Genomic DNA, 224,013 nt, shown 5'->3' on the forward strand with positions numbered 1-224,013 from the left:
CCTGCTCTCGGAGGGACGGAGAGGAGAATCAAAAGAATGCAACTCCCACGGGTTGAGATAAGAACAGTTTAGTAACTAAGGTATAACACAAATCACTACTGCTACCACCAATGATAATAATGATAAAGGAAATAACAAGGGAACAGAATACAACACCTCACCACCCGCTGACCGATAACTCGCCCCCCAAGCCCGACCAAGCTCCGACCGATACCTCCTCCAACCCTGCAGTCTCCCAGCCCTTCCTGCTAACTCCCAGTTACATCCTGGGCATGACGTGCTGTGGTATGGAATACCTCTTTGGTCAGTTTGGGTCAGGTGTCCTGTCTCTGCTTCCTCCCGGCTTCCCCTCCTCCCTGGCAGAGCATGAGGCTCACAAAAGTCCTTGGCCAAACCAAAACATCTCTATCAGCTCTGTTCCCGAGCCGAAAGTCAAAACACTGCACTGCACCAGCTACCAAGGAGGAGAAAACATGACTGCTACTGCTGAACCCAGGACAATAAAGTGCTAATAGACTTGTGGCTTCTTGGAAGAGAAAACAAAAAGGAAGGGGGAGTAAAAGGCTGGGGTAAATAAACACATCCTTGGCTACATGAACAGCCCTGCACACACAGAGTTTATAAGCTCCTCAAGAGAAGGGATTATAGCATGAGCTGTTTATCACTGCTTCTGAACTACAGAAGGACGTCAAATCTTAAGTCTTTTGTTAAAGCTTCGAGGTGAAGGCCAGTGAGAAAGGACACTTTCTGAAAGTCAGGTGCCCAAAAATATCCCTTAAGATCTGTCCCTTAAGATCAGGGTATCAAAAGTCACTCCATGAGAAATCTCAGGGCTTAGCAATGATTCAGTAACCCCCCCACCAGCTCCGTGCATCATCAGGCTCCGGTAGGCTTTAGAAACTGCTCATGGGGAGGCTTGCACCCCACAGCCCTGCAATGGGAGGCATGGGGCAGGGGAGAGGCAGCAACAGCCCCTGCTTCAGCACTTCCATCCTGCTGCAGTGCCCCTTCCCTGGCCAAGCTGCTGCCAGCGAGCAGCAAACCTCTCCATCCATACGCAGCCTGTGCAGCAGCAAAGTTTGTGTCATCTCAGCACTTCTTTGCAGCATGGGAAGTCTCATCCAGGTGGGAAAGGGACCTCCATCTCCATTGGGAGCCAGCTGGAGCTGCATGCCGGCACTGCAGCCCGGGGAGCTCTCCTCCAGCAGGAAAACCGTAGTGTGCAGGTGGGTTTGCAAACACTACAGTATGACACCGGCTCTCCAAATGCCATGCTTAAGAACACAAATAATATTTCCGATTAGTCTGCCTCAATACATTGCTCTTTATGTTATCAGCGTTTCGGTGGGTGTAACGTGGCGGGGTTACCGTGAGAATCATAACTTTGCATTTTGAGTGATTAGAACAGTAACCTTCGCCTCACCTTAACAGCCACACTGGTATTTTATTACACATATCCCCAAACAGATGATGTTGTTAAGGTAGATTTTGGGAACCATAACTCAAGAGGAGAAAATACAAAACCTTTGCAGAAATCTGTTGCTGGAGAGCCTGGAAATTGGGTGCTTTCAAACTGCATTTGGGCTCAGGTGACAGGTTTAAAAGGTGAGCTTTTCTGACTTCCCAAGTCACCAGCAGCCTCCCTGCTCTCCTGCCTGGAGCCACGCAGGGAAAAACGGTGCCTTTTAAACAGAGGCAAGTTTGCTTAATGAGGGTGAGGTACAGCCACAGCAGCCCTTCCCTCTGACAGGCAAACTGACCACAAACACCCACCACAGGGCCTCATTAATATGTTAATACTCACCGCTCAGAGATGCAGAGCTGTAATATGTGAAGTTTCAAACCATGACCATCTCTCTAGATTAACGCTTAAAATACCAGGGAGCACCAGAAAATGTGATTGTGTTCAGCTGAAATCATTAGAAGCATCCTTTAGGCCTTTAACCCTGCTTTCTGCATCTGTTTGTCCTTCAGATCTGCTTTATTTCTTACATGGTTCTCTCAAATTTCTTTCCTTTGCATGAGGCAGCCTCTAGAGCCGTGTTACCTTGACTGCCCTGGGTTCAACATCCCCATTTACATCACCACTGAGTGCAGACACTCAATGCACATCCATTGCATCCAGTGGTGTTCGGAAGCCGTTTGGTGTTCAGCTCTTCCCCCAGTTCTCCACGCACTTGTGCCAGTCCCATGTGCAAGGGGACAACCTGGAGGTCAGTGTCCAGGTAGCTCCAGGATTGCTCCAAGTTGTGGGTTTTTGCAGTATTTGTGGGTGTCTCAGTGCTCAGACTGTTTCTGAGCTGATGTGTAAGAGAGGAACAAACCCTCACTCTTTGGAAAGCACGCAGGTGCCCATCTGCTCTCATATTCTTACTGTGAGCCCCTTGATTTCCTCCTGGCACTAATCCCTGGCCTGCTTTATGCCCTGCATGGCCAAACTCTTTGAAACCCTGCCATTCCTGCACTTCCAGCACCTTGGCCCCTAGTGGGAGCAGAGCCCAGCCGTGGCCATGGGCCAGTTGGATTCCCACTCCCAGCTCCTCCCCACGGCTCATTGGAGGTGCTGAGTAAGTACAAACACACATCAGGAGCACATCACAGACCCTTGGAGCTGCCCAAGGGCTGTATGCTGCGTGCAGGTGGCACTCAGGGCTGCTGAGGAGCTATGGCAGATGAATCAGCAGCTTGTGTCTATGGAAAAGGATGGCTTGGGGGGACACAGCACCTGAGGAGCACTGGTGAGAGAAATCCCAGCTATTTCCAGCAAGACCAGCTCTTCCCCTACCTCACGGCAAGCAGGAGCCCCGGTCCTCGTGCTCCACAATGTGCAAGAAAATGAGCACAAGAGAGGGCAGCATCAGGGCTTTCTCACTCCAAACAGGGATACACCAATGCAATCGCACCGTATAGCGAATGCTACGATGGGGAGCTGTTGCTATGGTGAGGGAAATAATATTTAAGCACCAACTGTTTATAAATATAAAATCCCCACAAAGTTTCCTAAAATAAGATGAAGGGGGCCAGGGCTGTCAGGGGATTGTAAAAGACTTGAGAAATACTGGTATTTTTGGACACGCAAGATCTGGGTACTCCTAAAACAGCAAAAGCAAGTCCAAACTGCTCAGCATCAAACGTGACAATCTGCTGTTTGTGCTTCCCGAGATTTAAAGTCACTCTCCTAGCCCTGAACTCGCTGTCACAGCCTGGCAGGCCTTGAGGAGTGCAGGCAAGGCCACTGTTCCCAGGGAATTATTCTTCTCCTGATCCAATTGCAGCACAGGGACCTGGGCTGTGCTGGTTCTCGTAGCCCACTTGCTGCCGAGTTGTTCCAAAGCGCTGCTGAACACGCTGGAACCATGACCCTATAAATCCTGGAGTCAGAGGTGAAGGTTTGGAGATCCCAGAGCTGGGGAGGCAGCTCTGGGGGTTGTCAGGAGCTGGGTGTTGCTCACATGGCTTTAAGAAGAAAGCTTCTGTGATTCCTTATGATGCCCAGGCAGCGCTAAACATACACGAAGTACATCAGGGATATAAAAGTGAATATCCCTTGTAGTGACTCCAGAATCATTAGCCGGCTCTTGTCAGTAGCTGCCATTTCAGCAGAGGGGCAGTTAAAGTGCTAAAAGCACAGCTTGGCTGGCAAGTGCTGGGCAAAAGGAGACATTCGAAGCTGCCGAAAGCAAACGTCCGATCCGTTTCGAGGGGTCGAACAGAAGCAGAAACTGGGAGGAACCAGACCCCAGCCGCCGCAACAGCCCTGCCGCTCTCCCTTGTTTCCATCCCTCTGCCCCATCCCACCTTCCCAGGGAGTCAGGGTGCACCTTCCCTCCTCCCTCTCGGTCCCCCCGGGATGGGTTTGGTCCTCGGGCCGTGGCAGCGCAGGATTGCCGCCCATGGAGAACTATGCAGTTGTTTCCTGCTGCTGCTGGGCAAAGGCTTCAACAGGGAAACACGCACACCGCTACCGACCCTGAGGGGTGCCTGCACCCCAGCGCCACGGCCCGCTCCCCCATCCCGCGGCGTGGGGGCACACACCGCCCGTGAGGAGGGGGGAAAGGAAACAGCGAGTTTCCTGCTCGGCGGAGCCCAGCGGCGGGGCTGGGGCGGTGCGGGCAGCGCGGACGCTCCTCTGTGCCTCTGCGCGCTGCCGGGGGCCCGGAGGAGGGCGGAGGAGCGGCCGCATCCCCCCTCCCTTGCTCTCCTTTCCCTCCCATCCTCTCCTCTCCTTCCCCTCCCCTTCTCTCCCCTCCCCTCGCCGCCGGAGGGGCGTGGAGAGGCGGCCCCGCGCGGCGGCTGCCCGCACGGGCAGGGCAGGGCAGGGCAGGCTGCGCTCGGCCACGCAGGGATGAGCCCCCGCGCCGCTGCCCGCTGAGCTCCAGCGCAGCAGCCCCCGGGGCCCGGCCGGGCTCCGCGTCCCCCGCCCCAGCAGCCGCGGCGGGGCCCGTCGGGGATGCGGGGGGGAGCCCGCCGCGGCGCTCCGCCAGGTAAGGGGCGGTGGGGGGGGGGACGAGACGAGGGCGGGGGGCGCAGATGGCGGCGTGCGGGGCTCTCCCGTAACCCTTCCGCGCCACCGACTTTGAGCGCAGCGAGAGGTCCCCGCAGCGCGGAGGGGACTTTTCCCCCCGGCGGGTCCCCAGCGCCGGCTGCGGCGGGACCCCCCCCCCCCCCCCCCCGTGCGGGGTGTGCGGCTCTGCCTGCCCCCAGCCCCCGGTCCAGCGCTGCCTGAGCCGGGGAACGAGCTGCGGCGAAACTTGGGCTGTTGTTGTGTGAGGAGCTGCCGCCTGGAACAAGTGAGTAAGTCCCCGGTGGCACCGCGGAGCCCAGATGCTCTGCCCGGTCGTGTGAGCCGCGCCATCCGGCGGAGCAAATGCCCCAGCGTTTGCTGTCAGAGCCGAGAGCGCTCTGGTTTAAACCTGCCGGGAGGACGCAGGCTGGCGAGAGGACCTCGCCGTGGCATGGGGTGGCCCCACGGGAGAGCTGCGCGCTTCAAGGTTCGTGTTCCTGGCGCGACCGAAGGGGTTTGGAGCTGGTGAATGGGAGCGTTCATCCCCAAAGAGCCCGCAGCTCCTGGCAGGGAGGGAGCAGCACGCACAAACAGCCCGGTGGATGGCTCAGGGGAAGGTGGGAAGCACAGAATAATTGTACCGGGTTTAGCCAGGCGTTTGCGTCCTCGGGAAGAGACAGATGCGGTTCGGCAGATGAGGGATAAACAGGCACAGGTGGATGTTGCGATAAGAAAACTCTGGCAGGGGTTGGCGTTACTTGATAGTGATTAATTAACTCGAAATGTGTATGCTGAGTGCCAGCAGGAGCAAACTGAAACCCCACTGAAAGCTCTGTGGTGATTTAAGCGCTGGTCAAAGCATGTGGTAATCTGGTGGCAAAGGATCTCTAAAGGATCTCTCGGTCCCCCTGAGATGTAGAGGGGATGAGAGGACAGAGCTAGGGGACCGGGGGAATGCCTCGGGTGGGTTTGGAGCACTGGAGTCCTGCACCTTACCGTTAGAAAAGTGCCTGGGGAGGTGATGCCCATAAGAGCAGAGTGGGTCTGAGGGCACGGAGCGCCTCCACTGGGTGCTCACCTGAGGAAGGTGCTGGGTGTCAGTCCCCACATGGCTTTTGGAGCTGTGACCGTGGGGAAGCTGTAGTGCTCCATGGCTGAAAAGGAGGCAAGGCTGAAGGCTCATTCCCATCCCATCAGGAGTTCATGCTGGTGGGCCTAGGGGGGATGCTTTTGGACAGAGAGCAGCCTTGCTCACGCATCTGTTACAGTACCCAGTATCAGGTAGTGCCTGTGGTGAGGAGAAAGGGGGGCTGCTCAGTGCTGCTTTGCTCAGCAGTGTCCCTTTCCCTGTGGAGCAATGGGTGCAGCATGCCCAGGGAGGTGGCCCACTGATGTGCTTGGTGTCTGTGCTCTTCACAGAGCCACCAGCGTGTCTAAGCCATTGTGACCGAGCAGGATGCTCATCTTTAAACTGCACCAGGGGCCCGTCTTTCTCACCTCAGTGGCCACAACGTGTTGTTTTACAACATAAACTCTTTGCTCAGTGGGAGGATGCTGGGAAGCAGCAGGGCCCGTGCCAGTGGGTCCCTGGACAAGAGGTGTTTTGCAACCCAATTTCCATGCCAGGACAGAGGTGGGAGAGCGGGGCCACAGGAGCCAGGCTGGGTGGGCAGGGGCACCGCAGGGTGATGGCTGCAGCTCCCTCCTCCCTGACCACCCCTTTGGCAAGCTGCTGTGTCCTGGGCAGGGCACCCAGGGGTGTTGCTTGCTGAGTAGTAGAGGACAGGGCTGCAGAGCTGAAGTTGGTGCTGGGAGCTCTGCGGGTGACTCTGCATGTGTCCGGGCGGGCTAAGGTATGTTCTGGGATGCGATCCCCAGCGAGCGTGCTGCAGTGATGCCTTGTGCAGATGCACTTGTGTCAGAGAGGGGCTTTGCCTTGCAACTCCTGGGGTGAGCTTTGCCTTGTGCAGGGTGTGCCCATGTGCTCCTCTGCGCTGGTGTGAGTGTGCCCAAGCGTGCGGGTGGGCAGCCCTGCCTGGTCCCTGTTCTCATCCACCCATCATCCTGGCACTGAGATCCCGGCACTTCTCGGGTGTTTGCTGCTCACAATTGTGTTTTCCAGCTGGTCCCAAAGTCCTGAGTCACTCTGCCGTTTCCATGGAAACAGCCTCGCTGGCGGGAATCGGTTTTGGGGTAGAGGGTGCCAGTAGCTGGACCAGCATCGGGCAGACCACAGGGAAGGGCTTGTGGGGCACAAGCGCTCCTCCAGCCCATCACTCTAGCGCCAGGGCTGGTGCAGGCACCTGCATTGCACAGACCCTCAGACCTTCTTCCACTCCCTTTTCCCTTCTTCCCTGCCATGGGGAAGTGAGGAGGGGTTTCCCTGCTGCTGGCAAGGGAGCCCAGGATGAGCCCAGGCAAGGGCACAACTTCAGGGGAGCTGCTGAGAGAGGGGACAGCCTGGAAGGCACCTGGAAAGAACAGGGTTTGACTGCCCTGTGGGAGAGCCTTGGGAACAGCAGTGACAGTGCCAGTCACTGCGAGGTCCCCTGCCTAAAGCTGCTGTCACCCCTGAGCTGCCCAAACACCTCAGGGAGCAGCAAGGGAACCTGCAAGGGAGGCTCGGGGCAGGAGGCAGGGCAATGGAGTGCGTGGAGATGCTACGGGAGCCCCCGGAGGATGGGATACTATAAGGCACTGCCCTGTGTGCCACGGGCTGCTTTCGGAGGGGAGATGTGCTGATCCCTGCAGCAGCACTGCCGAGCCCATTCTGCCCGGCAGCACCGGAGCTCGGCTGCCAGCGCCGCGGCTCTAAAAGCAGGTCATTCCCATCAAACCTGGGAAGACCATCCCCACAACAGGAGCCCACGGCTCAGCACCTCCTCCCGGGCCTCTGCTGCGCTGCGGCCGGCCGGCCGGCCACTCGCTGCTCCCTGCGCCGGTGACTCACGGATGCCATTCAGCTTAATTCATCGCCTCCCATCTCCCTGGTGCTCCTGGGCTGTCTCTGGCTTCTCGCTTTCTCGTCCTCCCCGGAGCGGTGCTTGGGGTCAGGGGAGGAGGAAGGCAGGCGATTATGCACCCGTTTGTGTGCGGTGGGGGAGCCTGCACTGCCTGTGCGCATCCTCTCCCTTCCTCCGAGCTCAAGGGTGTGGGAAGTGGGGCAGGAGGGAGAGGAAAGGCTCAGCACCTTCCTCTTCCCCCAGACAATGCTCCTGTCCCCGTGCCAGGCTCTAGCTGGCCTCCTGCAGTGCTCGGGGCCAGGGGCTGGATGCCGTGCATCCCTTGTGGACAGCCTGGTCCTGATGTGACTGCGGGCAGCCGGCAGAGATGCTGGGAGGCAGCGGAGCACAGTCTGGCATGCTGTGACCAGAGGGGGGGGGGTTAGGGTCAGGGAAGGGGCAATAGTGACCCCAGCACAGCGCAGAAAGAGCCCGTGTTCCTTCTCACAGACACTTGCGGTGCTTCTCCCCCACCCCGGCTCACCATCCCGCAGCCTGGGGGCACCTGCTGGCCTCAGCTCCCACCCTCAGGCTCTATTTGCTCATCGTCTTTGGTGGAGCTGAGCTGAAGGCAGAGCAGGGGCGATTTCAGCTGGGAACACTTCACAGCACAGAAACATCTGTGAGGCCAGCCTTTCGGAAGATTCCCATGGCCACAGCATCCCACGATCTGGGGCTGAGGAGCCAGACCTGTACGTGCCTCACACAGGACTCTCGGGTACAGCATCACAGAGCTGCTGCTCTGGACTGCTGCCCTGGTATCAGTGCCTGAAATGTAAGAGCAAGGTTCCTCTGGGCAGGGATGGGAGATCAAGTGGCTATCCTGCTCCATGTGTGCATAGGAGACATCCTCCTGCAGCGTGTCGCCTGCTCCAAGCCATACACAGCTCCTTCTGTGTGTTTCGCACCAGCCTGGCTGTGTCCATCAGATGAGCAATGGGGAGCATGAGTTGAACGGATGCTCCAGGAACCCCTCATGAGCACCATCACCACTGCCTCTCGAGCCCAGGGCTGGGCTGAGTGGGAACTGCAGCCCCTTGGGGACAGGCAGTGGTGGGAGGAGGCAGGAGAGGCGGCTGGGGGCTGAGGGCTGGCTCTGGCTGGGTCTAAAAGCCACGGATGAGACATCAGGAAGCCGCCTCCCCAGACCCTCCCCGGCTGCAGCGCAGACAGGCAGGGCACAGGCGAAGGGTGAGGCTGAAGCCGGGCTGTAGTTTTGTACCTGCTCTGCCAAGGAGGTGAATCAGTGCCTCGTTTCTTCCGTATTGCAAAGGGGAGCGGGTCCGGGCGGGGGGAAAGGCTGAAAGTCTCTCATCCAGTGATCCAGCAGGAACTGGGATGTGGAGTCACCGGGGCTCTGGTTACCTTTTGCTGGCAGCAGGTTTCACCTCATCCTGGGACAATCCGAGTCGCATCTGCTCCAGCATCCATCAGCAGCGCAGCCAGGAAAGGAAACCGAGGCTGTGTGAAGGATGCAGTGTGGCTGGCCAGCACTAGAGAGCAGGAAAGCGTTCCCACTGCAGCTCCCACCTTGGTGTAGCATACAGGAGCCACCTGGGCCAAGAGATGCCAGCAGGGACCCTCCTGCCCTGCTCTGGCTTAGAAGGCCTGGAAAAACACTTGATTCAAGGGAAAGAATAGCCCGTGTGGACACCAGGGCCAGGTCTGCCCTCTCCAGGGTGGGTAACCCAAACCAGGAGCAGCAATAGCCAAGCATCTGCAACCAGATGCCACATCCCTGGCAGGCAGCAGCCTGGGACAAAGCAACCCTTGTTCAAAGCATTGTCACAGGTCTGAAGCATGGCTCTTGGTGTACGGTGATGGGCAGCAGAGGTTTCCTGCAGCAGCTGTGCTGGAGTCCACATGCTGGTGTTCTGCTCTAAACCCTACTCCCAGCGAGAGGTCTCTGGAGCTGGTGGCTCCTGCAGCCTCCTGCCTGCACTGAGCTGCTGGGAAATAATAAAAATCATAGTTGAAAAGAAATAAAGGGAAGGGTTTTGGCTCACCTGCAGGGCCGAGCAGCTCTCCTGGCATCACTCACTGCGGGACAGGGTCCCTCCAGGGAGGGGGAGAATGTTGGGATCGAATCACACACTGGCTTGGGTTGGAAAGGACCTTAAGATCCAGCCCCCCTGCCACGGGCAGGAACACCTTCCACTAGACCAGCTTGCTCCAAGCCTCATCTAACCTGGCCTTGAACACTGCCAGGGATGGGGCAGCCACAGCTTCTATGTGCAGCCTGTGCCAGCGCCTCAGCACCCTCACAGGGAAGAATTTCTTCCTTGTATCTAACCTGAACTTCCCCTGTTTCAGTTGGATGGGAACAACAAGCTGGCTGGGGACACACAGAGAGCATGAGAGGAGTGAGGAAGACAAAGAATGGTGGTGATGACGCTGTGGGAAGGAAGGGCTGTGCTGGGCAGAAGGGGAGATATTTGGGTCTGACCCTTGGTTTCTGGGATGCCATCTCCTGCCCCTCCAGCCCCACTGGCCTTAGGGAGCAATATCACATGAAGTCCTGTTCTTTGTGGAGCTGCAGGGCAGTCTGTGAGTGTTACTTGGTCAGTGAATGGGGGAAGATGTTGAGGCACCACCACAGCAATGCCGCAGCTGCCCAGGCACGGTGGGTGCTCCTCACTGAGCTACCCCTGAGCACCCCATCCAAGCATCATGCTCAGCTTCCCCCACCCTTGCCCACACATGGGCAGCAGCAAGGCAGGGGTTAGCACCACCGAAGTTGGCCTGTGCAGCTACAGCCCTGCTCTTCCCTGCACCCATCTCCAGTGCCATAGTCTCCTGCCGCTGCACTGTTGCCAATTGAGGATGCAGGGATGCAGTTTCTTGTGCTTCCTCCTTTGCAGTATTGCTTTCCCCTCTCTGATGCTCAGAATAGAGGGGGCCTGAATCCCAGAGCTGAGCAGGATTTGACCAGTACTACAGTACTGGAGGCACACTGGGCTGGCAGGTAGGACACAGCTCTGTGTGCTCCTCATCCCCAGAGGCTGGCAGATTGAGCTGGCCTGGCTGGTGGACCTTAAGCAAAAAGGTCTGCAGCTCTAGGAGAGCCATCACCGAAGCAGGAGGTTGCTGGCCATGGAAGGGCCGTGCCTTGTCTTGCCAGCTGGACTTTCTGGATGGAGACAAGCCTCTCCAGACAGTGCTTGGCACCATCCCCTGCCCTTTCCTTGCCACGGCTCCTGCACTGGCTATTGAAGGCACTGGCTGAAGGGGTGACAAGTGACTCACAAGGCAGCTGGGGAGGAGGGTTTGCAGCTGGACGGAGATACATAGACTGTGTGGCCACCAGGCTGTAACGTCTGCCTGCTTGGGCCACAGGGATGGTGATGGCTGATGTACATGCATTGGGAGCACGGTTTGTTTGTTGATACCCCCACCAGTAGAATACTTGCGTCCTCCTTGTCGTTCCTTGCTCAACCCGTGACTTCTCTATTGGGTTGCAGACACCAAAAGGACCTGTGAAGAAGCTCCATGAAGGTGACCAGCCATGCAATGTTCCTGGAAGGCTGTCCTCCTACTAGCCTTGGCATCCATTGCGATCCAATACACAGCAATCCGGACCTTCACGGCCAAGTCCTTCCACAGCTGCCCCATCCCCAACCCCGTGAACTGCAGCCTGAGCCAGGACACTGATGCGGCCGAGCGGCTGTGTGACGAGAGCCCCACTTTCTCCTACAACCTGTCCAGGAAGACGCACGTCCTCATCCTCGCCACCACCCGCAGTGGCTCCTCCTTCGTTGGGCAGCTCTTTAACCAGCACATCGATGTCTTCTATTTATTTGAGCCCCTCTACCACGTCCAGTACACCCTGATCCCAAAGCTGACCCAGAGCAAGAGCACGACGGACAGGCGGGTGATGCTGGGGGCCAGCCGAGACCTGCTGAGGAGCTTGTACGACTGCGACCTCTACTTCTTGGAGAACTACATCAAACCCCAGCCTGTCAACCACACCACTGACCGCCTCTTCCGCAGGGGAGCCAGCAAGGCCCTGTGCTCGCCACCCGTCTGCGAGTCCCTGGGTGCCATCGATCTCCACCTCGAGGAAGGAGACTGCGTGAAGAAGTGCGGGACCTTGAACCTGACGCTGGCCACTGAGTCCTGCAGAGAGCACGGGCACGTGGCCATCAAAACCGTGCGGGTGCCCGAGGTCAGCGATCTCCGGGCGCTGGTGGAGGACCCGCGGCTCAACCTGAAGGTTATCCAATTGGTGAGGGATCCCCGCGGCATCCTGGCATCCCGGAGCGAGACCTTCCGGGACACGTACCGGCTGTGGAGGATCTGGGACGGCACCGGCAGGAAGCCGTACAACCTGGACGTGACGCAGCTCACCACGGTGTGCGAGGACTTCTGGAACTCCGTGTCCACCGGCCTCAACCGGCCACCGTGGCTCAAGGGCAAGTACATGCTGGTGCGGTACGAAGACCTGGCTAGGAACCCTATGAAAAAGACTGAGGAGATCTACGATTTCCTGGGCATCCCCATGGACAGCAACGTGGAGCGCTGGATACAGAACAACACCCGGGGGGACAGGTCCTCCTCCAAACACAAGTACGGGACCGTGCGCAACTCGGCGGCGACGGCGGAGAAGTGGCGGTTCCGGCTGTCCTACGAGATCGTGGCGTTCACGCAGCACGCCTGCCAGCACGTGCTGGCGCAGCTCGGCTACAGAACCGCCGCCTCCGAGGAGGAGCTGAAGAACCTCTCCATCAGCCTGGTGGAGGAGAGAGACTTCCTGCCCTTCTCCTAAGGCAGCCCCGGGGGGGGCCCGGTTTTGATACGGACTCTTTCTAACTGTTGCCTTATTTTGGTTCGTTTCGGTTCCCCCCTTCCCCTCTTTCTCTCTTTTCTCCTCTCCAAGATTTGCACTAAACCTTGAGCAGGAATCTCAGCAGCTGAGGCCGAGGGAAGCGATTGCCGCCCCTCAATAATACGTTTGGGATGCAAGAGGAGTCGGGTCTCTCCAAGCAAGAGCTATAGAACTGTGGATGGGTTATAATGTTTACAAAACACACAAAGCGTATAAAGCAACCTTCAAGCTTTCCAAACCGAAGGGTACCTGGGGTACTGTACTTTTGCACTGTTTACTTTTACAATGTAAGAGGTAAATATAATTTATGAATGGTGTCATCCCCTCCAGAATAACTCCCCTCGCCCCACAATGAGCAGGTTAGACTGGAAGCTGAACGCGCAACAACCTCCTCGGTTTTGATCTCAGTGCGATAATGTCCTGTTACTGCGCTGGGCAGTGGGTCAGCTGCTCGTACATGGTGGTTTGGTAACACCTGTGATAGTTCTTTGTGCCAAAAAAAAAAAAATCACGAAAGGAAAACAAGAAAAGGGAAAAACCGAAGTGATTGGGTGGTTTGGTAAAAGCCCAACACATTTAATGCTTTATTTCTGTGTTTTCTGTAAATAAAAAGTGCAATAAAACTGACCCTGGGGGTGAACTTCAACTGAAAGTGACTCAACTGGGGTGGATGTACCAACAGGCAGAGCGCAGCATCTCCCGGCGTGCCCAGCTGCTGTGAGGCTGTGGGGGGGGGGAGAGGACACCACAGCTCCCAGCTTCCATCACCTCCTCGGGTATGTGCATGCCTGCATCCCAAGGGCGTTGATGTGCAAGCAGTTAAGTTGAAAGTGAGACCCTGTGGTTGTTCCCTGACGTGGTCCATTTGATCCCTGCCTGCTGGAATAGCTCAGCAGCTCCTCTGACTCAGCTGGGACATAGTACTCTAAACAGCCCAGCCCTTAAGGCGCAGGCCACGAGCAGATGGGGAGCCACCAGTGCCAGTCCCCAGGGGACAGAGAACAGCAACACCCCAGCAGTCTCCTGGCTCTGTTCCTCCTGGAGACAGGCAGGGAGCCATGGAGGGATGCAGCCGCGGCTGGTCACATCTGCACACATCTGTGCATTCCCAGCACCAGACCCTGTTTGAGCCACCCACAGCCCCCCTACCTGGGCAGGTCTCCTCTCCAGAGGCCTCTTCTGAGGTCTGCTGCCCACCAGTTTCCAGCCTGAGCTCTTACTTGAGAGATGGTGAGGCTGAGTGCTGCTGGCACCCTGTCTGCATGAGGCTGCTCAGGTGATTTTCCAGCATCCTTTTACCCCTTTAAAGACCTCTGGAGGGGCAGCTTGTTAGTGGCGTTTTTCAGCCTGGATTAACATAGCAATGTGCTCCAGCTGGGCTGCAGAAGAGGTGAGCAGGGGTGATGTATCTGAGGCCTCTCCTCAGGGCTGGCAGCTGGAGCATCTGTAATTCATCCCTGCTGTCTGCAAGGTGACATGGGCAGCTCCATCCCTGTGAGGAGGAACAGGGTGACAGCACGGATGTGCTGCAGGATGGGCACTTCCCCATCTGCGTCCCCAAGCCCCTGGCTGTGTCTGAGAGTGAGGATGAGTAGGGCAGGCAGCAGAAGTGACTGCAGCCAGCCTCAAGAGCTCTTACCAAGCAGCTGGCAGTGAAACACCAACCAAATAACGGCTTGATTGCCCCGTTATTAGTTACTAAATTAATCCTTTCGTCAGCACTTCACAAATGCTGCGCTGTTGCCTCCTGGCCCCCACCCAGGCAAAGGGACACCCTGTCTGGTGCTGTGCCTTCCACACACCACCCACTGAGCCAATGCAGAGGGTCTGGCTGCTCCCCTGCGGCTCTGGGGAGGCTTTGACATCCTTCCCCTGCAGAAAGGGCAGGCTGCTGTGGGGGAAAGGAGCTTTTCCTCGCTTCTTCAGCTGAAAGAAGTGGCTCTGCATGAGGGAACAGAGGATGTAGAGGCGGAATTGCCCATCTTTGGCTGTCATCCCACTACATCAGCTGTCCCCAGCCCAAAAGTCCTGTCACGCACTGGTCTTTAAACCAACACAAGGAATAGAGTTTAGAAGTCTTATCCAAACTGCTCTTACCATTCCAATCCGGAAATAGGCCTGCAGCAAAATGGCTTTTGAATCCCGGTTGAAAGCCATGTCCTAGTTTAAGCAGGGATGAAGGTTCAGCCTTGCTTAGTGCCTCATGTAGAGCCCTCAGGGAGAGATCTGATTTCCCAAGGAATCTCTAACATCTTCCCTCACTGCACTTCCTCTCCTCATTCCCCCCGCACTGGAAACAAGAGCCAGCATATACAAGGTTTTTATCCTCAAATTTTACTGTAATTAAAATACAGAGATGCAGAATATTCCCAGGAACACACTGCAAAACAAACCAAGCAAACAAATTCAGTAGGAAACCAATTACAGACGATGAAATGATAAAGAACATGAGTGTTCTCTGGAGCCCAGCGCCGTGCACAGGACTGCGTGGCCGCAGTGATGGATCTGGGTTGCCAAAGGGCTCCTCGGCTCCCGCAGAAGCAGAGCTGGGCTCTGGCATTTGTCCCAGCAGCTCTGTAGCCTTCTCCACCTTCCCACTCACGCTGTTGTTTTCACAAGGATGGGTCTGCAATGGAGACACAGAAATGACCCACCCACAGGGACGAGAGCCAACGGGGGAACCCAGAGGAAATGAAGTGGGTTAAGATTTTCCACACACACATCACAAGGGGATGGAGAGGGGTGGAAGACGTGCACTTCTCTCCCAGCCAGCAGAGCTGGAGGGGACAGATACAGCTCTGCCCTCCCAGCCAACATGAGTGAGGATGCGTAACAAGGGTCTGGGTGAGAGCTTTGGAGAGCTCCATCCAGGGGCAGGACAGAAAGCTAAGAGAGGGATTAAAAAGAAAGTGAAGAATAATGAGATGAGTAAAGGAAGGAGAGGATGTGCCTGTGGGCTCTTCTCTCATCCAGGGCATAATCCTTGGGCATGGGGAATGTCCGGCTGTGGCAGGGCACAGGGTTGAGGGTAGGGCCACATCCCACCTCCACCATGGGAAAGACCCAGCCCCACCATGGGATGATCATGACAAAAGCCAGGGGGAGATCTGGGGTGGTGAGGAGGGAGCTGACCTGGCACTTGGACCATCCGTTGGGCACACTGATCTATCCAAATGGAAACCCCTAGCAATCAACACTACTATGGAAGCAAGGCACCAGCTGGGCATGGAGCAGACCCCTGCTCCCCAAACCCCACTTCCCTTTCTGTACTCTTCCCTAGGACAAACTCCGCTGTGTTCATCCTCTGACACAGATCCTGTCCTAAGAAATAAATTCCCTCCACTCCCCCTTTTCTTGCTCTCCCACTCCTCACCTCCTCCTGTCACCAGTCCCTCCTCATCTCACTCTCACCTGAAACCTGGTGATCCTCCTTGTACTAACTGCCTTTAGTTCCAGACAAGTGGAGAGCTGCACTCCATTTACTGCAAGGATGCACAGAAGGGCTGACACAAAAAGACGGGAAACCCTCAGGACCCCTATGGCCTTCCTTAATGCAGCTTTATCCCATTTGCCATGCCCGCTCTGCACACACAGTGCCTGCAGACAACAGCTTGGGAAGGATGTATTGCCACCCCAGCAAGAGCCTGTGTGAGATACTGGTTATCCAAAAGCATGAGCATTCACGGCTAGGTTGGACGGGGCTTGGAGTTACCTGGTCTAGTGGAAGGTGTCCCTGCCCATGGCAGGGGGTTGGAACTGGGTGAGCTTTAAGGTCCTTTCCAACCCAAATCATTCTATGATTTTATGAGCTTCCCATCACCCGCCCAGGGGTGGCTGGTGAAGTAAAGCCCCTCAAATACTATCTTGTGTCCAAGGCCTGGGAGAGGCAGTCAGGAAGAAAACTGTCTTCTGTCCTAATTGGTAAGGAACTGTCTTTCTAAGAGGGCTGTGACAGCACAGCTAGTTACACACAAGCAGCTTTTAGCTCTGGGGTTAGAGCTCGCTTCAGGAGCAGCCTGTGATATGGAATAAGAAATGAGATGTGCGCAGGAGGAGCAGTGAGCAGAGACGCAAACACAGCAAACCGTGCTCCTGGTCTGCAGGGTGTTCGAGACAAAGGAAGCACAGACAAGACTTCTTCTGGCCTTGCCAGCTGCCACGAGCATCCCACAAAGCGCAGGCACACATCAAGGCCTGATCCTTCTGTGAGGCTACTGCCTTCAGAGACAAACCCGACACGTCTGGGTCAACTTGGCCTTCACCAGAACAAAAGAGACAAAGCGAGGAAACGCACGCACATGGCAAATGCTGTTTCCTCTTCAGAAACAAAGATGTAGGTTAAACCACACTCACGCTAGCAAGAGTCACACACTGTGGAGATCAGCGACTTCTTTCCACTGCTAATAGCAGGGACTACCCAGCAAAGGGTATGGAGAGAAACTAACACCAGCAAAGGACACAGGGACTTACGTCACGCCCGAAATGTGGATTTAATAAAGGTCAGAATGAAAACTGCTTCACAAGCCCAAGAACACTCAGCAAAAATGGGGGGGGGGGGGGGGGCAGTGTACTTCAATATTCCCTGATGTCTGAGTCCTAAGCACAAGAGAGCAGCCAGGAAGCACAATGACCTCCAACGGGAAACGAAAATCAAGGAAGCTGGCTTCAATATCCAGAAGACAGGGCAGAAAGTAAACAAACCGCACAGACAAGGGCAAAGGGATTCTTCACATTCCTTTGGTTTCAACAGACTACGCTCTTGGGCAACAGAGGGGAAAACATCCTCTAAAATATGCCTTCTATTCTGACCAGGACCCTATAGAAAACCTGTATGGAAGTGCCTAAGATGACAATGGAAACTCCTCTGTTTTGCTTCCCTGGCTGAAGCCTGTGGACTGACACATGCATTAACACAGATGCATATATATAAAATACAGCACTTCACTCGCCTGTGCATCCAACACCTAACACCTAGGCTCATCACCTGCCAAAGCCAGGAGAGGAGTTAATGGTGGAGCCTGTGGCTTTCCTCATCCCTAGAATTACAGAGGACCTTGGAGCAAGTGAATGTGTGTGTGCATGTATGTGTGATGAGCATCACAAGCCAGGCCGAGGATGGCCGTGACCCGCAGAGGGATGCAGGCATCTGGGTTTCTGCAGCACTGCGAGTGCTGGTGGGGCATTTGGTGCAACATGGTCATTTAGAGGGGCCAGGCTGAAGCCCCAGGAGCTGCTGGTGCCCTGTGCAGGCTGGATGCTGCTGGAGCATCCTCCAACATGGTGCAGCCCTCTCAAACCCAGGCCACCGCTCCTGGGGTGCTGAGTGATGGGGAGAGCAACGCTCTCAGCCTTCCATCCCTCACTGCAGCAGAATCTGGGTGGTGTTTGGGAACATGCTTGCTCATGGTTCCTAGCGATGCCTGTGGAATGAGAGTGTGGCCTAGAGCCCAAATGCCCCTGTTGCAGGTGGAGATACTGCAAGGACTTCAAGGGTCAAACCCAAAGGCCCAGCTGGTAGCTCTGTGGAGCATCACCACCTGCGCTGCAACATCACAGAGGCCTGGCAGATGCCACTGTCAGCTCCTACCCCAATGGAAACATACAGCAGCTTTCACCCTACTGCCTCTCATCAACAAAATCTATGCAGAAGTTGATGGCCTGGGACATATCATACTCCTGTGAGTCACAATCCCCGGAGCTGCTCTGCTGAGCTTAAGGGTTCTTTCTCTGAAGGGTGCAATTCAGCCAGGGAGTAAGTGACTGGGTGCAGCTTTGTGGGATGGGCCCTGCAAAGAACAGGTAAGAGGTGCAGGGCAGGAGGGAAGTTTCCCCCTCTTCACAGTATCTCTCCTTTGTGTCAATGGAACTTTCTTCTACGGTTCTCTGCCAAGCAGATCCCCAAAACACACCCCCCAGAGCCAAGGGAAGGGGTGTTTCGGAGGATGTCCTCCCAGCTGAAGCTGAATGTGACTACACAACCTACACTTCAAGCCAGGCACAGTTCCTCCCCCTCCTCTGTTACTTCCCCCATCTCCAGGCAGATGGAGCCTGACACCCGCTCCCACCCCTCTGTGCTTACAAGAACAAGGAGGGAGGAAAGAAACTGCAAGACAGAGACAACGGTGCCTTTAAAGCCCTCGGAGTAAAGATGGTTCCCAGTAGGTGATGGGAGCGAAAGGCATTGACAGCGGCTCTGTGAGCTCTGAGCCAGGCAGGCGGCGCTGAGCAGGCTGCAGCCGGAGTCCGCTCGGGTGCTTGACCCTCCCTGAAGCGGCTGGTTCCAACTCAAAGAGGTGCTGTGTAGGGGGACAGTATGGGCAGGTCGATCTTCCCGCAGGGAGCCGCGACGGGGATTAGTCAGCCTTGTCCTTCTTCTTTGCGGTGAAAGGGACTTTGCTGGCGACCACTCCGACGCCGCCGGTCACCGCCGAGACGCTGCCCTTCACCAGTCCGACGCCAGCGGCGGGGACGCTGGTCACGGCTGTCTTGGTGAGCTCCAGGCTCTTGCTGCCCACCCAGGCAACTCCTCCCAGCGTGGCGCCCACGGCTCCCCGGGTGATACTGAACAGGCCGCCCGTCACTCTCCAGATCACCCCTGCCTGCTGCTGCGGGTGGTCCTTGCTGGCATCTGCAGGGAGACAGGGAAAGGGGAAGTCAGTAGCGTCCACACCAGAGACCTTCTCCCTGGACACCGCTTCCAGCCCAGGAGGGTTGTCCACCATGTGTGCGCAGCGCCTTGCAGCTCCTCATGTCTCAGTACCTGAAGGAGGAACCAAGGTGATCCCAAGCTACAGCAGGGACTTTGGGAAGGTAGGGAGTGGGAGCAGAATTGCCCATGTGACAGAGAAGGGAAGAAGGTGGCTCAGTTACAGCCCCAAACGCGCAAGCCTCAGTGCTGCAATGCAAATCAGATCTCCCTAACAAGAGATGTAATTCCCCTCCCTTGTGTGTTGGCCAACGCCAGTAAATCAAAGATGAACACCAGCACAGGAGGCACACTCTGCACACAGCAACATCTGATGTTTGCATGGCCTGCAGGTCCTCAGAAGCATCTGTTTGGAGACAGGTCTGTGCTAATGTCAGATGAGGGACTAAGGCACAGCGCAGACCTATCTGTGAGAACTGTAATTGAGCTAGCACAGATAGCACACTGCAGTAAAGATACAGTGACACAAGCGTCACCTCAGGTTGTACAAACCCTCTGGAGATCTCAGCTACGTATTTAATGGTGTTAAGACAGTGCTTAAAGTTGCTACACCATGTCACTGCTGGTTTACCTGTGCCAACTGGATCAAGGCCAGCACGACATACCCACCAAGCTGCCACCGCACCACCCCACAGCACTGCAGACACAACGTTCACAGCTCACCACTTCTTGGGGAAGGGCTGGCTCTGAGCTGCTGCTCAGGGGATTCAAACCTGACAGCTCTCGCGCTGGCTTCCACACAGTCCTCTCCCTTTGAATGCAGGCAGCAAAGGAAGAGCTGCTCTTTTCACGGGACAAGATATTCTGGATTCTCCAAGTCCTGATTCACTGCCAGTGCTGCACACGAGATGAATTACTAATAATTGCAAAAAACACAACAAAGCAATCCTGGCAGGGAGAAAAGCAAGCGCCAGCTGGAGATACAGGATCCCTGGAGCAGCAGCAGCAGCCCTTCTAGCCCATTACGTACTCAGAAGAGGGACTGCACTGCACAGTGCTGATGCAGCAAGAGGGCTTTAGCCCCCTGCAAAACGCACAACCCATTTCCTGACAAGTGGGGAAATGACAGGAATGGAAATGGCTTTATGAAAGCCTGCACAAAGTGATGGAACAGCCATGCCCCTGCAGAGAGCCCAGGACAGGGACCCTGACACCACCAGGTACTGCCTCAGTGCAGCACCCCAAGGAAGTAGCCAGGCTGCACTGCACAGGTAATGGCAGGTAGCAGAGATCCCAGCCCTCCCACCACACTCAGCTCCCCTCACCCCCTTTCTAAGGCTCCCCAAGAAGAAAGCCCTTTGCTTATCCAGCCCATCAGCAGCTTCCTTCCTTGAGTGTTAATAACATTCCAGGCAGCAGGAAACTACCTGGAACCCCCCCTTTGATATCTCCACCCACTGCCATTTCCAAACAGATTAGAGCCAACACTGATGTCGGCAGTGGATTTGCTTTGCCAGCAAGCAGAGACCTTGGGAGTGCCGGGAGGCTGGCCCAACTGCTCATCTAGTTGCAGGGCCTTCGCACACTACACACCCTGGCTGATGGAGATGTCAGACCTAGTCAGTCTAAGCAAACATCTTCCTCTTACTGTTACTAACTCATCTCATGCCGTGACTTCACCACATCTGTTAGTCTGTGTACTTCTGCCAAGCTATCCTCTGAATGCTTCGGCGCAGACTATCTTCCCGTTGTCCGTGTGTCACACAACACAGTAGGGTCTCTAAGTGCTGCTGGAAAACAAGCCTTTTTCTTGCTTTTTTGTTCCTCTTTGTTAAACAAACCAAACATAAGTCTGACAGAAAACAGCAGCAGCAGCAGGGCATGGATTTTATCCTTGGAAGCACCAGCTGCCCTGGGGTGCTGGATGCACATGGCTGGAGGGACAACCTGACCTTGCCAGAGCTGCTGCCTCTGCTACCCGCTGGGGCAGACGGGAGGCCAGCTACTCACATCAGGGGCTCTCAGACTGCACTATGTTACCTGTCGGAAAGGAGGATTTTCCAAGCATCTTAGGAGACAAATAAAGATGTCTTCAGATTCAACCTGCTTACTTATAGGGACTTAATAGAGAGGTTTAAGCAAAGTGATTTGATTCAGACCTGGGGCCCCCAACACAAGAGGGACATGGATCTGATGGAGTGAGCCCAGAGGAGGCCACAAAGATGCTCTAAGGGCTGGAGCACCTCTGCCATGGAGACAAGCTGGGGGAGTTGTGGTTGTTCAGCCTGAAGAAGAGAAGGCTCCAGGGATACTCTTATGAGTCTTCTAATACCTAAAGGGGGCCTACAGAAAATCTGGAGAGGGGCTTTTTACAAGGTCATGTAGGGACAGGACAAGGGGGAATGGCTTTAAACTGAAACAGGGTACATTTAGATTAGATCTTAGGAAGAAAATCTTCACTACAAAGGTGCTGAAGCCCTGGCACAGGGTGCCCAGAGAAGCTGTGGCTGCCCTATCCCTGGTAGTGTTCAAGGCCAGGTTGGATGGGGCTCAGAGCAACCTGGTCTAGTGTGAGGTGTCCCTGCCCGTGGCAGGGGGCTGGAACTGGATGAGCTTTAAGGTCCCTTCAACCCACACTGTTCTATGATTCCTCTGACTGTGTTGCTAGATAGGAAAGAGGGGGGCTTCTTCGGAGGAAGCTGCATACAGTAGCCTAACCTAGACAAGGCATGAGCCTGAATCAGGTAGTGTCACGATCCTTTCATAGGTATTTTTGTCATACGGAGTTTCTGATGCAGCCTAGGCAGCTACATTTCTACCCAGTACACAACGTATTGCTTGCCTATTCCTCAACAATTTCACTGGGTATTTCTTTTTCTCCCTTCCCTCAGTGCTCCTGAGACCTCTTGGCTCCATTTCCAGTTCAGTTGCCAGCCTTCCAACTGCTGCACACAGCTTATCCAATACAGCATTTTGTGTTCTGTTTTGAGACCAAGGGTGGGAAGAACAGAGGCATCCAGAAATGCATTCAACTGTAGAGCAGGGCTCAGGGAAAATCAGGCTGGTCCTCAGAACAAACACCAGCCTCCAGGATGGCAGGCCTTGTTTTTCCATTCCCCTCTCAGGGGAAGCAGGATCCTTTGCATCCCAGAGGACTGCAGTGCAGAAGCTCTGGGCATTAAACAACTAGCGGTGTGCTCCGCTGCAGAACCAAGAGCTATATCAAAGCAGCAGTAACCTTTCTGTCTCTCCCCAGGTACACCTGCACCTGAGGCTACCTGTATGGAAATGGCAGTTGGTGGAGATATCAAAGCAGGGTTTCCAGGTAGAGTTATCTACCTCTGTAAGAGGATTTAGGCCTCTGGAGCTGCCTGGTTATCTGAACACCAGTAGTGTGAAAATCTCTTCCACGATGAATGCTTGCAGGTGGATAGCCCAGGGACCACAGAGAAGGAGGCAACTGCAGATGCAATTGAGGGGCACGTTCCTCTGCTAGCAAAGAGCTAAAACATATTGAAGAAAGTGTCAGGAAATACTAATGAAGAAAGACAAGGACAAAGGTTCTTTCTGATTAAGCCAGGCAGAGACAATGAAGCCGCAGTGCACTGGAGCACCAGTGCTCACACGCTGCCTGTACCAGGTCTGAGCTACTCCTTTGGTCCTGAAAACCCCACAGGTAGCAGGGAGGAGGGATGCAGGAGCTGGCCCCAGGGGGCTGTGAGGCTGTTCCAGAAGCATCTTGACAGCTCCAGCTCAGAACAGAAGCTGTACCATAAAAACCCCAAACAAACTCAGGTCTGAATAACGTTAAGAGAGAGAGAAACCCCTTGTGACCCTAAAAACAAGAGATGACCCCTTGTTCATCCAAACCTGGCAGCAAGCTGAAATAGGTTGGATTTGTTCTATACTCCAGATGATGTGTCGAAAGCTTTCTAGCCATCCCTGGTTAGCTTGTCTTCAGGACTGCAATAAACCCCACAGTAAGCTGTCATGTAAGATAAGCATCAGATTTACAGTGCAAATTAGTCTCTCAGACAATGGAGTGAGCTAAGCATTTTGTTGGCACAGAAGAGCCCAGATTAAGGGTGAGACAGACAGCAGAGATGAAATACACAAAATAATCAGAGAGACAGACACACAGCCTGAGCAGGGGAACAATTCTGTACCCTGAAGCCGGCAGCAGCCCATGCTGCTCAAGAACTCTTCACCATCTGCCAAGCCCTTTTTCCTTTCCATCCATGACCTGGCCTTTTCAAGGGTCCCTTCAGCTTCACTTCACTCACTGTCAGTGTCCTAGTTTTGGCTGGGATAGAATCCATTTTCTTCTTAGTAGCCAGCACAGTGCTGTTCTGGATTTAGGATGAGAATAATGTTGATAACACAATGATGCTTAGCTGTTGCTTAGTGGTACTTACTCTAAGTCAAAGACTTCTCAGTCTCTCATGCTGTGCCAGTGAGGAGGGGCACAAGAAGCCAGGAGGGAGCACAGACAGGACACCTGACCCGAACTAGGCAAAGGGATATTCCATACCACAGCACATCATGCCCAGTGCACAAACTGGGGGGAGGTGGCTGGGAGCCACCGGTTGGTGCTTGGGTATCAATCAGGGGTGGTGAGCAATTGTATACTGCAACCGTTGGTTTTTTTCCTTGGGTTTTATTCCTTCCTCTCTCTCTCCTCATTACTATTATTATTATTATTATTGTTACTAATATTTTACTTTATTTCCATTATTAAACTGTTCTTAACTGATAAGGAGATAACTGATAACTGATTCTCGATTCCCTCCCCATCCCACTGGGAGCTTAGGGGAGTGAGCGGCTGTGGGGTACTTAGCTGCTGGCTGGGGTTAAACCACAACAGTCAGTTTAGAGCAGAAGAAAAATTGATGAATAAAACACACTCTTGTATGAGTGCCAGCTCTCTGGGCTGGGGTCAGCACCCCACACAACAGGCTCTCCTCCTCCAGCCCTCTGCAGTCCCTGCTGGCTTCTGTCCAGAGCAGGGGTCCTGCCTGCTGGGGCTCCAGACATACCCAGGTCTTCTCATCTGATCCTGACAGCATCTCAAAGCTGCTGTGGTGACTCCTCAGGGCTTTGCTCTGTATTTATATAGTGAGACAAAACAACAGCCTGCTCTGGTGCCCGGTTCAAATAGCACTGGTGTTATTCTTCCCCTTGGCCTCTGCTTGCACATGATACGAGAGGAAGGGAAAATTCTACTTTAAAAAGGACTTGTGCAAGTTGTTCCTTCCTCCTGACTTACTAGAACAGCCCTAAGCCAGTGTCAGTGTCACTGGTTCTGCGTCTTTAGGATACTTCCATCCCTTCTGGGCCCCTGGGCAGGGGAGCTGGGCTGGCTCAGAGACCAGAATGTAAATAGTCAAGGTCATCAGTCTGGCCCACTGCAGACCTGAGAGGAAGGGATGAGGTCACCAGTCTGAGCCTGAATTACACCTCTGGCAGCTATTAAGTGACCACTGGTGGATTCAGGCAGGTTCACCCACCTCGAAAAACGTGTTCTGGAGAAACAAGGCAGGGCTGGAGGGTCAGCTGCTCACACAGATCTGCTCCCAGCCTTGCTCAGCTGATGTTTAAGCACCACTGAGCAAATCGCTCTGACCTTTATTACCTCTGCACCACTGTGATTGAGAACGTGTGATCGTCTAAAAGCCTTGGTTGTTGAGTCACAAACAAAGCGTGGACGGGAGAGAAGTTTCCAGTCCTGATGTTTCTTGGAGAAAAACCTGAAAGCTTGATTCAAGTGCACTCTTAAGGCGCTGAGAACCCCAAATGGGATTATTGTTATTTTTAACCTTGTGATTTCTCCAAGCCTACCTTAATTTGAAACACATCGGGCTGGCGCTGCTGCTTCTCTTCCCCTTCTCTAAAGCAAAGCTGAAGTTAATGATCCCTATTTCCTTGTATTGCTGCACTGTCATGAAGGTTAATTAGGTACAGTTGGTGCGGTGCTTTAAACGAGGAAATTGTGTTTGTATTGTCATGACTGGCGCTGACAGATTCCTCTTGACATTCTCAGTAGAGACGCCAATGTCAACTTCCAATTTATCTCTGGAGAGGTTTCCCGTTTCCAGACAAGTCACAAAGGCAAGAGAAACACTCGCCCCCTCCCCATGCACACCAGCCTGCTATTGTGTGTATTGTGGAGCTACAAGAGTTTATCCTGTAGCTGAGACTTGCCATTTGGATGATGCACTCCTAGCACCAGAGCCCAGTGACTGCCGGGCACATACAGCATCTAGCAGTACACCACCCAGCAGGACTCTCCTCCATGGAATGGCCAAAGCTGCCTTCTTCCACGCCTCCTGCCTGCAGCTGGAGAACCACAGGATCATTAGGGCTGTAAGGGACCTCTGGAGATCATCTGGTCCAACTGCCAAGGCAGGGCCATCTACAGCAGGTTACACAGGAACACCTCCAGGCAGGATTTGAATGTCTCCAGAGGAAGAGACTCCACAACCCGGTGGGCAGCCTGTTCCGGGGCTCTACCACGCTCAATGTAAAGCTGTCCTTCCTCATGTTGAGGTGAAACTCCTTGTGGTTTTGTTTATGGCCATTGCTCCTTGTCCTGTTGCTGGGCACCACTGAAAAGAGTCTGGCACCATCCTCCTTTTGAGATACTGATCTGCATTAATGAGATCCCATCTCAGTCTGCTCTTCTCCAGATTAAACAGGCCTGGCTCCTGCAGCCTCTCCTCATTAGAGAGATGCTCCAGACCCCTGATCATCCTTGTGGCCTCCACTCGACACTCTCCAGCAGCTCCTTGTCCTTCTTGTACTGAGGAGCCCAGAACCAAACACAGTGCTCCAGATGTGGCCTCACTAGAGGGTAGCAGAGGGGGAGGATCACCTCCATTGACCTGCTTTGCTGATCCCTGTGGGGCACAGCATTTATGGCTGAGCTGATGGAACTGCCATTCATGTCCTTTCTGTCATTTTAGCATCAATGATCTAGGCCCTGCATTGTCACAGGCAAAGCATTACACAGAGCACTACAGAGTGTGTGTTTGAGCACTCATGCTTCTCTCCTGCCATCAATGCCATGCTGCAGCTGGTTGGGAACGGCTTCGTGGGCTCAGCAGCTCTGCTCTCCCCAGCCCTGCTCTCCCCAGGTTCTGAACGCTACAAACCCAAGACCAGCAAAAATCCTAGAAACGCCACGTTGAGTTTAGCCCTGGAGCTTTCAGCTTTAGCTCTGCAATCAGCGAGATGCACTTGTCTCCTTCTGCATCAGGATTGTTCGGGAAGCTGCTGCACACAGCAAAACAGGGCAGCTGTCTCCACAGCCCAGCTCACCCCAGGGCCCTTCACTGGCACAACAAGCTTTAATTGCTCCTTGCACATGCCCCAGGAGCAGTATTAACTGCTGAAGCATCTACCTTTAAGCACTGAGAGACAGGGTTCAGGAGGGTAAACGAACAGTGATATGGAGTGGTTTGTTTTCCTCAGCTAAGCCTTCGGGGAGAAGCAGGCAAAGCTTTGACTGCAAGTGTGAGGCTTAGAGTTGGCTGGGACTTTTCCAACTTTTTTTGCTGGGAAGCATCGTGTCACCAGAACAGAACTGTTTGTAAAGACGTGGTGGTATTGTTGAAACTTCCACTGAAAAGAGGGTTCAGGGAGATTGGCTCCAGAGCAGCTAATAACTAACTGGTTAAAGCATCTGACCAGACTTGAGTCAGCCCAAGGGCACTCCCCAGCCTCACACATACCCACTAAATGGCCCAAGCAGCAGCTGAATGCCATTTTCACTCTTGCTGTTGAACTGTTCCACTTTGCAAGAAGGGATATTAATTGGAGGAGGAATATAAACTTGTCCTCTTGCTTTCCAAGTACTTGCAATACCAGAGCCAAGATCCGCCCTGAAATGGGGCAGTTTCTTTGCTTTGCCCTCCTGCAGAAGGCATATGTTTTCTTGATCCAGAAACACCTTTTTCTTCCTTCTATAGCTGAGTTTCCTATAACCAGGATACCCTGGAACCCTTTGGATTCTTAATTCCTTATTTCCCCTCTAAGTTAACATCAGCTACTCTGATGGCATAGACTTAATCTCTAATGATGCTGAAAGCCAGCATGGCCCACAGCCCAGAGGTAATGCTCCTGCTCTAGGAAAATACAAGTGAGTTGCAGCACAGACAGCACTGTCTACTAGAAAGGACATGGATCAGGTAGGAACCTGGAGACCCAGCTCTGCTCTCAGCATTATTAATGACCTGTTGTGTAGCAGCTCCATCTCCTCTGCTTCCTCTTCACCTCGCTGGCCTGTTTCAGCCATGGTGACTACCCAGGAGCTAGTCCCAGCTATGCCGAGGCCAGCAAGATGGGAAAGCAGGAGTCCACCCTTTGCAGCAGGGGAACTAATGAGCACTGATTGGCCTCATGATGCCTCTTAGAGACAATCTCCCAGCTCCTACCCGAGTACTTAACCTCTCAGAGAGAAAGAAGTGCTCACTGGGACAAAGCCTTTGTAAATCTGCCATCCTCTGACATAGATCATGAGGGCTTAAGGATGAGGACTCACCCTTTTTATAGGCTTTTTCAACAGAGTGTTTAAGGAGACCCTTGTCTCATTTGAATCAAATGTCATCTCCCACCACACTGTATGGGGTTGTAAGAAAGATAAGCCCACAGGAGAGTCCTAAGGGCAAAGCTACAAGTGGCCTTGCCCATTCAAGGAGCAAATCTGGACATACCACTTCCATCTCCATCATGACATCTTTTTCTCAGTGTGGAATACATGCAGAAGGTCAAGCTTTTGCTGCTGGCCAGAGAGGTCACTAAAAACCCTACAGGGTGTCTCAAGGCCACTGACAGAGTGGAGAGATGATCCCAAAAGGCATGAGATTTCAGTCTGCCCCAGAGAACTGTGCACGGTGGCTGCTTCCTCCCTACTACTGCCAAGAAACTGCAATGGTACATTCCGGCAAGTCTGAACAGTAAGGGACAGCTATCAGTTGGGCTATCCCTTCCCTCTCACTTGTGTTAAAAGCATTGGAAGTGGCCATCAGACTTTGTCTGAACTTTATGTCCCTGTCTGCCTTCAATTTCCATTCTCTGCTCTACCTATGAGCTCTTGACCAGTCAAGAGGTTTGCTTAAAAGCCTGGCAAGAAGTAGCCCATAAAGCTGCACCAATGGCTCTAGTTGGAGTCTCCTCACCACAACACTGAGATTTTGGATCACAAGGCCAGGAATCACCTCTTGCTGTGAATATGAGTTCTTGCTCTCACTTGGGGATCTGTGGGTGGAACCGGAATAATCCAGGACATTCAGTGACTTTCAGTGGCCTCAAGCTTTAATGGTCTGAGGAGCTTTCAGACATGAGATCTGATTCCTTACAAACAACCCTTCCTAGCATTTATGCCCAGGCTGAAGGGACCATCTTTTTAAGCCTGCTTTTTGACCCATGCTAGCTCAGCTCTTGTCAGGGCACATCACCTGCCCTGTCAATTCTGTAACAGTGGTTGCACATTCTTCACTGAGCTGCTTTCAGCTGCTTGTGACATACCTGGCACAAAAAGACCCCAAATGAATCAGAGGCTCTTGTTAAACAGCCTTGTTAATTCAGCTCTGATAAAGACACAGGAAAAGAAAAAAAAATCAATATTTGTTAAGTGTAAAAGGACAAAATCCATAGAGAAATAAAGGTCATTTTCATGGTTCCATGAGGCCCCTACAAACAATGGAGAGTAAATAACATAATCTAAGCTTATGTAAGAAATGACTTTTCTTCCATGCTCTAATGCTACCCAGTGGATTTCAAACAAAGGCAGACTGAGCTAAGCCTCCTCTGTCCAATGAGCCTAAAAGTCTTTCCCACGACAACATTGCTCACAATTTATCAAGGATTCCCTGAAGTTTGGTCCCAGGAGCAGTTTGGGAAGGGGCACAGGACTGAAAGGGAGTCACACTGAAACAGCAGGAAGGTGCTTCAAGCCCCTAGGATCAGGCATCAGAAGTCTGATTGTCCATCAACCACCATGAATACTTTGTGTACCCTGCACCTTATTATTAAAGGCTTAATCTGTCTGCCTTACGGAAACACGTGACTGTCACTCACACAGTCTACAGCTGAGATATCCGAGAACTTGTCCAAAAATACTCCCAGTAAAGTTGGGAACATATCCTGCCTTGCTAACAGGGGAAAACCCAGGTTCAGGCATTTCCTCTTCCCACTCCTGGAGCAGCTGTGCAATGGACGCTGATGCTTTCCAGCAGGATGGCTGGCACCAGGGAGAAATCCCCCATTTATTCTCATTATGTGCTCCCAACCTCTCTCCAAGGTACGTGAGGAACTGAAGAAAAATATGGATCATGGCTCAAAAACCAAAGCCACAAACTTTAATTGACCTAAGGTCTGAATGAAGATTTTTCAAGTCAGAGAAATGACCCATTCAGCCCAGAGGCTCTCCAGGAGCCTGTCCATCCAAATGATAACAAGGCAGTTAAGCCAGAAGCTGTGTGCTACAGAAGCAGCTGAGCTGGGGATTTACTGGGGAGGAAGGAATATGCTTGCCTGCTCATGCTTCTGCATGCCAGCAACGGGCAGGATAAGCCTTTGTTATTCTGCTGGTGGTAGGTGTTCAATGGCATAGTCCCAAAAACTTGTTCCCCACCTCATCTGTCAAAGGGAGAGTGCTGCAGTCAGGAGTGGGCAGGCACACGGTCCTTGGGATGAACAGTCAGAGCATCCCTTCCCACAGCCAGGTTAATGGGAAAGGACAGGGCCCATCCCTGCCTCAGACCATTAGATCTGTTCCAGTGCAGAAGTCAAACCTCTAAGTCAGCTCTATGCCCAAACCTCTCATGTGTCCCATTGCCTCTGTCACTTCAAAATGAGCCATCTGGTCCTACCCGTTGTGCTCCCAGTGAGCCTGCCACCTGGGAATCTCAGCCTGGAACGCATAAACTGGAGGTAGCGCTAACACTGCCCAAGGGGACATGAAACCTCCTCCTGTGCACTGCACAGACAAAGAGAGGCTGCTTAGGAACATGAACCCACGAGTGTGACAGTTCCCTTCCCTTCCTTCCATATTCATGTTCTTGTTCTTTCCAGGGCAGATTTCAATATGGCACAGCAGGGATCCCACACTCGCTTGGCTTCCCAGGGGTTACTAAAGGGCTCTGCCTGGTGCTGCAGCTGATTTGGATTTCTTCTTCAATGCTGCAGCAGGACTGCCATGGATCCAAGGTCTGGGTTGGGATACCTAGGCCTCCCTTTGAGGGTAATGCTTCATATAGTTGGAGGAATATCTGGAATAAGAAAGACTCCTGCCCGCCTCCTTGGCGCAGCCACCAGCTCAGCCTTACACATGCAGCCTCTCTTAGGAGGTCTATCTAAGCTTGCCAGGCAGTGATAAACAGGCTTTAGAGAGGAGTCCCTGTCACCTCTTGGTTTTCTCCTGAGTCAGTCTTGACTCTGGCTTGGGGTATCCCCTATCGCTGCAGAGAGAAGACTGGCTATGAAGTACTGGAATCGGAGTGTGTGCAAGGAGAGTCTGACTCCCTCCTTGCTCTGCTTCTAGCTTTTAGCCTGCAGTGCATCTCTGTGGCACTGGGGGGGGGGGGCATCAAACAACCTCCCACCAGTTTCAGCAAGACCTTCCTTAACTCAAAGACATCCCTTCAGCCTGGCGAACCCAGTTCCCAGCAGGGGTGCCACCTAAGACCAGTATCAGAAATACTCCTAATACTTCTGCTCTCATTCACTTTACCAACTGCTGAAAATCCTCCCGTATGCCTGACTGGGATAGCAATGTGCTGTGAAAGGCTGAAAGCCTGGAGAACCTGAGACCCCTCTGGGATCACTGCCCTTCTCTGGTACCTACCTGTCCTGAATCAAAGCCAAGCAAAGCCAGACTCTGCTGTCAGAGCACAGGGCTCAGTGGATAAAATTCAGCTGCATACCTACAGCAGCCTTTCAGATCTCCATGGTAAGACAACATTTATTGCCTTGATTCTGTGATGCAGCCCAGCCTGGCAATGCTATCATGCTTTTGCTATTGGGAAATGAAGGGCAATACTTCCCTCCTCCACAGATCCCGTTAAATTTTCCTTTGCAGTTCCATACACATGGGAAGAAGCATTGGAACAGAACACTTGATTCCTTTAAAAATGAGGGAGTATCTAAGGCTGCTTTCAAGTATCATGGTACAGAGATGCAGTGTGTCAGGTATCTTCCCAGCTTTCACGTCAGGGTGCCCAGCTCAGCTTGTGGTGCACATGCACGCACATGCTCCTCTCATTCTCAATAGGATAAAACCTTCAAAACCACCAGATCCCAACATGCCACACCAGTTTGGCTAGTGCAACCATTACAGAAACTCATTTGCACCTTTATTTTCCTCCCTTTGTTTTCAATCAGATGCATACAGGGAATGACTGGAGTGACATGAATCTAATCAGAGGCTGATGCCACATCAGAATTCCCATCAAGCTATCTTCCAGTCCCAACAAGCTCTCCACTGAAGGCAAATGTCTTGTCATGGCCTGGAGAACCCCTGTGCACGTTGTGTCCCCAGCAGGGATTCTTAATGGGGTCAGTAGTCAGAAACCGGGTTTTATTTTAGAAAGCACAAATGAAAATCTTATCTATTTAAATACCCTCCTACCTCTTAATGGTGCTTTTCTGGACTTCCTTCCCTAGCAACAAACCAACTCTGTATTAAGAAATTCCAGGCAGAGAAATCTTAAATTGTCCAGCAACGCTATAGCACAGCCCAAATGGCCAAGGAAACCCTGCACACACATTTCATGCCTGCTGTTCACAAGCACACATCTGCTCAAGTGAAAGCCGTGACAGCAGGACGTTTGCAGCCCTGTTCACCAGTCAGAATGACCTAAGGGCATCACTTCAACCCTCAGACACCTTCAACTTGCGAAACGCACTGATATCACCAACCCCAGCCCAGGCTACAGAGCTTCCCACTCCTAAACGCTGAGCCCTGTTTCTGAAATGGACTAAAAGACACATGGCTTCCAATCTGCACCTTCCAGATCCCTGCTTAAGAAGTTTTATCAAGCCTCCTGTGGCCGCATTCAAGCATCTTTCCAGCTACGGCTGTCCTGAGCAGATAGATGCTGTCTGCTGAGCACAAAAGACCTCTCTTCCCCTACAGCAACATCCTGGCTGTCTGTGCTTTAGCTGGCTGATGGCAGCACCTGGATGCCATCCAAAGGCAGTAAGTTTCTTGCAGCTGAATATGTTTAGTCCTTCTCCTAAGGCACAGTCTCCATTACACAGCTATTGTTTATGACCCCAATTATCTCCCAGAAACTGGTCCTTGCCTGCAGTTAATAACCAAGGCTAAGTGATCAACCGTTAGCACTCCAGCAAACTGGTTGTTACCTTCTCCGACGACCAAGTTCAGAGTCTTTTACTGCTATTAGAAACTGAGATTAATGATGCATAACAGAAATGAGCTCTCCTGTGACACAGCCAGGTGAGGGGAGAAGAATCACTCTTTTTCCCTGAAGGTATCAGCTCAGCAGGGAGGAGAGGAGCCGTCCTTTAACTCCCTTCTCAGCCTCCCTAACGTCAAGGAGATGACAAACGGTATCTTAGTTTGCAGAGTGCTCCTGACTGTTCTTGGGTCCTGGATCTTGTGGGCAGATCTATGGGCTCACTCTCCAGAAACTGCTTTCAGGGACCCCTTTGAAACTAATTCCTACCCTACTATTTCAGATGTCCAGCAGTTAACAAGAACAGGCTAGCACTGCAAACCCTCGCAGGGCAGGAAAACAAGACCTCGCTTCAGAAAGAGAGGCTGTACAGCACCACCGTGTAGCAGGTAGAAATGAATCTGAGGTTTCAAGGGGACATCTACATCCAGTAACAGATGTATTGTCAGCCTTTCCCAGTCTATTCCTCACAGGCTCGTTTGTAAAGCAGCCCTCCAATAACTCATCAGGAAACAGCAGTTTCAATTCAGGAAAAGCTAATGCTGATTCCCTTTCACAGCCCCTTCTTGTCCTCTGAATGCTAATAGGAGACCATCAGCCTTGCACCCAAAGGCTCACCAGGGCCACCAGGCATCTTAGAGGACATAATTTTCTCAAGAGGTTCACCAACACCTACTCTTTCCGACTTTGGGGAGTGATCACCATGGTCTTTGACAGCCAGTTTGTCCCAGTCCATACACAGACACTGAGAGCAGCAGAAAACCAAACCCAGGCAGTGCAACTGTGCAGCCATGGGTCTCTGGGACAGACAGTGACATGGGAAGGGAGGATTCCTAGATGTTATACACAAGATCATGAGTCAGTGCCTGCAAATGACTTTGGGTGTAATGAGCTCACTGAATCCTGGAGTATGATCTATCCTCCTGCCACCACAGACATGTGGGGAAGAGGAGCAGGAGCAAGGTATTGCTTGCTGAAAGGTCTTCTGCAGCCAACCTTTCCTGCTCAGATGCCTGCCCCTCCAACTCCCTTCTGACATCTGAGGAGCCAGCACTGGGCAGCTGACATTCAGGATCCCACTCCTCAAAACCTGCCATATGCTGAACAAAAGATATTCTTCTGCCACTTCCTGCATCAGCTTGGAAAAGCCAGACAAGGAAGGAAACCATCAGGAACCTTTCCTCATCTGATCAGCTGCTGGAGGATAGAAGACCACAGATGTATGTTGTCATGGGTGACAGCTGGGTAAGGATGGATGCCTCTGTGCTATCAGAAGGAAGACCCAGTATTAGAGGTAGTAAAGGGTTTTCTGGTGGTGTGAAGAGGATGCAAGGATCATCCTACACTGATGGAACTCCAAGAGTGAAAACATGTCAAGTAAAAGTTTGCTAGTGCTTTTTCTGTCCTGCCCAATCCATTTGGGCCATAACCAACCCCCATAACCACATGAACATGGTGATGCTTTCTAATGACAGTGAAGCACTATGACAGTGCATGTGCCTGCCACCAACAGAGAGGCTCTGTCAGCAGAAAGCCTCACAGAGGCACCAGAAGTGCAACTGCAACAAGCACAAACCAATGCTTGCAGTGTGAGGCCATGCCTGTAAGTCAATGGCCACCAGGCAGTGACCATTTAACACAGGGAGCCTGCGTGGTCCAGAGGGGAGTCGAGCATCTGCTGAGTCCTCAGATGCCATCCTCCACCAGGGCTTGGCAAGAGCATCGTGGCCACTGCTCCCAGAGACTCCCAGGCAGCTTTAAAAACACTCTTTCATCCTTATGCACAGATTTACTTATTCATGTACTCTCAACAGAAGCACTAACAGCCATAATTGGATCCATTACTGGGTTATTAGAGCTCTCAGTCACTGCCTCTGCTGGGGAAATGCAGAAGAAGAACAGACAGGGCAGAGGCACGGCCACTGGCAGGGGCTTTAAAAATGGGTTAAGTTGTTGCTGTGGCAACTAAAACAAAATTTCTGGCAGGGACTGCCATGTGTGGGGATCTGTAAACTTCTCCATTTGTGGAAAACATTGGTCATGTCTCCGAAAGGGAGGTGGAGGAAAGACAGAAAGAAGGGCTCTTTTCAGCGCCGGCGGCAGCAAGAGCCAAAAATGATCTGCTTGCAAATTTATCCTTATGGCAAGCGCTGATGATGGTTGGATTCTACATACCAGAGCTTCCAGGAGCCAGTGCACCGAGACAGAGCTGGCGGGTATGGAGGAGCACTTCGAGGTATTCAGTCCAGCTCGTCTTGGCTGCCAGGAAAGCAACTGAACGGCTGCACAGACACAGACAGCGCTGGAGGCCACTCGCTTCTGCCTTTACCTGCCTCCTCTACCCCACAGCCTATCGAGGGTCTCCATGGAAAAAGAAGCTCATCTGGGAATTAGCTTCCATTGAGATGGCAGGTCCTGGAACATCAAACTTTCCACCCATCAGCAGCGGGAAATGGAAACACAGAGGTTAGGTCTGGAAATGCTAAAATTTGGCTACAAACACTGAACCTGGTTTCAGAAAGCACCGTAAGTGTTCAAGATACTCGGCTCTCCCTGAGTGGCCAGGATGGCAGCAACCACCTGGATAAACACCACACATCCTGACACACTGCAGAAGGTGTCCAGTACGTTAACATGTCAACATGGGCTGCAGACTTACAGGTTCAGCAGCTTAAGCTCATGTTTAATTACAACAGAGGACCTGAAAAAAGCAGAATCAGCGTCGATCCACTGTTGATTGATTTAACCTTGATTTAAGCTAAACAAGCTGCGTTGTGCCACCTATTTAATCTGGGAGATCCCTGAGCAGCTCTGCTGCTTAGCTAGCAAAGTCACTACCTCCTGTCCCCACTTTCCTGCTCAAGGATCATGGCTGATCAGTTTGTTACTTATGAAGTAATTCATTTAGTTTGGAAACTCAGACCAGCACAGATGCCTAACGCAAGGCTCTGAATTCTCTCTAGTATACAGGTTGGAGCTACCAAACGGGCACTTTGCTAAAAGATTCAAGAGTGACAGCAGATGCTGCCAGCAGAAAATTTGCCTACTGAGAGGTATTGTATAGGCAAAATGATTGATGAGGATTTCAGTTTTCCTCTGGAGTCAGCAGCTTAACTGTGAAGACTTTATTGCCAGTTAGACTCGCCTGGTGGGGACTGATTTCCACTGTGAAAGGAGGAGCAGAGGGAATGAGAGGACAAAGCTATGGAACTGGTGTCGGATCAGCACAGGGGAGCGGCATCCAAACGGCCCCATTGCAATGCCACTGGTCTCCTCTGTCCCCTGGTGCCAGGGAGCTCACTGCTTCCTGACCCTGGCTCTCACAGCAAACACAACTTCACTGCATTGATGACCTCAGTGAGGGGGTTTTTAAGCTGACTGACAGCAACCTGGAAAAACCCCCACCCAGGAGCTATGAAACTGCACCGTTGCCAAAGAGGAGCTTAACGCAGGGCAGCAAAGAGGCTCTGCCTAAATGCACAGGAGGTGTTTAAATAGACACCCAAGGTCTGCTCTGCACAGCATTATGGAGTGCAGTGAGCCTCTGAGGTCCAGGTAAGAAATGAGTACTTGCAATGCTCAGTGAAGCTTATGTTTACAGTACAGCTCTAATTAGGCTGTTAATCAAAGCAAAAAATCCTTCAGTTTTGCAAATCCAGCCAGATAAAGGCTCCAAATTCACTGCTCAGTCACTTAACCTCCAACTGCCCTACGTGTTGGAAAGCCAAGGAATGGGAAGTCTTGAAAGGCTTTGAAATTTTACTCCACTCCACCCCTTTACAACCTTCCACCTTCATTCCCAGCCTACAACACTTGGATAAGGACTTGCTAACAAGGAGGTTTAGAGAAGAAATGTAAGAAATCATGTGTTTGCAGCTGTTAAAATCTTAAAAATCTGTTGTATATGAACATTGTTTGTGTAGTCAAAAATCTTTTGTTGGCATAAACATCACCACCATCCATATTTCTATCATCCACTGAAGTGTATGGCATATATCAAAACCTTACATACCTTACTCTGGTCAGTGGAGTTCATGGTGTGGTTACTCCTAGTGAGCAACAGAGTTTTCTTCACTGCATATGCCTTCTTTTTAAGTAGGTTGTTGCTTTGAGACATACATGCTCTGGTTTAAATGCTACAATAAGGGAGAAAAAAACCCCAGTCTATCAAACAAGAGAAAGACAGATCACACACAGATCACTTCTCAATTTCCAGAGCCACTGATGCAGTGAAGATATGTGTTGCTTGAGAACAGGCTTGTCACTGGCTTTGGGTGGTGAAACATCAGCAGCAGATAAGGTTGGCTGGGAGGTTTTCACTGTGCAAACACCCCAGTTTTAGTCTTGAGCTGTTAACACCTGCACCTGAGCTCTTCCACACTTCCAAGCAGTCCTAGACCTGCTGTCATAAATCAGGAGCCTGTCAGAATTGATGAGGTAAATACAAGTTTTACTTTAAGTTCATAATTTTGAGGGGCTGGCCATTTACTTAGAAATTCCTTTTAATTACAAAGAACTGAGCAGCTTGCATTATTGTGAAGCACACAGGCTACACATATGATGTGTCTGACTGGAGATACCACAGAATCACAGAATAGTTAGGGCTGGAAAGGACCTTAAGATCATCCAGTTCCAACCCCCCTGCCATGGGCAGGGGCACCTCACACTAAACCATGTCACCCAAGGCTCTGTCCAACCTGGCTTTGAACACCGCCAGGGATGGAGCATTAACAGCTTCCCTGAGCAACCTATTCCAGTGCCTCACCACCTTTCCAGTAAAGAACCTCCTCCTTATATCCAATCTAAACTTCCCCTGTTTAAGTCTTAACCCATTACCCCTTGTCCTATCGCTACAGTCCCTAATGAAGAGTCTCTCCCCAGCATCCCTATAGGCCCCCTTCAGATCCTGGAAGGCTGCTATGAGGTCTCCACGCAGCCTTCTCTTCTCCAGGCTGAACAGCCCCAACTTCCTCAGCCTGTCTTCATACAGGAGGTGCTCCAGTCCCCTGATCATCCTCGTGGCCTCCTCTGGACTTGTTCCAACAGTTCCATGTCCTTTTGATGTTGAGGACACCAGAACTGCACACAATACTCCAGGTGAGGTCTCACGAGAGCAGAGTAGAGGGGCAGGATCACCTCCTTTGACCTGCTGGTCACGTTCCTTTTGATGCAACCCAGGATATGGTTGGCTTTCTGGGCTGTGAGCACACACTGAAGCCGGCTCATGCTCATTTTCTCATTGACCAACACCCCCAAGTCCTTCTCCACAGGGCTGCTCATATCGAATATGGAGACTGCTTTTTTTCAGGCTGATATTCCCCCAGATATGAATATAAAACCACAGGAAAACGATACTCAGCCCTCCACTATCAGTTAAGGTAGTGGAGGTGCTACAGCTTACCACAGCTAAGCACATTTTTATCATATAAGAAACCAAACCCATCTTAGAAACAGGTTATTTGCCATAGTAGTCTCACTTGGATATCTAAAATCTTACTGGTCTTTTGCTTAGAAACTCAATTTGCAGCCTAAATTTATTCATGGGCCATTTATACCCATTTCCTCTTGTTCCAATGCTGCCTTTTAGTTTAAATTGCTCATCTCCCTCCATGGTGTTTACTCCTCTGATGTATTTATAAAGAGCACTCATATCTCCTCTCAGTTTCTGTTTTGCTAGATTAAACACTTCCATTACTCATGTATACAATAGATTCCCCATTGCCACCACCATCCCAGAAGCCTTTCTCTTTACCTATATGCCAGTCGCATGTCAGGGTCTTTCGCACACGGGTGTTTGGTAGCGTGAGATGTATATGATCTTCTCCCTGGAGGGACAGCTTGCCTTATACGACCTAGGAGTGCATTTGGTTTTCAGTATATTGATAGGGTACAGTAATTTCTTTCATTAACTAACATGCTCTAACCCTTCTTTTCCCTCAACCCCTCACTAAGCTCTCAGCTTATACCACACATTCTTGTTATCAGTCCTTAGGTGTGTAGTATTTTGGTTTTAGTACTGGCAAACATTGTGTCATTTCTATGAGACACTGGTGATCAGTTTTTGCTGTATGATATCCAAGCATTGCTATCAGTAATAGCAATATGCTCACCGTTTTGCATCATGCCTACTCATATGTCCACACCCAAGAGAAAATCTATACTGGAATCTAGAAACTGCTCAAGTCATCCCAGTCAAATAGCTGTTCCAGACTAGGAAGAGGAGTGGTTCTCCTTCAGTTCCAGCCTCTCCCAGTTGAGAAAACCACTTCATGTGCACGTGATCTTCTCCTGATACAGGGTACACACAAATCATGTTCTGCTTCTGGCCAAGACTCCAAACCCTCTTTCAAGCATGCTGAACAGGACAAGGGAGAATGGTTTTAAACTGACAGAGAGGTGATATAGATCAGACATTAGGAAGAAGCTCTCCCCTTTGAGGGTGCTGAGGCTCTGGCACAGGGTGTCCAGAGAAGCTGTGGCTGCCCCATCCCTGTCAGTGTTCAAGGCCAGGTTGGACACAGGGGCTGGGAGCAACCTGCTCTAGTGGAAGGTGTCCCTGCCAGTGGCAGGGGTTGGAACTCGATGAGCTTTAAGGTTCCTTCCAACACAAACCAGCGTGGGATTCTATGAATCCCAGCTGTGCAACAGGAGACCTAAGGAAGAAGCCAGTCACCCTGGTGATGCTTTTGCATTGGTCTGGTTGTGAAGACAGAAGAGGGGACTGTCCTCTGCATCAGCGTCTTTTGTGCATCAGCCACCCTTCCTGTTCTAACTCAGGTGGGCAGGAGAGAACCACTCAAAGATGATCAAACATCACTTTCTCTGTCCTCAAGGCTCTCACAGCTTCTTATTTTGTGAGCCCACTGAGGACAAAGCTTTTCACAATCACCTCTTCCTGTCACCTCTTGTTTGCTTTTGGGGTAGTAGGAAGACAAGCACAAGCTTCTTCTCCAGCTACCACAGCTGAGGCTTTTGCAGCCCTTGTGCTTCAGCATCTGACTTCCCTCCCCTAATTACCTCTCATTTCTCCACTTCCAATTTACTCGTTTTGTCGAGTTGAAGCTCTCTAGGGCAATACGGCTTTGTGACTGCAGCACTCACCATCAACCACACAATGCAGCCATAAAACATAACAGTATTAGTAATACCTCTCTCAGATTGCTCACTGCCTCGCTGCCATGACAAGACATTTGGAAATGTTATCAATAACATTGATTACAGCCCAGATGCTTTTAGGCTAGGAAAGTATTCTCTAGTGCTCAGGAAAGCTGCCTGGGAGAGTCTTGCTCTAGCAGGACTCAAGTTATTCTAGATGAGTTTGGGCCAAAAGCAAATTGGTTTAATTAACACCCTATCCATATGGGGCTGCAAGCTGAAGAGCAGAACAAAGCTCTTGCAGGAAAGGAAGGGAATGGAAAAGCCTGGTCCTGAGCTGGCTCTTTCCAAAACCTGTTTACTTCACTGTTAGTGAGGGTGGCTTCTCCTTAATTTATTTACATAGAATGTTTCTGTAACCATCTGCTCTTAAGCTAAACGAAAAATTATCATCTTTCTCCTGCCGCTGCGGAGAATCCCTTGGATGTTCTTAATAACACCAAAAATCCATCATTTTAATGCAGACAGCTTGGCTAATAAAAATGATCTGTACCATTAGTAATTATGCCACCAATACAATGCATACAAGCAGCCGCCTTCTGAAGAGGCCAAGCATAAAACACCTCTCTCAGCAAACAGGGGTCAGAGTCAATAGCACAGCAGTGGGATTTGGCTTCTCTCTTCTCTACCAAAGAGCAGAAAAACAAAGAGGAGGGCAGTTTAATTAAGTTACCATTACTCACTCCTTTAACAAGCTTTAAGTGCTTCAGTCAAACCCGTCCAAGCTCCATTCTAAGGAGCTTTTCTGCAGACTAGTAATACAAAGCCATATTCCTGAACGAGGCTACCTTGGTTTACCAGCTTGTACAGTTCTCACAATGTCAGAACACTTTAAGGCTCTGATGTACTCACCTTCGCTGTGAAATGAGCTGATGCTGCTAGCCCTAGTTAACAGATGGGAAACCGAGGCAGAAAGCGACTTAGACTAACAGCAAAGATGATGGAAGAAAGCAGTGAAGCAAAAAAGTCCAACCTAATTCAAGCCATGAAACTGTTATCAAGCAATGGAAAACATCACTTTAAGTAGAGCCTACTTAAAAAAAGCTCCACCATGGGCAGCTGGCTAACAAATGGAAGGACAGCACTCCTGGCTCACGTGTTCCCTGATACCATTTCAGCGTGGGCAGCACTGGAATAGTAGGTGTGATGCATAGATGTTGTTTCTCATGGGCCGCTGCTTCCTTCTATGAATTGCAGCAAATCACTTAACCTCCACAACTCAGTTTTTTCTCACAAAAAAGGCAGTGAAGTGCTTCAAGGTTCGGGGCTCAATGCAAGGAAAACAAACCAAAGCAACACAGAAGGACATGTTGTTTTCTTTAAACAAGTGCTAAGGGAAAAGGAGTAAGATTACACCTCAAATTATATCAATAAAATATGAACATACCTCTTTGCTGAAGAATTAAATTGATAGAGAAATGTGTGTAAAGAAAGGTAATCGATGTCTTGGGGATTTCAGACACTTCTGTAGAGAGATGAGCATTGTAAGAAATGAAATGCAAACAAATTGGAAGGCCAGTACATGCCATGAATTCCTGTAGCCTGGAGGTCTGACAACCCACATGTGCTGCATGGAAAATCAGGGGTCCTGCCCTGGCTGGGTGAAGGTTGCTGCTGGGAGCACACTTGTAGAAGCAGAACATTTAATCCCAACTTGGCCACCCTCTCTGTGGACATGAATATCCTTTGTTTCTGTTTCTCAGTCCATAAAATGAGGCTAAGGGCAGGTCTGTAGTGGGCTGCTGGGGTGGTTTGTGTTTGCATATAATTTCAAAAGCTAAAGATGCACAGAGGGAAAATCTTTGCTGAACAGGTAAGAAGAGCAAACTACAACAGAGGGTAACAGGCAGGCATTGTAACAGGAGGAACTGACTCCTCCATGAAAGCACTGCAGGAAAGCACCAGAGCTGGTGCCTCACAGGGCAGATAATGCAAAACACAGCCAGCAATTTCCAGAGCTACAGCAGAGGAAGCCATCCACGAGGAGGGAGCCGTAGCTGTGGCCATGAGCCAGTCCCAGAACCACAGGGAAATACTAGCTGATGTTTTGTACCGAGGTTAGAGGTACATACGTATCACTGACACGGATGATATCTTACCCATGAAGGGGATCATTAAGGATAAGCCAAGCTACTTTTAAAAACAACTCCTTGGATAGTTGGAGAGCTGATCTTGGCTTGCATCTGGGCAGGGCTGCTCGGGAAGACTGATGACTGGTGCACAGGGATCAGATACTTCAGCTGCCTCGTCGCTACACACAGGCTGTGAGCTGCAGAGCTGAAACTGGTTCAGGGAAGCTATCACATTCCTGAGCCCCATCCCTGAATCCATCAGGGTTTGCAAGTGACAGGCCACAGGCAGATGGTGGGGGAAGCAAGGCGAAAGGGAGGCCGTTGTGCTACACTAGATAGCAGTTTCGTACCCCCCATCCCATCATCATTTTTGCCTTGTATTGTTCCATGGCCTATTAATATTCATAAGAGCCTTTCTATTGTGTTTGCACTTTTCTATCATGCTCGCAGGCCTGATCCCCTTAATAAGATGCAAACCTCATGAAATCAGATCTTATTAGCAAAACTCCATCAGACGCTGTCAGCAATGCAGTACCTCAGTCCCCACTCCTGCTAAAGTGGAAGGGAAGCCTTTCATGCTGTTGACATCTGTAGAGCTCTTAATCTAATACGACATTTCAATCTTAAGAGCAGAAATGAACAGGAGTAAAACCCAGTGCAGGGAATGCCACTGAATGCTGCTGAGTCAAGCCCCACAGCATCACAGCCAAGAGATGCAAAAGACCTCGGCAAAAATCTTTCTAATCCTGTCTTGCAATAAACCTGGTGAAACAAAGGTGCTGGCTCATTAACACCTTCATCTCACTGACAGAAAGCTGATGATTTATCCTCAAATGAGTTGCTCCACGAACTTGGTCCTAAAGTTCAGATCTTTCGGCATTCCTCCCACATGACAGCGATGCTTTCCTGGTGCATCTTCCCCCCCGGGGGCTTCAGACAGACAACACTGCAGGCACTGAGCAAGCAAAGGCAGTACTGCAAAGTGGTGACCGTACCCACCGCCTCTGCTCCCTGCCCCTCCTCACCTTTTAACCACTGACTCAACCAATGAATGGATGTTCAACTCTTGGTCTTGCAGAGCCACAAGAGGAGAACAAGACCAGAGCCTGGAATGCAGCACAAGTGAGGATGCTCTGCACTTCTTGAACACGTGCCTTGAGTCCTGTCTTATGTCTGCCCCATACATCATCGCTGGTGATAAAGATGCCATAGACTGATTTTCCCAGATCACTGATGAAGTATGTGCCTCTGGCAGGAAGAAAAATCACTGCTGGAGTTGGAAAGTGAACAGATTTTCGTTTGTAAGTCAGCGAGTGAAAATAAACACAAACCACACAGTGTCACATTCCCACTCAGTCATTTTCCTAATTAATTCTGAAAGAATTTCCAGCTGCAACAGCCAATAAGGACATTGATAGCAGGCTCTTAGTCACTGGATAAGAGCTACTCAAGTCTTGACCCTGCACTGCCCACATCCTTTCTGCTTAATGACCTTCATTTTGTATCAACAATAATTGACAGCAATTTGATGGAAAATTGCTGACCTAATATTCAGGACACTTTACCAGTCAGTTTTGATAGAGAATGGTTCTGTGGTGTGTATCTCCTGCTCTCATAACATGGGAGCATGAACACTTGCCAAAGATAACATCTTATTCTTGGCAGATGGTGGAGAAAATGAGACTAGGCCCATATGGATCCAAATAGCTGAGAGCAGAGTTGGGATTCAATCACAGCCTTTCTCATGATGGAGAGGTGAAAAGCTCTCTCAAATCACCCACATTACCAAAAGGTCCTGAGTACAAGGACCTGGGATTATTTTATCTTCAGATATTTCTAATTACAGGGCTTTAAAATGTCCCCCCTTTTTTTTTAACCTGTTGTTTGAACATTAAAGGAGAAACCTTTTGCTACTATTATCTATTCATACTTACAGCAAGGAAATTCAGCCATATCGTAAGTCCATTATCCCTGACTACAAGAATTCTTCCAAGTGTATTTGATAGGATTAAGGGGAACTGGCACCGGGACCACATGATAGCTGTGGAGTTTCAAAAGAACACTCAGACATTTAGATTTTCAAATTACTGTACAAGGTGCATGCTGTAATTTACAGCCAGTTGAAACTGCCTAAGTTAGCCAGACAAGAGCGGATTATTGTATCAACTAAGGCTTTGTACAAGGGTAGCACCCCAATTCAGCATCCCAATTTATAAGGTCAGGAGGAACAGTAAATTCTGACATGTGAGAAGGTATTAGGGACACTGTTCTCTCAGCTTAACTGCCCCTTTCTTTGAATTAAGATATTTCTGATTCATTTGCAAACCTCACAAAAGGTTTCCCATTAACATCTCACTTACCTGACTTATCCCCAAGTGAGGGGATAAGTCAGCAGCCAAAGTTTCCCAAAACACCGGAATAGGTTCTTCACGGGAATAGGTTCTTGGAGCAGAATGACAGGATACAGCAGCGGCTGCCAACACAAGGTTGTGTGTGCATGATCCTGAAATCATGATCTCAACAGAGTAAGATAAATAATCCCCTCTGGATCCCAAATATCTTAAACAAATGCAAGCTTTCCCAGGCCTTTCGATCACTGTCTCAGATACATAAAACCACCCTGTGCTACCATGTGGAGGTCATTACTTGTGTAGTGCCCGGAGAAAAAAGATGCATTGTGCTTTCCCTGCCGCACTGAACTGAAACTTGAAGAAACCTCGTTCCTCAAGCTGTGCCAACATCATTTCGGTTATTGGTGCGCAAACAAGGAGGTAAACAACAACAACCACAAAAAAAAAGTGTTAATTTCAAGCTCCATTAGAAATGCAGAGTTTGGCAGCAAGAAAAATCAATGTTTGTCCAGTGGAAAAAAAATAAACAACCAGCACCGATAGGGACAAAAAGGCTGTTTTCAGGTTTCTAAGAGGATGTAAAAATCTTGGTACTCAATATCCTCTGAACTGGGGGAAAACGATTTTCTTATCACGGAGATGACACAGGGAGTACTTTGATGCGAATTATCCAGCCCCAGATACTGTCTCAGACACTGTCTGGCGATGCTTTTCCTTCTTTGTACATCTGATCAGCCTCCCTGGCCTCATTTCGGGAAGCAGTGTTTTAATTTCAGAGAAATAGCAGGTCCCCATTAGACCCACAGTTTGTTCATCTTTAAGAAAAATCACAGCCATTTGCTACCATGGCTGGGTTAAGTTGTTTAAACGCAGCAAACCTCTAAAGCTCTGGGCCCTCCCAAAGCAGCACTGTGCATTAGCCTTACTGCAGTCTTCCCCATCTGCAAACTCACCAAACTGGGGCTGCTGCCTTATGGGAATATCCAAGACTTGCACTCCCCAGCAGCCTGATTCTATGCTGAAAGACAAACCCTGCCCTGGCTATGCAAGCTCAGGAGGCTCCTCTCCTTTTTAATGGGCTTTGCATGACCAAGAGCCTGTCCCTCCAGAAGAACTCAGCTCTAAGGGGTTGCTTGGAGCATGGTGACCGATCCACTCCCTGCAGCTCCAATCTTGAGCAGTTATCTGCCCTTATCAAAGCACTAAAATGATCTCCTGCCTGAAAAGAAGACAGGCAAGGCAAGCCTAAACTACACCACTGAAAATAAAAAGGGTGTCATCATTTTTGTACCCTTTGCAGGCCATTATCAGTCCCCTGCTGACACAGTCCAGCCTGGACAAGGAGTCAACTATGTATTAGGTGAGGAAGGGAAAATAAAGAAGCTACAGCTATAGAAGGCCTGTGACACTAGCTGTGTTCTCCTGTCAATAGCTGGAAGTTAACCCCCCTCTTGCCTTCAGGTATGCCTGAAGTCAGCAGTTCAGCTAGAGATAAAACCTAGCTGTTCTGCACAGCAGTCCTAAACCACAGACACTTCCCTTCCAAAAAGCAAGAAATAACTCCCCTTTGTTCCCAACAGATTGTCTGTTTTCACTGTCAAGAATGAAAAATATCCCAGAGAAGATCCACTTAGCAGAGACTACACATTAAAGGGCTCACACCAGAGAGGGCTAACATCGTCCTCTGGCAAGTGCTCCCCGATTTTCTATGAGAAGTAGTATCACATCGTGTGTCAGTGCTTAAACAACTGAAAGATCTCAAAGTAAAGTGGAACTTTTGGAAACCAGAGAGCCAAGATCAAAATGAAATGCACCAACACTTGGAGTTGAAGCTCGTCTCTAACTGCTGAAGGGTTTCTCAGCTTGCATCTCGCAGTTAAGAGGAGGAATGCTGCTACTGCTGGAAAGGGCAACACCTGACAGTGAAATGCGTAAGCCAAGTCAGAATGGCTCACTTCCAGATGTGAAGTACAGCACTGGGATGTGTAAGCTTCCCCCTCCACTTACAAAGCTAACGAGTTGCTTTGCAGCTTGATTTTCTGCACATTTTTAAATGAGCCATAGCAAAAGTGGAGATGCTCAGTCTCCAACATAGACAAATCCAATTGGGATATCAAGGAGAAAGCATACGCTGGCACGTGTGAGGGAAACGGTGATGTCTCAGATTATATCAATAAGTAAATAGACAAACAGCTTTGCAAGTCTTACCACCAGGTAAGAATAATGTGCACTTCAACAGCATCTATTTTGCACTAGCAATTGAAAACCAGACCGGGCAGTGCTGGTGAGGGAGGGTGAGGTCAGTGGTGTAGAGATTCAGCAGCTCTTGCTTCAGCGAGCAAGCACAGCCATGTGTCAATCCATTCACGAACTCAGAAACACCAATTTAGGTTAAGTCTCTCTTTAATTTATAACTTCTTGCATTTTGACAGCCCTCTGGGACTGTTAATTCGTTTCTTCCCTAGATTTCACTGTGCCTATAGAGAACGTACCAAGGGATGGGAAACCAGGGCAAATGTATTACCCAGACAGCAAAGGGGGGAGAAGATACCTTTGGTAGGAAGCCTTTTTTTTCCTTTCCCCAATGAAAAGACTTATTTTTCTTTAACCTAAAATAACTGGAAGTAAGGTTCAAAGGTGATTTTTCATTATAAAACTCTATTTCCAGGACCTAACAATTCTTAGAATATAACCTCTCATATTCAAATTCCATTGCCTGCACTCTCTTCAAAGACACTCCTTTCATGGGACATTTGATCAAATTGCTTCTGACCTTTTCTAGTATGCTGAGAAGCTGTGAGGAAAGCAAGAGGGAGAAGGATGGCAGGGGAGGGATATAGAGAACACGAAAAAATCTCATAGAAGAAGAATTCTTGTTAGCCTATTCTTGAACAGCTCCACAGTCAAAAGGTTTTGAAGTCGAAATTGGCACGGAAATATTTCTGCCTGAAGGGTTTCAAAGAATAATCCCGGAAGGGTTCCTTGGGCATGGCCTGACTCCAATGGGAATTAGTTTTCATTTGACCCAATTATACATGTTTAAAAAGCACATGCTGAGTATGCCTGTGGGGTTTTCTGGTAAGCTCATTAAGGAGTTGATTCTGTCTTGCAGCGAGTGCTCTACCTCAGTCCTGAAAAATGCTTCCTAAAACCATGAGACTCGTAAAAGTTCACGGGACACTGCATATTCCTTAAAATTAAGCAGGTGTCTGTGTGCTTTGCTGGATCAGACTTGAGCTGTGGTTTTCCATGAATTCAATCCGTGGTCCCAGAATGGCTTGTTAACAGAGATCCTGGTCTCTCAGGAATTCTGCAGATTTAGTGTAGTTGCCTTCATCAATTTTGTAGACCCATTCAAAGTAATTCCAACTGTTCTGCACCACAGAGTGAAAAACATGGAGCCAGGACATGCAGTAAAACTGGTCCCAACCTATTAAATCAAATTGCTCTTCTTATTCTTACTCCTCTTCATTTCTTCTTCATGTTCTTCTTCTTATTATTATTATTATTCTTATGAACCAACATTAAACTGAAATAAAGATCTGCTTCAAACCAAGTTCAAGTTAAAGTTCTTCAGCTCAGAGACAACCGGAAACCACTGCTCTGCTCAACAGGAAACATTCGAGTTTATCCAGAAGAAAACATGTCCTTTATAATGCTTGTTGGGGGGGGGGAAGAAGTTATGGAAATGAATGGCTGAATTCACAAAACCGGTGGTGCATTTAGGTTTTACGCAATAGCTCAGGGACGAGAGCATTCACCAAGGATACAAGGAACCAGGCTTAATGGTCCTAAAGATTCACATTTTTATCTCCAAATTGCTTGCACAGTACTATATACTTTGGCTGTTCTGTATTTTGGGATGTTTTCTTCTATGCAAAATAATTAACCATGCAGTGGAGCAAGAAGCGGAATTAAAGCACTCTCCCTGACAGCTCAGCATTCTCACTATCAGGCTCAGGATTTCCATCAGTACCTTCACAAGACTGCAAAGAGCACAGTCTTGGATGGAGTCCTGTGTGACACGATTTAGTATGTGGTGTCCCTGCCCATGCAGGGGGGTTGGAACTGGATGATCTTAAGGTCCTTTCCAAACCTAACTGTTCCATGACTCTAAAGGTATTCGCCTCAAAACACTCTCCATCTTGTTGGAAAAGGAGCTTTCTTAAGGGATGGAAAGCTTTCTGACCTGAAAGGATGGATTTGCATCTGTTTCTCCTGTTTTCTCTATGAACATTTAAGCCAGACTCTTAGATAGGCAGAATATGATCAAGACAATTTCTTTTGAAATCTTTCCCTACTTCCCTCCCCACTGCTTCCTCACTGGACATTATTAGAAAATGTAGATTTAAATGAGCAAATGGTTAAGCAATTACCTCCCATCCCTCTCCTAAATGTACTTACATGATAAAAAATGTTGCTAAGCTCAACTATGTATGAGAAGTAACTGCAGTTAAAGAACATAATTTAAGTTTTAGTATAAGCAGAATGACCTTAACAGACCACACATCAACTTTATTTCCATGGAGGAAGAGGAAAAGTTGAATCACACACAGGGTTAAAGCAAGATTACAGATAATTTACGCCCCTATTTATTTACTTAGTCCCTAAATTACAGTGCTGCATTCGGCATATGTACAAATGGTCAAATCAAGATCATCATTAGCTGCCTCAGCTCCAGGAAAGAACATGGTTAATAAGGTTGCTTGCAAAATTGTTGGTGTAAATGATGTACTGAGAACATCCCTAAGAGGTCTAATTCAGGCACAGTGTGCTAATGAAAACAGGCAAACCTAGAGCAAGAACATTAAAATCCTACAAATGTTTCTAAACTTGCATACAAATGATCATATTTCATTACAGCGTATTGTTTGAGAACTATTGTCATAGTGTTATTAAATGTAATATAATATTGTAATGCAAATGCAGCAAAAAAAGCAGAGATGGGATTTCTTTGTTAAAACCAATGATACTCATTTTCTTATTTTTGCACATTTTCCTTTGCATCCTTAACGTTTTCCTAGAGGATCCTTTCTGTCTGACCATGTAGTCCTGCGCTCTCTATTGATCCATGGTAGGACACAGCCTATCAAGTTCAATATAAACTGCTCACACCACAAGCCTACAACTCTGAAAACACAGCAAGAGAACTGCTGCTAGACCCCAGACTGCTGGAATACTAAGAGCTTCCAAGCCATCTGCTGAGATGTTTCCTAATGTGTTTTCATTGCAGAGGGGGGGAAAGCCATCATTAGATGGATGAAACACTAATGTCCACACTCAACCCACTTCCTTGCTGGCAATAACCACTGCTAAAGGAGAAGCTGGATGAGGAGCAAATCCATTGGGTAAATCCACTTGCTACAAGCATGAAACAGTCCAAATCCTCTGTGGAGCATGAAACAGGCAAATGAATATTTGACAGAAATATAATTTGAGAAGATAAAAGCCCCGCTCAGCTAAGCAATGAAATACACTGGTTATTCGACCTGCTGGAGGAATAAATCTGCAGCATGCACCAATTATGTCCAGACTGTGATAAAACCTCCCAGACCAGTTCCTGAGGAAGCAATATAAACCTTTAACATGAAGAAATTTACTGTACACCAGGACATTGCATTTCAGGGGTCACTGTTGTTGTAGTTTAATTGCTTGCCCTGTAAGCGCTGCCCCAGACATTGTGTTACACTGATGTACTATTCTGCTCCGTGAGCTAAGGTCCTGCCAAGCTTAAAGTAATCTTTCAGAAGAAACCAGCCATTAGATTTTGTCCTCAGGATGTCTTTGAAAGGAATGATGTAAGGCCAAACACAAAAACTGGGCATTAGGGAGTGGGAGCACTATGAGAAATGCGCTACAACGTGAAGCAACTCATGGAGGATTTTGTTCAGACTTTGGTAAAAAATGGGATGTTGGTTGGTTATTTCTTTGTAAAGGAGTAGCAGAAAGGGCAAGAAACATGAAATGCAGAAGAAAAGTTAAGGTTCTTTAATGGCATTTGGAAATCAGTGGACAGCAGGCAAACGGTTCTACCTCTCCCATCAGTTACACAGCCATCAAGGTCTGTGTGGTCCTAACCTTGCACTTTAGCTGTGTGACTTCAGGCAAGCGATGAAGACCTAGTAAGCAAGAGGTAGCTGAACAAGCCCATATGCTGAAGACTTAGTAATGCCATTATTATTATCCTTAGCTTTTCCCAGTATTTATTCTGAAGATTTTCTCTTTGCTCTACCTCCTGCTTTATTCCACCTGGCCCTGCTCCATGACAGCTCTCCACAAAGACCTTATATAGACCTTATACACCATCACTTAAAGGGAGGCAAGCAATGAGCCCTCAAGCCAGTGCAACCTTGCAAACCATCACCTTGCACAGCCCCACTCTTCCTCTGGACTCCTGTAAACTTTCTGGAGAAGAGATCTTCATTTATTTGTCATGTCCAATACTGAAAGAGAGAAAGAGAAGATCTAAAGAGGCAACTTCCATCTAGTTTCCTGACAGTCACAGAAATAATGAGCGGTACTAAAGCTGATTCATGGCAGGAGATGCAGAGCAGAAGGCTCATGCAATTACCGTGTAAGCCCAGGTCTGATGATAAGAATGCAGAACTGTGGGTGGAAAGCACAGGAGGAGCCCTCAGATGAAACCTGTTCACTGGTTTGAAGCATGTCCACAGAGGCATTGCCTTGCTTTCAGAAAGTACACAGGAGAAGGAAGCAGGGAAGAAACAAAAAAGAAACCACACAAAGAAAATCCAGAAGGGGGAAAAAAATTCCCTATGGACATTTCCTCAGGACTTTTGCAGCTACTGTCTGGTTTAGGGTTTAATTCCACAATTTGACAAGTACGACACATTTTCCAAGTAGAAACAGGAAGGGAAGATAGTTTGTCACCATGGTAAGAATGGAGGCGAGTATGCTCTTAACCTGTGAGCCAGACACAGAATTAACATCTCATGAGCGAATCACGCTGTACAGATTGACAATCTGACAAACCCAACCTGAGCTACACCAAGAAATCAAGTCTTTAAAACTACCTAGCCCTTCATCTTAATCAGTGCCTGTGTCAGGCACCTCTTCTTCCCTGACGTGGTTTGTTTATGCAGTTACAGGGCTCATGCTGCTGAAGCACAGATGACATTCATTTTGAAACAAGACAGGCAAAAATCCTGCAGCATCAGCTGTCTGAACGTATTTGGTTGGTATCTGTGTCAGAGATGTGCTGTGTGACATGTCAAAAGAGACTCCCCAATGCTCCAGCACTAGGCCCCATAGATGTTCTCAGAGGAAAGGTCTAAAAAAGCATAGGGACACCGAGGGAGAGGACTATCTGAACAAGACACAGATCCAGCCGGATAAGCAAACCCCTTATGTTAACATTTGTCCCCGAATTAAGCCTTTCCAAAGAAGAAGAAACATGTACCAGGCATTAGATCCACTAGAAATAAGAACCATTACAGTTTGTGCATTAAAGGCATCAGGCAGCACCTGCGACCAGAACTTGAAGCATATCAATTCTGTGTTTCCATGCTCATGGCAACAGAGGAAAAACAACGTTCTGGCCACAACTGAATCACAGTATTTTGATGATTCACTTGCAACAACCTTAGGGCACAATAAAAAATCGTGGCTTCCATGGGCTGCTGTCTCTCATAAGGGCTGAAATTTCAGCCAGCCATGACGCGAGTTGAGACGTGTCGCTAACGCATCCCTATGCAGCGCTGTCGGCATGGGGAGGGCAAGAGGAAGAAAGTAAGTGCAAAGAATTACACGTTTGCGCTTTGTGAAGTGAAGAAGGTGGATCTATTCTAACACATGCATTACAGAGCTATTCTGTATGACAGCACGTACAGGTCCTGGGGTCAAAACACTTTCCCGGACACCTGGAAAAAGTGGTGCTTTAAGAACCTCAGCACAGATGAGGGCTCAGAGGGGAGGAGAAAGGATTGTATAAGCACAGAATTCAAGGTGACAAGAAGCTCAGGTGTCTCTTTACACAGCCAGCCAGGAGTTCTCGCAGCACTGTAAGTGACATTATACCACCGGGGACTAAAAACATCCTGCAGACCCACTGTTGTGATGCCTGGCCAGGCATCATGTCTTTGTACTGGGCGACAGCAAGTCCTGAGCAGACCTGTGCAAAGAACTTCCAGCTCATAACTCGATACATCTGGTTTTCCTGCTTTTTCCTCCAAGCACAAGTTGTCAGGAGTTTGGCTGCGAAAATCTGTATCTGCTTTGAAGTAGTTGTGAACACTTGCCACAACCAGTTCTTGTTCTACATGCAAGCACTGTGCCAGCATGGTGGGTTTCAATCGTTGCAGAGGGTTGGGTCATCTGTCTTGTGACTGTGCATCTTCATAGTCACTGGCAGCAGAAGGGGGATGCAGTGAAGAGAGAGGGCTGGTTTGGGAACAGGGATGGAGAAAAGGAGCCACCATGAAAAGGGCCGTGGGAGGAAGGCAGATAGCACAGAGAAGAGAAGAGAAAAAGGAGCTTGGGGATTACAGGAGTAGCAGAACTGGGCCACAATGTCCTGCATGAGCTCCATGACAAGACTCAGACATAACAGTAATTGTTCATTGTTCAAAAGCACCTTGCCTTTGCTCTTCTGGGAAGCTTTACTTTGTTTTCCGAGCTCACCTTTCTATTAGCTGGAGTTTTCTTAGATAGCTGCAACTGCGCAGTCCTCGAGCTGCCCCTGACACAGCCACCTCCTCCCATGCACATCTCTCCTGCTGTGCTTCTACAGCAGGTTCCCAACAATGTCTTCTTGAGAAGACATTCCCCAAGATCAAGTTTTCCCAAGTTGAGAACTATTTGATGATCAGTGGCACTGATCATCAAACAGCTCACCAGGATGTGGAGTTTGGGGTGGGAGAGGAAGTGCCAGATGAAAAGAAAGGTTTTGGATGTGGATGAGATTTCCAATATGAAAACAAACAACATTCTGAGCTTAGCAATTCAGTACACAATTCAAAACTCATGGGTTTTGAACATTCAAATCAAACATTACCTTTAGTGGGTAGGAGGGCTGGCAAAGCTTGAGTGCTCTGAAACCCTCCAAATGCCAGTGGGGATGATAAAATCACTCTTGAATCGGAATGTGTGCTCATGCAATGTGGCTCATGCCACTAAATAACTCAGGAATATAATTTTTCTCATCCTCCTTGCTTGGTACCTCTTAAAAAGAGAGGAAATTGGTCTTTACTGAGGAGACGGGGTTGCACCAAATTCATAAGATAAAGCAAATCCTAGGCACTTGGTCTTCTCTCTTAGTGCACCTTAGTATTATTAAGCAGTAACTTTGAAAACACATCATCCTAAGTGAAAATAAACAGCTCAGAAAGGCAAGGCACGGCACCCAGGAGTTAATTTCTGTAAGTAACAGAGAAGCAGAATTCACCTACATTTCTGACATCTTTTATTAGTAGGTTTTCTAGATGAGCAATTCATGACACTGAAGAAATGAGAGCATTCGAATGTGAAATGAAGGGTGATGGATGAAGACCGTAGCAAAGAAAACGATAAATCATGATTTGAGCTATAGATCTGCAGTTCTGGCCAACGCTGCTTCTTCTGACTCCACTGGATTGTGTTAGACCACAGCTTTCCAATTTCATCCCTCCCTATTTTTCTTCTGCTATGAAATTAAACCAGGGATGTAGCTATCATGAGCAAACTAGGATCAAGAAAGAATTAAGAAGTCCTAAATATGCTACTGTATAAATCAATGGGGAGTGCACATGTAAAATACTATACACAATTATGGTTCCTCCACCTTGAAAAGGACATAATAGAACTAGACAAAATGACAATAATGTTGCAGTGTTGCCGGTTGGGAGGTATAAAGCAGCTTCCACATGAGAAAGAAATAAATAGTTTGGATCTCTGCAGCTTGGAGAAGACATGCCTGAGGATGAATATGATAAAAAGCTTTGAAACCATGAATGGCATACAGAATTTGAATAGGAGATGATTATTCCTTACTTTTTTATACCACACAAACTAGGAGGCAGCCAGTAAAATGATCAAGCAGCAGGTTTAAACCAAATGAAAGTAATGATTTTTTTAGACAACACACACTTAAATAGTGGAATTAAACTGCCATAGATTTCTGTGGAGGTCAAAAGTAGAAATGGCTCCAAATGTAGTTGGATAAATTCATGGAGCACAGGTCTATCAGTGGCTATCAAACATGAGGGCTCAGATGGAGTCCCTGGCTGAGGAAATGCCTAAAACTGGAAGCTAGAGAGGAAGAATCACCCCAAACCTCCTTTAGCAGTAGAGTAGGGACCACACACTAATACTTAAAAGCCTCAAAAACATCTCACTCCAAAGGCAAGTCTGACCACCACCACAAGCAGATTCACCATGGAATGGCACGCCTAGTATCACGGATCACCTTGAGAGTGCCAACTAAAAGAGATTTAAGGTAAGGATAAATCGGTTTCACTGTATTACAGAACAAAGGCAATTATTTGGATTATACAACTGAGAAGAAAAAAGGATATGGTATTTCTGAAGGGAGCTCTGCTGTAGACTTTCATTGCCTCCTTGAATCTTGGGAGTGTCTGTTTTGTGTGATGACTCTTGGTCTTTTGGGGACAGGAGGAAAATAACAACGTGAATGAGCATCTACCTGAAACTTAATGATGAGTTTCTCTTCTGGATTCCATCCAATGCTTCCTTTCACATTAAGGTGTAGAGGACAAATCCAGTAACACTTCACTATCGACTATTACTTTGGAGAACTAAGTCAGAGATGCTTCCTAGGCATCAGGGCAGAGGGCTTGAACTCACAATTCAATACAATATATATTCGAATAATCATTTAAAAGTACAGTTTCACTAAACCTCTAGAATTGGTTTTCTCCCAGGGCAAGGACACCAGATGATATCAAAGACATCTGATGTTGCCTTTGCCATCCCTCACCCACTCTTTGAAACAGGTGAACGCACGATCCTGCAGCCAGAGTTAAGTGACATCCAGGGGGAAGGCAAAGGCTTTTTTGTCCCTGGGGACAAGTACACTTTTGGTTGTGAAAGAGTTTTTAGATGAAGTTATTTCTGGTATGCCTTACAATGTGCTTGGATTATCACAGATTGGGTTGCTTCCCTAGACCACAGAATCCTCTTTCTGATTTCACAGCATCGTGCAAGGCACATAGCATAAAACATACGCATCCTGTAACAATTTTCTGATAATCTTACGACCTCTAACAGGGTGGAAGATGCAATTAGATGCTACATAGCACATTAATATTGCTGATGACTTATTTGACAACAGTGATTATGTATAAATACTTAAGTATTTATACACAATCACCTTTTTCCTGCAATAAAGTGAAACATCCTATGCTCATCTGGAAGTTTTTCTCAGCTGTTCAAAGCTTTTTAGGGTTGACTATGTTACACTTGAGTGTTTCACACTACTGTCATGGATTCAGAGGAAAGTCCATGTAACATCTTATCACACTTCTGGTTTTCAACTCGTCTCTGGCAGCACACAAACACCAAACCTAATACGTAGACAAGGCAAAAGACAATTTAAGCACTGGGGTGCCTGTCCCATGCAGAACATGTTTAAGCCTTGCTTGTCCAATGGAGGAGAAACACCATAAAAAGTCATTTGTGCGAAGCATCAGAGTAACAGCTCAATTACTCGAGGAAAGCAAGGAGACTGGGTCTTAACTGTAATATTTTTAAGTTACGGAACAAAACGTGCATCATTTCCTGCTGCAACTTGCCACCAGGATATCTTTAATTTGCTCATTTCATTTCCTACATTCAAAATGTCACCAGGCATCACTTCCCAATAGTCATGTCACAGTGAGAAAGGCCAGTGACTCCAAGACACTAATTCTTTTTCCAGCACATTAGGTATGTATAAAGTCCTTTCAGGCCCAATGTCTACAAAGACATGTTCAGGTCTTCCTGGCTTTCCTGAAAGGCCCCCAGGACTGTCTGTGCCACATCACAGTTCTCAGTCTCTGCGAGGCAGGGTTGTTGCCATCTAGAACCTCATCTCCTCCAGGCCAGTTATCTCTTTTCTAGCCTTTAGTCTTCTGCACCCTGGCTTCTTGGCGTATTTGTACATTCTTGATTTCATATTTGCATCCCAAGCTCCAGAGTGACTGGGATCCAGTGGGGCAGCAGTTCGACAACCAGGAGCCTGAACAGCCAGTGTCAGAACAATCTGAATATTGATGTGGCTCAGAGCTTGTCTGGTGCTTTTGTCCTTCTTCACCCTAAACTTGGACAAACAACAATTAGGATGCCAAGTTATGATCTCTGTTCTCCCACCCGCTATTTTCCTTACTGCATTCTCACTAAACAGGTTCTCCCTCTGCTTGGACTACAAACTCTACTGGGACAGAAATGACATCTCTTCTATCTCTTAATCAAGGACTCTTCATCAAGGACTGTAGTGATAGGACAAGGGGTAATGGGATCAAACTAAAATGAGGGAAGTTCAGGTTAAGATATAAGGAAGAAGTTCTTCACTGTAAGGCTGGTGAGACACTGGCACTGGCTGCCCAAGGAAGCTGGGATTGCCCCATCCCTGGCAGTGCTCAAGGCCAGGCTGGACGGGGTTTGGAGCAACCTGATCTAGTGGAAGGTGTGCCTGCCCATGGCAGGGGGTTGGAACTGGATGATCTTAAGGTCCTTTCCAACCCAAACCATTCTATGTTTCTACAAGTCTATATTCTGTGAAAAATCTAATACATTATGCCACAAGAGTAAGTTTCAGTGAAAATTCTGCACAGGCAAGAGCATTAAGTAGAACTTTACAATATTTGGTGACAAGAGCCGTGGCATCTTTCAGAAAGCTGTGGTTTGGAACAGTTACTGGCAAAGCAAAGAGACAGCACTCACACAGCGTGAACCCACGGACTCGCATCTGCCTTGGCTCACAAGCTTTTTGCAGTCCCCATGAAAACGTCAGAACAGGTCAGGTGTTTTCATGCTGAGCTCTCTTGCCAGGGAATTCACACTGTGGGAGAATGCTGGGTGTTAGACAGCGAGAGAAAAGACTCGAGAGAGACTGTGCAGAACTGTGAAAGGGGACACTAGGAGAGCAAACACAAATCTGAAGGAAAGGCTCAGCTCCCTTCCTTCCTGAGCTGCTCAGCTTTGTGTTTTGCCAGTCAAGAGTCAAGGCGCACTCTGAAAAGCAAACAGCTAGTGCTTACAGGAACCTGTTACATTTCCAACGTGTTCATTTGCAAGCATCTCCCCTGGGAACAATTTGTGCTACTTAAATTTTCCTTTTAAACGTGATGAAAATAAAACTGTTGCACATTAAACCAGAAGAAGATGCCATGTTTTCTTGTTATTTCCTTCCCTGTTGTCCCTGGAGTACAAGCCTCACCATAAACAATTCTTTCTTCCTCTAGGTATACCACAAACACAAATATCCGCAGACAAAACCATTTTCAGCTCCTTTTCAGGAGTGAATGCTCTTTGCACCCTGTAGTGCATTATCTCTAAAACGTCTTCCAAAGATCAAATCCATCCCATGGTTCCTATAAAAGGTCACGTTTTGCAACGTAGCCTACAGAACAATGACATTTCAAGGATTAAAGAAAAGGTTAAAATATTCCTATAAATCTATTCTTGGGACTTCTAAGTATTTTCTACGCAGAGGGAAATGTCATTTTTCTTCAGGAGCAACTGAGGGCTCTGTGATGGGTAATGGCTCTGTTAGGTTTTATATGGTGAAAGAAAGATGCACTTCACTCCCCAACTCATGCAAATGCAACCTAATTCAATTTTAAACCTCGTTTATTTATTGAGATTTAATCTAAGAAGTCCCACATCAGAGCAAACAGAAAACCAACCAATACTATTGGGCCTTAATAAAATGAAATTGTGGCAAGGCAGAATGGAACTTGGAGGAGCAGCTTCCGCAGAACGCTATAAATTACGGTCTTGTAGAGCACCCCAGCCCGTGAAATCCTTTACTCAGTCAGGCTGACGCCGAGTGAATGCTGAGGGTTTAATTCAGTCGCTTATAGCTCCGTAAATCTGAGCTGGTGTTGAATTTTGAGATCTGGAGCTTGGTGGTTAGAATTACAGCAATGGGGTGGAGAAGCTTTTGTGGCGAGAAGGCAGCCAGTACCCTCTGTGGGCTCCCAGGAGGCCATTTCCAGGTTCTAAATGAAATGAGCTTATGGCTCCCACTCACTTCTTAATTAGCACTAAATTGCACTCACGCAGACCGCAGATACTGTACGCAGGGGAAAGAAGGCGGCAGCCTAGAAAAGACTGGGGGAGAGTGGGAAGCAACGCTTTCTGGTCCCCCTGTGCCAAGGGGCATGGCTCTCACCCCTGCAGACCTGTGCAGGTCCCTCTGTGCATTTCTAACTGAACAGGCTCTTTATTCGAAATGATAGGCAAAGGAGAACAGGAGGAAGATACAAAACTCCACAGTTTTAGCTGGAATGGGCTTTATTCAGGCCAGTTCCTGGTTAGGCAAGACTCTCCACAATGAAAATCTAAATCCTGCGGATGCTAATTGAGTGCCGCGTTCTTGGCAGTCTCACCAGAGACACAAGGAGGACAGAATGATCATCTCAGGCTTTGATTCCTGCACAAGGATAAAATCCACTGGCCGGAAAAGCCCTCTGTGGATTTTAGGCCCGTTTGTTTGAGGAACAATGCACTTGTTCACAGTTACAAAGCAGAACACTTACAAAGCAGAACTGTTTAACTTTACAAAGCTGGCATGAAAGTCTTTAGGAGCAAGGTATTGAGGGCACGAACCTGATAATGGCAGCCAGAACAGAAGCTTACCTCATACCTGACTGATGGGAATTCTTCAGAAGGGAAAAGAATGTTCCTCCAGTTTCCTTTAGGAGTCAGAAATCCCCATCTTTCATATTTGTGGCTACAGCTTAGGTAGCTGGCCTCTGTCCCTCCTGCTCCTTCTTGTAAACGTTACTGTTGGGCTGGCATCGGTGTCAATAGTGGCTTTGTGAAGCATCCTAGCAGAGTCAGGCTAAAAACAGGACACCAGGAACTAAGTTTTACAACATTTGGATCACTCGCAGCACTGGCAGAGTTATTTGGAGGCATCCAGCACACAAGCCACAAGTCCTGCTGCTCAGCCCAGACACAACCTCCACCTCATTCTGCAGATGCTTTTGTTACACAGACTGGTTCTGTGAACTCCACAGGCTGCACAAAGTGAGCCTCAGAATAGCTGAGACTTCTGTGACCATGTCCTAATCTCAGCAAACCCCATTTTCAAACTCAGTTTCTGGTTACATCAGAGATTTCAGCACATCCTCATTCTACATGGAGAACCCTCGTCCCAGGCATCTGAGCCCACCATCATGCTCCTCTGCATGGCCTTTTATCGAATGTATTTAGTGTTTGTTTGCTGGTTTCTTTTCTATCTCTCGATCTTTCTTATTTATTAATCACCAGTCACTGAATCGTGCCAGAAGGCTTCAGATTGAATTGCTGAAAGGTTTATTTCTGTCCTGTTTTCTCCTTGTGTTCATAATTCCCCATTTACCACACTAATTGTGTGAATTCTGGAGAACTTCAGTGTTCACCAGGCTTCCTATTGGCACCTTTTCCAGATTCTGAAGCATCCGGATTCTGCTCTGTTCTCCTTACACCAATAGTTTACATCCACTTTAGAGCCCAGACAGAACCCCCTCAATGCCTAAAACTCTTGGCCCCACCTCAGATCACATTCTACAAACAGGATTTAACTGAGCTGCGACTGGGAGCCAAATGATTTTTAGCCCTAAAGGCTGCTTTGATACATAGAAAGAGAGCTATAAAATAGATTATAAGCTTGTGCAAAAGAAATCACTGGACCTATAAGGACCTGTTACTTCAAAGCTCACTTGTCTTTTGTGCTGTCAACTGCTTACGAGACATGAGAACGAGAACAAAAGACTCCAACCTTCAACGCAGCCTCAATAAAAACTTCCAGCTACGAGGAAGATAAAAAAACAAAGAAAGAAGAAATAAAAGGTAAAGCTAAAAACAACGGTGCTGTTTCCGAATTGCCTTCATTACTTTGCTGGATGACTTTGCTCGGTAACACACCGATATATTCTGTCCCACTTTCTTAAAATAAACAACTGGTCTATGGCTTGTCAGCAAAGCTCCGTTCTCAATCACCCAGGGAGACGAGGCAAAGCACATCTTACAGCGTCCCTGTTGCTGTAAGAAGGGTTTGGGGGCACTTCAAACTGAGAATTCCGTCTGTTTTGCCTTAGAGTGATTTGCTGCCTAAGATGAGACAGATTTGCATTGACTGGACTGAAAAGTTTAAGGAAATCTTAAAGCAAGAAGGGGATATTTATTGACAAGTCTTTGCTGTGGATGTGAAATTCACTTCATTCCAGATCAGAGCAACCATTAATAACAATGAAAACTGAAGATGATAACCCAGTTCTTATTAACAGGAGAGCTAAGAGGAGAGTGGAGGCTGTAAGGGCAGATCACCTTGCACAGCTTAATTCAGAATAGTCCATCTCTCTCACAGAAAGAGCGATGCTAGTTTGCTGCTTTCAATCAGGACTTGTGGCATTTACTTTTCATACTGAGGGCTGTATCTTCACCTTCTGCAGAGGCAGGCTGAGCAGATAAAAATGCCTCAACTAGGATTTCAGCAAAGAAAAAACTACCAGGGATGCAATGACGAAAAAAAATCAATCTTTCCTTCCCACTAATGAATAAGCCATAATCCTACCTGTACATAATGTAAAACATCTTTGAACCTCACAGTGCTGCCAGGATTAAAGGAGATTAATTTTTAAGAAATGGGAAAGATATTAAGATTCTTCAACATGTAGAAGGCATCAGCAGCAGCTGAGCTCTGTAGTTGGAGCTGAGAAGCAATTTGCATTATATGCGTGAGGAAGAAGGCGTCTGCTCACCTAGGCTGCCTCACGAGCTTTATAATCAACAGCCATATAAAAGATGCTCTGATGAGGGCAAAAAGAACTGCAGGGGAATTCAGCAGACAGGCTGCCCTGTCCCCTTCTTTTTGAAACACCCAAGAAGAAATCAAAGAAAGGATGAAGAGGGAACAAGCAGAGAGAGCTGTCAGCACACCGCACTGTTGGGCTGTTCGGTTTCCACACCAGGGAATCGGGGATCGGTTTCGTGAGCTGACCTGACCAAGGAAAATGTCAGAGAAGGACAGGGACACATAGCAGGGTTGCTCGCTGCAGAGTTAGTAGTAGCAAAGGTCTCAGAACTGGTCTGAATAAATCAGCACAATTAGACCCCAATTACAGCCTTTATGTGCTACCACAGTATAAATATTTAATAAGAAGCATGGTGGCTAGAAGACCATTATAAATCTGTAGTTAAGCAGTATTAGCGGACACACAGCTTGTGGAGGAGACAAGCTGTTCCAATGAGGCACACAGGAACACAGGATCCTAAATTTAGAACAAAGACACCTGGAAAACTTGGTCCTGCAACTGCTCTGGCTTTGGAGGTAGTGATTCCAGCTAAGATGCAGAAGGAACCCAGACAACATGAAGAATAAGCCTTGGGACCATCTTCTTGATCAGACTCCAAAGAGACATGGGAGGTCCAGGCCTGTGGGGGTGTGTGAAGGAGCTGTGAAGGTGCTCAGAAATAAGAGACAGATGAGGAATCTGGAAACACTGCAAATACTTTTCATTCAGAGAGTTGTACGTAAGATGTGGACTTTAGCAAGACAAGTATTCTCGGTTCAAGTGCCAAATTCAGCCCTTATAAGAGCCAGCATAGGAAATACTGGGCTTTAAAAGCTTTTTAACAGCCTTCACAGAGTAGATTCCAGCTAAAAGTGGCTAACAAAATTCTTTAAAATTATGAGACATGAGATAAAAGACATAGGAGAACGCTGGAAACCAGAAGTTAAATTACAGAACTTCCTCAAAGCAGAGGGCATCAGAGGAAATTGTTCTCTGTAGAGCAAGAGATAAAAAGCAGATGGAGACTAAAATGGAGGCTTAAAAAAGCCTTTTAAAGTTCTATTCAATATGCTTTCAGCAAGGTGCATCTTTCTCATGTTTCTACTCTATGTTTGTATATAAATAACATTCCTCAATAAAAAAGTCCTACTAGAAAACATGATCTTACAAGACTAGTATCTCAGAAAGGGAATTTATAAGAAATTCTGGGCTTTTTCAAGTGTAAACAGCATGGCAAAAGACCAGCACCAACAGCCAGATGAGGGTGACCATGTTTCCCACACAGCAGATAATGTTCCAATGTGACAAGAAGAGAGTCAAAACAGAAGGCATCTTGAGTGATGGAACAGCAGCAACTGAACTAACCACCGAGCACAGAAGACAGCCTGAGCTGTTGAACACAAGCATAGCGCTGTCTGCCTTCAGGGTGTGCAGACAAGAGAGCATCAGGGGACACAAAACACTGCAAGGGTGCACAGATGGTATGCACAGAATGTCTGGTAAAGGGGTTACAAATACGTGGGGAAATGTGAATGAAGGCACCCTTTGCTGTGACTTACAAACCCAGGGAGGTGGCTGTAAGGTGGTGGGCTCTTGGCTGCTCTACAGCACCTGCTTTGTAAACTGCACTTCAGACTTGTGCAGGATGGTGCAGGGAACCTACAGGAGGCGGGAGAAGAGACAGCTCAGGTTCCCATCCTGAACCAGGCTCAGCACTGATGCCCACCAGGTCTGGAGATTAAAGACAAATAGTCATAAAGCTTTAAGAAGAAAAAAAAGTCAATTTATTTTCTCACTCATTTCTTCCTTCACTCCAGATTTTGTCGTTCTCTTCAAGGTGGCAGAGTCTACGAGACACCAAGCCCTGGTCCTTCCTGCAAAGTGTCTCTCATAAGCGCAGACAAGCAGGCTTCATTTGTCACAGGAGGACAGAGAATCCAGAAAGGTTAAGAAATGCATTACTGAAAACCAAGCAATTCTGTTACTATGATAACACTGACAAAATCACAGAATAGTTTAGGTTAAAGGGACCTTAAGGCTTATCCAGTTCCAACCCCCTGCCACAAGGGCAGGGACACCTTCCACTGGACCAGGCTGCTCCAAGCCCTGTCCAACCTGGCCTTGAGCACTGCCAGGGATGGGGCAGCCACAGCTTCTCTGGGCAACCTGTGCCAGAGCCTCAGCACCCTCACAGGGAAGAATTTCTTCCTAATACCTACTCTAAATCTCCCCTCTGTCAATTTAAAGCCATTCCCCCTTGCCCTGTCACTACAGGCCCCTGTAAGAAGTTCCTCTATAACTTTCTTGTTGGCCCCTTCAGGCACTGGGAGCTGCTCTAAGGTCTCCCCAGAGCCTCCACTTCTCCAGGCTGAACAAACCCAGCTCTCTCAGCCTGTCTCTGTAGCAGAGCTGCTCCAGCCCTCAGAGCATCTTTGTGGCCTCCTCTGGACTTGCTCCAACAGCTCCACGTCCTTCTTATGTTGGGGGCCCTAGAGCTGGACACAGGACTGCAGGTGGGATCTCATAAAAGCAGAGGTGCAGAATCACCTTCCTTGACCTGCTGGCCATGCAGATATTATCTTTGACTCCACAAGCACAGATCTCTTTACTGTTACAGTGCTATGGAGACATCAGGATGTGCTGCGGGATCCTGCCCAAGTTGTGTGACCTGCCTCTGTAGCTCAAGTTACACTCAAGATATAAAACAGAGACCTTGTTAAAACCAGGTACTAAAGATGAATGGAACTTGTCTGAAGAATTATTATACAACAAAAGGGGAATTTGTTCACTGGGTAAACTTGTCCTGAAGCTACAGAAGGGATGCCTGACCTGTTAGGGTCAATAGCAACTTAATGGAATCAGAGGCCCCGTTAATCTTCCCATAATGAACATGAACTCAAACAAACCTTTCTTCCCAAAATACTTGAGGACATTTTCTATTGGCAACAAATTTACCTTATTGAACCTAAAATCATATAAAAGTGATTTAGACATACTGAACTCAAGACATTCCCTAAAATGCAGAAGGCATTTTGAAACAGTACCACAGCAGAAGGTAGACTGATACCATAAATGACTGCACTAAACTCAAACCCTGCAGAGCTGAGCGAGGTCACCAGGGGAATCAATTCTGGTGTTGCCCACATAGCCTTTGGTGGCTCTTTTCCCACTGCAGAAGTTACACGGTATGGCAACACGCTGCAAATGGCATCATCTGCTCCGAAATAGCACACAGCTGGGACAGATGGGGATAGCACAAGCAAAGCTATTCTGAGTTTGAGAAAAGGATGGATAAACAGAAATAGAATATGAAGCTTCCAACAATGGAGGACTAAGATGCACTGGCAAATTTTGGGACACGACATGCCCATTTCCTGCTCTGACTTCCTTTTCTGGTCCTTAGTTACGATTCCAGCTTTTTTTCTGATCTCTTTTACAGAAAAGTCTGTACAAGCAGTAATGAAACCAGGCTTAGCTGTTAGCATTACCAAATTGAGATGGTGCTTTCATCAAGTCCAGAGGGCTAAAAAGACTGGCTAGCACAAATTACCAGCTGCATCCGGCTGCATCCCTGCCTCTCCTGATTTGAGTGATTTCTCTGGGAAGACATGGAATGAGATGTCTGAACAGCAATCTCGGAAGCACGTTCAGCCTGCTCATCATGCACAGACTGGGGCCAGGTTTTCCAAATGCTTTATTTCCCATGGAGGCACTAAAGGAAACGGTCAGATTCTCAGTGAGAGCTGAATATTGCCCTCCTGTTAACAAGTCTTGAAAAAAACCAAGTGAAAAACACTGACTTCAGGCCAAATGAGATCCTTCTGGAAGTCACGTTCCCATTACCAAGACGTGAATGTTATCCAGGATGCCAAAACATCCTGAGCACAGTTAGGAGCAACAAGGATATATTCTCAAACTCAGAAAGACCCACCTCCATCAAGGCCTAGGGCTTCCTATGTCTTGGTAAGAAAAGGAAGCATGAATTATAGCCAGATTGTTGCTGAGGGACTGCTTTAAACTAAACCTCTGTCCTCCAGAAATCAAGCGCTGAGGGAATTAAGCAATAAACCCAAGCAGTATTTTCTCACTTAGTATCAATTTATTCCCTTGTGCTGCAGGTGGGGAAAGAAAACGAAGGAAGGGAAGGAAAGCAAGAAATCCTGGGAAGCAAATATTGCTGGGAAGCAATCCGGATCATGGACAATACCAGCAGCGCAACACATTGGCCGCAACTGTGGTCAAGTAGGATTAAGAACAAAAGGAGAGAATGAAGATCATAAGGAAATTGGGATTGTGCGAGGAAAGCCTCCTAGCACTCCATCTCCTACCAGAGCACATTCCTCCAATGGCAACCCACCACGTTTTATAGCAGAAGAGCCGATTTATTTCACTGCACATGTGCTCACACATACTCTGTTGTCAGGACTTGAAAGTGTTTTCCCCAGAGTGCACTTGGCTTCTACACACATCCTGACCCAGGCAAAGCCATGGAAAGCAGTGCAACCCCTCCACCAAAAATGACACCAACTGTGGTTCTGTTGTGTTGGATTTCTGGAAAATAACAGATTTTAAACTACCTACAACACAGCACACTGCTCATTAGCTCGGGCTAACAGCTAGGGTTCATCTGGCAGCTGGGTTTGCCTTGATGTTCTCAATGTTATGTATTTTACACCATGAATTTACTACTATTATTGAATCGGGAACTCGGGTGCTAAATGTAAAACTAAACCCAATGTTCCTCCAAAATGCAGTTCAGGGGACATTTTTGAAGGAGGATGCTACAGAAAGGGCTGGGATTATACACAGACTGGCGTCCCATAGAGGACTATATGCTAACTCAAATGAGATTTTAACAAGTTTTACTGAGAATTTCCATTTTCCATTTAAACACATTGTGAATCTGTATGCTTTGCCAGTGAAATTGCTTAAAATGGCATGAAATTGAATGCCCCCCCAAACAAATGCCACCTGACAAGACTGATAAAGCGAACGCTGATATTGAGACTAGACAAGATTAAATTCTGCTATTCAGAGTGTAAGAGTTTGTAATTAGGGCAGCGATGGTCTTTGTTGGAAATGGAAAATGGGTTTATACCGAATGCATTGGAAAGATTATCAAATTCTATCTCTACTTCATAGCTTCGAATAAAGATTTATCGTATGCTTAGGAACTCTCTTTAATAAACACTTTACCTGATAAAATAAACCTATTAATATTGAATAACTCCCTACTCATTTGCAGATGCCCTACAATAGCAAACCCAAGACGTCGAAAAGGATTAAACTATTCAATGAAAGCTTCTGCTCAAATACCACCATTTGTTGCTAAGAAATTGCATTAAAAGCATTGGACACTAGAGGAGCTTTTTAACTGGTTTTCAAAGCTGCTGTTTGCGCATTTATTTGCTGTGTTTACTGCACAAGCACACAGACAAATGAGACTATATTGCGATTTGCTTTGTGATTTGCATCTCACAGTGGCAACGGGATGGGCTAAACGAAGTATTTCCTGAATAACAATGATTTACTCTCAGACAATTAAATCATGTTGGTTTAGGTCATTTTTGTATACATGGTGGGAAGTGATACACTGTAATTGTCCAAGAACTTTGCTTCTTACACGGTTGTTTTCTGCTTTACGATAAAATAGAAACCTCTTTAACTAATACCTGTTCAAGTAATTAACCTATTAGAAAGAAAAAGCAAGTCAATGCACCAAGGTTATGCATCTAAAAGAACTCTACCGTGTTTTTTTCATTCAAATTTCAAACTCAATGTCAATGTTGTTTCATATCTACAAAGACAATTATTTCATGCACTGTCAGGTTACTTGCAAATCATCACAAATACACCAGGGCCTACCAAGATACCGATTTCAAAGTGCATTGATATTCCACAGTCTTTTCTCTCTGTAGTAACTAGATGGATTGGATTCCCTAGCCTAGCTTTCAGTTATTAAACTTTTCCTTCTTCCAGATGAAGAGCATGAATTCACAATGTAGACATTTTATGTGATCCTCAGCTTTTCAAGGTTTTGATCTCTAGAAATGCAGGCTGCCTCTAAACTGTGTTGCTCATTTTCATACGGACTGACTTCTGCTGTCTCACAGTTCTCAATGATGAAGGATGCTCCGCGCCCAGCACACCACAGTAATGAGTATGGTCTTAAGCAATTTTTTATGTACCTTTATTGTTCTCTTTTCATCCTCTGTTGCTCCAGGCCACTGTCAGGTAACTGAAAACAAGCATTCCCAGGTTTATGTCAACCTTCATGGCAGTACAAACGATACCTTCCAAGTTGCACACCGAGCTGCAGTAAGAGTTTGCTGTTTAGCTCCTTCTGCCTCTTGTGAAAATAATTAGCCACAATAAGAACCCTCAGGGTGCTCATGAGATGTCCTTTGGAACTTGGGCTTCTAGAAACTAAAGTTGCTTCACAACTCAATTTCAAGACCAATATACATCTTATAACAGTTAAACGCACCTCCGTGTTGTTCCATACTTTAAGACTACTTTTTGTTTCATACAAAGTGATAGAGGCTCTTTTTGTTCAGAGTGAAGATTTTATACATCCCTATCACATAGAATTCTGGTACTTCTTCCTTTGCTTAAACTGAATCCCTGTTAGATCACCCTAAACAATTAGCCCACTTCCTATTACTTTCAAGCTCTAAATACAGTTATTGCATGTTTTGCAAGTTGCTTTGTAGTCAAGTTACACCTATTTAGGTTTTCAGTATCTATTCCCCTACGTCACTCCTACACCCTCTTTAGTCATCACTGCTGCTTCCCTGCAGAGGGGTTTCACCTATGAAGAGATACAGATACCAAAGACAGTTTGTGTTGTCTTATTATGTGTATTATTGAGCTCACTTATTGGGACCCAATATTGAAAAAGACCCACCAAGATTATTCACAAGAGATGTGACAAGATCGCTACGGATAGCTCTGGTATACAAGAATAAACATCTGATGCTGGTGAGCAGAATGGAGTGCACTGACAAAAGCTCTGAAATAAGGGATTCCGGGAAAGCCATAAGCCTGAATGAGCATCATGGTTTTGGTAAAGAGTTATGACTCTGGCCATGTTTCTATTCCCCAGGCAACAGTACGCACCTGCTGTCTTCAGAAAGCAATGTACTTGTTGCATAACCAATCGCAGTATTTGTTCCCTACTCTCTTAGTGATCATCCTTACAGATAAGCTTTCTATCTCAAATGCCACAGCGAGGCCACTGTTACAGGCAAGAACTTGACAAACGCATGTAAAATCTGCTGCAAAAGCCATGTCACGCCTTCCTGAACCAACAGTGCACCACATGCTTCTTCCCTCTGATGTACAGTTGTTACAGTCACAAAGGTACCTCGTGGACTCAATGACATTAAGAGGATGACTTCGGCTTATGGTATCCACAGATCCTACTGAACAACCTTTAGAGATGCAAGGAAAAGAGAGCTCTCCCCGTAGCCCTGCAAACAATCCCACATGCCAACAGCTGCCGCTTGCCACAAGCGGATGGAGTGAGAGCATGCACATCACAATGAACCGCAGGGCAAAATCCTACTATCCCATGAGCCTTTCCCATGCAAACGCTCCCCCCTTCCAGAAAGCCAGAAGAATCAGGCAGACAGTTCACACTGAGCCCCTGTTCAGTCTAAAGAGAGCCCTTCCTCTGGTACTGCTTCCTTTTTAACAGGTGGAGAACCCCAAAATTCAGCAGTAGGAAACACTTTACCTTTAACAAGCTCCAGCTACTCTAACCAGATTGTCAATAAACAGAGCATATTGCACAGATGGACTAATAACGCAACCCTAATTCAATTGCCTACAACCATCTTCTGTGCATACTCTATTAAAAGCAGCCACTCGGCTTGCAGCAACTTAGAAATGAGGACAGGGCCCCCTTCTGTAGGAGAGAATAGCATTGGCTTTGGTTAGCTCTCTGCATCACACTTACATGTTGCCTGCAACCTTACTCCAGTGTGTGGTGGCTTGCAGCTACCACTGTGGTGCAGTCAGCTTCCTCTTATCCTTGGTTAACCTTTCAGCCATGGGGCTTTTAAGTGACTCACCTACTTGAACTGGAAGTCCAACAGCCTCAGCCACCGTCCTGCATCAGTATTTGTACCCGAAGAGCATAATTCAGCAGCAAACACTCAAGCCCTGTTAACCTATGTTCCTTCTCCTTACCCTGCTGTCCAAGCAGCCCACACAGAATGACAGCTCTCAAAGGAGCGTGTGTCCTGAAATTATAGTCAGCTCATGGTGTGATTCGTTGGTCTTAACTTCTGCATTGATTTCCATATACTTTCTTTCAGCGCTAACTAAGCAGCAGTATGAGCAAGGTTTGGGTATGGGAAGGAGGGATAAGGAACCAAACTCTGCTGATATTATATTCAAAGTTTGCTCTACCTCTTTTAAAGTCAGACTGCCAGAAGCCATGGGCTGATGCATAGCAAGGGATTATCTTTTGCAAGCAGTACCTTTGAAGTGCACAAGATTCAAATCAGTTGAAATAGGGGACGTGAGGCCCATCAACAGCCATGCTGCTCGGGGCCAGGAAAGTCCAAAGAGCTGGCTCATGCTTCCATCTGTGCTCCAGACAGAGGGGATGTAGAACAAACCACGCAGAGCCTGGCTCACTTTCCAAGTGCCATTCCCCTGTCTGCCCTGGTTTCAAGGTCGGATCTACACAGTATCTGATACTTAGCACTAGGACCACAGCACAGTGAGAACTGGTTAGAAAAAGAATTTTAGAAGAGCTTTCCATGTCATTTTCTGTTTGTGTTTTCTGCCTTGCCATGAGAGCACCCCAGAGTCTCCATGCTCCTTCACGGAGGAATGTATTTATGGAGAACTGTGACAATTCCTGCTTTTCCCTTAATCTCCCTTCACCAACATGTCGAGCAGGCAACACAGTCTGCCCCCTTTCAGTGTCCTTTCCTCCTCTCTGTGCTCCCACATGGTATTAGTATGCCTGAGAGAAGCCATAGCTGCCGAGAACCCCTTTGAAGTTAATGTGACCGGATGGCCAGTTGCAGCCAGCTGTGATCAATTCACTCCCTGCTCATAGCCAAGAGCTCTCTAGCCCATGGCTCTGTGGGATTAGCTACCTCTTTGCTACTTTCCCTACCTCAGTTTTAATATATAATTTATTTTAGCATTACCCTGAGGCAAAACTTACTGGATGTTGCCATGGATGTCATCCGGGGTAAGGGCTTGACCGCAGCTGTCTTCTCCTGTGACATCTCAACAAGCTACTTGAGAACTTGCAGCAGTGTTTGCTCTTCCAAGTGCTCTTTTACAACAGCCACCCACAGCAGAAAAGGCCAGTGGATGCGTAACTAAGGAAGAAGAGATTCTGATGTTGAGACAGCCACGTCCATGTACTTCTTAGGCAGTACGTACAGGGAAAATGGCTGTGCATTTATAACCAGCTCTTTTGAGAAAGCAGCTGCAATAGCAATGGAAAACTCAATTTAGTCGAAGAACACATTGTGATGAATAATAAAAAATTAGTTGAATCCAGTGCCTGTGATAGTGTTGAGCTCAATAAGCCCAGCTAAAACTAAGCATAATGTACACAGAGAGGCTGCCGTAAGTCCTGCAAGTCCCTTTCGAAGGGGGAACTGAATACTTACATATCCTGTTTTAAAGCATTCGGGATCTCTAGATACCACCCCACTGCTGAGCTGCCCTGAACTCCTGCTCCCCTGTTTAGCATAGAAAATAGGGAAAAGTGTCATTTCAAAGCAGGTAGCGTGGAAAGAGAAAGCATTTAGCATGTTCTAGGCAGAGTTTTCCCAACTCATTTGACCTATCACCCATGTAAAATGTGAGATCCAGTGCAATAATTCATTGCAATACTCCTGGACCTCAAACTGGTTAAAAATGAATGTGTGACAGAGAGGAATTTAGCTGACTGATCTTGCATGCAGGTAATGAGCAAAGGGAAAAAATATTGTTGTAAAAGAGAAAAAATGTCTATCAAAGTCCTAGTATGCTGATTATCATGAATTTAATGGCAACTCACTTCCTGACAAATTGCATGTTAAGCAATGAGACAGACAGCTGAATATCTTAATACCAGATCTGCCTTTGGGGGGGAAATAAAAGAAAAAGGAAAAAAAAGATTGTTTTCTTCATCAAAAAATAAAAGTCTCATTGGAAAAGTAGCTCCTGTTACATGAGCTCTTAGGAAATAAGGCAATGTAGCTGTTCATCTCCAGAATGGGTGGTGATGGCTCTAACAGAGACCTGCAGTCAGGTCCATCCTCCTATAATATCCTCATTAAAGAGTCGTCATTGATGCGAGGGTGCCAGAACGGTCCAAGAGACACCACAGATGACATGACAAGCTAGCTAGGCCAGCTGACAAGTACTCCAGTGAGTCAAGTGTAAGCAAAAAGTGAAAGTCTGAACACTAGGAAAGGAATTAGAGCAGACTTCACCCTGCTCTGTGATGTGTGCTGACAGTGCAGGCGACTCTGACTTAACTAAGTGCCAGAGAACATGCCAAGACCAGCCTTCCTTTCAGTATTTATTTCTATTGCTACCCAAAGTGCTAGATAAAGGGCATTTGGTTCTGTTCAGACAGTCCTGGATGGGCTCCTCGGAAAGTGTGACTGATCAGGCTTCTGCACTCACAGCTACAGATCACCTTGGAGCTCTGCAAGAAGAGCGAGCAGCCAGATGAAAATCCCATTGCTCAAGGAATTAGCTGTCATCATAGCAGTATTTCGGAACACAGCAACAGCTAAGTCTGCAAAGCTTTTCAAACTAGTCAGTTTACATTTTAAACAGAGATGAACTTAGAAAGAAAGGAATGAATATCACCCTCATCTACTAAATTATCATTAGCTCATTGTGAAATTTCAAGACTCACAAACATACGGTATTACAGACTGACAAGGTCCTGTGGTTTGGGCAGCTGTTCAGCACCTATCGAGTTCTGCTTTGCGGGTGGTGGTTATCAGTGGGAAAAGCAAAGAAACACAAATCCAGTAATCCTCTTTCACTGGAGAGTGAAATCAATCAAATTACCTCATGCTGCGTAGGACTACACATACAAGAAGATACTCCAGTTTGGGGGACACAGATGAGCTTCCTAATAAATCAGAGCCCTCGGTTTGAATTTAAGGTTGTTCCCTGGATACCTGCCTTCACTTGCCTGTACCTTTACAAGAAGCATCAGACAACATCTAGAAATCTAACAAATGAATGACTTTATCCCTGTTACTGCTGCAACCAAAATAAGATTTGCTGGAAGAAACAGTAACCTTCTAACAAGCAGCAATAAGTTTCTGTTCAGTTAGTGGTTTTAAACCAGCTCTTAGCTGTTCTCTTCCATATGTAAGGATGAGGCCACGCTGGGCTTCATGACACGTAGACAACTAAATGGAGCTTTTAGTCTTGAGATCAAAGAGAGGCGTTGAACAAGAAGGCCGTGGACATGGGGGATTAGAAAGTGCTAACTTTCTAATATCCCAGCTGTCCTCAGATATAAAGCACCAGAGTAAAGGAAAACAGCAACAACTAAGAGAGATGCAGTAAAATGAGTGCATCTAAAGTCTCAGCCACAAACATCCCCAACTGGCTCCCAGAATTAAACAGAGGATTTAACTGGTACTATAGAAGCAACTGCATTAATTCTTATTTTCAAGGACCGTGATAAGCATTCCATCTCCCCATAGCAAGGATATTAAATAGAACATCTTACTGCCTTTAAATGGGAGCCAGGGCTGCGACTGCAGAATAACTGCAGACCTGTACCTGCTATGGAAACAGGAAAACTCCTGGTTTGTAACTGCTCACTGTTTCCTCCGAGCTCAGGCACATTCCATTTTCTTGCTGCTTATCAATTATACATAATTTGCTCCTCCTTTTCTAATCCTGCCTTGCTATGCTGGTTGACAGCAATCATATTTGCAGGAGGTCAGTGCTGGAGCTGAGCTGGGATCACACTGTGGGGGGCCAGGAGTTTGCACTGGAGCTGAACTGCTGGGAAATGTATGGTGGGATGGTACAAAACAGGGCTGGTTTTCCTAAGGTGGCAGCAAACTGCATTCAGCTCTGGGGGCCCCCAACATAAGAAGGACATGGAGCTGTTGGAGCAAGTCCAGAGGAGGCCACAAAGATGCTCTGAGGGCTGGAGCAGCTCTGCTACAGAGACAGGCTGAGAGAGCTGGGTTTGTTCGGCCTGGAGAAGAGAAGGCTCTGGGGAGACCTTAGAGCAGCTCCCGGTGCCTAAGGGGAGAAGGACTTTTTAAAAGGGCCTGTAGTGACAGGACAAGGGGAAAGGCTTTAACCTGACAGAGGGGAGATTGAGATTAGATAGTAGGAAGAAATTCTTCCCTGTGAAGGTGCTGAGGCGCTGGCACAGGGTGCCCAGAGAAGCTGTGGCTGCCCCATCCCTGGCAGTGTTCAAGGCCAGGTTGGACACAGGGGCTTGGAGCAACCTGGTCTCATGGAAGGTGTCCCTGCCCGTGGCAGGGGGTTGGAACTGGGTGAGCTTTAAGGTCCCTTCAACCCAAACAGTTCTGTGATTCCATGATACCTTCTGTGATTTATGCTAACAGTTCTGGAGTCACTAAGAACTTACTATTTAAAAAAACCCAACCCAACCAACAAACCAACACAGCTGAAATGGCCTTCTAAAGACATTCAAATCAATGAAAAGAACAGAAGCAATGATGAGAGCGTCCAGCTGAAGCTGCAGAGAGATGTGTGCTGTCAGAGACTGTCCGAGCTGCACGCTCTGAAATTCAACCAGGGGACCAGGATTTGACAGCTAAGCTTTCTGGAAAAGAGATCTGAATGTCTGAGAGGGCCTCAGGATGCAAGCAGATTTAGGATGCTGGTTTGGATGAGAGGCATGAGGAATCCCAGACAGTAACACTGGAGTATTGCCAGTATCATTAAATCTGAAGCCATGGTTACATATCCCTCTCCAGTACCAAAGCTACTTGTGGTAGAAGAGTGCTGGAAAGCTAAGACTGTACCTACTGCATTCGGGTGCTCTGCAACATCAATGTGGCACTAATGGTATTTCAGTCCCTTTTATCACAGCCCAGCCTTAATGTATTTAAACATGGAGGGATACAAGTTTTGTAACAATTACTGAAAATGTAAACAAGGTAGAGAGGGGAAAATGAAAAGTAAGAGAAAGAAAAAGGAAAAAGAAAAAGAAAAAAAGAAAAAGGAAAAGGAAAAAAGGAAAAGGAAAAAAGAAAAAGAAAAAGAAGAAAAAGGAAAAGGAAAGGGAAAAGGAAAAGGAAAAGGAGTGAGGGAACATGACCAGATTTCCAGATTTTGTATTTCTTAACAAGTTCTCCATCAGCAGAGCTCTTGCTCTGCGCGGCAGGATGATGCCACACACGAGGGGACACACGAATCTCATTTCGGACCACAGGTGACGACAACTCCCCACTCTAAATCTTGTTAATCTGCAAAGTTGCCAGAAACACCAATGCTTCAGGAGACCACAGTTTCCCTGCAGTCCCCAGCATTACCCTTCAACAGCTAAAGAGCCTGCTGGTTCTTCCAGGAGCCCTCACACTGAATGCCAACATCAGGCTGCTCCCACAGCCCCTCCTCCGCGTCAACTGATTCTGACGGAGTCTCTGCCTTGGAAATGAGTCTCTGGAAAGAAAGAGCCGGCTTCAAAGGCTGCACACAGTGCAGATGCAGGAACGGACACCGGTGTGTGCCTGTATTCCCAGGAAAGGCCTTAGCTGGGGGCAGGACAGCCTTGCGGTCAGTGGAGATTTGCCGGAGCATGAAACACAGATCTGTGTGTGTCCTTATCTACAGAGGAGGGTGATGTGTTGCCTGGTGATACTGCACTGGACTGGATCACAGATGCATTCAAGTGGCAGAGTGGAGGCTGAGGTAAACAAGACAATATGTGCTCTTTCAGTAAGTAAACCTCCCAGAGCCCCCGAGAAGGTAAGCTATGCTCTAGCCAGGGAAACAGATGGCTTCTCTCCACCCAAATATTCTTCTCTTCATCCTCAGTGTGATCTCTGCATCTCCACAGGCCACGCACGTGTCAGAATGAACCTTTTTAGTAGCCAAGAAGGATGGTTTTGCTTTCATCTTTCATCAGAAATTCCAAAGGGACACAGGCAAAAGGGAGGTGTGGAGAGAGACAACATTTTGACAGTCTACAGTAATAAAAGAATGACAGAAGCCACAGACAGAAGAGCAAAGAGCCTCCCTGCTTCCCATGCCCAATGATAGATGAAAGGGACTGGATGATGGATCAGGCAGGAGGCAGGCTGCATGCAGAACAGACAGTGCACAGCCTTGTTCCACTGGGACCACCAAGTTCTGATGAGTATGCATGCGGTGGCTCCATCAGTCCCGTGTCTCTCCTGAGTTCTCAGCTAGCACAGATGAGGACAGTTGCACTATTTCTGATGTTACTGTAAAAGCAGTATTCTAGATCTAAAGCACTTATGCTGTGACCATTACCCCATTTTGGGCAGTGGGCTGATGCTCTGGAGAAAGCACTGCCACTGACTCCCTCATAAAGCTGGCCATTGATTAAGGATCTTCCGCTCTGCAGACTGCACCTGCAAAGTGGAGAAGTGATTCTGCTGCACGGCAGCATTCATCACAGCAACCCAATAACCTTACTCAGCTAGAACAGAGTAAGTAGGAGTTGGAACTTACAAATGGAGCAAGGCCTCCAAGAACTCTGGGGTGGCAGAGGAAAATCCTAGTGTCTGTCAGCTGAGATCCACCCCCCCATTTGTTTCACAGCTGCCCAGTTAACTTCTATGAAACAGCACAGAAGATATGAAATAGCAGTGGAGACACCAGCCCAGTCCTCAGGAGATGGCATCCACATCTCATTACTCTTTATCTCATGTGGTCATTCAATGGTCTCTTATCTGCAGAAGGCATTTCAGCAGAAAGGCCACTTGAGGAAACCCTTCACTACACAGGAAAGGAAGAAGAGCATGGTGCTGGTACAAGTACCTGCTGCATCACTGTATTTTTGGCAGGCTGGTGCCTCTTCTCTCACAACTTGTGCCACTTTGGCAAAAGGAGATGGAAAGAAGCTTTTAGGAGTGGCAAAGGCTCATGTGAGGGTTAGTCACCCCACTGGGGACTGCTCATTCACTCTTAACCCAGCTAACCAGCTGCTCTTTGGGAGCATCTTTCAACTGCCTCAACTCATCCTTCCTCCCAAATGTGCTGTCCCTTGAGCCCTTCCCCTTTTCTTGCCTCCCTCTCTGTTTCCATGAGCATCATCGTTATTCTCCACTCTAATACATGTGACTTTAAACTTTGCTAACTTTTCTCCTCCTTTTTTTTCCACTCCACATTCACCCTGTTACCAGCCCTTTTCTTCTTCCTGATGGAAACAGCATCCCGGCCAGAGCCTTCTGTCACAATAAACTCTGTTTTCTGAAGCCCCGTGGGAAAGCTGGGATCATTACATGCCAGGACACGTGCTTAGTCCATCATTATGCAAGTCAGTGCTGGAGCCATTTTGTTTCAATTTGCTTCTCTTCAGGGCCCAAGGATCTGCTCACTCATTATACTAAATGAGGTGGTTTCCCAGCTTGAAAGTGCATTTTTAAAAATCTAACTCTGCTTCATGATTCTTTTTGTTAATTTTAAATAGATTTTTAGCATCATTCTTTCTCCTGGTAAAGGACCCACAGCAGTGGAAACTGTGTGTGGAGCTTCTGCTCCATGCCATGCATTCTTAATGACCTGAATATTTATCTGAAGGAACTTCTCTCTCCATAGGTGAGATATATTTCATGCTCCTTGATTAAGAGAGAACTTCACTCAGCAGAGGAGCTGTGCAAACTTTTCCTTACAGGGAGTAAAGAGATGTGTAGAGGACCAGAATGCCTGAAATTCAAACTCATACACACAGCTTTGCAACAGGTATCCCAGGTGACAGGTCTATTGCTCAGGATATACGACCTCAGACATCTTCTTAAAGGTCTCTGGCTGCGAGTTTGTTCAGTCTGCTGTATGTAGTGATGGTTCACAGGTGTCCAGGGAGAGTCTGGCTGCCAATGCAGGCCAAATGCCTCCCTCATACTTGGCTCCTTCCAGAAGCAGCTCATATAGATGTGCCAGCCCATGTCTTTCCTTCAGAGTGCTTTCAGCCACGCCAGGGGTCATTCTACAGTGGTGGGGGGCTGTTTCAATAGACCCTCCTGTTGTTCAGCCATCCCTCACAAAGGCCATGGGCTGAGGAGATGTGCTGGCACAACCACCACTTGGCACACAAGAGCTCAAATAGCCTCAAAGCAGCTGCTTCCTCAGACCTGCTTTTTAGGCTGAAGCTAAGTTAAGATGAAAGCTAATGAACTGCAGGAGCAATGGAGCTTCCTTCATGCTACTCTCCCTGGAAAAGCTTGTGATGTACTCTCTATTCTAGAGGGACAAGCCATAGACTGCAGGACACTAATGGCTGTGATGCTAATTGCTGCACATACGGAAAACACTCTCTTTGCACACAGGGTACAACGTTATTAAGAGTTTAGACATATAAAAGATGGATTTTGAATTGGTGAAAGATGCAGGAACACAACCAACGTATTGAGGTGTTTCTGTCCCAGTTATCTTAGGTTTTTTTCTCCTCTGCTTTCTTGATGGATCCCCTCTCCACTTGATGGATTTCATCTTACAATGCAGACAAGCTCTTTGGACCCCAAATTGCATGCAAAGCACACACCACAACAGGCTCCTCAATGTCTTGGAGCCTCCAGGTTCTACCTAATAAAAGCAATAAAACCACAAGAATTGGACAAATATGGAATAGTATCACACCCAGTAGGTATCTATCATACATCCAGAACAAAAAGACCTCAGTACCAAGATATTCCTCTTTTCTAGCACAGTCAAACACGTGTAGGCTTCCTGGGAGGATGAAAAGTTGGGAACTCCATGGGAATTGATCCATGACAAATGCTGAACAGCCCAAGAAATATTGACATCAAAGTGAAGCAGTGAGTACAAGAGAGGGGACTACTGAGTGACACTCAAATTGCACGCTACAGACACAGTATGCAATGAATATGCAATACTGTTTAAATAGTAGATTCAGTGAATGTTTGTCACCACTGAATAACCATATGTTCAAATGAAACAGCAGAAAATATCTGTACCTCTTCAGGTCTTAATGGGAGGTTTGTAGGGTGATAATTCCCTTGGCCAGCTAATTTAATCCTTGGACTAAGAAGCATTTGGTTCACTTCCCAAGGTCTATCTGCTTTTACACATGAAACTGGAGTGCTAGTTCCAATTATTTACACTTCCTTTCAAAGGGGACTGCATTTTAAGAAGGGTTGAAGTACAGCAATGCACTAAGGAGCACTGTGACAAGTCACCTGGTTGAAATTCCACGGCTAACAACATTCCTGGGCACTTGTTCTCCATTTCCAGGCAGAACCTACAATTTGTACCCCAAACCCACACCATTCAAGGATGGATTTCCTACTGATTGCTTCTGATAGCAATGCTAGGCACAGGAGCTAAGCTGCAATAGTTGGTTAATTTTATTAAGCCTGGGTACTGAAAAGCCCTGAAGGCTTCTAAAGTGGACTTTAATATTTTTCCTTAACAATTTGCATCCCTTACTGTCTCTCTTAATGTGTTTGTGCCTGTTTAATCTTCTGTAAAGTCTTATCTCCGTCCTTCTGATGTATACAAAGTACATTTGAGGAGGGCAGCAAACAGAAATGGGAATTCTTGGTAAACAGAATTCGACACATCCCTTGAAGGAAACACATTTATTGCCCACGCTGTGCTCTGAGAGCAACACGCTCTATCGTGCAAGCGGGGGTTCACAGTGCAGACGCTAAGCCAGATTACAGCAAAAGCCCTACATTAAAGTCTGCCTCAGGCAACCACTTATTATTGTCTGGTACACCTCTGACAAATACTGATGCAAAAGATGTTATCAGTTTTGCCACACGTTTGGCTTTTCAAAGCCAGTTCCGTTGTCTAAGCAAAACTGGGCACGTTTCTGGCTGTTGTCATGTGAATTTTCACTTCATAGGGTAAAGGGAAAGAAAATCATTTTGTTACTTTGATGAAGACACCTTGCACGTTTTGACAAACTCAAGTCCCTCCAGGGTGCTTACTGGCCATGAAGCTCTTTCATATCTCATTCATTATCAGAGAGAGACAGGAAAATACTTCCTCATTTCTCTTGTGTATGAGTAAATTAGTGAAAACCACGGAGACTCGGTTTCATTAAAAGTGATGGAGTGAGGCTGGCTGCAGCCACTGCACAGTGGGGACCGGGCTGAGCTGACTCAGTGCAGTCTGCCCAGCAAAGGCAGGAAAAGAGATTAGCTGGAAGCTTCTCTATTGAAGCACTAACTGCTTACTGCAGCCAAATTCCAAGACAGCTTGATGCTGTAAAACCCCAACTCCAAGCCCTCAACTCAAAAGACAGTTGAATTCTCATGTTCCCCAGCTCCATCACTGCATAGATTTTAGATGTCCATATGCTAGACCTGCGTTTCCCTGCTAGTTTCAAACCAACGCTATTACCATCACCAACTGTTATAGTTTCTACTAAGTGACAGCCAAGGGGTAATATTTCTGAAGAATCTTTCCTCACAAGTTTGCCAGGGGAAGAAAAAGCCCCCAAACCTTGGGGATTAACTTAAAGCCCAGCTGTCTCATGTTATAAAGCAAAGCAACTCTTACGATGCAAGCGAGGGGGACAACCATTTGAACACCAGCTAAGCCAAACCCCTATCATTCCTCTGAAAACTTGCCTGAAAACTGCTTTTCCTGAGGTTTTCATTGTTGCTGTGCAGCCCCCTGACCAACAGCATCACAAGAAACAAGAATGAAGATGCTGATGGCAGATGGCATTCCTGCCTGTGTGCTGCCTGGGCCTGCCTGAACAGAGTGGCAGGAGTACCCCTGCCTGCTGAGGTTTTGTCTAGATTGTGGTCCAACTGATGGTTTTCACTGGTGATGCTCACAAGAGCAGGATAATGTAGGTGGCTGGCATGAGATAAAACCTTATGTTACATGTGAATGCCTTGAAATCCACATGGAGAAGAATCAAAGTGAACTGTGGGTTACAGCAGAAGCCTTTTAAGTTCAGAAGTAGGGCAGCAAGGAAGTAGGGATAATTGGGATCATTCTACACCATCATGTCTTCATACCAGCAGACAGCATGATTGCATACCAGCCTCCTCACAGTGATCAAGTCAGGCTCTAAGCTGGCATTAACTGATTACCTGGCAGTATGTTCAAGAGAAGCTCAGAAATGGCAATGGAGGGATTGCTCTGTTTGTGACTTAAAGCATACTCTGACTTCTAAATATGGCTCACTACCCACCTATGTTATGTTTGACTCAGTCTACTGCTCCTTCACTTTATACCTCTTTCTTCCTATCCCCTGCTAACCTCGAAGACGGCAAAAGAAACACCTTCGATCAAAATCAACCCATGGGCAGTTTATTTATTAAAGTGTAAGTGCTGATTCTTGTGATGAGCTAAAAAAAGAAATCCACGTGGCTCAGCTTATGATAAGATTCCCAACGAGGTGGCATAATCCTGTTTGGATGACTGAATACAACTGACTTCTAGCTCTACTTAGCTCAAGTTTCCAGAAAATCTGTGCTCCTACTGAGCGTGATAATACACTGCACATGCTCCTTTCCCAATGTTTTCTCTCTGAGAAAGCTCTCAGCCTTTTGTATTCCCTGGTGAGTATTATCACCTGGTAAAGCTCACATCTCACAGACTCAGGAGTCCTGGGTTTTTCAGAGATTACTGGCTTAGTGAAAATGGGAGATTTTGGGACATCCAGCATACAAGTCACCCATCTAGTTCCTGTTACAGGGTATCCAGACACCCGAGTCATATGTATTATTTTGCTGGGCTCACATCTGAGGGAAGCAGGAAAGAACATGTATGCTGAGCTGTGTGCAAATTCTACCCTTAGAAGAACAAAAGGAATGGAAATGCAGTCAAGGGAAAATAATGCAAGCACGTGGCAGTCACCTTGTATTTTTACACTGAACAAATCAGCCAGCCAGCCTCTGAGGCAGAAGGGGAAGAAAATAATACCTGAGGTATCCTGCTAGGCATTGCAAGGGAGAAGTCAGTATCTTTTTCCATCTCTGATCTAGGAATTATGAGCATTTTCCTCACTGAAAACTGTAGTAGGCTCCTTATGAAAATAATTCAGAACACCCCATCTCCAAGATGATTGATAAGACAACAGAACACTGCAGTTGACAAGCAAGTGGGTTGGGATAAGATGGGGATGGGAGAGAAGAACAGCTGCTCTCTGACAAGATGCCCGATGGAGGCTGCCAACAAAACAAACCCCAACTGCAGATAAGTCATCTCAAACTACCAGATACTCAAAGCCACAAAGACTGAGAAAGCTTACTTGCAGGTGGGAAGACAGAGCAGTACATGATGTAGAAGGTATGATGTTACTCACAATGCATCCATGAATATACCTCTGGTCCAACCCCCAGAGACACTAAGCATCCTACTAAGAAACACATTACTTTAAGTTGTGCAACCCCAAACCCACCTTTATTTCACAGTCCACTGCCAGTGTTCTTCAGCGCAGAAAGTTAGTCCATGTGAGCTATTCTTTCATCAGTACTCAGGAAATATATAGGCTGCACTTACACTTCATGTTTGGGAAGAAATACTACACTAAAATGCAACCCTTCACCATTAGCAGAAGTAGTTTTGTGGAATAGTGTTGTCATAAAACAGATGCTATGATCCTCTTGAGAGGCAGCTACACTTCAGCAGTGGGAAACTTGGCTCCAACACAGTCAGAAAGGCTGTGGACTTGCTCTGAAGTGTGCTGGTGTCCTTCTGAGGCAGGTTTAGGGTAACATGGAGCTGTTCTGGTGATTCACAGCAAGGTCCCCAAGGCAAAAAGCATGGATTTCTGGCCGAAGTATGACTAATGTCCTCCTCTCGGAGCTTGCTGGCAGACAGAGATGGGTGTGCAGAGCTGGGGCCACAGGCTTCCCCTTGCCCAAGCAGCTCACCTCCTCACTTCAGAAACATCAGTTCTTGGCAGGGAGCAATGGGTCTGACTGACCCTGTAGCCCTGCAAACCAAATGTGAAGAATGGAGACATGGGAAAGAGGGGAAAATGAGACCCAGCTTTCAAACTTTCAGGCAGCTCTTTGCATGAAAGAGTTAGTAAAAAACTGGGGTTTTCCCCCCTTGTTGTGGTTCCTGAACCCAGGACACCCCTTTTTGATCCTGTTGGAAAAAAAATAAAGGCAAAAAACTCCAAACCTGTTTTGAAGCAGGTGGATTCAGTGACCGCTCCCCACCTCCAGCATAATCCCACAGGAATATGCTGATGGCAAAGAGCTCTGAATCTTCCAGTACCTAAAGGGGGCCTACAAGAAATCTGGAGAGGAACCTTTTACTAGGACCTGTACTGACAGGACAAGGGGGAATGGCTTTAACCTGACAGAGGGGAGATCTAGGTTAGACATTAGGAAGAAATCCTTCCCTGTGAGGGTGCTGAGGCGCTGGCACAGGGTGCCCAGAGAAGCTGTGGCTGCCCCATCCCTGGCAGTGTTCAAGGCCAGGTTGGATGGGGCTTGGAGCAACGTGGTCCAGTGGAAGGTGTCCCTGCCCGTGGCAGGGGGTTGGAACTGGATGAGCTTTAAGGTCCCTTCCAACCCAAAACACTCCGGGATTGGAAAGCTACTATTTAAACACCTAACAAGGATTCAGCTTTTCATTTCCTTGCTATTGCAGGCTTTTGTTAAGATGCATGTGCAGTGTCATTCCGCTTCACGAGAAAGGTCTGTACCTGAAACTTATGCTTTTTTTACTTATTTGAAGTAAATTAAGCCTCTGAGAAAGCCTTCATAACGCCACACAGACCAAATCTTTCACCTTTCTTTGTTATTGCAGAACATTTAACAGAGAAGCATAGTGTGTGAAGGAGAAATCTTGTGTTTGCCAATTCATACAATTGCCCCATTCAATCTTGTCTGTTTCTAACCCTCCAGCACTTAGGTTATATACACTGCACACAAATAAAAGATACTCCTGAACCCAGCATAAAAACATATATATATACACATAGCATGACCAATTTACTCAAGATGCCCTTCAGAGGGATCCTCACAGACACGGGCAATGCAGCTTTTTGAATTCTCTGGTCAAGAGTGAAAACCAGGACTGCCAAGAACTACACAATCCAGCTTCACCCAAATCTGTGACTTCATGTTAAACTTTCATAAAGGAAAAAGCCAAACAACAATTACAGAGACACATCTGAGGACAAAAGAACTACACCTATGTGTGACCTGGCCCTGGTTAGTCACCCTCTTTCAGAAGGGGAAAAATACACCCCAATTAAAAGTCCTTGGAGCACACAACTGTAACCATGGCACTGCTACTGCAAGACATCTGGTTTCAGTAAGCTTCCCAGCTGCTGGCTTGCTCTGCATCATCTGGGATGCAGGGAGTTTCCCCTCAGCCGCTTGTATTGGATCACATGCTGGCAGGGTCAGGGTTAAATCTAAAGATTTTTCGGATTCCAGCTATTTGTTGTCACCACAGCTTCAGTGTTTTCATTCTAAGAACTGAAAACACAAATTCAGATCTGGAAGAGCAGAAGCACAGAGCATCTGCACGGAAGACTCGGGCAGACTTTGGATGGGGGTAGATGACCATGAAGGGATGCAGAGTCTCCAATTTAACAACCCAAGTCATTTCACCATGAGCAGTGAAGGCAGAACAAAATGGTCACTGTATGACCAAGATTATACAAGATTCCTGTTTGTGTTGAGGTAGTCACTTATTTAAAACCACTACCTCAGATATTTCGAAAGCCCAATGACCTCACCTAGCCACTTGGAGTCTGTTTGTGGAAAACCCTTTCACAACTCTCTTGACAGTCCTCCAAACACAGTGTGCTGGGATGAAGAAAGGGCACACTAATCCTTCCCTTCCCCTTTAATGCACCTCATTCTGCTCCCCATTATTTCATATCAATCCCTTCTCAATCTCGGTCGCTCCTCCTCTGCAAGAATCTTTGTGCTGATGCACAAAGCATGACGAATGCCAACCCAGAAGTGCAGCAGTAAAACCACTCACTTCCCATCAGTAGGAGCCAGACAATATCAGCTACTCTCTACCTGTTTGTGGACTGGCTTCCGTGCAGTGGCTTGTTTACAATCCTTCTTCAAGTGACAGTGAGCCAAGGAAAACGTCTTTAATGCAGCTCTGCTGCAACATTAGCCCTTTGCCTGTGGCTGACACAATCCTTATGACCACAGTGACTTCTCTGTTACAGCTGAGATGAAGCATGGTGTTGTCATCAGAGCTCAAAGACCTGCAAATTCACCCTGAGAGCCCTTCACACGAGCCTCACCCAGTGTCTTGGGACCATAAACAAAGCAGAAGTTGTAAGAACTAAAGCTGGTTATTTCTGCTCAAGCTCATACAGACAATTTTCAATCAAAGTATCTAAACCCAACATGTACTTGTTTAGTGAGGCCTTACCTAATGTTCTTTCCAATTAATCTAAGGGGTCTCTGGACATTTCCAGCATAAGAGTCATTTTTTATTTGACCTGAACTAAGTAAGCATTGCAATGTGCCTTCACAGATGAATAAGAAGGAAGACAGTTGAGGGATAAAGAACTGACCAAGTGCAAGAAGCTGGGGAGAAGATGGATGGGGACAACTAATTTGGGCAACAGAGTCAGCACACTGAGATAGATAATCCTGCCCATTGTTATGCAGGAATGTCCCTGGCTATGCTAGGAGCAGCGATGCAGAAATGCACAAAGATGTATTTACTCTCCACGGCTGGGCAAGGATGACAATGGGTTGAGAATAAAGCCACAGGAAACCCAGAAAGCTCAGATGATTTTTTAAGAGAAACAGAGCAGGGCATGAACAGTCATGGCCAGTGGTTATGATCAATGTCTGCAACTGGATGCAGAACAAGGACAGGAACTGAACTAGAAAGCAAGGTTAGAACAAGAACATACTCTGAGGAACAGAAGATTTAGAACAATAGCCAGAAACTCAGCTGTTTAGCTGAGAAGCCACTTTAAGTTCAGCCTTCATTAATCATGGAAAGCAATCACCCAACGTTCCCATCCATAGCAACCACTGTTCAACTAAAAGGCTGGTTTATCTTGTAACTGCTTGAAGCCTCACCTGAGGGACAGCCAGTTTTAATCTCAGTGATGACCATCATTGTCCAAAAGGCAAAAAGAACTGATTGCCTGAGAGGGGAAAGAAGGGGAAGGGGCTTTGATGGGCACATTACACTTGGTTTTATAAGAGACTCGTTGCAGTTGCTTGATCCTGTTTATTTTTCTGTTAGGTGATGAGCACAGTCGCCAGCCTTCCAATCCTCTAGAGAGTGGGTGCACACAGGAAAGAATACCACATTTCTTCATCTTCCAGTGCACTCCACATGGGCAATTAATGGGTAGCTCTGAGTTCATTAAAAATTAACAGGGGAGAATGTAACTGATTTGTTTTAAGAGGGAGGTGGAGGGGGTGGCAATAGATTTGGAACACGCGTGTGGTCTCGAGGCAATCATGACGACTCAGCTGTCAACAGGCACGAATTCAGGGGGCTGCATGCAGAAAACGGGTGCACCCACAAGGTTGGAGGGCACATGACTGGAGGCGGCAGGCTCGGCAGCTGTGCAAGTATCTTCCATAGCTACAACGAAAATCCTCATCCTGGGAGGGAGATAGGTTCTGCTGGTGCAGTAGCTCTCTGAAAACCCAATTACACTGGCTCGTGGTCTGATCCATATTAGGTATGCCTCAGTGACGGATCAGCTTGGCAATAACTCTATCTGCAAGAACTCTCATCGGAAGAGTGAACCCCCAGCAGCAAAAACAATCAAAAGCAGGCAGGAGCAAGGCTAATCCATTTAAGTGAGACTAAACCAGTCTTTATTATTAATAATAATAAAAAATAGGCTTAACTAGTGATGCTAGAAATTATCTGTGTCGGTCAAGCAAAGCACAGACCATGAAGCTACGGAGTGTAACCAGATCTGTGGGGAAGGAGGGAGGAGGAAAACAGAGGATGGGCACTGAGAAGACTTGGAAAGAGGCAATATATTAACAGCTCTCTGAGTCTCTTGCAGCTTTTCATTGGCTTCACCCCATCAACTCAGAAATCAAAGAGCTTCAAGCATCAGACATTTGCGTCTGCTCCATCTTCATCACAGCCAGACACAGCCCTGCGATTAAAAGAATGGAGAAATAAGGAGCTTACAGATCCACTTTCCCCAGTTGATCCTGTGAGTCACTGCACAGAGGTATCGATCCACAGGGCTGGACTCTGCCGATAACTACACGCCACAGGGGTTAATTTAACTCCCCACCACCTGGCACTGCCTCAGACACTTTGCAGACAGCAGTTATAAATTACACAGCTCTCCAAAGGTGGAAAACAGGAGAGCATTTTTTCAGCACGTTTCCTTTGTTACCCATCCTCTGCTTTGCCGCTTCCAAGTCTCATCTGTTTTCTTCCTGAAACTATATTGCAGCCATCTACTTAAGCACAAACAGCCCACAGGACACTGTAAATTAGAGTCACAGAAAGGAAGAGGGGGGAAAAAGAGCACCCTTCCAAAACAGGCAGTGATTTTATAATATACTGGTGATTTTATAATATACTTTATATTTATAGTGATTTTATAATATACTGGTGAGCAGACATGAATGCACATGCATGCATACACAGACCATGGGGAGCAATTACTGCAGGGAAGTTGTAAGTAAAACACAACTCATGTTCATCTTGCAGAGATGCTGATGATTTCAGAAACAGTGGTACCTTGAAAGAGTGTAAAAGTTGTAACTGGAAGGATATGCACACAGTTTGTTATAGTGATATCTCCTCCACCTCAATATGGCAATGGTGTACAGTAAGAAGGCAATCTGGGAAAAAAAAGAGGGAAGAGTCCTCATTTTAAAACTTCCTTTGTCCATTCCTAACCTGTACCTGGTTTACGGATAACAAACCCTTCAAGATGTAACAAACAGCGATGAAATTTAGTACTGTTCCATCATAGAATGGTTTGGGTTGGAAGGGTCCTTAAAGCTCACCCAGTTCCAACCCCTGCCACGGGCAGGGACAGCTTCCACTAGAACAGGTTGCTCCAAGCCCCATCCAAACTGGCCTTGAACACTGCCAGGGATGGGGCAGCCACAGCTTCTCTGGGCAACCTGTGCCAGCACCTCAGCATCCTCACAGAGAGGAATGCTTTCCTTAAATCTAATCTCATCTCCCTTGCAAGTTTGTTGATTGTATCAAGTAGATGTCTGAGTTTTACATTTGGTCACCATGGTATCTCTCCACAGAATTTCTAGTGAATATAATCCTATGGGAGAACCAAATTGTAAATCTGACTACCCATCAAACTGTGCTCTTCTAACATTAACTACCAGATTTATGATCCTGATCCCTCCTAAAGTCCCATCTCTTCCATTCAGCCTATGTACAACCTACAACACAAATCCCACTGATACCCCAGGATGTTTCTGAATCTAGGAAAACATTTTCTCCGTTATATGAACCGTTACCACCACCCTTCAGCTGTGGCAAGGTATAAGCCATTGACAGATGGATGAGAAAGCTTTCCTCTTGGAGGGTGGGGGGGTTCCAAATGTTAAGCAATTTCCAGGGAAACAGAACTTGTGTCTGGTTGCTTTTTCATTTGGGTTTGGTTTTTGTGTTTTCCCTTTACTGGCAATGATCACCAAACCCTGAACCCAGTCACTGTGCCCTCAGGCATTTCTGCAGTTTGGGACATCCTCTTCCAATCATTACCTTGGCACCCAGGTAAGAGCAACAGCTTAAAACCCGAGAATTAAAACAGAAACTGCCAGGTTCCAGTATTTGGAATGGGTATTTTTGGCTGTAAAAGTGTTTGAGTTAGAAGTACGAGAAACTGAAATTCTGTTTTGTGCACAGCTGAAAGAGATGCTGTTAGCACTGCCTGCGGCCTTGCCATAGAGGCTTAGCTCAGAGCATGGAAATTCCCAGGTTACTGAATCAGCAAGAGATCATCTCACCTTCTCTTATCTCTGACAGTGGTCAATACCAGGAAGCTTAAACGAAGGTGCAAACCCACACTGAAGTAGGCTGTTACAGAACAATCTGCACACAGAACCAATTTTCCCTTCCTCCTTACTGCTTGAATTTCAAGTGCCATGCAGTTTCCTTAAGGAGATTAATTTCTTTGTTTACCATCAGTGATGATTGTTTCATGAGCACAGGTAACTAACCATGCCTGCCTGAAAGGCAGAACAGCACTTTTACCTGATAAAGAGTGACTACTGCTCTCCAGACTCTGCTGAGCTAACATGGCTTGTTTCACTTAGGGTAATATCTGCAATTAAGGGAAGCTTAGGCAACTTAAGCCAAATTAAGTACAGATGTAAGTTTAAGGTGAGTTAGCTAAGGAACCACTGTACAGATGTTTTCAGTCAGCAGTAAAAGGGGTCTGAGCAAGCTAATGAGAAATCAGAGTAAATTATTTCTCAAGGAGAGTGATGACAGGGTTTAGCGAGCTCTAACATAGCTGAAATTCAGCTCTTTCATTAACTTGGTTTCACTTAACTGAGTATTTCTGTGTAGACAGACCTGTCAAACCTGGACGTGACAGTCCTGACTGAACCTCTATGAGCCACCCAGGCCCTTGTGATTCTCGTGAACGCAGGACGTGAACAAAGGAAGGAAAAGCCTAATTCATCTCTGCATCTAATTTTGTCAGATCTTTACACAGGCACTTGCTTGTTCAGGGCTGAGTATGCATTACCAGCAGACAGAAAGAGAAGATAAATACCTCAGCTCGAGATTTTGGCAGTCTTCTGCATATAAGCATGTGTAAGATGCAGTGTAACAGCCCTTTCATTTAATCTCATTCTTTTCCGTGATGCTTTTAGAAACCAAAGTAGGACATTTGTGCATTCCACGATTATAATTTTATTGACAGAGGAAGATATAATAGTTACATCTAATGTATCCCTAAGGGTTGATAATTGGATGTAGATTGTATTCTGGGATGGGTGAACTGACATAAATGCATCTAAATCTCTGAAATAGACTGGAATGTGATGGGCCGGAAGGTAGAGGCGGGAGAATGATGCATCAGGTATGAATATAATATGCGCTTTCATTTCATCATTTCCAGCAAAATATAATGGTTACATTCATCCTCTGTCCCACCACACTTTCCACTCAAAAGTATATCACAAACAAACAAAAAGAGGGAACAATGACTGCAAAAATAGGAGTGTTGGGGTTTGGCAATTTCTACCTGTAGACAAAAGGTATCAGCTTACGAACCCTGTCTCATTCACAAGCAGCACTTTCTGGGCCTGGACTACAAAACGTTATCCATCCCTCTAGCTTTGAAGCATTTCATTATGCAACTATAGCAAGCATCATGGGTCAGACATGCTGCTGCTTTTCCTGGTCGGTGGAAAGCTGCTCAGTGTGTATATGCATAAGAGCAACACATCTACCACCTGATGGTTTGATTCATGGGCTAATGCTAAAGAGCTTTTTGCATGAACACATTGAACTCCTGGGAAACCAAGAACTTTCCCTTTTTAATTGACAGCAGTTTGAAGTCAGGATGTGTAACAATGGGAGTGACAGGAACACTGAGATGTAAAGGGATGGAAAAGTATTACTGGGGACTCAAGGAAAGAACCAGCCCCTTGGAATGGGAACCACTACCCTCTCAGCTGTACAAGAATGGTTTGATTTCATTTCTCAGAACACTGGTACTATGCAGAGATGACAGCTAAAGTAGCTTTAACCAGTTATCCTGCATATTGAAAGCTGTGCAGCTGCATTTAACACCGAGGTCCTGGAGAAATTCACCCATGCACTGTGCAGAAAAAGCACATGCTCACCTGCCGGAATACTGAAGAAAAGCCTACAGAAGTCCTAGTACAGGAAAAATGAACTTCAAGCCCTGGTCTTAATTCAGGGAGAGGAAGAAGTGAAGTCTGATCTCTGATGACAGTACTGAACATGGAAGGGAACTTCTCCAATTTTACTTGGAATTCCTTCCTGGAAGCAGGATACTCTTCCCATGAAAGTTTCCATAGCGCAAACCATTCTCTTTTCACAAATTGTCATTTCCTAAGGATTTTGTTTTCTTCAACTGCCTTCAAGTAGCTTCAGGTATAAGACTTTTGAAATGCCCTGCTGCCGTCCAGGTTTCACTGTCAGTGCCACACTCCTTAGGGAATCCTGCCCACCACACGGAGAAGCAGCCTACAGCAAGCATAAGAAACATCAAGTGTGAGGACAAGTGCAAAGTTTTGATGTAGCAAATAAAACTGGAAGTAAACCTGGTTTTCAATTCAAGGGACTGAAGAAAGATGCATGTTTCTACTGCTTCAGCTGAACATCTATCACCACATTTGCCCCAACGCTCCCAAAGCAATGTATTACAGCACAGTTAAGAGAAGTGCTTGTGCTTTGCTGTCCAAAATGTTCCTTATTTACAGCATTAATTCTGACAGATTTAACAGTGATTCCTAGTGCACAGATTTGTTTTTCTTTAGTTTATTACTCAGTGCTTTTCAGCCTTTTGCAATATACAGTCCCCTGAAGGCATTTTCCAGGGAGGTGCAGAATCATACAAGCCAGCCTAAGTCCACAATTGCTTTTTCTTAGTTGCTTTTAACAGACTCCTCCTGCCCCCCAAAGCAGCACATGGGTCCCCATGGGCCTGCCAATCACAGCTTTGAAGCTGCTGCTCTATCACGACAAGGCAGTTCAAGGGATGATTATGGAGAACACAACACTAGGATGATGCTGGTGTAGGAAACTGAACGTCTCTACAGAGCTCAAGGAAACCTATGTGAGAACAGCCGAGAAGGCAGCCAGAAACCAAGCCAAGCCATAAATCTTCTTAAACACTGTAGTTCTGGAATTGTAGTTCTGGAAATAAGTGTAGCTTACAAATTAATAAATATCAAGGAGTGTGACAATTGGAGCATACCCTGTTCTGCAGATGGAGAATTCTCAGAGTAGCAGTGATGTGTCAAGCTAGCTTGGGTTTGCCCTGTGAAAGCTTAAGCTAAAAAAGCTTCAGTGAAACAAAGGAAAAAAGGAGCTGAGGCCTGAATGAAGCATCACCTCCGTCTGGAGAAACTGAACAACATGCACACGTAATTACAGCATTAGAAAGCTGCCGCCACCTATGGTTAAACGTCGGCTTTATTCACCCAGCTGCCAGTTAGAAGAGGGAGGCCCATAGAGAATGCGAAGGTGAGCCAAAGCATTGCCCCAGTGAATATACACCCACTTCTGATTATCAAAGCAGCTTGTCTACATGCCTAAAAGTAATGTCATAGGGAGAGAGCAGAGGTTAATCTGTAACCGGTGCATGACAACCCATAAAGACCCCAGTTGCTGTCTCTGCCAATAGTCCACACAAAGCCTGTCAGAGCTCCATTGGGAAAGGCTGGCTGAGGGGTAATAAAATAAGACTCTCCTGTCTCAGAAATCGCTGTAATCAACCCTGACTAAGGAAAAAGCAACTCTAGGGCTGCTCAGGCATTCAAGAGCAACAAGAACACATCAGGATGAGGAAGGAGTGAGAGCAGGCGGCACACAAAGTGTGTCTGAAATCTCAGCTGGGAGTCGCAATCAATGCGCCTCTGAAGACTTTGTAATAAAAAATAAAAGCAACCAAAGAGCCCAATCACTTTAATTGGCTCTTAAGGGCTGCCAGTGTCATAAAAAGGAAATCCAGGTGAAGTACAGAAATGACCCAACTTTAAAACACTGTATTGTACTGGAGCGGGGGACACAAGTGGGAAAGAACTGCTCAGGCGAGAAGCGCTGACTCTGCTTCAGAGCAGCTTCTGGCAGAACGTCTACCCAGTCCCAATTCCTTTGGCATTTTATTGTGAGACACTGAAGAAGAAAAGGCAATTCTTTACTATCATACGTACAGTAATAGATTATTTTAAAAGAGGAAAAGCTCAAGAAGAGGGAAGGTGAGAGGAGTTCAGGAGAGGCCAACGCTGCTGAAGAATCAGCTGCTTTTGCTCTTCTCCCCTTAAGCCTTCCCAGACAGACTACTTGCAGCAGGTCCCAGGTATCCAGCACATCAGCTGCAGACAAAAGCATTAGGGTGAGGAGCTACATCTAAAGAGGAACAAGCAAGGAAGGGTGCCCAAAACCTTCAATCACACCAAGCTGATGTTTCTTCACTATGAGGATGGTGAGACTCTGGCACAGGTTGCCCAGAGAAGCTGTGGCTGCCCCATCCCTGGCAGTGTTCAAGACCAGGTTGGACATGGCTTGGAGCAACCCGGTCCAGTGGAAGCTGTCCCTGCCCATGGCAGGGGGTTGGAACTGGATGAGCTTTAAGGTCCCTTCCAACCCAAACCATTCTATGATTCTGAGCTCCACTGAACCCAGTGATTTCCAGTGCCAATGGAAGAAAGATCTAGTGATCTTCTGCAGGCACTATTTGCCTACTCGATTGTTACTGCTCATTCAAGCTTTGTCTTTTATATATTACCCCATATTTCACCTGTCAGGATAGGGGAGGAATCCCATTAGCTTCTACATGCAGTTGAAGCAACAAAGGCACGGTAGACTGAATTTCTGGGCAGTGAAAGGCCACCTTGGGTACTATGACAAGGCATTCACTACCTGATAGCATAGATTAAGGAGGAACCTGGCTCTTTCGGCTCTACAGTGTGTGTGCAGCTCCCATTAGCATTAATGCATGCTGCGTACGAGCACTGAGAGTCTGCCAAACAAGTGACAAAGAGCAGCTTTTCATTCAGCATATATGAGCAAAACAGGGGCACAAGACACTCCACAATCTATTGCAAGCACCTGACAACTATTTAAGCATTGAGTCAAATCCAGGAGTTTTTTATAACAAAATGACATCTAAAACATTCACTGAGAAAGCTATGGAACGCAGTACATGCTCTACAGCTTTGCAGCATGTTTCTGCATGGAGAGGATAGATCCAAAGACATGATAAATATGCACGATAATATATATAAATGTTACCCCCCCCCCAACAAACTATGGCTCTTCTTTATTTGAGAGATTTCATGGGGCATAAATTTTCATCAGAAGCCTCAACAGATTTAAGCTAAGCCAAGTTCTCATACAACTAATAAACATGTTCCGTTTTCTCCTCCAAACAGAATATTCAGTGTTTTGGCCTATACATTGCCACTTCTCTACTAGGAGGAGTGAGCACCCATAGCACAACCTGACATCAGTGGAAAGCTATAGAGGCTGTCAGCCAGATAAGCAATGTTGAGCCCTACCATCTAGAACCCCCAAACAAGCAGCAGTCAAAACAACATTTTGACCACTTTGTGCCTTGCAGGTGCCTAGGCTGTGCTTAATGCATGTCTGCCAGTACCTAAAGTCTTCCAGTACTTAAAGAGGGCCTATAAGAAATGTGGAGAAGGACTTTTTACAGGGGCATATACTGACAAGGCGAATGACTTTAAACTGAAAGAGGAGAGATTTGGATTAGACATTAGGCAGAAGTTCTTCCCTGTGAGGGTGCTGAGGGGCTGGCACAGGGTGCACAGAGAAGCTGTGGCTGCCCCATCCCTGGCAGTGTTCAAGGCCAGGTTGGACGGGGCTTGGAGCAACCTGCCCTAGTGGAAGGTGTCCCTGCCCATGGCAGGGTTTGGAACTGGATGAGCTTTAAGGTCCCTTCCAACCCAAACCGTTCTGTGATTCTATGATCCTATGTTTTCCACCTCTGTCCTCAGCCTGGGGCTAGGAGAGAATGTTGCCAATTAAAGGAGCAAAATTGCAGTGGTTTTATACTGTAAAAAGAGCCATTATCACTAACTGCTGCACAGAAAAATACTTCCTCGAATTATAATAATAGTATTAATATGGTGTTGTGTAAGCTTATTGAAAACAATACATTCTACAAAGCCCCAGAGAGCTTGTTAAATATTTACCAAAGAAGAATATTTAGTATTTAATAAGACACTAAAGATTAATGGAAATAAAAAGTAACAGGCATTTTCCTGATACTTCCAAACATTCATTCTAGTCAGACGATGCCCTTCTGCCTGAGATATCAGGAATGCTGGTCCGGCACATCCAAGCTGTTCAAAACTGTTACAAGGCAAATGCTGTTAATTTTTTCAGCAATTCATAGTTATTTTAACAGTGGTTAAAGCCAATTGAAACAAGTTCTTAATAAACAGTAATAGATTTACCTTCCCACCCTCCGGGGCTGTTGGGAGGATTAGTTGGTATTTGCTCACAGCTTTCAAGTTGGAAATGCTGTATGAACACAATTATAATACTCTTACAGAACCATTCCTTAGCAGCTTACTTTTGTCTGTAATTAGATGCAGTGATCAGATTATATTTTATATTACACTGCCATTTTCCTCTATCAAAATACAGCAAGTGGCTCCAAAGGGCACCTATGGCCCCTTTAATGACTTCACTGTTTTTCAGCTAATGACCATCAAATAGACTAATCGTATCCAAAAAGAAAATGAAGTAACCTGCAGGTATAGACACAGCATAAAGCACAATGCTTCCTCCCTTCCACTGACTGGGCTTTGAGAAATTAGCTAATGATAATGCTTTAATAATGAAACAGATGCTCAGCATCGCTTGGCTGCTTTATGCACAAACAGCCCCGTAGGAAACCTCCCACCCCTGTTCACTCCAAAAGCAGGCACGAGTAAACTTGGTGGCATATTGCAGAGCAACCTGCCCTTTTGTTTCTCACCTCCTGAAAATGACAGGCTGCATCTCACAAGTTCTTGCCATACATTTTCTCTACACGGTCCTCCCTCAAATGGAATGAGGAGGCTCATTTCTGATGGAGACTGGCAATCACCCATCAGTATGGTAATAACAGGAAGGAAACAAATAGAAGAGACGCTTGGACTGGTCCTCACTATGTACTGCAGGAGACAGTGTCAGAAATCATATTCTCACTGCCTGTCCTATGTCCTTGACTGAAACAATCTAAGCAGGAGAGGAAAGGTTCATGACAAAGACATCAGCAGCAAAATTACATGAGGCTAGCGCCTTTAGAGAAGATGGGCTCAGTGCTGATTGCTCATGCAGGATGAAGCCAGTATAGCTGCTCTTGTATTAGCTGCTCAGGGTCATATGCTTCCACCTGCAAAATTGCTGCTCATGGATACAGCACAACACAGAATCTCTCACCATGGAGAGGCCAATGAGAGCTTGAAATGGCATCCCATCACTAGCCTGTACACAAATAAACTGTCCTGCATAGCCTACACTTCTCAGCGTCCACTTCTATCTGGCCATAGAGGCTCTAACCAACATGCACAAAAGATAACAGGGGAAGGACACATCTCTCCTTTCTTATTTTGTTCTGTTTTCCCCTCTCCTCCCTCCCAGGCACTGAAATACACACAATTCCTGCATCACAAGATAAGAAGGCCAATCTGTGATATGCAAAAATGAGAAGCTGCTTCATATTCCGTTGTATATAAATCCCTGAAGATCATGTGGGTGGGATTCAAATAAAACCTCTCCGCTTGTGTCATCTTCAACAAAATCCAACTGCCAATGCTTTAACACAACAGCAAAAAACTTAAACATTTCTGAGGCAGCTCAAATAATAGCCTTGCGGGCTGAATGTGATAGATCTTCTATTCCAATTCCACACCTCTCCTCTCTCGGTCACACTAGGAATGCAAGAGGGAGGCTGCAGGGTTTTTGTTTCCAGCCATCAATAAATAAGTGAAGTCTGCTTCAATTCCTCTAAAACAATCAGCTAGAAAAGATTAAAAATAGTAACCACTCAATGGTACTGTGACAGGTCCGGGAGAGGAACCCAACACAGCTCAGATAAAGTATTTCTCTTTCTGATGAAGGGAGTCAATGTCACCAGCATCTGCAAGCACAACGGTCCAGCACAGAGACAGATTTTAGATGATGCTACAAAGTAGTCCATACCTGCCATGTTTCTGTAGTTTAAAGATTACAGACTCTTAGGAAACAGGCACTGCTAATTTCCATGTTTCCCACTAATCCACCAAATAAGACTAGAACATTCTGCACCATCGCTGTCGCAGCCCAATGCATGGTCCTGAAACGTGTCACTCTTGCAGACATTTGTAGTTGCAGGCCAAATGGCATGGTCACAATTTACATTCACTTTCTCTAATGCAGAGCTCTAATCAGGGTTTTTCTAGCCTTAAATCAGTGTCAGCCCATTACTAAGGCTGCATATAGCAGTCAGGAAGTTAATGGATTTTAAGGGCGGAGGTATCGATGGTGGTGAAGTGGAAACTATTTATCCTGTAAATACTGTAACAGCTAAGACAGCTCACCTCATTATAATTTGTTTCAAACACTAAGGTAGGGCAGGGCTGGCAGGTTTTGTTACTGGAAGAGATGGGGAACAGAACCGCTGCAGGGGTCTGGTGCTGTAGGTACGGCTGTTGGGGGTGACCTACAGCAGGGAATCTGTACTCACACCTCTGTCCCTGCTAACCAGGTCTGCTTTGAATAACACATGTAAATATGTCTCCACGTCTACTCTCCAAGCTGTGCTGCCTGGCTTTCTGCATGCACTATCACATACTCAGACAACTGACTTGTAAGTGCTGCATGGGCTGGACTGTAGAATTACCATCCCAGACAGCACACAGATTCACTTGGGAAGCACCACGTGGAAACCTGTAGAATAAATCACAAGTCACCATAGCAGTTTTCAGTGCACTCTGCCAGGGTGAGATCTCAGGAAGCTGGGACACTTGCTCACCCTCCTGCCCTTGCTCAATTTCAGCGAATGACCTTGAGAAAAAAGGAGGAAAGATGGATTTTTCAGCCAACTGGTAGCACATCCAATAAATATCGAACTGCTCTGTCCAGATAGGAGCCTGCGAACATCCTAAAGCTTCTAGCTTAGTGATTCCCAGTCTCCAAACCACTCAGTTCTGTATAACCTCTCAACTGAATTATCTGAGAAAAAACTGGGAGATAATCCCAATGATTTCCACCTAAAACCCTGCTAGGCCCTGTGAGCATTAGCAGACTGGAGTGAGAATGAATGAGAGGGAGGAAGACAGTAAATACTCTGCACTTTATTTTCCTTAAAGGAGTAGAGAATTTATAGTTTGGTTTTTTAGTTTAGTTTTGGGTTTTTTTAAGACTTGTTTATTCTGCTTTGTTATCAACCCAACTAGGATGCAAACCTATCTCCTGCCTGCACAGAAAGATGTCTGCAGGCAAGCAGCAGACCTACTGTTTCTCATTCCCTGCAAAGGATGCTGCAAGTCAGCATTCTCTATTAGATGCTCTTTCAGCAATAGTTCCTGCAGTTATAATTCTATGCTTTTGACCACAGACACACTTTGTCTTTACATAGAACTGTTTCATAATTATCAGGCCATCAACACTTGCAAGTTTAGGCAAACGCCCAGCTTCACAAGAGAAAGGGGCTCTAATTTTGAGCACCCTGTATGTGGCATCCACACCTGGTCTCCAAGGCCTGCCTGGTCTCTTGCCCATCTGTGCCCCTGAAGCCATTGGAGCAGCTACTGAGACTCTGATTGAGAGATGTGTGTCAGCTTAAAATCTAAAATTAGAGGCATATGGGCTCAAACTTAAATAATGGGTTTGAACTTAGACAGGGGAAGTTTAGATTGGATGTAAGGAAGAAGATCTTCACTGTGAGGGTGGTGAGGCACTGGAATGGGTTGCCCAGGGAAGCTGTGAATGCTTCATCCCTGGCGGTGTTCAAGGCCAGGTTGGACAGAGCCTTGGGTGACATGGTTTAGTGTGAGGTGTCCCTGCCCATGGCAGGGGGACTGGAACTGGATGATCTTAAGGTCCTTTCCAACTCAAACTGTTCTATGATTCTACGACCACAGTGTGATGCTTGGGTCAGTTTAAAGCACTTCAAGGCAGAGCTGTGGGAATGTTCAAACCCCACCAATGACAGCACTTGCTTTGTTGCTAGCACACATGAAGCTGTACTAGAGTGAGCTTCATACAAAAATACAGGGGTGCCCTGAAGCTGCTATGAGAGGAACCAACACTTTAGTTCTCAGATATTAAAACCAAGAAGAAGCCCTCTCACTTCCCTGCTCCTGGCTGTTAACTTCCATTTATCTGGATGCCAGCAACACTACGCTTCATAAAAATTAACACTTTTTTTTTTTCTTTAAACACTTACAAGCTTATTTTCCTTTTGACTGTACCAGCTGTTTATCTCCTGACTTGATGATTCTCTTTGGAAATGTGAGTTGACATCTGGGTATGAGCGGATGCTGTAAATTGCCAGCATTTCTGTCTACTTATGCAAGCAAAGATTAGTTCTTCCAACTACTTCCAACTACAGTATCTCTCCAAAGAATGCTAACATTATGATACATAACAACCCTCTTCTTTCGCTGCTATTATCCCTTTCTCTTCAGTCAAGTACCTTTTTCTTTTGCTGAAGGCAAAGCAATGCATGAAGGCACCAGACAATACAAATAAATGTCATTTAAAGAGAAAGCTTCCCAGAAAACTCACTACCCCTTACAATAGGAAGTAAGGAGTAAGTGAGTGTAAATGAAGTACAGATCCTGGGACATGTCAGAAGACACCAAGTGAAGTGAATCAATGGGCTCTGTATAACTGAGCTTGAGCACAGCAGCTTAGGGAACCTGCTCTCTGGCTCCAATCCTTTCCTGGGGCAAGTCAAATAGGAAAGGGAGAGGCAACTGCACAAAAGTTCAGGCACTGACGTGACCCTGGCTTGTTCATTTGACCTGACAGAGAGAAAGATTCCATACTTGTTTCCCTGCAGCCTCAATTTCAGTGATTTCTTCCACACCTTTTAGGATTTTGCCTATCTCATGTGTGTGCAACATCAGGAATTGTACATATAATGCCTACCCCCATGACCCATGCATTCCCACAGAGCTCTGTGAAATAAGGGACTTTCCTGCACTGTGCCCTACCCCAGCCAATGCTCCTTTGTCTTTCACACAGGAGATTCCATTGTTTGTCTTCAAGGATGGTACATTCAGACATTGGCAAGGCAGAATCACAGAAGAAAAGGCCTCAAGTTAAACTGTTCCTCCTTAAACCAACTGGCTGCTGGCAGGATGGGAAATGAACAGATGCACCTGAGTTATATCACACACCATTCATTCTATTTCAAGCTTTAAAGGTTAAAGCCAACACCTTAAATCACATAAGGAATGCAAGGCAGGCATGGGATGGAAGTGTCACATGCTCCCTTGAGAGACATGTATCTCAGACAAGGAACAACACAGTCAAAAGTAGTTTCACACATAATCTCGTGGACAGAAAATTAACACTGTCTGAGGTTTGTCCCACAGCTCTTGGCTTTGGGAGATCAGTGGGTGACACAGTGGTCTCCCAGATCCAAACCAGTAACTGTTTTCCATAAGCTGAGAGGGTTTTTTTGTGAACTAAATGAAAATGGTCAAAACTTTTGTAAAGCTTCAGTCCCAAAGCAGGGAAAACTCTGGCACTCTTTGCATATGGAAAAGCTTTCTGCTTTCTAACTCATCAATAATAATCCTGATAAAATACTCCAAAACACTGTGATGAAAAGAAATCACAAAGCAACATGGAATAAACAGGGTGACTGCAGTTTCTCTTGAAGTTATTTATCTACCATTGGATATGGAGAATAGTGAGGAATAAAAATGAAGGAAAGGGGAAGAAGGAAAGCAAGTTGGGCTTCTGCCCAGAGGAGGAGGATGCTATTTGGCTGAAGAAGATCAGCTCCATATAAATGCTGACAGACAATGGGGGAATAATGTGCTGGTATGGGAGGGGAAAACAGCACATGTAAGTTTTATAAGTATTTCTATGTGAACAATCCCCTAGGCTCTGCTTAAAGGCAGTCCACCATTGTGGTATTAACGCCTGGGAGGAAGGTACCTGATGCAACCAGACCTTCTACCCACAGTGAGCACTCACTGCCATTTTGCTAACTTTAGAATGGCAATAGCTCTCGCTGATCCCTCCTCTACAGAAAGGAACTGCTCCAAATGCTCACAGCTTGGGCCATTGCATTTTGGAGTCTCCTTGCAGTCTTGTTCTTCATTTCAGGAGGGGAGCCAAGTTCTACACAGATATCTGGAGACACTATGGGAAACAAAAAATCCCAACCACCTACGATTAAATGTATGCAGGTTCCTTCACAACAGAACAGAATAAAATAGTTTTGACGCAAGGAAAAGGGAAGCTCTGCTATTAAATTACATCAACACTGCTTTTGATTGTGCTGGGACTCCCCTATCAACAGACCAGCTTGCTTGCTCACTTATCCCTTCCTGCTTCACACCATTCCCCCACTCACTCTCTCTTCCAAAACAGCCTCATTTAGCTTTTTCAACCTTAACGGAAAATGGTTCTGAAAATAAAACAGTTCTGATATTATTCCAAGATCTTAAGCCCTTGCTTTCCCCAACAGCCTGAGCCACTGCTCCATCCAAAGGAGAGAATTCAAACATGCCCACAAGCCTAAGCAGATTTGTTTGCATGATGTGTGGTTTGCACATGCGCTGATTTATTTGGGATTCCCAAAGCCCAGGAAACAGTCACCTAAGGAGGCACCAGCTCTTCATGGAGACTCTTTCACATACTGTGCTTACCCATTGCAAGCCTGCTGGTCATACTGAAATTTTTCCAGTACCTAGCTAAAGATGAGTATTGCTCCAAATAGAGCATCAAGTAAGGAAGCAGCAGGAAATGCTTCCAGGAACACACACAGAGCAGGAAGGATCAAGAATTCTAGTGCTCTCCACCGCTTGTTCGGCGTCCTTCTCACCTTGCTTTCTGACAGCAGCAGTTTTCAGTAGAAGTAGTGTGACATAGGGCTTGATGCAACACAGACCTGGGATTTGCTAATGCATTGAACCACTTGGAGAAGTGAGTGGCAGAAATCCTGAGCACAGGCAGCTCCGGCTCTCTCCTCACAGCAAAATGAAGGACAGTGAAGGAGACTGGATGAAAAGGAAAAGGATTTCAAGGAAACAAACAGCAATAACTTTGAAAGTCACCCGAGTTGTCTGCTGATTCCAACTGAAGAAAGATGGAAGAGCATTCCTGCTCCAAGCACCTTCCCAAGAGTCATAAAATCGTTAAAGAACAAGAGTCCATAGACACCTGTGAAAACCATCCACCAACAACTGATTGCTAGGTAGACAAGATATGCGAATAAAATAAGCACATTCAAAATGGGCATTGCCCATCTTTTGGTCATCACTTGGAAAGCAAAAGTCATGCCAAATCTTTAGGTAAAGCTGGACGTGGCAAGTGTTAAATTGTTCATTCCAGAATTCATTAAATGACAAATCCCAGCAATCTGGACTATTGTACCTGTACAGACACTGCTCACGCAGGAGACAAAAGATGCATTGCACACTAGGAGATGGGCGGCTGAACTTCCCTTTTGGTTTAGCCTTTCACATGACTTGAGTACTTGGTATTCTCAGGAGAGAACAACTCCTCATCCTCCCACCAAACACGTACATAAAGCAGATGAAAACCCCTTGCTGAACACACAAGTTGCAATCTTCTCTAGTTTTCACTCCAGGTGAGGGTGCCTCTTCTCTGCCTCCGTAGCCCCCACTACAAAGGGCATCAATCCTAATTAGGGCTGAGCCGTGGCTATTTGCTGACAAACTGTCAAGAGGACAGCTTCGGGAGAGGGAACTGCCCGTTCATCCCGAGCAGCTCTGCAGGATGCTGCCCTGTGTGACAGAAATGACACTCAGCCTGACACGCCAGCTGACCTCAGGGAGGCTTCCACAGCACCAAAGTCTGCAGTCAGGGCTTCTGCAACAGCCAGCCCCTAGAGCAAGCTCATCTAGAGCAGCACTTGGGTCCCACACTGGGTTCCACTGCCTCAACCAAACCAAACCTCAGGCTGCTCCTCTGACAAAACACACCCCCAATTCCTTGCAGCATTGCGAAGCACTTGGTATGTCATGGTACTAAAATTAAAGTGTATAAGCATCAGTGCACCCTGCCTAGAGAGTATTTGGGTTGAGAAGCAACAAAGAAGTTCTCTATTACTAATAAGAAAAATAATTAAAACCCTTGACAAGGCCTGACAGCTCCCCAACACAGGGCAAAGCGCTGCAGGAACAACTGTCCCCATGGGAACTGGCGAGTACAGAGCACAGGAAAATGAGAACTGTTTGAATTAACAGGGAACATTTGCTCTAAATAAAAGCTATTTTGAGGAATTAAAGCAAACAAATGTCAGCTCCATGCAGCGGCGTGTTGGGATGTGATGTGCTGTAATGTGTTGTGACACTTCATAAATTAAAGCTTTTTCTTCTCCCCTGGGGGAAGAGAATTCAAGTGCAGTCAAACACTTGAACTTGGAAGGTCTGCAGGCTTGACACTTACCAGCCTGTGACTCCACTGATTCCCTGAGCCGAGACCTCCGTGCCTGCCCCGTGGGCTGCTCTGTCCTCCAGGATGCTGCCATGCAAGGAGCTTGGAGTTCACACAGACAGCGCTGCCACTGCCTCACCTTGGCTGCCAAGCTCCACGTAACACTCATCAGTCCACAAGGTGAAATCAACTGATGTCACAGCCACAACTCTTAGCTGGGATTACACTTACTTTATATCTTCCTTATCCGGCCAAACACATAGTACTAATTTGAGCTGTTTACTGTGTACGAAGCCACCAGCCTCACAAGACTAACTGTGGTATGAAGGCCAAAACCACCCACTTAAAACACCATCCTGCTTTAGCTGGCATGATTCAGAGAGGAGAGTGTGGGCTCAAGTAGAATCAAATAATAGTTTGGGTGGAAGGGACCTTCAAAGCCCATCCAGTCCAACCCCCCTGCAATGAGCAGGGACATCTTCAACCAGATCAGGTGGCCCAAAACCACATCCAGCCTTGCTCTGAATGTCTCCAGGGATGGTGCAACCACCACCTCCCTGGGCACCCTGTGCCAGTGTTTTACCACCCTCATTGTAAACATTTTTTTCCTCACATCCAGCTTGAATCTCCCCTCTTTTAGTTTACAACCATCACCCCCCCGTCCTGTCGCAACCGGCCCTGCTAAAAAGTCTCTCCTCATCTTTCTTACAGGCCTCTTTTAAGAACCGAAAGGCTGCAATAAGGTCTCCTCAAAGCCTCCTCCAGGCTGAACTCTCTCAGCCTTTCCACATAGTAGAGGTGCCCCTCATGCTGCTGGCACCCCTGCAGCCAGTGTAGCTTCAACTGCAGTGCCATGCAGGAGCAACCTAAGCCCAACCAACACTGCAATGACCTCCTCCTTCCCCTCATGAATTCCGGCCTGTGCAGTACCATGCCATACGAAATCCCAGCATAAGTCCTGATGGGAGCACAGCCACGTCACTGAAGGAGTGTGCCTAAGCTCATCAGCCCCGTGTCTCACCCACACTATGACACTGTAGCCCAACCACTTCCAGTTTTGGAGCAAACCCACCCACAGCTACCTTGCAAGTTTGCATGTGATGAGGTGCTCTTTGAAATATTCATGAGAGTCTTACTCTACGGACCACCTCTGATGCAAAGGAAAAGCCCAGATCTGCAGAGCTCCAGAACATCATCTCTACTTCTGTAGTTAGACCACTGGGATGATGAGAAAAAGCTATCAGAGCTCTTTCTTATGCTAGTGAAGTGTTTTGCTAGCTTAGGACACTGTACTCTGGGTCAACTCAACAACAATACTCTGCCTAAGCTTGGCAGCAGCCAGACTATCCTTTTTAGCTGGAACTTTGCAACTACCCATGAAGACAGGTTCATCCAAGAAAAATAGCTGCTTAAACCTCAAGCCTTTGATCTATTGTCTAAACTCTTGAGTAATAAGGGACATTTTGCTCCCACTTGTAAGCTCAGACCACTACAAGGCTCAGACAGATGCACTCTCAGAGTCCTCAAGGGAACATTGCAAAGTTTTAATGGTGGTGGCAGCTGCTCTTTATAAGCTGAAGGCAACAACACTTCATTTTTTAAATGGAGGCAGATTCTGATTTATAAATATGAAAATTGAATGTATGCAAAAGCACAACCCTGCTTCTCTTCGCGCATACACAATTCACACAACTGAACTGATCAGTCACCAAACTGAGTTGAAAGTCATTATGCTGAAGAAAGACCTTGCTTGCCTAACCTCAATCCAGAATGAATCTAAACTTCTACTTTCCAACCCTCTGAATATGAATAGGGATAGCATGAATACGCTGACAGGTCTTTTATTATAGCTAGAGGGTGTAGCAATAATTAAAACCCAAATCTTGTATGTATGCGGCTATGACATTTTCCTGAATGAGTACTTTGACTTTGTCTTTTTGCAAGATTAAGTTGTCAAAATGGTATTTTTTAAGTCAGTCAGAGAGCACAACACCTGGGACTGCCAAGGAAAAGAAGCTTAAAAAGCCTACAAAAGGGATGGAAGCCTAGTGAAGTTCTCCAGCCTTCCCTCTGCTAGTCTGTGCAGGAAACTGCGTGAAAAACACACAGCACAGCATTACAGCCAAGATGTAATACACATAGATGGGGAATTTCCAATTCATGGTTTCTTCAGCAACAACTCACTTCTACAAAGCCAGCATCCATGTTTATTGGAGATACCAGCCAGGGATCAGCTTAGCACAGGCATTTTGGCCAGGCCGCTGTAGGAGCCCTAATACTTGTAGGTTTAGCACTTCAATTAGCAGGTGAAATATAACCTTCCACCTACTTCATCTTAACTAATTTCTCAGTTGATCTTTTGAGCTCTGCAAAGTGCACATTTCTCACTGAGCACCACAGGTAGCACAAATAAGTGCGTGAAGTCAAAGGGATATGAATTATTAAAAGCCCGAACAACTGAGGGGAACAGAGGAAAAACAGAGGGAAGAAAAGCTCTTTTTTTACCTAACAAATGACAACACAGTTATTTTAAAGTATACAGAAAGGTCTTTTCAAGGTTGAAACAAATGGTGAAAGAGAAAGCCTACAGAGTGAGGGATGTGGGAGACTTCAGATATGAAGTAAGACCCCAAGGGCACACGGAGATCACAATGGATCACAGCAGTGGGATGGGGCTCATCCCCTATGTCCAGAGGAAGAGGATTTTCCTATGAGCTTCACAACTTTGCTGCTGTCTGGTCACAAAAGGGAGAATACAAAAATAAAGCTAAAGTCCTACTATTACCATTCCAAGTGTGAACATTAAGCATGAGCCACACAGACTTGTGTCTCAGACAGTGCTTTAAAGTCGCTGCTACGCAAACCTAATGTTAAATGAACTTAGCTCCATCACACTTGGGAGCTATTTTTGCATGTGTCACCCTAGGAGACTTCACAGCTTTGTCTATAAATGGCCTTCAACTTATTTCTACCTGATAACTTTGTTTTAAGCATAGTATCTTACTCATCGATTTAGAAATGGTAGCACCCTAATGCCCAGCTGTAGTGCTGTAGGTATAGACACTATCTCAGAACCATTCCTTGGACATTATTAACATGTTCACCAGGTCATTCTGCTCTGGCCTAGTAGGCCACAAAGGAAGGATTTGCCACGTTACTACAGACAACCATCACCTACATCTCACTTCCAAACCACCACCTCCTATTGCCCCTGGATGCACTACTTTTTAAGATAATCGCTGTTTATCCCATGTGAACGTCTCCTCCCCCTTTTGTCAGGCTCCTGAGGGCTTCCAGGCAGCTGCTTAATGCCTTCCTTCTCCAGGGATTTATATTTTCCCATATGCTGCTGAGCTGCGACTTGAACTGCTGTGTAGTACCTCACATGCCTGGCAGAAGAAAGAAACGTGATGGAAACTTGAGTTATTGGCTCTCAGTCTTTAGGATGTATAATAGTTTTTCCTCATTTCAGAATATTTTTTTCCCCCTCCTCCTCTTTTTTTAACATTTGTCCTGCTCATTCTTCTTAGAAGCAAGGAGCAGCATAAAAATACTGTTGCCCTAGTCAAGAGAGAAGGGAAGACAACCTATATTAGGTCAAGTAAATTGCAGCAGTGGGCAGCCCGGCTGGGGTCCTCATCATGGAAGAGTAGTTGTGTGCTGCAGACAGCTTACCTGGGATTGCAGAGTGCCCCTGCTAGGCTCCTATCAAGGCACAGAGGACAAAAAAGTCTCTCTAATAAGCTCCATTTTCCTGAATTGTTGAGAAGGAGGAGATAGAAAATCATTCCTGTAACACTTCTGGAAAACTTGAAGAGGTTATTGCTATGGAAACTGCTCCAGCAAGGCAGGGGCAGAAAAAGGGAGCAGCATGGAACAAAGATTCTTAACACCTGAAATTAAACCTCCGGCAATGCAATCTGTTTTGGATAACACCAACAATTTGCCCTTGGTTTTATATCAACAAAACCACAGGTAAGGAAGAATGAAATGAAAACCTGAGACTGCCTGGGAAGAGTGCTGGCTGGAGAACCATACTGAAATAAAGCGATGCACACCAGTATATATGGCAGTAGAGAAAATGTGGAACAGAATAGGAGCAGGTGGGTTCTCCTTCAACTAACCTGATGTTAAATTTATGGTGAAGCTTGTCTAAAACAAGCAGGAAAACAACAAAGTTTCTTTTCAGCAGCCTTTGAGGGTAAAATAAAGCCTTTAGCAGAAGAATGGAACTGAGGTGCTCTCACTGCACCACACCAATGGCTGTGCCACAGGAAGAAAAACCCCCACTGAAAGAGGGACTGAAAACCAAATAGTTCAGCAAAGAAAGAAAATCAGTTAAAAAAATCAGATGTCAAACAGAAGCTCTTTGAAAGAGACTTTACCTTACAAATAAACTGTGAGCCCACATCAATGGCTCTGCGTCACTTTTAATATTAGATATGAAATCTCTTCCTTTGAGCACACACCTATGTGTGTACACTTACGTAGTTTTCTCCATACAAAGAGCGTGGCCCCAAGTGTAAAGCACTTTGTCAGATGTTCAAACAGCATTAGCAGGGGTTTGGTATGCGTTTAAGCGTTCTCCTAAGTGGAGGCTTGTGCCTGTGCAAACACATCCATAGCAAACTTGAGGTTTTACATGAAAAGATTGAGTCTTTTCTGGTGCAAATATGTCATTTTGGTGAGCTAAAGGTTTTTAGATGAACTAATGGGTGATAGATTACCCAGAACCGGGAGGGGAGTGGTGAACTGTAACACTATAACACTTCTGAGGTCATCTGATAAAGAAATCTATGATAAATAAATGATCTTCTGATAAATCAAAGCCAGGCTGCTGGGACAGAATTTAACAATGTCCCTTTAAACTTGGCTGCACGAACATCTGTAATCCCCAAATTCCTGTCACTATTCCCACCAGCTGGTGAAACTGAAACGGATCCAGCAGAGGAAGCCTGATCCCCGCCAGCGCAATGAAAAATAGCACACCATTGGGCACGCCACGGCTCCACCCCAACCTGGAACAGTGCAGTGCACTTGCAGATTTAAACAAATCAGAGCAATTTCAGAGACACAACTGCGAGGCAGTGCTCACATCAATTGTTTGCCTTCCCTGGCCAGAGAGATCCTGCAAAGATGAAAGTAAAGGTCTCCTTCGGAAGGCACAGGTGATGAAAACTACTCTGGGCTGCTCAGAGTTAACCTCATTTCATTCGAGTGTCTAAGCTTCTGCTGGAGGGGGATTTTACAAATAAACTTGCAGGCTTTGCAGATCAATTTTCCACTTGGTTTTATCCCTCTTTTCTCTCAAATGCACCCGTTGCCTCTCGGCTTCTTTTACAGACACGTTTTAAAGTTTTAGTGCCATTTTTGAAACAATACAGGCCCCTCCATTCCCCTTTTTTCCCCAGTACTTAAAACTACAGATGGAGCTTTGGTGACATTTGTATTTCCATCAAGAGTATTTAGGAATAAACAGCTATGAAAAACCTTACCCTAGGGCTCCAGCACTGCAGAGCAGCACAGACCTTCACTGTCTGAATACTCAGCAAGCATTTAAATGATAATATTATATTAGAGTAGTAGCTGGAGCTGTGTAAATAATCGTGCATTGTCCCTGCTCATTGATTTATTTCCATACGTGCACACGTAACGCGTCTGAAAAACCGCTTACAAAAACTCAAACCCCAGACAGCGATAATCTAATAAACTCTGAAGTGAATCAATAGACTACTTAACAGCAGAGAGATAAACTGCATTTAATAAAGGTTAGAAGGGATGAAGAGAAGGCTCTGCAAGGCTCAGCCAGCAATACCACAAGCAGAGAGCAAGAGAAACGGAGCCTAGATTGGATGGAGAGGGAGACCAGGGAGCGGAGCACTTGCACGAAAACCTCTCTGGTTATCAAAATGCCGGTTCCAAAGCAATAGGAGTCAGAAGGTTTCTTGAGAGACATAAAATGTAAAAGAACCCAGTGAATATTTAGGACAGAATGACCTTTAAAGGAGGTTGTTAAACTTAAGCTTCTGCTAATGCAGGGGCTCTCGGTCAGCTGTGTAGCAGTCACATAAAAACTGAGTCTCATCTCTCTGTGACCCAGAGGTTCCCTTGTGAGAAAGCAGTAAACATTTTTATTCCAAAGTTGTTTCTAGGGACTGGTGGCATTAAACATGTTGAACCTGAGGCACAAAAAATTAAGCCGTGTGCCAAAGTCTACAAAGAACCAGTAGCAGAGCTGGATAGGGGATTAATCCCGTGCTCCACTCACTAGCCATGTTTTCTGGTTGCACTGTGCCCTGCAGTCTTTAAGATCAAGAACTGACTGTAGGAGATGCCAGGTTCTTGCATTCACTGCAGGAAGGACACAAAAAGAGAAGTAATGTATGGCAGGTCCACCCCTTCAATACCTGTAAACACAGTCAGTGTGTGTCTTTGACTTCCAATCTATGAAGCTTCAGCAACCATTCACAACCACCCTCCTCTTAGCTGTGTTAGGAAAAAGACCAAAATTGGAACAGACATGGGATTACACAGTTTCACTCCCTCTTCCCAAGTCCACTTTAAATTACTTCAAGCAAATGGGGAGAGATCTGGAGAACGCCAAAAAATTATCTACTTGGTTTATTTCTTCATACAGCAGGACATCTATGCACCTCTAGCATAAAGACAACACTCCAGTACTTACAGAATTCTAACATCCTACATTTACTTATTACCCAAACCCTCGCACAGCACTGCCATTCTGATTCCACATTACAGCTGCCTCTCCCTGCTGGATTTTGCTGACAGCAAGAGCCTCAGAGAAACTTTAAAATGTTTAGAGACCAACTGAGTGGATTCATCTCTGAAACTATTTCCTTCTTAGGCAGCAGATGATACAGATGAGACATCACCTCATCCACCCCGTTTCTCTCCTGCAACAAAATCCTCCAGAGCTAACGTCTGGCACTTGTGCACCGAACCTCCACTCAGTTGCACAGCCTATAAGGGTTATTACTTAAGAACCACAGATCATAAATCTTATCAAGAACCTGTGGTCTTTTTGGCTGCACACAGTACCAGGCTCATTCTCACTCTCGGTCTCACAGATATTACGTTTCCCCAGCCTAAACAACTCCAACCACATCACTTGGACAGGATAAACTTTCAGGGCTAATACCCACACTCAAGGCCCATTATCTATGGTTGCAGTACCAGGGCACTCTTGCCCTACAGTGAAGGTATGCAAAACACACAGAGATGCTTTAAACAAGCTTTCTGAAAACTCCTAGGTACAGCACAATCCATTTTAAGAATAAACATTGTGAGTGCAACACCCCACAGTGTAGCTCATCCTTTTCTACCAAACCTTAGCAGAAGGAAGAAGGGGGAGATGTCTTACCTATATTAAGGCAAATGAGTCTCTCCACTGTCTCAGCAACCTACTGCAGGAGTTCCTATGATCTCAGACTAGTGAAAGTTCACTGAAATAAAGTATCTTCTTGTGTCTTAAAACCTTCTGGGGATTTCCTGGGACTGAAAAGGAAGTATCACGTGGCACCAAGCACATTCAAATGCTAGATCAACTCTCCTCTGTAAAGGAGTTTTCTGATGTTCTAGTCAACCTCAACACAGCAAAGTAAAAGTATTAAATAACCTTCCAGGATCCCAGGGAAGATCCTGTCTGACTACACAGATACATTGCTCAATGCTGCATTTCTACTGAATCATGAAGTTGTGGTTCTCTCCTTTACCTTTTATCTCTCTCTTTCAAATAACCTTTTCCATTTTCGTATTCACTTTCCAGGGATCATTCTAGTCTGCTCATCAAAGAAGCTGATGAATGTCATCACCATTGACACAATCATGCTATTGAAGCTGGATGCACCTCATAGCAATGTAATGATGAGCTGGCAAGGAGAACTAACTACCACGCCAGGCAGCACAGTCTCTCTAGTCTCACACAAAGCTCTCTCCTCTATCTTCAAGTTGCATTTCCTATTGCAATTGTAGCTGGATAATGAGCAGATGCACAGACACTTACATCCATGGATGAGCCACAGACCATGCTGGCTTTCCCCAGAGAATATACTACATAGGCTATGTCCAAGTACAAAAAAAGAGGAGAGAAGGAGGAAACAAAGTTTCAGGTTAGATCCTCTGGTTTTCTATCAATGAAAAACAATTTGAAGTAACTTTTGTTTTGTGCAGAGAGAAAAATAGCACACACAAACCAGCACGGATACGCACCCATGCTTTTCCCAGCTGCCTCAACCATCTGGAGTCAGGAATCTGGAGTCCCAGCTACTTCTTTTCTCACTGGGTCACATCTAAAGCATGCTGCCAAAAAATGCAAGACAAGATTCATCTGTCCTGGGGATAACCAGATTAAAATCTCTAAAACCAGCACTATCATCAGCTCCTTTCCTTAACAGAGCATTAAACCCAGGATGAACAATATCATTGTATTGATGAAAGGGCTTCCCTTTCCTTGTTTCCATTCTCCTCTCCCTTCTTCTGGGCAAGAGCACGGTGGGAGAACAGAAATGTGTTTGTTATTAGATTTACAGCCCAACTGCTTTTCAGTACTCTAAAACTGAAGTTAATGCCATGTACACTGAACTGAAACTGAACATCAGGGCTGCTTCAAAGCAATGTAGGACCACACATCTTGTCTCAGGGAGCTGACTGTGCATACTTGGCTTGAGAAAGTACATACTTGTTTTGAGAAAGTAAAGCAAAGAGGCTATCCTATCTGTTGTGCATGGATTGAAAAAGGGAAAAGAAAAAAGCAGGCCCAGGTACACAGCCCTTTGGCACAGTAAAAGACATTTAGTGTAGTGAATCAGTGTAAAGAGCAGCTCAGTTTTACGCAGGTAATTACAGCATCCCAGAGCTAAGATAAGCCTATCGCACGCTGAATCTCTTCTGTATCCCAACACACCCAGATAGGAGAAGAAAAAAATAAATCAGAGACAGGAGGGACATTGTGTAGCATGTCCAGTCAGCAAATCCACAGAAAGGAGATAAAACTGCTCAGTTAATACAAAGCAATGTAAGGAGCTGTGCTGACACGCTACAAAGCACACTCCTTCAGCCTGGTGGTGATGATTACACCAGCTGAGCACAAAGACCCTTTCTAAAAGTTAGCATGTAGCCTGGCTGCAAGGAACAGTCACAGAGTGTTTAATAAGGTGCTCACCAGGTCTCTTTAAGCCATGGAAAACTAAGCAACATGCATATTTATGACTCCAGTCACCACAGGCTAATAAGGAGCACACTTGAAAGACAAGCAAAGGAATTGGTAAGTAAAGACAAGGAGACGCAGAGGATGCCCAGTTGAAAGAAGACATGCATATGAGATGTTACATAGAAAAGAATTAGGGAAAGGGATTGAAAATGACTGGCAAGTAATGATAAAAGCACAGGGACAAGCTATCACTTGCCACTGGAGCAACCTTCACCCTCCCAAACTCAGCCAAAGCAGAGAAAAGAAAAGGGAAGATAAGGCAATGAAGTTTATTTCTCTTTTACCAGCTGCTAAGGATTTTAAAGGTATAATCTAGAAAACAAGAGAATTAATTGAGCTCAAATTATTTTTGTCTGTGCTCTGAAATGAAAGATTACCTCAACTCCAAATGCTTAAAAAAACCCAGGTTCATTAGTTCCATGTGTTTTCTCCACAGGACTGTCTTCATTCCAATTGAATTCCTTCAATAAAACTAATTGCATTTGTAATTTGATTAATGAATACATATATTTTGCTAACACAACCATATAAGAAAAGCCTGGATCCAGCCTGGTTGCTCTCTTGCTGGTTATGTTATTTCCCTTGAAAATGGGGAAGGTTTTTGAAGCCATTTACAGTGAAGAAGAGCAAGGGCAGGGCAGGACAGTCCCGGAGTCGGTCAGAGCCGCTTGTCCAGGGTTTTTGCTTCAGTTCTCCCTGATAGCACTGAAATTCCAGGCCAGTTTATTTCCTCACCTCAAACTAAGTTGAAAGGATGACGAGCTGTTGTGAAGGAACTGATGGTCATCGGTGGTTGCTACCTATTTCTGTTACAATTTTCAGTTCATAAATATATTCACAGCTAACACTAAATGAAGCTAATCCGGCTTTCTAAGGCTTTCCTCAGTTCAAAAGCACTGAATGAGCAAATGCCCCATGATGTCTTTTGGGGCAGCATTAGAGGGCATTTAGATTTGCTGCAGAAAAAAAGGCAAAAAACAATGAAATTATACACTTATTTTTGCTTAAAAACTCACTTATTGGCCCTGAAAGTCACTGCCAGTCTGTAACAAGGATGTGTTTTCTAGCTAATACAGACTAAGATGAAGCAATGAAATGCAGGAGAAAAGCTTGTCTGTACAGTGAGTTGTATCAATTAGCTTCGTTGATTGCAAATACAAACCCATTTGATCATACACCATTCAAGGGGACTTAATAAAAATGCAAAGTATGTTTTTGGAAGGATTTACAGCTCCTTTCTGTTCACTCATCAGCCATTTACTGGCCTTCACAAAGCAGAAAACTCCCTGATGTCCCAAGAGGGCACAACACACTTGAAAGAAGGCAAGACGGTCACTGCTCGTTTCCAGCTCTGCTATGCTCCTTATCACTTACTTCCAGCTGCAATCCAACATCTTTACAAGTTAAGCGGAAGAAGTTCTCTCTCTGTCATCTTATGTACATTTTATCCTCTTGAACATAATCATTATCCTCATAATAAGCAATTGGCAGGACATGGTTCCTCAGTTCCTGCCAGACTGGTTACCTGACAGCTGACTGGTGAATGTGGAGAGCTTCCCTGATATTCGTCATTCCCTGACTGAATTACAACTGTGTCATGTCCATGGATGACACGATTCAGAGCAGAACTAAGGAGCCTGAAACAGGCTCAGTTTATAATCTCTTGGTGTTGAAGCAGGTGCACATGCGCATAGAAGGCAGACGTGCACAGGACAATTTCAAACATGCACTTCATCCATCCAGCGTATTAGCAAGTGGAAAACCAGTTCCTTGGATTTGGGTAAGTTTTCTTATCCAATACACACCACATTGAGTCTATGCTGGTTGCAAAATGCAGTTTCAGGAAGTGACTGATGTTCCCTTTCTGAAAATTCCCAGAGCCTCTGGCTGTGGATATCACTGATGGGTAAAGCTGCCATAAGCTGACACTGCTCCTGAAAGCAGTCCTACCCTCCTTATCACCCCCCTGCCTCTCCTTATCACCCCTCGGCTGCCCCAGCCAAAATACCCATGTCAGCTCCCCAATTCAATCTATCATAGAACCACAGATGGGTTTGTGTTGGAAGGGACCTTAAAGCTCATCCAGTTCCAACACCCCTACATGGGCAGGGACACCTCACACTAGAGCAGGGTGCTCAAAGCCCCATCCAACCTGGCCTCGAACACTGCCAGGGATGGGGCAGCCACAGCTTCTCTGGGCAACCTGTGCCAGTGCCTCAGCACCCTCACAGTAAAGAACTTCTTCCTTATATCTAATATGAACTTCCCCTGTTTAAGTTTTAACCCATTACCCCTTGTCCTATCACTACAGTCCCTAATGAAGAGTCCCTCCCCAGCATCCCTATAGCCCCCCTTCAGATACTGGAAGGCTGCTATGAGGTCTCCATGAAACCTTCTCTTCTCCAGGCTGAACAGCCCCAACTTTCTCAGCCTGTCTTCATACAGGAGGTGCTCCAGTCCCGTGATCATCCTCATGGCCTCCTCTGGACTTGTTCCAACAGTTCCATGTCCTTTTGATGTTGAGGACACCAGAACTGCACACAATGCTCCAGGTGAGGTCTCACAAGAGCAAAGGGGCAGGATCACCTCCTTTGACCTGCTGGTCACGCTCCTTTTGATGCAGCCCAGGATACGGTTGGCTTTCTGGGTTGCAAGCGCACACTGAAGCCGGCTCATGTTCATTTTCTCATCAACCAACACCCCCAAGTCCTTCTCTGCAGGGCTGCTCTGAATCTCTTCTCTGCCCAACCTGTAGCTGTGCCTGGGATTGCTCCGACCCAGGTGTAGGACCTTGCACTTGGCATGGTTAAACCTCATGAGGTTGGCATCAGCCCACCTCACAAGCATGTCAAGGTCCCTCTGGATGGCATTCCTTCCCTCCAGGGTATCAACCGAACCACACAGCTTGGTGTCATCGGCAAACTTGCTGAGGGTGCGCTCAATCCCACTGTCCATCACCCCTTGTCCTATCACTACAGTCCCTGATGAAGAGTCCCTCTCCACCATCCCTGTAGGCCCCCTTCAGATACTGGAAGCCTGCTATGAGGTCTCCGTGAAGCTTCTCTTCTCCAGGCTGAACAGCCCCATAAAGCTGCACAGATGTGTACACTGACAGAAAAGATGAACAATTGAGCGAATGGTCGGGGGCAGAACTGAAATCTGACAGAGGCAAAGCTGACTGGAGACATTATCTCAGAGTCAAATCACAGCTAAAATACTCAGTGAAGTTGAGGAATTGCTTTATCCCAGAAAACAAAAGTTATTTGGGCTCCTTCTGAAAGCAGTTCCATCAGCAAATCTTTCCTCGTATTGAGAGCTGTTCCAAACAGCTACACACATACACAACTGTACACATACAATTACATACCTACGTGGTAGACCTAACCAGAACGGATCTAGTACCGCCCACAGCTAAGCTTCATCTCCTGAAAACAGGGAATTTACTTCTCAGTTGTCAGTGTATCTGACATAGAAGCCGAGAACAGACGGCAGTATAGCTGTCCTTAGTAAGAAAACACTGTAAACACAGTTTGCCTTCTCTATGATGTGTTTACTGAAAACAAACACAGCCCCAAACAAAAATGCAAAAGCCCCAAACCCAGCAACAACAACAAATAAAACCTGCTCCATTTCATATAAGCTGTATCATCTCCTGCCTTTGTGACAAGGATCTGCAGCATCCACTGACAGAACAGCGACCTTATGTAAATTGAGATGAGATTAGATGCTGCAGTATGAATTTACTTTCAACTAAAGGCATTTTCAGGAATTGGCTTCTTTTCCACGTTATAATCTGTGCTTTGGAGAACAATTACACTTCATCACAACATGGAAGCCAGAGAATTTCAGAACAAAAGAAACAAACAGCACCACAAAATGTACGGAGGAGCACAGCTAGCCTGAGCCTGAGGAACGGGTACGACTGCAACTTCCAGACATAGAAATAATCACCATAAATCTGTCAAAGTCTCAGTCAAAGGAGAACTTTAGCATGGAAAACAAACAGACATCATCTGGAAATGGTCACTGCCCTGAAAACTAAATTCACATTAAGAAACACACCTCGTGGCTTCCTTCACAAGGACAGCACTTCCAAGTGACTCCAGCTGGTGCCTCCAGGTAGCATGAGCAGGTTAATGCTGTGGGCAAGGCTGCTGACTGCAAAGAGAGGCAAGGCTGGAGCTGAACTGCAGCCTGCAATGTGGAACCACAGAACCTTTAGGTCTGAGAGACCTTCAGAGGGTAAATGTTCAGTGCCTCAAAATACTATTCATCAGAGTAGAAGCCAGTATATACATAAATGAGATGAATGATCTTCCATCTGCAGAGCCCAAACAGTATTCCCAAGAACTCCACATGGCCCCGCAGGCTCTTCACCCATCAACCACTTCCTAAAAAGTCCATTTACTTCAGCAGTTCTTTTGTGGAAAGTGCTCCATCAAAAGTAGCCCACCTCCTTCAGCAGTTACCTGCTGGAAGCTGTTTGCTTGCTCCCCTTCCCTTGGTTCCCATTGCACTCCCTCTGCACTGCCACATGCAAAAAACCTGTTGAACAGCTGCTGAGTGGCAGAAAGAGAAATGGCTTGAACAGCTCTTCCATTTCCTGAGATCCTAAACCACAAGGAAAATACAAGGCACTGAGGAAAGTGGCCTTAAAAGGCCCTATGAGCTGAGACCCTGGAATATGGGCCAGGTCACAGAGACAAGGGAAATTAAGGCCATTCACAAATATAATTGACACATGAAAAAATGATGAGTGTTTTACCAGCAACTATTCCCAGCAGCGACTCCCCCTGCATCTGCTTGCATAGAGTGGTACATCATACACTACAAAATACTAAATTAATGCAGATGCATTAAAGGTTGTGAAGATTTCTTCAGCCCCCTCATGCCTTTCAGTACATGTGATCCTGCTACAGCTGCATCATCAGGGGAATCTCCCTTTCCTATCACTGTCTTTTAAACAAGCTTGGCTGCTCATATAAAGGCAGAACAGACAACCTTTGATGGGAATCATAGAATCATAGAACGGTTACAGCTGGAAAGGACCTTAAGATCATCTAGTTCCAATCCCCTGCTATGGGCATTCCCAATATTGAATTAAATCAGTTATTTGATCACTGGTCTTCTGAGGCTAACATGATGCCTCAGTGGTGGCATGTCCAGAATACATGTGTTTAGTTGGCTCTCCTGCCTTCTGGAGGCATGTTGATGGGTAGCACGGAACTGAACCACCACTGCTGGAAGCTGGGCATCAGCTGGAGCAGCACAGTGACTGTGCCAGGTATTATCTTCCTTGTGCCCTTAAGAGTTCAGAGAATTATCTATTGCTGAGGAGTTACCTTTGCCTTTTGGTATTTTGTATTAATAAAAAATAGACAAAACATGCCTTTACAAAATAGCTTCAGCAATAGTAACCTATACTGATGCTGTAAAACAAACTTTTAGTCCTGCGGTCAAAATGAAGCAGAAAAGCATTAAAACTATTTCAAGAACTTTTCAGTATCATGACAAAGAGATTATACTTGTGAATGTCTGTGTAGAAGAGTAAGAATATCTGTTGAAAGACAGACAAGCATCATGGAACTCCAGCGGTTTCTAAGAAGGGGGTGATGTAACATCTGTAAGTGTTCATTCAAATTTGACATGGATTTGGTCAAAAGGGCAGCACACCATTAAGTAATACAATAAAGGAAGCTGGCCAGCTCAGCATATTAGCAATGGGAATTTTCATTTCTAGTTTACCAATCCGAATACAACTTAAACTGGAATCCAGCCAAACATTCACAGGTCTATGTGGAGTCAGGGCTCTAGACTCACTTCCTAGACAGAAGCGCTGAATTATTGCCAAAGCTGGCCAACCTGGTTGTATTTTCAGGATTGAAAAGGTCATTATTACCTTTCTCTCTCACCTATATTTCAAGGGATCAAGACAGGTGGTTTAGAAAGGGAATTTTCCCTCATTTTTGCCAAACCTTTATCTCTTCTGGGAATAATCAACCTTAGTGGGTTTTAAACTCCCAATCTCTCACAAGCTCCAAACATAATAAATCCCTTTATAAATCCACCTTGACCATTTAATCTACTAACAGACCTGCCACAGCCAGAGAGAAAACTGTTTCTGGGATCTGTGCAGCTTATTAGCATGAAAGCTGCAGGGGAAGGAGGGATGAATGCAAGAGCCTCTCACAAAATGCTCCTCTTTCCATTTAGCTGCAAAGTGAAAACACCATGAGCACTTTTCAGAAAGTAAGAAATAATCCTTGTTAAGAAGAGTCCTTAATAAAAAGTGGCTCCTTTTATGGATTCCTTTCTTCTCCTCAGCGTATTGGCAAGTGTTTAGTAGTGCTGGGTATTTATTTTCTTTATTTTCATTTCTTTCTTCAGCAATGACGCCCAGGCACTTACCAGATAAATGTTGAGGCTCCACACTGCAAATAGACCCCTTTGTTAAGCACTATTTTATGGGCCTTGTTTCCAGAGACAGACAATGCTCTGACCTCCTGAATCATGGCTCCTTTAGTAAGACGGATTTTCCCACCTATCGAGGACAACCTGATAATACTGGCGAGAACCCTGGAAGCGGGCACTGAAAACCATAATGGTATTTATGAGGGAGCAAAATAAGGGAAAGATTAAAAAACACTTTGAATTTTGAACTTAACAATGAGCTTGCCATTTAAGTCTGACAGAGCTCAGGGTTGTGCCCAGTGATAAATACAACAGTGATGAAAAACTCCCTCCTGTGCCATTCTACATGCTGGTTGCTCTCAGTTCATTTTCATACGCCTCCTCCAATAAAGCAGAACAACAAAAAATGATTTGAAAGCCACCACAGGTCTTGCAAACTCATTACGTTTATAATCTGAGGCAACTTAATCTTCTACCCATAACATGCCAATATTTTGGATTTTGTCATAAAGCTTGCAGTATTAGCATTATGCATAAAGCTTAAGCTCACAGAGTTGTGTGATGAGAGGAGAGTATCATCTGGAGTATAAATAAGAAAAGCAGCTTGAGTGTGTGATCATCAGGAACTAAACCATATATGATATGCATTCTTCTTTTATACTATAGATAAGATTTGCAAGTGTATTATCTCATTATTGTGGCAAACTCAGAATCTTCGTGCAAAGGCTACGACTAGATTTCATTCCCATCCATGTCTGGAGTCTGATTGCTGAATCTCATTTCTTTTCATGGTAAGACTCTGTCCTGTCCACAGACCACTAGTGAAGATCTTTAATGTGCAACTGCCAATCTTTTAGGTGCATAGATATATTTTAACTACTATTACAAAACTGACATCTTTTGCCTCAAGCCTTCACTCTTACTTCGGGAGCAAGAAGTGTGCTACATCAGCCAAATGAAATGCAAAATTTATTGTTCAGTCATAAGTCTATCTCAAAGTGTGCAATACAGGCACTGGCTATTATGACACAGGAGAAGACTATAAATGTATTATTTCTCTATACTGTAATATTCTGAGTTCTTATATTCAGTTTTACAAGTGTAGGGCAACATGTCAAGGTGCAAGAAAAACTAGAAGTCCTAGATTAAGATATATCATGATTTGGAGAATCTGCCAATGTAAAGATAAAGAACCATCCACAGTACTGAACATCATTTTGGTACACGGGTCAGGCTAAAACCTCAGGCTTTTAATGTATGACTTTCTTGTGTACTGTTTCAGCAGCAGCTTCTCCTGTCTGGATTCCTCCTATGACCATCCCTTAGCTAGGCGATCTGTTTAGCTGTGTAGACCACTTCTTCTGGGTCATAATGTAGCTCTCTATCTAATGTGTATTCCTGCAAATAGAAGGTTATCGAAATTTAAAACCTTCTGTTGGTCATTGACAAATGTAAGGACACCCCAAGGCTCCCTCCCTGATTCAGAACAGAAACCATAGGTGGAAGATGATCCTGGCCACCCTTCACTGGAATGCTTGTTAAAGGAAGCAAGGCAGCTAAAACATCTGAGTCCAGGTGATGACTGTTACTTGGAGGACCAGGCAGCTGAAATGTCCCATCTCAGTTCTCTAGTAAATGATAGATATGCACCTCAAACACTGTCTGAGTGAAAAGAGTGAGCAGGTACCTGAACTGCCATTTGACTTTAGATTAAAATTATATGAGTAGAATAAAAAGGTTCTCAGAAGAAAAAAGTATTTTCCAAGTCTGTAAGCTACAAAATAACAAAAAATTACAGTTTTATAATCCTGGAAGTAAAAGGAAAAACAATTAAAAATAATTATCCCATGGATGTGAATGTATCAAAACATGAGCAAAGAGAATTCTTAAGAAATACAGATTTGTATGTAAAGTCTATCCCAACTGTGTTGCTAGTTTCTTTGTGAGGGAGCAATGTTTCTCACTGAAGAGAATTATTTGGGGAACTACCAACCCCACAACTGTTACTTTACTGTTAGATGACACCAGAATCTACATAAAGGAAGAAACAGAAAGGTTGGAGCTCTTTTAGTGATCATTTTACAGCTGGACAGTAGCAGAGTGCATTCTGTGACACAGGGTTTATCTCTTAGGTCACAAGCACAGTGCTTTGCAAGATGGATGGTGCCAGCAAAGCCATCACATAGGCAGCCCAGGGAGACACACATCTTCTTGTCCCTGTATTTTCATTTAATGGCAAAATGCTTCCTTTCCAATGTTCAGCCGCAGAGTAAAGCAAGACAGAAGAATAAATTATCAGGCAACCCCTTTAAGCATCTCTCAGACACCAGTGAATATGAATGTCTCAGTGGAGCACAAACAGTTTTAGGTTCCCTGCCTCTTTCCCAAATCTAAGTCCCCTCAGAGAGCTATGTGCTCTCTATTGGACACAGATGTTAAATGTCAATGATCAGCAGCTTCTTAATAGGAAACAGGCTTGTACTGGAGGAAATGTGCAGACCTTTGCCACCTGCAAGGCAGTAAATAAATACTGGTGGTTTTGTTGGTTCTTTTCTTTAGAATCCTTCAGAATAATACAGAGAGGAGGCCAGTACTGACCCAGCCGCTCCCAAAAGACACAGAATCCTCAAAGATTTTCAGAATCCAAGCAATAATTGTACACTTTATTTTCAAAAGATAACTCAAAAAATTGGTCATTAAACTGCTCCTCCTGCTCAGTTGGCACCAGTTTTCTCTGCTGTGCAGAGGCCTCTCCCCTTGTGGCCCTGCCGTGTGCAACATCCTTTATAAGTATGTTCTCCATTAGGCTAACCAGAAAACATTTCCCTCTGTTGTTTACCTCTGTCTTCTTAACCTCTCACCTTCTGCATTTCATTATTCTGATTAAATAAAACAGAACTGTATTTTTAAGATGTGTTTGTACAGAAAAAAAAAGGACCTGTGCGCTCCTTTAGTATAGATGACAGGTCTTTGCTCTTCAGGTCACAAACCAGCAGAGATCCATCCACATGAGTTAAAGCAGACACTTAAAGAAAACCCTCTCTTTGTTGAAACAGCAGCAGAGTGAAACACAGAGCCTTCATCTCGGCTCCTCTGTGGAGCTAATCCATTAACTCTCTTTTTCCTCTGCTTCTTTGAATTTCTAGATCAAGCTATCAGGCTCATTCTGCTAACCAAAAGAGGGGATTTACCACAGCTTCCAAGCAACTGTGTGTTTCCACAATTCCAAGCTATGAATCAACCACAGCCTTTACAACCCTTACCATATAGAAAGGCATGTTCAGAAGATGTCTGTAAGGGAGAGACACAGAAGGCTGCAAATGAAGCACTGCAAGATGGTAAGCTAAGTCATCCAGCAGCTTCAAGGCAGCAGAGGGTCAGATGGGCAGGATCTTATGAGAGGACAAAACCTGCCCAGTTCTCAGCAGGCATCGGGACACAGTGTGGAAGTGCCTGCAGACAGCTGAAGTGTTCTCAGATCCACTGCCCCAGTGCTGGGAAAGGTGTGCTGGGGGTGTTGATAAAGGGCTTTCTGTAGGCAGTTTGCAGATGGTAAACCCATGGCTTTACCACCGATTTACTTCTTACAATATATGGCAAGGCACAGGACGGGTGCATTTCCAGCTTGTGCTGGCAGCTCTTTCTGCCAGCATTTTATGGTCTCTCCAACCCTGTCTTCTGGCCATGTCTGACTCCTCCTTTTCCTCTGTATTTTTCCCCCTCTTTACTTCAAAGTCTGTCAAGTGCCGAAAAGGTCGGGACATCCTCATTACCATTCCAGACACAAACTTGTCTTTTATGTCACCACCTAGATAATATTATCTTTATTTCATCACCTCCGAACGCTCTCATTAGCTTGTTTCCTCTCATGTCCTCCTTTTCCACTGTAGCTAAATGTCATTAAAAGCCAGCATTACCAGGTTAGACAATCTTTCCCTGCCACTCCTCCGGTCATCTTCAATGTAGCACACTGCTTTTCTATGAAATCACTAGAAACACACAAGCACTTGGCAGACAAAATCCTTCCAGTGTATTCCTTTAAGAAAGTCCCAAACCCGCCACCAGCCTTTCCCTCCCATGCAAATTCCCACTCTGAATGACAAGCAGGCTTCCCCTGCTATCTGCATGAAGAGCGAGGACATGTGAACCACTAAGGTTATCAGTTACACTTTAAAAATTGTGTATTTTAATCCAATTTGCCACCCTTCACGCCCGCTGACTGTAGTTAATGTATGAGCAGCCATGTTTCCTAATCTGATCATTAGATTAGACTAAAATGCTGGGACTTCAAGATTTGAGGGGAAAGCTGCCTTTATAGCTCTTTCTTTCCAGGATAACGTGCACAGTAAATACCAGGCTGTCACATGAACCCTCTGTTCCTGAGATAACTGGTCTTACTGAGGTAAGCAGCCCCTTTAGATTCATCTTCTCCAGCTGACTGAACCATCCACACAACACTTGAGTTGAAAGAACAAAACCACATGTGTCCTTAGCAGTATCACACATCCTCTTCTAACCCCGCACAACACACTCCGGCTGGTACACCTCTACTGGACAGACTGCCCCAGTAGAAGCATTCTGCAAGTGAAGCTGAACTATTCAGTTGTGCAAAACCCTAGAGGCTTGTCCCTTCCACATGCTCATATTCTAATTTGAAAACCCACTGCTACTGGAAATCAGTTTAGAGCCTGAATTGTGAGATGCAAACCCGACTGTTGAAGCTCTGATAGTAGAAGAGCCATAACCTCCCACCTGCACATCTGCATGCATTTACTGATGCAAAAGGGTAATACAGAGGTTCCTGGTCAGCTCAACTTTTCTCTCGCAGCAACTGAGCCTATTAGATGATGATAACATGTCAGCTAAAGCCTGTCACCTTCCACCTCCCCTACATTTGCTGCTAAAGGCAGGAATGAAAATCCACATGAGGAAATGATAGCTTTATTCTTTTAAATAGGTTGGATTTTAGATCGTGTTTGTCACTGGTTTTCCTTCACCGCCGATGTTAAACATAATCTGAGTTGTTTTCAGATGTTCCCTTCTTCACAAACAAAATACAGTAGCTGATCATCAGGGCTGACTGTGGTAGGCATCAGTTAGAAACGCCTGTCAAACAGCTGGCTGTTCTCCTGGCGTGCCACACTACTCCAAAAGGGCCCTGTGCCACCGTTCCTTGCATACCTATCCCTGTCAAGCACTCCTTCTGTGTCACTAAACTGAGAAATCCATGAGACAATCCCTAAAGGTTGGTATCTCACCGGATGCAATGTCTCTGAAAGACTCCACACTGGTGAGCACGGCTCCCAGAACAGGAGTCCTAACTGCCCAGCTGCCATTCCTCCAACCTGGGTGAGAGCAGAAGACATTTAAGCAATTGCATGGTGCAGCTCAGCTCTGTGTGCAATCACACAATGATTTGGGTTGGAAAGGACCAAAGATCAACTAGTCTACCCCTCCTGCCACTGGTAGGAACATCCTTCACTAGGCCAGGGTGCCCAAAGCCCTACGCAACTTGACCTTGAACACTTCCAGGGATGGAGTATCCCAACTTCCCTGGGCAACCTGTGCCACCCTCACACAAAAGAATTTGTTCCTTATATCTAATCTAAATTCACCCTCTTTTAGTTTAAAAGCACCACCCCTTGTCATGATGCTACAGGCCTTGGTAAAATGTCTCTCTCTGTCTTATAAGCCCTCTTTAATATATTGAAAGGACACATGAAGGTGTCCCCTGAGCCTTCGCTTCTCCAGGCTGAACAATCCCAACCCTCTCAGCCTATCTCCATAGGAGAGGTACTCCAGCCCTCTGAACATTCTCATGCCCCTCCTCTGGAGCCACTCCAAGAGGTCCACAGCTTTCTTGTGCTGGTGACCCCAGAGAAGGCAGGACTCCAGGTGGGGTCTCACAGGAACAGAGGTGGAAAATCACCTCTCCTTTTACACAGCCCAGGACATGATTGGCTTTCTGGGCTGCAAGCACCTGTGATGGCTCACAGTTAATGTTTCATCTACCAGTATCCCCAAGTCCTCCTCTGCAGGGCTGCTCTCAATCCATTCATCACCCATAATCTCACTTTACTATCCAGTACTTGCATTCAAGCCAGGCATTTCTAAAGGTTTTGAACCAAACAAACACAACATAGCATGGTGTGATAAAAAGACTTAAATAGGTGGCAAACAAATTATACTGGTCATCTCGAAGAGAATAGAAATAAGATCTTTATACCATCCCCCATGCTCTGTTTTAGGCTGTTTTAAAGAGTTCTGAGGTATTTTATAGGTCCTATTTTCCATATGGCCTATAAAACCAGGTCACCTTAATACTCCAAGTCCAACTGTGCATGCCCTGGAAGCAAGAGCAAATTGTAACTGCTATATATTAAAACCTGTAACATCCCTAAAATAGTTTTTAAACATATAAAAATGGTCTTTTATTAAAACTCCAGATATGTTGCCACTTTGCAGGATTAGAAGCAAATGTGTATACTCTGGCAACATTATTTTTCCCATAAAAATGCCTTTTTGTAGTCCTTGTAATTCTGGAAATTACTCATGCAGGCAAGGTTATCATCTTCAAAGAAGTGTGCAACTTGTGCTTCTGGTCTGTAGCCCCAGCCCTACACAGCTGTAACCACTTGGGTAAACACTTGTGCCTCTGAAGAATCGCATTAACTTCATTATTACTCTCTACATGTCACCCTTTCTGCATGTAATGAATTTGATGCCAAGATCAGAGTCACAAGGAAAAAAGAAAATCTATAAGGATTCTAAACCACAACAATAGTGAGAGGAACAGAGAATAGACAAGATTAAAGGAGTGGAAAAGGTGCTATCCAAGGGATTCAGGGCTTGTACAAAAACGCACACGTGTCTGAGAGGCACTATGTGACAAGGCACTTAGATCATAGTATGCAGAAACACATTCACATAAAGAAAAAGAAACAAGGCTGAGTATGCAGCACTAATGCTGTTACTGCCTGAGTTCTGAGCATTAAAACATGTGGAGAACAGCATCCTCAGACTTTTTTTTCACACTGCATGCTCAGACCTTGGAAACAAGTGCTAGAGAGAAAACTCCCTGTACAACACCAAGGCCCAGAGGGCCCTTTTCTATTAAACAATAAAGATTACAAATCAAAGGTATTTGTCTTGCACGTTTTTTCAGTGTTGGACACTTTTTCTTGCAGAGGTTGTACAATAAATCAGGTAAAAAGGTCTTCAAGGAGTCACACTGTAAGCTTACAGTGTGACTCACTGGGCAATGCGAAATCACTTCCTGCATAGAAGTACTTCCATGAGAAGTATCAGCTTCTTACTTGCGTAATCCTACTGGTACTACATAGCTCTGAAATACCACACACATCTTCAGACATCTTATTCACCCCTCTTTTACTCAGGGAAGTCCCCTTGAGATTTCTCACAAGTATTTACCTGGGGCAGAGAAGAAGCCCAAGAATTTAATGCTGAGGCTGACAATGCAAGTAAAATTAAGTGACCAAAAGCAGGTTATTAAACTTAGAACACGTAGGGAATTACAGATCCTAAAGGAACTGACACCACGTACGTATGTCAAATACATACAGGTAAAGATAACAACAGGTAGGCAAACAAATGTGTGCCATTCCCCCTTTTCACAGGTAGGCATCTACTTCAGTTCCAGCTGCCTGAAGTTTCCTCAGTGCCGTGCCTTTGGGATCTTCATTCTGGTAAAGGACTCAGACACTGCTCAATGGAGGGGAGCCAGCTACACGTAACACAAACATTAAACATATAAACACAAGCACTAAAACAATATCCCCAGCTGTGCATTTAAACATAAGACACTAAAAAATGAACCTACTCTCGATTCATTACGCACTTCCTCTCTATTCTTCTGAGAACAGAGCTTCAGCTTCACAGAGGAGCCTGACATACGAAATTGGAGTGTGGGTTGGAAGCAAGAGGATGACTTCAATATGATGGAAAAGTACTCATTTTGTTTTCTTCTGAAGTCTGAAATGAGACAGGCTAATTATATGTGGGGAATGTGTCCTATCCCCAAAGACAATTAGTATTAAGGGGTTTATCAAAAAGAACGTCATAGATTTTTCAACAGTTACACTGACATTGCACGTGTAAAAACCACTGTTTCCATCTAAAGCAATGCTGAAGAGCAAGTAACTGTCCAAAAGTAACTGTCTATTGATAAATCACTTGAAGAGCCCATAACCATGAGAGGATACCACAAACCAGCCTTGTTCTACTTGTACCAAGCTCCTTGAAAAATCTCTGGCTACATATTCATCAGTTTAAGTAAGGACTTGATGCAAGTTTAAGATCTCAACAACCGCCAAAGCTACGTGCCAAACTATACACTTGGACACCTTAGGTGACCCATTCCTCATAAACACAGAATATATCCCATTAAAAACCAATATGAGAAACAGATGTCTCATGGTATGAAAACATCAGGTTAGATATCAGTGGAGCAACAGTAACTTAAAATCAACTATCAGTGGAGGAATAAGGCTACTGTGCTTTCTGTGGGAGATAAGCAAAATGGTACAGTGAAATCAGTGTAGTTTTATGTGCAAAATGCATGCTATAATTTAAAAAAAAAGCATTCCTGCTGCATGAGATGACTACTGACAATAAAAACCCCATTTTTCTGAATAGCAGCACACTACTCCTCTGATGCCTAACAAAGAGAAAACCAGACAAGCTGCAAGAAGGACTAATTGTAATGGATGCTGAAGGGATGTTAATAAAACTGTTCCAGTCTTTATACATACTGTGTCAGTGCTTTAATTCCACCTGCTTCGAAAGACTCTTCTATCATTTGTCTTGCATACAATTATCATCTTTCAAAAGGTGAATGCATTTCCTCTACCTTTCCTTACTCTTTTGGCTAGCAGTTTATATGGGTCTGTCAATAGCCAAACAAAATGAGTTGCTATAAATGGCAGATGTTCTCAGAGTGACAAAAAACCTCCTCAGTAATTCAAGTTTCAGAGGTGTATAAGGACAAAATTTCTCTAACAACTTCAGGATTGCACAAATCACCAAAGTGGAGACTTTTAAAGGAAAATAAGTGTCAGGTACTCAAATGCTATCAAAAGTCAATGCAGGTGGGCATCCTCTTTCGTGTCTCCTTCAAATTTAAGCCTTGAGGGAACAGCAAACTGTTTTTTCCTTGATGCAGTGGATATCACCACGAGCTGATATATCGCTTCTCATTCAGTTCCGCACAATGCGTTCCAAGTCATTTTGCAGGGCAAGAAGATCATTAGGAACAGGCGTTGTTGTTAACTAACATCAGCAAATCTCTGCAGGAATGGCAGGCCTATCGTGCAATAATGGAGGTGAAGCCCTTTTTTAAACAACTTGGTATTTACATATCTTCATTAATAGTAAAATGCATTAATAAGCAAGAGCTGATGCAGCAGGAAACCTCTCAGAGGCTCTCAGGGGATCAATTAAGATAGACTTATTTGAAATAAGCCTATTTAGAAGGACACATGCAATGTAATCCAGGGCAAGGGAAATACCTTGCTTAAAGAACTGGTTGTTTCTCAAACCAAATTCTGATGAGCTTTCTCATTTGTTTTAAAGTAAATTATAATCCTAATAGATATGGAAGGCCTGAACTGCAGTTTTTTCCACTTGTTGCTTAGTGCCACATATAATGAAAGAATACATTAACCTGAGAAGGTGACCTTGCATGATTCAGCAAAATAGGAAGTTTCACATAAAAGTGTTGACAATCATTTCGCTGTCCAGTGATGGTCTGCACAAAATCTGCCTCCCACAAGGTCCACGCTTACCTCAGAACAGAGACTGTCCTTGCTGAACACAAGCGTTACTGGATACATGGTAAATGCTCCCAGCAATAAAGTCTGGAAACTGGGATGAATCAGGACACAACAACCATTAACGGCTTAGTCTAAATATTCATCTTGGAAAGGTTTACTTGAGGGGCACTCCTAAAGATCCTAAATAAGATATGTTCTCCTGCCAACAAGTGCTGTGCAAACAGTCTAATTAGGAGATGTTCGCTGTTGCCAGAGGCAGGATGCTTCAGAACTGAGCATTTCTGCCAAATCACTGTAAAGGAGATGTGTCCCCATCTTTGTTAAGCTGTTTCTCTTGTTGAAATTCTAGACGTTCTTTTCCACAGACCCCTCTAGGTAGTATTTGAGTTAATCTTCTAATTAATCCACTTGGCAATATCATTAATCAAAGGCAGATTCTGCCCTGCTTATTACAAGACCCCTTACATTTCCACTCCCTTCACTAGATTTAATTAACACTGTAGTTGGTTGAAGCTCCTTCCTCTTCTATCCTACAAAGACTGCTGTTACTTTTGCTGTGAACAGCTACAACAACTCTGCTTCAACCAACTAGGACACGTTTACTCACGTTTCACAAGAAGGCAGCTAAAGAAGTGTGAACTTTCAAGTTAGATCTCACACAAGTTAGTGCGGAAGCCAAGTTGGAAGAAGAATGATGAAAGAGATGCTCTCTGGTGGCACATAGCTGTCCTGCCTGAAATTTACAATCAGTGTGCCATAATGCTTTCTCTTTAGAGCATCATTATCACAGAATAACTTACAATCAGCCTCACCAGTTGCATTAACAGTCCCTTGCAAGTTTATAAAAAGAACATGGTAGCAAGAACTGTCAATTAAAACCACTTTAAAAGAGATGTACTGAACCCGCAGTGCTACAAGAGACAGCCAGTCCCAGTCCCAACCTGAAGGAGAAGCATGTAGCACATGAAGCCTTCACACCTTTTTCAGCACCCTTCAGGGCTCAGCAAAGAGAGATCCCAAAGGACTCCAAAGAGAGCTTCTTCTGGGTTGAAAGATGATCTCTGGGATGCAAGCAGAACAGAAGAAGATCATTAAAAGATAGTAAATTCTCTTGAGGACACCAAAAAGCAGTAGGCATCTCTCTCAGCTACTGAACACTGCAAGAATCATATGAACTTGTTTGGTTTAGTTACTTCATCATTACATGAAGGTTAAGATCTCAAACCTCTTTTTGAGCTCAGATAGTATACTAAGAGCTACACACATCCTCCAGATTATTGTAAATGTCAAAGAAAAACATTCTCCAATACTATGCTAATTTGCACAAAATTAATAGACATAAATAAACAAAGCAGGATTGGGATTGAGAGTTGAAGAGTTCAGGATAAGCTCCTTTCACTGTGCCTGAACGAAGCAGGGATCTGTAGAAAGCAAGACAGGGGTAGCAAATTGTTTGTAGTAACATTTAACCTCCAGTGGATTTTATTCTTGGAGCAGGAAAGAAAAAGGAGATGGAGAAAGGGCTTATGCTGAGAGTGCTGACAGTCCATTAACTACAGCAGTTCTGCTGCACGAATGATCAAACCCAGGTTTAACAGCAGTACCATCTTCCTACTTTACAAGGAAGGAACAGAAGGGGCTTGATACAGCCTATAAATTCTGAGCTTTTAATCTAACTGAGAAGAAACAACTCATTAACAGAGAGCTAAGATCTGAAAGAATTAGTAGTATTACTGTCTTACCACATCACCCAAACATAACCTCCAGGTTCCCTAATTGCTCTCATGTTTCTCTTCACACCACTTGTGCAAGAGAATCCGGGATATTAAGACCACTTTCACACACTTGATGAAAAGAGCACAAACTACATCAGCTGAAAGCCTTTAAAAGCCCTATAGGCTTATGGAAGAAAAAAAAAAGGAGGTCATTATGCTCTGGCATTCTTCTCAGCTGCCCTCAGTGGGTATCAGTCATCATTACAGCACTCTGAATCATAATGGACTCCAACCGTTTAATAATGATTGCAACACCCTTCCTAATGAGGTTGGTGCTGCCCTCTGATGTGAATATTCATAAAATTGGGCTGGTAATGGGTTCTGTGTTGATGAGCAGGCTCTGGTTCTGTAGCAACTTTGAGAGACATCTTTTGATGCACCAAAAAAAAAAAAGAAAAAATCAAATTAAATCCTTGTTTCAAGCAGAGTAAATGAATTTGACTTTAGGTGATCAAGAGGGGAAAAACTTCTAATTAGAGACGCAAGCAATCATCTTGTTCAGTGTTCTTTCAAAGAAGGGCTATAGGGACACAGAATCCTAATAAACCTTCCCTCAATCACCTTTTAGATAAATGTTAAGGATTAAAATTAAATGTAATTAAAGTTTGTTGATCTGATGTGGTTTCCACTGATAGTCCTTCTTTTTTTTTGCCTTTGCCCTGTTATGCTCTGCTTCTTCCCAAGTCTCTCTCTTGCTGCCAGTGTCATCTCATCCAGCAGGGAAGGCAGGAAGACAAGCTGTTGCTTGGGATATCAGACCCCAGCTGTAATTAAATCGATGGATTGGCACTTGTTCATGCCACAGTGCCCCCACATTGGATACGGCAGTCACTGCTGCATCTACTTATGAACACGGGTGCTTCTCAGCTTCCATCACTGCAGAAGCAGAAGTACCTCCACCAAGTAATTAAAATACCAACACTTCAGTTTCCTTCTTCTGAAGGGAAAGGTGAGCGCTTAGTGCACTCTTTACAATCGTGGCCAATTTCACCTCATTACTGGAAAAGTAAATGGAATCAACCTCTAAATATTAGGATTTTAGCTTCTGCCCATTAAGTGAATAAAAAGATTTCCATTTCTTTCTATGTCCAGAATAAGGCCATTACACCCACTGGGATGCCCTTGAAGCCAGACGACCCACAGAGCTGGAATTCATGGGATTACCCTCACAAGTAACAAGTTTCCTGCCTAATAAAACAAAAATTGCAGCTATCCTGCTGTTAATCTAGCCAGGCGGAAAGAGGCTGATTTGAGCTAAGCTTCCACTCACTTTTGGAAAGAAAGGAAAGCAAACATTTATGCCTCTCTGTTCACATGTGATGCTCACTGTGCAACAGGAAAAAAGAGGAAAAGAACCCAACCTATTTGTTCCTCAGTAAGGACTGGACTAGGTTTAGGCTTTAATAAGAATGAATAATAATAATAATGATGAAGCTTTTGCACTCAAATGTCAGTCACAGAAGAAAGGAGCCTGCAACAAGGAAGAGATTTCTGGTCAAATGATGGAGCGAGAGCAGAAACAAAAGGAAGAGTTGGAAGAGACACTAGGGATAAGCAGGTCTCTCAATCACAGTATAAAGCCTGATATAGATGCACAGTTCTTGTAAACCTCTACGGTGTTAATTTGAGCTACCTATCCCATTGTAAATAGAGCTTCATGTACTGCTGATGCGTATGACAGGGACAAGACTGCCAAAGCCACAGAACAAACAACATCTAAAAAGCAGTTTTTCCCCTGCCCTCCTCAAGTTATAATCAGCCAGAATTAACTAGGGCAAAACATGCCTTCCCTTTCCTGCCTGGATGCTCAAAAGCATGAAGAAATGAGGAATTTGTTACCGACTTCAGCCCTCTCTGCCCTCCCAGCCTGACTTTCCTTCATTAGTGTGTGCTTCAGAGACACAGCAAATGCTGTTTATGGGAGTGCTGTTTGCTCCTCCTGGCCAGGGATGTTTTAAAACGCCCAGCACGTAGGTGCTCAATTGCAAGAGCACTCAGTATCTCGGCGAGCAGCTGCTGTGTCACTGCCAGCCTCTCCTGCAGCAGACCTGTCACTGGCCTCCACAGCTCAATGCCAAGCCTGAGGACCACCGGGGGCCAGGAGGCAGATGGCTTATCTCAAAGTCTCATTATCAGTGGTGACTGAAAAGCCTGCAGCCAAGAGCAGCATGGGGCAGGGCTTCTGTGGGTTACTGCTATGGGGAAACGGTGGCAAAATCGAATCACAGAATCATGAAATGGTTTGGGTTGGAAGGGACCCTAAAGCTCATCCAGTTCCAACCCCCTTCCATAGGCAGCGACACCTTCCACTACACCAGGTTGCGCCAAGCCCCATCCAACCTGGTGGTGAACACTGCCAGGGATGGGATAAGGATGGATGACTCTGATTTTCCTCCCAGGCTCCTAGTGCACCACCACAAGGTGTTGGGGAAGGCAGGGCTGAGTTCTGCTGACATCTGGCTTGTGAACATCACGCTGGGAAACACGAGATGTCTTTACCAAAAACAGAAACAAAGTGAAAATTCTCCTAGCATTCTCTTCAGGTTTCACAGCAAATGGTGCAGCAAGAATTAACAATACTTCCATGTCTTTTGTCTGCAGTAAACACTGCATGCTGCACTGAGCTGCACAGACCACACTCAATCTGAGCTGACAGCTCAAGACAGTTTCCAACCATACCTCTTGTTTTTCCTGAGCTTGCAATGACATGAACAATCCCAAATAAGTGAGCTAGCAACTCAATTTTCAGCACACCTGGTTTGTTACTCTTCAGAAAAGAACAGCAACAAAGCCATATTAGAATGAAAAAATCAGCGAAGCAGTTCTGGTTTTGTCTTTAAATCTAGGCAAATTTACAGCTAAATCTGAGCTTAAATTAAGAAGGTAGTAAGATTGACTGAAGGCAAATGCAGCCCAACATGTGAATGCCAACCAACCACTTCAATGTCCTTGGGCTGGCTTAGGCCATCCATGCTGCTCTGCACTGGTCCTTGTTTGCACCACCATCTGCTCTCAAGTAGCAGCAGCAGGTACTCAGTGCTGTCCTAGATGCCACTGATCTCATACCTCCTTCTGTGTCTGCAGAATTACCTACCATACCCACTGTGGATCAGGTTAAGATTCAACAAACTCATTTTACTTTTGAAAAGAACAATGTCTCCCTTTCCAGGCAGATAATATTACCAATTTACATACGTTACCAAGTATGTTGTCTCCCAAACTGCGGTGAAAAGCATCAGTTTTCCTTCAGTTGTGTCAGTTCCCCTATACCAATAGCTGCATTATTCATATTTGGTTACTATGACAATAAGGAATTTGCCAATGACAGAATAAAAGTCTTACTGTGGCAACTTCTCCAAAGGGATGAGAAGTCCCCAGAGCAAGGAGAACTACATCATTGCCAATGGCCTTAGTGAGACAGAAACTATTTAAGTGAAAAAGTGAGGAAAGGACATATCTGAAAGTCAAGCAAAATATTATTCAACTCTGCAAATTCACTGTAGTACTAATCAAGAAGATAAAAAGGGCCATGTGTTGTTACATGACAACCACGTGGCTGTGGGCATCCCGAGGCTTCTTTAAAGAGGAGAACACTCATATCAAGGTCATGAGTCAACATTTGTGTGTGTTGCCTTCCACAGCCTTGAAGCAACCAACATTTGTTCAGTAACTCAGTATGTCACCAATTCTGCATACCTCTCACTAACCTGCCTTTTTGCACCCATGTGTGCAAAACAGTCCATGATGGGTGCTTAGATACCCGATTCCACACAGGCAGACATAGGAGATTGCTTACCCCATCCTAACCAAGGTTAGGGAGATGCATGTAATTAGAGGCAGCAGGGAAAGGCAAACAAATCTCCTCTAGCTGAGTATCTGTTCACTACAATACTGTAAAGTGCTTTACTCTGAATAAAAAGAGACCATAAAATGTTTGCATGACTTAACAAATAAAATGCTTATTCCATCGTACAGTTCATTCTAAGTGTGTCCCACAGCAATTTGAAGCAACCTGGGGATGATGTGTATCAGCAGACTGGCAGTGGTCTCCAACAGGATACCTACCGGCCAGGAGTGGTGGAAATGCTACACAGAGAGACATCTGCATGTAGCACAGACCTGCTGAAGGTACATCTGAAGGTACATCTTCAAGCGAGCTAGTCTGAGTGGAGGACATCCACAGCAGCTGGAGTTCAAAGTGGGCTTATCTATGTCATTACTTGCTGCATGTACTATACACTGCTGCTGGTTTTATGACCACAATACAAATGTGCCAGTACATGCCCTTGGCGGTATATTCAGTAGAATCAGAGAATCATAGAATCATACTTAAAGTTGTTTCTCCTGAGTACTACAAATAGAGTAAACATGGGGTGAGAATCTAACCTTATGTAGCCAAGGCATTAAGTAACACTGCATAACACATGTAGCTCTAGAATTCAATTTTACATTGAAGGTGTCAGTAAAGAAAAGGAAGAATAATTTAAACACTGTCAGTAAAAGAGTCCTAATTCCCATACCGCCAGTGCCTCTAAGCACCTGTATGATTTCAGAGTTCATACTATCCTTTCAATAATTCCATCATCTCCCATAATTGCACTGAACACCACAGCTATCCAAGTATTCTAGAGTAAAATACAAACTTATGCTGGAATGCGTAGGCACGATGAGATACAATGCACCCCAATGGACAATGGCTGTGATTCAGCATGACTATTTCCCCCAGCAATCATTACCAGATGTTCCACAGGCACATTCTGGAAAGGCACAGACAGGAATTAACTGGCCTAAAGGAAACGTCAATTATGTCCCTAAGCAAGAACCTTGGATTTTAAGTGAGAATGACTGAAAACTGAATCAGACCAAAACTCCACCTTCCCCAGCATCTGCCTCTCTTGGTAACAACAACTGGCACAAATGAAGGGAAGGACAAGGCAAGTTTGTAATGAATGATACTTCCTCTGCATGCTCTCCTAGTTTCCAGCTATTTACAGATAAGGCTAACTCAGCTACACCTGGTAATCTTGTGCTTAATAGCCCCTAATGGACTTTTCTTCCTCAAAGTCTTCTCACTTTTTAATCCCACGTAAACTTTCGCATCAAAACAACCTGTGGCACTAAGATCCCAGTTTACAGATGCTGTGAAAACAAATACTGCCTTTCATCTGTTTTGAGCCTGCCAGGTAATAACTTTGTTAGTGATTTCCAGTTCTTGTATGAGGAGAAATAATGAACAACTACTCCCTGCTTTGACACCCATGATCTAAGAAACCTGTATCCCAGATTTCTTCCATGTGGTTTGTTTTCCACAGTGCAGAGATTCAGGCTTCAGCCATTCCTCAATACAGAAATTGTTGTAAACCTTAAATTATATTTGCCGTGTTTCTTGGCTTCTTTTCTGGTCTTTCCATCTTTTTTATTCCTGAGGGGGAGGGAGTGACGGTAGGAAGGACAAAGGAACACAAACCACAAAAAAACTGGAGATGTGGATGCTCCATGAATTTATTCAGTGCTATAATGATGTTTTCAGCTTTATTCTTTATTCCTCTCCTAACAGTCACTAACATTCCTAACACGAAGTTTCGTTTTTGAAGCCTATTTAGTGGTAATTTTGAATGCTATTTATATTCATAAAAAACAGAAAGCCTGTCTAAAGTCTTATTACAATGCCCTGAATCTCAGGAAACTTCTTTCTGCCCTGCTCTTCCTAAGGTTAATTTTGATGGCCATTACGTTCCACCAGGATTTTCTTCATTTCACCAGTGAGTCTAACTTATTACCTTCCATTCAAAGGTAATATCTAAAAGCACTTTGTTAGTATTTATCCTTTTTCTATCTCAAAAAATCATGTCCTAAAGTTTCTTGGAAGATGAGGGAGAACCTGGATCAATTCTCTCCAATGCCTGAGAGTCATTCTAGGTGTGACTCCCTGGGTATCAATGCTGGTCATTAGTCACTTGATAGAAGTAAGCAATTCCACAAATTACACAGGCTACTGGTGGCTTTGGATGTGGAGACACATCCAAAATGGAATGGATGTCTGTGCTCCAAAGCCATCTACATTGGTTAGGCTGCGTACCAAGTCCTGTTACAAACTAGCTAGTGTTGCACTGACAGGACACCATAAGCTCACTCTGCTAAAAGCATAGCACTGTCTACAGCCTGTCTTCATAAGAAGTCCTAAGCAGCAGAGCTACTACTAGAGAGCTCAGCTTGTGTTCAGTAATCGCTATTCTCACTGTCAGCAGCAGACACCAGTTTACAGCTCTTCAGTTCATCTGACACTTCCTCTTATAGTGGTCCCAGCTACCCACCCACCTCCACGGAGCTCCAATGGAAGCAATACTGTGGAGTATTTAATCCCCTATAATTTATCCACCCCAGGACTTTCAGGTTGAGACTGTGCACCAACTTAATACCTGCCATTAAGCATTCCTTGCCCTTTCACTTAAGTACTTCATCTGCTTCTACTTGCTGGAAATAATAAGCATTTCTCACGTTACTCTGACAACACAGCAGTGAAGAACCATATTCTGAACTCCCACCTTACTGACACTTCAATTTGTACCTATGAAAACCTCAGGTACTTGGAGGTCTAACCCATGTAAGTCTTAATCTTTTTTTTTTCTAGTCTTTCCATAGGTTTCTAGGCTTGCAGAGACAGACCTGAAATCTCGTGAAGGCAGACTCTTGTCACAAGATCAGCATTAACTTGATTGATTGATTAACAGCATTTAATAAGCTGCTGCAAAAAGCCAGCTTATTAAATACAGGTACACAAGACTTCAGTGTGGACATACCTATGCATGATTCCAGAATCTCCTGATATAAAAGTACAGCTAAGTCTTGACAGAGAAATTTGGAGGAAAAGACAAACATTCCTCCCTCCTTCCCTCACCCTACTACTCTCTGCAGACTTGAAGGAGCATCACATGCACCCAAATACTCTGAGAGCAACACTGTACAACATGCTACATTTGAACATGCATTGAGTGATTAAAGTTGTCTAATAAAAGTATTTCAGGGCATATTCTTGATTGTCTCACACTTGGCCTACTGTCTAACATAGCTGACAGATGAAATTAATATTGCAATATATAGTTCCAAGTCAGGAAAGCAGAATACCCACATTCTACTTGCTTACATGAATATAAATTGATATCATCAATAAATTATTATAAGTTAAAACATATTTTTGCAATAGCATGAGGCATAGTTGCTTATTGCCCATTCTTTCTCACAAAGAGAAATTAAGATTATCTGAAAATCCATTAGTAAAGTGAGAATATTAAGACGACATTTTTACTGTTAATAGAGGTATTTCTCCCAGCCTGCTCCTTCACTTCCTCTCACTTTTGGCTTCTCCTGCTAGCAGCCAGTAATTTCAGAAGACTCAGCAACTTTAATCACTGGACGGACTGTTAGTCAGTCAATATAAATCTGTTACTCTCTTCTTCCAGTGACAGAAAATGGTCTTTCTCTTGGAGGGATTGACCTGCAGAGAACAGAGTGTGAAATACTCGACAAAGAAGATACCCATACACATTAGAAATAGACAATTACAGGGCAAAATATCCTCATATTTAAAATTTATCTAGAGAGAGATGCGGTGACTTAGTTTGGATATTGACTAAACCATAAAATTCCCAGTTATTAACAATTTCTAATGATTTCAAGCAGATATGGAAGACAATAATGTATTGAGACTGTTTTCTCTGCATCCACGTCTTTCTTTGCATCCATCATACAATGGAAACTTGCGCTAACTAAAACTTCTGCCAGTCACAGCAAGCTGGATGCCTTGTTCAGTAACAATTACTGTGCACCCCAACAATGATAAAGTAGTCTTTTGTTTTGTCACTATTCAAAGCTGTAGCCCAGAGATGCTCTGTAGCTTTAGGAGAGTATCCCGGTTTGCAGATAGGAGGGAATGAAACCTGGATTTCATGCAAGCCAGTATGTTTGAGACCACTTTAAAGTCACGTGGTGAACCAGAATCCAGTCATTACTGGCAGGGCAGGAGCAGCAGGGACAAGGGCACAAGCATCAGCTCCTTCACTGAAGTCTCAGAAACCAGAAAATAGCCTGAATACTCACACAGCGTGTCAGTAACTGCAGTGTTTGCAAGGTGACAAGCACATGGTTTTGGAGAGAAAGGAAAGGCTGCAGTGCTGCTCTGTCTGTTGTGCCAGTGCCCTGGAATCTGTGTACTGGAACTCTGTACAGGTGAGGTCCTGGGGAGAAAGACGTGGGCGGGGGTCTGGGTCCAGACTCTTTCAGGCAGGGATTAGACTATTAAATTCCTTTTAATTAAGGAGCTACTCTGTGCAACTGGATTTGGATGAAAACATGCAGAGACTGGGCTGAGATCAGCCCTGAGGACGACTCGGGGGTGTTGATTGATGAGAGGCTTAATATGACCAACAATGTGCACCTGAAGCTCAGAAAGCCAACTGTGGCCTGAGCTGCACCAAAAGGAGTGTGGGCAGCAGGTTGAGGGAGGCGATTCTCCCTCTCTATTCTGCTCTGGTGAGACCCCATGTGGAGTAATACACACATCTCTGGGGCCCCAACATTTCTTTTTAGCATGGACTGAAAAATGTCAGTAAAGAAAACTATAAACATGCCTTTCTTCTTCTGACTCTAGTTTTGAATAAAGCCATGGATCCTTTCTGCAGCTCTTTACTGCTGATTTTCAAAGTTGTTATGAGGGTTTTGTTGTTGTTTTTTTAATTGGTGCTACCCAACTGTGAAGGGAATAAAAGAGAACAAATCACAGCTATGGGTAGGCAGTGCTCATAAACCAAGCTGGTCCACAACTTGGTGAGCAAGAAAAGCCAGTGGGGTCCTCCTCCTCACCTCACCTGGTTTATTAAACCCCAGGGACAATGGACTTCACTCAATCAGGAGTACAAAGGGGCAAGAGGGGACCCTGGAGTGCAAAGCAGATTAGGTTTTGCTTGTGCCAGGACAGGCTGTTGGGAGAGAGTAGATTAGGAGGGCAACTCTGCACTGCAGGATGATTCACAGGCTCATTGTTCCAATTCCCCGGGGATTAACAGACGTTTCTCTGATGAAATCAAAGCGTGCAGCAAATTTACATGACTGATGAACAGGTAACACAAGAATATTCTACTCATCTGTCTTCTAGATAGGCAACTGCAGTCCATAAACCAAGGTAACTCGAATATTCTTTACATGTATCTTATGCAACAAAATTTCTGAAGGTTTCCATTTTTTAAGTGTGCAACCTGAAGTATGACTATTAAAAACATATTTCAGTCTACGAGTCCTCAAAAATTATTCTAATAATCACTGCTGCTGAACTTTAACATTGTGATTCATCAGCTCAGTTCCAAAGACTTTCTCCATTCCCTGACTAGATTCCCAACCATCACAATGAAAATGCACAAGGTTCAACTGCTTCCTCCCAACTGCACTTCAGCCAATGATGAAGATACTTCCAATACCTCACCGGTCTTAAACAGATGATGAAATCCAGGACATGCTCCTCTAAACACAAATGCTTACTTTCGCAACAGCTCTAATGCTTTGACCTCCCTGTTGTGAGGGGCTACATTTTAACAGCATCTTAAGGAAAGTAAAATCTGGAGCAAAATTCAGAGAAGATTTGTGATACAAACCATGGCACCTAAGGAGGAACTCCTGGCACTAAAGTTTACCCCCAGGGAGCTTGCCGCCTAGGTGTTTGCCACTACTCTCTGACTACAGTAAACTCAACTGAACAGAAGATAACAAGGACAATGAAAATAGTTTTACATTTTAAAAATGTAATAAAGTAAATCTAAACACCTTATTAAAAACAGCTGCCCAATAAAACATGATATTAAAAGGTAAGTACCTTTGGATATTCCAGCAGGTCTGCAATCTCCAAGTTAAGCAAGAAGCACAGCAATCACAGAATCACAGAATACTTACGGTTGGAAAAGACCTTAAGATCATCTAGTTCCAACGCCTAGCCGTGGGAAGGATGCCTCACACTAGACCATGTCGCCCAAAGCTCTGTCCAACCTGGCCTTGAACACTGCCACGGATGGAGCATTCACAGCTTCCCTGGGTAACCCATTCCAGTGCCTCACCACCCTCACAGTAAAGAATTTATTCCTTGTATCTGCCCTGAACTTCCCCTGTTTAAGTTTAAACCCATTTCCCCTTGTGCTGTCACGACAGTCCCTGATGAAGAATCCCTCCCCAGTATCCTTGTGGGCCCCCTTCAGATACTGGAAGCTGCTCTGAGGTCCCCATGCAGCCTTCTCTTCTCCAGAGTGAACAGCCCCAACTTTCTCAGTCTATGTTCACAATCATCTCACCTTTGTGCTTCGCAAGACCACTGGCCCTGCTTAAGGAAAGTTCCCAGTGGAGAGCTACACAAGTCCCATGGTACACATCCACCTTAAAAGACTGACCACCATAAACCAAATCAAGTTCTGCCTCTCTTGAAATACAATCGAGGAAAAGCAAGAACACTATAGCTCACAGAAGTGAATTTTAGTGGCAAGTGAATACCAAGGAAGAACAAGAACAGACAGTATGAGGTTCTTGGCACTGGGAAAAGGAGCCTAGTATAGGCAGTAGTGCAGTTCCACTGGGAAAATGAAATGGAAAGGGCATGTTAAGGGAAGAAAGATGAGAAGAGCACGTGAAATGGCAGAGAGTGTAAAGCAGAACAAAGGCTGTATTTAGGTGAAACAGAACTGTGCAGGTGACTTCTTTTTACATGGCAGGATATGAGATACCAGCTAGGTAGATCACTAGTGTTTTTCTAACAGAGGACCTTAGGCTTCTAACATCACTCATTGCTTTTTCATTAACGTGGCCTTTCCTTTATTGTTTTGCTGCACTGCAGCCAAGTAGTTCTGTGCCTATGAAGACTATGCCTCTGACCTGAACACTGAAGGGGTAAGAAGTTTGTTCACAGAGCTTTCTATAATTATTAATTCACTGCCCAGTGGCTGCCTATTCCCCACTACATCTATTTTTAACAGCTACCGAATCCTCTAGAATACAGCTGCTCTTTGCATGTTTTTCTGTAGAGGAAGAACACATGAGACTTCAGTGCAGTGCACAGATACCTGACCAACACAATGACCTCTTAGCAAAATCTTATCATTTAATATGCTTTTATATTTGCTTTACACAATGTACTACAATTAACTAATGTTTTATCAGAACTCATAGTATCATAGAATAGAATACGAGGCTGAAAGGGACTGCAAGGATCATCTGGGCCAACTTTTCTTGACTAAACATGACCTAGACTAGAAAGCCCAGGTCCCTGTCCAGCTGAGTCAAGTGTCCAACATGGGGGAATCCACCACTTCCTCAGGGAGATGATTCCAATGACTGATTGTTCTCACTGTGAACAATTTTGCTCCTGTGTTCAATCTCCCCAGAAGTAACTTGTACCCTCTACTTTCCATTTCACTTTGTGTAAAAAGAGACTCACCATCTTCTTTGCAGCCACCTTTTAAATACTGGAACATGGTGATAAGGTCTCCCCTGAGCCTTCTTTTCTCCAGGCTGAACAAACTCAGCTCTCTCAGCCTTTCCTCATATGACTTCCGAATACTTGGATTACCTCTATGGCCCTTCTCTGCACCCCCTCCAGCCTGTCCACATCCTGTTGTATAGTGGGGATCCAAACTGAACACAGTATTCCAGGTGTGGCCTGACAGGCTCTGAGTAGAGTGGGACAATGACATCTTGATCTCTGTGGTGATGCCCTTGTTGATGTAACCCAGCATCCTGTTGGCTTTCTTTGCCACAGCAGCACACTGTTCACTCATATTGAGCTTGTTTTCCACCAGGACCCCCAGCTTCCTTTCCACAGAGCTGCTCCTCAGCCGGGTAGACTCCCAGCCTGTGCTGCACTTTTGGATGTTTACCCAGACTTCTTGTACAAGAATTGTACAAGAGTAAAAGCCATTACAAAGCACTTACCCATATCAACAAAATCACAGAATGGTTTAGGTTGGAAAGGACCTTAAGATCACCCAGTTCCAATCCTGTGCTGTGGGCAGGGATGCCTCCCATCAAACCATGTCACCCAAGGCTCTGTCCAACCTGGCCTTGAACACTGCCAGGGATGGAGCATTTACCACTTCTTTGGGCAGTCTATTCCAGTGCCTCACGACTCTCACAGTAAAGAACTTCTAACATCTTTTTTCTGTCTCAAGCAAGCCCCAAGTCATTACTTATAAATGAAGAGTCTAGATTAAACAACTGTATGACCTGAACTTTAAATTAAAGCCAAATGAGCTTATATACAGCAACATTTCATCAAAAAGACTATCAGCCGTCAATATTGCATGTTAAGCGACGCTAGTGGATCACATATCTGTACCTTTCATCATTTAGTTTTCTAAAGAAATACTAGTTTTGAAAGTCCTAATATGGTCCATAAACAGACCTTCTCTAGTCTGCTGTACTGGATAACCTACCTTGATCGCCATTTTGGAATATCTCTCAGCTGTGCATCCACCCAATTGCTTTTGCAGGTTCATTTTCAAGTCAGTTTTGCACACACACAAAAAGGCTAATTTAAATGAAGTGCTAGTTTATATGTGTTTGCACATTCAAACGCTGAATGGTACGCTTTATAAGATGACTGAAAACCCACTCCACTAACAGTGCAGAAAGGGCATAAGGGCTTGACATTTCTTCTTAATCTCTTGCATAGATTCCGCAACAGGAATAAAAAGGAATAAATGTTAAAACCCCTACAAGACTAATGAGCAGCTAATGCTGGGACGTAACACAGAACAGCAGAGAAAGCCGAAATCTTGTACCTACCATATCTAGAAACTTTTCATATATATAGATGCAATATACTCATGCATATATTGTCTACAGATGCTACATCATAAACCATGAATTGAGGCATTACAAGTAAATTTTTAAATTAGAAAATCTTTTCTTTCAGGGGAAAAAGAAAGCCATTAAATGAACACACTCAGAGTTGGCTTTATTGCTAAAATCAGACAAGACTTTTGCTTCAGGGAACTAATGAATAAGAACTTTCTTGAAGTAAAACAGTGAATGCAAACGCAAGATAAACTGGACAGACTAAACCTCAGAAATAAATTAAAGTGCTGACCCTACTTAAATTCCTTTGTGGTGTGATGGAAGATCTTTTTCTTCTTGGTTATGTAGGTCAAGGTAACATGGTTTCATTAAAATAAATTGGACTTTTCTTGTTTATATTTAAATCAGGCATTGACACCAGAATCATCTTGTTTTGTAATACTGTCTACACATAACCACCATGTCCCAGAGCAAATACTGTCCTCTTACTAGAATTTCTTGATGAGATTTGCAAGTTTCCCTCTTGATTGCTATCTCTGGCTCCTCAAGAGTTCCGTTTTCCCTTCTTTCTCTTTTAACCAAGAAGAAATCCAAGAAACTCAGATACAGGAACCTTCATCTTTTCCATTCATACTTTCCCTTCTGATAACTCACTCTGTTTCCTCTGCTACCCCTTCTTCTAACCTATCCAGGTAACAATAGCTTCAAGCTACCCATACACCTTGTTTCTAGCCTTCACTATACACATCTTCTTTGCTGCCTACAAAGAAGTTTTGCCATTCCCTTGCTTGCCCTCAGCTGCTTTCACTTACCTTCTATTTCTTCAACTCCACCTTTGCCTGATGACATTCATGGGACATCCATTTTAGTGAAGGTACATTAAAACTTTGCTACAGCCAGCTCCTGGAGCCTAATGCTATATCCCCAGCTATTGGCTACACATCAGTCAAAATGCTCCTAAAAAGCCTAAGTTAAGGGATAACTGAAGAGGTCTATAGTTTTCTTCAATTATGATAGAATTTACAGAAGCATAGGTGGGTGAATGAGAAAAGCAAGGAATGCCACATCATTATGGGCCAGATAAGGCCTCAAGAAGCTTAGGAGGTGATAGCTACAGTCCTAGGGACAACAGGATGTACTTACAGGTAGCCACACTGCAATGATCAGCACCATCTTTTATTCACGAGATCTTTGTGCAAACAATTCTAGTTTTGTGGATACTCTCTGGGCCATATGGGCATCTACTGTCTGTGCAGATTAAAAGCATCTGAAAGCAAGTGGGTAAATGTGAATTCAAACAAAATCATAAGATATAAAAAGTAACAGCATTTTGTTTGTCTTAAACTCAGAAATATTAAAAATGCTTGATCTAACTGTGGATAGATAGAAAAATCATCTAATTAATTTTAATTTCACTCAAACCACATATTTATTGCTTCTTCTAGTCCCATGCTGCAGTGATAATTTCCTGTAAATTGCATAGAGGAGATATTGACTCCCTATTCAGCGAGGATAACTCTTGAGAAGAGATGCATTAGAAAACACACTTATTTTATAGGAGGCAGACAAGTGGAGCTTGCTTCTCTATGAATAGTATTATTTAAAACTGAAGATCTTAAACTATGGCTATTCCTACACGGCAACGGAAACTCTGGATAGATTGTAGCTGAGCTCTTAATGATTCCTTTTCTTTCATTAGCTGTGGGTAGGAAGAGTAAGTAAAGGACTGCAAACGTATTCATGATTGTCATTAGCAAAAATGGCACTGTGCAAATCAATTTCCATGGATCCTGCTAGGATGGGCTTTCTAATTAGTCCATCATTAGACAGCGAACTTCTCACCACTTCTCAGACATCAAATAGTCCATCACCCCACCACATCGCCCGAGCTAACAAGGAGAATTTTAATGAAAGCAAGTCAAATTGGCTGCTACCACAGAAAGCACACAATAGGCTTTGCTATTAATCGTTCTCTACTCTCATTTCCATTCTGTATTTTAGTTTCTGTTCTTATAAACCTTTTGGTTTTCACCAATGTTTTTTAACCTCCTGTTACTAAAGAACAGAGCAGCTGCAACGTGGAGGGTGGGGAAAAAAGCACATATAAAACCCAAATAAGGTACAAGCTGAGACTGCTACTGGGTATTTCAGAGCTTTCCATCTTATGATGCTGAAGTGAAATGTCAGCTTGCTGCTTGTGGTTTTAAATGGAAGCAATCCGTGAAAAGCATTTGGCTGACTGGCTCAGCAGTGTGGTTTAGATGAGCTTCCAGCATGGTCATTCTGCTTTACATTGGGCAGATGCTCCATTCCAAATGGTGGGGTTTGGGCTTGAAAAACTTATCAGCAGGCACAAAAAAGGAAACTTCCTCAAGATTCAAAGTGACTTGACAAAAACACACACAAAGGAATGAATAAAAGAATGCCTGACACAAGATGTAAAGCCCCTTTGCAAACTGAGCTGTCATTTTGGTATTTGAGTGGCAACATCAAGTAGTTCTACTTTTTTAATTGAGAGGAAAATATTTAAAAGAATAAATTCTACATGGACATATCCCTCATTTAAAATAGCTGCTCCTGCCTGAAGGAAAATCTGCTGCCCTACTGTTCAGGCATAAGTCTGCTCATACCAATTTTCTGTTTCTCTGTATTTCACCTCCTTTTCTTCTTTATTACCAAGGACATTTACATGAAACAGCATTTTTGCTTTTAAGAGTTCATCTGTTCCTGCTGCTTACCCCCTCACCTGAAGTCATAATCCTTCGTTTGTGATGACATAATAATTTCCACTGCACCCAATTGTGATGCCACAAACAGAGGATTATGACTTTAGGTGGGAAATAAACAGCAGGAACAGATGAACACTTAAGAAACAAAGATCCTGTTTTCATGCAAATGTCTTTTGTCATCAAGAACAAGGTTAGAGAAATGCAGAAAATATACGATAAGAGCAAGCAAGCAGAATGGGTACTAAAGAGAAACTCTCTGCGTTTTCCAGGAGGCATTCAGCTGCTCTTTCAAATTAACTTCCTACATAACTAGGAATTTCAAATGCTCCTGAAACGTAGGTAACTTTGTATTTGATTGAATTGCCAACATAATGCGATCTGAATTATTGACATCTTCTCACCAGAAGGGCTGGTGCACTTTGCCAGGGGGACTCATGAGTGGGGAAAAGAAAAATCATCAGAAACAGGATCAAGGGAGGTTTCTGATGTCAAAGCTCAGCTTTTTTCTGCCCCTTCTTCAAACCCAAAAAATTCCCTTTCAAAATTATCACTACCCGAATAAATATTCAGGTGATGTGAGCAATGGGAGCAAGTAGCAGCGATTTGGGTTTTAATTTAGTTTGGATCAATTCTGTGGATGTTGCACTTATAATCAGAAGGCTGCAACGAATGGTGAAGCTCCCTCTAAATTCAGTCCGAAAGCAGCCTGTAAGATGTTTTCTGATAGGACACACCTAACAAAGCAGTGCAAACAGTTTTGCTGTGGTTAATGAATGGACAGGGAAAAAAAAATGCACCTGTGAAGGAGAAAAACATCTGAAATGATCATTCCTCCTGGAATAAAACCAATTCCTAAGCAAACCAATTCAAGAAAAACTATCAAAATTTTCACTATGGACCTTTTGATTTGAAAATCGTGTGTTCTAGGAATAAATAGTCAGAATGCGGGCTCAAAAGCATCTTCTATGTCAAACAGTTTATGTTAATTCTATTAGTTTTCAGCTCGGTCACTGAATTTAATATGTGGTCAGTCCTAGTGTCTACATTAAGGAATTCAGTGAACTTAATGAGGTTCTCACTGCAAGAGTTTTACGGATACTTTACTTCATAGAATGATGGAATGGTTTGGGTTGAAGAGACCTTAAAGCTCATCCAGTTCCAACACCTGCCATGGGCAGGGACACCTTCCACTACAGCAGGGTGCTCCAAGCCCCATCCAACCCGGCCTTGAAAGCTGTCAGGGATGGGGCAGCCACAGCTTCTCTGGGCAACCTGTGCCAGAGCCTCAGCACCCTCACAGGGAAGAAATTTGGTCCAAACCAGCTGTGCTAGCATGGTGCAAAACTGATGTGCTTGTAACACCACCGCACTGGTGATCAGAACTGCTCTCCTGCTCCATGAGTAGGGGAAGCCTTCTTTTCTCTCCAGTAAAAATACCAGAAATGGGAGAGAAGGTAATGGGCGAGATGGAGACAACACATGACACACGGACAGTGCATTTGTGTGTATGCATTCATTTATTTCACTGTAGTAGGGCTTACTGTGAACTGATTTCCCAGCTGGGACTTTTGACCACACAAATCATTCTAGGCTCTCATGTGCAAACCGGTATGCCCGTCTAAAGCCTGGAACACGGCCTGACACACAAGCCAGGAGTGGGAGCAGAATGGGACAAGGTTCTCAGCATGCTGGTAACTCATGTTAAAAGGTCATCTGATGCCCTGAAATAGATTTAACAGACTGAAGCAGTTAACATTAATATTATTTTGCATTTGTTCCTTAATTTTCACTTTTCAAAGACACAGAGACCTTGACTCAGATCCATCCAGCCTAGTTTTAAGCAGTTGCTGAAAGCCCTGAATGAAAGGCTTAATTTCTCTCATCTTCCCACGCAAACAAGACCTCCAGAAGATGATTCACCTCAAGCTCTGAATCACCCTCGTGCCTGCAGCAGGAACAGTCATGTACACTTGTGGGAGAGCAACGTCTACAGGTACATACCACTCTGCTCTCCAGTTATTTCTCTTTCCAGGCAATCTAATTCCATCCCACAAAACTTCTTGCCTGTTCAGCTGTACAAAAGGCAATCTGTGATCTTTCAATGCTAGCAGCAAACTTTTCAGCCTGACACTCCCAGTGTTCAGACAAGCCTTCAATGCAGTCTCTGAGTAGCATGAAAAAAGAAGATTGTCCTGCTATTACATTGTCGGATTTCCTATCACTTTAAGGTCTAATTTCAGATACTATTTTAAATTAATTTAGACAAACTATACCTTTATCTTCTGTTCCTTATTTCATAACATAGATTGTTCAGGTTTTAAAGTAGCATTTTGCTGACTTAATTGAAATTCGGAAAGAAAAGGATCTGAGAAAGAAAGGGATGGGAAGTAAAAACAATTGTTTTAAAGCATGTCTTCTTGAAAATGTGGTTTTTCTTTGTGGCTTTAAACTGCCAGAGGGGAGATTTAGATTAGACATTAGGAAGAAATTCTTCACTATGAGGGTGGTGAGACACTGGCACAGGTTGCTCAGAGAAGCTGTGGCTGCCCCATCCCTGGCAGTGTTCAAGGCCAGGTTGGACAGGGCTTAGAGCAACCTGCCCTAGTGGAAGGTGTCCCTGCCCATGGCAGGGGGTTGGAACTGGATGAGCTTTAAGGTCCCTTCCAACCAAAACCGTTCTGTGACTCTAAAGCTGTTCCTTTAAGCCAGCAAGAGTGCTGGATGAAGCATAGAAATCAACTCTCTAAAAACTGGTCTTTAATAATTAAGTTACATAAATTGAACATAATTACATTATACCAGCTGGGCATGTGCTGTGTGTCTTTGAATGATGAAGTCAGCAGTAAAAAGCAATACAGAATAGATGTTAAGGTAATTTCTATACAATTTTCCACTTACATTAAATGTGCCAAGATATTTAGATTGTAAAAGGGTCTTAAGTAAGTGCAAGAAGTTAGTTTATATTTAAAATTCATTTAATAGATAAATTAAAAAATGAAAAATTAAAAATTAAAACATCTCCTCTCTATTGTCACTTTGATAAAATGGGAAGGAAAAGGGACAATGAAACAATTTCATTCTCAAATTTGCTTGCAGTTTTTGATGTGACCCCAAGCCACAATTCTCAACTCATCACAGAGGAAAATTACCCATTCTTGACAGTCTCTAAAAGTTGGCATTCTTTATAAGGATGATTTTTGCTACTCGATCTTGTACAGAATTGTAGTGAGAAATTTGGAACTAGAAGGATCATTTATACTCGTTTACATACTTGGAAAGACATACACTGTTTACAAAACGGCTCATCCATAAAAACATTTGAGACACATCTGCAGTCCAATATAAACTGCAGGAAGAAGGAAAAACTAAACCCACAAAACCAGAGAGGCACCATCTACCCATTGTCCACAGAAGAATCAAGGTTTATGGTTTTCCTGAGAAAAAAACAAGAGCAGATGAGAAAGACATCCAACAATCAACACTCCAGGATAACCCAACCTGCTCCACGACTCATTCTTCCTGTTAGGTGTACTCCCAACCTGAATCTACCTTACTAGACCAGATAGAGCTTTTCAGCACTTCTTCTAGCCACTCTGTATACGGAGTTCAGGTTCCTTTTCTTTCTTCAGTGGCCTTTTAAATGTGTGAAGATTATTTTGAAGATCCCATCTTTGAAGACCCCATCACCCCTCTCTTTAACTAAGCAGTCCAGATCCTTCAAATGTCAAGTTATCCAAGGCTCATCATCCTCACTGTCCTCTGCATTTCTTCCATCACTTCACCTCCTCCCTGAGCAAGGCTAGAACCAAACACCACACTCCAGTTGAGGGTTTAGGGATTATTCCATGAGTCTTCTTGTATAAACCCTCTGACCTCCTTCTATGCAAGTGCAACACTTTAACTTCAGTGGATTGCAGACTAAATACTAACGTCAGATCTTTCTTCTATAAAACTACTCAGAAGCCAGTTATTCTCTACTCTGTGTCTATGCATTTAATGCTCTTTATCATTCTGGAGTCTAGGAAACTGCACTTTTCCTTATAAATCCTCCCAAACCACTTCTCCAACCTGCCAAAATGATAATTCTCACTATGTCCTTCAACATATTTGAAATCCCTCCTAATTTCATATAATTTGCAAATTTAGTAATTATAATCCAGGCGAGAGCATGAAGAACACTAGTGAAAGCACTGAGTATTACTGGTCCAGAACTGACCCTGCAGATTGCATCTCAGAGAGTGAATCAATGGGTACAGCGAGCAAAGTGCTTTTGCACTCTTCATACTGGTCACTCAGCTCTTTCTCAGATATAAATACTACAACAAGAATCTCTGATTTTATTTCCCAAAACAGATCTATAACAGACACTCAAATTGCTCCCAAAATAATACCCAGATACTATTAAACATGTTATTGAAATTTATATTGGCAAAGGGAGCAATCTATGAGCTGCTCACCAGAGGACCTCCATCTCAAGCTTTATTAGAGAATGCATGCCTATATACGAGCAGATGTATCCTCACACACAGGGCAATTAAATTGAACTATTACCGAATGTAAGTGTTGAAAATTGACAAGCATCAGAAGAATCCAGTGCTTTAGTCTTTCCATAACCTTTCCAAAACCAGGGATTATGAATAGAAATGCACTATGTTCTTTGTAAATTAACTTTTCTATTCCTTGAGAAACATGAGGACAGGCTTACCTTTGGTTTCCCTATACCTCAAGTGAATCCAGGCATTTGATTACGTCCACAGAAATGAAGTATTTTGACAGCAATCATCAAGGAGATGTCAAACAAATATTATATATGCATCCATCATTACTCCAGCTCGTTCTGATGTTATTTGACTTTAGAGAAATTGCAAAAATGGAGTCACTTCAGAAGCACCAGCTAAAGTGTATTACCTAATGCGAGGGCTTTACTGAGACAATTCCCTGGTAAAATCTCCTGAAGTAGATGTTTGGTGACCACCTACAGCAGAACCAAATACAGAACAGGGGATACCAACTGCTGGGCAAGTTAAGACTTTCAATCACACTGTTCCTGAGGAAAAATGTCTTTTTACTTATCCTGGAACACTAAAAAACTTATCATTTCTTTTTTTTTTTCTTTTTTTTAAACTTAGGAATGCATCTAACTCATGAGAATTACTAACCCCATGTATTCTTCAGTGCAGTGACAGGTAGGGAAAGACACCTGCTAAAATACAATGGCAATAAAAATGTTAGATGGACACCTGCCTCCCTTAGAAGCCCAATACAGTATTGCTGTAATTCGCTCTCAATAGCTGACCATCAATTAATCTTTTCACAAGTGAGGTTTGTGGCCATAAGCATCTACTGATTTTAAAGTTAAGAATAAAACTGGAGAATAGCCACATGCAGAACACCTTTCAAAAGTGTATCACAAGAAGACCTTTTGCTTTCCACCTTAATCTCTCAAAATTTCTGTACTGAGAAAAGCCAAAAGAAAGTCCTTGCTAAATTCAAACCAGCATAAGCATTGCGGTAACTGCAGCAAAACCTGGCCCTACTGATGCACAGGGAGCTTTTCACCTTAAAGAGGATTTCACACATTCTAGGTTTCTTGAATCGAAAAGGAAATCAATGTTTACCACCCAGAGCAACATATGGAATTAGTTCCCATCCAACCTCTGAAAAGTCATTTATTTTCTATCCCTGAAAGAGCTTTACATCTCAGAAAGTTAAAATACGTTGAGTAAGGCTTCCAAATAATCTTTAATCCTCCATCTCAAAGCCTTCTGTCTACCTCCACAAGCTACATTTGGGTGAATAATAACTTTTCTGAAGGAGAATTGTATATTGTAAAAGCTTGTTTTTAACTGACTAATAAAATTGGAACCATTAAGGAAAGAGGCCTTTGCTTTCAAGGGCCAAAACATTGGAAATTACTTCCCCCTGTAACACCCAATAGAAATTAATTATTTTGTCATTTATAATCAAAATATTTAATCAGATAAAAGTCACATGCTACAATTCCTGTCAATGGGAATCAAAAAATCAGGAAAAGATGCAATGTAACTACCACAAACGTAACAGGGAAGCTTACACGCTAATAAAGCTGATGCTGCAAAATCCGTTTGCATTTAGGTCTCTACCCCATGTTACGTTGTCATTTATGAAAGCGAGATGCATCACAAATTTACAAGAAGCCAACAGAGCACTCCAGCTGGATGTAGATACAGGTGACAGAGGAGATCAGAAACATATATTGACCCTTCTGTCAGAGGGCAGGGTCAGGAGGAGGGAAAAGGATTACACCTTGCCATTTTAACTGCATTCATAAAAGCAGAGATTGGAAAACAAACTACTTTGGTTTTTTTCCCAATGAATAAAACATTCCAATTCTAGCAGAGTCTTTCCAGCACCACTGTTAAACACTCGGGGGGGAAGCAGACATCAGGTTCTTATATGCTCAGGAGTCACTGAAAGCTGTTCTCCCCCCAGTACCAACACAGCCCTGCTCCTCTATCTAGTTACACATTATGAAAGAAAAACATTATGGATACTAACACACAAGCTTCCCAATGGGCTCAAATCAGAAACTCACCTGATGTTTTACAAGATCAACCCCTATCTCGTCAGGCACTGATGAGCATAACGAAGGCAAGAAACGTTAAGGGATGACAGCGTGAGAGCTACGGCTGCACCATGAGCCCAATGCTTCAGTTCTTGAGTGTAATTTTAATGCGAAAATCTCCACACAATTACTTACATTTAAAATCTCTTCTGCAGAATGTTCGCAAGTTTTTAGCCTACTTCTTAAAATTTAGACAGAAATCCAACAGCTTGAGAAGCTGTAACTTCTTCATCTCATGAATGGAGAGTTCTGGATCTAGAAAGAAAAAACTCTCCAAAATACTCTTCATGTCTACTTCAATGGACTAGACTGCAGTTCCTGTGAAAACTACTGATTTCAATTTAGCATGATCAGATTTATTTGAAGAAATACAGAGATTTATGTTTTAATTTCTAAATCATCTTTAGAACAAAATAGGATGGCAATATTATTGGGGAATGCTGCATTATTAAAACTATAAATCCCTCCAAAATGAAAATAAGTGATACTATTTTCTTCCAGTGCTGAAAATGGTAAAAATGGTTTCCCTAAAGTTCAGCAGAAAATTTAATACCTTATTAAAGTAAGTGGTTTCATTTTAACACCTTATTCAATTAAAGCGTTTTGTTGCTTCTCTGAGGAATAAGGGGCACTCTAAAGACATACCAGTTTGGAAAGCCCATGCTCAACTCTTACTCAGCAAAGCAGTCAAATTCATGTCTTACAACCAACAAGTGCACAAGGTACCTTTAACTGGATTTAAATGCTGTCTTCTGAAGCATCCAACTAGCAGGCCTGCTTTCCTAAATCATCACGGAAGTGACCCAACAATTAAAAGGTGCTCATATACCACACCAGAAGATGAAATTACAATTTAAGCAGTATTGCTAAATTAAGAATTAAATTGCCCACAAATGAGTGAGGTTTAAGGGCATTTTTCTGCTCAGGGTTTTGTTTGTTTTGCTAACTGCAGGAAGAAAAGCTTTGCTACTACTGAGTTCATTCAGGGCAACACTGTCAGAGCCCAGCATGAGCGTGTTCCTGCGCCTAATTGGAAAAACAATCAATCAACTGCTGCTCCTGCTCAGATTTACAGCAGAATTATTCAGTCTGATTTCCAACAGAAAATAAGAGTACATTATGACTGCCCATCCTCCAACCCCTCATTCTTTCAAGGTATTCTTTCCCACTTCCCTTCCTCCAGCTGCACATGAAGATAAATCTTTTCTCTTTTTTTTTTCTTTTTACATATATATATGTATGTATATATAAAATAGACTTACTATATATATATATCTCCATTCACAGTCTATCACTCATTATTTAGTTCTTTGACACACTTAAACTTTATGATTATCTTAATTTAAATTCCACAGCCTGGAAAGAGTACGTGTAGTAGCAAGATATCCAACCCTTTGTTTCAGTGGTTCCTGGGAAGTCAAGCTGGGGGAGCAGACAGAACACAGCACAGCCCAGGTCCCATCTATACCCTGAGAAACCCCACTGCACAGGAGGCCACCAGCATGCAGGTCACAGCTTTCTGGGGAAAAGAACAACACGTTTCCGTGTTAGGTCTCTTTCTTGGACAAGATTTACAGTACACACACTTTTTTTTCAATGCAGAAAGCAGACATTCATTTGAAAATGGAATGCTTTAAGCAAATGCTTCAGCTTGTGCCAAGGTTAAACTCATCTCTGTTGTGTGACCACTTCAACATGATTTGCAAGCTTGCCTGTGCCTCCAGTGATAAGCTCCAAACACATCCTCACCTTCCTTCCAGCTCTGCTTCAGTGTTTACACTCCCCCTGCTTCGACTGCTGCTTCAGAGCCGCATGGCAAACCTCAGCTCGGCACCCTTTCCTTTCCCTTTACAATGTGTTCCTTTTCCTCCTGCTGGTTGTGATGGCCTTCCTTCCTCAGATTTCCCTTCTGAAAGCAGCCTGCTCCTTTGTTTTCTTCTAACATCCCTATCCTTCCGGCAGCTGAACAAGAAAGCAAAGAAATGGAAGCAATAATGTATCATAATTTAGCAATGGTGCAGCTGGTGCATAGGCTTGAGAGCCCCTATCTGTCACACTTCTAAGGCAAAGATGAAGAGAATATCTTTTCTTGTCACTTTCTCACCCAGCAGGAGAAAAAATACTAATACAGAAAAGGTTCAAAGGCAAGGAGAAAACAAAGACCAATTTCAAAAGGCAGCAAATACCTGTAGTTGTGCTCCCAGCACTGACAGGAGGGAGTTTGCAGCATGAGGAAGAAACACACATCTGCTGACTTTGAGAAGCTATAAAGCAGATTTGTTTCCATTTCTTCTCCATATGATTTGGGTGCTCAGTAGGCATCTGTGTGTGTGCTTCAGGACAGATTTGCAAATGAACAGTGTTTTGACCTTGGTAGCACCCATGCAGACCCAAGCAAAACCTACTCCGCTTTTACTCCAGTGTGTGAGAGGACGTGATTTGCTGTCATCACAATCCTCCCACTCCCGATTTTCATTCTCTCCTCAGAGAGACTATGCACTAATTGCTCAAGCAAGGAGACGGGAAGGTAAGACACCAGCCTGATTTCAGGATGGATATGTAGTACAAAAGCAGCAAAAAAAGATGTGAGTAAATCACGAAAGCTTAAAAAAAGCTGCAGAGAGACAGACCAGCCAGCTGGAATAGCTCACGAAGAGTGGGAACACAGATGACTCCAGTCTAACCTTGCTGATCCCCTCAAACGCAGGCTCAGGAAGGATTGCAGCCAAACACTTCCCAAATCTCCTATCTTGGTTTTGAAAGCAAACTTGCTGTAAGGTAAAATTCTGCTTAATGTTCTGGAATCCACTTTTCCTCCCAAGGGCAGCAGGGCATGGGTTTGAGCAAATGTGTAGAGTAAGGGTATAGAAGGCAGACAAGGCTCCAAGATAACTGGGAAGTTGTCCTTATAGACTGGGCTCCCTGCAGGGAAAGAGCTTGGGAAAGTAGTCCAGGAGAGCTTCTGGCTTCTCCCTTCCCAGCTCTTAAATTCCTTAATGTATTGCAGCCCATCATTTCTGAATATTGTTCCAGGCACCTGTAAAGCCTCATTTGAAATATTTTACCACCTCTCTGGTAATTTACATGCAAAGAAGAAGAGATGAAACAGGGAAAGTTGCAAAGAAAGGTTACAAGAATGATTAGAGTGATGGAGTCTCTTTAATAAAAAGAGAGAAAAGTGACAAGAAATTACAATTACTCCTTTCAAATACGGGTAGGGTGGACAGATGGGAGAAACAGGCAGGCAGAACTATGAACTTTTTCAGTCAAAGGACAATGCTTCAGGTGGGAACCAAGTACTATAAAATGGCTGCATCCCAGTTCAGACTGGAAGTCAAAATGAATGAAGAACCTAGAATGAAACTCTAGAAAGGTTTTCCTGTATTTAGAAGGTGGAGAGGGAGCAAGAAACACTTACGGTGTCTGAAGACATCCTGAAAAGCTGTTGAGGAAACAGTGACTGGCTCTCTGAAGAAGGCTTTAAAGAGCACAGCATCAGTTTGTTTTCAGTGGTTTTATTTTCTACAAATACCAAATTCATGTATCCATGAGTCATCTGGAGACTTCAAAACAGAAATCTTCCTCTTCCTGGTCCATTCCTTCTCTCTTTTGAAGCCCTAGAGAGTGGTCAGTTGGGCAGAAAGCTGGGTAGGATGTGTTGCTGTTCTTGGTGCAATTACATGGACAGCAGCTCAAATGACAGAACCTGCTCATTTTTGATGTTAGATCATTCACAAAAATGTGGAGTGGGAGGAAACACTGAGCCACCACTTCCGAGCTCAGTCAGAACAGTAGGAGATTTTTTGCTTTTGATTTTGCATCCTCTATAACAGGGTATACAGTCTAATCCCTGGGTTAATCTACTAACATTATCTAATTAATACTAGCAAATACACAGGCATAAGACTCTAGTGATACTCTCAAACTCTCTCGTTCTGCTTTATGGCACATTACAGCTGCAACATTTGATCCTTTATTACAGATTATCAATTCATACTACATAGTTAAGATGCATGCTATCACCCATAATATGTGGAGTTCATATTCTGTGTGCACTTCTAAGCTTAACACAGTTGCTGCTGCTATGGAAGAGCACACTCAATGACCCGCCAGTCCCTTCTATCCATATACTCATAGGAACATACAATAACAGTGACAATGCTGTTCAACTTGAGTCCCTTGCTAACAGTTACCGAAGCCAACTCTTCTGTTTTTACAGCATGTGCTACATAGAGGTGTTAAAGTGAAGCAATTTAAGTGCTACTATACATTTAATCAGATAAAAACAAGCAGTGAACATTACCACTCTAGATGCATCACTGGAGTTCAAAGGCTTTTCATTATCCAGCATATTTCACTTACTTTTACCTGATAGTTTTAGAAGTGCCTTTAAAAATCACATCCTCCTTCATTACAGATATTCAAAAGCAATCCTTTGGGTTTCTTTTAAAGGCTGAACAGCACTAAAACACATGGATGTAACCAGCTTGGTGATGGGCATGACTCCTGGAAAGCAACACTCCCAGGGTGCTCACCAATTCTATTGCAAGCTCACACATGCAGAACCTGGCTGTTTAGTGGGATCTTTCAGCCACATCTGTGTACACTGCAGGGAGGGCTGTTACTTCTGTTAGCAGATGGCAGCTGACCATTTCCACGCGTTGTCCAAGTGGGAACGGAATATCCACAACAATGACTGAAACTGGAACAATTTTACAGGTAGCATTGGAAAATTACATTAAGAAACAGCTACAGAATGACATTTAACTTCCTATTCACTTCTCTCCCCAGCTTTCACTTAAACACCACTTCCAACCAGCTTTTTATGTCTTACACAATAAGGATAGCCTTGCTTTAACAGGCCATGGGTCGTTATGCTGCACATCACACCTCTGAAGACAATCTCTGGATCATTTCTCCTCTCTCTTCTTCCAACACTGCTTTACAAGAGCATTGCCTGAGCAGGTCATACAATCCTGCCCTGGGAACTGAACTATGTGGAGACCCCAAGACCACTCTCTTCTGCAGGTAGCTAAAAGACATCTCCATCCTTCCACAGAACAACAGGCAAAGTCTTTGCCCAAGATCAGTAACTCAGGAGAAAGCGGGGTTCCTTTACCAAAAAAAGCACTATTTACAAAAGGTGCAAACATCTTTCCAGGATAGGAGCTGGCATTTCTGTTCAAAGGCCCTAGAGAAACCTGACCTGACAGACTGGTCAAAACCAATCCTTTGCCAGCAAAAGGAAAGTGCATTCTGTGAAGTTGTAACTAACAGTGTACAGTACTTCCATGTTTGTTGCAACTTCCTAACATTTATGGATGCACAGGAAAACTCTGCAAGATCTTGTGTTTAAGTGTTTTTAAATTGAAAGGCAGAACAGCAGAGGCGAGGAATACAGTTGGACATAACTTGTCCAAAACCTAAGGAGAGAGAGGGGTTGAGAGAACAAATCCCCAAACCTCACTCGCATGCTCAAATTGCAACCACCCCACTGAAGGCATGAACGCTTCTATGCTCTGCTCGTGCTCTGGCAACAAATCCACTGTCTCTACAATCTGCACAAAGAAAAGGAACAAAGGGTCAGTACCAGCCACTTGCATGGCAGTGCTTAGTTAGCATGAAAATGTATGCAAACCCAAAACCAAATACCCCCATGGACTAACAAAATGTGTCTAAATTTCATCAATCTACTCAAAGTATAAATGATACCCCTGAGTCCGAACCAGGTGGAAATCAATTTAGTTAGTCCATTGGAGGGAGGAATCAGTGCTGCAGGCTTACAGGCTCCCTAAACTGTTCCATTATTACAATTGCTGGCTTAGTATGCGGTGATCAAAACAACCCTTTCCCTAATGTCATGAGAATTCAGAGAAAAGGAAGCAAAATGAGAAGAGGCAGCCATGAATAACAAAAACCACACAGGAAAAGACACATGAACACAGAAAAATATTTACAGATTTGAAGGTAAAGGATATTAGATGCCAAGATAATAGCCTGCCAATACCTTCAAAGTGTCTTTGGAGAGGCAGTAAAATACACTATTCAAGGTGTTAGCAAGAACATAACTGTGGAGAAAACTGAGCCTTGCTACTATGAAAAGCTGGCAGAGTTAGAATGTGAACACGACACACTCTTCAAGGCAAGAGGGCAAGCATCTACTCCTGGATAAATACGCAGAAATAAAATAGGTAAGCTTTCATAAATATTCAGTACAGACAACCTCACACACCACAAGGACTCGGAAGAGAAGAGACTATTAACCATGTCTTCACTACCTCTTATACCTGCCATGAAGTTAGTCTGGAAAGTCTAACCAAGAGCTGAAGTAGGGCCATCTGTGGAGTTATTTCAGCAGTGATCCAAAAGAAGCCTTGCCTCTCCTCTTCTCCTTGCATTTTTGCCTACTCTCACAATAATTCTGGTTTCAGACCTTGCTCTCCACATGTTTCCCAAGAGACACTGAACAAACCACATGTTAACAATTTAAATACCATTCAGTGTCCCAGACACCCAATTAATCCAATTGGGTCGTAACTTTTAGTCATAACTTTGGGTTATGACTAAGCTTTTATTTTATCCTACCACCAAGAGGCTTTTATACCAAATCACACCCCACATCCCCCCTCCAAAGAGTCTGGGCATCGCTTTGGAAATTATCTAGCATTAACTTTGCTGTATTTCTGAATATAAACAGAACCTATGGAAGCGACTGTCTGTAGGTAGAGTCTGCTCCTTGGTGGCACTGCCTTTTTTTCTACAGAGGATTATACGTGCTATGTAGGAAGCATAAGAAAACTGAAAAGAAGAAAAAACAGTTTCTCAGGGATCCACCTTAGCTTTAAGCTGGCAAAGCTGCATTTCACAGTGGATACTCAGGGGCTGCATGCTCTGCTGAAGTCAGTGCTGCAAACAACCGTCTTCAGCTAGCACAGCTTTGTTCTGCTGGAAGCACCCTTAAAACACCATGGTTACTTAGGGAACAAGGACTCCTAGTGCATCTCCTAATGTTATATACTGGTCATGAGCAGTTGACCTGAAGCTCTCTTATCTGTTGCATTCAGCAGTGTAGATGGGACTGTTCCAACTCAATACTTCCTTGTCTGTTCTTGCCAACCTGGCTGGTTTTCCCTTATTTTCCCCATTCAAGCAAAACCCCAGCTAGAAATCAAATGCCTGGCAAGTAAACTCACCCATCCTGTGCTTCAACACACAGCAGCTGCAGATTTAGAAGCTAATTCTCTTGTTAATAGCATGCAAGGTTGGCTTCATGCATTCAAGACTCAGCCTTATGGATCACACCATAAAGACAACTACACAACTCCCAGTTGACTTCACATTCCTTTCTGGCTCCTACTGAACGGGAATGAGGATGGTCCAGGTTCTGCTTTTTTATGCAGCCCTCATTTACCCTTAGACAGAGCACTCTGATGCCCGAGCTTCTTCTATGCTCGCCCCCCACCTATTATTTTTAGTCTCGTGAATTTTTAAAGTTAGAATTATCTTCCTGACTTCTTCACTTGAGTACCTGTTTGATTATTAGTATTCAAGAGCTTGAAAACAAACTCCATCGGGAGCTAGTGACACAGGAGGGGTTAAACACAGGCAAAAAATGAGTGATCTTTTTGTTTGCAGACATAGTACAGAATATCAGTTTCATCTGGCAGAGAAGAGACTCCAGCACATCACAATATACAATTTAACTCCAGTAACTTTGTGCAAGATGGAAAGACAAAAGCTTTTCCACTGCTTCCAAGAAAAGAACTATTTAACCTGAGGATAACTAAATGAAACATTTCAGACTTCCATATTATGACTGCTACTTAATATGTGCCACTAAAAATATTAATGCAGCAACTCCCCTTGTTGAAAAGGAACAAACCCAAGGACAACCCCAGGCTACACAGGAGCTACCTTCCTACAGGTCAATAGAAACAGGGAAGGAAATCTTGCAAAAGGAGTTTATTATTACCTCCAGTCTGCAACAGAACATACATTTTATGAAGAAATATCTGCATATGTTCCCCTGCAATGTCAGTCAGGCCTCTGTTTTCTACAGGCTCAGAGACATACATAGCTGTGTCATTGAGGCAGAGACTATTGTACAGGAGGACACTCATACAAGGAAAAAGTAATTCCCATACATGTTACCAGAGGAGATATTGAAAACTCCTGCAATTTGGTTATGCAGTTGTTTTGTCTTGTGACCTACTAGAACTAAAAGGTTTTGGGAGACAGGTAGAATTAGAATATGAAGGTGAGAATGATTCACACAGAAACATTTGGTCTGTTACCAATTAATTGTCGAGGGCGGTCAACACAACAGAGACTTTGCATCAAGATACAACCAAAGACGAACCACGACTCATTAACTTTTAAAGATTATCAGCGAGCAGGAGGCAAAGAACCCCAATTTCCCCACTCTAAGAAATCCAAGCCCCACGGTTTTATGTGTTTGCAAGCTTTTGAAAGAGTCCATTTTGCACACTTTGGAAGGAAAGAAGATCACAGCCTCCAACTCTGCCTGCATCAGCTTCCTGGAGTAGAGCTTTTCACAGCTTTACAACTAGAGGTTAGGTCAAGGCACTGAAGCAGGAACAGGAAGAGCTCTGCTCCTACCCCACCTTTCTGCCACCACAAGAAAGCCACCCAGCTACGTGCTGTAACGCTGAACCCAAAGCACAACTGAATCAAAGATTCTGTTCTACTTCAGTTTGTTGGGATGAAAATACCTTGTTCCACTGCTGCAATGCATGGACATACTTGTCAAGAACTGGTTTCACAGTAATATTGCAGAACTGCCTGTGAAAAGAAATTATTTCTGACCTTACCAGAAGAATCACACTGTATGCAGTACTTAAGAGGTAGTTAGTCCCAGAAAGAATGAAGAAAAGGAAATGCACTAAAGCAGATGTTCTATGGGAAATTACAGCAGGATGTGAATGTGTTACTAAGCAGTATCATAATACAGATGAACAGAGGAATCAGAACGGTTTGGGTTGGAAGGAACCTTAAAGCTCATCCAGTTCCAACCCCCTGCCACGGGCAGGGACACCTTCCACTAGAGCAGGTTGCTCCAAGCCCCGACCAACCTGGCCTCAAACACTGCCAGGGATGGGGCAGCCACAGCTTCTCTGGGCAGCAGGCGGCAGTGTCTCACCCACCCTCACAGGGAAGTGGGTAAAGCCACAGGAAGTGGCTAAAGGTTGCCTTAACCAAAACATTTTTTTCAGAACATTAGTGCATCGCTTCATATTCTTTTAATGGAGTTTATGTATAGGCAGCATTTATAACAAATACCAGTGGGATGTGATAATACCCATCTTAGAGGGGTGGCACAGGTAGAGCGCAGAACCATTTTTGTCTGAGCTCTGTAGGAAAAGGAAAGAATCAGAAAAGAGAGGAGAGAGTCAAGAAGGTGGCAGAGGTTCTACACACACAAACCTCCCCACTCTTTGAACAGAGGTTTTAGTAGAAAGATATTTAGAAAGTGGATATTTAAATAACTAGAGGACAAAACTGTGAGCAAAAAGCAGCACTGCGTTCACAAGGACTAGGTGTCAAAAAGCCTTTACCTTCTTCTGGTAAAATTACTCCACTAAGTGAATGAAAGTGATCCAAAAGATGCTGCTTTCAACCACCATGGGTCAAATGCATGCAATGCTCTCAATTAGCAACATCTGAAGCACATCTTTTTGTCCCTTACCCTTAATTGATACTTCATTCTCACTTGCCTACCTTGTGTCAGGACACATCTTCCCAGCAACAATAGCAGAGATCAACACTGAAAAGTACACAAGAACATGGATGCTGCACACAACTGGCTGGCATTTAGACTTACAAATATTTCTCCCTAGAGGAGTCTATCTAATTTCTGTCCTATAGGAAACTGCTCTCTTCCACATAGAAAATACTCTCAGAGGCAACATACAGCTGTTTCAATAGCATTTAATTTACCTGTGAGATGAAGAGTATGAAAAAGCTGAATCAGAGACAGTGCCAAGACTGCAAACCACGATGGATGTAAAATAAATTCAAAGCTGTGCACAGGAAGTTTTTCTTCTTCTGAGATGGATTATTAGGAATACAATGGGGCTGTCAGCAATTTATTCATCTAGTATATGTCCTTTTTTTAACTTGCTCTTCTCAGTGCTTGGCTCTTCCCTGTGTCTTTAGAGCATGCCCTTTCAAGGGAGTCATCAGAGCTGACAAAGGTGACTTGCCATCACCAAACAAACACGGCAAGAAGAGCCTATATCCTTCTCACTTCTTCTCTTGAGTAATCTACAGAAAGCCTTTACACGTAGTATGTGACGGGATATTTTTACACAGCATATTTTAGCTCTCCTGAAAGCAAGCTCATGCGCTACAAGTCAAGCAGAGAGAAGGCAGATGCTGTTAAAACCTTCAGAGAGAGCTCTGATAGCAAACCTCAGCTCTGACCTGCAGCCCAGCCAGCCACTGCAGTTCTGACCCCATAGGTTAAATTTATCCCCATGCCAGTTTCTCTTTCTCTTGGACTAGAAAAAGTTGTTGAAGGCCAATTCTAGTCCACTCTCCACCACTTCTTTGACACTGTACATCACACCTAATTTGCAAGCTCCCCAATCCTGTTATTCCTCTCCTGAGACTCATTTCAGCAGACTGATGTAGTGCTGAGCTACGTACTACCTAGCAACACTGAGTATGTTGCGAACCAAAAGCAATTAAGAGCTCGTCTAGAATCACCAACCTTATTTTAGTTGCAGAAAAAAAGGCATTTCATATTGGATGCTGCACTTCCAATACATTGCTAAGAAAATGGCTACAAGAAAGTCAACACTGGAGGGTAGGGGTGGAATCACAGAATGGTTTGGGTTGGAAGGGACCTTAAAACCCATCCAGTTCCAACCCTTTGTCACAGGCAGGGACACCTTCCACTAGACCAGGTTGCTTCAAGCCCCGTCCAACTGCCAGGGATGGGGCAGCCACAGCTTCTCTCGGCATCCTGTGCCAGGGCCTCAGCACCCTCATGGGGATGAATTTCATCCTAATGTCTAACGTAAATCCTAAATTCATAGTTTGGGTTTTGCATTTCCATTGTTACTAGAGAAACACAGTTTCAGTGTAAATGCAAAGAAATACCATAGGTGTGAACTTTACGGACCCACACCATCCTTCCTTCCACTAAATACAAGGCTAACTGCACCAATCTTGCGGCTCAGCATGAAATCTGTTGCCTTCTTTCTTTAGATACCACAGATGCTGCAGAGTTTGAATAAAGGGCTCTTCCTGTATAAGTAGCCCTTTTTCAGCCCCAAACAAGCTGAAGCACAACAGTCAAATACAATGAGCTATTCCAGCAGCTCTTCTGCAGGATCACATGTCAGACAATGAAGACTGTATCACTTCCACAGAACACTGATCTACCTGGTCTCATGCTAGCGCACATTTCAACTACTTAAAAATTTATTTTTATTATAGTATTAATTATTATTAAAAATACTCAGACACAGGAGTGTCAGATCACCGTCTACTCTCAGTGTCACTATCCACAATTGTTACCTTTTCAGCTTGGATGTAGCCACTCAAATTTTCTGGGCATTTTAAAAGTATCATGAATAGTCATTAATGCAGAGACCCTTCTCTTCTGACAGTCATTAGAAATTCAAATTCCAACAACTGCCAAGCTCACTGCAGTCTCATCTTCAGGGAAAGCTGAGGGAGAACTGACTGTCCCCAAAGAGTTACCCAGACAGCTCACCTTTAAAAGGTTGTGACACGAAAGTGACAGAGCTAGAATATCTTTTAATATGAAGACAGGAGCTTGAAATCACAAAATACACTCGGCTCATTACCAAAGAAGAGGAAAACAACAGGATTTTGATTGCTGAATAAATCTGCGAGTCATGGAATTAAAAACAAGGAAGCATATGCAAACAAAACACAGAATGCTTTAATTTTTAGCACCTTTGACAGGGATTGCATTTGTCAAAAAGGGCCGGTCCTGAGAAAGGCTGTGACTCATCTCTTTGCAGTCTCAAGGATCCAAACTCCTGACATGCACTACTGCCCTTTTAGACTAGGAGTTAAGAGATTGCTAACTGCAAGAGGAGATACTTACTCCAAGGACCAATAATTTAACTAGCCTCAAGAGGCCCTGTCATCATTTTATACAGAAGGTTATATGGCCCTGCCTGATACAATCAAGGTACCAGACTTGCACATTATTACACAAGACAAAGACACAGGAAGAAAACTCATCCATATGGAGTTTTAGGAAGAGCTAGAAGAAAACTAGCTTCTTCTGAAGGCTGTTCACAGATTTCAGACTGTAAAAATACTAAGTCATTGATCTATCTTATGATGTTACAGCGGGAATACTACTGATGAGTTAAAACAAATTGTCTGTATCTAATACTAGAACTAGTGAAGCGAAAGTTCATCGTTATGGCAGGCCAGCACCACTGCTTTCAACATTCTCTTTCCCGTTGCTTCCCTAAAGCAGGGGGTGAATTAATCTTGAAGATGAGAGCCTAGATTTTCACCTTTTCAAGTTTAATAACAATAATAATAATAACCACAACAACAGCAATAACCTCACTTGAGCTCTGGACACTCAGCAGTTCTCTACTCCTGTGTGCTTGGTCAGAAACCTGAAGTCCTACAAAAGCCATCTACACACTCTGTCTGAGAGTGCTTGTTAGCATCTAACAGCTAGAAGGTTCCATGGCTGAGCCTTTACCATTGGTTATTAAAAATACAGAACAGTGACTAAGCTGTAATATTTAAACTTCGGAAGAGAAACCTAAAACTATTTTTCATAAGCTTGGACTCTGAGAGAGCTTTCTGGAGCCCTCAGAGTATGGGCTCTTTACAAAGCAGTCCATTACCTACTTTGACAGCTGAAGAGGCAATTTATGCAACTGAGGTGCAGAAATGAGACAACCAAGTTGATTCTGACGCAAGAACACATTAAAATGTAGAGATTTAAAGTCCTGATTGATACAGCGAATTGAAAACAGCAGCCAACTTAGCTAACTGCACCAGATATTCTGCTTAAACAACACTTCAAGTCATTTTAATGAACATTTCAAGGAATCGCCACCACCAGCGAGCAGCAGGAGCCTTGCGAGTGATATGGAATCCATTAAAACTCTATTTATATCCAACCTGTAGAGTGACAATATAATCACATTCTTGCTTTGTACCGATGCTCATTACAGAAACAGCATTACGTGACCAAAGATCAGGCTGTCACTGGACACCTGCATACAGCTAGAATCTTATAAAAAAATTAAAAAGATTTGTTCCCCTCAAAATCATTGCTTTTATTTAATCACTGCTTCGGCAAGAGCCCAGATAAGACTTAATTTTGATAGAAATGTGCTGTGACTGTTGGGTAAGGTTGATCTTCCGATAAGACACAACCTGAAAGAGTTTAGAATCTGAGTAGACATGTAACTAAGCATCAGAGATCCTGTGCGATACAGACAGGAACAGGGAAAAGATGCACCCTAGAAAAGAAGACAGCACAAAAGCTGGTAGGAACTACAGTCTATAACAAAAGACTGAAGCCTCACAAATGTAGACTGTGGCTTTTTTGAACAAATCTACTTCTGTTATTACCAAGAACATCACAAGTTAACTCTTTGTGAGCCCACCGAGTTTAAAAGTGGTATCATGATGAAGTCAACATTCCCTAAGGTTACTGAATCAAACTACTTCTATGAGCATTGGCTGTTTATAGCATGTAATTGCAGCTGTACAACATCCCTGTGCAATCAACACAAGGAGATGAAGAGTCTTCTACTTGATAGCCCAGAACAGTTACATCAGGCTCTTTCTTTATTGTGTCCCTTGGGAAAATCTTCCTCTTTCTTTCCACTGATTGTACAGAGTCAGGGGAAATAAGGTAGCACAAGGACAAGAAAACTAATTTGTTACTTAAGATGATAAAGTTGTATCTTAAAATCTCTTCAGGACAGGTACACACTGATAGCATTTAGGAGAGACATGAACCCATGTAGCAACACACATAAATTAGGGACGGCCACATCTTGATGAGTTGGGCACAACTAAGACAAAAGAAGCCTTTGTTTTCTCGTCTGGGATTAATCTGTTCATTTTTACCTGCATGACAAATGCTCTGAGCACGTGGACTTTCCTTGGCAGGGATGATAACCCTATGTTTTGGAACCTGTCATGGCAAGTCCCCAAAGCACAGCATGGCACCCGGGAGCATCTAGCAGCTGTGAAAAGTCAGTGTGCACTTGGCTGTCTTCTCAGGGTTCAGCGATTCGCTGGTTACAGACAAGCTGTGACTTTCAGAATTAAAGTTTATCACTGCATCTGGTATTTCTCCTATGGGAGGAGCTTGGAAGACCTCTCAAGTGAAAGGTCTTTCATACCTCACTGCAAATACACTATCCCTTTTTGCAGTTTGGCTGCCAGGAGCAGTAACTTGAATCAGACTGGTGAACCAATGCTTGATATTGTAATTGGTGGCTACTTACTCTGGGAGCTGATTTAAAAATCAATGAGCAATTCTCCACATAAAAGTCAAAATGAATATCGTTAACTGACTGATAATAATGTGTTTTCCTTCTGACTACTCACAGTTCTCCCAACAGTGCAGTATCTCTTTAAAACGGTCTTTCAATTCAGCTACCCAAAAAAGCCCCAAAGATATTCTAATGTTCACATGAGCACAGGCCGTGGATAATCAAAGGAGGATGCACTTCATGGTAGGATGCTGCATCAGAAGTAGAATCATGAATGTTTGTTAATACTGTTACCATCAGTATCATCAAGGCAAATGCAAATAATACATAAGCAAGGAACAAATTATAGTTTATGTAAAAAAGAAAAGGTAAATACAACCATGAATTCCTATTGTTGATCTCTAGCAATGCAGCAAAGCAGATCTGTACAGCACAAAAGCCAGTGCCACCTATTGTGCCAGATACTGCTACCACCCTCCGCTCTTGAAGACAACTGCAGCAAGTGTTGCTATAGGTACTCACATGCACATGATCTCATAAAACACGACTATATAAAGAGTTTTTAATAGATCCCTGTTGGGTGGCTGCAGCCTTACCCCTGCAGAGAGCTGGGGCGCAGGAAGCCAATCTGCTCCAGCTCAGCTCACAGGAGCTTCTACATCAAGGGAATTTTTAAAAGGGATGTAAATTAACATTTATGTGTGCTCACCATTGAATCATACATGTGCTCCAATATGTGCCAGAGACCAAGAAATCCAGCAAGGCTGCTCAGCAAAAGCATCTTGACTTTGGGGAGCAGCACTTAAGGTTTTTACAGAAGTAAAAAGCAGGAAATAAAAAGGCTTGTTTGTGTTCAGTCTATTGACTAAAAACCTACACCACACAAATACAGTAGCTTTGGTTGCTGTATGTGTTCTGCAGGACCTAACTATCACCTGTAGCTCTCCAGTACATCACAGGCACGCCAGAGCAATGGAATATGGTGTCACCTATGTACTGCCTTTGCTTGTGGGTAAGCACTTCTGCAAACACATATGAATTGGAACACTGCATCCAGGATATAGATTTTTCTTTAATGTGACCTTCTACAGCTTCCAGTGACAACAGTCTGGTTACCACATGAATGCAGATAATTCTACAAAAGAAACAGCAGATTAGGGACAAGAAAAGATCGCAAACTTTCCTTTGAAAGCTGTGCTTGGTTTGCTTGTACATGGAGACAGAAATATCGCACTGCAGCCCATAAAGTCAAATTCCTACAGACAAGCTGTGACTTTTCCCAGTGCATTCTGAACTTCAAACAGTTGCTGTTGAACACCTTGTTTCCTTTCTCCCTGCCTTCACTCTTCCCAGTCTTCAACAGTACCATCTCTGACTATACAGTCCTCCTTCACTTCAGATCTCCTTCAGCTTTTGGTAATCTCCCTATTTAAGTCATAAAAACAAGCCTGAGATGTAGGAGGCCATTATTCAAGTGCTAAAGCCACTGCAATCATCTGGCCCTACACAGACCTGGAAAATTACCCTTGGATCCTTTAGTCAATATACATAAATTGTGCCCTGAGGTAAGTAGGTCTCAAGAGCAGATGCACCCTGCGTGCTGCTCAAGCATCAGAAGCCACAGGATCTCAGGTTAATGGAATCTCTATTTCACACATGCTGTGTCTTTATCGCTTTCCTCCTTCATCTTCCTGTTAGCATGCAATAGCAAACAGAGACCGATTGGAATTCATAAAGTCAGTCAATCTTCAAATTCTTGATTCATTTGTGTAGACTTCACAGGTTTCAACTGCTGCCTCTGCAGGGAACTAAAGACCTGCACTCAATTCTATATTATTAAACACAACTATATAAATGCTGCCATTTGGTCTTAAAGTGATGACAGCATAGAAACTCTGTTATTTGTGCTCCTGCATAGCAAAGAGTTGTTTAACAGGTAGACAAACACAAGAGGCCGAGTCAAAGACTCTGCAGAAGTCTAAATCCACCATTTCCTCCTTTTATCCATTTAAACACTTTAGGAAAATGGTTTGTTTCATGCTGTAATAGATCTCCTTCTCCCAGCTGAGAGATTTCAGATTAGACAAGCAAGATGATTGCCTCAAGCATCTGCCAAGGCTTCTGTATACCCAAGCCTCCCACAGTTTTCCAAATATCCATGCCAAACAGCTGACTCCACAGTTGCTAGTTTTTGCCTAGGTCATTAGACTAGAAAATAGTTATACAGACATAGAGTGACCAATTGTTTACAGGAAGATATTTCTGGAAGAGCATTCAAACAAGGAAGAGGCCAACAACTATCCAGAGGCAAGCGAGTAAGAACAACAGCCTGAAGAAATCACTGAGGCTAACACTTGGCATGAGAGCATACACGCCGAGGAGACAGAAGCAACTCACATGACATCCAAAGATCAAATCAAAATCATGGGTTTCTGTTTTGGTATCTGCCAGTACTAAAACAGAAGACTACAGAGAACGGGGAAAAGGGCAGAGGCTAAAGCACAAACCTTACCCACCAGATTTATGCAGATCACAAGTTTCCTTCTTTAGTTACATTATTACTAAACATATTCCAGTGATCTTGCTGCACCCTCCAAGTACAGAAGGGCTGACAGCAAAGGCTTTTATTTTCCTGGAACTGGCATAATTATGTCACGTTTAAACAAAAGAGTCCATCCTCAACGTGATACGTTCCTTAGCATCAATGCAACGTACTGTTTATCTTTGTTTTGCCTGACTGAAATATACACACATGTATGCAACCCATTTAAAGCAGCTTTTAAAGCAGATGCTGGGGAGCAATATAGCACTACATTTCTTTCTTACAGTGCTACAAATTAGGTCACTTGTTACAGAATCTTAACATGATGTATTATTTAAGGCTACTTTTAGAAACACAAAACAAATTTTGTAGAAATACAAAAACTAAACAATTCATCGGCTATTTTAAGGATTTTCATTCTCAAAATAGGCTGGAGTCTGTGACTCTGGACTCTTGTACTCCTAGCTGTGTGATCATGACCTTCTGTACACCACCCTGCTCTTTGCTTCTGTTTTCACATGCATAAAATTGATCTACTTATCCTCAGCATCAAAGCCACTGATTTGACAGAAGTGCTGCAAGTATTAATATAACGTTTGGAAAGTGTTTAAATGCTTGCAGTTGGGAAGTGCTGAAGGCAGACAGAGGATTGATTACATTACGCTCTCCACAGCTAACCTGCTTTTTAAGGGGATATTAGGGTGGGGACTGCTTCTAGGCAAAGAACTCACACATTTAGTTTCAGCATGAAAGCACTTCAAACATCTGAACTAGAGGATAAGCCACTCACAGGGTAGATCTATAATGGAAAATCTGAGCTGAAAGTACTATACAGCAGTCCTGCTGGTTGATATTACCATCTTCAGACAAAGCCTTCTATGAAGACAGTGAAGAGGAAACACAGTAAGTTACACTCAAGATGTACCTGTAACTACACAAGGCTCAGCTTGCTCACAAAAGCAACACATGGGAAGAACAGCTTAGCTTGCAAGATCATTACTGAAGTTTAGAGAAAGAGCACAACGCCCACAGTAAAGTCCTAAGAGAAAAAGTACTTTCACCATAGGCAGTCACCTGAGAGCTTTAAATACTCGGCATTAATTTGCTGCTTAATAAAGAGTTCTCTTTCATTGGCCAGAAGAGCTACTCCTGTGTCCTTGCAGGAACAGAAAAAACATTAAAGAGCCCATTCCACGAGAACGATCTCCAAAACAAAACCTATTTGCAGCAGTAAATCAGAGCTCCTGTTTATTCTGAACAACGCTGGGAAAGTGCAGTTAATAGCTACGATAAATCTGAGAATACAAATCCCTCCGCAACTGCACTGTGCTCCTTTCAAAGCGCTTATTTACTTCACCATCTCAAGCCTTCTGCCCCAAATTCCACTGCGATATAAAGGCTGCTCTCAGCAGAGGGCAGAGGGGTGCTCTCAGTTTCAGCACCCAACAGGACTCTGAGCATGTACTGCAAGCACTGCACCGACAACATGACCGTGAACTGGGAAATATCCAAGGCCATTAACAAAAGTGCATCACAAGACTTACTTAGTCAAAGCTAGGGATCTTACTGCTTCATGCAAGAACAGAACACATGCTTCTATCAGGCTGCATCACAATTTTAAGGCTATAAACACTGTTGTGCCAGTGAGAGTAACTTGTCAGAGTAGAGGACAGAGTATTAGGGGTTTGCTGCCTTCCTCACCCTCTTGCTGTGTAGTTTTGGACAACTCAGTAAGCTTCTTAATTCAGTCTCTCCACCCATGAAGTAGGTTTTCCTTTCTTAAAAGGCATGGAAATCAATACTTAGTGAAGAGTTGCAGTGACGCTTTAGCAAAGCACATACAGAAATGGCCATATCCTTCTTCTTCTAAAGACACTACAGGGTAACTTATCACTAACATGGGCACATCTTTACACTGCGAACACTTCCTTCATACCAGTGTTAACATATCCACAGAGTCTGGTAAGTTTGGAGAGGATGCCAAAGGAAGGAAAAAATCAGACAATTACATGAGAAGCAGTCGGCCAACTTACTCCTGTCTTCTCTTTGCTTAGGTCTCTAGAGACCTTGCTGTTCTAAACACCTTTAGCCAAAATAAAGCAACTTCTTACTTATATGCAACTCATTATCCACTACAGATTTCTACAGCTATATTAATTCTAGATGTATGTCCAGATGTTATTCTAGAAAGACTGATAAAAGAAAAACCCAATATAATCCCGTAGTGACAATGACATAATCCATGGAGGTGACTGACATGCTAGAAATTAATTCTGATTTGAAAGAGAGATGACAGATGGGCTTTGAAGGGCATGCCCTTACTTAGGCAGCATGTACTTGAAGAGATGAAGTTACCTGACACAAGGAAGAATCACAATAATTCTATCTGAGGAAAGGATATTACAAGTTTCTCTCAGTTACAGAAGTTCATCCTCCATGCGAGCAATAGCAAGTTATCAGTCTTGTGAAAGAAATACGTAGCCATCTTTCACTGAGGAGGAAAGGGTATTATGAAGGAGAAAGGAAACAGAACAATATAGCTACAGAAGAAAACAGTCTGCTAATCCTGATAAACAATGCAATGCTTTAAGAGAATGCAACACAATTATGCTGGTTCCCCACATCCCTGTTTTGTCAGAACAGGCACACACCTCGTTCTCCTGCTGGCACAACCTTGTACTCTTCCCACTGGGTTTGCTGCTCTGTCATTCTGGATTGAGCGATCACTCCTAGTGTGAGCATGCACATAAGACTGCGTAGGAGTCCAGTCACTCAGGAAACAGATTTCTACAATGCATGGTCTGAAAAACTGGAAAAAAGCATCAACTCACTCACCTTGCTGTATTGGACAAACTGTGATTTAGTTTAAGACTGTGAACTAAGATTGAGAAGTAAAGTTACAAAAAGAGGAGAGAGAATTAATATACAAGACTTCTTTCAACTTCAGCTTCTACTTTCTAGAGTATTTTAAGCCTTCCAAGGCCTTTATTTATTTTCCTCTAGTGGCACAAGTCATTCAATGCACTAATGCGTAATCACTGTATGACAACTGGAAACGAAAGCAAAAGAGAAAAGCCAGCCTGTCTTTCAGCAAGGAACTCTCCCATTTTATTTCCGATATGGGGAATACATATCCATACAACATGAACATAAATACAGAAAAAAAATCCATCGCATATTCATCAAATTTTATGACACAAATGAGTGCATTCATTCAACTTTGCAGTGATGGGGTAACCGCTGCAACACACTCCCATCTTTTCACTGAAAAGCCATGATTTAAATAATTGTGCTACCTACACCTCAAGGCCCAGCAGCTGAAAGGAGGCAGAACATTAGCACCACACCAATGAAACTTGCACTCCTATCTTCAGCTTTTTCCATTAATCCATCACTTCATGTAAAGTAGTAGTGAATGTATTAAAGACATAAAAGTAGGTTCATGGGATAATGACACTGCTTTAATGCTACAAGTCAATAATGAAGACAACAATCAGCAAGCAGATCAGATTTTCCACACAGCACTAATTAACAGGAGAGAGATAGGAGAGAAAGAAAACCTATGCACCAAATACAAAAGCAAAAACATCTAAGACTGCACACCAGCTCTGAAATGCTAATTCAGTCCTGGCTTACTCCAACAAGGTCTATCCAGCAGAAACACCAAGACAAAGGAGGAGTGGCAAAGGAGGAATTTCGCACAGAGCTCTCCTCGGCTCCATTCCTTTTTGTACACGGTATTGACAAACAGGCAAGCTCTCAACAGGGAGGAAGCAATCTCTCTGCTAGCTGGCAGGCACATTTTTATTTCACCTTTCCTTCCTGAAGAAACACTCAAAAAGCCTCTAAAAGTTGTCCAAAATAGACAGCCATGCTTCCTATCTAAAGGAACACAGAAAACATTTACAGATATGATACAACACAAAAAGCAATAAAGACTTAGAGAGAAAGATGACAGAGAGCAGCAGCAACAATACTAAGCGAGTTTGCAGCTGAGGTGAATATACACAGTGCTGGAGTACTTTTTTTCCTCCTTAAGCGATAAACGGAGTGAATAAACACCAGCCCCAGAATTAAGTGGCTATGTCCTGGTAGCCATCCTGAAAGAGCATTATGAATAACTCAGCTTCTCCACTTCTCTATCATATGACTCCCCAAATCTCCCATATCTGTCATAACAGATGCATTGCAATATCTGAACACAGCACACTGTGCAACAGGAAATGGTAGAGATCAAATCACTTTGAACAAATCTGCAACTTCAAGGTTTTCTATGAGACAAGGACTGGCCCCACAGAAAATACTCATCTATTTCTACACATTAGAAAGCCTTGCACGGCATCTGCACACTGCTTCATCTACCCCTTTTTCTCCCTCCCTAATACTTTACTGCGCACAGAATGAGTCAGTATAATATTGCAGCCTATGGCTATGACAAACATCTTTGGACTATTTTTGTTCTTTGATGCTATGAAGTATCATGAATGTATTTGATATCCGCAACCAAAGCTGTAATTGAACTTAAGGGGGGAGAAAAAGGCCTATTTTCTTTGCCTGATGCAATGGTAGCCAAAACCAGCGACAATAATCTGCCAGCACAAAGCACAAGAATGTCGATCATATCTGGCACCATTTTCCAAGCCAGAATGATGATAGGTGGATGAACAAATCAGTCTCGACAATCTCATGCTGCAGCATTAACAAATGCTGCAAGGGTCTAAGGCTTCATGACCCAAGCATCAACCAAGGGATGGAGAGTATGACTTCTAGGTCTTTTCCACCTATAACCCTCTTTTGTTAAAGTTACAGAATCAAACAGCAGCCTTGGATGAGCAAACTACTTCTGTGAGGTTGCCACTTGCATTAAATCTGCTATTTCCTTAACATGGGGACTGTTTGCTTTACAAAGCATATACTTAGCCACAAAAAGAGGAAGTATCATGGGCTGAGGTGGCAAGGAAACCACTTTGTTTGTGCTTCATTAGTATATAACCAGATTTAAGAACTCCTTTCCCAAAATTAAAATACAGTGAGAAGAATCATACCACTGCATCAAGTTTGACTCCATCCTATGCTACCAGAATACGTTCTAGTTTTCTTATATATGTTATTTACAGTATGGTCAGCAGTGTGCTTCTCCAGAGACAGACAACTGGCAAAAGAAGTAGAAAAATAACGTAACTCCTAAATTGTCCACCCACAGATGTACAGCTGCCTAAAAATGAATGGCTTAACATCACAGACATACTGTTTCTGTATATAAAGAATCTGAGGAAGTCCCAAAGATTTCTATATTAGCATCAAAGAGTTCAGATATTAATTGGCTCAATAATGAGAACAAAGTAAGTAACTTTCTAAAATTATATGCTGCCTATGGTACCTAACAATACAGCCCAGAGGAAAAAAAGAGTAGAGATAAGGGTTGGTGAACTCCAAGGTACGTATGTCTGCAGACACTCGTACAGTTTCACTAGCATCACAAACGATTTCTGGAATGAAGACCCAAACACACCTATACTTCTTCCTGTGGTGGAAGTGACAATAAAAGCTGCTAACCCTTTGGAGGCTTTCCATCTAGAAGTCCACTGACCATAATACAGCACGGTCTGCCTTTGTGCATGGCAGATCACACTGTACCTATCTCATCAGCATTAAAGGTAACCAAGATTTGTTAACAAAGATGCTGTTCTGACTTAGTATTTCTCAAAATTGGAAGGAGGATTGAGACTAGAAAAGGAAAAAGATTAGTTAGAATGTCAGCCTACAAAGCGGGCCGCACAGGACCTGCATTGCTGAATCAGCATGAGCTAGGATAAAGCACTCCCTATCAGAGCAGATTTCAGCTTGGCTGCCTCATAGTGCAGAAAAAAAGTCAAAGCCCCTGCTCTCAAAGTGGGCAAGATTTCATTACCCATAGGCTCCTGAGGGAAAGCAATAGAGTACAGTGAAAAGCGGCACTACTTCACCCTGCATAAAGTCAAACAAAATACAATATAACAAAGTCTTCCAGTGTTAGATTCAACTTAGGAAAACTTCAGAACTAGGGAAACTGCCAAGTGACAGGCAGAAACTGGAAGACAGGAGCATTAGAATTCTCATACTGCCTTATTACAAGTGTCTCTTCTTTGCACTGGTTGGTTTCAAATGCAGAATTAGCAAGCCATATTTATTTTCATGTTACCTGAAGTTAAAAAGTACAGCTGTCACAGTAGCAGAGCCCTACATAACAGTTGGACAAGCTACACCTTTATAGTGAATAATTTCTTCCTAATATCTAACCTGAATCTCCCCTCTGTCAGTTTAAAGACATTCCCCCTTATCCTGTCCCTACAGGCTCTTGTAAGAAAGTCTCTCTCCAGATTTCTCGTAGGCCCCCTTAAGTACCTGAAGACTGTTACTAGGTCTCCTCAGAGCCCCAGGCACAGGTTGCCCAGTGTTCAAGGACAGGTTGGACGGGGCTTGGAGCAACCTGGTCCAGTGGAAGGTGGCCCTGCCCATGCCAGGGATGTTGAAACTAAACAGTCTTTAAGGTCCCTTCCAACATAAACCATTCTATGGGTTATCAGATCAACCTACATACACACAAGTGTCATCTTACTGGGGCCATGCAGTCAATGCACCTGCTTATATACATAAATAGAAGCCTTAACACTAAAGAAGATCATCTGAAAACAGGTTTCAAAATAGGTTTCAAATGCATTAACAAAACAGTGAAGCGAGGGGTTTGATATACCACGTTCCATCTATGCATCTTTGAGAGCATTATCTTGAGAACGTATTGGAGTGCCAACATCCTCCTGTCTTCAGGTTTCTAAAACCGACCCTTGTACTCCATGACCCAAAGCCATACTACAAATGAGGTGACTTATGAAAGCAATGCTGGACCCTCAAAAAAAGTCACCAAGAAATAATACGTGGGAATGTTACCACCTTCAGAGGTCACAATCTCCATTACAGAGCCAAGCCAGTGCATGTGTGCCTGTACCTTAATTCACAATCCAGCTCAAACACACCATCAGCTTCAGACAGCCAAGTGGACTCATCTGAAGCAGCTAAGTAAAGGATGCACTTCCCATTATTATCTACTACAGGGAGAGTTGCTTACAGCAAAACAGATGGCTGTATCTGGTAACACCTTAAGCTGTTGTTCCTAAATGCATTAGATCCTAACCTTTACTTAAAGTTTAAGCATATTGCCTAAAATAGACATTTTAACAGCTGCCTATTTAGATTTTAAAGGGAGTTAGTCTATAAGTATCACTGGGAAGGCTGATGGGAAAGAAAGAAGTGAAAGATATATATTTAAACAGCATTTTATGCACTCTAAACAAAGTAACTCAAATTGATCTTGAGAAGAACATCACTAAAACATTCCATACCTCAGTTATCCTCCAATATATCTGAGCCATGGTTTTAAATTAAGCAGAGGTGCCTTCTCCCATGTTCAAAGTCCATATTAATGGTCTAGCAATGCTTGACCTGGTGCAACAGCATATTGTTTTACTATTCTGAAATTAAAATGGTATGTTAATACCAAACTGACCTTGTGAGATGAATCCTCTTGTTATGTGGAGTGATCAAAGGAGCTACCAAACAAGTTCTCAGCAGGAAATTTCATTTAGCCAACAATACAAGTGGGGGCAATATCTGTAAACTTGGAACCATGTGGATTCACTTTTGGAACCTGGCATTGCTATTTACAGAGTTAATCACACAAAAGAATCATTGTTCTGGATTGATGTTGTGTGAGAGAAGGAAAAGGTTTTCCTTCTCCTTCTTGCCAGCCACATATATTACAGGTTTATGCAGTGAAACAGATCATTTCTTTTTGCCTGTGCAGTGAGCATTACCCTACATTTTTGTGTACATTCAGGATAATTTGCTTATAATACCTTGTTTGCTTTTCTTCAGTCTAACAAAGCATTTATTTCCACCACTCTGTATCTGCATTTTTTAAAAGATGTATCTGTAGTTAGAAGTACATACAGAGTGTTCTTGTACAAGTTCTACACATTTGCTCAGGACCAGTAAAGCAGAAAGGCAGTCCTCTCTAGAGAGGAGATTTATGCACAAATTACATTTCTTTCCTGCTGCTTCTCAACACCATCTTTCAGAACAACCAAACCCATAAAACTCAAGAAGATACCCACCATAGTGACAGATTTCACACATTAGTTCCATTCTTCTTGCCAGTGCCCAGCTTCACCACTTTAGAGACTGTCTTTCTACTTAAAGAGACATGAATGCATTTTTTTTCTGTCATGACCCAAAATTCCAGTTTTTTGGAACTGGATATTAAGCTATAAGCATTAACACCTGCCAGACTGTACCAGAATTCAGCTACAAGGCAACAACACTCACAACCTTTGCTGTAGTTAGTGTTTCATTTATCTTTGGCATTTTATTCACTAGGGAGTTTCTGCTTTGGTTTTTCCCCTTCTGATGATTTTTGTGGATTTTGGCAAACAAGGAGTTGAATTGTCTGCACAGGATAAATTAGGAACCTTATGACCAGCTACTGCTAATCAGTCTTGAACCTCAGTAGACACAGTCATTGGAGCAAAGCAGGCAAATGATAAACACGGATAAACAGAGGAGCTCTTCATGATCTTTCCCCAGACAGAGCAAGGGACAAAGAGCACCAGCAGATTCAAACCATACAAAGACAGGGTGCTTTACAAGAGTGTGTTGTCGAAAGCACCACCGTTTAAACATCCCCTAGCTGCCAATTTGTTCAAGTTCGTTCTGACAAACTCAGAATCAAAACAGAAGTGCAGATGTTCTGCACATTCATTTCCAGCAAGAGGACTCCAAAACAGCCAGAGGAACTCTATGGCACTTTCCAGGTATATAAAAAATACCTAGAAGTTGGGAGTATTCCAGTGCTGTTTCTAAATATCACCAATATTCTAAAAGAGCTATAATGGTTGGGAGTGACAAGTACATCTCATCCCCCTTTGCTATGACACAAGGATTGGGTATTTTTTTTCCCTCTAAAAGTCCTTGGGAAGCTAAGGAGAAATGACAGCCTTTGGCTCTGTGCTCTTGGGTTTGCTACTCTTCATGCAGCGGAGGGAAAGGTGTTGAGTGATGAAGGGCATCAGAAAAAAATCCCTGTTCCATATCAAGGGAAAGCAGCTGAGCCCCATGCCAAAAAAGCCAGATTGTAAGAGACAGAGCTGCACTCTGGGACCACTTGCAAACAAAGCTGGTAGCGAGCATGATTCACACTAGCACATATGCTTGTTTTGGTGTTGAAATCTCAGTCAAGGACTCCATAATCCTAAAGAAGGAGCTCTAAAAGAAAGAATATGACAAACAATAAAGATACCCTTTTCAGGTGTAAAAAGCTAAATACTGCATTTGTTAAAGGGATACTACACACCTCATCTACCTGAACAGTGAGACCCATCTTACACATCCAGGCTGTTGGTTTCAAAGATGAAACCCTTACACGTTTTCAGGAAAAAGCTCAAGAGATTTCTGAGCTATGGGATGAAATTCTTCTCTAAGTTCTGTCAGATCTCTTATTGCAAAATAAAGTAAGATTTCTTAATTAAACAAAAAATACTAGGAAATTCTCTACAACCTGTATTTAAAACATCAGGTCAATGGGATAAGAATACCCACAAGAAAACAAACTTTCTCCAGCTGCTTCTGTTCTTCCGTTTCTTGTAATCTGTAATGTAACAAGGTGAATTAAGGACAAAGTAGCAGTTCCTCTGTTTCACTCATGGGAAACATACCTTCAAAACATCATTTTAAATGCAGTTTTCAAATATGTATTATTTAATACAGCAGCAACACATTGCACCTTGCAACGGTGCTGCTCTTATTAATGAGCATTGCAGTGCCTTAAGAAAAATGGGAAGAGAAGTGCCTTCAGCAGAATCATTACACATTAAAAATTAAGGAATCAAAAAGGAAGCACAGCTCAGCACCCTTGTGATAAACATTATTTCTCATTTAAACAGATCCAAACTAGCATCCTACCATTTAAACTGGTAACAGATTGCTACAGTGTGTGAACACCATCGCTTGTCAGTATTTAGTTACCTTCACTTTTGCACCCATGATGTTCACAAAGAAGGAAAAAAAAAGGGGTGAGCACAGCAATGTATAGATCAGATACAACTGATTGAACCCAAATGGCTTCTGAACAAAGATGTCATTAGAAAATCCAGAATTTCAAGGCAGTTATTAAAGCAAGCTTCTCCCTTGCCTTTGCTAACAAATTGCTGTCATCTCTTTACCTCTATCCAGCTGGACTGCAGACCTCATGAGGGGCCATAACAAATTAGTTCATGGCTGTGTAAGCTGCTGCTTCATTACACAGCATAATGATAATTCAGGGGAGAAACTCCAGCCCTGCTCTCTTTACCTCCCCTCCAACTCCCTATAGGAAGCACTGCCTTCTGGAGAGTCTGTTAATGGGCAGCAAGTTTATCCAATGTTCAGTCTTTCAGTAAAACTTTTTAATTGCTTTTAATTTTTAAAATCGATTGAAAGAAAGATTGATGGTTAAAAGGATAAAATAAAGTCAGAGGAATAAAAGTCTGTCTTGCTCCAAAGGCAACATATAAAATCAGAAACAGTGCCTCAAAAAGAGCCCAGTACATCTGTGTGCATCCAGCCAGGACACAGCTCTAATAGTGGCGAGCATTGCTCCTGACTCCTCAGTGGCAGATGTGTAGCCTAGATACAGAAAAAACCACACTGATTTTGTTGCAGAGTGAAGACTGTATATCCACATTATGTCTTATCTATTTCTCTGGTCTCCAAGAACTACCATGAATATATCTCCCAGGCTCGTGTAATATATGCTACTGTTTTCCAGCACCAGTTGGTATCGCTACCTGCTAGGCTGTAACTAAGTTCTGATCCAAAACTGTATTTTAAGAAGGACAGATTTCAAACTACTGCCCACTAAAATGTAACAAGCTGCAGGAGCCACCACTAAGCTATCAGTAGTCATGGGGCTACTGATGCTTCAAGTGCCACACCACGTAAGAAGCACCAGTCCGTGATGGCAAACTGCCTTAAGCAGGAGAGGCCAGCTAAAATGCATATGGACTTTATCCCCGATTCAAAAATCCTGCATAACATGCACCATTCCCTTAGGAGTACTGCAAATGTATATAGTATAGGGCATAACACCCAGGACAGAGATTTCAGCTCTTCAGGGGAGGAACATAGACAGTTTCACAGTCAGAATGAGATCCAGCTATCTTCTACAGCTTCATCCTTGATCCCTAAGTAATACCATGATTTCTCAGCTGCTGTGGCAGAGAGCTGATTCCCGAGCTTTCCTTTTCAGTATCTCCACAGGGAAAAAGAACTGCTTGAGAACTGGTATTTACATGAGTTTCCCTATTTTTAAAGAAACACAGCCATCACTCTGCAAGCCTTTTGGGACCACAGCCACGTTGCCTGACAGTGTGTGCATTAGACCTTCTATGCAGCTTTGGCCTCAGTTTCTCTGTCAACTGGAGGAAGAAAGGGACCTGCAGGCAACCCCAACACCTCCAAGCTTCCCTGATAACCTGCTACTGACCCAACAGTTCCTAATATGTCATTTTACTTTCACATACAGACAACTGTGTTTACAGTTCTCAGTCCCACATATGGGAAAACAATATAAACACAACAGGATTTGCAAAACACTGCACATCTGACTTGAGTAAGACAAAGATCCCAAACCTCTCACAGATGTTTGACTGGCCATGCCAAGCATTATATTTTGATTTCTTAATCTGACCTAAAACTGCTCATTTCCAATCTCTCATATTCAACTGCTGTGGATGCGTCTTTCCTTACACCCCTTCGAGAAATACATCAAGGTGGTCAACTTTACTGTGATTTTCAGACCCCATGATGTTACAAGAAGAAGCAGCTTTAGAACAGGCACTGGTTTGGCCACTTAACATTCACATGGTTATGCTACCAACCACATCCTTCTGCACTGCTACCACCAGGAAGGACAACAGGGAAAAGAGAGGAAGTAGGAAGCCATCACTTTTTTGTCTAGTGTTTTTGAAAAGTCTTGAATTTATTTAAATACTAATTCCTAAATTAGATTTTATTAATGCATTATCTAAGTAACAATGCACTTAAAACCTCTCCAGATCTTTACAATACCATATTCTCCCTCATACAGATGGAAATTGTAGAACCACTTTTCGTGCAATGCATTTAAACATCACAGCTTCTGATAATTTTTACACTAGAGCAACCACATCTACTTTACTTTCAATCAAGAAGTGGACCAATGAGCGCAGCCACCTTACCTTATCAATTTCTGCAGCTAAACCTGAAGCACAGGACCTTAAACTACTTCGGTAAAAGTGAAGACATGACTCAAACCAGCACTTCAGGAAAACTGAAGGAAAATATCTGGTTTCCTTTGGTAAAACAATGTTCAGAGCCCTTCTGAATTCTCTGACCCTTACTCATGCATAGAGACTTCATTCTTTCCCAGTAATTGCTCTTTGAGATGCAAAGAAAAGTCCATGAAGCCAGAGAAAAAGTGCTAGGACACCAGTAAACACAGCAAATGAGTCATTATCTTCTGCCATCACTCAAGCATATGAATGCGAACGTTGACACAAACCTAGATGTTAAATGCACTGATGACACTGACTCACAGGGTGCAGAACTTAACCATCAGTGTAGTCATCATACTCTCTATACTTCAAGCGTGCTCTGTAATAATGAGATTCTTCATGCTCTAGACAAATTCAGCAGTGGAAGGCCCGAGGCTTCACATCAATTCAGCCTGTGTCAATGGCTTAAAGAAAGAAGGGAAAAAGCTTCAAATCCTTTCAGTGAGAACCTCAAAAACCTTGAAGTTTATCATACCTTTTACCCTTCCAAACCCACTAAGAAAGTGGAACCAAATAAAGCAAAGGGGGGTGTTGAGAACAGATCCTTCTCCTCTGGAAAAAGCAACACTAAAACTCCTAAACATATAAAAAAAAAAAGACAGGACAACCACCTCTTCCTTAATATTATGTCATCCCAAAATGAAACATAGGAAAGATTCAGTCCTAGAACAGGTCAAGACAAGAAATAAAAGTGAGGCTGTGGGAAACCAGCATGGGTATATTGATGCATGTATGGAATGCATGTACAATAATCTCTTTCAGAAACATACTTCAGCCTGATGCTTTCCCCTAAAGGGAAAGCAATGTTTTTGCAAGATGGGAAAGAGGAAACTGAGGGGAAAATTCTGCTGCTTTTCAAGTCAGAAGAATTTTTGACATCAGCTTCAAATGGATTGACTATTTAACCTGAAGAGAAGCTAAAATGAATATTTCAGCTCATCAGCATACTAAATATTGTAACTGTTTCTTTAGAAAACTGTGGTAACGAATTCTGGCTCACTGAAGATTGCTGCCATCTCCTCCATCACAACTCATTAAAGATCGAAGTGTCTGTAATTGAACCATAAATCTCCTTTGTTCTTGGAGGGATTGACTGAATAAAAGAGAACAGTAGATATTTACAGTGATATACTTAGCGGTAGCAAAACAAAACATTATTTCCAAGTAGAATTATAATGAACTTTCATTAAAATCCACATCAGGAAAATATGGAAAGAAAATATGAAGAGCATGAAGAAGAACAGCTCTAAAACTTGCAGTCCTTGGGTCCTAGCCACAAGTTCCTAAGGATAACATTGATACAATTAATAATCAATGAATTAATAACCTTTGGGAAAGAGGGATTATAGTCTCTACTTGGAAAGTGCCCAAGACATTCTGAAGACTGCTTTAATCTAAATTAACACGAGCTTCCTAAGAAAGTCTCTCAAGATCATCTAATTTTGAGTCACTGAGGTTACCGAGTGAACCAGAACTACAAGAAGACAGAAAGATGACTGAGAAGCAATACACAGGAGTAACAGTGGGGGTAGGCCCTGGAAGACTGTCGCTAACTAAGCATCTTTAAGAAACTGACTTAAGTTCCTGGTAAATCTTTGAAAATAATAATAATATAAAATATTATAATAATATAATATTATAATAATATAAAATTTTTCATCTCTTTCTACACTTGGAATCAAGCACCTGACCTTTGGCCTTGCAACAGTAAGTGCAGGTTACTCTTTGCCTTCTGAATTTGTCCTGTAACATGTAAATTTCAAAGCAATGGCAAGCATGTGGCTCAGTATGCTCCACATAAGAGCTTATTTCTATTGGCATCCAAGTTTCCTTCCACCCCACACTGATGAGTAGTTGCAGTGTTCAAGGCCAAGCTGGATGGAGTCTTTGGTGACATGGTTTAGGGTGTGGTATCCCTGCCCACAGTAGGGGGCTGGAATTAGATGATCTTAAGGGCCTTTCCAACCCTAAGTATTCTGTGATTTTATGACTCACCTACTCTTACATCAGTAAGTGCATCAGTTATAGGAGCAGCAGGGTCAGACAACAGCAGAAGGCAAACCTTACCAAGACAAGTGCAATCCATTATGCTTTGCTCAAAAGGATGCAAGTGGAGTACAATGGGACACAAGTGCACAGAAGGACAGGGACTGTGGAAAACACTAATTCTTTTGAGGATCTACAAATTAATAACCCTTGCATACAAGGGTTATATCACTGAGCCACTGCAGGAGACCAAGAAACACCAACTGAAATCAAGGACCACAGAACTGTTAATTTTTGCTCTTTGCTTGATCAAACAGTATGCACAACACGGAAACCTTTGATGCCACTGATTATAATAAAGTCCTACTGACATAGCTTAGCTGAGCCCCGTAGATCTACTCTCAAGGAGCTCCATTCTTAGATTAAACACAAAAGGTTGTGTGCCAATTGCTTCTGTGCCCTAAAGCACCTCTTCTGAAGACATAACAGGACCTCATTGCTCATTGTGGTTGAGGACTGTTAGGAAAGTTCATGAGGAATTGGAGCTGTGGCACTGTCAGCATGCTGATGCCCTCCAGCTCTGTATCCCTACTTCCACAACGACTGAAACTACAAACAGCATTGTCACATTTAGTGGGACATGGAGCTTGGAGAACTAGCTAGTGGCAGCTAGCAGAGCTAGAGGAAGCTGCTAGAAGGGTGTATGCAACGTATCATTGATCAAAGACTGACTGCTTTACATAAAGCACATGAGAAAGTATTTCTGGGAAGTTAGTCCAAAACAAAGGCAATCTTTAGCTAACAAAACAAAAACCCCAGCCTCACACTTTGCACACAAAGTTCCTCCCTCCAAAAGAATTAGCCCTTTGCTTTTGTTTCAAACATTCTCACCTTTGACTTGTGAGAGAAAGATTTCACTTCTTGTATCCAACTCCTGAAGACACATACAGTGAAACAAATTCAAGGTACAACTCAAGTGAGCCAGTACATGTCAATGGCCCCAAACTTTACTGCAGCCTCTGTGACAGGTAAAACATTGATTCCTCCCATCAGCACAGATTGGCACAAAGCCCTACCACAGATATTCCCTATTATTTCTGTAAAGACTATCTTTGCTCTGCTTATACTGAGAGGGTTGTAGCCTCCCTGTGGCGATACCTTTATGGCCTGTGTAAAATTAAAACAGGGAGCCTAATGGGTCTTGTTAAAGATTAAACAGGCACACTGATACCTAGGTTCAAATTGAACTTAACACCTCAGGTTCCCCATGTCAATTTTCCGAAACATGGTGAAAAAAGGCAATTGTCAATTAATGAGACCATCGACTCGGGGTTGGTGGAAATCAATAACATGAAACAATATGAAGCTATACAACCTTAATCAGAATTCTATAATGAAAAAGCTTTTAGGCAGATACACAGAGTAATTGGCTGTTCCCTTGTGGCCCATCCTGTAAGCTATACAATAGTCCAATTAAAATATAATATCAGTAGCAACACAGTTGCTTGTTTTGTGGTTTGTGTTTTTTTATAGGCACTAGGTTTTCTTTGTTAAATCAAAAGCTGCCGACAGTGAAAGAGCAGGTCCAGAACAGTAAAGCACGGATCAAATCCAAGGGACAAATTCAAGTCAGGTAACAAGAGTCATGCATCTTAGGCTTCCAATTTACTACCTGTCTAATTACATGTACAAACTTGACCACAGAAGTCATGTCTCTTGGGTCCCACCAGAGAAACAACATTGTTCAAGTAGAAATTCCTCTTTCCAACATCGGTTGTAAAATCCTCTCAGGACAATTTTACATCTTTCATAGGAGAAATGAGACAGGTTTGAGATTAAACCTGCTTATTGCCACCAAACACACATCACCTTCCAAAACCAAGAAGACATACCAAGAGCTCTTGAAGAGCCTCAGAAAGGCTGGATGGGTATAGCCTAGAGAGCATGTGCTCAGGAAAACTTCTCCAGATGCTTTCCTCACCTCATGATTTATAGTAAAATGAAAGGACTGTATTAAAACAGTCCCATTAGTTACAAGTTACAGAGCCTTGGGCAACGTGGTTTAGTGAGAGGTGTCCCTGCCCATTGCAGAGGGGGTTGAACTGGATGATCTTGAGGTCCTTTCCAACCCTAACTGTTCTATGGTTCTAAGCGCAACATAAGTTCATGAATAGAAGTTACAGACCTGCTGCTGAGAGTATGCCCAGATGCATTAAAAGAAAGATCCCTATTTCCTTACTTAGGCCTACTATTTTGAGTTCATTATTGGCTAATGCATTCTTAGACCAGTTCTGCTTACTAGAAAAATTTATCATACAAGATAGAAAATTTATGACATATTTGCACTGCATACTTGCTACTAAATAATAGAGCAAATAATAGGGTGTTTGGTTGGTTTTTAAATGATAAACTAGCACACTGCTCTCTCTAGGACTGGGCAGGTTGCCCATCTTAGAAGCTGCCAGTGCTAGAAATATGGTATTTTACATCATAATCTACCCAAACATGATCTGTCTTAATCTTAACAGCTTGATGGGAGTCAATGAGACATTTCAAACAACAAAAAAAAAAAGCAAATTATTTCTTTAACAAGTTAAAAATTAAGATAGATGATGCTTCTCTAGCAAATATAATTTTGAAAATGTCAGGCTCAGTACTGTAAGGAGGTGGTCATTCAGACCCAGAAAGGTATTGGAAGAATGCATGCCAGAATGGAGATAAAGCTGCCTGTCCAGTGACACACACACAGAGGAAAAACTGCAGCAGTGACTCAGCCCATGACATCCCAGTTAAAAATTCTGAGTGCTCAGCTGCAAGAAGGAACCTGTCATTTCACTGACACTGCTCTTCAGCTATCCTCTAAAACATACAGGTATTACACAGTAAAATCTATGGTGGGTAGGTTGGAAACTAACACTACACAGACAAGCAGTTGTTACAATGCTGAGGTTTGAGCCAGTGTGACAGAAGTGACACACAAATATGCAGGTTACAGATGACAGCACATTAGGTGCTTTCGCTTTAAGAGGAAAAGACAGATATATAGAGATATAGATATAGATATATATATAAATCTTTATAGTTGCCTTTGGGAGCTGGATCCCCCATACACACTTAGGCAGTGTCATGTCAGTGTTTAGGGATTTTAAGGTAGAACGCCACAAACAGGATTTTCTCTTCTCTTTTAATGAGAAACACCACCAGGTTATTACTTTCAGGCATCTAGATGCCCTGGCCTCTGATGCAGCGGTGCCAAAGCAATACTGTGAGGTTAGCAGAAGGAGGCAAACCAAAGAAAAAGAAACATCATGCTTAGTACAGATGTAAATTCTCAAATTGATTTCAAAAGATTATTTAAGGCATCTGAAAAGGAAAAAGCACGGAAGAGGTGTCAGCATACCATTAACAACGCACTGATTATCCACCATCAGCTGGAAATACTACAGCACTTGGCATCTTGTTAATATCAGAATCACTCATTTGATTACAAATAGATTTTCATCCTCCAAACTGAAGCGAATCTTAAGCTTTGGGAGCATCACAGCATGTTGGACTCTGTCACACAAGCCGTTACAGTTTTAATGCACAAGCTAAGCAGCAGCATTGCTACATTACAGACAGAGACTGGAAAGCTGTGTTGAAAAGCAGCGTGAAACTGTTTAATTGAGCACTTGTTTTTAAGAACTACTGAACTTATTAAATCTAATGTCAGGCTTGAAATTAAATACCCAAATGTATTAACATTAAAAAATAAAGGGGAAAAAAACCCCACTACTTCAGTGTCTCACAGTACATCTCAGCTTTATCATTAATTTCACATAGACAGAAATAAGGAGAAGGCAAAAGAATGGAGGAGAGCAATCAATGCAAACCAGATCAACAGTTCTGGTCCAGAGACTTAAAGCTGGTGGAAATGATTCAGAGCGCCACAGTTGTTTTAATGCATGAAACAAATCAGTCATCACTTTACAGGGGAAAAGGGAAAGAGAAGTAGAACTGGTATTATAGGGAAACTATTAAAAAGGCAGCAGCCCTTCAGGAAAGGATGTTTCTGTAATGGCTATCCCTTTTGTCCCTTTTGGAGTCATTCTTCTGGGGTTTTATACAATTAAAAAAGCTTCACTGCTTACTGGAACATTTACCAGCTCTATTGCTTCCTTATTTGTTAAAAAGTGTACAACCTACAACCTAATGTAACATTTACAGGACTTGTTAAAGGTCAGTAGCAAACAGTCATAAAAGCAAAGAGGCAGTGGTAGATTACCTTTTGAAAATGAAAGGAAGGAATTACTGAAGATAAAGAGTGGGGGAGTCAGGATTCCAGTAGCAGCAAGTGGTGCAAAGAAATTAAACCATCCTATGCTGCCAAGCATCCTTGCTCTTCTCTGGCAAATACCAAAGCTTTTCTCATGCAGCTATCAAATACCACTGTTTATCGTGGAATATGCACATGCAAAATTCAGTGGTAGAATTGTCATACTCTGTAATGGCATATTTATGCAAATAAAAGGGAGCTGTCTTATTTAAATTACCAACAATAAAAATCACACAGGACCTCCATTAATTTTTATATGAATTCCAGTATATTTAATGTCACTCCTATTTTCATTTCTTTGCATGCCAAAGTGTTCTGGTTTTAGTAACAGCACAGCAGAGGTTGACAATCGGTCTCAGAGGGAAGAGCCAGACTCAGAGACATTTGAGACTTAGTGGGTCCTGTGAAATTAACGCAAAAACAGTTTTGATTTGGTGAAATAAATATAGCAGTAAGATGGGTCCTTCTCAAGGAGATTACTGGTTACATTTCAAATGTGCCATTAGGGAAAAACCCCTAGACATGAGAAAGGCAGGTCTTGTTTCATGCTGAGGACTTGTTCAGTTTGCCCATTCTGACTTAACATAAGTTAGGCCCATTGAGGTCTCCTCTGCAACCAACCAGGCCAGAGTCCTGTCACCATTTGCCACCTTGGAAAAAGAGGAAAGGAACAAAATATACCAACATATTACTTACTCATTCCAGGTTCTTAAACCACCAACATGCCGTACCTTTGTCAACACCTTCCAGACAAAGCAGGCAAACACCACAGCTTTTGTGTGATGGGTCTACACCTGCCTGTAAGACTCTTTTAAAGATTCCTGAATGAAGAACCTGTGCCAGGCACATCCCTTGATGAGCCAGCAACAGAACTCCACATGTATCCCTGCCCAGCTACACAAGCCTCTTAGAAACCCCTGAGCCACAGGATCCCCTCTATTTGAATGACATAGAATTATAGAATAGTTAGGGTTGGAAAGGACCTTAAGATCACTCAGTTCCAACCCCTGCCATGGGTAGGGACACCTCACACTAAACCATGTCACCTAATGCTCTGCCCAACCTGGCCTTGAACACTGCCAGGGATGGAGCATTTACTACTTCTCTGGGCAACCTGTGCCAGTGCCTCACCACCCTTACAGTAAAGAACTTCTTCTTGATATCCAACTTGAACTTCCCCTGTTTTAGTTTAAACCTATTACCCTTGTCCTATCACTACAGTCCCTACATCGCAGCTGGAATCCTGAATCTCACAGAGCCATTTCCTGTTCGATTTGGTCTGCAGAGTAGCAATAGTATCAATTAAAATCTCCAGTAGATCGAGATCTAGAAAGAGTCACAGCAGTGGACTTCAAGATTTTACTAAATAAAGGAGGGGAAAACAAGACAAAGATGCAGAGTCAGCCTCAGCTGAGCCAGTTGCTCTCTCAAAAACACACATGAATGTTAATCCCGCAAAAGAAATCATGTTTTAGAGATACCTTCCATCCACTGGGAATTGATTCTATTGAATTTCAGAAGGATCCTCTAAAGAACACTACAGCATCTAATAGCAGCTACCCACGTTTATGTGGGCTTCACCTACCAGCAAAAAAGAAATGCTGGATCAGCAAGACTGCACTGGAAGAAATGCTTTGTGTGACAGTTAAGGCATCTGTGTGCTCAGCTGAAAAGGTTAGAACAAACAAGTATGTTGCTCTATTGAGACCAGCATCCTCTTGCTTGTCCTTCTCATCCCTTCTTTACTTATGGATGCTTTGCCATCACTGCGATATCTGGCCCATAACTTGGTTATTTCCCGAATACATTTTTGGTCAGTAGCAAGGAACTGCAGAACAGAAACACTATCACCATCTGTCCTTACAGAAACCTGCCTATGTGCTCCAACAGACAGCACAACTTGTAATTGGTGACCCTGAAACAGTCTGCCAATATGGTGACTGTTTAATGATCAGTGCCAGTGAGTAGTTATTTGTGCATGAAAAAAAACCATGAGTTTATAAACCCTCTCATTACAGTTTTTCACTACAGATACTCCCCTCTCACCAATCATCAGAATTCTAGGTGTTGGTTCATTTGTTTTCTAAATCTCTGATGTTCACTGACACAAGATTTCATTGTGTTTGCATATACTGAAATACAATAAGCTGATGATGTTAATGTTACATTCTTTAGCATCAGTTCAACCATCTTATTCTTCCCTTCCTGTGTTTCCCCACTCTTTCTCCAAAGCCATCCATGAGGAAAAAGTAGTTAGGGTTCTGTCTGCAGTATTTTCTGTCTGCAGTAGTTAGACCTGTTTGCAGTACTCTGAAACAGAAGTTGACTGTAACTGACCCTTCTGAAGGGCTGGCCATTACTACTTTCAAGGACATCCATGACAGTCATACGGAACAAATTCAGCATATAAGGATCACGACACTTGAAGAAGCTACAAACACAAGGAACATATGGGCAAGCAAAAGATCCATAAAACTGTTACAGGAGAAAGCACGAGTGGGACTGGGGAAGGCAAGGAATGTTCTTCACTGCTTCCCTCCCCCCTCCCTTGCATTCTTTTAAGCAAAGCCACAGTTAATCCCTTTTCCTTGTGATCTGAGAGGATTTCAGACAGTAGAGGAAAATCATGATTCAAGTTTCATACAATTCAGTAACCTTCCCCCCATCCCACTGATACACATACATCATGCACACGTTAGAGTGCAAGACTGGAAAGGAAAATATTTCTTCAGGTAACTCTGGCTGACGGCACTCTGCTCCTGTCAGTGTGGCAAATGGAGTCTACCACAGTGTACTCATCTGTACTGAGAGAGAAATTACTCCTGCCCATCAGTCACAGAATGGATGAGGTACAAAATCCATTCCCATGATGAATAAATCAGAGTTAAAAAAAGGTCAGGATGTCTTCAAGTGTCCGCTGGGGACAAACTTCATTTAAAGTTATTACATTCTTGTCAAAATCTTGACCAGAGTCAGTTTACCACTTTCTCCCCTTCCTGTATCTCCTCTCTCCTTTTCCTAAAGCCACTCAGCTCTGCACGTATTTACTGCTTGACTTCTTAATACCACGTTTTTTCTAACACAGTAGGGAAGTCAGCTAGTTCAAATAGTATCCATTCCAAACTTAGCACTGGAAATGGACAAATATATGGGGTGAGGCTCACCTGTCAAACACACCCTTTATAGAGTTTGAAACTTCTAATTGTCCAGCAAGATAAGGATTCCTGTATCTGAAGGGCTGGATATCTCAAAGGAAAAATCTGACTACGGTGTTTACGAACACAAGCTAAATCTGCAATTAAAAGTTGCTGTGCGATTCAAAGACCATCCTTCAATTCTTTATCAGTTGTAGCGGTCCAAATACATCTTAGGTAGTCCACATAGAGTTGAAGATTGTTTTCCTGTCAACTCTTTACTCACAGATCCATTTTCCAATGTGGCAGGAAAAAGTAATTGCACTCAAGTGACCATCTGAGAACAATAGTTTGTTCAGGACCAACTGAGGGCAAGGGCTTCTCTCAACTAAAAGCTTTCTCGTGATCTCAAATCAAACCTGTAACTACTAATGGACTCCAACCAGGTCCTTCTGAGTGGCTGTCAGAATACTTTTTTTCCAAGCTGTCCTCACAGGACCCTCCACAGGTCCTCACAGCACCCTTCTTAGCTCCATCTGAAGCCCTGTTGTGCTACAGGAAGGAAAGTCAGGTGAAAAAAACACTCCATTCTTTCGCTCTGAATGCACTTTTCAGTCAGAAGCTACTATAAATTGACAGGTTATTTAAAAGAAGCGCTGGGATGTCACGGAGACTCCAGCTATTTGGAAACACTCTTATTTGTTCCATACTTTAAGTATCTTTACAGACTTCTCTTTCTGGCTGCAATTCATGACAGTAGCAGGAAACTGCGTGTTTCTCTGTGAACTATGCCCTCCCAGCAGTTCACTTGCCGCTGCTGTTTTCCCTTTACTCCAGTCACAGTCCATGGTCTGCAAGGATAGAATTTCTTCCTTAGGGCAAAGAAAAAAAGAAATCCAAACAAAAGGACTAAAATCTCAATTTAGGAATTAGCAGCTACATTTAAAGATTCTTCTTTGTCTTTGAGGCAATTTGCAAGGGGAAAGCAGATACTGGTGTTCAAGAAGACAGCTTTATGCAAGCCCTGCTTACCCCCTCCCCAGAATACTTCCCAACAGATTCACAGAGTCAATAATCAATTAAGGGTCTCCTCTGCTTCAGGAATAAATCAGCAGGCAAACTGGGAAGAAAGCATTCAGCTGCAGAGCTGACAAAATGAGAACATCCCTGCCACAGCCACAGGAGCCGCGTGCTGAAGCGATGACAGCTCACCCTGTCATGAAGGTGAGGAACACTCATCTTTCCTGCACCTCTCCCATGGGCTCTCCCTTCCCGGAGGAGCTAACAGGGGCTCTCTGAGGCCACCCAGCTCCAGGCTACACCACACAATGTAGCTCAGCAGTTCCAGACAAAAAGATCTGTGTGTTTTTACAAGCATTGCACATCTGTCTGGAAACAGGTCAGAGGGCATATTTTGCTTGAAGTGGAATTGAAAGTGCCCACTGAATCAGCAGAAGGTTTCTTGTTATGCTGTGAAGCACACTTCAGGTCGGGAAATACAGCTTAAGCACTACCAAGACTTTAAGGGCTATTGTGTAGGCTACAGTTTTCATTCCCTGGGACATTTAGAAGCCTGTCTGGGTGACACATCCTTTAAAGACACCCTGCTGCTGACTGGGAAATGCTGCAATTGTTTCCACACCAAGGATCCTAACAAGAAAAGGACCTTAAAATAAAGAGAATGAGATGGGAACTATGGGGAAAAGAAGCTTTGCCACCACTTCAAGTTTTATTTGTGAGATTAATTAGCTAATTATAAGAAAATCCAGACATATTCTTGATGTCCTAGAATTAAAAAACTCATGGAGAAAGCAAATGTGAGCTCGTGATATAATAAAAAAGGCCAGTATCTGTCACCACAGAGGGAGGTCTCGGCAGCCCTCTGCTGGGATGTCAGCCATAGCACCGTGCTGGTCACAGCTCCCAGGAGGCAGGAGAGAGGAAAATCCCCATGGCTGGAGAGCACTTTCATTCCGGATGGCAGGAACACCTCACTGCCAAGGTGCTGATAACCACCGAGGAATAACGGCTCACACCACAGCCATCACCACGGGGCAACGTGTTTCAACAACGCAACTCTTCAGCTGCCTTTTGCCATTCCCGAATTTTGTCAGGAGAATTTTAATTGCACAAAAACAGCTGGAGAAGGTGTTGAAAATTAAGCAGTGGTGAACAGAGGACTGAACTCATAAGCTGCTGATGACGGAGCAGTAGAAAAGCTGGTGTGGCCTACCCCAGCCAGCCGGGTCCCTCATGGCTTGGGCTTCTCCCAGCGGAGCACTTGGCAGTCGGCGTCTCAATTTAGCTGTAAGTGTTTGTTTTTAATCACACATGTCAGCATGCTGGGTGGTTAACTTACAATGTGTCACCCACAACAAGAACAAGCCTCCCAGTTAATCAAATACCAACAAAACGTCTCATGTCATATTAATGATACTTGGACCGGAGCCAGGAGGAGGAAGTTTGAAAGCCAAGATCCCTCTGCTTTCCTCACTATCTTAATTGCAGTGCTCCACTGAAGTTCCTAGAAACAGGGACATCAAATGATGACCTCCTGTACGTTATCACAAAAGAGGGTTTTTAATGATGCCTGTGGCTGCACCTCTCTTCCTTACTGAAACAAGGAAGCCAGGAGAGCCCCACAGCACACACTGGACCCAATGCCTGTCCTTCAGTTCCATACAAGCTCATATGCGTGCTACAGGCTCTAGCCAGCTAAACAACCCGTCCTTCAACATACAGTCCATGTGAACGATGTGAATGGTAATTCACCCTGCTTAGGTCCATACTTTTCTCTCCAGAAGGAGATACTTTGGGTCCTCTTCTGCTTTTGTGCTAGGAAACAAACATACATGGCCATGCAGTGGGGCAAAACTGGTAACATGCAACCAGGGCTGGATGTAGGAAGGTCTCTTTCAGCAGCTGTGTTGGCACACGTTAAGCTTAAAACCAATCACCAAGTTGTATTTCAATTACAGCTGGGTTCAGCTAATCATAATTTCTTTCAACATCTGCAGTTCCTGCAGAAAATATATTTCTTTACAGAATGTAGAGGAGATTTTTAGGCAATATTCAGACTTGGTAGATGTGTTTTCTCCTTTTTCAACGTAAAGGTGCAAGATTCATAGACTGAAAAACTTACCCACTTTTGTGATTAAGTAAGTCAAATATTTTGAGGAAAAAACAGCCCTCAAGATGCTAGGAACAAAACACTGCAATAACAGTAACAATAACATTCTTGAGCTATAAAAACACTAAAGCAAACTTGCAGCCTCATTTTGCATTTCCCAGAGCAAGCCCTAACTTTAACATATCGTAATAATATTGTATTAAACCTTGCAGGCTCGTTCTTTGGCTTTTGGAGGGATGAGTGAGAGGTACTGGGCACTTCATTCAACCACATTTTTTGGTACTGAATACATACAAATGGCTGGCTTAACCAAAGAGGATGAGTACATGTAACTAGCTAGAAATATTCCAATTTCGTATTCAAGGAACATTCTAAGGGAAGACAAACTTATCAAAAATATAACACAGAACACCACCACTACCACACACAAATCTCTAGAGAAGTCAAGGTGGGGAGAAGGAAATAACCTTGAACTTCTGCACAAAGCAAAACCATTGTGATTTTTATTAGGTCTTACACCTTTACATTAAATTTTAAGTTCCAGAAAGGAAAAGAGTAGAAGTCAACACCATTACCAGATTCTTAGAGTCTTAAATGGATGAACAGGTTTTGGTGAATGGCTCACACAGCTACATCACAAACTGTTCATCTCCTGCCTACCTCTTGAACACCTCTTACTTATTCCAAAGATCAGGTCCCAGGTGCTAGAAAACAAGAATTTGTTATACTGCAAGACTATAAATCTGTTCTTTCTACTCTAGGAAGATTCCAGGACATTCTTTTAGCAATCCCAGAACCCTCTCACAATTCACAGAAATGTCATGGCCACATTTTTAGTATTACCTGTACATTCAGTATTTCATATGAAGAATATTTATGTTATTTCCTTTATGATATAATCTGGAAAAGGACATCAATTTTTTTGTGAGAGAAGACCCAAAAATATAAAGCTGCCTGGAGTTTTTTTTTACAGCAGATATATCCTACTGAATATTATATACTTTAGGCAACATTGAAAAGAGTAGTATTTTAGTGGTACATAGCAGGTATTAACAAAAAAGAGAGGAGGAAACCTAAAGTTTAGCCTAACCTAAACTCTTTCTCACCATACAAGTGTCAGCCGGATAGAAATGGGGCAGATCCCCCATGATATGCCAAAGAAGTACATTACTGTGGCTTAAGAATCCTTCACATTAATAAGGAACATGCATTTGTCTTCACTGTGATCAGAAAATAAGAAACAGAACTGTACACACATACAAGCACAAGACTGTTCTCTATAAAAATCACTCAAAGATTCTACCCAATTTCAAAGTAGGTGAAGATCTTTTTCTAGAATACAATCCCCCAGGGCAAAAAAATTGACCCAAACCCCCTCACTTTTACAGCTCATCCTGAAGTACATAAACAGCTTTGAAACGAAACCTACTCTTCAGGGTGAGATTGGTTTTGTGATCCAAAATGATCAGTCCAGGAGAGGCCAGATTGGTGTAATCACGCAATCACCCTGGTAGTCAAACTAGTGGCTCAGATTGTGAACAAACAGCTGAAATCAAGACAGGCAGCCAGGTTGAGACTACAGATGTTTATGAAATATTAACTGGCCTTTCACTCACTTCTGAGACAGAATTAACAGCCTCATGTACCGACCTTATGATTTAATTGCCTGCTATAATGCTATAATACTCTAATAGTTTAGCACTTCAAGATATCATCATTGTTAACACACTGATATACTGATTCAATTTCACTCCTGACCTGGATTTACTGCATTGATCATTCTTATTTAGTACTATAGAGTGTAACTAGAAATAAGTGAGACTTGCTTGCCTCTTATTTTAGTCCATTAGAATACACATTCTTTTACACTCATCATTTCATACATCTCTAATTAGTAGGAAAACAGTGATGAATGCCTGCCACTACAGGCAGGTAATAAGATATGCTGCTTCCACTCATCAAACAGAACCCTGTCACTCCTGCAGTTCAAAAGCCTACTGCTAGAATAAAACACATTCACTAGGAATTGATAAAGATGTATCTTCTGACAGAGGCTGCCCACTGGCCCTTCACCCTGAAATGTCTTTACATTTGGATGATGCACACTACTTACAGTTACTGTGCCAAGGCAAATGGTAAAACTATCGTTGCCCCATCCTCATACTGTGCACAAACACCCTCAGAGAAAACCTTATTGACTCACTTCACAACCTTACTGCATTAACAAGACCCACTGATAAGAGGTTTCCCATACTTAAGTTACAAGAACCTTTATTCTGGAATCTGTCAGGCACTTGGAAGCTATTTATGCTGCCATTAGCAACATATGCTGGGCACACATACAACATAGTGACAGAATGATTTGCAGGGCATGGAGTAGGCTAGAGAAAAGGGATTCTGAGCTGTCACAGTAACACCTCATTAAATCATACCAAAACAGTGAAGAGGAAAGAATAGGACAGAGGGAGAAGTGGAATAAAAACAATTTAAATAGCTTTCACGCTGTTTCTAGGAGACCACGTAACATAGCTGCTGAATGGAAGATGCCCGTTGTCAGTAGCAAGCACAGGCAGCAGCAATACACAATGGCTGGGGGGGGTGAAAGAGGAAAACGGGGTACACACAGACATTGGTTGAGCATTGTTCCCATTTCAGACTGCTGATTTCCCCCAGAGAACAAAATTAAATTAAGCATGAGGAAGCCATCACAGCCACTGGAGAGCTTAAACAAAGAAGAATCTCAAGATTCTAGTAAAATGGTGATGACAAATTAAACAGAAACACAACATTTAGAGCTTCAACTGTTGTGAAAGGGTTTTAGAGCTCTACCAGAAATACTAAGGTAGACTGTGCACAAGACTGAGCTGACACTCCAGGTCATTTCTTTTGAAACAAGAATTATTTTGGCTAACAGAAGAGCACGGCTGCATGGAACCTGTGCCTTAAAGAGAGACAGATGATACTGAAATGTTGCTTTTCAGCCTCAGGCCATTTACAGAAGTAGCTCAGGAAATGTTTTTACAGATGACAGGACACGCCAGGTACATAAAGTCCCAGCTCCAAAGAACAGACAGCCTCATTGCTAATTTCTTTCTCTGCTTTTTAAGAAAGCTGCCTTGCTGTCTGAAGTTACCTGACAAGTCCAATCACCTTTTTGAGGACTCAAAAAAAGCTTGACAAGTTACGTATTGGGCAAAGTTTTGTATTATTTATGCCATATGATCACATTTTCTGTTTCAGTTTTCAAGTATCTTTTACCTCTAAAAGCCTAAAAAGTTACAATTTGCTTTTCACCATCCTCATTTATAAATAAGAACAGTCATTTCTGTTTCATACACAAAGAATACTATGGTTCAAGGAAGGCCAAACTGTTTGACTAGAATGAGTCAACAGTGGAACGAGCAACAGATTATAGCTGTCCCAGTTCCCAGCCTTTTGCTTCAGTTACAGGACCACAAAACTGCAGAGGTGAATCCAGGCTGAGAACATTGCCAGCTGGACAGTAGACAAAAAAAGCAGACCATTTAAAGAGCTCCTCTGTAGAAGGATTTGACTGTCGGACCTCATGAGGTAGCACACTGAAGCAATGTCCTGGTTTCAGCTGCAATAGAGTTAATTTTCTTCCTAGCAGCTGGTACAGTGCTGTGTTTTGGATTTAGTCTGAGAATAATGTTGATAATACAACCATATTTAGCGGTTGCTAAGTGGCACTTACCCTAAGTCAAGGACTTTTCAGTTTCCCATGCTCTGCCAGTGAGGAGGGACACAAAAAGCCAGCAGGGAGCACAGCCAGGACCCAAACTAGCCAAAGGGATATTCCATACCATAGAATATCAAACTGGGGACAGTTGGCCAGGAGCCACCAATCACTGCTTGAGGATGGGCTGGGCATCAGTCAGCCGGTGGTGAGTGATTGTACTGTGCATCACTTGTGTTTCTTGGGGTTTATTCCTCTCCCCTTCCCTACCCCACCCCCTTATTATTAAATTTTACTTCATTTCAATTACTAAACAGATCTTATCCCACCCACAGGTCTTACACTTTTCCAGTTCTCCTCCCCAGGGAGGTAGGGAATGAGTGGCTGCATGGCGCTTAGTTGCCGGCTGGGGATAAACCACAAAGGAGAGTGATTTGACTTGGGAAAGCAGAAGGCAGTTTGGCAGACACCACAGTTTTGCCCTGTCAGCTACACAGAACTTCAAGATGCAAGTGTGGCAGGCTACATACATACATACTTATGTATGCAGCAGATCACATTAAGTGCCACAGGCAACTTTATTAAAGTTACTGTGTACCAGAAAAAGCAAACTTTTTAGTACAGAGCTTAACACTGAAAGGAAATGGAATTGCTATTAACTGCACCATTTTCCAAGGTGATTTCTTCGCAGTTATCTGGATATAGGCAGTTTGGAGACAAACATACTAAACATTACTTGCAACAAGAAGATGCAAACTACAACACTGCTCATGTTTGCAGCATTTAAATCTCAGTATAGCAGTTACTGCAGCAAACATTTGGCCCAACAATAAAAACTTTGTCTCTGATGGAAACTGTTCTCTGTAAAGAATACTTTAAGCAAAGTACTCAGAAAAATGCCACCCATTCATCAGAACTGGATCTGTTTAGGGGAATACACCTTTTCAAAGTTAGACACCTGTAATACAGACCTGAACTGAATGCCTCATCTCAGATGAGATGGCTAAAGCAGCATGCTCTTCTGGCATCTGCTTCAATAAACCTTGTGCTCTTGTAAGAGAATACCACAATATGAAATCAAAAGTCCAATTAACTTCAGAAGCTTCAAATGCATGGTAGTATCTCAGTAGAAATAAGACTGTACTAGTTAGATCTGCAAGGTAAATATTTGTATCCAAAGTGAATCCTGAATAAGTTATGCACAAATCTCCCAGATACTTTGGATCAGAGATTCCCAAACTGTCAATAAGGAGTCCTAAAGCTTCCTACAGAAGTATGCAATACTCATATCTTGTAGAAGAGATAAACCAGCGGAAAAGGCTATATGCCTCCATGGAGCCAGATTATAAGGCTCACACAAGATACTACATTCTAAACTGGAGCAAATCATCTGATTTACTGTAACTATCCATGTGTGCTCTTTACCCACAGCAAGTGTAAAACAATTTGAATTAGGAACACCACAGTTATTTGGAAAGTAAATTTCCCAAGATTTGTTATATACTATAGAGCTGCTAAGAACCATTGCTTTTAATAAAGCTTTACTCCACAAGGCCCAATCCGCAGCAAAGAAGGAATATCTCCGCAGAAGAGATAGCAAAAGGCTCAGACACGAGACTCTTGGGCTTATTGCCAAATTGATCACAGGAGGTTGGCTGATGAAATCTCAGCACTTAATACTTAAAAGACTATGGAAGAACAAACTGGTTTGTAAACTCCCAAGGGGGGCTACTGCTGTTAACCAGTGAAACAGCTTTTTAACCAGACCACACTATCTTACATTAAGGTTTTGTATACTCAGTACTAATTAGCAACGTAGGGCCAAAAGAAGCTACATCCAGACCCCAGTATCTACCAAGGATGAATTCTCAACATGTGTAACATTTAGCAGTAAAGCTACTTTTCTGATAAGAATTAGCGTAATAAATGGAGAATATATGCAGGAACTTCAGAAAGAGATTTTAAATACAGAGGTAGTGCCTATGAGGTAGAGAGTCACAGGATGGTTGAGGTTGGGAGGGACTTCTGTAGATCATTTGGTCCAACCACCCTGCTCACCAATGGTCATTTAGAACCGGCAACCCAGGACCATGTTCAGATTAGATACAAGTAAGTTTCTTACTATGAGGGGTGAAACACTGGCACAGGTTGCCCAGAGAAGTGGTAGACACCCCATCCCTGGAAACACTCAAGGCCAGGTTGGATGGGGCTCTGAACAACTTGATCTAGCTAAAGATGTCCCTGATCATTGTAGGGGGTTGGAACTAAATGACTTTTAGAGGCCCCTTCCAACCCAAACTATTCTACAAGTCTATACCCAGATGGCTTTTAAACACCTCCAGGGTGGGAAACTCCTCAACCTCTCTGGGCAACCCATTCCAGTGCCTCACCCTCACAGTGAAAAAGCGTTCCCTTATGTTTAGTTGTGTTTCAGTTTGTGTTCACTGCTGCCTGTCCTGTTAATGGCCACAATTGAAAAGAGCCTGGCCTCATCTTCTTTACAGCCTCCCCTCAGGTAGTTGTATACATTGATAAAGATCCCCCAGTCCTTCTTCTCTAGGCTGGACAGTCCCAGCTCTCTCAGCCTTTCCTCATAAGAAGAGATGCACCAGCTCTTTAATCATATTCATAGCCTTTTGTTGGACTCTGCAGCATGTCCATGTTTCTCTCATATTGTGGAGCCCAGCACTGGACACAGTACATCAGCTGTAGCCTGAACAGTGCTGAATAAAGTGGAAGGATCTGCTGGCAACAGGCATGAGAAGCAGGAGCATGGTCAGGGTCACCAATTCATCAAATAAGAGAGATTAGGATCAGAGTTGTCCAACAAAGAAGATGCTGGTATTTCATAATGGATCATGTTACAGAAGATTTAATCACCACCAGACTTCATTGCTATCACTTTCCTTGAGCAACTGAATGGAATAAAAACAGAAAAACAAGGTGATGGTAACAATTAACAATGCACTACATTAAATGCTCAGCAACAGAACTCTGAACTGGTGGATAAAAAAGCAACAGATACAGTAAGGTGCTACTGTACCGGTGTAACTAAAACTAGTTCTCCAACTACAATCAGACTTCCATTTAACAGCAAACATTTGAGATCACAGAATCCATCTGGAAGTAGCCCAGTGCTTGACCATGTGGCAGCACAGATCCTCTTGCAAAGAAGAAAGTGTTCAATACCATTTAAAACAGACTGGCTCCTCTCCAGAGCTTGCTGCACTGCACTGCTTGGTGACACATGCAGACTCCTCTGCAGAGCGGTAAGCACACCAGCCTGAGCAGCACACCACACTGTACTTACTTACTACTGCTCCCCCACGCTTGCCTTTTAACTGAAGGGGGGAAAGTATGTTACTAAGATGGGAGAGAAAGGAAAGATGAAGGGGAATAAGCGTGTAAACTGGGCAGAGGGATCATGAGCAGGTAAAGCATCCTCAGGGACAAGCAGCCCTCCCGAGGCTTCCCCGTACCAGGTTACGAGCGGCAGAGGTTTAACACCCGCGGCCACCGCCGCCTGCCGCAGGGGTGTGCACGGGCAGCCATCGGCGGGCCTGCAGCGCCCCCCCGCGGCCGCAGCGCGCACCCCGCCAACGCTCCCTGGCGCTGACCCCTCGCTCCGTCCCGCCGCGAACCGCGGGGTCCCCGCAGCCAAAACCCGACCAGGTCCCGATGTCTCCACTCCATTGCAGGACGGGGCACGGTACAGGAGGTCCTGCGCCTGCCACAGCGCTCGCGTATGCCTGCAGGCACATCACTTCTTTATACTGTGTTTACTTTACCTGGAAGGTTCTGCACACGGGTCAGGGCAGCAGATTTGGGGGTGCTGGTTGACAAGAAGCTCAACATGACCTAGCAGTGTGTGCTTGCATCCCATAAAATCAACCGTATGCCAGGCTGCATTAAAACAAACGTGTCCAGCAGGTAAAGGGAGGTGATTCTCCCCCTCTACTCCACTCTGGTGAGACCCCACCTGCAGCTCTGCATCCAGCCCTGAGGCCCCAACACAAAGAGGGATGTGAAGTTGTTGGAGCAAGTCCAGAGGAGACCATGAAGATTCTGAGAGGGCTGGAGCACCTCTATTATGGAGACAGGCCTGAGAGAGTTGGGCTTGTTCAGCCTGGAGAAGGCTCTGGGGAGATCTTACTGTAGCCTTTCAGTACTTAAAGGCAGTATATAAGATGGGGACATACTTTTCAAGAAGGCCTGTAGCAACAGAACAAGGAGTATGGCTTTAAACTAAAAGAGGATACCTTTAGAGACAGATAAGGAAGAAATTTTTAACACAGGGCACAGGCTGCCCCGAGAAGCAGTGGCTGCCCCATCCCTGGCAGTGCTCAAGGCCAGGTTGAACAGGGATTGGATTAACCTGCTCTGGTGCAAAATGTCTCTGCTCATGGCAGGGGTTTGGAACTGAATGAGGTTTAAGGTCCCTTCCAACCCAAACCATTCTCTGATTCTACATCCATGCCATTGGTAATAACGCATCTTCCTCACAGAATAAAAAGCAGTCTTTGATATCTAATATCACCTACAGGATCTGTTACCAGCTGTATTTTTTACTCATTTACTCTGTTGACTTACTTAAACATAAGAGTTATATTTGACAGCAGATCAAATAAACGGACTCAGATTACATACAGGAACTAGCCTCTGTTGGATAGTTTCTTGGTTGTCTTCCAGGGGTTTCCTGGTTCATCTCCTTTTTAAACCGTATGTCACATTAAGGAGACCCAGACCTTTGTGTTTGCAGGTCTGTTAACGTCCAAGGAAAGATGGGACCCTTAAGCCCAAACAACCTGTCAGAGCTCACTACAGGAACCCCACTGGACAGCACACTGCATCAGCATACTACATCAGCTGCATTTTACCACAAGGTTTCCTTAAAGTTATAACTTTAGGGCCTGGGGGATTCTTCTTTAATCTCCCTCATTTTTCCCACACCACAAAACTCATCTCAAATACTGACAAGTTGCCACACTACACCCAAACCCAACATCTGCTGTTCACCACTTGTTACCCACACACAAATCTACTCAATTTAGTTATGTACATGACGGACCTGTAAAACTGTCCCTTTATTTGTAGAAGGCCACACTGCAGCGCTGCTCAGAAACAAGACAATCCCTGAAGGTTCACCTTTTCTTTTCCTGCAGTATTTATATAGCACAGTGCTCCCAATTCCCTCCTGAAAGGAGGGGAGTAAATATGCAGTGCAAGCTAGAAAAAGAAGTGACTGTGATGCAATCTGGTGAAATAATGGATTGTGCTAGAAAGACACAGACTCTGGAGAGCTTTCCATCCCTTATGCACTCATTACCAGAAGGCAAACAGACAGTGTCTCCAATTCATAGATCCCAGGAAACAGGAGTGCAGTAGTCATGACAACATGCTTTATTTATTGCAAAGTGCTTGATTTAACTGTGAAAGCGCTATCAGAAGGCAGAAACCAGTAGAAGAGCAAGATGACACCAGTACTGCATGGCATGGTAGAACTTCAGAGGTCTCTTTTTATGGAGTATTGTAATCGCTCCTGCAAGTACATGATCTTCTGGCTGGTCTATGTTGGTAGACAGCAGCTTCCAAGGAAGACTACTGTTACTCAGCTCCAATAATACACAAAGCCAGCTATGAGATCAACATAATCCTGATGGCTCTCTTTCAGAAGAAGTTTTTCCACCTCTTCTCCCAAGCAGCCTCTAGTTTCAGTTGTGCTCCCAATATTTCTCCTATTTTGCTAATCTTGACATCACTGAATACTTTAATAGCACATACTGAGCTCAGACTTTGAGAGAACTCACAGTACCTACTATACCACTGCTTAATGAAACCAGCTCTGCTGTTAAGAGTTCTTTTTCCTCATGCCAGCAAAGTGGGCATAGTCAGAGAACACACTTGTTTCAGACCACCCAGCAAGCCACAGAAATGGAATATTAATACTCCTATTTTTCACCATCATCCAAAGCAGCAGGGTTGCAGGCAGAAACAAACATTTTCAATCACAAAAAACTTAGTTTGCAAAAATACTCAGCCACATTAAAATAAAACCTTCTTATTACACAATTCAATGCCATAGTCCAAAAATCTAAGACTATTCCTGATAAACTGATGATACAAAATAACTCCTGTGTTTTACATTCCAGGATATGGTCTCTAGGCTCATGTAATCATCAGTTCAGGCTAGTGACCAGAATTCTTACTTCAACAATTCTGTCATTACATGCTGACTTCGCATTACTTACAAAGAAAAGGGGGTAACAAAAGAAAGATTATATCCTCTGTGTATATATATATATATATATATATATACACACATATAAATATAAATCACAACGTCTTTCAAATTTACTTCCTCTGGCTTTATAGGAGTTGCGAAAATTGACCTGCCTTTCACTTACCGCTATATACTGTAATTGCCAACACAAGAGCATATGAAATGGCACAACAAGAAATTGCTACTTAATGAGAAAACTATAATGGAATGCTCAACAAGAAGGGATGGAGCAGCAAATTCCTAAAACCATCTACTTGGGTCATATTCCCTTTAAGAACAGCTGACAGTATAAATGCTGCATCAGCATCTTACTCTCTTAGAGAGAAAATATAAAGCACACTTACGTTTCCCAAAGACATGTCATGGTATTTTAACACTAAGTTGCCAATAAGAAACTCAGCACTCTCTGGGCTGTTTAAGCTATTCATGATGATTATGAGTGATTGTGTTTTAAAAGGCACTGAACTGGAGATAAAGCTTAAAACATATCATCGCTTGCAGCAATGTTAGCAGCTTCTATTCAAAAGGAAGCAACGCCTGTTTTGTTGCACATATACAATGTCTGCAACATTTACACAGTGGGAAAATTCCATTCCCTGTCAAAATCTAGGGCATGTCATTGCAAACAAGGTTTTTAATTAAAATTGCCATTTTTGAGCCTCCTGCTGACTGACAGCATCCCACTACCTCCTCTTCAGATGGCTAAACTGGCTTCCAAGAGAGACAGCGGAAAGGAGCAAAATCACTAGAACACCTTACTTTGACAAGTCTCTGCTGGGGACAATTTCAACAGCAGGATGCTACGGAGCAAGGTAAGGAGAGAATAGATGACTGCTTAGGAAGTCTTCCCTAATGAAGGCTCAAAATATCACAAACAACACAGTAGAGGAGGCATTTTATTCCTAAGACTACAGACAGGATGATCAAGCAGGACAATTTTAATCAGAAACCATATTGTTAAAGAGGATGCAGAACAATGTGCCCACCTCCGTGGGTGCAGCTTTCTCTGAATACAGAAGTAGGCCCAGGAGCTGGCTAGACCTCTGGCTTGGAGGTTGGCTCAGCTGCCAGCACTGACGAAGCTTTATCCCCCTCAGAAAACAGATAAATGTAGGCTCTCAAGTCAGGTAGACAAATAAGACTTCCTTGGTCAGAACATTTATCCCAATTTAATGTAAAGAGTTTATACTGACTGCTAGCACTGTACCTTCAGGAGGCTCTTCCCGCAGATGAGGAGGCAATTCTTCACTTGTTGTCTCAGTTTCATCTTCCACCATCTGTGTCTCTAAGCTAGGTCCCTGCAAAACAGAACAGAAGAGCAAGAGGAGGTAAACTGGAGGAAGTTCAGAAAGGTACCACAGAGATAATTACAGGATTAGATAATATGCCAGACAGTAAGGACACAAGGAGCTCACTTTAGCTGATGAGAAAGCAAGCTACTGGGAGATATGTTTGCAGTTGAAATACTTAGGAATGGGGGAATTAAAAACCCAAAGGAATCTTCAAGCTAGGAAACAAAATTACAAGGGTCTGAGCAGACTAAAAACCAGTAACTGAACAGTGAAGCATAATTTCTAAATTACTATTTCTAACACACACAATTATTACAATAATAAATTCAAATCCCCATTTACCACACACAGCAAGAATTATCATCACTTGGAATTTAAAGGGAAAAAATCCCATCTTTGCCTTACCAAGACTAGATTCTGGAAATTGTCTTTTAAGAGGATTTAGAACTAAATTATAGTTAAAGTTGTTGGTCTCAACAGAATGAAGCATCAGTTACACTTGGGTTTTTCATTCCTAAGGATCCTTGACATACAAACTGAGGAATGGGATGCACACAACAGTGTAAGTGACTGGCTTGCAGGCAAGCAGCCATGCAGTGTGCAGCAATTCCATAATAAGCCTCTTGAGTTGCAGCCATGGCAGAAGTAATGCACACAGATGTTGCTTTGCTTTGATGCTCCCTCTAGAAGCATTTAGGATGCAGGAAGATGTTCCAACAGTTCAGAAACATCAGTAGATTATTAACTGTATAATATTCTTTCAATTATTTAGGGTTTATATAGCCTTTTTAATTGGGAATGTGGTTCCATTTCTCACTAGAGCCATTGGAGAAGCACAGATTTAAACAGGTCTTACCACAGGAATAGCCAGGTTATGGCACGGAGCCTAGGAACATACAACTAAGAAAAACCTCTTGGCTCTTCAGAGATGGTCCCTGCTCTCACAAGCAAGTACATCATACAATTCCTTTCAGCAATCGATGAGTTTCTGACTGTGAGCACTACTAAGATTTAGTGGCAATTTTTATGTTATATTTTAAAGCAAGATCTAAATTGCCTGAGGAACATATTATCTTGTCTTCTGACCATGCTCTATGACTACTGACCTTACAGTGTGGTTTAACTCAAGTATTATGGGCTGCTGTGACCCAGTAAATTAGTATTTGTTTGCTGCTTTACACTGTTTCACGGAAGGCTATGGATTTATGGATAGAGGACTGCACTACTGAACTAAACAAGCATTGACAAATCCCCTACAAGTGTTTCAGACTACCCCTCATGCTTTTCCATGGGATACAATAACTGACCAGAACTTCAGTGATATGCTCATGTTTTCACTATATTTAAAAGACTACATATTTTACAAGTGCTGTGATAAATCCATGCATGATAAAGAAGATGCCTATCCAGCGAGGGTCGCTATTTTCCAAAAGATACTGAGTTACATTTATGACACTTAAATCAAGAGCTGCACTTGTCACCACATCTGTATAAAATAATTATTTCAGCATGATCATAAAAGCAGCCTATACCTATTTCAGCATGATCATAAAAGCACCTCAGTCTTAGTAGAGTATTAAGTACACAAAACCCCCACATCATTCAGGGCAATCCCAGCACCATACAACCCTTATCAGGCCATTTCACACATAAGTCAACAGCGACATGAGACTGTCACTGCAAATGCCCCAACAGGTATGTCAACACTGCAAATGGCACAGGTTTCTAAAAAGTCCTTGCAGACCAACTCAAAACAACGTAAAACCAACCCTACCCTGCACCATCACAACCACTTTGAAGCCTTTAAGACTCTACTTTTGTATTCAGCATTACATTGATTATGGTATATAATCTTAAACCAAAATAGGGTCTATCGACTAACAGCTCACTGAACTAATTCATTAGGCTAACAGATAGCAAAAAATAAAACCCAAAAAAAAATGCTAACAAAAGGGAGAGGGGGAGAATGGAAATCAAAGATAAATAAAGAATCCATCCTGTGAAAAGTTATTACTGGAATTGAATGAGCTTGGGACAAATTACTTCAAGTTCCCTTCAGTTATGACTACTAGTAAAAAGACACTTAACTGCTGTTCACAACCAAGGAGAAGCATGTATCTTACCATCCTTTTCCTTCTTGCCATACCTACTCAATCCCTATATAGACAGTATTCTTAAATATATATATATATATTCCTCACATAAGCAAACCCAAAAGAAAACCCACCAAATGAGTACTCCTTTCCATTATACTGAATTTTATTAGTAATCATTTCCCCCATGCAGAATAGAAGGTAGAGGAATGTCAAGCCCACTGTCATGACATCAGCAGCAGTTCAGTGTTGGAGCTCTATGAGTACCCTTTAGAAATCATTCTAAAGCCTGCAGCTTTAGCTACCACTTTCCCTGTGCATTTTCAAGTGAAAACAGTATTTATTTCCTGACCTAAATCTCTGTATTTCCATTCTTGCTCCTGAACACTTTACTCCAGTTTTTCCTTTCTGACATTTGTCTTCACATTCATTTCCATTCTGGACTTGTGCCTAGAATCTCACTTCTTTCACTATTCAAAACTGCCTCATTCCTCAAAGTCTCTCTTTAAAGAGCCCACAAGGTCAGATCTAGTTCACTCTACGCAAAATCTTCAACTGCCGACCTAAATCACACATCCTCCATCCTGCCTGACACTGAGGTTCAGACCTGGTATTCTAGGTAGGCACAACTCCAATAAGGTAATTTAGCAGAGAATCAGTGGCAGCACAGGCTTCACCCCTCTACATCTCTGATTTCACCTGAAAGCTTTCCCAAGACAGATCCAACACCCTTTTCACATAGTATCAACTACATCTCAACTGATAACTGCAAAGGATAGATGCACCCCTAAAGGATTACAAGAATTAGTGGGTCTGTGGGAAGAAACAAGTAATCCCCAAGTATAGGGCAGTCTGTTAAGTGCTTTGGGAAACAACACTGGTATTTTTAAGTTATCTTCATGAAAGCACTGCCTATTTTTGCATTATGTTTAAAGAATGTTTATTGCATGCCCACAAGACTAAAAATCAGAGTTTCCTATACATTTACATACTTTGCCCCTTCCTAAAACCACAAAAAACCCAGCTCTTCTCATCCCAGGTTCAATTCCTCCAAATGGCTGAGAAATCATACATCTTCCTGCCCACTGCAGGGGCTTGGAACTGGATGATCTTTAAGGTCCTTTCCAAACAGAACCATTACATGGTTCTGTGATCTTATGACTGGGCTGAATGTGTGCAGATGTCAAAAGGCTTATCAGATCCAGTAATAATGAAGCTGACCTTCATCAGGCCTTCCTACAATGACATCATTAATAACTGTTAATTTGGGATCTCTCCTATCCAAGCATTGTTATGAAGTTCCTCAGAACTTATTTTTGATATTTCAAGATTAATCAAATTAAATTACTCCATCTTCTCTATGTGAAAGCTCTTTGCGGCTCAGAATGTCCTTTTGGCTTCGACACAATTACAAAAAGCCTCAATTCCTACAGAAAACAAGAGGATTGGGGTTTGGTGAGGGCTTTTTGGCTCGGTTTGCTCAGGAAGTTTGGTGGGCTGTCTTTGGGAGGGCAGCAGGGGTGGTTTTGATGTTGCTTTGGGTTTTTGTTGTTGTTTTCATTGTTTTTTTTTAAGCATAAGAAGATTTTAAACAAGCAGAGACTGGGTAGACAGTTCAATAGGATTACTCCCTTTTCCAGGGAGCTGAGAGCTTACAGGTACTTAACTCCAGAAGCACAGAACAACCCAACCACCTCCTCATACGCTACTGCTCAGCCAACCACTCTCGAACAGTAGGAGCCAACTTTTAAACTACCACTGTACCTTTGGTAGGCAGGTTGCAGCTGCAGCTTTTACTTAAGTAATGAATTTTCAGTGTATTGGGGAATTTAGACCTTCAGTTAAAGTTTTCTAAACCTAATAGTGTTCCACTTGAATCTGCCATCACTATTGATTGCACACCCACAAGTTACAGGTTTCCAAAGCCAGCTGGATTTTTCCTGTAGAGGGAAAAAATTGATCTGCAACAATAAACATTCCCCCCCTCCCCCCCCGCCCCCCAATGCCCTGTAGGCTTAAGGAAGGCTCTTGATGGATGCTTTGCTTTTGATTTTGCAAAACAAGGTTCGCTCGTAATGAGAGCTTCTGTGCCAGGTTTCAGCCCAAAGGGAATTAAAGTTGCAGTTATAAATCCCCTAGAACACTAAAGGAAAGCACAGAAATAGATATGCTGAGCATGACAGTAGCGTAAAATTACAGCCCTTTGTTCAAAGTACACTGCAAGAAAGAACTAGAAAAGTTGGTAAGATTACTTGCTCTTCTCTGCATTTGGAAAAACACACCAGGGAGGCTACAATTTTAACACCACCTGATTTTGTCTTGACAACAATCCTGTAGGAGAGTGGCAACAAGAGCAAGTTTTAATGTTGCAAAGTTCAAATCGAGTTCTGTTGTTCTCAGCAGAAGAGTCAAAATCCTATTTCTACAGCAAGAAAACCACTTTACTATGAGTAATCCCAATTAGAGTTTACTTGGCATAAATAACTTTTCAGCAACACTAATGACACCACAACCTATTCCCCATTCAGCAAGCCAGTAAACAGTCTGGTCTACACTTCTTCCGTTCACGTTTTATAGGGAGCATGAAACGCCATTTCTATAGCAAAAAGCCAATACATTCTGCTCAGTGGCATCTTAGACAGTTCTGGATCTTGAACTAATTGTTGTATTGCATTTTGTCTTGATCAACCATTCATTTTCCATCTGAATTTTACCTACATCAGTGTTAGCACAGAAAGACTTTTACAAACAACAAACCAGCAACACTTCAATTGATCATGTACTGACCTGGCCCAAACGGAACACTCCTCACTTCCATCAGATTAACCACTGTAGTTCTCAAAAGGATGCCATGCAGCAGTGCAAAGGCTGGAAAGTTACCCCAAAAGAGGCTGCGTAAGCTGCTGTCAATTCTAGTTTAAACTACTGTCTCCACAAGGAGGGATATGCCTTGTCCTGAACACTGCTTATATTCAAAATCTGACTGTGCTGAATTGCATTTGTTTGGAAGAGAACAAGTTACATGAAGGCAAAGTGTAATTGCACGGAATAACTCGCACATTAGCAAATGCTGAATTTGGGGGCAAGACAACACACAGTGAAAACAGACTTTACAGAAATACCCAGCAGGCTCTGAAACAGAGAGAAGTATGACATGGAATGATGCAGGACCAAAGCATGACCCTGGTCAAAGCAAACCAATTCGAAAGCAACTAATTACCAATAACGTCATCTCAGAAATACCAATTAAAGCATATTGGTAACTGGCATTCACTGATTCAGGCAATTTCAGTGGGAAGAATATGTTCTTCAATCCAGAACTAACTTCTGTTTCCTTATTTTATTAGGAATTGCTAAACAAATTGTCTGCAAAACATCAAGCACTTCTGAATTAGCTGGGAGATCATTATATGAACTATCTATCACACCAATTTTAAACTGATTTTATTGATGGCTAGATAGCTAAGTATTTCCTTCCTTACAAAGGAGTTCTGATCTGAGATCAGAGATATTTTAGATTGGGATTACATACTGTTCTATGCATTTACTGTTGTAATGTTTTAAAGGAAAAACTTTCACATAAAATATTTATATACTCTACGGAACTAACACTGCATCTTCTGGTACTATCAAGCTCTCCAGTTTTACACCTTAGTCTGTATGCCTTAAACTTGACAGCCAGAAGCCCTGCCAGCAAGAACACCCCTTTTATTTCAAGCTTCACAGAGATCTCATGTGTTTCCAGGCTAAGTGCGAAAAATATCACAACCTGCGCCATCCAAGATTCCAACCAGACTTATTTCACTCAGCAACTAAACAACCATCAGATAGAGAAAACCACCATTACGAATGCAAGCAACACAACTTAAAAGTAAAAATTAATTCTGGCAGCAATAGCTTTTGGTAATGGCTGCCTCTTACTTTTAAGGACCTGCAAGGTGATGATTTTCATCGTCCTTCCCTCACAGATGATCTTCTTTTTATAGATTGAAAGGAAGCCCAAGAATTGCACCAGACCTTAGGAAGCTCTGCAGAAGCATTCAGATTGTAAGATTTGCTAACACAAACAACTTCTGTGACTTCAACAGGTACAGCCAGCATCAACTTATGTTGAAGAAACTGCTTAAGAGCTTGGCTACTGCCCTGACCAATGTAAACATGTACCTTCCCAGAACTTTGAAGGCACATAACCTTTTGCCATCCCTCTGAAATTCAGCTGCAATGCTGGGAAAAGAAAACCACCAGAAAGTTTGTAAGTTCACCAACAAAGAAAACCAGACGTGACCAATGATAGGCAAACAGTCAAGTCAGAATTATCTACAGATTATACAGTCCATGTTCCCTTTTACTCCATATCTGACATTCACCCTCCTCCTGCTTCCTATAATGAATTTACTATATACTCCATAGAAGCAATACCTTTTGTCTCCTTTTTTATAAGCTGTTCCTTTCCCACCCAAATACTTTTCATTTCAACTGTCAAGTGCCCTGCTAAACAGCATAAAAAAGAAGTTACATATACATCAAATTTTGAGAGGATAAACCATGACATCCTTCATCCTTCAGGAACAGAGCTGTCTGTAAACGCAAGCAAGAGAAGTATTCACTCAGGCTTTCCATAACTTCAGATGCTTCATCTTCATGCTTTTATCTGATCTCTGGGATCCATCTGCCAGTATCAAGTATCACAAGCAGTAAGACAAACAGAACTATAAGCAGTAAATTCATGTTTGTTCTCTTAAATATAGCTGTTTCTCAAAGCAAAATGTCACATTTTTGACACCTGTCCTATCCCAAAATATGTAACACAAATGTGATCACATGCCAAAGCACAAACTCTCAGTATACTTTGGAGAATCACTTAAATTCAATAAAAAAGGGGAGAAGCTACTTAAGTGAATCACATCTTGAGCTTGCTCCCCCAAACAAGTGCTTCAATATAACCTGACTCTCAATGCTTTTCATTCCTTTGATTTTGGATTTAAGTTAGAGCAGTGACAGGAGCAGTGTTACAGTCACTGAAGCAGCAACCATTCCCGGTAGCCATCAGGCGACTACCTTAATGCTCCAATTCATTCACCAGTTGAAGGTAGGGCATGGAGAGGTTCTGCTATCCAGGGCACATTCTCCAGTGCTCCCCAAGCCCAGAGACATCAATCAGTGTTTTGCCACTGGAAACAGGCTGTATTGTGGGACAGTAATTGGTAGCTGATACTGTGATGGACTGGAGGGGAGTTGGTCATCTCCTCACAATTCTCCACTTCCCTAATGAGTAACTGTCCTTCCCACCTGATAGACCTGTCATTCAGGCCCCTAACGCAGCCTGAAAAGGCGTATTCTCTTACAATCAGAGGACCTGCCGTTGAAGGAAAGCAAATGCTCTTGGTGTATTAAAAATGTACCATTTATTCCTACACATGGAGATGGTCCACTTGCAAGCTGACTGCTTCTCATTCCTGTCTTACAGTGCAGGAAATAAGTTTTGTATTTTGCATAGCCTAAAAAGGCCCAGAAATACCATCTTTCAGCACCACCATTGCTTGAAAGAGCTGGTAACAGAAGCAAAGTACACATAGATACTGCCTCAAATCCAACCCAGTTTCAGTCCCTCAAGCTTTAAAGCACAACTTTGCCATGCTGCTTTATTTCAGCCCATCTTTTAAACAGGATACTTAAGTTATTTGACTGACTTAAAAATAAGATAGATACATCAAGCTTCAGCTTCCTCAGCAACAATCAGACATTAGTGAAGGATCCTGAAAGGATCACTTCCACAGCAGAACTCCCCTGATGGGTCTCTTCACCTGCTTCTTCCTTTGCCTAGTAGGCAGGCCATCATATGCACAGTAGCATTAACTTGTTTTACTTTGACAGCTCTGCTTTCTCAGCAACCTGCTAGCCAGCATCAATGAGAAAGGCTCCAAACCCATACTGCTAAAATATACAAAGTCAAATGTATTTCCCAAGGATTAATAATAATTAGGGGAGAAATAGGTAAGATGACTTTTCAAAGAAGCTTGGTTCTGATGTGTTCCCTGCAATGAGCAACAACAATAAGCAGACTTATTTTCAACTCACACTGAACTATTCGGATCAGGTCCATAATAGGGATTCCCATTTCCCACACCAGACGGACACCCCTTTTTCTGCCTCACTTCTTCTTTCCTCCCCCTTTTAAGGGGTAAAACACAGCACTTTTGATGCATGCCACTTGTTAATTAAAAATTTAATTATTCCGCCACCCCAGCTTAAGACTTTACATCATGCAGCTGCAATGAGCTTAAAAAAAGGAAGCTGTGAATCATTTTATACTGAAAAGCTCTACACAGTGTTTATACCTGATAAATGATTGCTTAAAGGAAAAAAATACTCTCCCCACACAAACACACACATTTTCCTTGCAATCAGAACATGACTCCATTCACACCTTCGTGTATTTTGAATAAGCCCATCTAAAATAGCCACAAGCTTTCCCCACTCTAATGGGGCAAAAGAGGAATTCAGTGGAAGTAATGGGCATAGCAAGAAAAATCAGCTGTTTACTCTGCATGCAATAAAACAGGAGCTGCAGGAAATCTTTTCGGCTTTGGCCTCAAGCTGGATGTGCTGTTCAGCCAGCACTCTGAGGTTTTTGTTTTGCAGTATAAGTCAACAACTCACCCAGAGCCACAGCACTGTTTACCAACAGCTGTATCATGCATATTTTTTGTTATCCCACACTATCAGAACTAACAACCATTCAGAGAGGAAGAAAAATGAAATTACTCTTTACTGTCAGGCTTTGAACAAATGCAAAACAAAACAATAACACTGCACAGAAGGAAACATTCGTTTTATATAGATTTATTTAACGCAGTCGGAAACTGTCCCTTTTCTTCCATGTCAGCTGTGCAGACACTGATAGTTGAGGGCCCCTCGTGCATAGAGACAATTGTCACCCTGCGTAACCAACACGTGTAGTGCCCAGAACCCAAAACCTGCACCGGCTGGGGAACTGCGAACACATACTTACTTGACTCGAGAGGCTTGGAGGAAGGCCCGAGCCAAATTTCTCCATCAGGATAGTGACAGATCATAGACCATACACAGACCATCGAAACATACAGTTTTCTACCTCAGAGAGCTTACAATCTAGCTGACAAATTCAGGAGACAAGGAATGCCTGGGGTGCCTTGCGTTTCAAACTGATTAACGTGAGGGACCCGTTTCAGAAGTCATGCACCTGCGAATTAAAGAGACAGGACAGAAAACAATGGGAAGCAAAACAATACCACAGCACTGCTGACTGCTAACCAACACAAATGGAGACAACCTCTCAGCTAAGAGCCAGTATATTATTATTACAGTTATAACCCAGCCAGCCTTAGCATCCACCTCTCCCACAGCACCAAAGCTGCCTGCCGGCATGGGTCAGCCCACTTCTACCCTGATAGTTTTCCACAGCAAACTAAGGAGAAAGTCCATGGTCTCCTCCACACTACCGAAAGGGCCTGTGAGAGAAGCAGCACAGGTGAGCACCAGCGCTAACTGCTCCCAGGAGCATACCAGCAGCATCAAACCCCACGGCTGCTTGGGGCCATTGAACTGCCTACACGAGTACAGCCGTGAGGGAAGAAGCATGAGGAAAGTAGGGCTATTTCCCTGCAGAGACACAAGCCCAGAGGGGGAGCGGGCCGGGCAGCCTCCCCCGGCTCCCCTCACAGCGCCGCAGGCAACAACCGGGCTGTAATGGAGAGAAGGGGGTAAATCTCCCTCAGGCGACGGCTCCGAGAAGCAGCACCACATCCTCCGCGAAGTCAGAAGCTTCTGGAAGTTACACTTTATTACGAGAGCGAACGGCGACCACCTCAAGCTAATGCTTACCGAGGGCCCGGCCCCTACCCCTCTTCCCCCCACAGCTACCGGTACCCGCCGCGGCCCAGCCGAACCCCGCCCGGCGGGACTCCCCTGCCGCCAGCATCACCTTCATGCCGCGCCTCCCGGAGCACCGCCCGGCAGGGATGGATGGATGGAGGGCGGGCGGGCGGCCGTCAGCTGCGTCCCCGTGTCCCCCAGGCGCGGATGCTCCGGGTCCTCCTGCCCGGTGTAAACACACAGCGGCGAGAGGAGGGGGTGGGCCGAGGGGGGGCAGCGCCATGGCAACCCCGGCCGGAAGAGGAAGCGCGGGGGTCAGGGGCCGCCATCTTGTTGGGGGTCGCTGCCGCGGGCCGTTGCTGTGGTAGTTCTGAGGGGTTCGGAGCTGAGCAGCACCGCCACGCACGCTTTAGTGACAAACTCTTCCTGGCGTTTGATGTTGAAGTGCTTTACAAATTGTAACGCGCTAGTCACCTCAGTTTCCCGTTATATGCCTGATGGGAGTGCAGCAAAGGGAGATAAGACCCAGCCATGGCCAGGCAAGGAGGTGGTGTTTGGCCAAGTTGAGGAGTTTGTTCTCAGGGCTCTGTCGTTGGTGTGTGCTGCTTGTTTCATTAATTCTGGTCAAGAGCTGAGGTCTTGGGAGGAATTAGGGCTTTCTGGCCTTTAGCTCATACTATTCTCAACCAACATACCAGGTCTCCAGCCCTGCAGGACGGGGCTGCACACGGTGCTTCACATCAGGGTCTGCTCTTGGGTGGCAAAGACATCATAGAATGGTCTGGTTTGGAAGGGACATCAAAGCTCATCCAGTTCTAAACCCCTGCCATGGGCAGGGACACCTTCCACTAGAGCAGGTTGCTCCAAGCCCCGTCCAACCTGGCCTTGAGCACTGCCAGGGATGGGGAAGCCACAGCTTCTCTGGGCACCCTCTGCCAGTGTGGAAAAGCTTTGGCTTGTGTTCTCATGTATTGCTTTAAAGCTACCATGGGGCACAATCACACACCTGCTAGCAAATGGTTTGATTCAATGAGTGAAGCCAGACAAAACAAAACAAAAGGAAGGGTAGTTTGAAGTAATGATACCTTGAGCTGGGAGATAAAACAACATTAAGCAAATGGTAGGGATGAGAGTTTAGTTTTCTCTGATTTAGTAGTGTTCCACAGGTGAATATTGAGTTAATACATTACATTGAGAACCTAACTACTAGTTGGCAAGTGTTTAAATCCAAAAGAGGAAAGATTGCTTTTATTCCCCTTTTTTCACCCCTTTACTTAGAAACTTTGCAATGACTTCTCTAAAGGATATGCCCTTGGCAGTCGTGTATGTCTTCTAAATCGTTCTTCATGTATCATATCTTCATGAATCGTATTGTCATGTATCTTCTAAGTAGTTCTTCAGTACAGTAGACCCTGTTTAATCAGAAACCATAAAAGGAAAAATGTGGCAGCTTAAAGGCTAGAAGCACCTTCACTCAGTGCACAGTGGAGGAAAAGCAGTTCATTTTTTTGCTGTTCCATATTGTTTTTTTCCAATCTGCAGAACCACCTCGGAGAGCAGAGGTAGAGTGGTACCCCAGGGCTAATTTTCATTTTTCAGTTAAATAGGAAATTTTGGTGTGGCGAGTTGGCCCTGGTACCCACTAGAGCTGCTCGATCACTCCCCTCCTCAGCTGGATTGGGGAGAGAATATACAATGAAAGGCTTGTGGGTCAAGATAAGGACAGGAAGAGATCATTCACTGATTACTGTCACAGGCAAACCAGACCCAACTTTGATAAACTAATTTCCTCATCAAATCAGAGTAGGATAATGAGAAATAAATCTAAATCTTAAAAACACCTTTCCCACACACACACTCCCTTCTTCCTGGCCTTAGCTTCACTCACAGATTCTGTACCTCCTCCTCTCCAGTGATGCAAAGCTGTGGGGAATGGGGCTGTGGTCAGTTCATCACAGTTGTCGCTGCTGCTCCTTCCTAAGGTGGAGGATTCCTCATGCTCTTCTCCTGCTCCAGCGTGGGGTTCCTCCCACTGGAGACAGTCCTCCATGGACTTCTCCAGTGTGAGTCCTTCCCATGGGCTGCAGTTCTTCATGAACTGCTCCAGTGTGGGCTCCTCTCTCCATGGGGCCACAGGTCCTGCCAGGAGCCTACTCCGACATGGGCTGCCCACAGGGTCACAGCCTGCTTTGGGCATCCGCCTACTCTGGTGTGGGGCTACAGGTGGAATCTGCTGCAGCATGGGCCTCCATGGCCTGCAGGTGGAATCTGCTCCACCATGGACCCCCATGGGCTGCAGCCATACAGCCACAGGAAAATCTCTGCTCCAGAGCCCAGAGCACCACCTGCACTGAACTTGGTATCTGCAGAGCTGTTTCTCTCACATAGTGTCACTCTCTCTCTGGCTGCAGTTTCCATTGCATATCACCCTCACCCCCCACCCCCCCCCCCGTCTTCTTAACTGTGTTATCTTTAAGGTGCTACCAGCATCACTGATGGGCTCTGCCTTGGCCACCCGCAGGTCTGTCTTGGAGCCAGTCTTGCAGATGGAAAGGAAGAGATTTTGATGTTTCTGAATAAACTATTACACTCATGTTTAAAGTAGATTTGGTGACCATAAACAATTAAAATTGGTACTTCTAACAGTACTGGCTGCACAAATTAATGCAAGCACTGCAAGATTTGAAAGCATCTGAAATTAAAATAAGGAAATATTTTTCTACTGATGTCTTTTCAGTATTTATATATGCTATAATCAATATCTATATATGCTATGAATGCTATAGAACAGATCTGTTTAATCAGATCTGTTTAGTAAAATATTTTATGATAGGGGTAATGTGCATTAAAACATACTCATGACTGAACACTGATGCTGCATCATTTGGTAATGATAGAGAGGATTGAGACTATACGGCCCAAACAATGCTCCTGGTATATTTGCATGTCTTAAGCCTTACTGAGAACAGAATGAAAAGTTGGCAAGGGGAACACAGATTTAACCATCTTTTTTCACCATCTGAGCTGAAAGGCAAAATATAAAGACCAGACACTGTGAAATGTTCATTAAAATCCCAAACTTATTTTCACCTTACAGATAACACATGTTAAGAATAAATTAGCTTAACTCTTAAAGCTAGTCTCTTCATGGATATTGCACATAGCTCAAGAGATCTGACATTTCTGGTCTAGGGTTCATTGTTTCTCCAGGTTTTGGCTTATCGTCACATCCCATGTATGCATGAAGAGGCAGTATCATAGCTCCACCATGAAGTACCAAGAAAGCTTCTGAGGTATTTGCAGAACAGTGAGATAGACTACACCACTGGCAAACCTTCAGAACTTGATAGACCCTATTCTCCTATTCTGCATCTCAGCTGCAGGGCACTGTAAGCTTTCTCATTGATGGGAAAGCAAAATAAAGGCATAGACAGATTTGTCTCTTGTAACCAACTTTTACTATTGGTGATTCTAATACATTCTCCTTTCTTACCATAAACACTAAAAATAAGCTGGAAAGCTACTTGTTATTGACCTTTGCTTTCATAATGTTTTTTTATTCCCCCTTCCCCCCCCCCCCCCCCCCCCCCCCATTTGGTGGTGTTACATTACTAACACACTTTGGCATGTTAAATATACTATTCTTACAGAAGAGCCCTAAGCAAGACTATAAAGATGTGATTTATACAATACTGGCAAAGAAAAAATGGAAAGAAAAAATATATCAGCCCTCTTACTAAGCTGAAATCATCTAGCTCTCAAGTAGATATATGAAAAGAACTCTGTACATGTTGCTGGTTTGGATTAAAAATAGTACTTTGGCTTCAGTCTAGGTTTTTTTTTCCCCTGTTATTGGGAAAGTTCTTATATAAAATCCATTTCAAACCTCTTTAATAAAGATCCTTCTGCACAGGGATACAGCACTTACCCATTACCTTCTGGAGCTGTACTCTCATCAGTCTGCCCACTTCTCTGAATGCAAATTTTTTTTTCTCAATTATGTAAAATCCTGAACTTTAAATATCAGTTTGGCTTATTGTGTCATTATTTGTGGTTCTTTGTTGTGTTTCTTTAAGGTTCTTTGAAAGAACACTCTTAAACGAGGCTAGGAGCCTAATGCCTGTGACAGAGCCTTTCACAAACTTACAGGGCAAAACAGATGCAGCAAACCTGATGTGAAGAGACACTGAACTGTGACCATGGTCAGTTTGTTCTCAGAGCACCAAGAAAGAATGAGTTTCTATTACACTGTGGCAGGCAGTATTTCATGATGTTTACATAAAATGGCCAAAGCATTTCCACCAGCAGATATTGGCATTTTCTAGAAGGATTTTTTTTTTTTTTACAAAATGGATTGTATAAGAAAAGGCATATTGTTGGCAACAAAGGATCCTTGGAGCCTGATTTTTTCACCTGCCATGCATCTTATACAATGCACATCCCTGCGGATACTGTCCACCTGGAAGGATGGCGTAAATGAGAAAGTAAGAATAGCAGATTATAGAATCATAAGTATAATAGTTGCACCTTCTGCTCATTAGATAAGTTATAGGAGCATTCAGGGAATAAAATCCTTTCATCACTGAAGTCATACAAAATTCCCACTAATTTCCACAGGGCTAATCTGCTGCTTCAGTTTGACAGCAGTAATCAGGTACCCCATCTGTTTAATTCTCAGACTGGGCAAGAACTTAATTTTGTCTGAAGTTCACATTTTCACCCTTTTTTGATTAAAATGTGTTCTTTGAGAATGAAGGTACCAGTTTCAGTTTGTTCTTCTAATTTAATAAAGGCAGTCCCTTTGTTCCTATAGTATGTGATTAGCTTTGTATCACTGAGCAACATAAACTAACAAGGTTTGAAAGCATTTTTCTACCAAATAAATTGTGAAAGCTCCTATGTTTATATTCCCCAAAATTAAAACTCAGATGAGATTAATTGAAAAATCCAGCCTTGAAAGCAACTGGAAGCTCCATTTCATAAAAGGCCACATATTTGGCAACGAAAGCAAGTTCTGATAATTTTAATGAGGGAAAGAAAGTGAAAAAGAAAGTGAGTTTGAACTTCTAGGTTCACTTAAAGCTTCTGTATTTCATATGCTTTTAGCTATGGAGCACAAAGGCAGTTTATGTTTTACATAGCCTTCAAAGTCCTGCAACAGAAAACTGTCTCTGCCAGAATGCCAGGATACATAACTGGATTCACATATGGGCTTCCCAGACCTCTAAAATGTTCAGATTCATTTTTACTTTGAACTCCTGCCAAAGACTCTGAACTGCACAGACAGCAAAGCTCTGCTAGTAGGTTCTGCTGACATTTGGAATCACCAGCAATTTGTTCTCAGGATGCCAGAACAAAGCTGTAGATAATACTTCACCCCTATCATGAATCATAGAATTCATATGGGGGTGTCTCTTGACCTTTTGAAGTTTGGGGTTTTTTTTGACCTACACAGGTAGTATAATTTTTTACAGGAAGGACGCACTGACATGATAATGCTTGCAAAGTTACAGTGCTTTCTTTAAGCAGTGCTTCTGGCCAAAATCTTCCTATCATCCATTTTATGATCTCCTCTTCCTAGACTAAAGTTTCTTCTCAACGGAGATGAGAAGCCAGCTAGCACCCTCCATGCTCAGGACCTGTGGTCCAAAAGAATATCGGTAGCACTGCACTGTGATAATTTTATTCCAGTGTAAGTTGTACCTTACAGTGTTAAGGCTTAACAGTACTGGACATTTAGAAATTATTAACTGGAGCATCACTCCCTCTACTTGCTGTTAGTGGTGGGAAAGGTAAGGAAATAACAGCATGAGGTGCTGCAGCAGACAGACTCAGGAGTATTAGCTGTGGCTTCTACTTAGTGTTGGTGGAGCTTTGCTTCTTTTGTAACCAGGCCTGTAGCTCCTCCTGCATTGAGTGTCTGCGCTCTGAGATTCCAAAGATTCTTGTCTCACAGCCTGTTTCTGCTAGGTTGAATTGCATCCCAATAGAAGGCCCTATCTACAGAGGGGTCTTACCACTACATTTAAGACACTTGTCAGCATTTGCAAACGTGCATCTTGATTAAGCACAGTCACATGGCTTTATGAAAACTGTGCTGCAAAAGCAGACTGGTGTCCTAAAGTATCTGCTATAAGAAGAGATTCATTTGGCGTTACCAGTACTCTCAGTGGATTCTTCTCTCAGGTCATTAGGCTTGGTGGGGCCATTGCACAGGATGACATCTTGACTTGTATCTGGTTTTAGATTGCACAACAGGAAAGGACTGCGTAAGTATTTCTCCTAATGACAGGTAAGCTCCAGTATACTGATTGCACTACTGTTTGATCAGTAAATTAGTTGTGTAAAAATTAATACTCCTATAGAGGAGAAATTAACAGCAGTGGCTTGTTTCTCTACTGGGCACTCTGTGAACTCTTCTAAGCTCTACAGTATATTTGGGGGTGTAAACTAACGCCAGTGCTTGCCCACTACAGTTTTATCCACATGCCCCTGTCCTGACATAGTACCCTCTTAGTGCCTCTACCAGGTGGGTTTTCCAACCTGATCACTGATCCACAAAGCATCCACTGTCCCGCATTAGACCCATATTAATGCTCTGGAATAGTGGCAGTGCTGTTGAACTACCTAGTGAAACAGGCAGGGACAACTACCTGTCAAACTGCAGTGAAAAGAGAAACGTCAGTATCACTGTGTTGATGCAGTAACTGGCAGAGACACTTCTCACACAGGCATGCTCTCTGTAGCTTTAAATACTACCTATATTCAACAGCTTCTCCTTAAAATAGGTTGCCACTGAGAAAAGCTGACAATACACCAAATATTGAGGGCCAAGTCCAGTATCTAGGCAAAAAAGTTCTGATATAACCCAGACAATATCCACCAAAGCAGGTCTGTGTTCAAGCTGCCTATTAGGTCAGGCTATTGCAGACATCAGTACCTGGAATGGTGTCTAGTTCCAGAGGGTCTTGAACACTTCAACTATTTGTAATCACAGAATTCCTACTGCTAAATAACACTCCTTTAGTTGGTGTAATATGCAATCCACATGCAGCTTTTGCAGTCAGCACAGATACTGCCATAGGTGACCAACTCCCTTTTTATAGATCCGGTTTAGAGCAAGCTCCAGTCTTTGGCTGATAAATGAACTCTAGAGGACCTTCCTTCATTCTCTAGGTGCTGGTCTCACTTTAGTAAGAACAGAGGCTTCCAGATAATGACTTGGAGCAAAAGCTGCAATTCACCATGTGTTAAACCAGGCACTGGCTGTGTGAACAGGAATGATGGGGCATGCATAGTAAAAAAATGCCTGGCAGTACATCAGTCAAAGGATGTTCTGCCTTATATTTATAAATAATTGAAGTTGCACACAAAGTGGGTGACAACAATGATTCAGAGCTGAAGGTACAATACATAACCACTGTTCTGACATGAATCCAGTTCAATCTCAGACCCAATTCACAGCAGTGGATGAAGAGGGATGCGGGAAGGAGATTCCTACCTTATCCTCACCACAAAACCACACAGAAGTACTTTGCAGACTGTTTGAATTTCTGTTACAGGTCTTACACGCTCTTAAAAATCCATTGCAGGGCAAACATTTAATGTTTGTATGCTTATATGCTTGCAAGAGACAGTGCCCATATGCAAAACTGTGCTTCTGTATTTATGCATGCATATGGGGATTAGCATGTAGAATTAGTTCTTTTTCTAATCCTAGTGAAATGTGGTAGGACCATTAATGCCAAGAAAGGGAACTTTCATCTCCTTCATACCCTTCATATTATTCTTCACTAATGGGCTGTGCCTCAGTAATTACAGCTCTAGAAGGGAAGAAGTTGACCTGGGCTTACTTATTGTAGAGCTACCATGGAGAGAGGATATTAGCACTGCCATGGAGATGAAAGCACAGGCAAGTTATATGGATTCTAGTAACTGTTGAAAAATATATGAACTATTTAAAAAGCAAAATGTTTAAGGTCTCAATTCTTCACTCCTTCCAAGGAAAATATGAGCTTTGCATGGCAGAACTGCAAAAGATAGCGTGGCAGTCCCACAGCTGGCAGACAGCCTTCCTGAAGCACAGGGTCAGATACAACAGACTCCTATTCCTTCTTGTTGTTCTCTTCCTCGTTTCCTTTCTTTAGTTTTACTGTTCATGAGGTATCCAGATCTTCACTTCAGCTGATGGACACAACCATGTACCCTTATGTAGTTGTTTCACCCCCTTTTCACTCTCCAGGAGAAAGGCAGTGACCAACTGAAATACTTCCCCCGTCTCTCCCGTAGAATGTTGGGATCTAAAATGCTGGACTTTAAGATCAACCAGCACTAAGATAACACAATAGATTCTCAGATTTGCCTGTTCAGTGTTCCCTTCCACCTCCCCCCTTCAACTGTTTAACTTATAGAAACAACCTAGAAATCAGCTACTGTTCGTAAACATCAGAGAGGCAAGAAGAGGAAGTGTGGGCATGGATAACACACTAGAGATCCGTGCCTCCCCATGAATCCCACCAAGCTGTTAGGAAATCAGACAGCAGTAGGTGCACAGGTTGAATCCAGCATGACTCCAGAATGCAGATGGAGATTATTTCTTGTACCAACACAAGCAATAGGGCTGCTTGCATGACACAGCCCCAGCATGGAAACTGCTCTCAAACAGCTCATCAACAACATGCAGTTGAAAAGTCACAGTTTGGAGGTTTCTGAGATAACGCAACTCTAATCTTTGATTTGCTGCTATTATCAAATCTCAGCAATGCAAAACTAAACTCAGCCAAACTGCTACACGTCTAACTCCTGGGAGTCTCCAGGATTAAGGTTATAATGTGTATACCTCCAGGACATGCTGTAAGCACATCGGGTGTCAAAAGCAAACATAGAGCTGGAAAATACCTGTGCAAAAGTATTTTTCAGATAGTCATGATAAACAGAAGAAACAGTGCTGATTATTAAATGCATTGCTTTTTCTCCTGTGAGTTATAACCAGCTGATACTCACAGTTTGGTATTTGAAGTATTTTTGGCTGGAAACTTCACATTTCAGCTGAGATATACAGTTAGAGCCTCTAATACTTATTTTCGTGAAAGCTTTCCTAGTATGTGATGTCAGGTCTTAAGCTGTAGAAGACATACACATTCC

General features: G+C 44.2%; 2 protein-coding genes across 6 annotated transcripts; one reads left to right on the top strand and one right to left on the bottom strand.

The window, feature by feature from the left end:
- Positions 1-4,272: 4,272 nt before the first annotated feature.
- Positions 4,273-12,958, top strand: CHST1 (carbohydrate sulfotransferase 1). Of its 2 annotated transcripts, none has more exons than XM_061462283.1 (2): positions 4,273-4,484; positions 10,968-12,958. In XM_061462283.1, exon 2 carries the CDS (start codon positions 11,012-11,014, stop codon positions 12,269-12,271), a length of 1,260 nt encoding a protein of 419 aa, XP_061318267.1. In that variant the 5' UTR covers positions 4,273-4,484; positions 10,968-11,011; the 3' UTR covers positions 12,272-12,958. The 2 variants fall into 2 exon arrangements, with proteins under 2 accessions (XP_061318267.1, XP_061318268.1); XM_061462284.1 differs by lacking the exon at positions 4,273-4,484 and adding an exon at positions 4,668-4,790.
- A 1,684-nt stretch (positions 12,959-14,642) lies between these two features.
- Positions 14,643-215,167, bottom strand: LOC133273769 (transmembrane protein 263-like). Of its 4 annotated transcripts, none has more exons than XM_061462285.1 (3): positions 214,979-215,167; positions 204,838-204,928; positions 14,643-18,959 (listed from the first exon to the last, which is right to left on the bottom strand). In XM_061462285.1, the coding sequence occupies exons 1-3, from the start codon at positions 215,150-215,152 to the stop codon at positions 18,685-18,687; spliced, it is 540 nt and encodes a 179-aa protein (XP_061318269.1). In that variant the 5' UTR covers positions 215,153-215,167; the 3' UTR covers positions 14,643-18,684. The 4 variants fall into 4 exon arrangements, with proteins under 4 accessions (XP_061318269.1, XP_061318270.1, XP_061318271.1 ...); XM_061462286.1 differs by lacking the exon at positions 214,979-215,167 and adding an exon at positions 214,028-214,159; XM_061462287.1 differs by lacking the exon at positions 214,979-215,167 and adding an exon at positions 147,078-147,240.
- Between the last annotated feature and the right edge of the window lie 8,846 nt (positions 215,168-224,013).

The sequence above is a fragment of the Pezoporus flaviventris genome, unplaced genomic scaffold (genome assembly GCF_033815535.1).
Source record: "Pezoporus flaviventris isolate CSIRO_AGI_PZ_B2104156 unplaced genomic scaffold, CSIRO_AGI_Pfla_v1 ptg000035l, whole genome shotgun sequence".
Lineage (NCBI taxonomy): Eukaryota > Metazoa > Chordata > Aves > Psittaciformes > Psittacidae > Pezoporus > Pezoporus flaviventris.

Coding starts and splice junctions, on each gene's coding strand:
- CHST1 (XM_061462283.1), top strand. CDS start 11,012: ATGCAATGTTCCTGGAAGGCTGTCCTCCTACTAGCCTTGGCATCCATT.
- LOC133273769 (XM_061462285.1), bottom strand. CDS start 215,152: ATGGCGCTGCCCCCCCTCGGCCCACCCCCTCCTCTCGCCGCTGTGTGT. Junction 204,929..214,978: donor CCGGGAGGCGCGGCATGAAG/GTGATGCTGGCG, acceptor TCTGTTTTGCAG/GGACCTAGCTTAGAGACACA. Junction 18,960..204,837: donor GCGGGAAGAGCCTCCTGAAG/GTACAGTGCTAG, acceptor GTCTCCCTGCAG/ATGCCAGCAAGGACCACCCG.